This window comes from Amblyomma americanum, chromosome 1 (assembly GCF_052857255.1).
Source record: "Amblyomma americanum isolate KBUSLIRL-KWMA chromosome 1, ASM5285725v1, whole genome shotgun sequence".
NCBI lineage: Eukaryota > Metazoa > Arthropoda > Arachnida > Ixodida > Ixodidae > Amblyomma > Amblyomma americanum.
In genome coordinates, this window is record NC_135497.1 from 246,958,848 (window position 1) to 247,247,205 (window position 288,358).

General features: G+C 48.1%; 5 protein-coding genes and 1 pseudogene across 8 annotated transcripts; 4 read left to right on the forward strand and 2 right to left on the reverse strand.

Annotated features, from left to right (window-relative positions):
- The first annotated feature begins 3,112 nt into the window (after positions 1–3,112).
- Positions 3,113–13,563, forward strand: LOC144116559 (uncharacterized). Its single transcript, XM_077651210.1, has 3 exons — positions 3,113–3,158; positions 6,821–7,006; positions 13,458–13,563. The coding sequence occupies exons 1-3, from the start codon at positions 3,113–3,115 to the stop codon at positions 13,559–13,561; spliced, it is 336 nt and encodes a 111-aa protein (XP_077507336.1). The 3' UTR covers positions 13,562–13,563.
- A 3,414-nt stretch (positions 13,564–16,977) lies between these two features.
- Positions 16,978–86,034, forward strand: LOC144114888 (aldo-keto reductase family 1 member B1-like). Of its 2 annotated transcripts, XM_077648897.1 has the most exons (11): positions 16,978–17,189; positions 39,898–39,983; positions 42,796–42,963; positions 56,180–56,296; positions 56,728–56,805; positions 64,491–64,607; positions 66,564–66,670; positions 69,131–69,212; positions 71,267–71,350; positions 82,733–82,815; positions 85,790–86,034. In XM_077648897.1, the coding sequence occupies exons 2-11, from the start codon at positions 39,906–39,908 to the stop codon at positions 85,830–85,832; spliced, it is 957 nt and encodes a 318-aa protein (XP_077505023.1). In that variant the 5' UTR covers positions 16,978–17,189; positions 39,898–39,905; the 3' UTR covers positions 85,833–86,034. The 2 variants fall into 2 exon arrangements, with proteins under 2 accessions (XP_077505023.1, XP_077505022.1); XM_077648896.1 differs by lacking the exons at positions 16,978–17,189; positions 39,898–39,983; positions 42,796–42,963 and adding an exon at positions 44,314–44,427.
- Positions 27,986–29,104, forward strand: LOC144096376 (uncharacterized; annotated as a pseudogene).
- Positions 86,035–86,332: 298 nt separating the features above from the next.
- LOC144114889 (uncharacterized) lies at positions 86,333–107,884 on the reverse strand. Of its 3 annotated transcripts, XM_077648899.1 has the most exons (10): positions 107,795–107,884; positions 107,551–107,648; positions 106,592–106,725; positions 106,375–106,431; positions 106,160–106,249; positions 105,699–105,860; positions 105,563–105,610; positions 105,220–105,396; positions 104,350–104,470; positions 86,333–87,346 (listed from the first exon to the last, which is right to left on the reverse strand). In XM_077648899.1, exons 4-9 carry the CDS (start codon positions 106,427–106,429, stop codon positions 104,391–104,393), a joined length of 612 nt encoding a protein of 203 aa, XP_077505025.1. In that variant the 5' UTR covers positions 106,430–106,431; positions 106,592–106,725; positions 107,551–107,648; positions 107,795–107,884; the 3' UTR covers positions 86,333–87,346; positions 104,350–104,390. The 3 variants fall into 3 exon arrangements, with proteins under 3 accessions (XP_077505025.1, XP_077505024.1, XP_077505026.1); XM_077648898.1 differs by having other exon boundaries at positions 86,333–87,349; positions 107,551–107,884; XM_077648900.1 differs by lacking the exon at positions 105,563–105,610 and having other exon boundaries at positions 107,551–107,884.
- Positions 107,885–118,078: 10,194 nt separating this feature from the next.
- Positions 118,079–124,029, forward strand: LOC144116576 (uncharacterized). The gene is made up of 4 exons (XM_077651211.1): positions 118,079–118,417; positions 118,506–118,745; positions 118,922–119,107; positions 124,004–124,029. Exons 1-4 carry the CDS (start codon positions 118,186–118,188, stop codon positions 124,027–124,029), a joined length of 684 nt encoding a protein of 227 aa, XP_077507337.1. The 5' UTR covers positions 118,079–118,185.
- Positions 124,030–126,059: 2,030 nt separating this feature from the next.
- LOC144116592 (uncharacterized) lies at positions 126,060–129,316 on the reverse strand. The gene is made up of 2 exons (XM_077651212.1): positions 129,209–129,316; positions 126,060–128,636 (listed from the first exon to the last, which is right to left on the reverse strand). The coding sequence occupies exons 1-2, from the start codon at positions 129,314–129,316 to the stop codon at positions 127,197–127,199; spliced, it is 1,548 nt and encodes a 515-aa protein (XP_077507338.1). The 3' UTR covers positions 126,060–127,196.
- Between the last annotated feature and the right edge of the window lie 159,042 nt (positions 129,317–288,358).

Genomic DNA, 288,358 nt, shown 5'->3' on the forward strand with positions numbered 1-288,358 from the left:
CATCCTGATGACCCGACTAGTCTCGCTGAGAGGTCCACCACATCCCATTTATCTGGGAGCGCCACCTCGACTGTACTCTGGTGCCAGCATACGAGACCTGCATTGGGCCACCGGGCGTGCCGTCTAACTGTCAAGGGCGGTGTTAGCAAAGACTCCGGAACTTTTTTTTTAAGGGGGGGGGGGGGTTACCGCCCCCCTTACACGCCCCCCCCCCCCCATTCTTCCGGGGCTTTCGCCAGGCAGTCGGCCTCTTACACCGCCTTCCAATCTTCCTTCTTCCTTTAGGTCTAAGAGCCACCTTCAATAAATAGACATGCCTTCACTCACTCACGTGACTCGGGAGACGTACGTTCGGACGCTAGTTGCAACAACGCGCCGCCATTTCACACCATCATTTAAATTTATTTATTTACTTCGTAAATAATTTCGTAAATAATTCCTATTTATCCGTAAATAAATAGGAATTCCTCCCAGTTGAATCTCGCAAAGCCGCCTGCATAGAGCGTTAGTCTGTCTTGCGCATCCTCTGCTCCAACATTACCTTCTTTCTATCTCCCTCAATCCTCCTAGCAAATAAGGACGATGCGTCTTTCCCGTTAATCTCAGACGCTCACCATTCCTACTACCCACAAATTTAAGGGGGTTTAACAACGTTGCGGTATGTCATGTTAAAGCACGCCGTTTCACGAATATTGTCCAACAAGAATTTTTTTCAATACGCTTGGTAGAAGATGAAGTACAGCCTCGATCGGACTAGGGCTAACCGGACGTGTTTCCAGTGTGCTCCATCAATTTTGACCATTTGGCCAGCGATTTACTGCAAGGCCATAGCCGCAGCTTTGCTGCGTACGGTGGTCTACCGCCATCTGATCGCGGACTCGTCTCACCCATAGTCGGCGACCTCCTTCGAGCTCAGGGGGCCCCGCAGCTGCAGCGAGCTACGCCTGCGATGGAACAGTGTCGTCCTCCTGGCTCTGCGTCTCCTACCAAATGTGCTGCCGAATCGACATGCCAGTCTGAAGCATCCCTCCAAGGAACCGCTCAGAAGAGAGGCCGCCCGTCGTCTCAACCTGACGCATCGCCGCTATACAAGGTGGTGGTTAAGCCGCGCGAATGCTTCGATATGTCAACTTTGTCACACCGTCTCCTTCAACCGGCCTTCGTCAAGTGCCTTGGAGAACACGGATTTCAAGGCTTCGCACTTCACCGCCGCACCAACACCGTGACCGTTTGGGTGCGCTCATTATCCGACGTCGACCGCCTCCGCGAACTGCAGACTTTACCTGCCTCAGCCTCGACCACCGTGACTGTTCAAGCTTACCTGTCATCAGGTTCAGACCTTCGGCGCTATGTCGTATCGGGTGTAGATCCAGACGTTGCACCCAAGGAACTTGTTTCTTCTTTGGATTGTTCCACACATAAGGTGGTGGAAGCTCGCTACATGGGCAGGGGAAGTACGTGTCTTGTCACTCTGCAGGGTCCTCTGTCAGCTCCGAATCGCATCTCATTTCATGGGGTCACCTTGCAACATAGCCACTACAAACCTATAGTCGTTTACTGTTATCGTTGCTTTCGGCCAGGGCATATGAAAGCGTCTTGCCCGTACCCCGCGTACACCTCAAAGGGGGCTTCTAATTCTGAGCAACATCACTGCGGCCTTTGCGGCAAGGACGATCACGACATAACTTCCAAAGACTGCCCAGTGAAGCGCCGCGCCATAGAGAAACGCCGTAAAGGTTACAAGGGTGCTCGCCGGAATCAAATGCCGGAGTTGTCAAATGATGTCTTGCCTGCATCGAACCGCTTTGCACCACTGACGCTTAGCGAAGATGACACCACCGCAGAACATGACGTTGATGAAGGGCTTACCGCCACTCAAACGGACAGTCAAGCATTGAAGAGAGGCGAAACACCTCGTGCTAAATCACCCGAAACATCAGCTCTTGAAGAGCAACCTCCAGATCACATTGCCGATCTGCGGCTTCTGGCGGAGGGGATACGAAGACTCTCCCGAGAAATAGCTTTTTCTCGCCAAGAGTCCATTCTCCATATACTCGATCATCTCCCGTGACGCAGTCAAATGCGCACACATCACTTGCTCCTGTACAACACCACAGCCTGCTCAGTTGACTTCTGTAGAGCTACTCCACTTCGTGGCGCGACAACTGCAACAACTGACAAATGTGTTGATAGCTAAACTTCCTTCTGTTCTTTAAATGTGGATTCAACATTCAACACCCAGCGATATGTGCTACAATGGAACTGCCGTGGTTTCCAGAACAAGGCAGGCGAAATCCGTCATCGAATGTGCCTAGGTAAACGTCCTCCGTGGGCGTTACTTCTACTAGAGACATGCTCTGCCCGCGCTTTCTCGCTTTACTGCCTACTCCTGCCCCCAACTCTCCCAGACAGCCGTTCCAGCACTGCCTACAGAACACATGGAAAGGCCGCCTTCTACGTAGCCACTTGTTACCCTCAGACTGAAGTTCTACTGGCGTCTTTGTGAAACAACTGGCAAGAGGTTGTGGTTCTGCTGGTTCGCTTTCCCCGCACTGACGTGATCCTTGTGTCGTGCTACATACGAGGGGCGTTCAATAAATATTTTCCCTTACCCACTTCCTTTGGCCGGAGAGCAACAAAACTTTGCAGATTTATTAGTCCTTCTCAACATAGCTGCCACCCAGGGACACACACTTCTTTCATCTTTTTATGCAGCTGTAAACACCTCGCTTGGAGAAGTCGACAGGTTGCTCCGAAAGCCATGTTGTGACTTCACAAATCAGAGTGATCATCTGGAAAATGCTTGCCCTTCAAATATGACTTCATTGTTGAATAGAGGTGGAAGTTCGATGGTGCGATGTCGGGTGAATAAGGGGGATGCGGTAGAATTTCAAAGCCGCAGCAGCGCGCTTCCATCTGGGCAACATGTGAGTTTTGAACTGGGGCATTGTGTTGCAGAAGGCGGACACCTTTGGTGACCATGCCGCGTCTCGCTTTTGATGGCCTCCCACAATTTCCGCAGCAGTGAAGCATAGTATGCCCAATAATCGTGGCACCCTTTGCTAGTAAATCCATCAAGACCACTCCGTGCTGGTCCCAAAAGGTTGTCAGCATGACCTTGCCCACCGAGAGCTGGGTGTGTGCCTGCTTTGGAGGCGGTGAGTCCAAGTGCTTCCATTGCATCGACTGGACTTTAGACTCCGGATCATAGTGCTAGACCCAGCTTTCATCCTGTTTAATCAGTCTGTTGAAAAAGTTCTCCTGGTTTCCATGGCACATGTTCAAAGGAGCCTGGGAGCAATCGACTCGTTCCTCCTTTTGGAAAGGTGTGAGCAGCCGGGGAACCCAGCGAGCGGATGCCTTACGTATATAAAGATGGTCCTGAATGATTTTTTCCACGGACCCCACACTAATCTTGACATTTTGGGCTAGGTCTCGAACGGATAGTGGCGATTTTTCAAAATGGCGGCCTCCACTTGCTGGATGGTGTGTTCATCGATAGCGGAATGGGGTCAATCGGAGCGGTTTCCACCGAAGTCCGACCACATTTGAATTGACGATGCCAGTTCTTCACTACATCATAGGATGGGGAATCCTCCCCCTCTTTTGTCTCATTGAACGTCTCCCTTGGAGTGCGGCCTTTCAAGTACGGGAACTTGATGACTGCTCTGTATTCCACTGCATTCATTATCACACCTCACACCACTTCAGCACCTGTAAAAAAAAGACCGTTAATAGTTAAAAGTTGCTCGTTGGCACGTGACCTATAGTGACTTAAGTCATTACACATGCGCCGTTTCAGCATACTGCAATAAATAGAAGTGAGTCAGGGGAAATCTTAATTGAACGCCTCTCGTACGTCCCTACAGTGGCAGAGCTCCTCGCCTACAGTTAGGATGGAAAGCTCACCTTCGCGGCGCAAGCCCGGGACGCCCTATTTTAGTTGGCGGTGATTTCAATGCCCCTCATCAGACGGGGTTATCCCTGCACTAGTGTGCGGGGAGATGCAGTACTGGACACATTTAATGAGGCAGAGTTTGTGCTTCTCAATTTCTCAGGCATCGCAACCCGCCGGTCGGATCACCACCAGTCTCATCCTTCATCTCCAGACCTAACATGGTGGTTTGGTGCACACCCTGCATCATGGGTCCGAGAGATAGACTGTTGGGGCAGCGATCACCATCCACTGCTTATCGGGTTGGATCCTGATTCACAGCGTAGCCGTAAGCGTTGTTGCCATGTCACAGAGTGGGACTTGTACAAGAGTGCACTCAATGATTTTCTGCTGTCAGCGCCATCGGATCTGCAGAAAGCGTTGTGTGCAGCGCTTCAAAATGCCACTCTGTTCAAGTTGGCTGGAGGAAAGACGGCCTAGTCCAGATCTGCACCTTCTTCGACTCTGGGCAGTGCCACATATATTAAGGAGCCTAAATTAAAATTTAAAGGAAGAAGGTGCGAAGAAGACGACGCGAATTAACCGAAGAATAAAGAAGAGGAAGAAGAAGCATTCGTTGAGGTGGAGAGAGATGATTGGTGGAGAAGCATACGATGACATGGAGAGAGATGATTGGTGGAGAAGAGAAGAAGACGACGACAAGGCTTACGTGGACTAACACCGAGGCTATAAAAGGGCGAGCGAGAGCGAGGCACGGGGGAGAACAGCAGAGAAGCGGAGGCTCCGGCGGGTCAGGGACACTTTGGCTGGAAGAGAGCGACGCCGGCTACTGCTCCGGTGAGCTCGCGTTCTACGACTCCGCTTCGTGGACTTCCTGCCGTGCCTGAGCCCGTTCCGGGGAGTCAACAGAGGACGCTACCACCTGCTACGGCCAGGGCTGTCTCCAGCGCTGTTGCAACCCATCCGGGTGGTGCCCCAACGCCAACAACACCGGCATCACCTCCACGGGCGCTTGGACCGGGAGTAGAGTGTACTAGAATGTTTTGAGTGGAAGGAGCGGAGACCGGTTCTATTGTTAGCCGCGGCCCCGCTTGTGTAGAAAGTTGCGGCGGCGCTGTCGTCGCCCGCACTTGAAGAGCCTTGCTTGCTGGGAACGGTCGTCGTGCTTTCTTCTGGAAGTTCTTGCTATCGAGAAATCTCTGCTGGCCTGCTCTTCGCCTGTGATGCCTGCCAAGCGACGGCTTAATCACTGCTACGCGCCAGGGTGCAAGACGGGATATGCTCGAACTGGCCCACCCAAGCCCACAGCAATTCCTAATAACTTCAAGTTCCTCAATTATTACAATCCGGTAAAGAGCCTGGCTGTGTCAAATGTTCCTGGGGTCGTGGTTAGCTCGCTTCTATCATGCAAGGACCCGGCGGCAGGTTCTCACAAGCAGCAGAAACTTCTTGATATGCTGATCCACACGGGTAATCTTGATGAAGCAGAAAGAGCTCTTAACAACAAAGAAGCTATGACAGAAAATTCTTATAACAATCAGAGGAGTGACCCAAGGCTCACTTACTACATTGCGGGGTGTGTTGAAAGAAGGTGTATCTTGAAAACAAAATGTCGTGTGTGCATGGATCAGCTTCTTTTACCAGCTCCCGGTGGCAAAAATTTGAATGCTGCCACATTTACAAAAGCATGCGATTTTGGTGGCTTGCTCAACCCCGCACTGAGCCTGTTCAAGTTCATGAGTCAGCTTGAGGACGTTTTCACAGGTTGTTTTAGCTATGGAGAACTGCATCACGACAGCATCATGATTGTGCTTGCTCTTCTGAACACGACGGGCATGAACCGTATTGAATGCGATCAGCACTTCAAGGAGCTCGCCTCAAATGTGACGGTTTTATCTTGTAACCAGAATACATTTTTTTTTGTCAAAGGTCTCAACATGTCTTGTGACTTCGCCCGAAGGAAAGCACAGCAGCATTTATAAAGTTTAACCGTGTGTAGCAAATTGAGATGGAAGATTTTGTTGAGGACTGAGTGGGGCACAGTATATGTAAATAAAATTAGTTGTGTCATGCATATTCGTGTATTTTTTTTTCTAAGTGGGGGGAGGGGTGGGGTGCGGCTACTGTTGCCGTAAGACTGGGTCGCCGTGCACAAAGAGTTCCGGAACAATTTTTGGCGCTTCTTTCAAGTTCCTGGAAAGTTGGATTTAGATACATGAAATTGAACTGCACTTTTACTTGGTACAGCCTTTGTCAAGAGCTCAGAGCTCACGGGGTTTGCTTCTAGGGTGTATAGTGGGGCTCCTGTAGCACATTTGGGCGTTCAGCCCATTGGAGGTAACGAGACAAAAATCTTACCTTCCGGAGATATGGAACGCTGGAAATGCATTAATTACGAGCTATGCAGTGTGGCTCGGAAGTGAACTCCGTCGGCTCTAAATTTTTTACAAAGGCTCTACTTGCACTGATGCTGCGAGTAAGTCCACTAGCTCGCCCTTCTAAAAAACTACGTGCTTTAAACGACGACAACGAAAGTGTTTCATGTAACCGCGGCACGCTCCTCGCCCAACCCTGGCTTATTCCCCGTCGTGGGTGTGTGCCATATCATTAACACAACAACATCGCAGTCACTGCATTCCGCTATAGGCTCTTACGGAATTCCGTGTCGGAGCCTCGTGCAAACTAAACAAGATCGTGGATGTACACGGGGGAGGGAGCTCCTGTGTAAATTTCACTTACTGCTATGCATTGTTTTGGAGTTTTTTATGGGGTGCGTGAGGTCATAGAGCATTTGCATAATTAATTTTACTAAAGAGGAACGATGCATTAATTTGAACATCACGCGGGCATTACGCAGCGACTTCCGTGCGCGGCAGCAAACGGCAGGCTGACAGCGAAGACGCATTCAAGTGCGGTTGACTGCAGCGCCACCGCCAACTTCCACGCTCACCGGCCCTCTCCGCGGCGGCTGGTCGCGCCACTCAAAACATTCTAGTACACTCTACCGGGAGCTTGTACGAGGCAGCCAGCGACACCAGTCCAAGCACGGCGAACGCCGCCTCGACGCCGCCTACTGGAACCATACAACGCCGCAGTCACACCGAACCAACCGTGAGCACGAACGCCGACCGCTAATAGTAGAACATAGTAGTAGACGCTAGTAGCAGTGTGTCCGGGTCGTGTATATTTATAGTCTTTGTGTTTTGTGTTAGTTTTGTGTTCTAGTGTGCGTGCCACGTAGGGTGTATTAAATGTGCGTTTGTGTGGGTACACCCGTCGCCTAGTCCATCCTTTCGGTCTGAGTGTTCTCCGGAGAGATCCTTGACAGGCAGGCCGTAGTCGGGCAGAGCTGGCGATCACTAGAGACCCATCTTCGCTGCAACGCCGAAGCACATTGCAGCGTTTAACAGCTGCGGCACGCCGTCATGAAAAGCGCCTTTCTCGCTAGCGATGGCAAGACTGGCGCGCGTTTCTTGGCTCATCGTCAACGACTGCATATAAACCTCATTTCTAAACCTCATTTTGAATGTCCTGTGCCTGACGACATCAACGACTTATTCCTTGCACGCTATGCGGAATAAACGAGCAGATACCTCACTATCATATTTCAGAAGTCGTTATCCAGCGCCACTGTTCCGACCTCGTGGAAGCTCGCGAAAGCTGTTCCTTTGCATAAATCGGGCAATGCGCAATAATTATCAAATTATAGACCAATCTCGCTCACATCGCATTGTTTCAAGCTTCTAGAGCACATCACTTTCAAACATATCATGGAGTTCCTTGAAGCTAACAACATTCTGAGTGATTTTCAGCACTGCTTTCGCCGTGGCTACAGCGCCATTTCGCAATCAAATGAGTTCACTCACGATGTCACTCATTCTCTTGATCTCGGTAATCAGATTGAGGCTATATTCGTTGACCTATCAAAAGCATTTGACACAGTTCCTCACTCAAAACTCCTACAAAATCTCAACACCATACGGAACAATCCGAGCGTTGTCAACTGGATTGCCAGTTTCCTTTCTTTTCGTTCGCAGTACGTATCCTTCAACTCGGGTACCTCTTCTACAGTGGATGTCTCGTCAGGTGTTCCTCAAGGGTCAGTTTTAGGGCCACTTCTTTTCCTTCTGTACATTAATGATCTCCCTTCTGGCATATGTACTAAAATTCGCTAATGTGCAGACGATTGCATGCTGTGCCACCCCATCACCTCCACTCAGGATCACGCCTTTTGAAGTAATTATTTTGCTAGCTTCTATCAGTGGTGCGACACGTTTGAGATTAAAATTAACTTCACTAAAACGATCTCCATGTCTTATAGCAAATCGTTTCCTTCTCTTTTCACATATTCGTTTAATGGCGTGTTCTTAAATAAAGTAATCGAATATGAATACCTCGGACTGTTTTTCACGGCCAACATGTCTTGGTTGAAGCATATCAATCTAGCATGCAGTAAAGCAGTTCAGAGACTCGGGTATCTGCGACGCACTTTACGTGCAGCAGCACGTCATACAAAGCTTCTAGCTGACAAAACGCTAATCCGACGGCTTACCGAATACGGCTCAGTTGTCTGGAATCCGTATCAGCAAGTATACTGCGATAAAATGGAATCTGTCCAGAAGAAGGTAATTCGTTTTATCTATTGTCGCTATGAAGGAGAATTTTCGCCCTCGTCTAATCTTAGCGCATTGTCTCAACTCCGCTTTCAACACGCCGGTACATCAAGGGTCTCAAATATATTTACACGATCATTTACTCACCACGCCTTATGACAGCGAACACCCATGTTACCTTTTCTACTGCATTATCTACTAGGCGCCACCACTGTTTAAACATTTCTCCACTTTACGCACGGGTGGACACGTACAAATTCAGTTTCTTCCCACGTGCCATCGTGTGCTGGAACTCCCTGCCTAAGAGATAAAGACGGCACTCACACCGGTCCATCAGCGCCCAAGCCGCCGCCTCCGCGGTGAGACACCTGAGTTCGGGCCTCTTGACAACCCGACGAGGAAGACGCAGCCTCGACCGACGGTCCCACCGGAAATGGCCACAAACAGTAGGTTCCCGGCACCCATCCTCTACCACACGCCGCGAACACCGCCATCTTTTCACGGCGACGTGTACGAAGATGCGGAAGACTGGCTGGACACCTTCGAGCGGGTCGCCCGCTACAACGGTTGGAGCGACGACCGTAAGCTCCATAATGTGTATTTTGCGCTCGAGGACTCCGCTAGGACATGGTACGAGAACCACGAGAGCAACCTGTCCACCTGGGAGACATTTCGCCAAAATCTCATAGCTACATTCCCCAACGCAGACCGCCGGGAGAAAGCTGAAGCTGCGCTTCGCTCCCGTAACCAGCGGACTAACGAAAGCGTCCGCATGTATGTAGAGGACATGACGCGCCTCTTCAATCGTGCTGACCCATCCATGGGGGAGGAGACGAAGCTTCGCCACCTCATGCGCGGGGTCAAGCAGGAACTTTTCGCCGGTCTTGTGCGCAGTCCACCGCGTACTGTTGCCGAATTCCTCATGGAAGCGACTACCATGGACACGACACTCCTGCAAGGAGCCCGGCAATACAATCGGGATGTAAGCACGCTTGGTCCCGCTGTTTCTTCGATGCCGCTAGGGAGTGATGCGGCCGTTTTACGGGACCTAATCAGGTCGATCGTCAGGGAGGAATTACAAGCCCTCTAGCTGCCTCCCAGCGCACCGTCTGTTACATCGCTGTCTGAAGTCGTCCGGGACGAGGTGCGCCTAGCAGCACAGCGGCAACAACTGCCTGAGATCCCAAGACAGACTGAGGTCAGACCAACCTATGCATCTGTCCTCTGCCGGGCCCCAACGCCAGGCTACGACGTGAATACCGCGACTCACGCAGCGCAGCAGTCTGGTCTTTCCCGTGTGCCTGCTCGACCAGCTTATCAGCGGCCACGGAAGTGTGAAGTGTGGCGTGCACCGGACCGGCGGCCCCTTTGCTACCACTGTGGTGAGGCGGGACATCTTTACAGGGCCTGCCCGTACCGCCGAGTGGGTCTGCGTGGTTTCGCGCCCGACGACCCTTGCCCCCGGAATGGCGAACGACCATTCGAAATTGAAGCTCATCTGTCGGCCCGTCAGAGGCCTGGGACATACGGTCGCCACGATCCTATGTCGTCATCTCCGCTGCGTTACCGTTCCCCAAGCCCTCGCCGAGACGCCGGCTACCCTGAGCGGCGTTCTCCCAGTCCACGCCGGGAAAACTAATTCCAGCGGTCTCCGGAGGCAAGGCCGCTGCTGTCGGGAAAACTGAAGATCCTCCGCCGCCGATATACCGATACGCGGATTCCTCACCGGGGCAGGGTAGCGACAGCATCCGACGCGCTACTTCTGATTTGCATGTGACGATTGACGGAACTGACACCATTGAGCAAAGTTTTGACACCATGGTTGGGCCCTAGCATTCGCACGGCTGGAGGTCACCTCATTAGCCCGGCCGGAAGGTGCACAGCCCGAGTCGGCATCCGCGGTTTCGTCTACGTGGGTGAATTCGTCGTGTTGAGCGAGTATTCGAGAGATTTGATCCTGGGCCTCGACTTTTTACAGGCAAACGGTGCTGTGATCGATCTACACGAGGCACGAGTCACATTTTCGACGAAGCAAGCCGTGGCGCACAGTAACACAGAAGGCCCAGGAGTCAACGCTCTGCGTATAGTCGAAGACGACGTAATGCTGCCACCACGGTCCAGTGTGCTGGTGTTAGTGAGGAACGACTCGTTTCACGACTACGAAGGTATTGCGGACAGTCACCCTTCGCTGTTGCTCGAGAAGGGTGTGGCTATCGCGCGCGGTCTTGTTGAACTGAATGACGGCTGTGCGACAGTTTTTCTGACGAATTTCACGAACGAAATTCAGCACCTCGCCAAGGGAACGGCCGTCGCCTTCCTCGACGACGTGGATAGGTTGCCGAATCTGTGCCCCGTACAGGTGAATCTTCACGACGATGCCGCACCAAGTAACGCCCTTCAGAAGGTTAAAATCAACCCGGAGTTGTCACCTCATCAGAAGAACCTTCTGTCGTCGCTGCTACTTGATTTTAAAGATTGCTTCGCGGCGAGCTCCAAGGTCGGACGTACGCCGGTATAGCCAAGCATCGCATTGTCACCGATTCGGCCAAGCCACCAGTTTGTCAGCGTCCATACCGCGTTTCGCCTAAAGAGCGCGAAGCTATTAGGACGCAAGTCGATGAAATGCTTGCAGACGACGTTATACAGCCGTCAACAAGTCCGTGGGCGTCGCCGGTGGTCCTGGTGAAAAAGAAAGACAACACGTTGCGATTCTGTGTTGATTACAGGAAACTGAATAATGTTACCAAAAGGACGTATACCCACTCCCGAGGATCGATGATGCCCTTGACCGACTCCGGGACGCCAGGTTCTTCTCTTCCTTAGATCTGAAAAGCGGATATTGGCAGACCGAGGTGGACGAGCGAGACCGCGAGAAAACGACTTTCGTGACACCCGACGGTCTGTACGAATTTAAGGTGCTCCCGTTTGGACTTTGCTCCGCTCCGGCCACATTTCAACGCATGATGGACACTGTTTTAGCTGGTTTGAAGTGGCAGACGTGCCTTGTGTACCTGGACGACGTGGTCATCTTTTCGTCTAGCTTCGAACAAACTTGCAGCGATTGCGCATTGTCCTTCAAGCTCTTCAGTCTGCACAACTAACTATCAAGCCAGAGAAATGCTATTTCGCCTTCGAGGAGCTCCGTTTCTTAGGACATGTTGTCAGCGCACAAGGTGTTCTTCCAGACCCCGACAAGACTTCCGCCGTCTCCAGTTTCCCACGCCCAACCGACAAGAAGGCCCTCCGACGTTTTTTGGGCCTCTGCTCGTATTACCGCCGCTTTGTTAAAGATTTTTCTCGCCTAGCTGAGCCATTGACTGCCTTGACTCGAGATGACACACCCTTCGTATGGGGAAGTGCCCAAGACGCAGCCTTCGAGGAACTCCGCTGCCGCCTTCAAAGTCCACCAATACTAACTCATTTTGACGAGAATGCAGAGACTGATGTCCACACTGACGCCAGCAATGTCGGCCTCGGAGCGATCCTCGTACAGTGGCAGGACGGCGCAGAGCGAGTAATCGCTTACGCGAGCCGCACACTTTCTCGATTGGAACGGAACTATTCGACGACCGAAAAAGAGTGCCTTGCCGTCATCTGGGCTCTGAGTAAGTTTCGACCTTACATCTACGGCCGACCGTTTCGTGTTGTCAGCGATCATCACTCGCTATGCTGGCTGGCCAGCATTCAAGACCCTTCTGGCCGGTTGGCCAGATGCAGCCTCCGTTTACAGGAGTACGACGTTACGGTCGTCTATAAATCGGGTCGGCAGCACCAGGACGCGGACTGTTTATCACGAGCGCCCGTGGAACCGGCTACGCAAGACATCCCCGAAGATTGCCCTGTTCTTTGTGCCATTAGCATCTCCCGTATGGCGCAATATTATATTGTATACAATATTATATTGTATTTTGTTTGTACTTTTTATGTATGCACTCTTGCATTTATGAACATATTTACTCTTTTCATGGATTATATATCCCCACTCCTGCAATAGCCCCTGGGTGGCCGCAGTATGAGTAAATAAATAAATACATTAAATAAATAAATATGGTGCACCTTTCGTCTCAGGGAAATCGGCAAGCGTTCAAAAGACTCCGCAAGTTCAGCATGTCTTGCTTCGAGACAGCCGCCTACTCAGTTCGCTTCAGAGGTCATCAGATCTTTATTTCCAGCTTTCGACCAACACCACCGCCGTTCATCTGCCCGAACACATTGAAGGTATGGAGTCCAGTTCATCATGGCCGAGTTTCTTGCAGCTATAGATGAAACGAAACTGTGTACACTTCCCGGACCGGATGGACTTACGTATGGGGTTTTAATTAATATCGAAGGCCCGGCAATGGAGTGGTTACTTGAAGCCCTGAACACAATTTGGATATCCGGAGACGTCCCAACTTCATGGAAACACGCTGAAGTGGTGCCGATACCTAAGTCCGGAAAGGATCCTAGCATGGTTAAGCAAACTCGCTCGATAGCGCTTACGTCCGCTCTTTGTAGGCTCTTAGGACGAACGATAGCTACGCGGCTCTCATTGCTGGAACGGTATAAATGGTACCACCCGGCTCAGATTGGCTTTCGGCCTCACTTGGGCACAGAGGATGGACTGGACTACCTATTAAGCACGGTGCTGTTCGGAGGCAGATCTCGCAAAATCCGCACGCTTCTAACCATGGACGTTCACAAGGCGTTTGGCAACATAAGCCATGGACTCAGCGATCTTGGCCATTTTACCACCCCAGCCGACCACCGGACACTCCACCTGGACCCATGGGCCCCGATACCGCGCCTTGTTGGCATTCATAGCCGACACCGGCTTGCATATATACATATAACTATCTTATGCAGAAGCGCATGTTTGCGCAATTAAAAAAAGAAGCCTAGCTTTCTGTAGTCAATATGTGAATTTCAGCCTGTTCGTGCTTTTTCCTCTCCTCTCTTCACTTTTGCAGGCTGGAAGGTCGCCGCTTCTCCACCGGCCCCACTTCCGGGGGCGGAGCATTCTGATCCGCCGGAGCTACGCGACTTATTGGCTGCGGCCATGGTAGCGCCCTGACACATGGAAGAAGGTAACCAATAGCCGTCTCTCAAATTGTCGGAGGAGGGAGGGGCGAGCATGAAAAAGTCGCCGGGAAGGGCTCGCCATCTTTCGCGCGTGATTGTGGGTTCTCTGTGGCGAGTAGGGGTGTACACGTATTACTTGGTTCAGGTGTTCATGACAACACAACTCAATGATTGAGGAAGTTTATGAGCTCTGCTTGGAAGCTGTTTCAGAGCCCCTTTAATAGGGTGTCTAGACAACCTTACTTAACCGCTACTCTTGCGCGCCTGCCAGCCTATCTTGCCTATAGCCACCCTCACTGCTTTCACTGCCAACTTAGGTATGACCTCAGAATGCACGCACTCGATCCTATCCAGTTCACAGCCCCGACTTCTCCGCTTACCACCACCGCCTGTTAGAATGGCACGCGTGAGCCGCTGCACCCATGGCACGGTAATGCACTCTCTGGCCCCTGCTGGTTCAAGTGCTGGACTCGCCTCGGTTCCCGTGGCGCAGTACTTAGCGCGCGAAAATAAATGTCCCCTTCTTGACCTCACCAGCGCTCACAGGGCCTGACGTCCACCTCGGAGTTCTTCGCAGCGAGCCTCCCTTCGTCGGTCAGCGGACCGCGAAGCACAATGGCTGAGCGTGTGTCCAGACTGGGAGCGAAGGCTCGGTTCACGTCGTCAGCCTTCTACTCGGCTTTAAAATGTTTTATCCTTTCCTCTGTCGCCGGCGGGTCATACATATGACGGAGCGTTGTTTGAATTAAACGAGCTTTCGGTAAACCAATTGAACATGTTCAGCCCTCGTTGCAACATGTGGGCCTTCCACAGGTTCATGTCCCGTCCAATGGGGAGAATAGTGTAAAAAGGTTCTTGATCACGATGAGGCTGCATCAGCTGTTGCATGCTACAGGAATTTTAAATGAACTGCAGGATGGCTTGAAACAAAATTGCATCTTTGGAGTTAATAAAATAGTGTTCGATGGTTTCTAGTACGTCGCGCAGACGGCAGTTAACAAACGGGACAAAATAACCTTTTTCGATTAAGGCAGGCTTTAACTGACCTTCGTTGTTTTAAAGGCAGTTTTATCGGCTCTCGCCGATCCTTCCTTGACCTGCCAGTGTATGGCTCATATTCGCAGTGCCGATACTTGACGCTGAAGCCCTGCGTGTCCTCACGCATTTTTTCGCTGCCTTTAACCTTACGATGCAAGCTGCCTCTGCACGTGTAAATACACTGCCGCAATATGCTGTCAGGAGCCGAAAGTTCTGCCCAAGCAAGCTGGTCACACGTGCGGCGATGACGTTGGCCATGACATGCGCCGCTGTAAAAAAAAAATGGAGGTGGCACTTAAGCTCCGCCTTAAGGATATGACGCGAACGCGTTATTGGGTTAATGCCCATATATGTGAAATTGGTCATTCTCAACTTTGCATTCATAGGTCCCTGGGAGTCCTCACACCGCTCCTTGCACCATGGTGCTATGCGATGCCACTACCCTGCGATGGCAGGTGCTGCCACCGGTGGGTCTTGTGCGACCCAGGTTGCTCTTCCCGAGCAACCTCTCGCGGTCCACCATGAATTTAACTGCCACCTGCCAGGGTGGTTAGTTTGCTCACAATACGGTGGGTTGTGATGACGCCGCAAGGTCACGTGACCTAGGTAGCCAACCTAGGTTGTTTCTCCAGAGGTGGCTGCCTGGCCTGCCCTACGCCACCCTATTTATCACTCACAACGCTGCCGCCGACGACGCCGGATTCTCTGCACAACGGGAGACTTAACGCTATCGCCTTAATACAGCAGCCTTAACAGCTGCGGTGGGAGAGGGGCACCGACGCTCCAGACTCAGGCAGTTGCCACAGTAAAAGAATTGAAAACTGGCGAAAGGAGGCCAAGCGCATGACAAAGGTTTGTGCCTTGAGGACCGACGATGCGGCGCCACGGAAGAATGCCGCGCTTCCACTATCTCACGCTGCAGCTGGCCGGGAGTTGAAGAAGAAGTTCACGGACACAATCGTTTTGTTTTCACAGAGCACAAGTTCACAAACAATGTGATGTATGCCAGAGGCATGGGGTGTACGTGAGGGAGATCTGCTGGAAGAGCCGGAGAGAGTACCCCCTTCTCTTTCTCTCTCTATGAACACATTAACACATACTTCATCCCTATCTACATTCACATTCCTTGCATATATAGATACTGTCGGAATTTTCGCGCACATTTTTACGTGGTCTTGCAGGAGACTAAAGACAGTTCGCATTATCACGCAAAATGAGTGCACCAATACATTAGTTGGACAACTAGTATATATACTGAAAGAATGAGTGGGTGGCACCAGATGCGTACTTTTGTCTTGGTAAGCTGTTCTGTGCATGTTGTTCCTGGCCCTCACACATGAATTACTCGTGCGATAAAGCAGGAAATGACAACAGTGAGGGCTTATGGACGTATTTAACTTTGCCTGAAAATCTAATTGCGTTCGTTTGAGCAAACACTGATAGTGAGGCACAGTATGGCATGTGCGGCGTTTAACGTCCCGACGTCGCACGCAGGCTGTTAGGAACGCCGTTGTGGAGGGTTCCGCATTGATTGATTTCGACCAGCTGCAGTTCTTTAACGTACACTGACAACGAACAACACACTGCAGTTTTTGCATTTCTCCTCCAGCGAAATGCGGCCACCGGGGCCGCGATTCCATCCTGTGACCTTTTTTTATTATCCTATAAATAAATTATTTTGTAAACTTTCAAGCGCTTTACTCACCGTGTATTATACTATAGCTTATGGAACAGAATTAGCGGGAACTGTTGCATTAGTGCTCAAAAGCTGCTTCTGCTTCATGTTTTCCGTCTCCTTGTTTTTTTATAAAAGTCTGTTGAGATCGATATTGGTCGAGTGGCGGGTGTTGTGCAAACTCCAGTGTCGCTTGTCACGGCTTTGATGTGCGGTTCCACTATATCGGTCGTTGTTTTCAGCTGCACTAATACCATCACCATGGTCACAAAAGAAGAAAAAAAAATACCCTGCCCCGCTCACTCCCTCTGACCCAGTTGTTAGCGAGCCCCCCGTGTTTCGCGGCGAGAACGATTTTGCCTTCGTGCAAGTCGGCAGCGACATGGTGCCGCAACATTAAAACGACATCGATCACGAACTCGAAGCGGGCGTGTGGTGCAAGCCGTTCGTTCCGTCCCTTTCGCCATTTGATAAGAGCGTAGAGCCGGCGAGGCAGTGGGCAGACGCCGCGCGTGCGTGGACCGGCCTTCCGAGAAGTCGTTCCCTCTCGCAAACTCTTGCTCGAGTCGATTTCCGCATCGCGCATAATTACACTCTTTCCAGCGTCCATCCAAGTCGATTTGCGCTGCGGCTTAACGCAAGGGATTCGCGCGGCCTTGGGCCAGAGCCAAAAAAAGAACTCGCCGTCTAGAAAAGTCTACGCTCCGCGGACTATCGCGGCGGACACGCATGAAGAGTGGCGAGAGACGCGGACGCACATTGTGAGTTCGGCACTGAAGCAGCGGCACTTGGCTCTCAGTCGGCACGGGCGCTCGTTTCCGCAAGCAACCGAAGGAAGAGCAGGAGCCAGTGTGCGGGTACATCGTGGGAGACATTTTGAGGCGCAAGCATTGGCCTGCGTAGACTGGTATGTCCCACAATTCTGCATCGTGATTCGCAAAACTTCTCTTGTTCTTCGTCGGCGTTGGGTTTCTGCTTTTCTATCATCGTCCCTGGTCAATTAAGTACAGATTTTCCGTGCGAGAATTTTCATGAATGTGGCCCTTGGTAGGATGTTCTTCAATGCATAAAGGTCCGACATTTCTTAATTCTTCGAGTCATACAAAAAAAAAAAACTTTTCACATTTCCAACTACTCGCGTTGACGCTATCAACCGAAGCTTTCACATCACGATTCGTGTTCGTTTTTGCGTTTTTGTAAGCGAATGTTACTCGCCGAATTGGAGCAAAAGTGAATGAAATTATTTGAGCCCAACAACATGAACAGACTTAATGGGACTGGAAAGAGGTGTATATGAGCCGCACAAGCTGTTAAAGAAGTGTCACAAGGAAGAGCGAGAAACGAAGCGGTCGTTGCTTTCTTGTCAGTGCAAGATGTCTGTTTCAGAAAACGAATAGCTCTTCAACTGCTTGGTTCGCCTGTTCTGATTTCCATCAAGAATGTCTGGTCGCAATGCATGAACGCGTGGTTGGTTTGAAGCCTGACGTGCTTTTTTACACCCGTACTACAGTATAGTCTGTCGCACACACTTTTGCATGGACGCAGGAGCGGTTTGATGTAGCCGCGGAAAGCTTGCGACAGTGAGCTACGACGCGCTGCTACGGATGAGAATGCAGTCAATTAAGCTTGCAGAAATTGCGCACCGGCCTCAACGGTTTCCCGTGAGAAAATCTGGAGACCTTTACATGGGACCAATCATGTGGCTCTAGGAAAGTTGTTTTCGCTTTTATGTGCAAAATAGATACTGTTTTAACGCGTTTTAGCATGCCGCCGTGATCATTCATGTTGGGATCTTGTAGTTGTACAGAAAAATTGGCAGCATAGAAAACTTGGTAGCAATGTCGATACTGCTGGCGCATTGCATCGACATTGTTCAGATGTTTTGCGTTATCTACGGAGATGAATCTTGTGTGGTTAAAACCCGGTGCTTCTGCGAACAATAAGCACCGCGTTTCAGCGTAGACCCTTTTTTTTTGCTGATTTTCTACAGGACGCTGGAAGCAAATCTTCCTTCATTATTATTATTTCAACATACTGCAGGCCCTTTTCGGGCCCTTGCAGGAGTGTTAACAAGGCATCAATGTGATCAAACACAAAAATAGAGAGATCTTCTGTGATCTAAACACAAAAATAATAGAGAAAATTAAACAGAAAAGTCAATTTTTTCAATATAATTATCAAATAATTTCACGGAAGTACACTTCACCGCATCTTCAGGCAGTTTATTCCAATAGGATATAGCATCTGGAATAATCACTATGTTCTATAAAGTCACGTATGGGCCTTCAATAACAATGATTTTATAAGATATAAACAAAGTTCTAGTTAGCACGGAGCGGTACACACTAGCGTGATCTACTGAAGCGGGGACCCAACTAGGCCTGCGCAGAGGCAGGTGCGTGCTCGCATCTGGCTTTTCGGAGCCATAACGCATGAGCAGTTGGCGACTTTCGGAAGCGCGCGTCCGCAGATGGCTCTTCGCGGAAGACGATCGCGCCTTGTTAAAACTCCCTAATAGCAGACACAGACTTGCACTCCTCTATCTGTAATATACACAAAATAAGAAAAACTTGTGGTTAAACACCTTTAGCTCTGCGTTTAGTTGAAAAATCTCCAGCTTGAGCGGTCAAATCGACAATGGCAATAACATTTCGTGCCCGAATTTCGCGTCCAGGGTACCGCACACAAAATTCGGAGGTCGTGGGTTCGGATCCCACCGGTGGCATGCGGTTCTTTTTTCTTCTTTCTGATCATTTATCTTTAAACATTTACCCTTTGGATCTCCTATTGATGGACAACGCAAATTATGGAAAAAGAAACACCCGCTATGCTCCTTAGGTTCGGTGACTGTTGGCTTAATCAGGAAGGGGGTCAGGCAAGGATACACGATCTCTTCAGTACTATTCACTTCATGTTTTTCAGGAGGTATTCAGAGCAGAGGTGGGCAAATGCCCTCAGTTTTACTTTTCCTCCCTCACTCTCACTTCTGAATCCATGGCTCTCCCTCGCCCTCACCCTGGTTTTGAAAAGTTATCCGACCCTGCCCCACCCTCACTTCGAAAAATTTGCTGGCCCTTCCTCGCCCTAACCCTCACATCGTCGGCCGTCCCTCACCCTCTCCCTCACTAACAGCGCCTCGGAGACGCCGTCGCGAGCGGAAATTTTGGCTGCAAACCTGAAGGGGGACGAGACCAGGCCCCCCTCTGGGGTAACTGGAATCGTTTTCAGCCGGAAAGAGCTGCTGAAAGCCCAGCAAAATGACTCCATGTGTCGCGAGATGAGCGACGGTCTCAGGGAGACGGAGCGCCGGGACGCTACTTGTATTGTAGCGGGCGCAGGGGGTAAAAGCCAGCGTGTGTCGCGGCGAGCCCCGGGGGATTCATATTTGCTGGACCATGACGGGCTCGTGCTGAAATACATAGCCACCGATGATGAGTCCATTGACCCGTTCAAGGTGGTTATCCCCAAAAGTCTGAGAGGCGCACTGTTGCGATTTTCTCATGACGAACCACTGACCGGTCACCTGAGTGGCTCCAAAGTTTTTGCAAAAATGAGTCAATCGGTGACGTGGCCCGGCATGAAGCGTGACATTTTCCGCTATTGCCGTTCCTGTCATGTCTGTCAAGCGGTGAAGTCAAGGGGCGGCAAGCCGCCCGGAATGATGAAACCAATTGACAGTGTGCGTCCGTGGCAGATGGCCACCTGCGATCTGATGGGGCCTTTCCCCAGGAGTAAGCAGGGGTTCATTCACCTGATGGTAGTAGCTGACCATTTTTCCAAATGGGTCGAGTTGTACCCGCTTCGGAAAGTGTCAGCACGAGCGGTGCTGGATAAACTCCAGGAAGTGTTCTGTCGGTTCGGCTTTCCGGAAAGACTGATCACGGACAATGCGTCCTATTTCACCGCTCGGGTGTTCGGTAACACGTGCAGTTCCCTCGGAATTGAGCACTACACCACTTCACTCTACCATCCCCAGTCCAACTTGACCGAGCGAATCAACCGAACCCTCAAGCCAATGCTAACGGCCTTTGCCGAGTGTCAAAAGGACTGGGCAGACCATTGAGCGAATTTGCGTTCGCCATTCGAACAGCTGAGAATCGCTCAACTGGTTTCTCTCCCGCCTTCCTCAATTTCGGGAGGGAGCTGGCGAATCCGATGTCAAACGTCGTGCACAGCCAGCTCGGGGATGAGCAGACGCGGGCAGACTGCTCTGCTTATGCGTCGACGCTTCGGGACCGGCTTGGTCGGGCTCTCAACAGAGCAAGGCAAAGTTTGGCGGCAGCCAGAGCCCAACAGAAGGCTCAGTATGACCGCAAGCATCGCAGCCTGACTTTTCAGGCGGGCGATCTTGTCCTGAAGCGCAACCACGTTCTTAGTGATGCGAGCAAGGGGTTCTCAGCCTCGCTCGCTCCTAAGTGGCTTGGTCTTGTACCGAGTGGTCAGAGTCTGGTCGCCGCTCGCGTACCTGTTGGAGGATCCCCTTACGGGGAAAACCAGCCGTTCCCACATCGCAGACCTGAAGGCCTATGCGTCACGGCCTGACGAGTTTGCGTCGGTACCCATTGGTATCACAAGCAAGCGCAAAGGCACAACTGGTGCTGCGGAACGCAACCGTACCGAGCACAGGTACAATCTGAGGCGACGGTCACCGATGTGATTGATGCCGGATGGCGGACTCTTCCGCAATCGAAGGCACGCAGCCTCAGCTAGCTGGCGAGCTTTCTCGTCGGGCCCTACCCCAGGTGAAGCACGGCGGTTTCTTTTTTTTTGTTTGCCGCTTGCTCAGTTCCAGCCTTGTGCAGTTATTTAGTCGTTTGTTTGTTTTAGTCAGTCTGTAGCATGTTTTGTTTCCAGTTTATTCGTTGTTTCTTCTAACGTTCCGAGATCTGTACATATGTAATATACGTTGGCGTTCAGTTTTTTTAAACCAGACTTGCACATATGTAAACTTCAACCTACTCGCGATTGCACTTTTCTTGTAGCGCAGAGATGACCTTCTTTTGTACAGAGCGCCTTCTTTTCATTTACGTTCTGGCCCCACGTTGGGCGCCAGTTGTGGGTTTCTCAGTAGGCACAGGCCACTACCCACCGCGGGTTCGAGCTTCGCGCGAGCCAAGGGCCCCGATCAGCCGTCACCACACGCACCCTGGGGCACCGCTGCGGCGGCGTTCAACCTCTGCAGAGAGGAGAGTGGCTCGCCGCAAGAAACAGGCCCCCAAGTTCACAAAGGAAACGTTTATTGACGCCGTCCTCCAGCGGTACACACACACACACACTCAACAGTCACCCCGTCCCGGGGCGCGCTCAGAGCAAGGCTCCGGTGCGCGCTCGGGGCAACAAGAGAAATGCGCGCCGCTAGCACGCCGCTGCAGGAGATTGTCCCCGCGGCAGTGCTGTGATCTCTCTCGTGTCGGCCGTTGGGCCGTTTGCGAGAGAGAGTGGGCAATCAACGCAAGGTGCGCCTGTCAGAGGTCGTTGGACCCCTGGACAGGCTCGAGCCACGGCGGATCGAGGACCCACGCTGGCGAGCTCGAGTATGAACTGGACTGAACGGCAGAGGCCGGCCCGGACGAACAGCAACGTACGCACCATATACCCCTGTCACACGGGACTTCTTCTCGGCCTTTGCCGTAAAGTTGTCTTATTGCACTAAAGGAGGAAAACCGAAAAGGAGCAGCGACGCTGCTACACGGCAAATCCAAAGGAGCTAGAACGCGGCCTCCGTGAATGCCAAAAGTCACCGCTGTGTGTGAAGCGGCGCTAGTAACATTATGAAATTAAAGCAGACGGTAGCACTTCAACTAAGAGTGCATTCGTTTATGTTGGAAAAAGTAGCTATCACGATAATAAACGAGCGTTCTGACGGTGAGAAACGGATATTTTGAAACAAAGTTTCTTTTTTTTTTCATCGTTCTCGGTCCGACCACGGTAGGCGCACTTTTCCGTTCGGCTCCTCGTTGTGTTCGAGAAGCGTGCTTTGTTGCTTGTGTCTTTGTGCACACAAGCAAACTCAAAACACGCACTCAACAAAGAGCAAACGAAGAAAAAACAGCAAAGCGAGATGCGCAAGCACGTGTGTGTCGATGCGGCTGCTGAAAAGCGTTCAAGTCCTTTCTTAGCAGTGTGGATGTCTTTAGTCATAGCCTCCTCTACGGTTAAGTGCACTGTAACGCAAAATTAACCATTGAATAAGATAAATTAGAAATTTTTTACGGTTTCAAAACTAAAAATTGCGTCAATTTTTTATTCTTTGAGCTCGCTAGCTGGCGCTGCCGTCTGGGTTGCTCTAGGGAGCCTACATGTCGCGCCCCCTCCCGGCTCGCCCCCTCCCGGTATGTAGGCTCCCTAGGTTGCTCCTTTAAGCAACTTTAAGGCCGCTGACGGCCGCCTTTATTGCTACGAAACTTTATCGCAAAGGTCTCGACGCTTTGCCGTGTAGATGCGCGTCACGCGCCTTTGGGGCAAAGGACCTTAATTTCTAAGGCCTTACAAGTGCCCGTGTGACAGGGGTATTACGCTGTCTCGGAGGGGTCTCTCTCTCCGGGCCCCGCTCGGACGGTCGCGCGCCGCGCGACCACCCCAAACGGGTCCCGAATTCCCGCCAAAAGTCACCAATGGCAAAGGCCCTTGGGAAGCCGGGGGCGGAGCTGCGGCCGAATGACAGCGATTAGCCACCAGCCGTCTCTCCGCCGCCCGAGGCGGGAGAAAGCGCAAGAGAGCGACGCGGGATGCCGCGCAGACGCCACGGCGGGAATCTACCAGGCTTCCAACAAGTTCCCAACTGCATGTACTAAGCTGCTCCTGAAGTTCCGATATTCCCTATTCCATGTCTTTGTGCATGTCCGATGCACAGCAGCGATGGCGTAAATGCAGCGATGGCGTAAAGGTAGAACATCCGCCTCGCGTGCAAGAGGACCGGGGTTCAAATGCTGGTGCCGCGCAATTCTCCACCGGGTTTAAAGAAAAAAAAATCCGCGTGTCGATGGAATTACATAACCAGGCCTGGAGTGCGGCCTGATCTCGGTGACCAGAACCGACAACGCACTCTCTCACCAGAGCAGGATTTGGCCACCCTGGTGTAGTACTGGGCCACAACCTTCTATGATCAAACCAATTAACCCTCGGCCCTCAGTCCCCAGCGGCTGCGGAGCAACTGACCACGGCGGCGGTCAGACCTGTGACGCAGCGGAGAGGGTTAAGAATCTCTGGCTCCGGACAGGCCGCCATTGGAATCTGAACCTGGCAACGTTTAACGCTAGAAGTTTATTTAGTGAGGCTAGCCTAGCAGTGCTGTTCGAGGAACTAGCAGGAATTAAATGGGATGTGATAGGGCTTAGCGAAGTTAGGAGGACAGGTGAGGCGCATACAGTACTAAAGGATGGACACATACTGTGCTATCGCGGATTAGAGGATAGACGAGAGCTAGGTGTGGGATTCCTCACTTATAAGGATATAGCAGGCAATGTAGAGGAGCTCTATAGTATTAACGAGAGGGTAGCAGCGATAGTAATTAGGCTGAATAGGAGGTACAAGCTGAAAGTGGTGCAGGCCTACGCACCCACATCCAGCCATGATGACCAGACCGTTGAAAGTTTCTATGAGGACGTAGAATCGGCAATGAATAAAGTAAAATCGCAGTACACTGTACTGATGGGCGACTTCAACGCGAAGGTGGGCAAGAAACAGGCTGACGACCACCCGGTAGGTGACTATGGGATAGGCTCTAGAAATAGCAGGGGAGAGTTATTAGTCGAATTCGCGGATAGAAATAATTTACGGATCATTTATACCTTCTTCCGCAAACGAGAAAACAGGAAGTGGACCTGGAAGAGCCCCAATGGTGAAACTAAAAATGAAATCGACTTCATACTATGCGCTAAACCTGGCATCATTCAGGATGTGGCCGTCCTCGGAAGGGTGCGTTGTAGCGACCACAGAATGGTAAGGTCTAGAATTAGCTTAGACTTGAGGAGGGAACGGAAGAAGCTAGTGAAGAAGAAGACCATTAGCGAGTTAGCCGTAGGAGGGAAAGCACAGGAGTTTAGGATAGCGCTGCAAAACAGATATTCGGCTTTAACTGAGGAAGACGATCTTCATGTTCATTCTATGCAAGATAATCTGATATCAATAATTACGGAGTGCGCAGTAGAAGTAGGCGGTAGGACAGTTCGAAAGGATACCGGGAAGCTATCTCAGGTAACGAAAGATCTGATTAAGAAGTGCCAAAGCATGAAGACGTCTAACCCTACCGATAGAATAGAACTAACGGAGCTATCAAAGTTAATAAATAAGCGTAAGGTAGCCGACATAAGGAAGTTTAATATGGAGAGAATCGAGCATGCTCTAAAGAACGGAGGTAGCCTAAAAGCAGTGAAGAGGAAACTAGGCATAGGTAAAAACCAGATGTATGCATTAAGAGGCAAGCAGGGCAATGTCATTAGCAATATGGATAATATAGTTAACGTAGCCGAAGAGTTCTATACAGACCTGTACAGTAGCCAATGTAATCAGAGCGCTAATGAGAAAGACAGCAGTGCACAGCAATGCGTCATCCCGCCAGTAACGAAAGATGAAGTAAAGAAAGCCTTAGAAGCAATGAAAAGGGGAAAAGCAGCTGGGAGGATCAGGTAACAGCAGATCTGTTGAAGGATGGAGGGGACATCGTGCTAGAAAAACTAGCCACCCTGTATACGCAATGCCTTATGACCTCGACTGTACCAGAAGCTTGGAAGAATGCAAACATTATCTTAATTCATAAGAAGGGAGACGCCAAGGACTTGAAAAATTACAGGCCGATCAGCTTACTATCCGTTGCCTACAAAGTATTTACTAAGGTAATCGCTAATAGAGCCAGGGTAACGTTAGACTTTAATCAACCAAATGATCAGGCAGGCTTTCGTAAAGGATATTCCACAATAGATCATATTCACACTATCAATCAGGTGATAGAGAAATGTGCAGAATATAACCAACCTCTATATATAGCTTTCATTGATTACGAGAAAGCACTCGACTCAGTGGAAACCTCAGCAGTCATACAGGCATTGCGTAATCAGGGGGTAGAAGAGCCTTATGTCAAATTACTGGAAGATATATATAGCAACTGCACAGCTACTATAGTCCTCCATAAAGTCAGCAATAAAATTCCAATAAAGAAGGGCGTCAGGCAAGGAGACACAATCTCGCCAATGCTGTTCACCGCATGTTTACAGGAGGTATTTCGAGGCCTGAATTGGGAACAGTTAGGAATAAGAATAAATGGAGAATACCTAAATAATCTGCGATTTGCTGATGACATTGCCTTGCTGAGTCACTCAGGAGGTGAACTGCAAATCATGATCAATAAGTTAGACATGCAGAGCAGATCGATGGGTCTAAAAATTAACATGCAGAAAACCAAGGTAATGTCCAACAGCCTAGCAAGGGAACAACAGTTCACAATTGGCAGCGAGAGCCTAGAAGCTGTGACGGAATACGTCTACTTAGGGCAGGTAGTGACAGCTGATCCGGATCATGAGAGGGAGATAACTAGAAGGATAAGAATGGGGTGGAGCGCATATGGCAAGTCCTCGCAGATCATGAGTGGCAGTTTACCAATTTCTCTCAAGAGAAAAGTGTACAACAGCTTAATCTTACCGGTACTCACCTACGGGGCAGAAACGTGGAGGCTAACGAAAAGAGTTCAGCTTAAGTTAAGGACAACGCAGCGAGCCATGGAAAGAAAAATGATAGGTGTAACGTTAAGAGACCGGAAGCGGGCAGAGTGGGTGAGGGAAGAAACACGGGTTAATGACATCCTAGTCGAAATCAAGAGAAAGAAATGGGCTTGGGCAGGGCATGTAATGCGAAGGCAAGATAACCGCTGGTCCTTAAGGGCAACGGAGTGGATTCCAAGAGAAAGTAAGCGTAGCAGGGGGCGGCAGAAGGTTAGGTGGGCGGATGAGATTAAGAAGTTTGCAGGCAAAATGTGGATGCAGCTGGTAAAAGATAGGGTTAATTGGAGAGACATGGGAGAGGCCTTTGCCCTGCAGTGGGTGTAGTAAGGCTGATGATGATGATGATGATGATGATGATGTCTTTGTGGCCATATGGCATTTAGGCCCGACAACTTTTTCTCAAAACCATCAATTCACTCATTTAAACCGGGAAGTTATTCTCACTAATCTTTTGACACGCCTGCATGCAGGCCCTTAATTGTTGAATTAATCTTGCTGTGGCCTTCTAGCAATTCCAATAGCATTTGTTTTTCAATCGGACCAGGATTTGTTTCAACGCCGCCGCAAGACAACAGATCTTTGCTAATGCAATCACGCAAGAAAGGAAACGCTGAACACACAGTGGGCAGGGAAGCAGCACTAGAAAGTCAGTCATTCCTGCAGCAATGTGCAGATTTGGAATCACTAACCTGGATAGCAAAGCAAAAAGGATTGCTTAGCATGCTGCCTCGTTTGCTGCTGCCATGCCCACTGTGCTAAAATGGACTGTGCGCACAAAAACTAATGTATGCCAGGAGAATTTAGAAAAAAAATTCAGTAGTGTTTACCACGATAATTACAATAAGCGCTAAGCACAGAATAGACTCATAACACGGAAATTTTGTAGGTCGCTTAATTACCATTACCCGATGACATTGCGATTGCACTGGGTCTTTTCAATTTTACTACTTCTAATCTTCCGCCTTTTCGCGCGGTTTGCTACATGCTCGTCTGATGACGCTTCCACGCGCGCGGATGGAAGACGATGAAGACAACGCTTTAAAACTACAGCGTGAGAGACTGGCACTTTCAACAACTGTCGTGAATGCGGCTACGTGACGAAGACGACAACATTGCAAGCACAGCTCGACAGCTTGGCAGTTCGTTGTGCCATTGTATGAGGGTAACAACAACAACAACAGTTCGTACAAGCAGGATGTTAGGATTTCTCCCAACTGATTGTTCAAATGAGGGAAGTGTTTGAACCGATCGATTTAAAACCGGAGTGGCACTCCTTGGTGATGCGCTCAGCCTATACCTCGCATCTAGCGCTCTGTTGCTCTGTCTTCGTGCTTTGTGTTTCGTGGCCTATCCAATAAGCTTTGTAAATAATTTAATTAATGTAAATAGACTACATTTTCGATCTTATAAATGTCATGCTTTAAAAAAAAAAAGCTGTGGCGATGGCGTAGTGGTCTGAAGTAGCGGCCAGCGGAACTGATTTTTTAGTGCCGCCGCGAGTTCGGATCCCTCGCCCCCAGCTTTAATTTTTTATTTATTTAGTGTCTTCCACCGTGCGGTGCCGGCTTTCCCCTGCAGTGAGGCTTGTAGCGCCCCTCACGCGCCTTATCTCTGACAGATTTGAGGTTCGAACTGTTTATTTGCGCTGCTCGCGCTGCGGCGGCCTAGCCCAACTTGTCAGCCTGCCGCCATTTTGGCCTAATAGCCCCCGCGCCTAGCTCCTGCGGGTTGAGGAACATTTCCAGCTGCGACTATCACCAGCCAAGAGAACAAGTTCCTCCACCTCGTGTCGTCCTTGCCTCCTGACGTCGCTGAGGAGTTAGTGGACGTCATCAGCTGGAGTTAGTGGACGTCATCAGCTCGCCCCTTCGACACGTTGAAGGCAGCTCTCATCGACCGGAGGTCCGCGTCCGAGCGCATCAAGCTGCAGCAGCTCCTCAGCGCTACAGAGCTTGGTGACAGCCGCCCTTCGCAGCTCCTCCGTCGCATGCTCCAGATTCTGGGAGCGTCCGCTGCTCAGCACGACCCACTTCTGCGTGAGTTGTTTCTTCAGTGTCTTCCTCAACACATGGTCCCCGTCCTCGCAGCTGCGGGCGATGTTTCATTAGACAAGCCCACTGAACTCGCTGACCGTGTTGCCGACTACTCACGGCTCCCAAACGTCAGTTCTGTGACCAGTCCGCCTCCAACAACTGCTGCAGACTCCCAGCTTGCCAGCATCGAATCTCGACTTGATGCGCTTGCCAGGCGGCTCGATGTCCTCGCGCCTTTGCCGCGCCGTTCTTCGCCGAGGTTCTGGCCACGCCGCCACTCCCCGGAATCCCAACCATCCGACGCGCCGCCAGCCACCTCGCCCTCTGCTGTCTGCTGGTACCACCGTATTTTCGGCAGCTCTGCCCGCAAGTGCACACACCCGTGCTCATGGTCGGGAAACGCTGCGTCCGGCCACTGACGGCGGCAAAGTGGACGGACATGCCGCCTCTTTTACGTCTCGGACAAGATTACTGGCACTCGTTTCCTGGTCGACACGGGAGCACAAGTCAGCGTCATAGCGGCCTCTTGGGCAGATCGCCGTCGAAACGAACAGACCTCCCCGCTCCAAGCGATCAACAACTCCCCCATTCGCACGTGCGGCCAACGGTCCCTGACGCTTAACCTCGGATTGCGCCGCACGTTTCGCCGGATCTTCATTATCGCTGACGTCTCGCAAGCTGTTCTCGGCGCGGACTTCCTCAATTTCTTCAACCTAGCCGTCTACATGCAAGCTCATCGCCTCATAGACCTCAGCACGCACCTCTTCGTCAACGGCGTGCTCTCCACCACTGCGGCGACGGGGCTTCGCGCTCTCGTACCTGTTTCGCCGTATGCGAAAGGTCTGGCTTATTTTCCCAACCTCACAAAGACGCATACCAGAGAGTCACCGTTAAGCACTCGATCACTCACCACATCGTGACTTCGGGACCTCCGGTGTTTGCTCGCCCTCGCCGTTTGTCGGGAGAACGCCTCGCTATCGCTCGCCGTGAGTTCCAACACATGCTTGAACTCGGCATGGTACGCCCTTCCTCCAGCAACTGGGCATCGCCACTTCACATGGTGCCAAAGAAAGATCCGGGCGACTGGAGACTATGTGGAGATTACCGCGCCCTCAACGCTTACACTTTACCAGACCGCTATCCACTTCCTCACATACAGGACTTCACATCAAATCTGGCAGGGTGCACGATCTTCTCTAAAACTTACTTAGTGAAGGCTTATCATCAAATTCCTGTGGAGCCCGCTGATATTCCGAAGACGGTCATTACCACAACGTTCGGCCTCGTTGAGTACGTGCGGATGCATTTTGGCTTGCGCAACGCCGCACAGACTTTTCAGCGAGCTATCAACGAGGTTACGCGAGGACTCGACTTCGTGTTCGCTTACATAGATGATCTCCTCGTAGCAAGTTCATCCGGTGCTGAGCATGAAGATCATCTGCGCGCTCTCTTCCACCGACTGGATGAATATGGGCTCGTCATTAACCCGAACAAGTGCCTATTTGGCGTAGCTACAATAGAGTTCCTCGGCCACCTTGTCACTCCACAGGGCATTCGGCCTCTCCACAGCAAAGTCAAAGCCATTCAAGATTTTCCCGCCCCCATGTCACTCAAAAAGCTCAGAGAATTCTTGGGCCTCCTGAAGTTTCATCGCCGCTTTCTCCCGAAGTGCGCCTCTTTACTGAAGCCTCTGACTGATCTTTCTGATACGAAAAAAATTCTGCGCCACTTGAGTGGACTGATGATGCCGCCACAGCATTTTCTGCTGCCAAGAAGGCGCTCGCAGATGCCACTTTGCTCATACATCCAGTTCCTGATGCTCCACCGCGCCTCGTCACCGACGCCTCGAGCATTGCCGTCGACGCAGTTCTTGAGCAGTACGTCTCTAGGTGGCAGCCCCTCGGTTTTTTCTCCCAAAAGCTGAAGCCACCTGATACTAAATACAGCACTTTCGGTCGAGAATTGCTTGCTGTGTACCTCGTCATTAAGCACTTTCGCCACTTTTTGGACAGCCGGGACTTTCACATCACCACGGACCATAAGCCCTTGACGCTTCCCTTCCAAACGAACCACAGCCCCTACACTGCACGCGAGATCCGCCAACTGTGTTTTATCTCCAAGTTTACAGTAGATCTCCGTCACGTTCATGGCCCGGAGAATGCTGCTGCTGATGCGCATTCTCGTGTTAGTGCCATGGGGTCTGAATCACCAGTGGACATGGAGGAGCTAGCGGCTGCACAGCGCAATGATCCAGAGCTGCATCGTCTTCGCTCCTCATCCACGTCCCTGTCCTTTGCCGAATGTCCTTTGCCGTTTTCCTCCTAGTTCATTACGTGCGAGACATACACTGGCGTCTCGCGCCCCTACGTACCTTTGGCTTTCCGTCGCACCATTTTTGAAAAACTGCTCCGCCTGAGCTACCCTGGTACTCGTGCTACGCAGAAGCTGATCACATCTAGTTTCCTTTGGCCAAGCATCAATGCCGACGTCCGCCACTGGGAACAAACCTGCCTTCACTGCCAGACGTCAAGGTTCACCGGCAAACCGTCACGCCTGCCTCTCCTTTTCGGCCGCCTGACGCACGGTTTTCCCACGTTCACGTAGACATTGTTGGACCACTCCCGTTATCACGTGGGGCCTCTTATCTGTTCACCTGAGTGCACCGTTTCACCCGCTGGCCCGAGGCGTTGCCCAGTGCTGACACTACAGCCGAGACCGTTGCTTCTGCCTTCCTTGCCGGCTGGGTCTCTCGTTTCGGCTGCCCGTCTGTCGCCACCACCGACCGCGGCCGCCAGTTTCAATCGGCCCTGTTTACTGCTCTTGCCAATATACTGGGCGTTCGCCACATCCATACGAAAGCCTAATACCATCCTTCGGCCAATGGCGTGGTGGAACGTCTGCATCGATAACTGAAGGCTGCCCTTAACACTTATCAGCCAAGGGAACGCTGGTCCGACCACCTTCCCCTCGTCCTCTTGGGCATTCGATCGGCACTGAAGGCTGACCTCATCAGCTCTTCTGCTGAGCTAGTCTACGGCGTTCCCCTGCGTCTCCCTGGAAAATTCTCTCCTTCCTCCCCTTCGTTAATCCATGACGCTTCCACCTACATCCGAGACCTACGCAACACATTTCGCCACATTACTCCTGTCACCCCTGCAGCCCGTCACCTTCAGTCCGTGTTCGTCAGCCAGGACCTAGGTGGCCTCCTGCACCCATGTCTTCATCCAACCGTGACCACATCCGTCCACCCCTCACACCGGCCTACGATGGACCGTTCCGCATCCTCCATCGCGCGCAGAAGACTTTCACGTTAGACGTCAATGGCCGTGAAGACGTCGCGGCTGCTGACGGCCTCAAACCAGTCTACATTGCCACTCCTCTGCCCGTCGGCCCTACACTTGCTCTCGCTTCGACTGCGCCGCCATTGTGAGCAGCTTCCTCCAAGCAGATCCGTTGGGCGAATTCTGTGGCTTCGCTCTACGGGGGGAAGGGGGGGGGGGGGCTGTAGCGCCCCTCGCGCCGCGCCCGGCTCGCAGGCCATGGCACGCGGCGCCGGACAAGAAAGGGGAAGTTGGGCTAGGCCGCCGCAGCGCGAGCAGCGCAAATAAACAGTTCGAACCTCAACGCTGTCGGAGTTGGTTCTTCCTCGCCTTAGCTCCGACAGGCTCTTATGCGGTCGCTTAAAATAAGACATTATTGAGGCCACTTGGAAATCAAACGGCTCGCTAAAATGCAGCATTTGGACCGAATAATAGTAATTGCTAACTCCCCGAGTCTGGAGTGAACGATTGGTGTGGTTGCCATTCTAGTGCTCCAGCGCTTCCAATCCGCCGAAAAGGGTTTTGTCTGTATGTCTGAAACCTGCTTCTGGCGGCTTTGGCGTGGAATTGTGACGTCATCACCAGCTGCCCATCGGATTGTGAGTGAACTGCCCACCGTGGCAGTTCAATTTAATGATAAGTCGCGAGAGACTCACCGAATATTTTACACAATTAAAAAAAAAACGTTTGTTGTTAAAAGAGCGCTTTTTCGGTGGTGTAGTACATCACGGCGATGGAGAAGGTGTGCTGCACCCGCGTTTCGTGTTCGCCTCGTGTACGTCCAGAGTGCAGAAACTACGTCTTCCCCGGGATCTTCACCCTAAGAAGTAGCGCTTTAAAACGGGAATTTATAACGGGCGGCATAGACAAAAGCGTTAGCCCGGAGTACGGTTCGGGCCACCACCCTCGCCCTCAAACAGTGAATTCTGCCCTCCCTCACCCTCACCTCATGTCTTCCCTCCATCGCCTTCACCTCATCATGTCTTCCGTCCCTCGCCGTTACCTCAGCATGTCTTTCCTTCCTCACCCTAGTCCTCACATATTTTCATCCGCCCATCCTTCCTCACCCACACCTACACCGAGTGAAATCCTCGTGAGGTGAGGGTGAGGACGCCCTCATGAGGGTTCGCCCTCGTGAGGATGCCCATCTCTGATTCAGAGATATCGATTAGGAACAGTTGGTGATAAAGGTTAACGGAGAATACCTAAGTAATCTACTATTTACTGATGGCATTGCCCTGTTAAGTAACTCAGGGGACGAATTTCAAAGCATGAGCAATGACTTAGACAGGAAAAGGAGAACGGTAGGTCTAAAAATTAATATGCACAAAACTAAACTATTGCTCAACAGTCTCGCAAGGGAACAGTAGTTCACACTTGGTAGCGAAGTTCTGGAAGTGGTAAACGAATACGTCTACTTAGGGCAGATAGTGACCACTTATCCGGATCAGGAGAGGGAAATAATTCGAAGGATAAGAATGAGGTGGAGCGCATATGGCAGGTTCTCCCAAATAATGAACGGCAGTTTACAAATATTCCTCAAGAGAAAAGCATACAACAGCTGTATCTTGCCGGTGCTCGCCTATGGGGCAGAAACGTGGAGGCTAATGAAAATGGCTCAACTTAAATTGAAAACAACGCAGGGAGCTACGCAAGGAAAAATGATAGGTGTAGCGTTAAGAAACAAGAAGGGAGCGAAGCGAATCAGGGAACAAACGCAAGTTCATGACATCCTAGTCGAAATCAAAAAGAAGAAATGGGCATAGACATGTCATGTAATGCGAAGGCAAGATAACCGACTGTGCACGGTTAAGGGTAACGGAGTGGATTCCAGCAGAAGACAAGCTAGCAGGGGCGGTAGAACGTTAACTGAACGGATGAGATTAGAAAGTTTGCGGGGACAATGTTACCGCACCTGGCACAGGACCAGGGTAATTGTAGACGTGTGGAAGAGACCTCTGCCATATAGTGATCGTAGTCGGGCAAATGATGACGATGATGAAGCATATGAAAAGCAAGGACACGTTAACGGCGCAAAGGCACTGCGACTCTTAAAATGTTGTGAAGACACATGTCCTTAGCACTTGTGGCTACGGCATCGATCAAATTTCAGTTTGTTTTGGTGGATATGAATATAATCATCGCTTGCATAAGGGTGTACGTGGCAACTGCGGGGGTAGATTACTGCCGTATCGTTCTGAACTCTCGAATTTTCGTCATGCGAACACGTGTAACCCTAATTTTAAACAGTTGTTTCTGTCAGCTGGAGGTTTTGTTTATAGGAGGGCATCGTGAAGCGTGTGCCCGTAATAAACATGCTTTCTTTTCTTTTCGTCTTCTGACTCTCTCTATCTAGAGCTACGAATTCTTGCCGAGAACCTACTGTTTCCGGCACGCTGATCTTGGCGCTTACCGAACAAGGTTTTCCTGCTTCACCTGAAAGGTTTTCCTGCTTCATTTGAAAGATCAGCGGTCGGGAACAAGAAAAGAGGCGCACTTGTATACGCGGCAATAGAGCAATGAAAGGCTGTAGTTTTTGCAAAGCGAGCAGTGCTATATATGATCTAGAGCGGAGAAGCGTGCGTAATCGCGGGTGCCTGCAACCTCTCGCTCGGGCTCCATCCTTGAGGACTGGTTCCTGTGCGTTTCAGGTCCTCTGTGGTCCTTCCTCTTCCATCTGTCTGCGATTTTTGACTTCATAGCCTTTGTAGGGATACACCTTTGCGATTTTCATTTCGATCCCTACGAGTAATGGTTCACAAAGGCAGGCACGTATACGAGGGGGGGAGCGGCGAGGAGGCCCCCTCCCCCCCACCCATAATCAGCTCGCCCACCTTTTCTTCTCCCCCCCCCCCAATCTTTCTAGTTGAGCATGCACTGCGAGGTACCCCTCCCCCGCTCCCCATTACAAAAAAAAAATGCCTTGGGCCCCTCCCGAAAAAAATTTCTGGCTACGTGCCTGACACAAGGGCCTTTCATTTTCGGATAGAGCCTGATTCTTACCCACCGCGGTGTCTTAATGGCTTTGGCGTTCGGTTACTGCAGCCCTCGGTAGCGGAGTCAAACCTAGCCGCGGTGACTTCATTTCATGCTGTGCGTTATCGGTACACGTTAAAGAACCCCAGACGGTCGAAATTATTCCGAAGCCCTCCATATGGCTTCTGTCATAGCCCGTATGCAGCTCTGGACGGTAAACTCCACACACCACATGAAAACCTTATTCCTCGTGTTTGTTTTTGCTCCCTGCGCAGATACTAAAAATTCCGGTTAGACCCGATTTCTGCTTTAATTACTCCCTTCCCAAAAATGTAAATCCCAAGACTGTGTTTCTAAAGATAGGGGGCGCTCGCGGAAGTACCACAGGAGGGTTTCTTTCATGATTGAGGGGCTTCACCGGAGGCAGCCGGGAGTGTACCGTCTTCGCCGTTGTCTGCTACGGTTCTCTTTCGTTCGCTTATCATGCCGTTAGAGAACACCTTTTTATGTAGAACTGTTTAGGCCGTCTAGTTTGAACGACTGTATTAGTGAGCAAATGTGTCATTCAGAGAAACACCCGGGCTCAGTCATATAACGTTATTTGTTTGTTTTTACATCAATGTACCGTTCCAATGCAACCGGGACGCAAAAGTTCTTGAAAAGGTACGTGCTCTTGGAACAGACATAAAAGTTAAAAATAAAGCTGCGCAAAAAAAAAGATACATGAAGGAGTTAGGTGCTAAAATTCAGAGTAATCCAAAAGAACTGTGGAAATTTCTTAAAGTTAATGGCCGTGAATCAGTCGGTATTCCGGCACTGAATAACGGCGCTGAACCTATAACTGATGATTTTGATAAGGCATGCTGTTTCAATGATTATTTTAAGTCTGTTTTCGCAGCGAACTCGCATCATGAAATGCCAGTCATGGATGCCCATGTGCAAAGAGACAATGCCTGAGCTAACAATTACATACAACGGTGTGTTAAACCTGCTGAATAACATAAAGGTGTCTTCGGCAAGCGGGCCCGAAGATGTTCCCGGTAATGTCTTGAAGGTCTGTGCTGAAATCATTGCTCATTACTTAGTTATTCTATACTCGAAATCGTTAGATACAGGAATAATACCCCAGCAATGGAAAAACGCTAACGTGGTGCCCATTCATAAGGGTGGTCCTAAAAACATAGTTGCTAATTACAGGCCGATTTCGCTTACAAGTATTAGTTGCAAAACGCTTGAACACATAATATATAGCGCGTTGATGAAGCATTTGGAACAAAATGAATTTTTCACTCAAGCTCAGCATGGTTTTAGATCAGGTTACTCGTGTACGACGCAGCTCTTAGAATTTAGCCATGATATTTTTTCATCATTTGACAAGGGTCTACAAACGGATTGCATTTTTTTAGATTTCAAGAAAGCGTTTGATTTGGTACCTCATGATTTGCTACTGTATAAATTATCTTTGATCAAGATTCCAACTTCCCTTCTGAACTGGCTTCAATGTTACCTGCAGGGACGCAAACAACGTGTATTGATTAATGGGTCCCAGTCTGATTATGTTCCTGTATCTTCGGGGGTACCGCAGGGGTCTGTTTTAGGACCTCTGCTGTTTCTAGTTTATAATAATGACATTTCTAAATATTTGACCTGTAAAATACGTTTATATGCTGACGATTGTGTTATCTACCATGTTATTAACAGTTCTTCAGATTCTTGTCATTTGCAGTGCAACTTGGACCGCATACAGCAATGGTGTTTGAAGTGGCAGATGTTTCTGAACCCAATAAAATGTCAGTTTATTTCTTTCACGCGCAAGCATCACCCTTTCTTGGCTGAATACAAACTAGATTCTACTCGACTTTCTAGAGTTACTCACTATAAATACCTCGGCGTTTACTTTTCGTCTAATCTCACCTGGAATGAGCACGTCGAGCACGTTTCTGCTAAAGCTTATGGCATGCTAAATTTTCTAAAAAGAAATTTTAAAATGGCACCACTAAAAGTTAAAGAGCTTCTATATTTCACCTATATTCGGCCAATATTGGAGTATGCTTGTGTTGTTTGGCACCCCCCTACTTTAAATTTAACAGACATGCTTGAGCGTATTCAGAACTTTGCCGCTCGGTTTGTCTCAAGTAATTATGATTTTAACAGCAGTGTTACTAACATTAAACTAACGCTGGGATGGGAGCTGTTACGGAAACGCCGTACCAACTCCCGGTTAGAAATGCCGTACAGAATCTTTCACCGAAAAATAAAAATAGATAAAGAAAATTATTTGCTTCCACCGCATTTCAGGTCAAACAGACTTGACCATGGGTGGAAGATTAGAGAAATTAAATGCAAAACTAACACTTATCAAAACGCATTTTTCCCATCTAGCATTCATGACTGGAATCGCCTGCCCCATGAAATTGTTGAGTGCCGTTCCGAGTCTATGTTCCGCGCGTTGCTGTCCGATGTATGAGTGCGCAGTTGGCTTTCTTTTGGCTTTTTTAATCACGCGGTCTTCGTTCTTGTTGGTCCAGCATCATTTGGTCAGTTGGCTTTTTTTTCGTCATGTTTTTTTGTTGTTTCATATTTCATTCATTTTGTACTTGCTGTGTCATGCCTTGTTGTATTGCTTTTTTTTCTTCCTCTTTTTTTTCTGGCCTATTCTTCTGTTATGTATCCTCATCCCCCCTGCAATAATGCCTTCGGGCGCTGCAGGTATTTCCAATAAATAAATAAATATAACGTTGCTGCAACTTGCATAAGATTACACTAATGTTCAGTTAGTGTTAGGGCTACTTCAGTGTTTATATTATCATTCTGCCATCCAGACGGCCCCTTTTGCTCTTTCCCATGAGGGGATGAAACAATGCCGGCGTAGCATGTAAGGCTAGATTTTTTTCCCAGCCGATTCTCTAATTGCTCTTGGACTGATTCGTGAACTTTTCGTTGACTAACAGCCCGTACTCAGTGCTCAGTAATACAAGCTAGCAAGCCTCAACATTCTTTATGCATGAAAGGTTACGCTGTACGTATTGTTGCATGCATCCTTAACTGTGCTACTGGACTCTTCATGCACAGCGTAGCAGCGTATCTTGGCCAGAGCGGTGTTTTAAGGGCTTTATATTAGCCCTGCAGCTTGATGTAGAAGTTCTCTTCAGTGGGGTGCAGTCCTACTGAGTGAGTGAGTGAGTGAATGAAAATTTCTCCTGCCTTGCTTCCTGTAAATGCTGCTAGTCATACGGTTGGTAGTTATGGACGCAATGCTAGTAAGGAGACACCTTTAAGTGCAGCAGAGGGTGCAAAACATAATAAAGTATATTAAATCGAGTGATAAATTAAAAAGAGGGTTTAAAGTGTGCAGTGACTATAGCGACGCCAAAAGGTATCAAATACTGATTAAAAAGAAAAACGAGTTACAAACTGGAGAACAGACTGACACTGCGTATGACGGCGCAGGCAATAAGCTCACTGACTGGTTTTCGTGCAGAGTGATAGGTGTGCGACTGATCCATAAAGTTTATCGCATTTTTAAAAGAGAAACATGTTTCTCCGGGCAACAATAGTGACTGCGTCTGCATTTCTTGAGCTTATAAAACACCATTAGACTTTTCAGCTATGTTCCACAGCTTTCATTCGTTTATGAAATTTATTAAACACTTGGTAATACGTTGTTTGCGCTCATTTTAATTGCTCCCATAATCCGCTCTAAGACTGAAGTTTTACCGCACCACCAGCACATCGAATTTCATATACACTGTTTATGACCCCATGCACTTTGGCGCACACGCGAATTGCTCGCGAGGGCGAGGAGAAACGGATTCTGAATAGACGAAATACGCAGTCTGGCACACAGTGGGCGCCTCAGCGAGCTTCAGCCGCGCCGGAAGAGGGGGTGAAAGAGGGTGAAAAAGATCACAACCAGACTATAGTGCGCATAACTTGTGAGTTAGTTTGTCAACGGGCGGTATTAAGCAAAAAAAAAAACATGGTATTAAGCACCTAATACCTGAAATTTCAATGCCATTCGCGTGGTGCTACACGGGCGAAGCGTAATGGCATTCGTCCTGATGGCATTCGTCCTGATGCCATTCGCAACCTACCTGCATTCTATGATGGAATGGATACGATCGCACTCACGCTTACGCCACTTAGCATATGTTTTGTATATAGAGAATTCCTCTATTAAGTAACAAGAAACACATTCATAATATCTAGCTTAAATACCTAGCTTAAATTCGTAATAGAGTTACAGTTGTGGCAAAATTTCACAAACATATACAACCGTGACCAACAACCTGCGAAATTGGCAAGAGACACGACCAAATGAACACTATTTGCAAAAAAATACCTTTATTATTACATTTTGCCAACATGACAACAATTTCAACAAGTGCTATACCTTTGTTAACATTTTCTTTAATTTTAGCGTACCATCGTTACAAAGTGAAATGAGATTAAATCTCGACGTGTAGCTCCGGCTACGGAAATAATGGCATTAAGCAACTTAAGGCATTAATAGCGTCCGTGTGGCAGGGGTATGAGCTGTACAGAACACCATTAAACTGTTCAGCTATGTTCCATAGCTTACATTTGTTTATGAAATCTATTAAACACTTGCTTATACGTTGTTTGTGTTCATTTGGATTGCTCACATTATGTAATAATACTGGATCACATTCCTCTTTCATCATGGCAACTTGAATATGTTGGCTGAATAACCGTTGGTGCATGCCATCACCTGGGCTACGATGACCAATTTGGGCGGGAGAGGTGGCTTCAGTAAGAATAAATAACACTCATAATTAGCCATCAGGTCTTTTATAATGGCGTCATGGATGATGTCACCGGTCTTGCTGCAAGCCAGGCACGTAGCCAGAAAATTTTTTCAGGACGAGCTCAAGGCAATTTTTTTGTACCTGGAGGGAGGAGGGGTGGTTGGGGGTGGGGGTACTTGGTGGTGCATGCCCAACGAGACACTTTTAGGAGCATGAGGGGCGGTGGAGCCCGTGCCTAATCCCCCCTCCCCCCTCGCTTGGATAAGTGCCTGCTTATAGCACATAGATTACAAACATGATCAAAGTGCTATTACAGTAGTTTTTTTTTCTTCAGTTTTTCTAGTGGAAAAATGCATGTAAACATGCTTGAAATGTGCTAAATTTGGTGTGGTGGGCCTGAAATACTTTTTTTGGGAGTAGCTGGCTAATTTATCATCATAGGTGTACCTTTAATGAATACCTTCGAAGAAACCTGCTTTTATAATGCAGTAAAATGTGCTGTAAGTATTTTACTTTGACGTGACATTTCGACATACCTTTTCGGTTGGTTGGACTTCCTTTAGGCAGAACAAAATTTCAATTTTTTTCTTAATTTGTGCAACCTGTTGAACGCAAACTTTATAATACTTTATAATAACTTGACTGGTAGTGTGAATGATGTGTGCATACATTGTCATTACTGTTGCCTTTGTGCATTTCTCTCTTGCATGCGGTATCAAAAAATGTTCAAAGTTAAGATGCAATAGTTCAGTACGTTGTCTGTTCTCCACGTTTCATGCTGTATGCACTACTGTTGTGCAGGATAAAATATGGCTCTGGATTCTGTTCCAACCATAACACTTTCAACGGGGTACAAGGTTCCAATTATTGGCCTTGGAACATGGAAGGTGAGCTGTTTCTCTTGTTTTTATCTTTTAGGTAACCTTATGTTATGCAGCCTGTTGGTAGGTTTTTAGACTTTACTGGCTCATATCACAAGCTGCATTGTTGAGTTACTTTTGCTATCCTACTTGCTGCTATGTACAATCGTGAGCAGAAGTGGAGAGGCCACGGCTCCGGGCGCGGGAGCAGCTGCTGGGCCGCACCGCGGAGCTGTATCTCGCGCCGCACGCTCGTTGCGAGAGTGCCGTGTCAAATAGTTGGCGTGAATATTATTTTATTGTTACTTATCGCGGCAAAAAAAGAGCCTGTGAGTGCCGAACATTTTTAATACTTATCTGAAGGGGATGCTCCAAGCGACGATCCACAGTGCCTTGAATTTTAGTCATCGATGTATTCGTCCTCTACCTTATTATTCGGGAGTCGAGTGGAAGCCGCACGTGCCTTTCAACAGCGTGCCGATATAGGCACAGACGGCATCGACGCGTAACCGTCGAGGCTCGCCGAAAACGGAAGAGGAGGGAAGCAGTTCGCCCTGCTTTCCCTTTAGAGACTTTTGGCGCTTTGCAATGTCTCGACTGTCAGCTGCAGAGTATCGGAGCGCCGCAATAGAAATTTATCAGTGGTGGTAAGCACCCGCGCGAGAGCGAGAGTGAAGTTTGTCGTCACTCGGGGCACTCTCGCAGCGAGCGTGTGGCGCTAGTGTTCCTGTATGTGCTCCCGCAGGAAGCAGAGTTGCGCGACTGTTTTCCCTTGCCGCTCCGAACGCCATTCGCCGAGAGGCGATCACATGATTTTCATCACGTAAAGTGTTCAACTTTCCGCGGGGAAGCTGACTTCAACGGCATAGTGTTGCTGTATATGCTCCCACAGGAACACTACACAGGAGGACAGCCCCTCCTATCTTGAGCACAGTCTGCTTTGTTATCCCACGGGGGGGGGGGGGGGGGGGGGGTGCTGTGAAGGCACCACCTGGACGAGGATGTGGCCAGGGGCTCCCCAACTTGAGTGCTGTCTGCTTTGTTATCCGACTGAGGGGGTATTGTGAAGCCCCCACAGGGACGAGGAAGGGTGCCTCTAAACAGCCTTCTCGTGAGGCTCTTGCCACATGAGAAGCATCTTTCCCGCAGAGCTTGGAACAAAATGGCGGACCTTCGCGCAACTCTGCTCCCTGCGCGAGCATATGCGGAGCGAGATAGCAGCGCCGCGGTGCGGCACCGCAGCTCCTCCCGCGTCCGTTGCCGTGGTCCCTCCGCTTTTGCTTAGCACTGTACATGAAGAATGTTATGTACAGTATGTTATGAGGGAATACTGTCAGTGCATGATGGACAACTGTCTTCTAATGGATGCTGTTGCAGCGCCAACCGTTGAAACTTTAGAAAAGATAATTGACAAGAATTGAGATCATTCGTTTGAGATATGTCTTAGTGTACTTCAGGTAACCAAGGCAGCCTGTTCCCTTATGTGTCTAATTGCATCCACATGGTGCATGCCGCATGCACAAGGTGTTGGTGTACTCCTCGCAAAAATATCAATTACAGGAGGGCTGTTGGAATTTTCTCTTTGTGAACAATTTTTGTTATCATCGAGACAAAATGAAGCCTAGATCAGCATAAACATGATGCTACCTGTGTAAGTTAACTGAAGAGAACTTTGGCGAAAATGAGTTCCTTAATAACTGCCAATAATTTGCAAGTCACTGCTGAGTCAACTGACAAGATGAAACTACTTTTTTATGCGGTTAGGGTAGTGTTGTCTAAACTGCTGCATTTTACCCATAACGCCCTGTGTGCGGGTTCGATAGATATAGGGCCCTTCGTTTTTCTAGAAAAGATGGATTCTTGCCTGATTCTTGCACCCTGAGAAAACTTATTAAAACTGGGTTAAACCTTATCTCTACATAGAAGTGCGCCTTCAAGAAACCATACTTTGTCAGTTCAAGGTGCTAAAGGCTCAGCACAGAAAAGAGTGGTTTTCTTGACCCTCGGGTGGTGTTTTCAGTTAAATGTTGGCAATATCGTAAACCTTTTTTATGCTTGTTATACATGCCACGAATTAACCAGGAGATGTGTTGTATTACATTTTGAAGCTAGAAATCAGAACACAAGCAATGTCCAGACATCTTATTAGCATCACTTTGTGTTGTGCTAACCATACCACATGTTGCTCCAACTCTATATTGGAGGAGTAAAACGACCGCTGTGACGATGAATAAATGTTTTCGCAGTGTGCAAAGGCAGAAATGTCTAACACAGACGAAGAAGTGCTGCACACGGAGATAGAAAAGTGCCCAGCAAATTAACTGTAATGAATGAGAATAAAAGGTACCTGATTTGGTAAATGGTTCTTTAGTGCAACATACCAATTATGTATTGGGCATGACACTCATGACCAAAAACTAGAGCACGTATTGACCCAAAAAAGATCCACCGGTAATGCATTACTTTTGCTGAGAAAATATAACCCGAAAAAACCCGTAATATAGAATTTTTTTTATTAATGACTTGATTTCTACGCCAATTTGAACTCAACTAGAACTCGATTGTAGTCCCCGAATTTGATAAAAAATAAAACCAGAAAATGAAGGGACCTACATATACATGACAGGGAGCCTTCACAATTTAAGCATTCTCAAGAGATTGCATGGGCCAGTCGTTGCTGTTAGGAGGACAACTAAATTTGCTGGTATACTTAAAAGAAACAAAATATTTTAAAGATATGGCTGTGTGTTCAGATGTAGCTGCTAGGTACTACATTCAAGTTACCCTTGATTTTTCTCTTTTATTTGTTGCCACCATTTGCGTGAACGTGGTTGTGCAGTCTGAGCCAGGCAAGGTGGAGCAAGCGGTCAAGATCGCCATCGATGCAGGCTACCGACATATTGATTGCGCACTTGTCTACGAGAATGAGAATGAAGTGGGAAGGGCCATTGATGCGAAGATCAGTGACGCCACTGTTTGCCGCGAAGACCTCTGGATCACTAGCAAGGTGGTGTCCGCAGTATATTTACTTGTTGAGCCCTATAGTTTTCTGTCCAGCCAAGTCCACATTAAACCAATTCAATTTGAACATCTTAAGCAATGTGTTACATAGAGCAAAATGCATCTAGGACGTACAGGACTCTGCTATTGGCAAGAACAAACAAAAGTGAATTCAGAAAACTATAAATTGCTATTCTATTATTGTTACGCTATCATGCATTCTTAATTCCCAGAAAAGTTTGCTATTTGTTTACCCTCAGCCATGGTGCCTAGATGCATAATCCTTTGTAAGTGCAGTTGGTGCTTAATCTTCCATAACGTTACTGACTGCAGAATATGGTAAAATTTCTTGTTTTTATTTTTGCTAACATTTTTACAGTCTTATGAGCAAAATACTATGAAGATACAAGATACAAAGTAAGTTCCAGTTGTCTGTAAACGAAAAAAAAATGTCAGAGCGAAGCTGTGCTTAATGCAGCAAATACACAATACCCAAACTGTTTTTTTTTTCTCAATATACCATGGTATTATATATGATGTAATAAATACCCAGTTGAAAAATACACCAGGTTGTCTTGGTGTGGTCTGGTGTGAACACCAGACAGTTTTAGTGTGTTCTACGGTTTACACCAGACTGGTTTGGTGTGTGCTGGTGTGCACATCCTAGTGTGTTTTCATGTGCACACCAGGGTGGTTTGGTGTGCTGGTGTACATATCCTAGTGTGTTAGTGTGTTGTGATGTGCACACCAGGGTGGGTTGGTGTGGTCTAGTGTGCACACCAGACTAAAGTGCACATCAGAGCGCTGGTGTTGGTAGCGTGCATATCAGAGAGATGGCGTTTCTTGAGTATGTAACACTGCCCACAGAAGCCAATTTATTCGCTCTGTTTGGATCATGAGCAGCTCAGCATAATTGTACAATAGATATGTGAGCAATTACTTCACACCATTAAATAATAATTTAATTATATAAAAATAATTATATGTCGAATATCACGGTGAATTACACGGCGTCAGGAAATATCTGAAGATTGAATATGACGCGTCAGTGCAACATCGAGTGCCTTTGAGGGGCTGATTGTGGTCATTCGAAAACACGGTGGCGCGAAGCGCCTTATTCTGACTGCAATTTTGTAACAGTTCGCAGTAAATATTTGCCATGACACGCGCAGCGCTAATAGCCCCGCGCCAGCGCCTAGCGTACTTACCAACGCCGTTCAAATCCAGCGCGCTGGCTGCTATGTCACGTGGCAAGAATCAGCAACCCTCCCCTTTCACCTCTCCCTCTCTGCATTCCAGTGTGATGTTCGGGTCCTTACGTCCCCCTCCCCTCCCCCACATCCCAATCCCATTCCCCTGGCCCCCAAGAGTGATGCCCACGAGGCCAACATACGTCGGGGCCAGTATCCCCCTCCCCAGAATATCCCTTAGCAGCAACCACCACCACCACCTTACGCCGCGCCGTTCCGTGGTCCGTGCTGCTGTTCGTGTGCTGTTTGTGTCTGATTTCAAAATCGTTGCTTCAAACTTGCGTTTGGGTTTCCTGCTTATCGTAGCTTGCGCCGCGTGCCAGCAATGCAGCCGTTCGCGTACTTTGTGAAAAAGTGACCACGCCGAGAAGCATGGAGCCATTTAATTTTGACAACACGTTCGGCTTCAACCGTGGCAGCCGCAAAGCAAGAGAAGAAAGGAGTTACTGCAAGGCGTCGAGTGTTCGTTTCCAGGTGAGACCCATAGTGTAGCGCAAAAATGCGTGCAATTTGCTACCGCGAAAAAAAAACAAACAAAAAAACGAGCGAGCACAAAGGCGAGAAGAAACGGAAGGGACGAGGCTCTGTCAGTTCTGTCCTGTTAGTTTCTCTTCGGCATTGCGCGTGTTTCGCTAGTTGTTTGCGCGGCAGCAAAGAGCATTCCACATCGAATCATCAACATGCTGGTCTGTCAGTGTTCACAGTGTATGCGTTGCTACGCGAGCGCCGATGTCTGTCATAGATGCGTTTGCTAAAGACTCCTAAATGTGAATGTGCCAATTGGATACCGCCCAGCAAGGCGCTGTCCCAGCGAACTGTGTGACTGTGTTTCGGGATTTCGTTAAGTTGGTTGCCCGACTTCCTGTTCATTATTCGACGTGCGACTTGATCGTGCGCTGCCTGCACGCGTGTTTTTTGACGCCACTATCGGCCCGTTGCGGACTGCCGTTAGCGTACGCCACTCGGTCTGCTTCGCGTTGTTGTTATTCGCTACGCGTATGTGCGTCTTTATGATGTGGCGTCTTAAGATTAGAACACACCTCTACGAGCCGATTACACCAGCTGTCAAGCTCAGGGTGCGAGGGGGGTGACGCGTCAAGGCATGCAAGCGACTGAGTGAATTGAGCGACGCGTCGCAGCGATACCCCAAAAGGAAGCTGGCTGCTCGATCACCAGTGTAACATTGGTAACGTTGCCTGCAGCTGTAAAGTTCTTTTAGTTGCAGGCGGTTAGTGAATAAAAATCATAGCTAAATGTTGACGAAGTAGCCCTAGAAAAAGAGCGATTCGTAGCCGTTTCAAAATAAGTGTTTTTGAATAACCTGTGTAGTACAGAGCTTATGATAAACTAGTGTGAGCAAGTGGCGTTATGTATTTAAAGTTTGGCTGTTTAAACATTTTCTTGTGGTTGTGTGAAATGCCAGCAATACAAATAATTACCAGGAAGTGCCAGGCATTGTGGGTGCAAGAATACACAGCTGGAAATTATGTTATGCAGGTGAAGTGCCTGGTGTTCAGTAGTGAAGAGGTCTGAAAAGAGCTTCATCGGAGAGGATGTCTCGACTGTCCAGATTTGGGGTGCTTCTTGCCTGTGCCCCTTTCAGCATACATTGCAGAGCACAAGTATGTATTGAGTTTTCTAAGATCTGTTTTTTCACCTCTGTGTTGAGATCAGTGTGTTGCAATGTCTGCTTTGGACAAGAACGTTGATGGCATGTATTGGCGTTCCCCTATTCAAAATAAGATGTGTGTCTCTTCTCAATAGGTCACCATCAGATAGTGCCACTTTCATGCTCAGTATGAAGCAGTGCTTAAATTCAGGGGGGCCTCGGCAGGCCTCAGAACCCCTACCAAGGCTAACGAGGAATCTGAGACTCCCCGTACTAGAATGTAGGGAGTGTATGAATCCGAAGCAAGCAACCAATTTTCTTTTTCTTGTTAATGATAGTTGGAACATTTCTACTGTTATTTCTAAAATTTCGTGGTGATTTTTACAAGAATCATTAACACGTTTTATTAAAGCCGAGATGGAAAAAAATGCAAAGTTGACAGCACAACACAAAGGGTGGAAGAAAAAGGGAAACCCGCACCCTCATACCACGAGTGAGTACAGAGCTGGCCGCTCAGCTCCAAGGCTACAGAGCAATGAGCACACTGGCATAGCCTCAGCTCAGCCACTTTCTCTCCCGCTCTAGTTCCCTGCCCACCTGTTCTCGAGCCACTAGAGGCCCCCTTCAATGCAGCCAGGCTTTAAAAAACACCAATATGAAGTAATGGGCTACAGGGCAGCATTTTAAGGCGATATTACAGCATGAGGACAATGCTTTTAACCTTTTTTCTCTAGTACCCAGGTCACATGGCACTCCTCATAGACAGTTATAGTAGAAGGATAACCATGTCATTCTTCTGCAATAATGCCGGTGTCACATGGCACTCTTCCGAGGCTGCTCCAGCAAAGGCGCCTTATTTCACTTGGCCAAAAGAATATGAACAGTGTTATATAGTGCAGCTGTGAATGCACCTCAAAGATGAAACATTAATTGGACTTGACAGCTTCCCTTGTAAGCTTCTCTTCTGCGGCCTCTCACTGCAGTTGCAATATTTTTACTGCCTCTAGATCTGAGTGCAAAATAAGCACCGTCTACTGCAAAATACTTCAGGATCTGTTATATTATAGCCTGTGCACAAAAAAGCTGAAAGTGCTAAATGAAAAAAGGTGACTCTTCAACATAAAACATTACCTCAGTTATTATCTTGGTGAGTTTTGATGTTTTTTTTGCCAATTCGCTTGCCTGGTGTTGACACTGTGCAAGTTCAGTGAATATACTTGTCTAATGCAGCATTTAAAAAAAATATGTGACCAAAATTAGGTGTTTATAGTCCTTGAAACTAATTTTTTAGGTGTTGCACATTTCACTGTTCTCAATTTGCAGAGGTAGCAGTGTTTAGTACTGCTTGCCTTCTTTCTGTTCTCTTTTCATTGATTGGTTGTGCCCTGTTTTTCTGTGTTATTTTGTGTTGTGTCATCACGTAGTGCATCCCTTCTTTTCTGTTTGTGCATCCCTTCGCTTCAGTGTTTTTTTTTGTGGCAGGCCTCATGACAGCTGGCAGCTTTCCTTTCATTTTTGCCTTCTCGTCTACTTGCTTGTGGTACTAGAAAAAATATAGTTTACTGAAAGGCTGAATTCTAAATTTTCCAGCATCATTTATGTGCCCTCTTCCTTTTTAGCAGATGTCACGAATGGGGATGCCTACTGTTGCCAAGAATCTTACATTGACAGAAATTTGTTTCACAAATGCAAGGCATGCTTTGCTCTCATGTAGAGTTTGTGCATTTGCAGTGTATAGTTTGTACATGGTCTCTTAGTTGGTGACTTACACAGTGGCCTCATTGGCTGACTTGTATTATTATGAGGGGTTAGAATTTGTTTTTCTCACTGCTGATGAGCGTTTACGGGAGCTTATTATGCCTTCTTCAACAGTCATGTCTTTTTTACTGCTTTAGTTAGGATACCGTGGCTCAATTGAGCGAGCATCTGGGGCCAGAATACCAGTATAACTTCGTGCCGTTTGTCAGATTTCTTTATGATGTGTATAACTGTGCAAGTAGGGAATAATTTCAGGTCTCAGTGGCCCTTTATTTGCTTTTGTTTTTGAGCCTTTATGCCAGATGTCAGATTTTGGAGGATAGTTTGTCGCAGCCTTCATCATTGAAGTAGGGTAGCACAAGGTACCAGCCATGACAATTGGTCGTTATAACTGAGCACCCCGCCCTCACTTTATGAGCACACCAAAGCTGAGATCAGAAGGCAACTTTGATGAGCATTGACACCTGAAGTCGTCTTTTTACAAGCATAATGTTACGGACCACTTGTAAAAGCACCGTCAAACTCGCTGAACTGGACTTTCATTGTGCCTTCATGGAATTTGACACCGGATTTCTGCTCCTGCAGCAAATCATGTAGGTCAGATGGGAGGTTGTGTAAAGTAATGCAGCATGGAAGTGAAATTCACAATGCACACTTATTACTATTTTGTGGTCCTTGACCAATTTTTGTCACTTAGAGGCACTGTACTAAAAAGAAACTAAAGTGCGCCGGAGCCGCTGGAAACCTTTTGTGTGAAGAAAAGGCATACTGACTTTGGTCGTGACAATATGATGATTGTGCAAAATTTCAAAATGACCATTTTACTACTTTTTCATGAACATGTACTCTCTAGTGTCACATAAGGTGTAATGGCGGAACTTCTCTAATTTTTCTTTGCACTTCAGTTTTGTTTCTATTTTATATTTTGTATTTCTTAGCATGAACACCATAGGCCATGCACTCCTGTATTGCTTTGTATAAGGAAACAGTGGCGAGTACAGCGCGTGTGGGCTCCTCATTGAAAACTGTTCTGAGGCATTAAGTTATTTGCGTTGGACTATATCAATAGCTCATGCACTTCTAGCTCAAAAAATATTAAGTAATTTTTCGTTCAATTTTCACTACAAGAAATTTGCTAAGCAGCATGTTGAGGACATATTAGCTTTACTGCAGGCCAACCGGCATTAGTGCCTTGCTTGACAAGGGGATGGGGAAGAACTGTAATTAGAAAATTGCTCTTAGCAGTCGCTGCGTGTTGATATAAACACTGGCAGTGCTTCTACTATTCTTATTTTCAGTATTTGTTGCTACACATACTAATCTGTGATTTTCAAGGATGAAATCAATTGTTTTTCAATAATTGTGCAGTTAAAGTTGCAAATTCTTAAAGGGAAAGCATGCAGTTGCCTTTTGTACTTCACACTGCTATCAGAACTCACCGCTATTGCATGGCACCATCAACATTAAGGTGTACATTTTGCATTGGTAATAAACGAAATGATTTCTTACTTTCTTGCTTCAACAGGTGTTAAAGCTTACAGCCGTTGTGAAGTGTACAAATAAAATTAATATCATATTCCTGGCTGCGAATATGGCTAAGAATGTTTATACGTGTGTTCTTTTTCCTGTAGGTGTATCTGAATTCAAGCTAGAGAAGGCAATTTACGGCACCATGAAGGGAATCCCAAAGGATGCAGTGTTTCACAAGAGGACTGCCACTACCATGTGGTCAACAGAAGCAGTTGCACAATGCAGCTCCAGTAGCAAGTGCTCAGGAGGTGACAGTGGAAGGCAAGGAAAAGGTTCTCCACAAGGCTAAGTGTTAGAGGGCTGAGATATTTGGTTCTGGGAAGAATTATGAGACATCATTCCAGTGCACAAAAATGTGTCCATTGACCATGGTGTCTATTCTCTTCGTTCGTGTGTTTTTCTGCGCTGGAGTGATGTTTCACGATTCTCTCCACAAGGCATTGACTGAAGTGAAAAATCAATGCACTGAGAGGTAATTTCCAGCTTTAGCTGGGTTTATCTCAGAGGCATATACTCACTCCATCAGTGTATGTGAGAATTATGACTCAGGTTTGTTAGTGGTTTATAATATAAAAGCACCAAACAAAAGATAATGACAAACATATAAGACGTGACCAAATAATTGTAGATATTGTTTTCATGTGAAAGTTCATTTACAGGAGGTTAATTGATGGCTGCAATTAGCTCATGTGAGGATAAAAGCTTAAAGGCCTGGGCTCTAAGTGCAATGTGGCAGTGCATGATCAGTGAAATTGCCCATAATGAACAACTTTTAATGAATATTTCAGTATCATGCAATGGAGACAGAAGATTGGTGGTACTTAGCAGTCATTTGCCCTGAAGCTTGGATTTTAAGTGCTGAGGCCTGAGTGATGCTGATTCAGTGTAGGCTTTCGTGGGTGCCGTCACATTTGCCATCATCCATGAATCCTCTGGTTGTCTCTACTTAATGACGAAAATTTCCATATTATAACTTGTAGCCATCACTGAAAATTTTGTTCCCCCGCCGCGGTGGCTCAGTGGTTAGGGCGCTCGACTACTGGTCCGGAGTTCCCGGGTTCGAACCCGACCGCGGCGGCTGCGTTTTTATGGAGGAAAAACGCTAAGGCGCCCGTGTGCTGTGCGATGTCAGTGCACGTTAAAGATCCCCAGGTGGTCGAAATTATTCCGGAGCCCTCCACTACGGCACCTATTCTTCCTTTCTATCACTCCCTCCTTTATCCCTTCCCTTATGGCGCGGTTCAGGTGTCCAAAGATATATGAGACAGATACTGCGCCATTTCCTTTCCCCCAAAACCAATTATTATTATTACTGAAAATTTTGCACAAAAATAAGCTTGAATTGAATGCTAGCCGACATATTGTCTAGCTGACAGATGCCATGATGGAAGTGACTGTTGGCGTCCATCATGTAGCCCATAATGACGCCCTTTTCCCTTCCCTTCTCTGCTCTCTTGTCGAGTTCTGCAAATCATCTTCTAACTTGGGCTACTTCAGCTTACATGTAAAAAGTTTTTGGCTACTTTTTACTCAAGCATAGGTGTGCTTGAGCTATCTTTTGCTAGTTTTGCTGCATGCTTTGTAAAAATAGTTTGTGGCATTGATTATTGTTTATTGTAATACCCACAGCGCCACAAGTGGCATTACAGTGGGGGGGAATAACACATCATACAAACGAAAAGAAAGGTAACGAAGTGCAGCACATACAATGCAACCATGATGCAACAGTAATACAGCCTAAAAACAGCATTCACAGAGATGAAGAGAATAAATCACCTGACGTAATTAATGACAATCTTAACCACTTTTTCACACTTAGCAGGGACGGCCCAGTGGGGCCCTGTAGAGATGGCTCGAAGCGGATGCAATACTTTGTTTCATACATGTTGGGAGGGATCATGCGAATTTTGGGTTATTTTTATTTTATTTATCATACTGTTAGTCTTACTGGGACTGTTACAGGAGTGGATTTATAAGCAAGATACAAATTAACAGACAGTAACACAAGGGTCAGGAATAAGGTTTAAAGAAACATGATATTAAAGCATCAATAAATGGTCACATCGAGTGCGGCATAGTTGACGGAAGATAGTTCGCAATTCTGGTCTTCAAAGCATGCGTTCAAACGCATCCAAAGCAGTACAGGCAATTGACCCAACTTTGGAATCCGTATTAGCAAAGGCCGGCCTTACATGTATTTTTGTGGCAGTAAACATTGCTACTTTGGAAAAGGCGCCAGTCTGCCATACAATATCAGCAAAGCTTAAAGAACCCCACTTGCAACGCTAAAAATTTGGTAGGAATTCAGATTATGAAGCGGGCGTAACCAGCTGTGGTGTAAATATGCGCAATTAGCTATGAATGCAAAAAAAACCTTAACGCAATAATTCACACTTTCATTCACACAGCATGATGACGAACAAGGGCAAAGGGGAGGCACCACAAAGCGTTTTTTGGCGTCTTTCCATGTATGCATTGTCACTCTGTGCGATTGAAACTATGAAATATTAGCTCATTCAGCAACTGATTTTAAGCAACTTAATGCAAGTGGGGTGCTTTATGTGAGTAGCATTGATTTACTATATAGCAGAAGACTCACTTGGTTTACTGCAGAGGCATTGCGAGTCGTATTGAATGTGTAGTACATGTTTGCACCACTGAGCTAAATTTAATGGCAGCACTTGATAGTTGCCTTTGTGCTATGATTAGTATAGTGTACTTCACACAAATTTGTGATTTTGTTTTTTGTTCTTCAGGTATTGGGCTACACAGCTGGAGTCAAGCTGCTCTCAGGGAAATGCAAGATTTTCGACTTTGTCAAAAAAGATGCATGCTACGATGCAAGGGGCCTCTAGCTTGACTGTACTGCCAGTTTTGTCTACCAATAAAGCTAAGGATGCTTTTGAGCAAATGTGAGCATTTTTTTCTTTCTATACATGCTTGTTATTCATCTTCGGCAAGAACACAATTGATGCGGTTATGTGCATGCTCCAGCGTACAATCGTGAAAAATTATGACGCTGCGAGTGTGTGCCAAACTATGCCTAACTGCGCGCAGGTGCCACTTATAAAATGCTCGTGCCGTCAAGACCGGCACAGCGAGATCGGTGGATGTTAGTGCACCTGCCTCGACATCAGGAGTGCTTGCAGTTTTACACCATTTGGCGTGCGCTCACAGGGATCTCTTTGGTTTTTGCTCACGATAGTATGTCCAAACTCACAGCATCTCTATGAAGACATTGTATGGTACACCAACCACACCAAATCGAATGGTACACCGACCACACCAGGAAACACCAAACCAAAACACACCAGAGCCGGTATCAGATGACCGGGTCACAGCACAGAACACCAAACCAGAACACACTAAAACACCACACTACACCACATCAGGACCCGTGTCTGAAAAACTGGTCTCGTCGGAACACCAGACACGGTCACACCAGAAAACACTACACCGGGTCACACCAGAACCCGTGTCTGAAAATCCAGTTTGGTGTAAACACCAGAAACGGGCTGGTGTTTTTTTCAACTGGTATGCATTTATAATATTGCAGAATGAAGGTTTGTGTGCCCTTGTCATACAGGAGCCTTCTGCAAAAGAATGCCTGCGTGATCTCAACTACTGCATTTCAGTTAGAATGTTGTCCTGCTGGAAAAAACTTTAGGGAAATTGAATGGGTGCAATGTACTGGCTTGCTCTCTCTCTGGTTTACAGCACTGCGCTGCTTGCTTTCAGCTTTCCACATTTTTTGTTCTGCATCAGCTTGCATGGGCTCTGCAAAGTGTCAAGGCATTGGTCAGTACTGACAGTGTGTCCCTGAGGCATAAACCTCCCACTACACACAGCTAGCTGCCAATGAATCTTGATTAGGCTCATCTTTTTATTGAGAAAAATTTGGAAGCTTTCTGTCAATGAGTGACTGCATGGAAGTGGTTGTCTTTCTCTTGATGCTGTGCGACAGAAATAGACTCTATGCCCTTGAAAGGACTTCCAACTGACAGCGCTGCATTTGGTGCTTTCAGAACCTTCAGAAGCTGCTTTCAGAGCCTGCTTTGTGAACGTGCTTTGCATAGCGTATAATCACAGAAGATATATAGTAACCTTCTGATTGTTTCAACAGATCTGCAAATCTTTTCTACTTTATGGCTGGTTTGTGCTGGCTCAAAATTTTACCCAGAAATCGTATTGTGTGGTCCATGCAACAACGTATGGAGAAATTGGCACTAATACTTGTCTGTCCTGTGTAGCATCATTGGAGAACAGCTGCCTGTCATCAGGGCCCCAGATAAACAGCATTAAGCCAGCTAGGTAGGCTGGCGCTGCCATTTTTTGGGAAAACGTCAAAAGCAGTGCTGCGGTAGTCTCTTTGCATTCTGTCCTTTCCTCCGAAAAAATATGTTGAAATAGGTCCACATCCTCAGGTGAACTCACTCTCGCAAAAGCTGAGCTTCCTGACAATTGTGGTTCCCTATTTCTGCCCCATGAACGATGCAGGCATTGATGCCAAATGTATTTCAGCAAAAAATGGACCACAGAATGTGATTTTTGCATGAATTTTGAGTGCAGTGGTGCGAGCAATGGATATTTAATTTCTTGAGGGTCTTAAATGGACTTCAATAAACGCTATGTTGTGTATGCAATCACAGTTGCATTAATATTTTTTATTAAGTGCGTAAATGCAGCATACTTTAAAAAACACAGCGCAACGGACGAAGGACAAGCGAGTAGACAGGAAGAGCGCTGACTGTCATCTGCATGATTTATTGGAATGACCAAGGATATACAGAAAATCCCAACAACAGTGCGCATGTTCGCAGATGAACAAAACATTCACATTAATCAGTTTCGTCAAGAAATGATATTTCACGGGAAGGGGGGTGCCTATGCATGTGTCGGAATTCTTGTGGATGAGGTAGGCTTATTTTAATTCCCTTGTTAGTTATTCTCTGTGCTTGTACAGCACCGATGTTTCATTAAGCAGAGGCGTGCAAAGAGGGTGCAAGGGGTCTTGTGGCTGCATTCTTTGAGGTGAAGTGCCAGGTTCAGGACGGGGCTTTTTCTAAGGAGTTATAATGTTCATGTTGTCTTCTGTTGAACCACCTTCCTGTTGGTCTGATATAGTTCTTGCCAAATGTGAAAGGCACTCTGTACATCACGCGATCTGGGAATCGAAAAAAAGATACGCCGTGTTTTACACGGCATCCGCTGTGGCCTGCGCTTCGATCCTTGTCTTTTATTTTCCTTTCTACCTTAGCCCAAATGCTGCCTAGCTTAATGGGCACAGAAAACAGAACATCCACTCAATACCTATGCCCGACTTTCTGTAGGTGGTGCGACATTCCATGTACATAAGGTATAAGAGCCAAATTTTTCCTTCGGTGTGTTCTAGGAACCTGTAGATTGCTAGCTCCCTTTGCTTTTTTCAGTACCTTACTACACGCGAGCAAGATCATATCGTTAGGAAAACCTGCTGACGTTTATCTATCTATCTGTTCATTGAAGCTGTTCTTAATGGCATGCTCGCAAGACTTGAAAATTGCTGCACCTTTAGACGAAAAGGCTATACCACACTTGACTAAATTGGAATGCCTGGACTTGCAGTTGAGCAATGGTTTTTTCGATTTTGTTGAAAATGCTCAACAAATGTAGTCTTGCCCAAGATCCAACCTTAAATCTAGAAAGTGCAGCATGTCAGCAGATGGGGTTTTCGAATGTGCAGTTCAGGCCTTTTCCGCATTCACAAAAGGTCTTTAGAATGTCTTCAACGCTTCTTGTATAGTGGTATGGCAGCATGTTAGGTTCGGAAAATTTCAAGTCTTGCGACAATGACATTAAGAACAGCGTCAATGAACAGTTAGATAAAAGTCAGCAGGTTTTCATAACGATATGATCTTGCTCGCGTGTAGTAAAGTACTGAAAAAAGCTGAGGGAGCTAGCAATCGACAGGTTCCTGAAACACCCCGAAGGAAAGTTTTGGTTGTTATACCATATGTACATGGATTGTCACACTGCCTACGGCAAGTCGGAAATAAGTATAGAATAGATGTTCTGTTTTCTGTGCCCATCAAGCAAGGCAGCATTTGTGCTAAGGTAAACAGGAAAATAAAAGACAAGGGTCGACGCACAGGCCACAGTGGATGCCAGGTAAAACACGGCGTATCTTTTCTTCAATTCCCAGATCGCATGATGTACAGAGTACCTTTCACATGTGGCAAGAACTGTATCGGACCAACAGGAAGGTGGTTCAACAGAAGACAACATGAACATTAGAACTCCTTAGAAAAAACCCCGTCCTGAACCTGGCACTTCACCTCAAAGAACGCAGCCACAAGCCCCCTTGCACCCTCCTTGCATGCTCCTGTTAATGGAGCACCGGTGCTGTACAAGCACAGAGAACAAGTAACAAGAGAATTAAAAGAAGCCTACCTCATTCACTAGAATTCTGACACGTGCGTACGCACCCCATCGGTTATCATTAATTCTCGTGAAATATCATTTCTTGACGAAAATGGCTGATGTGCATGTTTTTTCATCTGCGAACATGCGCACTTGGTTGTTGGGATGTTCTGTATATACTTGTGTCATTCCAATAAATCATGCAGTTGATAGTCAGCGCTATCCCCTTTTACTCGCTTGCCCTTCATCCATTGCGCTGTGTTTTTTAAAAGTATGCTGCATCAACTAGCTCAACTCCTTTTTATTGCCTAAATGCAGAGTTTTACTGGTGTTAGCATGCGTTCTATGATCATTGTTTGAATGTTAGCTTATCGCTAAACATTTCACATGGCCCATTTGATAAGGGAACCTTCCAATTGCTCTGAAATGTGACCCTATAGTGTTGGCTCATGGTAATCATTTTTGTGCAAACAAGAAATTCCAATACTAAAGTATTACAGCGCAACACTGAATTAATAAACAGCAGGCACTTGCACAGCATTACTTTAGTCAGGAATTGCCAGCGCCACCCAGCCTCTACTCTTACTTACCGTATTGAAGAAATTTTAGCTTTGAATTATTATTAGTCATCAGAAATAATTTTGCTACACTTCTTGTGTCTTCTGTATTTTCTACAGCTGTGGTGCACTTACTACAGCCGCGCTAGAGCTGTTGAGTGCTGTCAGCTGTCTCTGAAGCTTCTGGGGCTGAACTACCTTGACCTTTATTTGATGCACTGGCCCTTTGGTTACAAGGTGAGGATATATTTTTGAAATTGGTGCGCATTGATTGTTGAAATGCCCCAAATAACTTTCAATGTCAGGAATGCTTTCTTTTTAAATTTTAGGCCGCATTTAAGCTGCACATGAGAACTTCTCATCGTGAAAGTAGCAATAGCAATATTTGTGCATTTCGGAAGAATACCTGTGTAAAGTCTCACGTTTCTCAGAAAGTGTACCTAGTTTAACTGTGCCGTCACATTTGTTCATTACATTTTTAAAATTGTTTTTTAAGTTTAGTCTCATGGATGCCACTTCCATCAGAAAACGTTTCAAAATTATCACAAATTCAAATTTTTCCTCTTCTTGGATTAGCAATCTGTGCAGTAGGCCTGTGTAGTATATCGCTTGTACAAGAAAGGTGTTGCTGATAAATTTTGTGCCTTTAACCTTCTCTTCATTCTTAGGAAGGCAGTGAATTATTTCCTCGTGATGCCGCTGGGGAGATCATCAACAGTGATGCTGACTACATTGAAGTTTGGAAGGTAAGGAGAGCACTTTGTTTACTTACTGTTTTTAATGATGATGTATCACATGTGGACTTCCTCCGCATTTGTGGCAGGCAATGAGAAATGAACTTTGTGGCACTACTGCAATGGTGCTTAACCACAGTGCACATTGTGGTGTTGTGCCTGTGCAGATATCCCGATATGCCAGCGAAGATTGAAAGTAGTATATTTTTTAGCACATCAAACCATTGTTCGCAAAGTAAAAAAATGCACCCTTTTATTCTTATGATGGTGTCTTTAAGAGCACAATACTTTAGTTTACTTTGCATGTGAGTGTTACTAATGGTGCTTTTTGTGGTAAAACACTTGGGATATTTGCTGCCGTGTACTTACGTTGAACGTTAGTCCCGCTGAAAGAAAAATCTGTGCTATTTTGTTTCTACAGAAAAATGTCATTAGTTCAGATCCACTCAATTCGAACTGAAAGTTTATTCGGACTGAGGCTTTGGTCTGGTCAACATCACAAGCATTAAGTGGAGCCTGATGAACTCCCCATAATAAAAAAATTGCCTAAGTCGAAGAAATTCGACAATAGTAAGCTCCTAAAACTGTTTCGTGTAAGTTGCCAGTAATACTTTGCCGTATTATTTTGTCTCTTCTTTCAGCTTAGGATCTCGTGGTCCTTTTCATGATAGGTTGACTTAAAAGGTGGTGGCATGTTGAGAAATGATTCGTATTTAAAAATTCGGAGCTCTGGTATCTTTTGCACCCATTGTTTCCAAGCATTTTCAGTTCTACCCTGAAGTGATCACAGTGAAAGGCTACCAAACGGTCACATTCTTGCCTGATTAAATGGCCATGACTGCCAGTTCTACCAAGTCGCTGACATATAGGCTTCGCCTACTCGTGTTGCATGCTTTCTTTACCTTTGATGAGATGAGTGCATGCATCTAAACTAAAGCCTTACACATATTGTTACGACGAAGTGGCAGTGAAAGACAAAGTGGCCTCTCGCGTGAAAGGACGAACGACGAAGAGGAGGTTAATGTGGCTCCCTGTTCGTGTTGGTGCTCCCTGCTAGGAACTCTTCATTCTAACCCCCAACGCTTCTAAATAAATGTAAATAGCATTTCCCCGTAACATCCTTGGTGGAGGTGCTGGGTAAGACGGAACTATGTAGCGGACGATACCTACCAGTGCCGACAATGACGAAAGCATCCCCCCAAGATTCGGCAGCATCGGTGTCCTCCGCCGTCCTCACTCACCCTCGTGATCCTGGACCCTTCTCTGGAGACGATGACGCCGACGTCGAGACTTGGCTTCGCAGGTATGAACGGTGCAGCGCTAACAACCACTGGGACCAAGCTTTCATGCTTGCGAACATAGTTGTTTACCTTAAGGGCACTGCATTCAAGTGGTATGATACCAACGAAGAGACACTGACCAGAAGCACTGTAAGCAGAAGCTTATCGACCTTTTCGGAAAACCACTCGGCTGGCAGCTTGCCGCTAAAAGAGATATTGCCAGTTGCGCCCAGTCATCCACGGAGTCCTACGTCTCTTATATTCAAGATGTGTTGTCTCTGTGCTACACAGTGGATACAAAGATGAGCGAGGCTGATAAAGTCGGACATGTGCTCAAGGGCATCGTAGACGTCTTCAATCTGCTCATCTACAAAAACTGCGACAAGATTGCCGACTTCATAAAAGAATGCCGCCGCTTCGAGGATGCCAAAAGCCGACGGATCACCCAGCATATCACACGCCTGCCCAACACGGCTGCGTCTTCCTCCTGCCAAGATCTTTTTTTTCGGAACCAGCCGACCTCACCTGAGAACGTGACCCGTATTGTGCGTCGTGAGCTTGAAGCAATTGGTCTGGCTCCCTTAGCAGCTCCTGTGGCCAACAAGCAGCCGTTGGCCCTTCCAATTATTCAAGCTGTCATGCAACAGGAAATTGCCAACTTGGGTTTCAACTCAGTCGCCGCTATTCATCCCCCCCCCCCCCCCCCCAAGTACCCGAAGTCCCTCCTCTTTATCCTGTCAGGCCTGTTTATGCCACTCCTCGACCGCGCAATCTCTCCGAGTGGCGTTCGCCGGACGGCAGGCCCATATGTTTCAATTGTTCCCGTGTAGGCCACATCGTCATTGCCATAGTCGACGGTACTCCTCCCAGCGGACCAGTTTCTTGACTCCCCCATCATCGCCCCGACGCTGCCCGCTCAAGCTCTTTCTCGCGACCCTTGGACCCATCAAGCCCCACCACCGTCTCACCGCCCCGCTTCAGCCACCCACCATCCCCACAGCGCCACTAGTCCCGTCCGCCACAACGATCACGCGCTTCCTCTCCTAGCCCCTATGGATGATTACAGGCGGAAAACTATAGCTTCTGCAGCGTCTAGAGGTGATGCTGCAGTGACGACCCGGCCCCAAAATCCTCGTTTAGTTCTTCGTGCCCCGCGGAATTTACTCACCATACAAGTCGATGGAGTTGCCGTCTCTGTTCTGGTTGACACGGGCGCCCACATTTCTATGATGAGTTCCGGCCTACGTCGCCGCCTCCGCAAAGTGCTGACGCCTGCTCCTACAGCCGTTGTTCGAGTTGCCGATGGCAGAACGTCCCCAGTTCTCGGCCTGTGTGTTGTTCGTGTGACGATTTCCGATTGCCAAACCACCGTGCTCTTTACTGTTCTCAACCAGTGCCCTCATGAAACCATAATCGCCCTTGATTACCTTAGTGAGCATGCAACCCTTAATGACTTTGCTACAAGTGTTGTTGAGTTGTACCTACCGTTCCTCTTAGAACCACCTGCCCCAGTTGTGCACCGTCTCTGTACTGCCAAGTTCACCCGCTTGCCACCTGCAGCCGCTACTTACGTATTGTTTAAATCGGTTCCATCTCTTCCCAACGGCCAGTATGTCATCACTCCTGACCTTGATTTGCCAGTCACAAAGAATGCTGTGCTGCCCCTGCACACACAGTTGTCACAGTCTCGGCAAACAGCGTATGTTTACCTGTTCTCAACTTCAGTACGCACGTCCAGACGCTTCCTCAAGGCATGTGCCTCACCATGCTGTCCCTGACCGACGAATACGTGATCTCTGCAGTCACAAACTGTCTATCGCCCTCTTCCGACAAACATTTCACAGCTATATTGAGACCTGACCACTATGCCAATATGATCACTTCCGATCTCTCCGCAGATCAAGCACAGGCGCTTGCCCATTGACTGGCATCCTTTCAGGAAATATTCAATTTCAATGACCGCCCTTTAGCTCGTACGACTATTGTGCAGCATTGTATTAACACCAATGATGCCGCTCTTCTGCACCGCCGGCCTTACAGGGTGTCCAGTTCCGAACGCCAAGTGATACAAAAGGAAGTCGAAAAGATGCTCGCTAAGGACATCATCGAACCGTCGTCCAGTCCTTGGGCCTCTCCCGTCGTCCTTGTTAAAAAGAAAGATGGCAGTTGGCGTTTCTGCGTTGATTACCGCCACCTGAACCGAAGCAGAAGAAGAGACTTGTACCCACTCCCAAGGATCGATGACGCTCTCGACTGCCTCCACGGATCTCAATACTTTTCTTCCGTTGATCTTCGTTCCGGTTATTGGCAGATCGCTGTTGATGAGCAGGACCGTGAAAAAACAGCTTTTGTCACACCTGACGGATTATACCAGATCAAAGTCATGCCGTTCGGTCTTTGTAACGCACCAGCTACCTTTGAAAGGAAGATGGACTCGCTTCTTCGCAAATTTAAGTGGAGTACGTGTATGTGCTACCTCGACGATGTTGTTGCCTTCTCACCCACCTTTGCCTTGCACCTTGAACGTCTTAGGAGTATCCTGACTGTATTTCGCACAGCTGGGCTACAGCCGTAATGCCAATTCGGCCTCCGGCAACTCGCCATTCTTGGACATCTTGTCGACGCCTCTGGCGTACGTCCTGATCCCGCTAAAATTGAAGCGGTGCAACACTTTCCTCGTACACAGTCCCAGAAGGACTTGCGCAGTTTTCTTGGGCTGTCTTCTTACTTTCGCCGTTTTATTCAAGATTTTTTCCTTATCGCTCGTCCCCTCACTGACCTACTGAAGACCGACACCGACTTTACCTGGGGCCCTGTTCATCAAAATGCATTTTCCATGCTTGTCCGCCTGTTGACGTCATCACTGATTCTGGCACATTTTGATCCCGCGGCCCCTACTGAACTCCGCACAGACGTCTGCGGCTACGGGATCGGAGCAGTGCTCGCACAACGTTCCCGGGGTCCTGATCGCGTCGTTGCATATGCTAGCCGCCTGGTTTCACCTGCCGAGCGAAATTACTCGATTACCGAACGGGAGTGCCTCGCCCTGGTTTGGGCTGTAGCTAAATTCTGGCCATACTTGTTCGGGCGTGCTTTTTCTGGTGTCACTGACCACCATGCCCTTTGCTGGCTGTCCTCACTGGAAGACTCTTCCGGGCGTCCTGGCTGCTGGGCGCTACGCCTTCAGGAATATTCGTACACTGTTGTGTACAAGTCTGGACGTCTTCATCAAGACGCTGACTGCCTGTCTCAGTACCCTGTCGAGCCACCTGATCTCAGTGACACTGACGATATCTCTTCCCTGTTTGGAATTTCTGATCTACACAACATCGCCGAGGTGCAGTGCAAGGACCCATATTTGCAAACCATCGTCGAGGGTCTCAGCTCTGGAAGCTCGAAGCACTCCCTGCAGCTCTTCGATACCAAAAATGGCATTCTCTATCGCTGCAACTTCCGTCCTGACAGGCCCTCTCTCCTTCTAGTCATTCTCCAGCAGCTGCGCTCTTCTATAATCGCAGAACTCCACGACCTGCCTGCAGCTGGAAACCTTGGTGCGGCAAGAACCTACGACTGGATAAGGCGCCACTTCTTTTGGCCTGGCTTATACTGTGCAGTCCAGCTTTACGTCACCACTTGCGACCTCTGTCAACGCAGGGAGAAGCCTTCGACACCAGCTCCTGGTCTTCTGCACCCTATAGACGTGCCCGTGGAGCCGTTCCACCGTGTAGGGCTCAACCTCCTTGGACCATTCCCGACCTCGGAATCAGGAAATAGATGGGCCGCAGTAGCCACCGACTATGCCACTCGGTACGCTATCACCCGTGCATTGCCTACGAACTGCGCGACCGATGTCGCTGACTTCCTTTTGCACAATCTTATTCTGCAACATGGTGCACCTCGTCAATTATTCACGGACCGCGGACGCTATTTCATGTCTCGAGTTGTTGACGACATCCTGCGCTCATGTTCAACCAAGCACAAGATTGCCACAGCATATCAGCCGCAGACGAATGGACTAACCGAGCATTTGAACCGGACATTAACAGACATGTTGTCTATGTACGTCTCCCCCGACCACAAAGACTGGAATCACGCCTTGCCCTATGTGACGTTCGCTTACAACACCTCCCGGCATGACACAACTGGTTACTCTCTGTTCTATCTCTTATATGGATTTAAGACATTAATTGTTAACTATGCTCTCTAGCGCGGACACCTTGCTGAAGAGCCATATTTCATTTTATTTTGAAGATTGGTCTTACCGGATGCAGTATTTATATCCCCCACGTTATTGGTACATTTGTATGCACCATTTTTACCGCTTCAAATTGTTTCTGAATATTTTACACCACGTAATGAACGTGCCCTCAAATTTTCAGTTTTTTATGGAAAAAAGTGCTTTTATTATGCGAGGGAATACAATATTTAGAATCATATATAGTGTGCTGCTGGGTTGCATCAGAGTTAAAGAGGTTAGCTGTGATGGCAGAGCGCATGAGCTTTGGTACTATTTCATTTTATCATTTTGGCGAAACCTCTTCCATTATCATAAAAACACCAAACTCTTGAGTTGTATACTAATGTGATTTGCCGAAATTACCCTGTAAGTTTTCTTCGAATAGCGTTGCTTTCTTGGTAAGGTTTTTTTCCCCTGGGCTTTTGCATAAATACTGGTAACTCTGGTACTGCTTCCACATAGTACTGAGTCCATATTCCTATCAATCATGTGTCCTGTACAAAGGTACAGAACCGGCCCTACACCTGCCACGTGTTTTGGTGACCCTTTTCACAAAAAAACTGCTGCATGCACGCATTCATGTGGGCGTCGTTGTAATGAATGTGAGGTGTTGTGTTCACTGTTTTAGACTTTCCTTGGTGCTCAGCAGTGATAGTAGTCAGTTGTTTTACGATGTTTTTAGACATCACACTGGTCTCTGAAAGAGAGAGGAGGGAGAAGGAAAGACGCAGAGGCTGGCCATGAGGAGGTGCCAGTTGGCTACCCTGTATGGAGGAAAGGGATGAGGAGGTACAAAAAGGAAGGAGAAAAGAGAAGTGAGTTAAAAATTAAGTATATAAAGGAAATAGTGACTGTATATATGGCAAAGTCCTAGCCTATCTCATAGGCATGACACCCTCAAGAAATGAAGCTGTAGCTGACAGGCCTTCAGAGCTGACGATTGCTATGGCCACTGTGTGAGATTCTTAACATTCGTCTGCTGGTGAGGATCAAGATGACCCATGGTATAGCATTCGTCTTTTGCCACAAAATGCAGCACATGCGCAGGGAATGTGTTCTGTCTTCTCGCCACAGCTGCTGCTATTACAGGCATTGCTATCAGCTCTACTCATGAGAAGGGATGCCAAGCCACAGGTGACAGAGCAAAGTTGCTTCACATCGCAGTAGGCAGGGTAGAAGTCGAAGCTGCAGGTCAGAGTACTAGTAGCATATGTATGAGTTCAGAAACTGGTGCAATTCCAGGAGTGGTCAGATAGAATTAGAGTGGTCTTGGTTAAAAGAATTCTTATGCTCCATAAGGCGTATGTTTAAGCAGCGGCCGAGAATGTGAGTGGTTAGGAAAACGATGTGCGCCAAAATTTGAGAACACCACTGTTCTTTTTACACACCATGATCAACTCACACGCGAGCTAAAGGAAGCGTATTACATCGCAAAATCAATTGACACGTGCATTGGCACCCCTTCAGTCACCCTAACAAGCCATGAAATAGCTTTCCTTGATGACACTTGATTTTGTCTTGTGTATTTCTTCTTTCGTGCCGATATTCACTGCATTGCTTTTGATATCTTGTTGATGCGCGTGTAATTCGTTCCTGATGAAGATTCCTGGTGCAGCGTCATTGAACTTTAGCCTCTTGCTTCTTTGTATTTTCGCTTTTTTGTGTACATATCGCTGTTTTTTCTCAATACACGTTCGGTTGTGAGTGAGCGCTTGAGTCGTGTCGTCGTCTTCCACCCTGCGTCTTCGTCTTTTGTAGTGTGAGCTACACTGGCCGAGGTTGAGCAGTTTCGCATGGCTCATGGAGAGGCGTGCCGCGCATGCGCGAGGAGCAGCGATGTCACACGGCGCACAGCTGGCGTGGTTACATGGTTATTATGGAGATTTTAGAGAGTGACAAAAAACCTGCTTTCCTCCTGAAGCCGATTAAAAATAGATGCCAGATGTAGGATTATCACTTTCTTGTTCCCTCCAGCTATTTTTTTCTCGCATTACTTTTGTTTTCTGGCTAGATTATGCTTAGGATGTTTATTCAAATGGAATGGTTTACATTTTTTACTGCCATTAACTGCAGTTTGTGAATATTGCTGATAATCAAGTTTTCAGCTTGGAAGCTCTGTATCTAACATTATGGTTGAACCCTTTCATTACCCTCATACTGCCTTGTTCTGTGTGTCGTAGGGTATGGAGGACTGTGTTGCAAAAGGTCTGGTACGAAGTATAGGCATCTGCAACTTTAACAAGCAGCAAATGACCCGACTGCTTGAATCAGCCAAAGTGAAGCCGTCAGTTCTGCAGGTAAGAGATCTGCTGGATAAATAGAAAATCAGGGCTCCCACTTAGAAAGAACAGCTTCTTAGTGGAAAAATGTATTAGTCAGTATGCCGCCATTTGCATGACTCACGAATATTTATTGTACATCAATGAGTAGGGCCTGCAACATGAAATCTCTCTTCATTTGGAGGTGGTTTAGAACCAAGTGAACTTATTAGTATAGATTGAGTAGCGTCTGCATGCTGCTTCTTTTTATAATTTTGCTAGTTATATGCAGGGGTTGGACTTTTGGTTTTTATTTTTTTTTCGCAAACTCAGCTGACTTTTTCTTGTACTTGTTTCAAAATGCAGTTTTCGGTTTTGTTCCCCACCGAATAGTATTTTCTATGTACGAATAACCGTTTTTTCTTCACTATATAATGTGGTACACTTGTGCGATCAAAAGTCACCTACAATTTCTCTTGACTTTTTTGTCAGCCAGATTGTCCTATTTACGAGTAATTAGCGCAAAAATCATCCTACTTAGAGCTGTGCTTGTAGAAAGAGATGTCATTGCCATTTAAAAAGGAACGCAAGGAACTGGAAGACAAAAACACGAGTAGAAGTTAACTTCTAAAAGCTAGGTTGCCATGCTGATGTTGGGTTTCTGCCCGGGCCTCACATGGTCGGGCCTCACATGGTCTGCATGTTGGCGACATCGACGGAACTACCACTTAACCCTCGAGGTAGCCAGAACATGAAAATTTTTCGTGGCACTACTGGAGGAGCCTGTTAAACTAGTCAACTGCCCTAAGTCGGTGATGGTATTTAACAAGGACAACATACAGCACAGTTTCATCTACCGGTTAACCTCTCCACCTTTCCTCCTCTTTTTCCTCCTCCCCCCTCGACCAAGGCATTCGACATTATGCAAAGTGATCAGGAACATTAGACCAGAGCTCACTTCTCACGAAACCCTGTCAGCCTGAGAAACCTAGCTAGTACAAAGTGTAGCGGTTCCTAGTTCTTCGGACCAGTGAACCACCAAGCTTGGCCCTGTCTGTTCTCTTCGTCACTCCACCAAAAGCAGAGTCGAGCCTCTCTTTTTGGTGCCAAAAAAGCTGCCTCACCAGTAGCACGCCTGCGGCCATGAGGCTCTTTACTCGCGTAGCACCACGTCGAATCCACACACACGCGCGCGCGCACGCACACACACACACACACACACACGCGCACGCACGCACGCACGCGCGCACGCGCGCACGCGCGCCGCCGCCGCCGCCGCCGTTGCGGTGGCTCAGTGGTTATGGCGCTCGGCTGCCGACCTGAAAGACGCGGGTTTGATCCCGGCCGCGACGGTCGAATTTCGATGGAGGCGAAATTCTAGAGGCCCGTGTGCTGTGCGATGTCGGTGCACGTTAAAGAACCCCAGGTGGCCGAAATTTCCGGAGCCCTTCACTACGGCGTCAAAGCCTGAGTCGCTTTGGGACGCTAAACCCCCATAAACCAGCCATACACACACGCACACACGCACGCACGCACACGCGCGCGCGCACACACACACACACACACACACACACACACACACACACACACACACACACACACACACACACACACACACACACACACACACACACACCAAAAGTGATTTCTGGCAGCTGATTGGTCAATATATTATAAAATCACCAAAAATTGAAAAACATAACAGGATTTAATTCTCGACTGGAGGACCACCCTTTTTCGAAAAAGGCTGGTCCTCCAGCCGAAACGTCGTGAATTAAATCCTGTTATGTTTTTCAATCTTTAGTGATTTTATTATATATATATAATATGTGTGTGTGTGTGTGTTTTAAAGAAGCCAATTAGTATGATAGAATGGATGACTGGAGATGAATAAAGCTTAGAACCTGCTAAAAGTGCACTTCTCTCAAGTTGTATCTTTTGAAATAGTAATGCGCATTTTTCTTGAATTCTTGCTGTACGTAATAAAATTCGCAGGTGGAGTGTCACCCTTACCTGAACCAGGGTGAGCTGCTGAGTTTCTGCCAGAAGCACAACATTGTTCTGACTGCTTACAGTCCACTTGGCTCTCCTGATCGACCGTGGTAAGACAAAACTCATAGTGAGGCAGCGTGATACTTCTGAGCGCGAAGGACAAAGCCAATGTGCAAATGCTATCTCTTTAATCAGTGCAATATTGTCTCTTTAGCTTGTGATGATGGCATTATGTAAAAGTCCGATTGTGTATTGTTTAGCTTGCAGTGCTTGATTAGTGCTGCACTTGTGTGAAGCTTTCTCATTGCTTTATGCCTTCATTTCACTCTTTGTGTGTATCAACAAGATATGAAGGAATAGAATTAGTACTATTTCTAGCAATATGCAGTCAATAAAGATCTATAGTACATATTCGTTTGTGACGGAGCTAAGATAGAGATATGTATGCAAAGCAAGCATATGTGCTAGCAGATAATTTTATTCATGGGCACTGTTTTTGTTTAGTCATTTCCGAAGTACTGCCAGGCTTTGCAGAAAGCCTTAGGACGGGGTGTACATGGTTCAAAAGAGAAAAAGACAAAGCGAAAAAGTGTCTTACAAGAGAAACCTAAAACGGGATAAGAGATATCCTAGGCCCGCTTGGCTAGATAGCTTGAGGCATGAAAGTAGGCTAAATGATTTGGACAAGCATGCACTGTTCCTTCAGCAGAGAACGCTACCAGTGACACATAAACAAATTACAAAAAAAAACTGGCCTCTAAAGCCGCACACGAGCAAAATACTCAGGGTCTTAAAGAATTTCAAGAAATGCCAGTCCTCCCTACATTGAACTTCAACAAGTTGTAAAATAACTAATATTGGTGTAATCAAAAAAGTACTTCCTGCACTGCATTCCTTGTACCGTATACTAACTACCCACTTGTTATTAATAGTTTGTTGATCGGTGTTTTATTTTATTGTTTCTGCAAACAAAGCAGTGGGAATGTCTAATGTGTTGAAAACGAATTGACATATCAGAAAAGTGGTTACATATTTGAAATCAGCATGAAGACCTGATTAAGCGTGTGCATTTCCATTGCATTTAGCCCAGAATTAAAGAAAATGTTCCGAGACCCCTGTCGCTCCTTAAGAAAATTTCATTGCAATAGTGCTGTCAGTGTGAAAGTGTTGAGAAGATGAATCATAACAATTAGAGTCAGTCATGAAAGTTTATTCGTTTTCAGAGGAATGATCGAACATAACCTCCACATTGCGGGCTGTTGAATTTTCTGAGACTGATACAGTAACAGCATTCAGGCGATTCGTTTTCATACACAGCCCACCAGCCTGTCTTTATGTGACAAGGGCCTTTGAATTACAAACCACCATGAGGTTTGGAAGGGTACCAACATCCCAGCAAAAAAAAAAAAAAGCTTCGCAGGAGTGTTCACAAATAAAAAAGCCGCGCCACCTATGAAGCTCTCATGTCTGGCATCAATACATAATGCTATGCATAATTAATTTCAAGTGCAAGTCCTTTCGTTTCGCGACGGTAACAAGAACAAATTTGGATGTGCGCTCAGCAGCTATGCTTTCGACTGATGAGGAGTAGAGGTCGCATCTCAGGAGTGTAGGCAAAAACACGGCACTGATTTTTAACATGGAGAGGGGAATATAAATCAGCAGCGAAAAATAAAACAGGGCTTCACACCTTCACAGTGCAGGGATTTGATGTCTTCCACTTGCTCCGCTACTGCTCAACAGTGCCATGTGTTCAACTACTGGTGCTCTCCTTCATTGCGACCATCTGCAGCAGTGCAGCCAAATGCCACACTGTAAATTTACAAGCTTGACAAGCACCCGCGTGAGATTGAGGGTGACGTTCGGCGCCACTTCGGGCACTATGGCCGCGAAAAAGGGATGCGAGATAGCAGTGCCGCTTAACTTGTGGTTCGTTCAATACTGGGTAAATATTGGCAGTTTTATAGGAACATTTGTAGTACTTTAGGAATCAAGCACAAACCCAATTAATTTTGCTTTCTTCTTGTTGAATTGCACTTTCAGCAACCCTTCTGTTTGATCGGGCGATTCAATTTATTGGCAAGAGATTGCTTAGGGAGTTAGATACTAACTGGAAAAATGATAATGACTAAAGCTGAATCATAGGAACACTAATATAAGCAACCATCTAGGTGTCTGGATTAGCTGAATAACATTGTGTCTGCGCAAGATGAAACCCTGATATCCTGTTACTGTGTGCATCAAAAGCAAATAACCACATAAGTGTGTCGAATTTTCACTCTTTAGTGTGCCCCTTTCAGCATTTTTGCTCACCCGCCGCAGCGGCTCAGCGGCTGGGGCGTTCAGCTCCTGATCCCAAGGTTGCAGAATCGCTACCAGATGTAGCGGCTGTATTTTGATGTAGATGAAATACAAAAAAGCTTGAATGCTATTCGTTGTGAGCGCACGTTAAAAAACTCCCAGGCAGCCTAAATTAACCCGGAGCCTTGCAGTACGGCATCCTTCATAGCCCATAGGTCACTTCAGTTTACAAACAGTTTACAAATCTTTCTGTTCACATTTTCTTGCAGGGCAAAACCTGATGAGCCGGTTCTTTTAGAAGACCCAGCTATCAAGTCCATTGCTGAGGCACACGGGAAGACAGCAGCTCAGGTTATACAAGACTCAAAATAGCTTTCCCTTGTTGACATGCAAACGTGCAATTATTTTTTTCACAGCAGTGCCTTTTTGAGGCACTTGTAAGGGTGTAATTACTCATTAGCATTCACTAAAGAGCTGCGTAATGGCTACAGAGGAAAGCTGTACAGCTTTCCTTTGTAGACATTAAGCTGCACTTTGGTGTATGCTAATGAGTAATTACTTCCTTATTACAAGTCTTCTCCATGTTGGGGGATTCCTCGTAAAACAAGGGACTTTTTTGGCATCATCATTGTAGTATGTCGTAACCAAAAAGTGCTGCATTCACTTGCTGCCAAAACAAGATGTTAGTCAGGTGGGCCTGAGCCAAGAGGGATGTGTGGGTTAGAGTTTGAGAGCTCCAAAGAATGTGCCATCTCTGGCCAAGTGGTCAAGGTGGCCATGGGCCTGGGAGCCTTCATGGATGCAGGGCATGTGGTGTAGTTCAGCTGTCATCTTCATTGCTTAGCTGCCTAGAGAGGACGAAAAGTGTGGGCGTTTTTTTTGGTATTCTGATTGCTGTGAAGTCAATGAAAAGTGAAAAGGGGCAAAGCGTGGCTGTTACACATGAAGGTGGTGATTTGAGCATGAGAAAATGTATATGTGACATGGAGCCGAGCGGATGTTATGGGAACGCTATGTTTAGTTCCATTTCCTAACTAGCTCTGCCTCTTCTACACTACATTCATTTCATATGTGTATTGCCCATCTGGGTCAATGTAAATAAAAATCAGCAAAAGTCATGAGATTAAACATCTGGATTAAAAAAATGAGAGGCTTAGGCAAAAAATTTTTTCGATTTTTCTAACAAAAAATTTTTATCACTTTTATGTATAAAACTAGTGTCAAATAGTACAGACTAGTCATGGATAGGTTCTGGGTGCTGTGGTGGCATTATTGTATTGCTGGTAAGAGCTTTGTAATCTTCGCAGGGCTTGATGCCTACTGAGTGGATTATGCTTGAAATATTTCAGTGTTCAGATGATATATGCAGAACTTTCCTATGGTTATTCTGTTCCATCTTGAGAACATCATTCTGTGTTCTGTGGTTCTCTGTTCCCTCTGTGGTGTTATCCTAGCTAGAAATATCCTATTGCAGCTCTCAATGAATCATGTTCTTGATATACTCTGTTATGGAGTAGTGCAATCTTTTCTCAGAAAAGGAATATCACTTGTAAAGAACAGACTCTTAATTTTTTATAGAAGCTAGCTTTTGCTTGAGTGTGGCACAGCTGACGCAAGTTCTTTGAGCTACTGCCTATAATAAACAAACTAGAAGAATTAGCAAAATTATGGGCTAGCAGCATGGGCCAGCTGAGCGAAGAAACAGCCTAAGCTGAAGCATGCCAATGGAGCTGGTCAGTAGCTGGCATTTAGTTGTAAATTTTGCCAAATGTGTGCATTGGTTACATAAATATTCTTTTCTCATGCTTTTCTTCATATCTGAATTTGCACACATTCTCAGGGGGTATTCTTCAAGATTACTCATCATAATGTGGTCAAGGTGAAATCTTTAATTTTTTTTTACTTACTGTTAACCCAGACAGCGCAGCTTGCTGTAACGATGAAGTGAGAATGCGCTTCACAACATGTCCTCCTATGCAGCTCATTTAAAAAATGCAGTCTTTTGTAAGAAAGGAACGAAGCATTTCGCACGTGTAGTTGATCATGATCTAAAGATGAAAAGAATAAAAGCCAGTACTGCATTTGAAAGATGGAATAATAGAGAATTTGTAGGGTGAAGAGTTGCTTAGAGCACAGTTTAACATTTATAGTTTGTTGTGGTCAAATGCTTGTGCAGAATTGGTTCAAACATGACCTGTAAATCTTTTGGTGCTGTGGTCTACATATTGTCACCATGGGCAATTAAAGTAGTTTAATTAGCAAGGGCATGAGTTACCAATGTTTGGTAGCTGCTTTTGTGAATAAATAAACTTCTAGCGTGAGAAGAGTGAAGCATTGCAGTTACAAAGGCTGTGATAAAAGTGCACTGCTAAGATGGCTTTTTTTCTTTTCTTTTTTTTCCCCAGGTTCTTCTGCGCTATCAAGTTGAACGAGGAGTTATTGTGATTCCAAAGAGTGTCACAAAGGAAAGGATCATATCAAACATTGATGTATGTTTCATCAACAAGTTATCTTCCTAGCTAGTTGAACAAAACCTTTCTTGATGAGAGCAGATAAGTAAATAACGAAATTTTAGATTTCTGGCCAGTAGTCGCATCTTTCGTGCTGTGCAATTTGCTTTATAGTGCGTAAGAAAAGTAAAAATATGCCTTGTCCAATGTAGTTCTGAGCATGGGTTAGATTGGTCTTCCATCAGTCACCGAAACAGTAGGTTACTGGGGCACGCGGCATAATTAACATGAAATACGATATGTACAGCTCTTATAAATAGGAAATGGTAGCACAATTTGTTGCAACTGATCACTTCCCGCACTTCAAAAAAATTAAGGCTCAGCGCACTCATAATACCCACTTTATCAATACTCAACATGGTTTCTTTATGGATTGGTGTTAGCACAATGTGCGCGGATGGGAGCCATCTGCACACATGCAATGACGGTAACCACAGTCTTTGTAAGACAGCTTCAGAAAACCTCAGGTGACAGCGCTCAACCACTAGCTAATCACATGCCTTTTCAGCAGAAAATGTATTGCATAGTGCATTTGGGTGTGTTGGTTCACGCGTGTAGTTGTGTGGTTTGTTGCCTTCTGTCTGAAGCTGGTTGCAAAGCAAGAGTGTTGATAGCAGTTGATAGCACTAGTTTACCGCATACCTACACATCCTTAGCCACTGAAAGTTGTGTTGATTCATAAACATGTGGCAGCATGATAGAAACCAATTACCTCCCTTTAGGGGGGGATGCAACTTTCAATTCACGATAAATGGTCAAAAAATGATTGTTTTTTTAAATCGTTGTATCAGCTTGCATGCCTAGTTTTCTATCCTCTCCCAAAGTTACAATGCTGAAATCCACGAGGAAGTATGACAGCAAATGTTTCATGAACTGCACTGTAAATCGAGTAAATGCTCGAAAGTCAGTGTTTCTCGCCGTTCTAGTTTTCTGACAAGATGCTCACCTTGTGGAGCAGATTTCTTCGCGACTGTTTTGTCTACTTTGACCCCGTTTGTTTTGTTGCACTCACAGAACTTCACTGTATACGAAAACAATCTTGGTTTATCATTTTGATGGATTGCAGATTCTTGATGGGACATCTTGTTTACAGCTAAGACATTTCTATGCCAATGCTTTGTAATAATTGAAAACAAAAATATTTTGCACAAAAAAATTGTCGTTATGGGTAGCATGCATTCAGAAATGCAGTTAATGTTGAACAAGTCTTCTAACACTTTTTATCAAGTCTGCAGGCTTTCCACAAGCTGTAGAAGAGAAAAAATTTCTAGAAACAACAGTTCTTAAAATGAAATGCTGAGATTTTGTGCACTTGTACACTTAAATTTGAAAGCATTTCTAACATGGACAAAAAATTTCATCCAAATGCGTAAAAAATAAAGTTGGCGCTCAAAGCCACATCCCCTTTTAGGAATACAGCCACAGTGTAGGCAACACAGCTATGGTCTGTGCTGATCTCCTTGTAGGGCATGTAGCCAGGATTTTTCTTTTTGGGCGGAGGCGGTGGTGCAGGGTTTAGGTAATTAGTGTCATTATCGGCAAGGCGATGGGTGGCACATGCCCTGCGGTGGGAGTACTGCCAGGATGTTTGGGCAGGAGCTTAATTTTTCTGAGGAAGCCTGGGCTTCCTTGGGTGCTGCCCCCTTGGCTATGTGCCTGTCTCTTACACATTGGAGAAAACTTTTTTCCCCTTTATGTTGCCATAGCAAGCAGTACTCCTTAGTTGTTTGATACAATAAGGTGAAATGAAGTTTGGTTTTTAATAACTTGACAGATGACCAAGGTAATGAGTACACCACCACTGAAGTTTACAGATTTCATGAGAGCCATGAAAAAGCTACATTTTTTCAGGCCCTTCCTAAACACACCAGAATTGGAGGTACACTGTGAATTAGTTGCACACATTGATACTGAATGTACCTTTCAACTCCAGGCTGCATACCAGTGCTCTTAGATCCTTTGCGAAACCCTGCAAAACCCATTTACTGTGCTGGCACAGCCTGTCCTAAGGGCAAGTTGGGTGCAGCCCTGGAGACTTCTATCGCAAGTCTTTTGCCCTCCACACACCTGCCGAGCAGTGTCTTCACACAGTTGCCCTTCACTTCTCCTTCGCAACAGCAATGTGCAGAAGGTGTGTTGCATCTACCAAACAGTGGCTACCAATTTTTGGTCTGCTGTTGATCGGCTCGATAATTAAACTCAAATTATCACAAGGTGGCACTAGAGTAACGTTGAAGCACAAAAGGAGGAGAGAAAACTGCCGAATAAGGCCACTTCCCTGCTGCGTGTGTGCATTTGCAAGTTGAACATACATTCCCTTCGGCTCGTATAGAACCCTTTTGCAGGAACCAAGCCGCTTGCAAAACCCCTACGCGACTTGAATGCTTTCACTGCCCGCACCAATGAATAGTCGCCGCCGTCTAAATGGGTGCTTGAAAATAATAGTACATCATTTAGCTTTTACTGTGCGTGCGCATTGTGGCCCAGGAGTGCGATGATTACGACAACTGCAGCCCCACGTTCGGGTTCTTTACATAGCTGAGAGCAAAGAGTACTGCTCGTTTGCGTGGCATAAAACGCAAGGTGGGCTCTCCTTATCTTAAATATTAAGTAGTATTGCTCATAAATTGTAGTTTTACTCATTTACACACTATGATAACACTGCAATAAGCGCTGCTGATGCTATATCGCCTGCTTGGGAAATGCTTCGCATAGGACCGGCGCTTCCCGCTAATTGTATATGGTTCCTATTAGGTCATCAATATTTGATTTTAAATCGCTTTAGCTAAAAATACGTTTGGGCATTACTTGAATTAATGAAAACAACCAGATTTGTTGTCCACAGTCGATGCCGACGGCTGCTGCCGGCTGCCTTCAGCACATGCACGCTGTGAAGACCGGGTGCATCGACACTTTCCCCTTTTTGTACTCGCCCCTGCGATGTAGGCAATCGTCGCTTTGAGGCAGCTGTAGTCAAAACTACGCACGACAGCTATTTTCAGGCGCTAAAACTTGTGAATTTGCTCTCCGCAATCGCCGAAATCGCACACACGAATCCTACGTACTCGCTAGGCCCCGTCACGAAAGGGGCCGGTGGTCCACCGTCGACCGAAATTCAAGAATCTGGCAAGAGTTCCCCGCTGATTAGTAAGAAAGTGGGAAGATATAAAATGCAGCCACTGGTTTCGCCTTTTTTTTTTTGGTACGGATAAGGTACACAAGCGCAGTTTTTCGGGCTGTCTATTCACCGGATGTGAAGCTTTCGCTTGGCCGCACAAGCCCAGGCAACGGCAGCGAGCGACGAGCGGCACCATCGTGCGGCACCATCGTGCGGCGTTTTCTGCCCGTGTCGCTTGTCTTGCCGATAGATTCTATGCGCAGGCACCGAATGAAAGCACATCTTCTCTGGTGCACGCATATCGCGTTTGTCGCCGTGGCTAGCATCAGGTCCAATAAGTTTTAAAGTTCTTATTATAGAATGTCATACCAACTACTCCCCCACCACACTCTGCCAGTTCCCGGCCACCAAGTTCATTGTTTACACTACTGCGATACGGGGTCGTTGGTCGTGCTGGCGTTGTCGTCGGTCTAGCGTGACAGACCGGTGCGTCAGCGACGGCATTTGCATACAGACCAGCCAGCCGACCGTCAATCGCCGTCGCATCGGCATAGTGTGACCGGATCATATCTACACCGGAGAATAACTGCGTTAGTTATTAACGCTTTTGCGCCACCAGTCACTCATATATGGAAGACGACTGCTACTTCGATCGCCAGCAAAAGTGCAGGGGGGAATGGGATCTCGCTGCGCACAATGCAGCAACTAGAGCAGACGACATTGCTCCGTGTATGCCCTGTGACGTCACGAGAGCATTCAATATGGCGGTCGCTGCCAATGGGAGGAGTTCTCCGTTCTCAATTTCGATTGCATTTTCTTGGAATATACAGCGCGTCCAGGGCAGCCAAGTTTCGGAAACTGAATCATAAGCTCTTGTATTAGTTACTGAAGCACAAAACTGCAATATGAAGAACGACCATGTCATGGCCCTTTTAATCCCTCTATCGCAACTGAAAAGCATGGCAGAGGCATGCAGGAAGGACGTATGTCTTTAGTCTGGTTCCAGAAGTCGCCAGCGCTGCACCTAATTTCTGCCTCCAATGCAGACTGTGCCGCCATTGTGAAGTGGTTTTGGCTGTGCAGGGAAACTGACCCCTAGAGTTCTGCTCATGGTCCATTAGTAAATTGTATTTTTGCAGCTCTTATCGTCATTTTACTATTAGCAACAAATTAAACGTGATCAAGATAATTTAAACACAAACAGCAAAATGAGAAGATCTTAGAGGTGGGGAAGCTCAAGACTAGTGCAGGTTAATTTTGCTTTGAAAGCATGAAGCCTCTCCTTTAGAAGTGTGTTTCTTTTCCAGGAGCTAATATTGTTTGTGTTGGCATTTCAGTTGTCTTGTTTGCTTTTCATTCTTTCCCGATAGTAAATCTTGAGTGGCAATTTTAAGTCAAAAAGATGCTAATAAACCAAAGTCTGTCACTTTGGTTTTCCGGTTAACTCTTTAATGCACAGTGTCATGAGTTTTCAACATATCATTTGCATGCTGTTTACTCATTACTGCATAGGGCTTAGGTGCAATGTTTTACGTCAACATTGCCTCAGTGGCAAGTGCACTTACCTTTCAAAATGAGCGGTGCCACTGTGAGGAAGCTGTGTGAAGAAAAAGGGGGCACAAATATGATACTTCTGGCCAGCATTCAACAACTAACCGTTCATCTCTAATTTTTATGTAAGTGTTGGGGAGAAATAGGGAACATTTGTTAAATACTCTATTTACTCGCGTAATTTGCGCCCATTTTTCTCCACATTAAGGCCTAAAAAATGGGTTGTGCAAATTGTGCAAAGATTTCACGAACACGTCCTAAAGAAACTCTACAAAGATCATAACATGCAATATATTGTCACAAATAGGTTGCAGAACCAAAAGGGCTAGGCACTTGCTGCAAGCAGTGAAGCAGTGTCCCAGCTGCAGAGCACGCGTGTCACTCTGTCCTCAAGGTGCCGTCCGGGGACACCTGACGGCATTATCCCCCCCCCCCCCCCCCCCCCCCCCCCCCCCCCCCAAGATAAAGGAAGCAAAAACGTGGGCGCACTTGGAGCGAACGAGAGTAAGTAAAACAAGCGAACAAACGATCACGAGCCGCCGAATGGCTGCAGGCAAAAATAAAACAAAAGACGCGGAAGAGGCGCCCGTTACTGCATAAAATAAGGCTTCATACGCAGTACGTGCACTATCTCAGGTTGAGGTCGACGGCGCGAACTCGGCAGAGTGCCATCGTGGAGGACTTCATACGTCACATCCATGATGCAGCGCAGCACTGTGTACGGCCCATAGTAGCGGCTCAGGAGCTTCTCCGACAGGCCTGAGCGACGTACTGGAGTCCATATCCACACTTTGTCGTCGGAGTGGTATCGACGTGTCGATGTCATTGGTTGTAGCATTGTGCATCCGTTGCTTGCTGCCGGCGAATGTGCATACGGGCCAGTTGGCAGGCTTCCTCTGCATGCCGGGTAAATTCCTTGGCGTCTGCCGTGAGCGTTTGGTCGTCGGGTGCACGGAAGCATGGCGTCTAGAATCTTTTGTACATCACGCCTGTAGACGAGGCAAAACGGCGTAAAGCCAGTCGTTTCCTGAATCGCCGTGTTATAGGCAAATGTCACAATTGGGAGGATTTGTCCCAAGTCTTGTGCTGTACGTTGACATACATTGAGAGCATGTCCGCTAAGGTTGTTCTGAGGCGTTCCGTGAGCCCGTTTGACTGCAGGTGGTATGCAGTAGTCTTGCGGTGGTTCGTGTGACTCAGCTGGAACACCTCGTGCATGAGCTGTGCTGTAAACACGGTGCCCCTATCGGTGATGACGGAGGACGGGGTGCCTTGTCGTAAAACAATGCGGTGTATGATGAAGTGCATGATTTCAGAGGATGTACTGTGCGGCACTGCCGTGGTTTCCACATAGCGCATCAAATAATCAGTCGCAACTATAATCCACGTATTACCAGAAGACGAGACAGGGAATGGGCCCAGGAGATCAATGCCATCTTGGTCAAAAGGTGTGCGAGGTGGCGCAATTGGTTGGAGCAAACCTGCGGGCTTCAGCGGTGGTGGCTTACGACGCTGGCACTCACGGCAACCTCTGACGTAGCGGTGGACGGTTTTTGCAAGTTTAGGCCAATACTAAGCGTGACGCACTAGAGCGAGCGTGCGTGCAAATCCCAAGTGGCCAGAGGTGGGTTCATCATGACAGGCTGAAAGGATGTCGTCGCGGAGGTCTCATGGCACGACTAGGAGGCAGGTCCGCTCACTGTTCCTGGAGTTTTTCTTGTACAGTACGCCAGTGCAAATGCAAAAAGAGGTCAAGTGGCAGGAAAAGTGTCGAGTACATTGGAAGCATGGCCCTCCAGGTGATCCATGACAGACCGCAGGTCAGCGTCAGCATGCTGCCTTGCCACCAAGTCCGAACTGCTGATCACGCCTAGGAAGCGATTGTCATCCTCTGTGCTGTCATCAGCTTGCTCGACGGGTGCGCGTGAGAGCGTGTCGGCATCTTCGTGTTTACGGCCGGACTTATAGGCAATTGTGTAATCAATACTTGAAGGCGAAGGCTCCAGCTTGCTAGGCGGCCTGATGGGTCCCGGATATTGGTCAGCCAGCACAAGGAATGGTGGTGTGTGACCACTTTGAGGTGGCGACTGTAGATATAAGGCCGAAATTTCATCGCGGCCCAGACAACAGCGAGGTACTCCTTTTCCACGCCTTCTTGATGTTGAACGAGGATGGCACCAAGCCTGATGTTGCTAGCGTCGGTGTGTATCTCGGTAGCAGCCTCCTCATCGAAGTGAGCCAGCACAGGGGTAGTGTGCAGCTGTTGGCGCCGCTCTGTGAACGCAGCCTGTTGCTCGGCAGTCCAGATGAACGGTGTATCGTCACGCGTTACACGGGTCAGGGGTTCAGCGATCTTGGAGAAGTTGGCGATAAAACGGCGGTAGTAGGCGCACAAACCCAACAAGTGCTTGAGCATTTTCTTTGTGGTAGGATGGGGAAACTCGGCTACGGCGGCCGAGAAACTTGAGCTCTTTGCAGCCAAAGTGATATTTCTCGAGTTTCAGTGTCAAGTCGGCCAACCGCAGGGCATCCAACACGGTCCGCAGGCGTTCATGGTGTTGGTCGAAGGTTTCTGAAAACACCAGCACGTCATCTAGGTAAACTAAGCAGGTTTGCCATTTGAGGCCAGCCAGGACAGTATCCATCATACGTTGAAACGTCGCCGGCGCAGAGCAAAGGCCGAAGGGCAACACCTTAAATTCATATAGGCCATCAGGTGTGATGAAGGCAGCTTTTTCTCGGTCACGTTCATCAACCTCAATCTGCCAATATCCGCTCTTTAGGTTGATCAACAAAAAATACTTGGCGCGGCGAAGTCTGTCGAGTCAGTTGTCAATGCGGGGCAGCGGGTAGACGTCCTTTTTCGTTATGGCGTTCAGCTTATGGTAATCAACGCAAAAGCGCAATGTCCCATCCTTCTTAACGAGCACGACGGGCGACGACCACGGGCTCTTAGAGGGCTGAATAATGTCGTCTGTAAGCATCTCCTTCACCTGCGTTTGGATATCGTCGCGTTCCTTAGGGGAAATGCGGTGTGGCTGCTGTCGTATGGCGCGAGCGTCATCAGAAGTGATGATCTGATGCTTCGTGATCACCGTTTGCCGCACTTTTGAGAAGGTTGCGAAGCAGGTTTTGTATTGGAACAGTAGGGCGTGGAGGTCGCGCTGTTGAGTCGCTGAGAACCCGGAGCTAATATCGATGTGATCCAAGGACGTTCCATGGCCTCGGACGCAAAGCACTCAGTAACATCAGCCAACTGGTCGGCCCACGCGACGGCAGGAGCTTGGAAAAGGTGACGAGGTTCGTTCACAACATTAATTCCGACCGACAGTTACGGAAGTGGACAACGCTTCTCACCGAGCAACTGCCATGTGTCAGCAGCAAGGAAGGGTTGCCCTCGGCGACTGCAGGTCCATCATGTAGCCCATCATCGCATTCGACGCTTGCAAAAACACTGGAGCGTGATGGGATCAAAACACTTTCAGTGGAAATATGAAGGGCGGAGATGAGTTGATGAACCTCGGAGGTGCCGTCAGCTGTCGCTGTAGAAAACGTAATGGTTCTGTACCGCAGGTCAATAATAGCACCATTCTCACGGAGAAAATCTACGTCCAAAATCAGGTCACGAGAACAGTCGCTGAGCACCAGGCAGCTAACTATGAACGTCGAGTCGCTGATCTGGACCCTAGCCGTGCACTGTCCAAGCGGAGTAATGATGTGGCGCTCCGCCGTCCGGATCAGTACGCAGAGCATCAGCGTAGGTCGGGTGGCCGTAGTCTGTCTGGTTGGGCGGTGGAAATGCCGGTGGATTTGGGGCAGGGCGTCGCAGAACTTCAGCGTATGTCGGGCGGCAGTAGTGTGTCTGGATTGGCTGTGGTTCGCCGCGTAGTAACGGAGGCCTGATAGCTTGCTGTACCGCTTCGCAGATAACGCTCATAAGGGAGCTGGCCTCTGGCTGCGACGTACCACAAATCTTCTCTAGCTCGTCACGAACGATAGCGCGGATCATGCCGCGGAGAAAGTCTGTATTGCTGTTGGAAGCCGGGAGGGATCCGTAACAGGAGCAGCAAGGACTGGCCGGTCGTATGCGGTGGAACACTGCCGGAGGACCTGCTCCATTGTGACAGCCTCCGCTAGAAACTCGGCAACATTGCTTGGGGGGCTGCGCACGAGGCCGGCAAAAAGCTGTTCTTTAACACCACGCATTTGGTGGCACAGCTTTTTGGCTTCCGACATGGCTGGGTCAGCCCGTCGGAAGAGCCGCGTCATGTCTTCGACGTACGTGGTAACCGTTTCTTTGGGTATTTGCATGCAGGACTGCAGGTCGCGTTCAGCTCGCTCCTGACGATTAGCGCTGACGTACGCGGCGAGCAGTTGACGTCGGAACTCCAGCCATGATGGAAGAGTGTCCTCACGGTTTTCATGCCACGTACGAGCACCGTCCACCAAGCTGAGGAAAACGTTTCTCAGCTTGGCGACGTCATCCCATTGGTTAAATGCGGCGACACGTTCACACTGGAGGAGATAATCTTCCATGTCCTCCAGCTGAGTCCCGTGAAAGGACTTTGGTAGCCGTGGGTTCTGGAGGGTGTAGTACGCGGCGCCTTGCATGACTGGTTGAGGGGCAGGCGCCGAGGTAGAGTCTAATGGCCTCTGCACAGGAGGCAGTCGGCCAGGCACCGACGTAGTCTCCAATAGCCCATGCTCAGGGGACAGTCCAAGGTTTCGGCTGCTGACCCGGTGAACTGGCGTGTCGACAGGGAGAGGTCTGGGGTCCTCAGTGTTAGGAAGGGTGTGCGACATATTCCAGAGTGGTTTACCGAGCGCACTCCACCACAAAATGTCACAAGTAGATTACAGAACCAAAAGGTCTAGGCACAGGCCGCAAGTGAAGCAGTGTCCCAGTTGCAAGAGCACGCGTGTCTCTCACTTCTTTGTCCTCAAGGCGCCGTCCGGGGACACCTGGCGGAAATATACAGTATAGCGGCACTTATACGTCGATCCCCCAACTCGCACCCCTCGCTGCCCCCCCCCCCCCCCCCCCCCCCCCCCCCTAAAAAGAAAAAGGTTGATTCCAAGTGTAAGAAGCATACCCCTCCCACCCTGCCTCACGTTATTTAGTTTCCCCCACGGGATGGCATGATGGCAGATGTAAAGCTCAAAGTAATAAACGCCCAACGATACAGTTGCAAAGCCAACAGTCAGAGGAAAATGGAGATAAGTGATAACACAGCGCTTCGCGTGTGGCCAGGCTGAATAGCGGCAAACAGGGCGGACAGTTTGCTCTTGCAAATGTGCATTCGGGAAAGCGACCGCCAGCGCGAGCGAGCTGGGTAGACGGCGCGCAATTTAGCCCCTCACCACACACACTTTCTACAGTCGCTCACAGCGAGGTGCCCACGCCGATCTTCCCAAGTCAGAGGAAAATGGAGATAAGTGATAACACAGCGCTTCGCGTGTGGCCAGGCTGAATAGCGGCAAACAGGGCGGACAGTTTGCTCTTGCAAATGTGCATTCGGGAAAGCGACCGCCAGCGCGAGCGAGCTGGGTAGACGGCGCGCAATTTAGCCCCTCACCACACACACTTTCTACAGTCGCTCACAGCGAGGTGCCCACGCCGATCTTCCCAAGCCTCTCTTGCGTGAACTCGTGTGCATGCTGGTGGTGTGTCAGGAAGACGTTAAAATGTGCGAGTAAAAGTAAAAAAAAAACACCCAAGTAATAAATTAGGGGCGCACAAATTACGCGCGTAAATACGGTACATTAGATAAAAAAAATTGTTTTCCTTTCACTGACGAGTTAGTTCAAGGGCTTAGATTTGGTGTTTCACACAGCTTAGGCAAGCTGCACAAGCTGCATAAAATGACCAAAATAGTAATAATCATAGCTAATTGCCAACCTACCGATTTCTCAAATTCTTGCGGTGGTAACAAATTTTACATACTGGCCTTTTGAACATGGGTATGTTTGCTGGGAGTGTAGAGATAATAGTTTTTCTTTATTCCTCTTAATTTGGGCCTTAAAGGGCTGCTGTGACCTGCTGTGCTTTCAGTTTCATTACACACGTTTTTCACACTTAATTCAGGCCCCTTGATTATATGCATAAAATGTTGAAAAATTGGAATGTAGACTGTTTTGGAGTTTATTAAAACACCGTATAAACTCGTGTAAGGGCTGCATTTTTTTTAAATTTAAGGTGCGAGTTTTCAAGCTGTGGCCCATACACAAATTTAAATAAAGCATACAACCACATTTTTTTCTCAGTTGTCTAGTTCAAAACAGAAGGTGCGTCCCTTACACGAGATTATACGGTAGTCGTAATATCTTTTTAAAGCTGAATACTAGCTTTAAGTTGCTAATTGTGTTGCTTTTGTCAATAGTTAAAATGAATTCTGGGGCACACATAATTTCAACTGTGGTTTCATGGAGAGAGAGCTAAACTATTTATCTAAGGTATCATTTTGAGCTGGTACAACATTAATTAAAGCATTTGATGATATTTACTCATCATGATTTTTGACGCTTCAAATGTAAATCCATGGGCCCAGGGACTTGAAATAACATAAGATGACTGTATGTGATATGGTTGGATAAGTGAGCACCAGAATGCTTTCAGTAGTTTGTGCATCTTGTTGCTGTATTATTTTATGAAATGAGACCTCGATTCCTTTCGTCCTTTTTCTTCTGCATAGATCTTTGACTTCAAGCTTTCCCCTGAAGAGATGAAGACCATAGATGGCTTTAACAGAAACTTCAGATTTGTTACTGTGCCCTGGTAAGAAAAAAACATCATGGCATTGGCAGAGCAGTATTGGATTGTTGCGATGGTTGTGGACCAGTACCTGGGCAGGGCAGGAGTTTTGTTGAATTATTGGAGAGTAAAAGAGCAGTCTAGATATTACTAATCATTATTTTCATGCTCCACTTTCCAGATAAATGCTAAAACTGGTCTTACTTTATTCATTTAGTTGTTTATTCTTATCACTGAATGCACCTTCAATGCGTAATTATAGGGAGTGTAGAACAAAAAATGAAAAAAAGTTAGAATGTGGGTGTTTGTATTAAAAGTGCTCCAAGTTAATCATATACAGAACTAAGTGAAATGTAGCAACGCAGAAAAAATGCAAAACGAATCGTGAAAATAATAATATACTTCAAAATGAAAGCTGCAGTCAATAGGAGTAAATGAAAACGAAAGTTCAGCATGATTCAATGTACCACACTGGATGGACGTGGACAGCAAAGGTTAGTTTTTTGCAAAAAACTACATAAATAACGCTATGGTGCTTCTGGAAATAAGTTTTTTGGCTGCTGGAATGACTGCGTTGGGCAATAAGTTCCATGAGTATGTAGAAAAAATTCTATGAAAATTCGTGTATTTTATCATCATGGTGTTTTTGGATATATAATAGCAGGGATTACACTTTTCGGTTTAAGCCAAATACGAACTACAAAAGTATGCTGAATTCAGTTTTTGAAAGTCGGTTTTAACCGAAAAAGGGCAGTATTCTTGGCATGCAAGACATAGCTAGCTGGCTGTTCAGTATCGGTTATGCTCAGTCAAAATTTATGACCAAGTAGGGAAGCCAAGGGCAAAATGGGACGGTGGTATTTCCGGATAAGCAGCACAGTTGTGTGATTTGAGGTACTGCTCTGCTTGCTTAGATGCCTCTGCAGACCGGGAAACACCACCTCTTTACCACCTGCTAGCTTAGCACTGTTTGTTCCCTATCGTGACCCTCTGAGAGCAGTTATTCGGTTAAGTACGTTTTTCAGCTGCATGTAGGACATTTACACGAAACCGTGCATGGGCGTCATGAAAAAGTATCGTGTTCTTGTTACCGCAACGATTGAGCCAAAGTTCTATTACCAGCATGAACACGCAGATTGTGTGATGCTTCGCGCTCTCGCTCAATCCAGCACATGTTATCCTAACGATAACATGTCAGCCTAGTTCTGACAAATAAACATCCCCTTGCATTTTTGCCTGGCGGCTGTCTCACTTGACTGGCGTTATTTTTTAATCATGATAGCAACTCCTTCTACAAGCATAGAGCCAAGTACTGCCCCTTGTAGTTAATTGCTGGTGATAAAGTCTTCATATTAGAAACAAAAACGTAGCATAGGGACGGGACGAAGAAGGGCGAAGACAGGACGGTTGCTACACTTACAACTGAATAGAAAACCACACGTCTCATGCGCAGCAGATATTGTTTATCAGTTCCCTCTCCGTTGTGGGTCCGTGTACATTGGGTGGACGGGAAGGTGTCTAAACGTGAGGCTGGGTGAACATGCCTCTTCACTTCGCCAACAAACTGGGGAACACATACCAGTGCATTGCAAGAAGTGCAATGGTTGTTTTCCCCTGCTTAATCGTACTAAGATTGTAGGGCGTGGTAAAACCCAATTGGCTAGGGAAATCTTGGAAGCCCAGGAAATTTCGAAATGTAGTGAAGGCACATGCATTAGTACCCCATCTGTGTATCTGATGGAGAAGGAATTAAAGTTTTTAAAACGCACTCGAGTTTTCTGGGCGCCTTTTATTATCTATCGCTCTTTCTATTTTCTCCTTTTTCTCTTTTTCCACACGTTTTAAGATTATCAGTTTGTTTTTACCTTGTTTTATGTTATGCGCATGCGTGTTGTTGCTCTGGGATGGGATGTGGTTTCCCGTCTTCGCCCTTCTTCGTCCCGTCCATATGCTACGTTTTTGTTTATAATATGTCTGACCAACTGGCCCCTCAGTATACTCTGATAAAGTCTTCATGCTGACAGAAACATCGATATACTCTAAGTGACTTTTGACCTCGCAGGATTGCCACATTAAATCGCCGAAAAATGTCAGTGATTCATTCGTTGAAAATATTAGCAAAAAAAAAACAACTTGTGTTCTGAAATAAACACTAAAATAAGTCCACCGAATTTTCTAAAAATGAAAACCAGAGTCCAACCTCTAATTATACGTGGTTTTATGAGTGGCCATGGAGTGGTGCCAGTTCATTTGTATGCTGTCAAAAAAATGCATGCTTTTTTTGTATGCCTAAAAAAATAGCTGTCAAGGTTATGCAGGTCCCATGAAAATTTTTTTTCGGTTGTAAAGCTGACATGATAGTAGTGTGTGTTGATGACAAATGATTTTTTTTTCTGACCTTTAGCTTGTACATTGCCATCATCATCTCAGGTTCCCACACTGCTGCTGGATACTGAAGAATTGTATTATATTTATTAATGTAGAATTTTGTTAAGGTCTTCACAGACTAATTTAAATTCCTTTTTTGATGTCACGTCTTGACACACTTTCATTGCTGTGTATTTTAATATGCCTGTTCCACATTGAACTTGGGGAAAACAGCACTCCTAGACACCTTAATTCAGCTGTCATTAGAACTGATGCAGTGCCCAAGACATGTTTATTAACAGTATTATTTCATTTCCTACTAAAGCAAATGGTACACGGTTGCATTTTAAGGCATTTAAACTGATTTGCCATTTCTGGCATGAGCATAACAAAATGTCAAATCATAGAGCTTCATGGTCTTTATTTTTGGGTAAATCATAGTTACCAGTGTAAAATCTCATTTTGATTTAGTGGCTAATTTTATAAATGAACACCATTTTAAGAAGGCAAGTCCCTGGAAGAACCCTGTGAAAATCCTTTGAAGTATGTGTTTCTTGCCATCATTGTGTGGCTTTTATTCCGCTTAAGTGTGCAAGAGTAACGCGTTTTGGCATTGGTTTCACTTTTCCAGGTCACTGAAGCACAAATACTACCCCTTCCATGATGCAGCATAAACTGGCGCCAACTGCGCTGCCACATCATGCTGCCACATCAAGTACACTGTTTTGCAGATAATTCTGGAATACTTGCACCTCACACAAGTGATTATGGCACTAAAAAGCACAACATTGTTATCAAAGTAATGATGACAGCAGAGTTTTCTCCTCTTCGTTTTGCAAATCTAAGTGGAAATAAAACTGCACTTTCCCTTCCGCATCAGGGATATTGTATTAAGTATAACTGCACTGCCAACTTCTCACATTCAAAAAGTTAGCATTGTCCTGATAAATAACAATGATTTTTTTTTTTATTGGAGGTCTCGGGTATTACCAGTTAGCAGGCATTGCCAGTTGCTTTCATTTTGCATTCGCGAAGTCTAGGTGCACAACCGTATTTCCAAAAGAGTGCTGCTCCTGGAAGTTGCTACAGGATTTGTGAGCTGAAAATACTGAGACTGGGGAGGGCTACAATCAAGACAAAAGGACAACACCACATAAGAACACCACGAGACAACTGAGTTTCAACTGAGTTTATTTTCGACATGGCACATATTTATACATATCTAATCATGTGACACACAAACACACAAGCGTTAGAACCAGTCAAGATAGCCAAGCAGTCACCTCAACCATGAGAAATATAAACTATCCTCGCAAGTCATGAATTTCACAAATGACAGGTTAAAACAATTTTTCTTTCTTCGTTAAAACCACAGACGGGTAGCTAACGAACCCGGCCCCATCCTTTTCTGAAGCCATGCAAAATGCTTTCCACAATTCCCTTGTGGTCTTGTCCTTTGATTTAAGAAGAACCGTCGTTCTATCCAGTAGAGGTCCGCACTTATGCACAGCGCAGTGTGCTGTGAGGCTGCCGGGGGGACTGAGCAGAGAGTTGCAATTGTGCACCAGCAACCGCTCATTTAAGCACCTTCCTGTCTGGCCGACATAGGCCGTGCTGCAAGACAGTGGTATTTTATACACCACGCCTTCGATACATGCCACAAACATGTTCTTGTGCCTTGTGTATATATATATACTTATATGACATGAAATTTTATGAATGAATGAGCTTGGAGCACTGTAAAGCCCCACCTGTTGGTGAAAAGCGGAGTTACGCTGAAACGAATATGAATCGCGCTTGCTGTTACTGTACTAAATTTGCTAAAAAAGGATTATTTGTGTTTCTGGTATGTATTTAAACATTAGTCGTCTTTTATAATTCAATTTAAACTATGCCGTGTTTAAAAAAAAACTTTGGCACTGTGATGGCCAAGCCAAGCCGAAGCCCCATGCCGCAAACTGCATTTTGGTGCACTGTGTGTAAACTATAGCGCGAGTTTGCGAATCACGACGGCAGATTGCCACTTCCAGCAGAAGGCAAATATCTTGCGCGCTAAAACATTTGCGCGGCTTCTTTGCTTGCAGACGTGCTTGCCACGTCCGTGCTCGATGAAGCCCACGCGCCAACGTTCGCACTGGAGGCCGCCATGTTAGTCCTCGATATCCACTCCGGGCTCGCTGGGCACTCTCTGCTGGAAAGACCAGACGAGCGGGTGAGCTCGCAGCGCTGTAAACCGGGGCCGTCGTTGCCAAGGCCACAAGGCACGAGCACGCGACGGTGACTACCGAGTCAATACAAAACAAGAGGTCGGCCCACATAGTCCATCAGGCTTATGAGCGAGTGCACCCATTGTGTGCATAGCATGACAAAAGGTTAAGAGGAATAGCATAAGCTCAGTCCTGTGCTCCCAGAACCAACCAAAAATGACCGAATTCAGGGTACCAACCACCGAAGACGGCGGCAGAGCAATACGGGCCACGAACCATAGCGTACTGCAAACCACGTGCTTAACAAAGTAAGCAAGTTCTCGTAGAGGAAGGGGCCGTACTCTGACCACACCTGCCTGTTTTTCTATAGTGCCTACAATGTGTTACCATGAACGTGGTGAAACACCTCATGCTGAGAATGGGATGCCTATATTTATAGGTATATAAGACGTTAACATGGTCGACGCAGGCTAGTTGTTCCGGCACCGACCTTGGGCGTTGACCTATGCATAATACTTTACATCTTGTCTCGTTGAGGCGGCCCCCGGGGAGTAGGGCGTTCTCGGCATACACTTGTCCAAAGCCCACCAAGCTACCTGCGTCGCGTAGTAGAAGCGTGGCGTCATCTGCGTAGACTATAAGCTTGGCTTGTGCAGAGCCCGGCATCGGAAGACCGCGCACCGAACTCGCTCGTTCCACCTGTCGCAGCGACGGATCAAGGGCCAGCGCGGAGTACTGGCGATAGCGGGCAGCCCTATCTGACGCCCCGGGTCACCGCGAAGCGAGGCGTTGCCACCCCGTTGAGGGGGATATCGACTGTTGTGAGTCTATAGAGACGACTGTGGAGTTCAGTGAAGGTGTGTGGAAAGTTGTAGCATTCCAGAACCGCCATCAGGTATCGGTGCTCCAGCCGGTTGAATGCTTTCTCCTAGTCCAGGCTAACTATGAAGCCTGTGGCCTCGCGAGCATCGGCGTATGCTATGAGGTAACGAACTGGTGTGAGAGGGGTGAAAATGGTGCGGCCAGGAACGGACGATGATTGGAATGGGCTCGTGAGCTGCTCGAGAAAAGGGTTAATCCGTTTTATGAGTAATGCTGTCAAGATCTTATAACCTGTGTTGATAAGGGTGATTGGACGCCAATTTGAAGGGTAACGCCCGTCTGCGCCTGGTTTGGGCGGCGATGTCCTTTATCAAAAAGGTACGGGAAAAATTCTCTGTTGAGTACAGAATTTATCAAGTCTAAAAAGGACATGTGAATATGCTGCCAGGTCGCGCGGTAAAACTCGATGGGGATGCCATCTGGTTCCTGGGAGGCGCAACCTTTCATGCCACATATGGTATCCCACACTTAACATCCGGTACCTGGGCGAATCTCATCCTGCTCATCCTAGTGCGACAGGCGCGAGCACCGACCCGAACTCCGCCAACCGTGAGGTGTACTCTGGAGTGGTTTCAAGCTGTTCGGAGGAGAATAGGTCGGAGAAAAAGTTTCGCGCCTCGCGGAACTCTCCTCCCCGTCCTCCTTGGACACTGAAGCAACATGGCTTTCTTAGAGGCTACTGAATCTTGTGCTAGACGAGACACCTCCGGTGCCGCGATGGGACGCTCGAGCGCCGCCGATTGCACCGCGGTTCTGGAGTGCTGGCACAAAAGACGCGAGTATAGATCTCGCTGAAACTGAAGGTAAGCCTGTGCTTGAGGCATTTGCGAGCCCCCTAATTTAACTATCCCGGTACGCTGAAAGCAGTCCCTGAGGTCTGCCGCATCCCGTTCCCGCTTGCCGCGTCCCGAACGTATGCACGCTCCCCTCTACTCCTCCTTCAGTGTTTTCCAGTCTCGTGGCCCGAGCGACTCGGCGACTGCGTCCTGAACTTCGCGCGAGCTTTGCGGGTCTTGTATGACCGAAACGTCCAAACGCCACAAATCGCTGCGCGCTCCGGGGCGCCCGGGTAATGCAAGGCGAGGGCGAGCGGGCGATGGTCGGATATGTGCCCGGCGACTGCCGGGAGATCGGGAACACGGCATGGCGCGACGCGGTGCAAAGAATCGAGGGAGAGATATAAGTGGTCTCGCTGGCTTTAGCTGAATCCTCTGCGCCAGGTCGGTTGAAACGCATCTCTGCAAGTACATCCATGCGCCGTGCAGCGCAAACTGGTAGATGATGCGTTGCAACTCAGATGCGTGCGCCATACTGCAGCGTTGCCCCCTTTGCGCGTGAACATCATTGTCCAGGTCCAAAACACAATTGAAGTCCCCAGCAAGCAAAAGCGGATGATCATCAAGCAAAAAAGTGAGAACGAAACAAAAAAAATTAATTGGGCTGGGAGTGGTCGGCGGGCGCATAAATATTTATGGCACGAATTTTCCTCACAACAAAATGAGTCGAACACAATGACTGCCTTCCGTATCAAAGAAACAACGGCTGCCATCAAGTAAACTGTCTCTAAATATAACCACTCCCACACCTCGACTCCTACCGTAAATAAAAGAAACTTTTCACAAAAAACCAGTTAAAATTATTGACGTCATTCCAATTGCAGAAATTACACTCTTGAAAAAAAAAGCAAATCAATCATCTGGGGCTTGACTAAATAACAACCTCACGCTGCTTATCCGTGTTTCGGAAGTCTTTGACGTTAAGTATGAGGATGTTCAAGAAAGTTAAAGACAAATAAATAACAAGAAAAAAGCCATCCTGCATGCCGGGAATTCAGAAATATATATCATCCTTTGAGGAGTTAGCGGCGTCCTAAGTGCGAGGGCCAACGCGTGACTTATTCACCACCGGAGCAGCGGACGGTGTCGGTGTCGCTCCGTCCACTGCTCCGATGGTGTCGTCGGGGACGAGTGGACTTCTCGGGTGCTCTGCGCACAGGTCAGCTAGATTGAAAGAAGAGGGGAGGATGCCACGCCGGAGCCCGGCAAGAGCCACGTGTCGCACGACTTCTGTGACACGTTTTCCTTGGAGGCCGTCTCGACCTGGTCCACCCATGACGCTTTGAGCGTCGAGACGTTCACGAGAGGCAGCCCGTAGTTTTCCTGGCTTCTCCAGTAAGCGCCAATGCGTCGGGCGCTGGCACCGGCTGGGCACGGCTGGAACTGGATGGGCCCAAAGCGAGCTGCTTATCAAACAGCACCTGCGATAGCTCACCCTGCAGTGGTACTGGTGACGTAAGCGGTTCTTTGAGTGGTTGCTGCTGTTTGTGGGCTTCTCTGCCGCCACTAGCTCGCCGTTTGGCGTGACGTGAGCGGCGACGCCAGATTCCTTCTTGCGCGCCTCAGGGTACTCACGAACCTTCGTTGCCACAAGAGAAGCGGCGCCCTGCTCTTTGAATGCAGGGAGCCTCGCCCCGTGCATGTTCCCAAAGGTCCCCGCGTCGTGCTCCGGCTCACCGTTCGCTTCCTGCTGCGCCTGGGCCGCCGCCACATAGGACCACCGCTGCGCGCAGTCCACAGTAGCATGCTTTCCGCCGCACCTTTGACAGGCCGCAGTGCAGCCCTCGGTAGACCGAAGCGAGCACACCGTTCGCACCTCGGGGTCTTGCATCCCGCCTCCATGTGGCCCGCCCGGTTGCACCTAGCGCAGACCCGCTGCTCTAACATGACCTTGTGGCCCTTCATGGACAAAAAGTTGGGCGCCGGGATCCGCATCTCGAGCCGCGCCATGCACGTGCCGCGTTGTCTCTGAAGGCCATGTGCTGGATGCCACGCATCTTGCCGAAGGGGTTCAGTGCCGCGACCAGGACGTCGTCCGTCACGAACGGGGGCGGTCGGTAAGTGGGGACAAACACAACCGGTGGGCCCACTGGGTCGACGGGAACACATTGGTTTCAGAGGTGTACGGCCCCGGATGTTGTTACCTTGGTGGCGTGTGCCTGGGTTCGCACGCATACCAGGTACAAGCTTGCAGCTGCCGAGATGCTGGAGGTACAGCACGACGTCGGCATCATTGATTTCCTCGACGGCGTCGAGATCACTGATGCCGGAAATCATTGGCGTCGATGACACCGCTGTGGTCACTTGTAGCGCTCTCAGGTACTAATAGGTAGAAACAGTGTGCCTTGGGAGGTGTCTGAGGAGCTGTGGGTGGCGCACGGGTGCCCATCATTGGCTGGCCCCGGGACCCGACGGCGAACGATGCGGGCCCTGGACGACGGGCAGAGTGGCGACTTCTTTTTGCGGGAGACGACCGGAAGCGTGACCTTAGCAGCAGTGAACGCGTAGCGCCTCAAATGCTACGTACACTCTCGATCCGTTATATGTGTGCCAGTATAGCGTCCATCGAGGTGGGACACCATCTCTCACCACCCCCCTCCCCCCGGGACCACCATTTGCATAAATTTTGTGGGCCACACGTTGACGCGGAATGTTCGAAGTGGCGTCAAATGACTTGGCATGTTCCTGAGGAGAACATTGCTGATTGAGATGAAGCCCAAAATATTTGTGGGACTCGCGTCGACGACCTTTCCGCCCCCAAACCTTGAATTCCGAGGTCCTTCAGACGGCCATTAAGGCCGAACCGTTTGTTGCAGGGGGTTCCGGAGGGCGTCAAACGATTTGTCGTGTTGTAATGCACACGTATATAAAATTTATTAACTCATATAACCGGAAATATACCGGATATAGCGAAGGTGGCTGTGAATGGCAATATGCAAAATCCATGAGGTAGATGGCGCTGCTTGTCTTTCAAGGGATGTTTCCGGAAAGGAAACATCCGCGGATGTTTGGATCTGATCTCTACGTTTGCTGAGCACACCGATGTAACACTTGAAGCTCTAGTAGCTATCGCTTTTAAGTCTAACACTGAGGCACTGTTGGCGGAGAATTTTTTTTTTTCGGCCCACGGATAATTTTCCACGCAGTCAGAACATTTTCTTCGGTCCTGCGAATAGCTTAGCCGTGAATTTCATTAACAATAGAACAAAAAGTTATAACTGAGGGCTAAAGGTCCGCACACTCAATCTCTGCTTGTTATACTGCTCATATTGAAACACTGCGGGCTGTGTACATTCCACATATCGAACGTTCCTAAAAAGGACTGTATAGCGTTAACGAAATCTTCTCGCCGGTATTCCAGCACAACAGGTCATTCCGATTGAAACATCAAAGTTGCTCGAGTTACTCCCACTGAGCGATTCAATTTATGTTATCATTTTCTCTCAGCAAAAATTTTTTCCTAATCTTTCGATTCCTTCCTTCCTAAATATTTTTCAACTTAGAAAAAGCCCCAAATACTGACAAAGACTACAACCAGAGAACCGACTGCTCCAAAATGATTAAGATGTCCGGCCACTGTAGCATGAAGATGCGGGGAAAAAAAGAAGAGGTAAAGTGAAAAAAGTAACCTTCAGGAAATGAAAGGCGCAGTAACTGGCTCATTGTCGGCGGACACCTGAACCGCGGCGTGAGGGAACGGACTAAGGAGAGCCGTCGTGGCGGCTCAGCTGACCGAGCCGGGGTGTACCCGGGTTCGAACCCGACCGCAGCGGCCACGTTTCGATGGAGGCGAAACGCAAAAGACGCCCGTGTGCTGTGCGATGTCAGTGCACGTTAATGATCCAGAGGGCGTCGAAATTATGCCGGAGACCTCCACTACGGCACCTCTTTCTTCTTTCACTCCCTCCTTTAGCCCTTGGCATTTCCCCTATAGACGAGCGGGAAGACGAAGCTGTTCCTGACCAGAACGCTATCTCTTTGCCTTTGAAGTTTTATCGTTTTTCTCTCACAATCAGGGAGGCGCCGCTCCCTCTTCGCGACGGCGATGGAAGTGGAGGACGTCAGGCCTCCTCTGGAACCCGGTGGGTCGGCGGCAGCCGCCCAGAGGAAGCGCTTCTACCAATCGAGCGAGGCAATCAGCCAGGCCACCGTGCTGCCCTCAGCCACAAGCGAGGACTCCTCGGCGGACGACGGGTTCGTCCCAGTGATGAGCAAGAAAGCCAAGAGAAGACTGCATAAGGGTGAGGACTTGTTCTCATCAAGTACATCTACCGTCATCACGACGCGGGGTGCACTGGCGCATGCAGTCCTGTTTGCGCCTGAAACGCCCACCGACAACCTCAACCAGCTGAACCGACAAGCTACGTCGGTGTTCCTCGAGGCTCGCGTTCCGGGGGTGATCAGCGACGTCAGGATCAACAGCCGAAGGAACCTCCTTGCCATCGATGTAACGGAGTGGAGCGCCTTGGAAAGTCTAGCCACCGTCAAGAAGATCGGAGACATCCCCGTCCGCTCTCTTGTTCTTGAAAACAATGGCACAGCCACTGACGTCATTTACATCGATGCGAACATCTGACTCCGACCTGCCGATATTCATTAAACCAGCGACGAACAGCATCGAAATAACCAAGGTTCAGTGCCTCGGCAAGTAAAGGTGCGTCACGCTCACTTTTAAGGGCGATTGCATTCCATCGCACGTGAAGGTTGGCCACTTTCGACATGCAGTTCGTCCATTCGTCCCGAAACCGCTTCAGTTTCGGAATTGCATGAAAATTTGGCATGTAAGTGGTGTTTGTAGTAACACCGTAGCGGGACCGCGCTGCTCTGAACCACATAGCGGTGACAGTTGCCGCGCTACTGTCTTGAAGTGCGCCAACTGCAGTGGCCCTCATGACGCTTCTTCAAAAGTCTGTCCCCACCTGAAGAAAGAACGGGCGGTGTTGAAGCAAATGGTGCGAGACCATTCAACGCACAGAGAGGCCGCAGCTACGGTGCGTCGACGTCGTTCTCGTCGCCGACGATCTACTAGACAAGAAGCTGACAGCAGCAGGGAAGCACCCATCGCTCCTGCTACTTGTCCTCCCCCACCTCCGAGTAACGTAAGCCCGGTGACTAATGAAGCCGGAACGAGTGCTTCAGAGGTGGCATGACCACCATTGCCGCAGCCACGCTCGACCTTGGTGTCCGAGCAGGCACCACGCCCCCACTATCCCACGCCTACAGCTGAGCGAGCCCAAGGCAGAGATCCAGCCCTAGGTGAGGAAGTGCAGGTGTTCGCCATCTTGAGGTCCCTTATGAGCGCCATGCGTGTGATGCTGTCTAGCTTTCACTCGCCAGCAGCACGGAATGCATTGCAGGTACTGGAGGCACTAAATCCAGTCCTTGCAGCTTTCCAGTAGCAGACACAATGGCTCCCTGAGCATAGCGATTTTAAAGGCAAGTCAGAGAAACACCCATTTTCCGGTGGAATGCCCGTGGACTCAATTCCCGCTTTTCGGACATTCACGAATACGTCTATAAACACAGATTTCCAATCCTTGCGATTTTTGAGCCCAATTTACAAAAATCCCATCCCAATTTCCGGCTATGAAGCGTTTGCATCCTCCACGCACAGGGGAAATAGCAAGGTCCTCCTCTACATTAAAAGGGAGCTTACTTATGTGCACTATACGGTTGCCGCTCACAACCATAACCAGTACGTCTGTTAAACGGTGAACAGGAACACCCTGACGTTTACGCTTGTGGGCGCGTACTTATCTCCAGCAACAAGATTTGGTGCCAACAGACTAAGGGACTTGTTGGCTGCAACACCTGGGCCTTGGATCATCACTGGTGACTTTAATGCGCATCACGCCATGTGGGGAGGCATCCGGATAAATTCGAAGAGAAGAAGTCTTGTCTGTTTCGTCTCTGACTACGACCTACAATGCCTTAACGACGGTTCTCAAACGTACTATCGGCGTCAAATGAAATGCGAACAGCGTAACGCGTGGTGAATGGTCCAGCTTAGGCCGTCTGCCTGTCGCTAGCAGCGATAGGCACCCGCATCCAGTTATCAACACTTTTGCTTGTTTTCTCGAGTTCGTTCTCTCCCTTTGCCACTGGCGCAGCGCAGTTCCTCTGGCGGCAGCGGCTGTCGCCCGCGTATGTAAAGCGAGCGCTGATAGAGCTTTGGCTTGCAGCGCTTCGATTTTTCTGCCTTCATCGTGTTGCTATAAGCGCCTGTTCTGCGAAAAAATAAAGGTTGACAAGGAAGATAAGACCGCTCGCTTCACTCGCTGCCGCCCGCGAAACCACGCTGTGCAAGTTGTGATCGGTGAAAAGCATGAATGTGGCGCTCCAGCGGCAAAGCGAAGAAGCGAAAGTCAAATAAAACAAAAGAAAACTATCGCAAACCGGAAGAGCGCATCTGTAATTGATAACGACAGGCAGACGGCCTAAGCTTGATCGTTTGCCACGCGCTCCGCTGTTCGCATTTCATTTGACGCCGATAGTACATTTGCGGGCTGTCTTACAGCAGTTGTCTGGACTTGGCGTCTGTGTCTCGGTGCCTTGCGAGACGCGCCCGGTGGTTTGCCGGCGTAGAAACGCATGGAAGTGACCACATCCCCACATATATTATAGTTCCTGGTCTCGCTGGATGCAGATCTGCCAAACGTTTCCAACGAATAGACTCGTCTATGTTTAAAACCTTTATGGAAGAAGCCCGCAGAGAAGACATTACAACATGCATTGAAGAGCGCTTCAAGGAGACTATGGAACACGCGACATGCTTCTTCACTCCAATGCCAAAGTTCACAGACTTCGATGTGGAGCTGCAGTGCCTCTGTTGTTCACTTCGACGAAGAGCAGAGAGAAGATACAGGCGCACAAATTTGCTGTACGGCTTAAGGGATGCAAGGCGCACATGGAAGAAAATCCAGCGCAGAATTCAAATCTTGCAGGATGACCGTTGGAAAGCATTCTGTGAATCACTGGATCCTCGAAAGCCTTTCTCACGCATCTGGAGTGTGGTGCGTGGTTTGCGAACATCTCAGCAGCTCCAACCATTCAAGTCTCGTACTTCACCAAGGACGTAGCGAAGCGGAGATTGGTGAAGATTTCTGTGCAAGAATAGCAGGTCCCACGAACCAATCCACATCTCTGAATTGCTGCGAAGTGCCTAGATCTAGGGATCCGCCAATGGACCTTCTTTTTTCCATGGAAGAACTAGATGCCGCCATGGCCGGCTGCAGACGGTCTTCATCGCCGGGGCCCGATAGAGTAACATACTCTGCACTTGCAAACATCGGTCAGGAGGCTCGCCGCGTTCTTTTAGACCACTTCAACTCATCATGGTGTGCGGGTACAGTTCCGGATGCGTGGGAATCAAGTCGTCTGGTTCCAGTCCTTAAACCTGGAAAATCACTGCTTGACCTAGCATCGTACCGTCCAATTGCATTGGCTAGTTGTGTGTGCAAACTCATGGAAAGAATGGCACTTACACGAATTGAGTGGTATCTGGAGCGCTGTCAAATATACCCAGATGTAATGTCCGGGTTTTGGCGGGGACATCCTATTGATAGCGTGACTGACCTGGTGTCATCAGTTCGACATCAGAAGCACCTGAAGCGCTTGACCACGGCGTTGTTTCTGGATGTTACAGGGGCCTATGATAACGTCACTCATCAAGCTGTTTTGGACTCTCTGGAAGCTGCAGAACTTGGTGGTCGCATGTTCAGCTGGATACGCAGTTATCTATCCAACCGATCACTATTTATGCAGACTGAGGACGGACCAACATCTTCACATTACGCTTCCCGTGGGGTCCCACAGGGTGGAGTACTTAGCCCAACGCTTTTCAATCTTGTGCTTGTCGGCCTTGTCGATGTACTACCACAGTCGGCGAGAATCTCAGTCTATGCAGATGATATTTGTATCTTGGCATCAGGAGTTACGCAACCACAAGTTTGAGCAAGGCTTCAAATGGCGGCAAGCATTCTTGCGGCCAACCTCCGCCGGCAACGCCTGGAGATTTCTACTGAAAAATGTCCAGTTATTGGCTTTACACGCAAGAGCATGTCACATTACCCCGTTCGCATAAATGGGTCAACAATACCCTACGAAAGTAGCCATCGCTTCCTTGGTCTCAATCTATCGCAATCACTGATCACAATCTAACATGGCGCCCACATGTCTCGTACATGAAAAGGCGACTGACATCGATCGTTCACGTTCTCTCCTTTCTCGGAGGGAAGTTGTGCGGAGCATCAGTGCAGTCAATTCTCCAGCTGTACACCGCATTATTCATGGGATTCCTTCGGTACAGTATCCCTGCACTAGGAAACTTGAGGAAAACGAACATACGGGCTCTGCAAAGTGTTCAGGCTCAAGCTCTGCGGACGTGTCTAGGACTGCCAAAATGTGCGTCTACAGCCGCAACAGTACCCATTGTCCAGGAGAATCCAGTGACTGCCTAAGTCACAATCGAAGCTTGAGAGCGCGTATTCCTCACCTCTCTCGGATTCCCGCACACCATCTTGCCAGTCTTCCTGCTAACCGGCCGAGTACATCGTTTGCGAAAATTATTGATGCCCATCGCGACTTCCTACCAACCCAATTTAAATTTACACCAGCCTCTAGACCGTCTTCTTCATTATGGAGTCTGCATCAACCTCGTGTGCTTCGTTTCATACCGGGTATCAAAAAGAAGGCTGATTTATCGTCGACAGCACTAAAACAGACTACTCTAGAATATTTGCATGAGAAACACGAACACCGACTGCACGTATAATCCGATGGCTCAGTTACCCCTTCCTGCTCCTCGTGTTCCGTAGTGATCCCCGAAAAGACCATAGTTAAGAAAATGAAACCATCACACCGGACTTCATTGACTGGTGCAGAACTTACTGCTATTCGTGTCGATATTGAGCATATCAGTGAAGAAACACCCCAGCAATAGTCTGTTTTCACTGATACAAAGGCAGCCCTCCAAGCGTTACAATCTACTCTTTGCCATGGGTACCATGAACAACTTGTCGCGGAAATCCGAGAGCTACACCACACAGCCAACAACAAAGGGCACGATATTGTTTACCAATGGCTGCCAGGACACAGTGGCATCGCAGGCAACCACCGCGCGGACGAGGCCGCGCGAACTGCTCACCAGGAGGGCGTGGTGTGTCCATCCCCATTTCGAATGCCGACGCAGTGGGTAGGCTTAGACTACTCTCGCGGTTAATCACGCTTGCCGCATGGAATTCAGGTCAATTCTCACATTCGCGTTTAAAAACCTTGGACCAAGATCTGAAGCTTTGGCTTCCTTCCGGCCTACCACGACGTGAAGCAACTTTGTTGTGTCGCCTGTGGCTTGGTGTAGCTTTCACCAAGCACTACTCTTCCTTAATAAGTATGGCTGAGAGCCCTGCATGTGCCATCTGCGGGTGTGATGAGACTATAGCCCACATTCTTTGTGAATGCCCTGCATACAGCGCCAAAATACAGTCTCTCTGCCGTGCACTGGAGCATATAGACCTGCGCCCACTGACGGAAACGAAGATTCTCGGCCACTGGCCGCGGCGGTCGCTTTTTGAAGACTTCTGGCCTACACGACAGGCTGTGACTTTACTGAACCCTGTGACTTTGCATAGTGACTTTAACTTCCCTCAACTGTCCTTTCACCTTCATCTTTTTGTCCCCTCACCCCTTTCCCCCTGTACAGGGTAGCAAACCGGCTATTTTTCTCGTTAACCTCCATGCCTTTCCTGTTCCTCCTCCTCCTCCCTTTAGCCCTTCCCCAACGGTGCGCTTCGGGTTTCCACTGAGATATATATGAGACAATTACTACGTCATTTCCTTTCCTCAAAACCAATTTTCATTTTTCCGGTTGTCTTGCCTCTATATGGCATGCATGAGTCATCACCTTATAAAATGTCAGAGCACCTTCTATTGGATTACTATATGGAATTACACAAATTCGACTCACTAACCTGCATTAATCCACCCACTTATCACCACTAATGCGACTTAATCCATTTTCTGGGGTGGTTCGACTTGAAAAATTTCGTGAGTCCATTGGAATTTTAGGGGGTGGACTAAATTTTAAATTTTGGGTGTCCATATGACACATGCCATGGTCGGCAGGTTCACAGTCGGGTGGCAAGGTTGCCACCTGCACATGGGCTGGTTGTAATGACGTCACTATGTACATGACCTCTCTCGACTGAGAAGGAAATTTCGTTACGCAGAAACCGGAAGCTGCTTGACTACAATTTAAGCTCTAACGCAATGAAATGTTAATTATAATACGGGTTCTTTAATTCGACTCCCGTTAATTCGAGAATCTGATCATTTGAATAGCCCGCCTAGTCCTGACCGACTGAGGCTTAGCCAAAATGAAGAGGCCCTGTACTGGTCGCTATGGAAACGACTAGAGAAGGTACAGCGGGATGCTTTTAGTGAGAAAGCACTTCTAGACGCACTTCCCGGGTTTCATCTGTGTCTGACGTCGGCACGCATAAACGACTGCAAGAGCTGGGATAAGAGTGCACTTCAAGCTCGTGCTATTGATTCAAGTTAAAGCTATCACTAAATGCGTGCAGGGGAGAAATCTATTACTGTCGGCCTTTTTCGCTGCATCTTTTCTCAACGGGCCAGTGGCACCGGGTTCAATATTGGCCCGCACGCGTAACTGCGACAAAGGTCAGTTGCGCTATCATTCACCAATTTGGCGCCGCTCGCCGGTCTGTAAATTCGCACACCTGAAGCATGAACCCCGTATTGGTATTGCTTGGACTACGAGGAAGCGACGACCGGCCGACAAGGCAACCGTTAGACAAGTACCTTTATTCCGAATAAGGTCGGCGAAAGATGCACGCTGCCCTATAGGAGCCAAGCCCACACACAAAGCGGCGAGTAAGCAGAGACGCGAGCTGGAAGGTATGCGTTGCTTGTTCACAAGGAGGAGCACCTTTTAGATTTGATGTGCGTCGACATGTATCACCCACATGGAGAGGACTTTTAACATTCATATCCAGCCGCACTTGAGGTTAAAACCTCCTGTAAGCACTGAATAATAAGCCACACAGGCTGAGCAGCGAGTTAGCTGTGAAGGCTGTGAGCAATTCTTTTCAGTAGATTTGCACGCTGCTGTAACAAGACGCTGATATTTCAGTGTCCCCAAGATAGTGACATATTGTACATAATTATTTGCCTACATCCGAGATACTTCTCTCGATATTTATTTCAAATACCTTCATGGCCCTGCGGGCATTACTGAGGGGAGTAGTCTCGGAGTAGTCTCGGAGTAGTCTCACTTTATAAGTTTACTCCTGTTTACGGCTTAGTAGGCAACAGTAGCAAGTATGGCAATGATTGAGAAGTGCAGAATAAAAAATAGTATGATCAATGAAAAACAAGATATAGGAGAAATGCGGCATAACTCACAAGCATGTGTCAAGGCTTGCCTACAGTGGAGCTTAGTACATCAAATGCAAAACTTAACCATACACGCAGACAAGGTAATTAACATAGTTATTGGCTGCTATGTACGCACACAGTGTACACTGCCAGCAGAGCTGGGCATCATGCCTTACGCCTTCACTTAAATTTTACGTACGTATCAATGCTATTTTTGAATTTACAATTTTTACAGCGTTTATCCTACCTAAACCATACCCTCATTTTAATCAGTTTGCATCGAGAAGAAATTTTATTGTCTTTCCATGAGTAAGAATATTCACATAGACATTATGCATGGAGTATTTTATTATAAACCCAAGAAGAATGACACACGTTTTCACTTTAAACAACAGTGCCAAACTCATCATCGCCCGCTCCTAACACCAAACACATCATAGCCCGAGGGGAGGGAACCGTACTATTCAGTGTCAATGATGTCATTCGCATCAAACACTGGAGGAGACACATAAACGACACTATTGTTCACACTAAGTAAGAAGTGGCCTTTATTATAGAAAAAGGACACTGCCATCTTATCACACTCGCCTGTCACAACCATTCCAACCATTACTTCATAGCAATCACACATCTTCACTTGCAAAGGATTATCGCCCTTATTAAAGCCTAGCGTAGAAAACACACACCAATCACTAGCAGTATCCACACAACACTGGTGAACATCCGCGGACAGTGAAACCTCAAATGAATGAAGTACACAGCAACAACACACATTGTTCATGTGAATCTTTGCAGAGCTATACAGTACAAGCAGCAAGTGGTTTGAAAGCAATAAGCTAAATAACAAAATTAGATATGACATCTTGATGGCAATAAAGTGATATTGGCTTTCATAACCCCACAAGAAACCTATTTGACGCTTATGAAAGTTATGGAACCAAAGTAAAGCCTACCAGATAGGATACGTGATGGACATGAAATTCCATAAATTGCTTAAATGATAATAGGCATTCATTCTTCCGGCGTTTTACTGTATGCTGCACAAATTTAACCCTTACGTGGAGTGTGGCCTTAATTTACAATCTGTGTACATTAGGGCAAATTTGTGTTGTATTTAACAATGTGGATGCACACTATCAGTGGAGTAGCCAGAAATATTTTATAGGGGATGTTATACGCAGACAGCAAAAAAATAAAAAGACAGCCTGCACACAAACAATATATGAGCCAGTATTCTGCTTTAATAAAAACGAAGGGTTAGTTGTTTCGTTCCCTGTAATATCTGCAGAAAAATACTGTCCACGCAAGTCTTCGCGGACATGAATCGTAAAGAATATTTTCTTCTCACAAAAAAAATTTGTATGAAAGATCGTGGCTGTTTACAGTATTTTCACATAATCAGCAACAAGACGGAAGCTTCTGCTCTATAACAAAGTCAGCAACTGCGAACGAATGGAATTTCTCAAAACTTCTTCCCATTTCATGAGAACCAGCGCCCAGCCGTAAAGGCGCTTTGAAAAAAAAAAAAGCATTTTATTTTCGCGATAGAGGATAATGCAAACGATGAAAAAGCAAGGAATCGTGGAAAATTATGTTTAATTGCGTGAACTGTGCGTACAATTAAAAGGAGTGCCATACGTCCTGCGATGGCAAATAAGAGTGACTGTTTCTGCCATAATTTCCGCTTCCTATTATAGAGCTGTGACAACATACATCAATCTTTTCGAGAATAAATCAACACTCTTCTTATTGTCGTTTTTATAGTTTAATATATCGATGTGGTGTGTAAACAGCATGGGGAAAAGGAAGGCCGAGACATGGCGACATGACGCATTGCTGTGCGCTACTATCTCTATCATTAACGTTCTGATTACATTGGTTACTGTATAGATTTGTGTAGAACTCTTTGGCTGCTTTAACTATCTTATCCATATTGCTAATGACTGTGCCCTCCTTGTCTCTTAAAGCATAACATCCGGTTTTAAACCGAAATCTTTACTGGCCATGAACTTGTGATTTCTCCGTGGCGGTACTCCGAGGAGGCACATGACGTCCCAACGCGCGCCGCGGATATTTCTCTCGCTCCCTAGTCACGACTGCGCATGCACCACTAGTAGCTCTGTGTCCCATCGCTGCGCAGCACCGCGGCTTTCCTCAAAAAACAACTTTCTTTCAATTTTCAGCTTTTCCTTTCTCTTTCTTCTTTCCGGGTTCGAACCCGACCGCGGCGGCTGCATTTTTATGGAGGCAAAATGCTAAGGCACCCATGTGCTGTGCGAAGTCAGTGCAGGTTAAAGATCCCCAGATGGTCGAAATTATTTCGGAGCCCTCCACTACTGCACACGGCGCTGAGCAACGGCGGAACACCTGTGGTTCGGTGCTACTAGTAATGCATGTGCAGTTGACTAGGGGGCGAGAAAGACAGATAGAAATATTCATGGCGAGGCGCGCATTGTGACGTCATGTGCCTCCTCGGAGCACGGCCACGGCGAAATTGCAAGTTCATGGCCAGTAAAGCTTTCGATTTAAAAAAAAAATGCGTGAAAACTTTCGAGCAGTGAATAGAACATCCCTCAACGTCCGCTGCGCACTTCTCCGTGCTGCCACCAATACCCAAGTCGCTTCTTCGTCACCTGAACCACTGCGACTGCGTCACTCTGTGTCCTAAACCCGAGCGGGGTTGGCAGCGACGATACGCAGGCCAACGCCCCAACGCTATGCTCGTACTAAAGTCCCTTCATGAGCTATTCTAAAAAAAGTTAAGTACCAAAAACGTTTGCGGCGCCGCCGACGCACACTATTGGACAGCACCCACTTCCGGTTGGGAACTGGTTCCGTTCTGCCATGTTCTTCCTAAAGTCCCTTCATGAGCTTTTCTAAAAAAAGCCCACCTGGCATGCCTTCACCTAGGCGAAGGCCTTCAAAGTAAATGCTTTCAGGGCGAACAACTTTAGGTCAAGGGCTAGGTCAAATGCCTTCAGCGCATATGGACTTCAGGTGCCCACCGTAACTAGTGCTACTGCACGATATTCCGCGCTTAGCCTTGCTAACCCATCTGCTCATTTATTATTCTACACTGTACACACGTTAAATAGGCAGTGAAGCTTTGGTTCGGCACCCGAGTAGAATAGATAAGAGGCTTTATGTGAACAGTTCACTTGACACAGATATGAAATAACCAAGGGCAGCTGTAAAAATTACCACATATGAATTTTCACTTCTTTTTAAGTACAGACCTGAGTGTGTCAGAGAAGGTAATTTATGCAGGAGACATGCTGTGGTATTATAGGACTATAGACACCTAATATTGGTTGCGTGCTTCCTTTAAAAGATGCGTTTGATATTAGAATAGATGGAAAATAGCGTGGTATTCACCCAAGGCCATTAAAAATTAATAGCCGAATTTTTACTCTTATGCTATTTTGGTTTCATGAATCGAATGATGGCTGTGACGTGTAGTTCACCTTTAGGTTGAGTGACGTACGAAAAAACCTGCGATATAAAGACTTCTACATAGCTTCAATTCACTACAAGAGTAATACCAGCTTGCTTCCGGAGCTGGAATGACAACAAACAAAATGTCAGCAGTTATCTAAATTGCTGTTTTTTTTTGTGCCTTATGTGACCTAAAGATCAACTACCTGTCACAGCCATCATTCGGCAAGATAACACCACAACAGCATCAACAAGAAATTCAATAATAAATTATTTAGCGGTCGAACGTAAATGTTATGGTGTGATCCGTGTATATGAATTGTGATGCATCATTTGAAAGAAGAAAACATGCAAGGAAAAAATTTTGTAGTCCTTTAGCAATCTTCTTCCTTTTATATGTACTAATATTACTGTCTCCATTGGAATGATATTACCTTTGACAAGTTTCTGGTTTTAGTCTTTCCAGTGTTCTTGCTCACTTCTGACATCCAGCAAGCTTTCTTTTCAAGGTCTCCATCTCTTTCCACACACTTTCAACCTGAGGGCCAGCACCATCTGAAACAGAAATGAAAGTTGATCATGCTTATGACAGTAAAATAACAATTATTAACCCTTGAAAGCCCAGCATTTCACAGGAAGAACTGAATATTTTTCTTCAATTTACCCGATTTGAAATCTTTCACATATGTTTCGAGAATAGCTCCTCTGAACTTCATAACACAAAAAGAGACGGTTCGTTCACTTTTTTAGTAAGAAGCATGAATGAGGCAGGTTGGCCAACCATTGCACACTGATATTAAAGGTGAGCAGCAAATGGATGTTAGAATACAACATTATACAGCTACAAATATATCATTCCTGTCACATCAAAAGAGGGTAAAGAGGAAACTGAACATAGCTATCAACACAGCACACCATTGGCTTGTGAGCGTGCAACTAGATAGAAAAAAAAAAAAACCAGTTGAACCTTCTAGTTGTACAGTTGCAAATTCAGCCTATTTTTTAGTTCCATATTATTGCTCTGTTATACACTGGCATTTACAATGTAAGTAGTCAGCTGACGGAACAATGTGAAGTCCTGGGTGTCAAAGGGTTATATTTCATGTACATTCAAAGATCATTATGTAAAAAGACAAACATTACTTGCAACACATTGCTGTGGAGTTGATATTTGAGTGGGTCCTCTAAAGGTCATTAAAATGCTATTTTTCATATTGATACACACATAGCTTGACAGCATGGGCCACATGACAACGGCTCTACATTGCGGATTTAATCTTAACAGAACAGACATCAACACTAACCAAATGTGCGTGAACAAATAGGCGTGGATGGCATTGTTGTGCTGCCAGGGGTATCCATTTGTCGCTTCTTGCTTAATGGCTGACTGATGCAGTTCTGCACGCATGCACCAGTGCTAGGTGTCTCTTCTCTATCATCACGTGCCTGCTTGACACTAGATTCTGTATGAATGTCAGTTTCTGCAAAAAAGAAATATATTGCAGCCATTCGGGGTTAGCAGTTGTGGTGGCAGATTAAAGCTGTTTTCTGTGAAGAATAGCCCTATGCAGTTAACTTACGCCGCATAGCAGGCACATCCCCTAGTGATAACTAAGAAGAATGGCCGACTAAGGACAATGTACTTACTCATGGCAGGTTTCTTGTGGAATTTCAGAAGAGAATGGCTGATTGTACCTGCAAATAGTAGCAAGTTATGGCTATTCTACCCACTGCCGAGTCTTCCCATGTAAAGAGATGCAGACAAAATGTAATAAGTTTGTACCTTGCATTTGTGAAGGAGACTTTTCAATTGTCAATGCTGCATTTTCAGATGTACAGAGCAGTACTGTCTTCCTGGAATGCTCAATTATAACACGCTGCATAGCAAGGGAATTAGTGCTTGAATTCTCAATGCCACATGGAGCCTCCTCTGATGTGTTTCCCTCTATACAAAAAAAAAAAAAGTGTCATCACCAAGACTGTCTCTTCATGCATGCGCAAGCCAGTTATAACTTTGGAAAAAGCACACATGTTACGGTGAAGGATAACACTGCTAGATTTAAGCACTCTGCCCTGGTCAATGGTATCTTTCTGCTGAAAACCAGTAATAACAGCTAATCATAAGCTGGTGCAAGAAGGATATTCTTTGCTGTTTTCCTATGAATTCAAGTTCAGCACCCATTATTTCCAATGTGAAACCCTCTGTATAGCATGAAGTTGATACTGGCATAAAGATTGGCATACCTTCTGAGCATGACTGCAGGGAGGGTGGAAGTTCACGAGCACACACAGTTGTAGAGCTTAGCTCAGAACAGCTGGGAATGTTTTCCGCTGCTACAAGGAAAGACAAAATTTGCTGCTAAGTTTAGGCATTCACACAAAACCATAAACTCATTAAGGAATGAAGCATTGAACTGAACGTGTTTTGGTGGGTCACTGATAATGCACAGCTCTCTCACCTGGTGCATTCGGCACACCTTCAACAGATGGCCCTGACGAACAAGCAGCAGGCATAGCTGTGTGTCGGCAACAAGCAGTGCAGTCTACTTTAGGTATTACGCAATGTTGGCCTTAGTAAATAAGGTAACGCAATGCTCAGAATAAAGAAAATGAAGAAATTCGGCAACATTCTAGGTGTCATTTTTTCAAAATGCTTAACAATGAGGTATCACCTACCCGAGGCGTGGATGGTACCACGAGGATGTGGCGGTTTGCGGGGCAGCTTTGCTGGCCGGTGAGAAAATATTGCCAAAAATTATGCCAAGCTTCCTCAGAATTATGGGCTCGAATTGATCTTCAGTAAAATGGAGCTGTAAAGAAGGGTAGTCGTATTACGAATATATATGAAGATGAAAAATACAAAAACAGCTGTGCAGGTGAACACACTGAAGTCCCTTGAGTCTCTAGGACAGACCAAGAAGCTGATGTCTGCGGGGGGCCGGTATGGACGAAATAATTATGGTGCTGCCTCACGGATTAGTTGTATGGCGAGCATAGAATGAAATAATATTAAGGGTACTGGACGCCGACACTGGCCGTTGGTTTAGCACAGCAATAGAATTCATTTCAAGCTGACACTCCAATAATTCATACATGCTATGCGCGAGCACAAGTAAATTCATTTAACTAGAGCACGAGTTATGTACACACCGCCAATTTTTTAACAGCATCGCGGGACCACCGTCTTGTCAACGCCTTATCACGGCGCGGAGCGCGAATCAAGCGAGAATAAACGCATGTGTTTCAGATGCACTGATTCTCGCTCGTTTTGCCGCTCAGCGCCGTCATCAGGCGCTGACAAGCCGACTGGTCGACGGTCGCGCGATGCTGTTAAAGAATTGGCAGGGCGTACTGCAGAACACTTTGCAAGAGGCTAAAGGCGCATTACTGAGCGAAAAAGTTTAGGCTACTTGATCTCAATGGACCGGTTGCAGTGCGTGCCGGATTGCGGCAGTAGGCTGGAATGCGCCCGCTTACTTGCACTGACATGCATGTTTACGAAGTCAGACAGCAGCACGTAATCAAACAATCGGCAGACACAGTGCGAGCTGGGAGCTTTACCAATTCTGACTCGCCAGCCAGTTTGCTACTAGAGCATCGAATCTCAACGATGGAAAGTCACAAATTGAACTTACCTCACATAGCTTGCTACACTTCGTCGGCCTGAAACCTTTTCTCCCAATCCTGTGGAGTCACGCTTTCTGTCGTGCAATATCGTGCTTCGCCAGCGGCACTGAAAACAACGCCAGCCCTTTTCCTGACTGGGTTGAACACCCAAGACGCAACAGCCCGGCATTTCGGCTGCTGCTGCGGGAACAAAAGAGCACCCGAAAAAGTAAAGTGACTTCCAGCAAACAGCAACAAATATAAAAAAGTCACCTCCGCTGAATGTCCGTCGCCAGCACAACGAGCAAAAAACGTAGCGTGCAAGCGCCGTCGAACTATGCAGCCAGACCCTTGGCCAGACCAGCCAGACTAGGAAGAACATGGCGGAACGGAACCAGTTCCCAACCGGAAGTGGGCGCTGTCCAATAGTGTGCGTCGGCGGCGCCGCAAACGTTTTCGGTACTTAGCTTTTTTTAGAAAAGCTCATGAAGGGACTTTACTCGTACCATGTTGGTTGCCAGACTTCGTAGCTCCCGCTGAAATTGAGTTTGCTTGAGATTAAGAGGGGGTAACCCCGCCTTTCGGTTATGTCCGATATTCTCCAGCTATGAGCTGGCAGGCTGGCAGCGTGCTGATTTCAGCATTTCAGCTCAGTCAGTTGTCCTGTCCAGCCTTGTCCGCATTGATTGCCTTCATTTTGAATTTCAGTATTATGAGAGAAGGCAGGAAATAGCTAACGGCTTGGAGAGAAATTTTTTAGGAGAAAAAATCCAGATGGTAATTTGAACTTCTTTGCCGAAGTAAGTTGAGCATGCTCGGTTGTTCAGCGCAATGACCCCTCCTGCTGAAATATCGTGCGGGCGGCTTTTACAGCGGTTGGTAGTGAGTCGACGTTCTTGTATTTCTCAGGCGAACGCTTATTCAGCGATTGTGCATTTTTGAGTAATTCTGGTTTATTGAAGCCTGTGACAGCTATGTTCAGACGTAACCCCATTACCTCTCCATTTCACGAAACAAAAGAAAGAAAAAAAGCAGGTTCTGCCTGCCGTATCATGCATTGTGTGGTTGTGTAGTTGCGAAAGGAAAAATTAGCCGTTTTGGTTTATCGAACATAAATCCCTCATTAGGAAATCGCCCGTGGTAGTAAAGCGCGAAGTTCGGGTGTCGATCGGCGCTACCAGTCAATAGTACTTCATAGCAGGGAAGGTGCTGCGCTCATTCACCTGAACATCAGCGTAGTACGTATGCTTAAATTTTCGCACAGAAAGAAAAAGCACATACTCAACTGAGAACAGACATTGCCGATTTCTTCCAGTTTATAGTAATAAGTTTGGCGATGTCTGATGCCACGCTGTGCGGTCAGTCAATACGTGGCCGTTTTCGAAGGGAGCAGATCAGTTCCTTGTCGGAGGAAATCATGGGACTGGTCGTGTCCATTTATATATGTTAACAATCGTTTTGTTCTGGTTTTTAGACCAAAATGGCGCTAAGGTTTTTTTTTTAGGTATGCTATCCCGTTTTACATCGCCAAAAAGCAATTCCTGTTAGCTGCTCTAAAATGCTTATGGTACCTCTTTAATTGGCTCGCCTTAAATGCTTAGTGTCATGTCTACTTGTGAATGTCAATGTTCCGGTAACCTTGACATGTGTACATATGTAAATAAAATTTTTAAAGCGAAAGCTTTACTACGCCAGCCAGCGAGCCATTTCGGCTCGTCGCGCCGTGTGCCTTATGCATGACCTTGAGCCGCCGTTGCCTAGCAACGCCGCCGCAGCGCTCCAACAGATGGCGCCGCCATCGAAGCAGCTGCCTTCGCCGCCAGCTCCACCAGATGTGCTCCGCTGGGGTAGAATAGTGTTCCTGTATGTGCTCCCGCAGGGAGCAGAGTTGCGCGACTGTTTTCCTCGCGCCGTTCTTGACGCCATTCGCCGAGCGGCCATCACGTGATTCCGCTGACGACGTTTGTTCCATTTTGAAGTGGAGGAGCCGACTTTCCAGGCGCAACGCCGGTTCCTCGCCAGCCCCAGTACCCTGCGGTGCAGTCGGCCGCCTTTTCCGTGCGCTCCAGTTGTATATATTTTGATAGTGTGCAGTGACGGCAGCCTAGTGTGATAAAATGACAGTTCAATATAAATTATAAATTGTTCAGCAGGCTCACTCAAACTCCATGCGGCGACTCATGTTTGCCATCAACAAATTATCTTCATTTTTCCTGCAACGCTACAAGTTCCAAATGAGAATGTGAACAAAGTTTTTGTTCCTAACCTAACTGTTCGTGACAGAGCATTTCTCATGTGCAGCCGCTGCCAGCCTGTCTGCTTATTCTGCTGCCACCTCTAGCATTTTGCAGAAATTGTTTGTTTTGCGAAATAAAGAATGTTTGACAACAAACTGTATGTGAAATTTTGTTCTAGTCCCAATCTACTACACAGAAGTGGGAGGCCAGTCTCTCTGCATGACAACAAGCTTTGCCCAGGCTATTTAACTATTTTATTTGTTAAGAGTACTCTTAAGGCTCCGCTGACAAGGATGTTGACACTGGAGGAGAGGGGAACAAAAATAGCATGAAATACTTGAAACAAAATTGGATTTTCAGATAATTATTTTTCCTTGAGTAAAAACATGGAGCAGTCCAAAACAAAGATATTTCAGAATGCAGTGAAGGTACATACAACATACATTTCAAGTAGGTCAAGAGAAAACGCAATAGTGCTTAGGGAAAAACGAGCAAATAACAGCACCAGAAAGAGATACACATCACTTTTCGAGATCCTTAGAAACTATTAAGGATGTACGGCACGTGATGTGTTTGGCTTGAAAAGATGACCATGGCAGAGGAAAAATGCAATGGAGGGCTAGAAGTCAGAGCAACAAATGATACGTATATTTTGTGAAAGATAAGCGTGCGAGTTTGCGATATCTGTGCCTTTGGTTGGTTAGATTTAATTGCGTGCAAAATGCATTGCTTTGGATTGGCCGCCACATCGTATGCAGCGTGGTTTCACAAGCTTCGTGCAACATCGGTGGTCGCAACCCTATAGAATAGTGTATTTCAATGTGGTTCTGCAGGGAGATGCAATACCGCACTTCTCTTCATCGCACAACTCACGCAGGTTTTTCATTTTCAAGCATTTATGCGCCATTAATGTCCGTACTGCGAGCTATCGCTGTCATTCCGCTATCTTTCTGTCATGCTGTATGATATTTTCGGCAAATCAGATTATTTTTCGGCGTTTTTTTCAACGAAGTATGAAGGGCTTAGCATCGATCCCTGAGCACTGAGACAGTAAAAGGAAAAAATGATGACCGCAATCCAGCGCCGTTTGTAAGCTTTAAAAAAAAAGCTAACTGCTCTACAACGCCAGCCCCGTCATGATCCCAGCCCCCGTGCGCTCGAGGAGCTGCTTTCCCGCACAGCCTGGAACATAATGGCGGACCTTCGCGCAACTCTGCTCCCTGCGGGAGCATATACAGGAACACTAGGGTAGAGGAAGAGGAGGCGTCACCTCGCGGGGAGTTTTTATATATATATATATATATATATATATATATATATATATATATATATATATATATATATATATATATAAACTCCCCGCGAGGCGACGCCTCCTCTTCCTATACCTTAGTGTTCCTACAACGCCAGCCCCGTCATGATCCCAGCCCCCGTGCGCTCGAGGAGCTGCTTTCCCGCACAGCCTGGAACATAATGGCGGACCTTCGCGCAACTCTGCTCCCTGCGGGAGCATATACAGGAACACTAAGGTAGAGGAAGAGGAGGCGTCGCCTCGCGGGGAGTTTATATATATATATATATATATATATATATATATATGATCCAATTGGTTTAACGTGTGTTTCTCAATTGGATCACCTAACAGTTGGACGTTAAAACAGTTGGATCACCTATATATATATATATATATATATATATATATATATATATATATATATATATATATATATATATATATATATATATATATATATATATATATATATAAACTCCCCGCGAGGCGACATATATATATATATATATATATATATATAAACTCCCCGCGAGGCGATATATATATATATATATATATATATATATATATATATATATATATATATATATATATATATATATATATATATATATATATATATATATATATATATATATATATATATAAACTCCCCGCGAGGCGACGCCTCCTCTTCCTCTACCTTAGTGTTCCTGTATATGCTCCCGCAGGGAGCAGAGTTGCGCGAAGGTCCGCCATTATGTATATATATATATATATATATATATATATATATATATATATATATATATATATATATATATATATATATATATATATATAAACTCCCCGCGAGGCGACGCCTCCTCTTCCTATACCTTAGTGTTCCTACAACGCCAGCCCCGTCATGATCCCAGCCCCCGTGCGCTCGAGGAGCTGCTTTCCCGCACAGCCTGGAACATAATGGCGGACCTTCGCGCAACTCTGCTCCCTGCGGGAGCATATACAGGAACACTAAGGTAGAGGAAGAGGAGGCGTCGCCTCGCGGGGAGTTTATATATACATATATATATATATATATATATGATCCAACTGTTTTAACGTCCAACTGTTAGGTGATCCAATTGGTTTAACGTGTGTTTCTCAATTGGATCACCTAACAGTTGGACGTTAAAACAGTTGGATCACCTATATATATATATATATATATATATATATATATATATATATATATATATATATATATATATATATATATATATATATATATATATATATATATATATATATATAAACTCCCCGCGAGGCGACATATATATATATATATATATATATATATATATATATATATATATATATATATATATATATATATATATATATATATATATATATATAAATATAAACTCCCCGCGAGGCGACGCCTCCTCTTCCTCTACCTTAGTGTTCCTGTATATGCTCCCGCAGGGAGCAGAGTTGCGCGAAGGTCCGCCATTATGTATATATATATATATATATATATATATATATATATATATATATATATATATATATATATATATATATATATATATATATATATATATATATATATATATAAACTCCCCGCGAGGCGACGCCTCCTCTTCCTCTACCTTAGTGTTCCTGTATATGCTCCCGCAGGGAGCAGAGTTGCGCGAAGGTCCGCCATTATGTATATATATATATATATATATATATATATATATATATATATATATATATATATAAACTCCCCGCGAGGCGACGCCTCCTCTTCCTCTACCTTAGTGTTCCTGTATATGCTCCCGCAGGGAGCAGAGTTGCGCGAAGGTCCGCCATTATGTTCCAGGCTGTGCGGGAAAGCAGCTCCTCGAGCGCACGGGGGCTGGGATTATGACGGGGCTGGCATTGTAGAGCAGTTAGCTTTTTTTTTAAAGCTTACAAACGGCGCTGGATTGCGGTCATCATTTTTTCCTTTTACTGTCTCAGTGCTCAGGGATCGTGTGTATATATATATATATATATATATATATGGGCATGTTCAGATAAGAACGGTAATCGAGGTCCCATGACCATTTTTTGTTTTCAATTATATTTTTATATGTGATGGGTAAATGTGTCCACACAAAGGAATGAATCTTAGTTTTGCAAGGAACTTCGTAGTTTTCTCGGAAAAAAATCGTATGTCACAAGAGGTGGAGAATGTCGTTTTTGCCACTTCGCAAAGTTGAAAGTTTGGAGCATCACTGTATGCACAATAAATTGTTTCCGCGCGTAACTATTTTTTCAGTACTTTATTACAACTTTTACTATACGAAGAAAATAAAAAACGTTTTCTTGCTGTGTCAGTCATCTGAGTAAAAAATCGCAACCTTCGCTTCCGGAGCTGTGCGGTGCCAAAAAGGCACTATTCAGGGCAGCCTTAGGGCAAGATGCGTAAAGATCTCCCGACTGAATCTTTTTCTCTGTATTTTTCAGCTACTTTTAATCACTTCAGGCAAGTTTTGTAGCTCTACACTTGACCTATATTTTTCAATATGGCCTCGAAATTGGCAGAAGTTCAAAAACGTCAAAAAAGTGACAACTTTGACTTGAATTTAAAAAAAAAACATCATCATCGATATTTACTAAAATTTGCCCTAATAATACTCAATACTTCATAATTTTAGGACATTAAGAAAGTATTGCATTATATTGTTTTAAAGTATGAAAATAAATACAAAACGGACTTCATGATTTCAATCCCTACGACTGCTCAGTATTCCCTCTTAGGATGCGCAATCGTCAGAAGCTGGTTTTAGTATTCGTATTTTGTAAGTAAATTTTAAACGCTACAGTTGCTGAGTTCATAAGTGTAATTTGTAAGCATTTTTTTTATTATAATCAAAGGTCTAAAGCTCCTATTCGCTTTCGTACTGTTCTAACGGTGGGACCTAAATTACTGTAAGCATATTTCAGCACGTTATTTTGGAGTGACGTGTGTGTAGGGGTAGTTTATGCAAACAATTAATGCACCCGTCGCACTCTCAAGATGACTTTAACTGCTACCGCCGCTCCAGGGATGAACCGCGCTTGGCAGCCGCTCCTGTAGCATATAACGCCCGGCGCGACCCTGAATTTCACAGCACCATGTGTGCCGCCGCCGCACCGAGGCTCTAGCCGCCACGATCATCTTTCCATCGCAACGCACCGAACGCCTGGCAGTTATGCCTCAGCCTTCGACCTTCGACCGAGATAACCCTTGTGAGCGGATGTTGTTCAGATCTCGAGTTTTGTGTGTCGTTTTCCAGGCCTGGTAGACCCGGTGGGGTAGTTTTCTGTGCTCACGTGTTTTCTCTGCGCTGGAGCGCTCCCTCGACAAGCATACTTGGTATCTCAGTCTCAGCTCGTACGCCAGACCGAAAGAACATCAGTGTCGACGGTGGGCAGCCTGTGTTAAAAATCCATTCATCTGTCCATCTCCTTTTTTTGGAAAAGCAGCTCTGGGCCCTGCATCCGTCACCTGCTCTTCTGTCTCGCGATAATCTCCGGAAGCGGTGAACTTTTGCATTCATGAAGAGATTTCCGCGGCGAACGATTTGTGCAGACTACTCAAAAAGGCACAAACAGAGAACTGAAAAAGGACGTAATTTTCGCAGTGTAAAGACACTCAATGTCGCTGCTCTCAAAAAAGTCCTACTTCCCGAAGAAGCTCTCCGAGTACGAGAAAGTGACTTCATCTGTCAGAATTGTTACCGTCGGTTCAAGGAAGACATAGATAATATGCAGGCAGAGTCAACCGAAACATTAGAAGAATTCCGCCCTGGGGAAGAAATCGTAGAAAATTTAAATTCAAGTGTCAGCCTTTCCTCCGAAATCTCGCCCCTAAAGCCACCGAGCGCTCTAAAAAAACGCCTCAGACTTTCCTATGCAAAGCGAAAGCAGGAAGAGGTGGCAAGAGCTATGGTGACGAAAATACGATCGGGGATACAGGCAGCATATAATGTCCCAGAGACTTCGCGTGCGTCAGAAGAAAAGTGTGCGCAATGCAGCAGTTGGGAGGACAACCTACATGCTGCCTACAATAGGTGTACGTCCTTTCAAGAGCGTTGCCAGCTGCTGACACTGGTACCACGCAACCTAACCATGAAATATGTGCAGGAAGTTATTCTAGAGGCAACGAGGTACGTTATCCAAAAATCGAAGAAGATGGTGGATGAGGAAGGCGTATGGTCAACTCTGGAGAGATATACAAGATGTAAACTACAACAAGAAGACATTACCACCGTTTTAGAATATTACACCATGGATGAACTCGATTGCTCTAGACAGACTCCGAACAAAAAGGTTGTTGTGAGAATCGAAAAGGAGGGAGAGAAAGAATGGATACCTAAACGCTTCATGACGCGCTCCTTGCGAGAAGCATTCCGCCTCTACAAGCAAGCTCACCCTGCCTCCCAGGTTGGCCTCACAAAATTCATATCCTTGCGTCCTAAGTGGTTGAAATGCTCGCCACAGTGGCAAGTGTGTGTTTGTGTGTGCTGTGCAAACTTTCAGTTGTGCCTCGTGGGACTGCAGAACGCGTCCGGAAGGTCGCTTTCTCCCGGTGATATGCAGAGCCTCTGCGTATGCCAGGAACCTACTGCGTCGTGTTTCCTTAGGAATTGTGAGCACTGTCCACAAGATGGCATTTTCACTTCGGAAAATTTTGAAATGAGCAGCGAGGACGAGGTGTTGATTGCTTCATGGGAATACGGTGAGCTCGTTAAAAAGACTCTGACCGCTTCATCATTTATGAGAGAATTTCTAAGAATGACCATGAAATGGATTCCCCACAACTATATTAGATCTGTGCAAGCAAGAGCAATACATGAAAAAAAAAACACAGCTGCAAGAGAGGTGCAATTGTTTTACATTTTGATTTCGCCGAAAACTGGACAGTTGTGCTTCCAGACGCAGTACAAGCGTACCATTGGCAGAAAAAGCAGGTGACCGTGTTTACCTGCGTTGTCACGTCATGAAAATCGACTCGGACCTACGTCGTTATTTCCGACGATATGTCTTATGATTCAGCTCATGCATGTTTGGCTCTGTCAAAAATCAAAGCACACCTCGAAGACAACGCGCCAATCTACACCAAGATAACATATGTGAGCGACGGGGCTTCCGCTCACTTCAAGAATAAATATCAGTTTCATGAGCTACAACGCAGTGAATGTCAAGAGACGAAATGGATGTTTTCGGCCACTCCATGGACACGGCAAAAATGCTTGCGACGGCGTTGGTGGGCTTGTCAAACATCGAGCATCACACCACAACTTGCGGAAGCCTGCAAGTGAGGCCATACAAACAGCCAGCGGCTTCGTGGACGCAATTCAAGGAACGCTAAAGAACATCACCATTCTGGAGCTCCCACAGAGGGAGCTTGCAGACTTTCGCGAAACGAAGAAAAAAGAATGGAAAATGGCAAAGAAAGTGCCTGGAGTTCAGACGCTCCATACATGGAAGTACGTTCTAACAAATGAAGGCAGTGCATCCTACGTGGCCTCCACCGCTGCTTCGGAATGGAAGAGACTGTGATCTGGTTTGTGCTTCGTGCTGGACAATATACTCTGCGCATACCGACTTCAACTGCTGCCGTTAACTTCTTGTTACGATTTTCTGAATTGCAATCTGCATATAAAGCGGCATCCCATTTGTAAATTGCGTTGCTATTAAAACTCCTCTTGATTAAAAATCTTGCAGATAAAATGTTCCTCTCAGAAGACGACGTTCTGTCTCCTGACATTGCCCTGTAGAACCTTTGAACACAGAGGTAAACAGATGCAGGTACGGAAACGTCGGCTTCAGAAACACATTAATATAAATTTTTATATATAAAAATTTTTCTAAGAACCGACAAATGATCTAATATTTTTAAAAAATCGATTACATACCAATGTACCTTACGATGATAAATTAGAAAATACAAAAAAAAAACGTTTGACCGCCAGCACCAGTTCATCAGGTGAAATGCGAATTTATTCCCATTTTGACGCATTAAGAACGCCGCTAACAAGCGAGTAGAAGCTGTAAAAACATTCAGGATGGTTCGCATATTGTGCTAAATGCAATGTAACCACGTTCAGTGAGTGCTAAATCAAATTTCTGACAGTTACTATTTCTAAGAGGCAGTAATAAGCAATTCTAGGTAACAAAAACATGAACTCAGTTTTGTATTTATTTTTATACTTTAAAACAAAATAATGCAACACTTTTTTGGTGCCTTAAAATTATCGAGTATTGAGTATTATTAGGGCAAATTTTAATAGAATTCGATGATGTTTTTTTTTTAAATTCAAGTCAAAGTTGTCACTTTTTTGACGTCTTTGAACTTCTGCCAATTTTGAGGCCATATTGAAAAATATAGGTCATTTGTAGAGCTACTAAACTTGCCTGAAGTGATTAGAAGTAGCTGAAAAATACAGAGAAAAAGATTCAGCCGGGAGATCTTTACGCATCTTGCCCTAAAGCTGCCCTGAAAAGTGCCTTTTTGGCACCGCACAGCTCCGGAAGCGAAGTTTACGATTTTTTACTCAGAAGACTGACACAGCAAGAAAACGTTTTTTTATTTTTTTCGTATAGTAAACGTTGTAATAAAGTACCGAAAAAATAGTTACGCGCGGAAACAATTTATTGTGCATACAGTGATGCTCCAAACTTGCAACTTTGCGAAGTGGCGAAAACGACATTCTCCACCTCTTGTGACATACGATTTTTTTCCGAGAAAACCATGAAGTTCCTTGCAAAACTAAGGTTCATTCCTTTGTGTGGACACATTTACCCATCACATATAAAAATTTAATTGAAAACAAAAAATGGTCATGGGACCTCGATTACCGTTCTTATCTGAACATGCCCATATATATATGCGCGCTTCGCCTCAGTGTATTGTAGTATCTGTTACGGGTCCAATTGGACTTATTTTCGGAAATGTGGCGGAGAGTTTGAAGGTTGCTTCACTTCCGCCACAGATTGGCTTGGTATACATGGCTTGCACCAACGTCATCAACAGGAATGCTGGGATACGCGGCCGCCATATTCATGACCCACCGCCGCTCCGTGCGCACTGGAGTGGTCGCGGTAGTGCCAGCTCGTGTTGTTTTCCGCGTGTGCGTAAGCGTTGCAGTCTCAGCATGGTCAACTGCGCCGTTGTGGGCTGCTCCAATCGCAGCGACGTTACAGGGAGAAAGAAAAGGCCAACTAGCGCGAGGTTTTTCTCTCTGCCGAAAGTGATCGAAAACCAGTGCGAGCGAACCAAGACTCTGAGTGCGAAGCGCCGCAGCTTGTGGTTAGCACGCATAAAACGTGCTAATTTCAACCACGAAAGCCCCAATGTGCGCGTCTGCGGTGTGCATTTCATAAAAGGTGAGCCCACTGTATGTATCTCCGTTTTATAGAAAAAAAAGCCAACACGACTACGTGGAACGCTTTGAAAACAGCTTTGCGTCCGCAGGAGAACCGTCCAACCTGTTCGACGAGACAAATCCAGACTGGGCCCCGTCTCTCAGTCTCGGCCACGGGACCAGGCATGCTGATTCCGCGCGGCACGATCGCAGAGCAAAAAGACTCGCTCACAAGCGACGGGCCGATGTTGAAGCGACAGCAGTGGCATCGGAGGCGTCGCCGCGTGCCTGTCCCAATTCCCCACAGCCACCGCAAGCCGAGGAAGTCAGCGCCGATGAAAATGAGACAGGTCAGTAGGCATTTTTTTTTCATAGTAATGCATGGTCATTTGTTTTTGCTTACGATGCATTCCAAGGCCTTTGGTGCGTCGGTCCGCTTACCTAGTGCTTGTGATGCCTAGCCAGCATGCATTTTCTCTGGCTGCCACTCTAGTTTACGAGCTTATAAACTTTTTTTTTTATACAGGAATCGCTGTTCAAACCGACATGACCATGCAAGACACACAGGCACTGGAGCAGCATTCTGTAGTGCTGAATGAACATCTGTACACATTGCAGAAAGAGAAAGAGCAGCTCGAGGTGACTGAAGACTCACTGAAAAGTTGTGAAGCAAAGGTGCGACTGTACCAGGGACTCCGGAACTTTTTTGGGAGTGGGGGGGGGGGGGGGCAAGCCTGGTCGTGTTTCTATGTCGTACTTACTTATGTATTTATTTTTGTGTCAATATTTTATAATTATAATATTCTATTGTTATTTATTTATGTTACATTTCATTAATGATAATGTTAATATTATCATTAATTAATATTATTATTATTTAATGAGTAATTTCAACAGTATTAAATTTTAGATATTTGCATTCTTGCTTATTCTGCATTATCATGCACTTTAAAAATGGTTTGAAATTTCTGAAGTTCCCAAACCATGCGCAGACTAAGCAAATGACGCGTTCGAAACGAAAAACGAACGGGTGCGAAAGCTGAAAAAAGTCTTTTATTTGTTTCTGCATTCGCTCTCACAGTAAGGTAAAGCTTAGGCACTAAGTACAAGAATATTCCCACGCATTGATGAGCTTCGTGGCTGGTATGACAAGGGGGTGTCGGGCAGGAGAGGATATCAAAGGAGGCCAAAAGTTGCTGTTCGTTCTGCCGTTCTGGACACGAACTCTTTCATAATGACATCCAGTTGCAGGTTCGCAGCTCTCCTCTTGCGCACGTGCAGCAGGAGAAGGTGCGTCAGCCTCCTCTGCGTCATTCGATTGCGCAAAAATGTTTTTACTCGCCTCAGGGCACTGAAAGAGCGCTCTCCTGAAGCAGCTGACGCAGGTACAGAGAACACGAGTTGCAGGTACCGTACAACTTGATCCATCATTTCACGCATGTCTGCAGACTTCCCCTGTAGAATTTGCAAAATGCGTTCGCTTGCGGCCGGGCCCTGGTCACGCAGGAGCGTTGGGAGAAGCACGAGTTGCGCTGAAAGTCTACTGGTGTCAAAATCTGCAGCGTGTGCTCCTAAACGCTCATTTAAGTCGTGTGCCGCGAAGTTTCGACCTCCAGCAGCGTCAGTCAGAATGCGCTCCAGACTAATCAGCTGCTCCATGCCACGCTGTTCGAATCGCCTTCGGATCTCGCTGGTAATCCGATCGATAGCGGCAAAAAACTCTTTTCTATGTAATGACTTGCAGTCAAGCGCTGCAGACTCCTGAGGCTTTGTCTGTGAATTGAATCCTTCTCGGCGGCTGCGAGACTCGGGGCACTCGAGGCTCCTTTAGCCCTAACTGTGTTGCTCTTGAGTGCGTCCGCTGCCATAGGACGCCAAATGCGGCGTCAGACCGTAGCCTGTACAAGCTGTCACAAAGAGCCTCTGCTGCCTCTTTTGCTCCTGCAGCGCGATAAACTGGGCGTTGAAGCATCCTCGCTAGCTCCTCGCATGGGACAAATAGGGCTATAGAAAGGTTGATGCCCAATAAAGGTTCGAACTTCCCCAATACTTTCTCATATCCTTTCAGTGCTGTCTTGCTGGTGCCAATGAGAGAGCTTTGAACTTGTACCAGTTCCTGCAATGTCGCCTGCACCCTTTCATAGTTCTCAATAAACCTTTCCATTGATTTCACTCTTACTGTCCACCTCGTTGGACACAATAGTAGCAAAGTGTTCGGCCTGGAACAATCCTGCTCATTGGCATCATTACCCGGAGGAAGGACAACGTTCGAATAAACAGTCTTCCTGTTTTTAGATTCGAGTATTGCATGGGAAACATCCTTTACAATGTTCAGAGCATCGCCGACAACCTCGCAGTTCCTTGCGACCTCCTGGAGTGCCAAGTCTAGACAGTGGTTACTGCAGTGTACAAATATTGACCGCGGTTCAGAGTCCGTGATCCTTTTCTGCACGCCGGTAAATCTGCCTGCCATATTCGCGGCCCCATCAAAACAGTGCCCCCTTAGGTTATGGAAGTCCAGACCTAAACGCAAATTCATGTCCTTCACGGCTCTATACAAGGTGTCAGCTCTACTGTCTGGTGCATTGTACATGCCAAGAAATTCCTCACGAACTTCCAGTGTAATCCCATCTACCCACCGCACACAAAATGTGAATTGCTCATTCCCTGTTACATCGGTAGTGCCGTCAGCGATTATCCCATAGAAGGGAATACATCTGACGTCTCTTATGATGCCCCGCTGAACGCTGTGAGCCATAATTTCTATGAGCTCGTTCTGTATGTCGCTGCTCAGCCATCTATCTCGCTGCTCCATCCATCTCTTCAAAGCAGGCACGTCTTGTGATCGTTCATCTAGCAGATCAAGAAGGTTTCCGTCATCCTTTGTTTGCCCTTGCAAAGCTTGGCCTGTGCGGCATAAGTAGCGGACTGAGCTTACTATAGCGCGCAGTGCCTGCCTGGCTTCCTCTTGCTGTCTGCTGCTGTGTTGAGATAATAGCTGCACTACGTGCATTCCTTTTTCTCTCGACAGTTGGCGACTTGCGGAGACGCAGTGAAATTGCCTCTTCTCGTGGCACTGAAACTTTTCGATAGCCTTTTTACAGTTATTGAAACCAGCGCGAATAAAACATGGTTCCACTCCTGCAACGTTTCCTCCTCTTTCTTTGAAGGCTATGAGGCACACAGTGCAAAAGACGACGTCGCGCTCATAGTCGTACGACAACCATGTGAATTTCTGGAACCATGCATATTTACAGGACCTTCCGGTTTGGTTGCTTGGAAATTTGTAGCCCTTGGGAGGCAGTGATGGGACATCCTGGGGCGAGTCGTCGCGTCTTCGAATTCGCCGGAATTCGATGTAGTCCGGTCCAAGTCTGTTGTGAAGGAGGGCTCTCCATCTAGTACAACCTCTGCTGGGTTCTCTGCAATAAGTGAGATAAAAGGAATTCTTAGCCGACCACTGTATGGATCTTTTATTTTTATTATCCCTTCAAAGAAATAGTAAGAGAAGTTAAAAAAATGCATCAAGTGCTAAATGTTCATGAACTGCTCATGAAGAGCATGGTATAAACAAAATATTGCAAAGACGTACCGTTAATACTTGTTGCTCCTATCGCACGGTCACCTGGCTGACTTTCGTGAGAATCGTTTCCCGCTGCCAGCCCGAAGACAAATACAAAGGGGCATTAGAAACATATCAATAAACAAAATGGCGACAAAAATGTGGCGCAATATACCTTGTGAATCCTCAATTCCAAGGCATAAACGCTTCTGTGCCGGCACGAAGAAGTTGTCGATCTTCTTTTGAGACCCCGGCATCTTCCGAGGCAACGGCATTGTAAATCTGCAGTTAAATCAGCAGGCAGGCGCACGATAAAAAAAATGCTTCCACTTGGGAGCACGCTGTACACAAACAAACGAAAAAGAAGCGGAGCTACGCGCACAGCAGCCCGCCGCTGCCCGCGCGCCGCTATAGAAAAAAAAAGGTGCAATAAAAATGAAACGCGCCACTGTTAAACCCCCTAGGCTAGCGTAATTTTTTTTTCTCTTTAGTCCCGCGCCTCCTCTCCAGTGCGGGCGTTCTACACTGTGCGCGCGCACACGTGAGCGTAAAGGAACAAACAACCACAAACAGAATGCGCAACCGCGTGGAAGCGTAGCGTGCTGGCACTGCTGGCCTCTCTGTCCAGGCTACATTCCAACCAGCATTCAATCAGAATGAACAACCAAAATTGTTGGTTACTACGTGTTTTCAACCCTTTCTCAAGGTAAAAGAAAAATAGAAGAACAAAATTCCTTTTCTACGCCCGGGGCGCGTCTCTGCGCCTACACGCACGTGCGCTTCCCACGTTCGAGTCAACGGAAAGAGGAGGGGGGGGGGGGGGCGCAAAGCCAGCAGACCCCACCCCTGTCAACCACGCTCCACGGTAATTGCATCCCCACTTGGTCAAAGTGCAGATATGGCGGCTGTCTGAGGTTGTACGCTCCTCGTAGAGCATCTGTCGACGGCTGCGTATTGGCATGGCGGTGCGGCGCCCCTGACCCTCGCGAGCTGATCTCTTCGTACACTCTTCGGGCCCATTCACACTTGAGAGTCGCAGAGGTCGCGCGACCGCTTTGGTCGAAATGCGACAGTCGCAAACGGTCGCGTTGGTCAAAAAGCGACAGTCGCGGGCCGGTCGCTCGCTGCTCGATTTTGCAGCCTCGCGACTGCGAGTCGCAAACCGCTGAACCAATCAGCGAGCGATCCGACCTTTCGGCAACGACGCCGCTCGCGGGTGCGCCGAGCTGCCGTATTCGTCACTAAGCCTAGCCGGTTTCACATCGATGCCGCAGCTGAGGGCGTTTCGGAATTGACCAGCGCTGTAACCAAGATGCTACTTTCGCTACGGATTTATTGTGAACCCCGTCTCATGATAATATAAAAATATGCTCGATTTCCGCGACGCCTTCACGAGCGGAGAAACAGACGCCAGGCGATCGAGCCGCTTTGGGCAACAGCAGCAAAGCGGCTATGAGAAGAAATTTGCTTGTATCCAGCAGCTCGGTATTGGCCAACGACCTTCAAAACTGATTCATTTTTGAATTTCGACTTCCCAGAGCATGGTATGAACGCGAACAAACAACATACTAGCGCATTTTTCTGATGCTAGCGGCCGGCATTCAGGCTGGCTGGCAGGCCGCTTGTACGGCCGCGGTGCACATTGCCGCTATATCCTCCTCTCCGCTCAGGTCGTCGCAGCCAATTGCTAATATCGAGTGACCAGAGCACTTTCGAGTGCCAAGCGCGAGCGCAGGAGACGCGGCCAAAGCAGACGAAACTCTCGAAAGCGCGCGAACGGCGTCATTCCCAAGAGTTCTCATTTCAAACGAGAAGGCGACCCGCAGGTCGCCTTTCCAAGTGTGAACATCGGTGTTGTCGAATTTCGGTGTAGTCGCAGGCGACTGCTGGTCGCGCGACCTCTGCGACTCTCAAGTGTGAATGAGCCCTTCGTTGTTACTCGCTCGTCTGGTGGAGACATTGCGGTCGGGTGTGATGAATGACATCGGACCTTGTCTCTACAACCTCACCTTCTCCCTTGCGTCCTTTCCGTCCCCCTGTTCCCAGAAGAGCACGTCCCGCCACCACCGTAGGGTCAACAACCTGTTTTGTCCCCAAGAATGGGTCTCTCTGGCTAGCCGACGGAACAGCGGCGCTCGCCGCTCCGTCTAAAGCGCGTCGCCTGGCGCCCGCAAAAACTGGCGCCACGTGCATTCCAATGCCCACGTAGCGAACTTAAAATAGCCTCTCAAGGTCCTTCGGTATCATCAACAAATATAGAAATCTTTTACCTGTCTGGCTTAAAACATTCCTGTACTATTTGCTTATAGAATCTCGACTCCAGTATTGTTTGTTAGTTTGGTGCACCACGACAAAACAGAATACTACTTCATTCCTCTTTGTAAAAAAAAAAAAAAGGCGATTCGTGCCATTTAGTGTTTAAGAACTGAAGATCACACGTTGCATTACTTAGTAGATTCCAAAATACTTCGTTTAGAAGACATAATTTTACTTCGAACTGCTGTGTTTGTTTCCAAAGAAATAAAGTCAAACTTGAATTATTTCAATACAAAATTCATTAAACATGACGCATACTCCCTTAGACTCACACGCCCTCATACTCATACTCAGACTCATACTCCCTCAGTTTTTAATCAAACTCCCGTTCATTACACCTTATCTCAGGATTTTAAAACTATTCGTTCCTTTAAAAGTATTATTAGACTTCACCTTCTTTCAACTGTTTGTACTTGACATTTGTTTTAATAATTCCTATTTGCTCGATGCATTATGTTTGATATACCTGGCACTATGGTTCTTTGTTATTTTTTGCATTATTCAAGAAAAATTTCTCTTTTAATAAATGCCTTGGTTTCTATTTTAAATTGATACATGTATCTTTCTTTTAAACATTGCCCGCAGTGCTGCTGCTGCTGCAGTAAACGTATCTCTGCACTTGATATTTCCACCGGGTGGTGCACGAAAGCACCCGATGTCAGAAGCCCCGTGTCAAATGCCCCGCGCCGAATGCCCCGCTGCATTTGCCCCGTTTTCAAAAGCCCCGAGTTCAGAAGCCCCTGGCACGATTGCCCCTTTTCAAATGCCCCTTTTAGTGCTGAGAGGCTGTCGGCGAGGATGGTGTTTTGATTGGGAAGTGGTGGCTTTTGTGTATTCAATGGCTTTGATGATGGCCACAGCCTCGGCTTCAAAGTTAAAGCTGTATTCAGAAAGTTTAAATAGTTTATACTGTGTGATTCGATTCTTTTTTTGTGAGAACGTTATATGCTAGGCCACAGCATGCCTCTGTTTTCGATCCGTCGTTGTAAATATGCAGGTCTGATGGTGTAAGGGGCCCGGAAGAGTAGTTGATTTTGATGCGTTGCGTTGGGTGGGTGAGGTGGAGGTCCGTTTTCGTGGTGATGACTGAAGGTGGGATAGTGAGGGTGTCGTTTGTAAAGGAAGGGTTGTTATTAAGGGCGTTGAAAAGTGCGTTTTATCTTTCGAATATTGTGAATGGTGGGTACGTTTGCAAGTATTGGGAGGGCTATGTTAGGTGTTATTCTGAAGGCTTTGGTGATTCTGAGGGAAGCGTTGGATAGTTTGTAGTTTCCTGCGCACTTGTGATGTTTGTTTGTACCAGACTTGGAGTACAGAATGAAGCGTTCAGTCGCCCTGGTGTAAACGTCCTTTAGGTGTTTTGGTGCCATACCTCAAGTGTGTCCTGTGAATCGGCTGAGGTTAATTGTTAGTGTTGAGATTTTTTCTTGGATTCGTTGTGAGATAGGAAAGGAGAGTTTAGTATATTTAACTTTTTCAATATATCGAGGATATATTGTTTTTTTTCGGGGTGGGGGGGGGGAGGTTACATTTGTTTCCTATGATGGGAATTTGGCATTTGTGTGTGCTGAACGATATTTGTTTGTTTGTTGGCCATCTCTGTACTATGTCAATATTCTTTAAAATTATAAAGCACTAGAACTTCAGCACTTATCGAAAATTCGATTTCAGCGTAAGCGGTCGGAAAGTGAGGAGGGGGGGCGGCGCCCCCCCTGGATAAATGTTGGGGGGGCGTCCGCCCCCCCTGCCCCCCCTGTTCCGGAGTCCCTGGACTGTACACTGGGATGCCAAACTTTGCTGTTTTATTTGCTGTGTTCGAAGCACTAGCAAGCTTCATTTCACACAATGTCAACAATAAGCTCACAAAATTTCAAGAATTCGTTCTGTTCATGATGAAGCTAAAAGTAAATCTGCAAAACGCTGACTTTGCATTTCGGTTCAATATTTCAGAGGCTACAGTTTCGCGCATTTTCGACAAGTGGCTGCACGTGGCGTATTGCAGACTTAAAGATGAAATAATCTGGCCCACACGAGATGCTTTGCAAAAGACAATGCCACAGGCATTCTACGACTCGTTTGGTGCGAATGTAGCAGTCATCATCGATTGCTTCGAAATCAAGATAGAAAGGCCATCATCGTATCTTCCAAGATGTGAAACATGGTCCCAGTATAAAGGTAGCAATACAGCCAAGTTCCTGATTGGGATTGCTCCACAAGGTGTTGTGACATATATATCCGAAGGTTGGGGAGGCAGGGCAAGTGACAAACATATCACCGAACACTGTGGGTTTTTGGACAACTTGGTGCCTGGAGACGTTGTACTCGCAGACAGGGGTTTTAACATCAGCGAAAGCGTTGGTTTCTACTGTGCAAAGCTTCACGTGCCAGCGTTTACCAGGGGAAAGAAACAACTTTCAGCAGAAGATGTGCAGAGCACAAGAAAGCTCGCAAACGTGCGAATACACGTGGAAAGAGTAATTGGACTCATTAGGAATAAGTTTATTTTTCTGAAGTCTGTCGTGCCAATCGATTACGTTGTGTGCCGGCCAGGAGATGAAGTCGCACCACTCGACAAAATTGTAACTGTGTGTTGTGTGCTATCTAACTTGTGTGCATCAATTGTTGCTGCACCAAAGGACGCCACTGGACAGCAGGCTTCAGCCTCAGTGGATGAGTGATTGTGAATCCTGCTTCAGCATTCTGAATAAAGCACTGGACAGCAGGCTTCGGCCTCAGTGGATAAGTGATTGTGAGTCCTGCTCCTGCATGTCTGAATAAAGCAAACTCAGAATCTGCTGACGGCATTGTCATTTCTCAACGCCAGATTTCAGCGTGTCCCATATGGGCCACGTGTGTTCCAGCCTCAAGACGCACTTCCAAGGTTGAAACATGAGGCAGCTGTCCAAGTTGTGTTACAGGTTGCTTAGCCTTTGGGTCCTTTGCACTCTGGACAAAACCACAGTGTAGTTTTTGGTGCTCGCTTGAGTGCCACGCATGAAAAGTGGAACCATTTGTAGTGGCAGGATGCGTTGTCGCAAGCAACCATCTTTCCAGTTTCTGGTCCACGGCAAAAACAGTAGACATCACTGGGAGAGTTTACCACTGGACCACCATGCTGCCTGGTGAAGTAGGTGCTGAAAAGCTCGGGCAGGATTGCATGAATGAAGAATTTTCTTCCAGCAGCCAGAATTTCCTCACAAAAGTGCCTGTCTTTCTGTATTCTCTCCACGTGCAACAAATTAGGTGTCCACACCACGAAGTCGCACCACTGAACATCACATACAGCCATTTGTGTCTGCACTTGGTAGAAATATCCGTGTTGTCGCCGTAGCTGGACTACACCATTGACAGTTTCCAGGCAGGAACCTGCAGTAGCCATCTCTGTAACGTCCTTCACTTCCCTGAGCGAAAATGGGCACTTAAGTTCAACAACAGCCTTCCCACAGCATGCGCAACAAACAAGACCGTCTGGTGTTGCTCCAACAAACGGATATCTTGTACTCAGGTGCAGCCCCGACTTGGAGCACTTGAACATGTCGTGCTTCTCGGCTTCACTGGTTTGGTATGCCCTGAAGGCACGGTGCTCATTTTTCACTCCCCATGTGATGGCAGGCGTCTTCAGCGACTGCTTTTCAGGATAGCATATCAGTTTTAGCAGTGATATGCTAGGGTTATCAATGCTTGTGTGGCACACCCTTTTCATTACAGAAGCAGTCACCCTGCCCGCTCGGTACAAAAACCAATTAGACGAGCTGCTCTGTTGCCTTGTCAAAGCTTCAACGGCCTTTACGGTCTCTTCACTTATAATTATTGATGGCATGACATCATTGGCTTTCTTAACCAAAACATCCAAATCATGCGCCAACATTTCTTCGGAGTAGAGGTTTCTCAAACGGGCATCATGCATCGGTACAGGATTTTGAAAGTGTCCATCATATCCGGGGAGGACTGAAAAAATTGAAGGAACAATGCCGCCATCCTGAATTGAGCCGTAAAGCTTGGTACGCTCCTGCTGTGAAAGTGGCGGGACATGAGCCCGCTCCTTGACTGGACCTGCCTCAAAGGAATTGCTATCAAGCTGCCGCTTTTTCCCTTTAGATGATGTGAAGTTTATGTCCTTGAGTCGCTTATATTGTACTTTTTCGACATAAGCGGGCAGCCACATATTATCCTTCTGGGTGCAACTTCTTGACTTCATCATTTTGATGCCGGTCTCAACTGCAAACAAACAGGCTCCAACATGGGAGCATGCTTCCCCTGCTCCAGCCATACATGTGCAGTGCGCAGTGATCACAGCGCCATCCTTCTTGCACAAAATCCACACTTGGAGAGGTTTGTGCCCCAGCCTCTGTGAGTGGTTCACCTGCGAAGACAACGAGAAAAAACGTCGGCTTTACTGACCTATCGTTTCAAAATTGCTGCGGTTCAGTTGCACTTTGCCTAGGGATGTCGTCTTAGAACAAAACATTTGAGCCGTTTTTTTTTCAGAGTTGCGGTACACGAACTTGTCTGTCTGAACCTGCTCATTTGCAATGCCATTCAGACTGTGCAAAATAAAAACAAAGGCACATAATGGGAGCTGCAACTCGGTTCTTTTAATCTGTGGGAGACTGCGCTGCCCAGCTCGGACTTGGCTGTTCAACGCCGGGTCCTCGAGCGAGCCACCGAGGTCATCACGAAGCAAAGTATTCTGATCACCTAGATTTGACCTCAAGTTCCGTTTTTCTGTTTGTTTTTTGGAACCGATAAGGTTTTTCCGCCTCCTTTCACGCTTTGCGGGCACTTTACGTGCTCGCGTACATACATAACCGAATGTCGCGCTTCAGATGCGCCGCACAGAGCGCTTAGCGCAAACGGCGTACGGACCATTTGTCACAGCTTTGCTCATACAGATTAACAAGGTTTGCAATCATCTAATGGATTCGTAATGCTTACCTCGCCGAGCAGGACAACTTTGCCGTCCTGGAATTCCTTGGCAGAAAGGTGCTTCACCCAGCCGCTTGTAAAATAATTGTGGGACTGCAAAGCTTTGTACGCTTTCATGTTTTCCAAAGTCACAAAGTTCGCGGAAAACACAAGATACGTGACGATGTCGCCGTGCGAAATCTCGGGGAAGCCACTCACATCGGCACTTGTGTCCACTCCGGGCCGCAGCGTGTATGGATCGATATCATCGCACAGTTTCAACTTGTCTTCGTAACGAAGGCGAATACTGCCGATTGGTTCAGAGTAATAACCCGCGTTTAAAGTTTCATGCGGCGCCATAGCAGGCACAAATCGGATGAAGAAGAGCTGTGAACGGTGCCGGTGCCACGAATTTGAAAGCATCCGCGGCAGCACAGCACTGAACGAAGACTGAGCGACTGGGTCACAATCATGGTCGCCGGGTCAACGAGCAGGCGGATGTGACGTCACGTGCAAGCCATGTATTTCACTGCTTCCGGGATCGGCCTTGTCTTTAGCGCGTCTTTACTATCCTGTCTTTCTATCCCATCTTTCAACTCTCCTATCTGCATGGGGTAGCGACTGTGGCTCGGCTTGAGCCAGTGAGCAGGCCTGTGCACTTTCTTTTTCATTTTTCCTGGCAACAACAGAACAGAAGAAGTGTATTGTAGTCGTCATGGAGAGCGCGAAAGAGACGCAACAACGACATATCGAAGCGAGGAAGAGACACCGCGCTCAAGAGATGCCAAAAGAACGCGCCGCACGACTCGAGAAGCGTCGTAACGAAGATGCAGCTATATAGAGGAAGTCGTGCCAAGTCCCGGAGTGACTCTTCAACTGTGGAAGAGACCGGTTTGAGTTATCGAGAGCGTTGGAATGAGACGCTGCGTAGACGAAATGCCGAGGAAACGAAGCTTTCGCAATTCAACTAGGGTTAACCAGAGCTAAACCATAGCCAATTTTTTCTAATACCTTTTGTTTGCGTTGCGAACAAGAAATAATCTATTCATGTGAAAAGCTTCACTACGCTAGGTGAAGCAGTCGTCGAGTAGGCCGAAGAATGTCTTTGAACGACCTTCAGATCAACCACATTTATCCCTTCCTTACGGCGCGGTTCGGGTGTCCGCCAATTTATGCGAGACAGTTACTGCGGCATTTCCTTTCCTCAAAACCAATTTTGAAAACCAATCTTAAATTTTCTTTGAAAGCAAAATGGGCATAACGGGCCCCTGGGACAGTAGACTACTCAGTCGCGCTTTAATATATGTGGCGGTAGTGACAGATGTGCGCTGCATGCGTTGGCGTTCACAACGTTGTAGCCGAAACGCGGCGCTCAGGCTATAGACCGTCGGCGTTCATTGTGTTCATTGCCGGTGGCGCTGGCAGGGTTGCAGAGTCCGATGATTTTGAGGAAAGGAAGGCGCATAACTGGCTCTCTGGGACAGTGGAGTAAAGCGGCTTTACAGTGGACGCCTCAATCGCGCTTTGAGGTACGTGGCGTGGTGAGAGAGAGAGAGAGATGTGGGCTGCATGAATTAGCGCTTACAACGTTGTGGCGGACACGCGGCACTGAAGGAATAGGCTGCAGCGTTCACCGGGTGACCAACCTCTCGCAATCAAACTTTTAGTTGACCGGAGCGGCGGTCCCGCTCCGCTCACGGTAGCACGGAAAGCGGTAGCGGAGCGCCGACACCGATATCGTTTTTAGTCAACGTTTTTTGGTTTTTAGTTGCGCGTGAAACGAATTTCTCTTAGCGGATGGGACTGGCGTCCCTCGCCCGTCGCCTCAGAAGGTCCTTGTGATGAGCCGTTTACCGCGGCGGAACTGAACAATGCGCTGCAGCGCTGCCGCCGCCGCTCGGCGCCCGGACCGGACGGGGTGACATACCAGATGCTGCGAAGCCTGGATGCGCAGAAACGACAGATCCTCCTGCAGCAGATCAACCTGGTGTGGGAACGCGGGAAGCTACCGTAGGATTGGCGAACCGCGGTCGTTTGTCCCATCCGAAAGGCAGGGCGCCCACCTACGGAGCTGAGCGGATACCGGCCAGGTAAGCTCATGGAGCATATGGCATTGCAGCGTCTGAACGAGCGGGCTGCGGAGGCTGATTGGTTTGACGAGCGGCAGACGGGATTCCGTGGGATGCGGTGCACGGCTGATTCTATATCGTACGTTTGTTACAGCGCTGGAGCATGCCAGGGCGGCAGGCCAGGTTGCGCTGCTGCTGCTACTGGACGTCTCGGGTGCTTTTGACAACGTTCAACGCGCACCAATTCTCGCGGTGCTTGAGGGGGCTGGTGTGAGCGGGCGCCTTTTGCGATGCGTTCATGGCTTCCTGAGCAGGCGCACCATGCGCGTACGAGTAGGGGGTAAGCTTTCCAAGCCTCGCCTGGTGGACATGGGCGTGCCGCAGGGCTCTGTCCTATCACCATTTCTGTTCAATGTGGCCATGTCGGTGGTGCCGGCCTCCCTCCCCACGAGCGGCCGACACCATGTGTACATGTCCATATATGCAGACGACATAGCTCTGTGGTGCCGGGGACCACCGGGCGAGGCGTTCCGCGTGCGGAGGTGCCTTCAGGGAGCCCTGACCGCAATCGATGCCAGCTTGCGCGGCCTTGGTCTGTCGCTGAGCGCGGACAAATCGGTGGCCATGGCCTGCGTTTCGCGCCCGCGCGCACACCTTGCGCCACTGTCACTGGACGGGACTCCGATTCCTTGGCGTAAATCGATGTGGTACCTTGGCCTGGACATCGACTGGCGCCTTTCCTTCCGCCCCGCGGCGACCAAGGCCTGCCTGCAGATGAAGAGGATCACCGCCGCCGTGCACAAGCTCACCGCTCGAGGCCAGGGCATCTCCCAGCAAGGGCTATACAATGCCGCAGCTTTGGGGGCGGTGCTCTATGCGCTGCCGCTCGTCACGGTGCGCAAGCCGTGCTGAAAGAAACTCGAGCTTCAGCACCGCAAGTCCCTGCGCGTGTGCCTAGGCCTGCCCAAAAACTCGCAGTGCGCCGAAACGTTGGCCGAGGCAGGAGCATGGCCACTTGAGCTCCAAGCAGCGCGCAGGGCATTGAATCACATCGACCGGCTTCACCGCGCACCGGACGGCGGCTCGCTGCTGCAGCGTATGCGCTCTCACCCGCGCTCACGAATGGGCGCGGCGCTGCTCGAGTATGAGCAATTGACACAAGACCCACCCCCCTTTGGCTCCTGCGCGCCCTGGCCTGCTGCCTCTGAGGTACAGCGAGAGATCATCGGCATTGCGGGAAAGCGGAGCACACCCCTTTGTGCTGTGCAGCAGCTGGCCAGAGCCGTCATACACGAGGAGCTCCAGGACCATCTCCTCGTGTACACCGACGGCTCAGTGGCCCGCGACAGCTGCTCCCTTGCTGCGGCGGCCACCATCCCCGCCCTGCGACTTCACAGCCAGCATCACACAGCCTTCCTGGGCTCCTCCACCACGGCGGAGCTAATGGGGATCCGGCTCGGGCTGGACCTGCTGCTCACACTCGGCCCTCCGCCGCCCAGGAGTGCTCTGCTGTGCGACTCCCGCACCGCTCTCAGCCGCCTGCAATCTAACGGCCGCGGTATCCCACTAGTGCGGGAAATTCGCTCGCGCATCGAGCGCCTCGCGCAGAGAGGTTGTGCCGTGCGTGCACAGTGGGTGCCCGGTCACTGCGGCATCGCAGGCAACGAAGAAGCTGACGACCTCGCGACCGCTGCACACCAACTACCTGCCAGCGATCTGCCCCTTGCGCTGGAGGACGTGCGTGCGGCCATCCACGACCATCTCCGAGGTGATCAAGCGCATCGACAGTGTCACCGGCTGTCGCGCACTTAAACGGTCACAATGCGCAATGATCCTCCGCGCGCGCATTGGCTGCGTGTGGCCCGGGGAACGACGGGTGCGTCACGGAATCGCGACGAGTGATGTGTGTGACGGATGCGGTGCAGTGGAAACACTAGAACACCTGCTCCTTCGCTGTGCCGCGTTCGCCGATGCTCGTCGCGATATTCTCGCGGCCTATAGGGCGCAGGGCATACTGCCAGACTCCATCAAGACGCTATTGTGGCCGCAGGGCAGTGCGCGCACTCGTGAGCGAACTTTGGTGAGCCTCTGTGCATTCCTCGAACACACGGGCTTGACGTCCCGTCTGTTCTCCGTCAGGTAGTTACACGCAGTGACCGAACGCTCCGCGAGTTCTACCTTGAACGATTAATAACTGGACGCCCCACTCCAGTTGTAACCAACACAGTGCTGTGCGCGTGTGTGATTTAATTCCTCTAAAATGAACTAATCACGGGCACAACCTGGACACATTTCTTCTTGTGTAAATAGTTTGTACATAATACTTCTCCCCCTATCCTCTCTTCATGTCCCCTCACCTCTTTCATTTCATTTCTCCATTCTGCCTGCTATCCTTTATTTCCGCTGCCCCAGCTCAGGTGCTTCAGTATCGATGGCAGATGCCGGGGCTAGCAAAAATCTTTTCCTTCCTTTTTACTATTATTTTTAATAAAACCACTACCACCACCACCACCACCTTAGCGGATGGCTCTCGTAGCGCCCTCTGTGCAACTAAACTGGAAGCACTACATCTGATAAACGATAAAGGGTGATTATTTCTGTTTATACTGTAAAACATACTCTTTATTGTATCGTTTTATATGCAGCTGAAAATAATTTAGGTAGCAGAAATGTTTTTAACATATATTGATGTACTGATGTACTTCGGCAGGTCGGGTCTACTCGATATCCGAAGCAAGCCAACCGTAGCTCTAGGCACGGTTGTAACATGTCTTTCCGACGTTGATTTCGTGAGCCACTGTGTTACGTAGTTACATCTACATTTCCTGCGTCTACAAAAACGATGCCAAAGCCGCGCAGCATACTTGAAGACCCGCTTCTAATGTCCACTTTGAAGTGCACAGAAATTGAAGACATTCTATGTCTGGAAGTCTTCAGCGTGGAACGAAGGGGCCCACTTTCTTCCCATGACTTGTTCAAGGCTCGGTCTGTGCGCACGACGTCGTGATCTTGAACCGGAAAAGGTATGCGCACGACGCGACCTTAGCGCCCTCAGCGGCGGTGGCGGCGCGTGGTCGACGAAGTCTTCGGGTTCGGCTGCCGGCTGTCGTGCCCGTGCCCCCTACTCCGGCGCCAAACATGGCTCGCAGACGGTCGCGGAGACAGCTTTCTCGTCGTAGTCACGTTACTCAAACCGGCTGCCGGACGGCTCGGCGTTGTGTGCCGCTACCGCTGCCCATGCTGGCGATATATACTGATCGATCGCGGGTGCGGTCAGCGCCGTGATGCTCGCCCGCTTCCTTGTACACATCGAATTTTCCTTTGCAAACATATTCGGCCGCAGCAGCAACGGACTTAACGAAAACCGGATACATGCAAATTGAGTTTGGACCCGCCGGGCACGTACAGTAGTTTCGGTTACGACTTATTATGCCACACACTGCACTTTTACTTAATGGAAAGAAATAATTATTATTGTTCCTTCTGATAAATTGCCAGAAAATTGTAGTTCCACTTTACCACTGTTTCCTCGCATGCCTATGCTTTTTCATTGTGAACTACTAGAACTTATGTGACAGTCTTCAATTAACTCAAGTAGCAGTACTTCACACGGCTCCACGATTCCATGCAGGCAGCCACTTCGCCGAACAGAGAATGTAGCACTGCTAGAAAAACAGTTATAAGCTGCTGTCGTACAGTCTATGACTGCTGTTAAATGTGATAAGGAGCACCAACCTAAGATCGAGTTCGCGCGCGAGTCAGCCCGACGACGATTAGTGTCGGGGTATATTGCTGTTGTAAGGCGTGCCAGTTCTGATTTTGAGCAATACGGCACGAGCACGGCGTTGCGGCAGCCGAGCCAAACATTCTTCAATAGTAAAGGGATGTCAGTTAATTCTGATTAGGGGCAATACGGCACGAGCACGGCGTCGTGCTTTTCAGTGCAGCTGTCACGAATCTCGCTGCCAGCAATTCGGGTACCCCCGTAAAAGCGGAAAAGAATTGCCACCGCACATCGCTTTATTTACAGACGGCAACGCCAGCAGCAGCTCACGACGCCGCACCAAGCAGTAGTACGTACGTCCGGCCGCCGCGACTACTGCTGGGCTTTTATTGATGGCACGGTAAGAATAATCTGCCGTCCATCCAGAGACCAGAAGCTTTTGTTTTCTGGCCATAAGTGCACCCACGCTTTAAAATATCAGGCCATTATGTGCCCTAACGGCATTATTTGCCAACTGGACGGGTCATATCCTGGAAGCAAGCATGATGCAGGTAAGATCAGGACACTGATAAATGCATTCAGTGTCTTTAGCATTCCTTCCCATCAATGTTGCCCAAACTCGGAGAGGTGCTAAAGAAAAAAAAGGCCTTGAAAATGTTCACATGTTTAAAGATGCTTTAGGTTAATGTCACGAAGGTGATCCCACTTACAACTCTTATGAAAAACTCTTCATGACACAAAACCTTGCATTTGACACATGATGGCCTTAGTAGCTTAAGTGCCATAAAACACAGCAAACAAATCATGTATCAAAAATGTTCTTGAAAAATGAGCATGTTCCATTTTTTTGCTTTATAGCATTTTTTTTCCTAAAGGCCTCAATTTGTCTGGTACTGTACGAGACATTACAAAGCTATGAGAATGTGAAACAGTTATGTTACTAACAGTACTTTTTTTTAGGGATCCTGAGGGAGAGCCACACGTATGAAAAGCTTGTCCATGGCCGCAGTTATTGCATTTACGGGGACCCAACGTACTCTTTGAGGCCTCTTTTGATGAAGACTTATGGCAAAACCCGTGTGACAGCACAACAGTTAGCCTTTAATAAGGCCATGAGTTCTGTGCGGCAGTCAGTGGAGTGGGGATTTGGAAAAATCTCCAGCAACTTCGCTTTCTTGGATTTTCGAAAAAATCAAAAACTGTTCAAACAAAAGTTGGAATGCATGTACAAAGTGAGTGCAATACTTGCCAATTGCCACACCTGCTTGTACGGCTCTCAAGTGTCGAGTTACTTTGGACTAGAACCTCCAGTACTGGAGCAATATCTTGCTCCTCTGGGTGGCTTGAATACTAGGGATGCGTGTTTTCTTGCATATGCATGCACGCTTTATCTATCTTTAAACCATTTTTCTCCTATCACTGCTTTCACAGTCCTGTAGTACTTTCCACTCTTATCATTACAAGTATGTTTTTTGAAAATAAATGTGCAACAAGAAATAGTGAGAAGGCAGAAAATGCACTGCTTTCCAAGCGGGAAGAGCATCAGTGTTTTAAAATGTCTTCCCATCACTGTTGCACTAGACAACACAGCTGCGTTGAACAGTCTTCTGCGCTTATTTCATATAAGAAAGCAATCGCAGTGGTGCCTTGTTGATAATGAAATAAGAATTTAATAGAGAAAGCAATCACTGACGTGGCGTTTTCTCAATGAGAGCAGCGAGCCTTTTCTCTTGCTCCACGAGCATTTGCTCAACTTGCTGTTAGAATCGCTCTCTATCTTCTTGCTTGCATAGGGCTTCGTGAGCAAGCCTGTCCTCCTGAAGCTTTATTTTTCGCTCTTCTAAGGCGAAGCGCTCTCTTTCTTGTACAAGGCGCTCTCTATCTAGTTCGAGACGCACGTCCTCTTGCTCAAGTTATTTTTTCATTCTCTAGCTCCTTCATTTTTATTTTGAACTCACTGTCTTCTCGCCTTGTCAACAGCTCCATTCCGAGGTATTGGAGTCCACGAATGCCTATGAAAATGGCAAAATAATCACAAAAACCAGTTGGACACTGGTTCTAGTTGTTCACATATCAAGCACTGTCATGAATGCTAGCATTCAAGGTGTTCATCACGTGTGGAGAACATGAACTCTGCTTTGCACAAACCACATTTTACTCAGCTGGCTGCAGTTATTCCACAAAAATATGTTACAGCTTTGACACTGTCTTTCCACTGAGTAAGGCCAGCAGAGGAAAGAAAATATCTATGGTGGGCACTAAATTTAGTTTAATGCCAGGTCTGCTACAGCATTGTGCTGGACCATGATTAAGAGTAAAAGAAAAGAGAAGATAACCATTCGATGTATGACCTGAGGAGGAATTTCAAGGAGTGGCATGCAGACTAAAAAGTTTGTTCTTCCCTAACACTGTCCAATCCCTTTTGAGGATGTTCAAACTCTAATATGGCCAATATTATGATTCCTTCAGTGTGTGAAGACGTGCTTTTGAACATGGTGATAGAGTCATTGTGTGCCATATAAAAGGAAAGTGGTTCAGCGGTGTTTTGCTGCAGCCTCCTTATGGGTACATGCCAAGTCCTATGTTGTCAACAACATGATTGTGCCATTGTGTGTGAATCTTGCCTTCGAGTGTAGTTCAGTATTCCATATAGAAGGGAAATGGTTAAACAGTGATCATCTGCAGTCCTCATGGGCACATGTCAGCATCAACGCCATGATTGTGTCAAAGTGTGTGAAGACGGAGGATTGAATATGATTACTATAATAGTACACCGTTGCAAAGGAATGTGTCTGGGTGGTTGTGAAGTTCGATTAACTTTCCGTGGCGCCAGTCGGTCTTGTGTTCGCGAGAAATGCCGCACCTGTGGAGTCACATAGACTCGGACGCCCAATGAGGACTCGGCAGCGGCTGTATCGTAATCAGCGCGTTGCCAGCAAAGGAACCTATCCGTCCCGTCCCTGCCTTTGCTGTGGGAAATGGTAGTCGTGTATGTGCTGTTTGTGTGTTTGCAACATCTCCTTTCTGAAATGTTTGTCTAGTCGAGGGAATTGCAGAGCTTTGCCTTTCCTTTCCCAGACCATTGTTTAGTCAATATTCTTTCCCCAATCTGTGGTTAGTTGACGAAAACCTTATTTTCTTTTCCCTAACCACTGATTGGTGAGGAGGGTCACTTGTTACCTTATTGGTTGCTGTCCCCGCTAAGGGCAGAGACAGAGGGTTTAAAAGTAAGTGCTCTGGGTTGAACCAGGGTTGAATTCATCTAATCAAAGGTTCATTCATGTTGTAAATAGTTTTCTTCTTGCTCGTTTCTTCTTGTTTTATTTGTATTGTAAATAAATAGTTAACCTTCTCCTTCCCTCGAGTAATGTGAATGTTTGCGAGTTAGAACCACCGGGTCATCAAGAAACCCCGATTTCATCATCAGCAAGGTGTTTCCTCTCATCGCCACCTGAAGGAGATTGTAACTGGCGCAGTCTCTTAAGGGGAAACTCAACTGTGGTGGTTCACTGCAGCTGTGGCATTCTGTGTGGGAGAGACAGTTTGGTGTCTCCAGTGACTGCTGTCAGCTGGTGTAACTGTGCTGCCTTTCTATTGCGTGACGCTCTTCATTTAGCTCACTCATACCATTCAACACTTGAGTTCTACTTTTCATAAAGTGTGTTTCGCCTTGTAATTAGGTCTTGCACTTGCTAAAACCAGTGGGAACCTTCTATCTGACATCACTGTAGCATGTTCACTGAGTGTTTATGACCTTAAATACCAGTATGCCTATTGCACCGCAAATCCAAAAGTTTTGACCTTGAATTTGTGGCAAGTGCACAGTGAGAATTGTAGTAAACATGTGTTGAAGTCTCCAGAACATGTGCACTTTAGTTGTCATGATCCCCCACAACATCTGCGCTTCGAAGTAGACTGATGATGATTATGGATTTTTATGGCGCAAGGGCATCTATGGCCAAAGAGCGCCATGGTACAAGGTATTTTCGACTTCTCAAGGGGGGGTCAAAGACTCATTTCCCAAGCATTTCATTCTAAATAAGCAGATCACCAGACCGCAGGAAAGCTTGTACCAAATGTATCACTGGTGGGTACCCGGCGGCACTGGGGATCGAACCCCGCACCGCCCACATGCGAGGCGGATGCTCAACCACTTCACCATTGCTGCGGTGGACTGCCTGAACTTGCTGCCATAGCTTCTCAAGGCCCACTTAATTTATCCAACTTCTTACCAGTACTGCTATGGGATGACATAAAGCTTTTGAGATAGAACCACATCTCAAACCTAGAGCCATGTTAGGATATGAAAAAAATATTGGGTATGCGGTCATGCTCTAACAGCGCAAAGCATTTTATATCCCAATGAAAGTCCAAGCTCCCCCCCCCCCCCCCTGCACCCCTAGCCTGAGCAACAAAGGCCCACCTCAAATGGCACAGGGAGCTCGTTACCCCTTTCCTGACTAACCTCTGCTGCATTATCAAAAAAAAGGCCCAGAGTATAGTGCCTGTCCTGTCCAGTTGTGTGGTCCTCACGTACGCTCAACTTTACAATGCATTGGTTATGAGCAGGTACTGAAGATGGAAATTTGACAGTTGAATAAACATATTTGTTGATAGGTTCTCTGATGTCTGTTTCTTTTTTTACCTTTTGGAATATTTTTCCCCAAGCGTCGTTTCGCTGGTCGCTGCTTGGGCCGTTCTTGCTGAGTTAGCACATTGCCAGCACCTTCGATGGTGTCTGTTGGCTCTTGTTGTGGGACAGCAGCAGTATCAGAGGGGGATACTGCTTCCTCCCTGCCGTATATTGCCAGCAGCAGCTGCTCGGATGCCGATGACTCTTGTTGACCTTTCGAAAATGAATCAAAGACAAGTGTATTTGTCAGAGCAACATTAATATTCCTGTGCTAGATATTGTGAATATTTGTATGATTTCAGCAACTCGTATAATTCTCAAATACTTTAATTTCAGTTTTAAGTTTTTTGTAAATCTGCAATCTTAGCTTCATTAATATTCTTTCAAGTTCAAATATGTCAGAATTATCTCCAATTATCCCATAGCTTTGGAAAAACAAGTTTCAAATTGGTTTCCTCCCCTCGAGGGCAAGTGCCATGTTTTCACTAAAGTGATGAAGATTTGGCTACATATTCATGGAGTGCAAGTGCAATTTTGGCGGATGCTTCTAATTGCAGGTGATGTCACTGACACAACATGACTCTTTTTGTTGCAGATGATTTCAATGTGATAAGCGTATAATATTGTGGGGAGTTTTTGCACTTCAGTGTGTGGCACGGGAAGGCTATAGAATGCCTGTTAATTAGGACAGTATGTATTAAAAATTATTTTAAGATCTAATACACGCACCCATAGAGATCCGCAAGCATAAATGCTAGCGACTTCCCATAAGATTAATAGTACGTAGAAGCTTACAAAAGTGCAAACACTTTGCATGTTTGTTTATACTGACAAACACTGACCAGGTCATTACAGGGGCATGACTACTGTAAATGCACAGCTTTCATGCAGAAATGCGTCTGTGTTATGCTTGCGATAGGAAGGTAAACAGGTAGAATAGAATTTAAGAACACAATTTAAAAACCACTTCGTTTGCATCGACACAAGTAGCATGCAACACTTTTCTTGGGATTTATTAAATCAATCTGTAGTAATACCAACATTTTATGCATACCACCTCTAACCACCGAACTCGCCATAAAAAAAGCTGCCATATGCTTTCACGCCAACGTTTTAAAGTCTACCCCAGCTTGAATTCATGTCTGCATAACTAAGCAATCGTATATCTCCACTCCTTGATTTAATTACTCGTAGGTCAGTCCCTCGCTGTGGACATAAATGCCATTTCAGGAGAGGCCAACAATAAACAACGACCAGGAAAAAACACGGAGAGCTTACCATCCGTAAACTGGCTGTTTTCTTCTGGCTCATCATCGATAAAAACATTTTTGCATCCTGCGAGCCGGTTTTGTTGCGCTTGGCTATTCTCATCAATGGGAAGCTTCCTTTTCGCAGCCAGCGTGGAACTGGCCTTTCTCGGCACCGTTCTGAAAATGTAGCCCACATCCCGGGCCATATCCGAGATTTCCTGGAGCAGCTGATCCCTCTCCGTGTACTGCTCCTCCGTTCCGGATCTGAGATGAAAGAAATGCGCAGTGCGCGCGAGAAAAAAAAATGCGGCAGCTGTTGCGACAGTGTTGGCGTGGGGATACATATGCTCAGTATACATACATAACATGCCACTTCCGAAGGTTGGCTCGGTCTTGGCGGAAGTAACCCACCGACAGCTCCGTGCGGTCTTTGATCGCACGAAGCGTCAGTTCGCGTCCCACAGCAAACACGACATTGTTTAACACCGCTCTCCAGTTTTCCGGGCTCTGGAATGGCTTTTGAGCCACTACTTCCTGAAGAAGCAGCAGCAAATCTTCGTCGATACGAAAGCGTTTCCGCAGCCTTTGCTGCGACGAATTAGCACCGCTTACAGAAAAATTCGACGGCGAACTCTGCATGCTTGACTCGCTGCATGGGGGCAGCCATCTTGCTCCGCTGCCGGGGTGCCGTCTCGCAAGGCTCGCTCCGCTAGGGTCGTCTGCGAGCGGAACGGGAGGTGCGCTCCGGTAGCCCGCTCAGGGCCAAGCGGACTGCGCATGCGCAGTTGTGTTCCCGCTGGGCTGCCTGAGCGGAACGGGACGCCGCTCAGTGCCAGGGTGGGCGCACCGCCTGTCCAGTGTGCGGAACGCGCTCAACGTTACAGACGCCAAGCCGCGTCTAGTTGCCCGGTACACCACAGCTTTCGGTCTGTAACCAGGTTTGGCAGTAGCTGAACCGCAGCTAATTTTTCTAATCAAATCGTGCTCGGATGTTTGATAACGTTCCATTTTCTCCGTCCGTACTCTTTCAGAGGTGATCGAGTAACAGTTTTGAAATGATTTTGCTTATCGACGCGTAAATATGGTCGCTACGTAATGGTCATGGGCGACTTCACAATTTGGTTGTAGGCACCTGTGGTGATGTGCGACGCCCAGACTCGGGTCGGTCGAGCTGGAACGCTCGTGAGCTTCGGCGTCTTCTACAACAATTTTCGCTGGTGGATGCACACGGGCTCCTTAAACGGCCGCAGTTTTGTTGACCATTGCGGAGTGGTGGGTAGGACAGCAGTCTGGTCCGCGCTTTGCGCGTACGCGTAGCGGACGAACGCTGTCACTTTGCCGTCAACGCCGGTGTGCTCCCTGGAGTTAGAACCAGTAGGCCGTGGCGTCTAGATGTGCGCCTGCTGCTCGCATTAAAGTGCGAGTCTGTCAAATGCTTTGAGTGCTTTGCTGGTCGACAGAGGCCGCAGCACGTGAAGACGAAGTGGCGCTTGTATTGCTCCCTGGAAGATCCTGCGCTGCGCCGTCGCGTGTCAGATGACCTGGTAGACACAGCAGCGAAACTTAAAATCTCCCAGAGGTCTGACCGCCGGACGCCTCTGCGCGCACGGTATACAATGAGCTGCAGGAGCGGTTTCAGCACCTTGTTGCTGCTTCGTCGCTCTCTGCTTCAGCTTGGCGATGTAGGCGCGGCCCTTGTGCATATCCTTATGTTTTGCGGTTTGCAAGATCCAGTACACAGCTCAAGACCAGGTGGTCAATCGCCCAGTGTGTTGTCGCAGGCACATTTCTGTCGCGTTTCGAGACTATGGCGCAAACAGCGATCGCTGTAGACGAGGCGGCTGCTGTAGCACATTTCTTGTTGAGGGCGTTGCCAAAAACTGCCCCTGAGGTACATGACGTGCTCTGTGCCCCTACGACTTAGAAGGAGGTGAACGATGCAATAAATTCAATGAAACAGGGAACAGCGCATGGCCCGGATGGTCTGTCGGTGGAATTTTACTTAACGTACTCGGGAATCCTAGGTCCATCTGCAACGTCTCTTCTGCGCCGGTGTTTCGAGAGCGGCGATTTTCCTGGCAGTATCCGGAGGGTAAGAATTATTCTTCTAGCCGAACAAGATCCAGGGTCGCTTCTACCGGAAGACTGGAGGCAAGTAACGCTCCTCAATGTGGACTACAAAGCTTTTGTGGCTATTGTACTCCGGCACTTGAGGGGTGTGATGGCGACCCTCATTGATAACTTTCAAGCTTTCTCTGTTCCTGGCAAAGGGATTCACAGACTTTCACTCATCACTCGCGATATTACCTCGCACACTCAGGGGGGAGACGCCAGGGAGCCGAGCGGAGCGGACGCGCTTCACATGGGCTCTGTGAATTTCCTTCTTTATTCTACCAATTACCCTTCATAGGGCCCGAAATTCCTACCTCAGGCTTTCGTGAACACCCAAGGGACCTTTTGCGAGGACTTCTTCACCCGTGAGTACGCTGTATTTTGCACAAGCAGCTTACGAAGACCCCCGAGGCCGAGTCGCCGCACTAAGTCTAATTCCCTTTGGCGGCGCACGGAGCAGTGGAGCGGCGTTCCACGTGAACGCATCATATGGCCGACGCCGCTGCCTTGCCATCCAGCCACAGCGGGTCGTGCTCGCTGCCGACGGAACCGGAGGGAGTCCACGAACTTGCCGACATAGAAACTCAGGACTTCACACCCGGAATTTCTAACGCCCACGCACCGGAGGAGGGCCTACAGCACGGGACGCCGCAGGAAGACCCGTACTCCAACTCGTTTTCCAACTGGAAGACACGAGACAAGACTGAAGCCTACCCAAAGGCCACGCCATGGTGCAGGATGATCGACGCACGAGAAAAAAATGATGCGAACCTATAGCGGAGGCATAAGCACACAAACCTGCGGAAAGATCACGACCCGCTCGCCCCGTCGAATTACCGAGGCTGCCGCATGATGATTACAAGACCGTGAACGTCTACGTGGAGGGGTGACGCTGCATAACAACTCCGGTAGGTCACTACTTGCTGCTTTGCAATTCAAGCTCAGCCGCCAATTAACACACGATGCCAGGGTCAGAGTCAAGCCGGAGCAAAATATCGCTATTCTGAGCACCCCGGATCCCGACCTAACTGAACAGATATATGCAACATCCAGGCAATCAATCTAGGAGGAAAGGAATTTTCAATGAATTTTTATGGAGCATTACCAGACAACTCAGGTAAAGGCATCATTACAGGCGCCTTACAGGTACCAACGGAAGAGGAATTGATAAACTGCACGGAAACATATCGCCAACCAATAAACATCATTCAAGTAAGGCCTTTCGGCACAAAGGGGGCATGTCTATATACCTTTGAAGGCAAATCAGTACCACGGTTTGTCTACCTCAACGGCATAGAATACAGGTGCAAACCATTCCGACCAGTGGTGCAGGTCTGCAGATGCTGCCTGAAAACAGGACACCGAGCTGACATTTGCCCCACTCCGCAGGAGAGAAGGTGCTACAATTGCGAATACGCAATCCTCCACCAGGACATGTCGATTGCAAAAAACACTGCACCGTCTGTAACACATCTAACCACTCCACCATTGACACGAACTGTCCGGCAAGACAGAATTACAGCAAAAGAAGGAAAAAGACAGGCAAAACTGATGAAGCCACAATCCGACGGCATCCTGATGGAGAAATTGCTGCCACAGAGCACTCTTTTAGATGTGCAGAAGAACCAAAAGACTGAGCAGAAGCAAGAGACTTCGCTAAAGCACAAGACTGAGCAGGAGCACAAGACCAAGCATCGACCCAGGAATGAGTATCGGCCCAAATTGAACCAAACCAAAGTCCATCGGCCGGGAGAACAGCAAAAATATAGCAACAGCACAACACTGCCCATGAAAGTGAATCAGACCAACGGTCCAAACAAAGCACCCATCGTCCACGCAATGAAAACTTGGAACCAAAGCACAGAAGAATGGCCACCCCTCCCACCGCTGAGGAAGAACCCACTGGTCACCATGGCCGCCCAGGCACCTTTGGAGCAGGCCATGGAGACCGGGAACCCGGAACCGTCGCAACGAACAAGATAACAAAAACCCGACGGAAAATCACAGTGTGGACACCGTGAACTCCAGACATAAAGCTTTGGAGCCTAGTGGTACCAAGACGGACGCCATCGAGCCGCCGGCCTCTACCTCGAAAGCCAGTGAATCCACAGCCCGCATCCAGGAGACTAGGGAGGCGCAGTCACTACACGCTACACCTGAGAAAGGAGCCGGCCCTGCTAAAAAGGGTGAGTGGTCCGTCCAAGCAGCCTCCCCTAGTACCCCTTATCCAACCCCAGACCCCCCTATTACACCTCAAGAGGCGGTAAAGCAATACATACGTTCCACTGAATTTCAATCAGAAATCACTAGCATAATCAACACTATAGCTGCTGAACAACTCGAAGCGATGCAGCAACAGCTCACACAAGCCCAGGCACAGCTGATACAGTCCATGACGAAAAGAATAGAAGTTACGATCAACACACGCTTTGAAAAACATGAAGCCGGAATCAATAAGCTTTTCGAACTTATACCTCATGAGGAATTGCCTCGCAAGCAGCGCGCAGTTCAACCCGCTGCCTGTCTTGATCCAGTGTCTCCAGACCAGCAACATGGCACAGAACAATAGCACGCGAAAAGTTCGGCAGTGACGCCAGTCCACTACACCAAAAGAAACAATTATATGGCAATGGAACTGTCTCAGCATACGCCGAAAACAAGAGCAACTAGCAGCATATATGGCTATCTCCCCTAATCTACCCATGTCATCACTCTGCAAGAGACGGAAAAAAATCGCATTCATATCCGCGGTTATCACACGGCAGCCCTTACGCCACGTACGGCAATCTTGACACTCGCATTCATGCCGGTGCTAGACCGGACACCGACAAACACGCCCGCAAGCACGGACACTCAGTATACCAGGATAGAGCTCAGCTCACCCGGGCACACATATGGCCTTACTATTCTTAACATATACAGCAATCCCAAAGATAAAGGCAGAGTTATTCCGGGCATCCTGGGCTCTTTTCGTTCCTCAAAGCTCCTTGTGGTGGGTGATTTTAATGCACGTCACACGCACTGGGGATACACCTCGGATACCCCCAAAGGTAACCTCATTTATACTGCAATGGCTGATTACAACCTTGGCCTGATCACCAACCCCACCGTACCCACTTGCATTGGCACAAGTGTCACCCGAGACACCACACCCGATCTCACATGGGCCACACCGAACATAATCGTTAAATCTAACACGGTGCTCCAAGACAGCCTTGGGAGTGACCACTTTCCAGTCTTCACTACTATTGCTTACGATTCCAAGATTTTCAGCCCTCGTTCACAGCTCCTCACTGACTGGGATAAATTGCGCTCATACTTGGCAGCTAATTCTACCGAACACCGTACTGTCACCGACTGGACAGACCGTCTGGCGGAGGCTATCCAGGCGAAGCGCAAACCAATTAAAACACCCGTGCGGCACCGCAGGTTGATCCGCATCTGGCTCATCTATGGGAGGCCCGACAGGGACTTCTCAAGCGCTGGCGTCACCAGCGACACAATAATAAATTGAGACTCCGCATAGCCGCTCTCACTCGTGGCGCAGAAGAATACGCGAACACCTTAGCCCGCGCAAACTGGGCAACCTTTTGTAACGACCTCAAGGGTACATTAAGCACTAAACGCACGTGGTCCCCTCCTACGCGCTCTCTTAGATCCAAAAACCACTAAATCTGAGACACAAGTAAGCACACAACGTCTAATACAACTAGAGCTTCAAAAGGGCACAGACGTAATTGGCCAACTACGGGACACATACATACCCCCCCCCCCCCTCTGTCAGCAGATCCACCCAATCTACCTCCACCTAACCCGGAACTTGATGCCCGCATTATCTTAACCGAGGTCCGCCGAGCACTCTTTAGTATTCACCGCTCTACGGCACCGGGGCCGGATGGCATAACGTACAAGGCACTACTCAATCTGGACGAAGTCTCGCTTCAGGAACTCACGGAGCTCTTTACTAACCACTGGCACGCTGGGACGCTCCCGTCAGCCTGGACCCATGCCAGCATGCGATTTATACCCAAACCGGGAAAACCCCTCACCCTTCAAAATTTGCGCCCCCTCTCCTTGACGAGCTGTGTCGGCAAGCTCTTCGAGCATGTTATTCTCAACCGCCTGCAACCGTTCCTAGAAACAACAGGCTTCCTCTCCAGCGTTCAATTTGGCTTCCGTCCAAATATCTCGGCGCAAGACGTACTTCTCGCCCTTAAAGAATCTCTCCTTTACACCAAGCGCAACACTGCCGCTACGCGAGTCATACTGGCCCTGGATATTCATAAGGCCTTCGACACTCTAAGCCATGACCATATCCTGACGACATTAGCCACCACCTGCTGTGGCACCCGCATATGGCAGTATGTTTGGGCCTTCCTTCAGGGACGCACGGCAAAACTCTATCTTGGGGATGTCGCCTCCCAGCCTTTCCCCCTGCCTAACCGGGGAACCCCACAAAGGGCGGTCCTATCACCTATACTTTTTAACATTGCCCTAGAGCCGCTAGCAAAGGCCCTTGCTACTATCCCAGGGCTCCACACAGCCATATAAGCAGATGATATAACCCACCGGACAACGGGAGGATCCATTGGAACAGCCCAGGATATCCTGCAATCTGCCATAGACATCACCACTACCCAATTAGCAAACACAGGCCTCGTTGCTCTCCAAATAAATCGGAACTCTTGCAGCTTAAACCCCTGCCCAGTGACCCCCCCCCCCATTGAACTGCACATGTACGGGAATCCAGTGCCCATTGTGTCTCAGGTGAAGATTCTCGGCCTTCTCATTAACAACGCACTCGATGCTACAGCCACCCTGCAGCTCTTGCAAAGACAGACCAAACAGGTGGCTGCACTAATCAGACGGGAGGCAGCACGCAATCATGGGCTGTCTGAACGCGAGACCCTCAATATGACAAATGCATTAATCATCAAGCGCATTACAAACCACCTCCCATACCACATACTCACTCAGCGCCAAACACGACAGACATCCTAATACGCACGGCTGTCACCTCCGCCCTACGTCTTCCACGGACGGTTAGCACGATACGCCTCCTGGCCACTGGTACCCACAATACCGTGATCAAATTAATAGAGGCTCAACGCACCAACCAATTGGTCCGCCTGAGTCGCACGGAAACAGGACAATGCCTACTGCGACAGCTCCGTCTCAATCCACCCATTCCCACCCCAACAAGTCCTAAACCTTACATGATTTCTCTGCGCATGCAGGATCACATATATCAGAAGCCCCTACCGCGCAATATGAGCGCTTGCCTCCATCAGGGTAGGCGGCAGGCTCGAGCGAGCTATTACACCAAAACATACAGCAACCGCTCCGATATCCTTTATGTCGACGTGGCAGAAAATTCTAAAGTAGGATTCTTCACGGCAGTCGCAGCCTATGAAGACGGCACTGTGGGGGCCGCCGCCACTATCCGAACTAATTCACCTGCAGAGGCGGAAGGAGCCGCCATCGCACTTGCGCTGGCCCACTCCACCATTGACAAAAAACATAACCGAAATTTGCACAGATTCCCAGGCCACATACCGCCACTACCTAAAGGGCGTGGCGACGCCGGCCACACACCGTATTCTTGCCACACCCACCTCTCTCGACCGAACGGTTACTCTGTCGTGGATTCCTGGGCATGCCTCGATCCCCGGTAATGAGCGCGTTCATGCGCTGGCCCGAGAACTCTCCTTCCGGACCCCGGACGATCAGGCACCCAACCCTGCGCAAGAGGCCCCATCGGTCCTTTATACATATCATCAAATCACCGCATTCTACAAACTCAGCTGCATGACATTACCACCACCCCACAGTACTTTGTCGCCCTCATTCAGCCCCACATGGCGACAATTACAGACGGGCTGCTTTATTTCACCCTACCTTCTCTCATGCTTTCACCCCACCTTTCCTCCTCATTGTAACACCTGTGGCGTGCCCAGATCCACAATTTTACACTACCTTTGGGAATGTCCTTCACCACAGGCCGTACCCCCATCCCCAATCCCACTCATTCTTCCTGGAACAGACAGACAGACAGAAAAACTTTATTGAGCAAGTGAGTTTTAGACCCAGCTGGGTCCCTGGGCCACTGCTCGGTACCGCACTGCATCAAGTAGGTCATGCCGGAAAATGACGTCGGCAGCCCGGGTCACCGCAGCAAGCTGCGATGTCGGGTCTGCAGACATAAGCAGGAACTCCCAGTCCTCTCAGCTCGATATGGCGTGCTGTCCTCGCGGGGGAGGGTCAGCAGGGCAGCCGAAAAGGATATGGGAGAGTGTGGCATGGGTGTCACCGCATAGGGAGCATGCAGGGGATGTGCCGCAATAGTGGGATAAAAGCTGAGGGGATGACAGAGAGCAGGTCTGGAGGCGTCTGAAGAGGATCTGTTGGGAGTGCGTAAGAGAGGGGTGGGGATGAGGGTAAGTCCGACGGTCCAAACGGGGTATTTGCGTGAGCTCCGCAAAGGTGTGCGCCCGCTCCCTCGAGAATCCTGGATCGAGACTGTCCTGAGCCCGGCAAATCAGACCTCAGGCCAATTTATCGGCAGCCTCGTTTCCAGGGTTCCCAGAGTGAGCCTGCACCCACTGAAGCTCTACCCTGCGCAGTAAATTTTGGGTAGGGGTGTTCAACAATTGCCAGGCAGGGGCGTGAATCCTGCCCCTTGCAAAGTTGTACACAGCCGTTTTGGAGTCGCTGAAGATGTATTGGGCGTCCGAATGTACAAGGGCTAGGGCGATGGCGGTCTCCTCTGCCTCCTCGGGCGTAGAGCCCGAGGGAAGACGGTGAGTTAGGGGGTGAGGTAGGGTTGGATTGTAGGCAACTGCTACAGCTTCATGCGCTGTATATGCGGCGTCTACCGAAACGGCATCGTGGGCTTGTCCATAATACTTATGGAGGGCATTAGCGCGAGCTACGCGGCGAGGGATGTGATATTGGGGATGGACGTTTCGAGGAAGGGGTTTTACAACGAGAGGTGTATGGATGTGTCGAGGGATAGCTATAAGGGTTGACTGGTTAGCGGGTATGTTGATGCGAAGGGAGGAGAGAGTATATGGCGGCCAGTGGCGCTCGTGGCAAGTCTAAGGTACTGTGTCTGAAGGTGCGCGTCAACTAGTTCCTGAATGGTGTTATGCATGCCTAGTGCAAGAAGTGTGGCTGTGCTAGTGCTACGAGGTAGGTTTAGGGCTTCCTTAGTCGCAAGGCGGATCATTACGTTCACGCGTTCGGTTTACGTGCGGTTCAATTTGAGATATGGGGTTGCGTATAGAATGCGGCTAAGCGTAAATTCGTGCACTACTTTCATGTTGTCCGCTTCGTCTAAACCCTTGTTAAGGGAGGACACTCGGCGTAGAAGGCGCAACACGGATTGCGTGGAGGCCTTGAGCCTTTTAAGGGTATGTTAATTTCGTCCAGAATCCTGTAAGTGGAGGCCAAGGATGCGGAGGGCGGGTGTGATGGGGATAGGGATCTTTTTAAATTGATTTGGATGGGCGAGTTAGCGCTAGATTTTGGCCTAATTAGGAAGAGCGCGGACTTAGATGGGGAACATTCGAGCCTGATGGATGACGCGTGAGCGGAGATCGTGTCTGCTGCTAACTGAAGAGTTTCCTCAATTTCGCCGTCAGAGCCATGAGTGGTCCATGTGGTAATATCATCAGCATACAGGGTATGCTTTAGGTGTGGGATTAGAGCCGGTTTGTGAGCTAGGGGGATGAGAGCAACGTTAAAGAAAAGGGGAGAAATGACCGCCCTTGAGGGGTTCCGAGCACTCCGAGTGTATAAGGAGATGTGGTAATCTGATCTATGTGCAGGGAGGCAGTGCGGCCCGAGAGAAACACGCGAGCGTAATTGTAGGTTTTAGGGCCTACCTGTAGAGCCTGCAGTTCCCGTAAGATAGCATCGTGTCGAATTCTGTCAAATGCCTTGGTGAGGTCAACTGCCAGGATAGCTTTAGTGTGGTGGGAGATGGTATCATCAAGCACGTCATGCGTAACTTGAAGTAGGGCGTCCTGCGCAGATAGATGCCTTCTGTTAACATTTCTGCAGAACACGGATCTTGTTTTTAAATGGTGACAGCAGGAACGGACTATGGCCTACTGTGATTGAATGTGTGCGTAGATGGTGTCTTCCGGAGTGGACTACTTTATACTGTGATTGAATGTGTGTATGGTGTGTGGCACTACAATGGTATATGTTCTACTGTGACTGAATATGTGCATAGATGGTGACTTCTGGAGTGGACTGTGATGTGAACTGTGTGGATTGATTGTGTGCATAGATGGTGACTGCGGGAGAGATTGTGTGCTATTATAAGAGACTGTGCGCTTAGCGGGGTAGATGCGGCATTGTTAATATCGAAGGGACGCTGCGGTGGAGCAATTGCCGGCAGAGAAAGCAAGGCTAACCCCTCCTGTAGCATTCAACACCTCAATTCAACTCAACTCAGATAGATGCGCACGAAAGCCGAGCATACTGTGGGGGAAAAGGTGGTTGTCTTCCATGTACGTTGCTGGCCGAGCAAGAATTATGTGCTCGAAGACCTTGCCTAGACAGGATGTAAGGGAAATGGGGCGGATGTTGTCTAGGGTGATAGGCTTGTGGGGTTTTGCAATAAAAATAGTTTTACCATGCTTCCACGAGGCAGGGAGAGTACCTGCCTCCCAACATTCGTTAAAGCAGTTGACTAAGTCAGAGATGGAAGCATCGTCAAGATTTCTGATAGCTGCATTGGTAATTTGATCATCTCCGGGAGTGGTATTCCGTAATTTCAATAGGGCGGCGCGAAATTCTGATTCTGTAATAAGGGCGTCAAGCTCGGGCTGGGGTGGGCCTGCATAATCAGGATACTTGCAAGGGAGACCGGGGGTTGTATAGGTGCATTTCACCTGGGCGAGGAAGGCGTCGGTGTCCTGTCGATGGTTGTGAGCGAGGCGGCGAATGCTAAGGCGCGTCTGAGATATGGATTGCGTGGGGTCTAGCATGTGCCGTAACAGATGCCAAGCGCGGGTTGTGGAGAGATTTCCGCGGAGACCGTCACAAACCTGAGCCCAGTTAGCTTTGCAAAGAGTGGCACTACATTGTATTATTGGGGATTGAATCTGGGCAAGTTTGAGTTTTAGTTTCCTATTGTGCTTCTGAGTCTTCCGCCTTTGCGTTATGTTGTCCTGTGCTTGGAGGAGGTGGGCGAGCTTGCTGTGAGTAACAGGGGTGTCTGGCGTAGAGTCGAGCGTTTGAGTGTGTTGGCGAATGTCTTTTTGCAACTGAATAATCCAGGTGTCTAGGTCGAAGGGGGCCTGTGTTGGCTGCGCTTTTCTAAATTTGCGGAGCGCGTCCCAATTAGTGTGCTTAACGATAAATTTGCGCTGAGATCGGCGATAGTTTAGCGTTATTCGAATTAGGTGATGATCGCTGCCTAGTGTGGAAAGCATTCTTTCCCACTGCAGGTGGTCCAAGTTTCTACCAAGTGTGAGGTCTGGGCTAGTATCGGCAGTAACACTGTTACCAATCCACGTAGGTAAGCTGAAATCATTAAAGATGGTCAGGTGGAGCGCCAGCGTCTCATTGTATAAAACTGTGTCTCTGTGGTTGGTGCGCTGATAGTCCCAGTCCACGTGAGCGCAATTAAAATCTCCGGCAATAAGTAGGGGTTTGATCCGGCCAACTGGGTTGCGGATTTGAGAAGTGAGGGGAGTAAGTTAATTGGCTGACGTGGGAGAAGGTAGCAGTTAAGAAAGAACAGGCTTGATTTTGTAGGGGTGGGCGGTAAGACTTCAATAAGGCTGTTAGCGATAGGGGAGGTAATTACGTGCTCCACGTAATGCAAGGATTTACTGACATATGTGACCACTCGAGGAAGATCAGTGGGGTATGAGGGGATAAAAGCGTATCCTGGCAGCTGCCTGCAAACATTGGCGTCCTGAATGGCGATAATGTCTGGTGGGGATGACGAACTTGCGATAATATTCTGCAGAGGATCGCGCTTTCGCCTAAAGCCCCTGCAATTCCACTGAATAATCGGTAAAGAATTAAGGCCCGTCGGAAGAGCCATGTTGTTGGGTAGTGAGGGGAAGGAGGGGTGTGGAGAGTGGGACTGTGGAGGATAGTCCGTTGAGAGTTCAGGAGTGAGGCCAGTTAAGCGCTCCTCTACCTTGGTCATGATGCTACATATGACACTATCCATTAGACGGGTAATGGTAGATTCAATCATAAGCTGGCACTGTGCAGTGAGCTGCGCAGTAATGCGCTCTGTGAGCCTGGCTTCCAAGTTGTGGGCGAAGGCCTGAAATTTAGCATCTAGGTCTATTGGTTCGACTGGGCTCTCATCAGGCCTTCTTTTTTTAGAGGAGGTTGGGTGGGTGAAGGGGAGGGGGTAGGAGGGGAGGGGAGGGAGATACAGCAGAGGTGGCGGTAGAGAGGGCTGCCCTGAGCTGCTTTACCTCCTCTCGCAGAGCCTTCACGTCCGGGTCCTGGGAGGTCCTGGTGTTCGTCCCTGCAGCCTTGGAGGCCCATGTTGCACTAGACAGGAGGGTCGTTTTCAGCGGAGGAAAGTCGTTCTTGTTCGCTTGCAGCGGAGGAAAGTCATCCATGTTAGGGGGCATTGCCTTCTGGGGCGATGGGTTGCGTGGTTGGGCGGTGCGATTTCTAGCCATGCACGAGCCGGTGCCCGTGAGGTGCTGGCCTCCACAGAGAATGCAGGTCGGGATGCAGGAGGGCACATCTTGCTGTTCATGCTTGTCTCCGCACCGTGGGCAGAGACCAGTCGGGGTGCGGGCACACGCCATGCCTATGGCCCGGCCGACGACAGTTCGTGCACGCGTCTGGACTTCCCTTGTACGGCGTGCATCTGTACACTACACTCATGTAGCGTATGGTATGCGGGACTGGTCCGTGCGCAAAGGTGATCAGAACGGAATGAGTCCTACCCATTCTGCGGGCTGCAATGATATCAGCGTACGGGTTACGGGTCTGGAGGTCCCGTAGCATCTGATCCGACGTCTCCTCCCAGTAGGCTTGCGAGATGACTCCACGTACAGCAGCCGCCGGTGGTGCAATTTCGGCTGCGACAGGGTAAGCGGTCTCTTGGAGGACCACTTCCCTGATCTGGGAAGCTGCTTTACGGACCACTTCCCTGATCTGGGAAGATGCTTTACGGACCACTTCCCTGATCTGGGAGGCTGCTTTACGGACCGCTCAGCCCGCCGGCCAAAAATGGATGGTGGATCGGGCCTTATGTGAGGCATGAGCCCGTGGACTCCTGGACCAGTAGGAGGTCACCCTGGAAGATATCTTTCTTTCCTTTTTTGAAATAAAATTTGTTTCCATCCATCCATCCATTCATCCATCCATCCATCCATCCATCCATCCATCCATCCATCCATCCATCCATCCATCCATCCATCCATCCATCCATCCATCCATCCATCCATCCATCCATCCATCCATCCATCCATCCATCCATCCATCCGTCCGTCCGTCCGTCCGTCCGTCCGTCCATCCATCCATCCATCCATCCATCCATCCATCCATCCATCCATCCATCCATCCATCCATCCATCCATCCATCCATCCATCCATCCATCCATCCATCCATCCATCCATCCATCCACTCAGGGGCGCTTGATGAGAGGTCTCTTTGTGCCTAAATCAGGAATAGCCGTTTTACCGTCTCGAGCATGGTTACATTTGTGGAGCACTAAGGGCTTTCTGGTTCCTGAAAGGGCTCGATAAGCTCATTCGTAAGGCATACGAGGGTATCCGCAGCACTCTCGCTACGGATTGCTGGGATAATTCCTCCTTCCCCGTCACCCGTGGGGTTCGGCAGGGTTGTCTCGCCTCGCCAATATTGTTTGCGCTTGCACTCAGCCTTATCTCAGAATCATAATACGACATCCTGGCTTTCATGGGCTTCCTCTCCTGCGTAGTGGGGCAGTTAAGGTGACGACTTTTGCTGACTTTCCACTCCAGGATATAGACTGCGTCGCATTAGTGGTTATCAGTGGGCGAATTAATGTAGATTAGTGGGCCCGATTATTGTTATTCTATGTGATAATCTATTAAAAGGCGCATCGACGTTCTTGAAAGAGATGACCCATGCATACCTTATAGGGGCAAGACAACTGAAAAAAAAATGAAAATTGGTTTTGAGGAAAGAAAATAACGCAGAAACTGTGTCACATATATCGGTGGACACCCGAACCGCACCGTAAGGGAGGGGATAAAGTGGGGACTGAAAGAAATGGTGCCACAGTGATGTCGGCAATAATAATTTTGTCTACCTGCGCAACCCGCCGCGGTGGCTCAGTGGTTAGGGCGCTCGGCTACTGATCCGCAGTTCCCGGGTTCGAACCCGACCGCGGCGGCTGCGTTTTCATGGAGGCAAAACGCTAAAGCGCCCGTGTGCTCTGCGATGTCAGTGCACGTCAAAGGTCCCCAGGTGGTCGAAATTATTCAGGAGCCCTCCACTACGGCACCTCTTTCTTCCTTTCTTTCTTTTCACTCTCTCCTTTATACCTTCCCTTACGGCGCGGTTCAAGTGAGCAACGATATGTGAGACTGATACTGCGCCAATTCCTTTCCCCAAAATTCATTTATTATTGGTTACCTGCGCATCCTTAACATTGCACTGCACATAGGGCCTTTTACGTTTCGCCTCTATTGAAACGCGGCGGCCGCTGCCAGGTTCGAATCCGGGTACTGCGGCTCAGTAGACGAGCGCCTTCACCACTCAGCCACGGCGGCGGGTCAAGACAAACAGTTTCAATCAGAGATTTGGCGAGAAAATCGCAAGAACATTAGACACTCATTCTATAGGGGCGCAAAAGCCACGCTAAGAGAAGGCAAGTGGCTTAATGAATATATCGTGAACTTTTACGTGGCCATGATCGCGGAATGCTCGGCGAGGCGAAACGGGCCGCGCGTGTACGTGTTCAGCTCATTTTTCTTCACCAAGCTGTGTCGCTGTGGACCTGGCGGCGTGAAACGCTGGACGCAAGGCGTCGACCTCTTCTCTTACGACAATCTACTGGTGCCCGTGCACTCTCGGGATGCCTCTCACTGGTGGCTCGCCGAGGTGGATTTCCGGACGCCCGAGATGGTCATCTATGACAGCCTGGGCCCGCGCTAGGAGCATCCTGAAAGCATCGACGCATTGGAGCAGCACCTGGAAGAGGTGAGCCACTTGCGTTTTTGTGACCTGGACTGGAGCGGCTGGCATTTTTACCCACGTATAGTGCCGCTCCAGAAGAGCACCAGCGTCTCTGCTGTCTTTATGTGTCGCTACGCCGAGTACCTGACCCGGGAAGCACAGATTTTGTTCGAGCAAAAGCACGTGCCGTACTATCGCGGGCGTAATGTGTACGAGATCTTACACAGCAGGCTCCTTCCATGGTGAAGTCTACTTGCAAGAACATGACTCGGTTCAAGCGTCCGTGCATCCAGTATATGTCAGTAGGTGTATTGTACTCATGTAGCTTAAGTGCGTTTTTTTACGTTATTTGGTCTAATTGTTCTTATTAGGGTTTGCGCCATTGTTGATTTTTTTTCATATCTACTGCCCCTGGGTATTCATTCTGTATATTTCAGCGCGTGTTTAACCGCTTGCCGGGGCACTAGCGTTTGTGCTTGTTGGTTTTTCATGTCGATAGTGTGCAATTAGTTTTGATTACTGCCGATTGTTGAATGTGCATTGGGTGATGGTAGAAACGTTATTGGAAGAGACGGAAATGGTGGGGGCAAAGACGGTGCAGCGGAGGACTCGGACATAATTTCGACCACCAGGTGTTCAACTTGCGTCGACACCGCACAACACGCGAAAGTTTGTCCATCGCTGTAGTGAATATCCGGTCCACATTATTGTAAATATTTCATTATCGTCTGTTTCAAGATTATGCTCAGATTTTTTATGCCTCTTGCTAATTTTTAATAATTTCTTCATTGATGTGCGACCGCTCGGATCAGTGTTCAGTTCCACATTTTGCATACCTTTTGTGTGTTGACTGTGCGTATGTAAATTTATTCGGATTGATTTTTAGCTATGGTTTGGTTTGGTTTAGGGGGGTTTAACGTCCCAAAGCGACTCAGGCTATGAGAGACGCCGTTGTGAAGGGCTTCGGAAATTTCGACCACCTTGTGTTCTTTAACGTGCACTGACATCGCACAGTACACGGGCCTCTAGAATTTTGCCTCCATCGAAATTCGACCGCCGAGGCCGGGATCGAACTCCCGTCTTTCGGGCCAGCAGCCGAGCGCCATAACCACTCAGCCACCGCGGCGGCTTGATTGTTAGATATGTTTGCTGTGAATAATCGACTGTTATTGTATTCTTCGCATTACGTATTCATTGACACCCCAATAAAGCTCCCATTTGGTTAGAGATTGTGCGAAAATTCTTGGTCACTCGTCGAAGATTGCGTATATTCGAATGTGGACAAACCTCATCCGCCATTGCGCTTCGGTCGCTTGCCAATGACTAATAATATTTGATGCTGTAGCTTATTTTTTTTCCAGTACAGTCACGATATTTTTACCTCTCTCTCTTGTTGTGCGATGTTGTTGATGTTGCATCCATCCAGATGTTGACGTGGAGTAATAAAGGGCGGGTCTCGTGAGTGACCCGGGGGACGTACTTCGCGACTGGCGAGTTTGAGACAGGCGTGCAGGTCTTCTAACGTTGGCACTTGGAAAAGCTTTCCTCAAAAAGTTATTTATTACAATATTTACAAAACAGATTTACATATACCGAAAGGTTTCGGCTTCTCCGCTTTAACTAAACAAGATAAAACTCCAAACTTTCGCGACTCCGGACCACCGTCGGCCACGACACGGCCAACCCGCCCGGCCGCCGCTCAAGGAACTCGCTTCGCCAACTCCGCGACCCCGGGACCACCACCGGCCGCACACCACCGATCTGTCCGGCTGCCACCAACCAACCTCTCCAAGCGCCCCTTAGCGTGCACCCATATCCTTGTCCTCCCGCCAAAACTACACCCTCAGCCAATAGGTGACTTTCCCGCCACATTTCGGACGCAACATATCACTACACAAAATAAAAGCACACAATATAAAACACGCCTTGCAACGCAAAAGAAAATCACAAAATATCGAACACACGGCTCGCTGTAAGCTGCCGTGGCTAACTAGAAACATGCCACAACGAGGGGAGAGAAACCATTTACGACACATGAGTCCTGTTAGCCGCTCTGGCCTAGGGTGCCCGGATGCCCGCTCGCCTCCGGCGCTGGCCCATCGAGCAAGCTGCCGTGGCTAACCAGAAACATGCCACAACGAGGGGAGAGAAAGCCTTTACGACACATGCATCCTGTTAGCCGCTCTGGCCTAGGGTGCCCGGATGCCCGCTCGCCTCCGGCGCTGGCCCATCGAGCAAGCTGCCGTGGCTAACCAGAAACATGCCAGAACGAGCGGAGAGAAACCATTTACCACACATGCGTCCTGTTAGCCGCTCTGGCCTAAGATGCCCGGATGCCCGCTCGCCTCCGGCGCTGGCCCATCGAGCAAGCTGCCGTGGCTAACCAGAAAATGCCACAACGAGCGGAGAGAAACCATTTACCACACATGCGTCCTGTTAGCCGCTCTGGCCTAGGGTGCGCGGATGCCCGCTCGCCTCCGGCGCTGGCCCATCGAGCAAGCTGCCGTGGCTAACCAGAAACATGCCAGAACGAGCGGAGAGAAACCATTTACCACACATGCGTCCTGTTAGCCGCTCTGGCCTAGGGTGCCCGGATGCCCGCTCGCCTCCGGCGCTGGCCCATCGAGCAAGCTGCTGTGGCTAACCAGAAACATGCCACAACGAGCGGAGAGAAACCCTTTACGACACATTCATCCCGTTAGCCGCTATGGCCTAGGCTGCCCGGATGCCCGCTCGCCTCCGGCGCTGGCCCATCGAGCAAGCTGCCGTGGCTAACCAGAAACATGCAACAACGAGCGGAGAGAAACCCTTTACGACACATGCGTCCTGTTAGCCGCTCTGGCCTCGGGTGCCCGGATGCCCGCTCGCCTCCGGCGCTGGCCCATCGAGCAAGCTGCCGTGGCTAACCAGAAACATGCCACAACGAGCGGAGAGAAACCATTTACCACACATGCGTCCTGTTAGCCGCTCTGGCCTAGGGTGCCCGGATGCCCGCTCTCCTCCGGCGCTGGCCCATCGAGCAAGCTGCCGTGGCTAATCAGAAACATGCCACAACGAGCGGAGAGAAACCATTTACCACACATGCGTCCTGTTAGCCGCTCTGGCCTAGGGTGCCCGGATGCCCGCTCGCCTCCGGCGCTGGCCCATCGAGCAAGCTGCCGTGGCTAACCAGAAACATGCCACAACGAGCGGAGAGAAACTATTTACCACACATGCGTTCTGTTATCCGCTCTGGCCTAGGGTGCCCGGATGCCCGCTCTCCTCCGGCGCTGGCCCATCGAGTAAGCTGCCGTGGCTAACCAGAAACATGCCACAACGAGCGGAGAGAAACCCTTTACGACACATGCGTCCTGTTAGCCGCTCTGGCCTCGGGTGGCCGGATGCCCGCTCGCCTCCGGCGCTGGCCCATCGAGCAAGCTGCCGTGGCTAACCAGAAACATGCCACAACGAGCGGAGAGAAACCATTTACCACACATGCGTCCGGTTAGCCGCTCTGGCCTAAGGTGCCCGGATGCCCGCTCGCCTCCGGCGCTGGCCCACCGAGCAAGCTGCCGTGGCTAACCAGAAACATGCCACAACGAGCGGAGAGAAACTATTTACCACACATGCGTCCTGTTAGCCGCTCTGGCCTTGGGTGCCCGGATGCCCGCTCGCCTCCGGCGCTGGCCCATCGAGCAAGCTGCCGTGGATAACCAGAAACATGCCACAACGAGCGGAGAGAAACCATTTACGACACATGCGTTCTGTTAGCCGCTCTGGCCTAGGGTGCGCGGATGCCCGCTCGCCTCCGGCGCTGGCCCATAGAGCAAGCTGCCGTGGCTAACCAGAAACATGCCACAACGAGCGGAGAGAAACCATTTACCACACATGCGTCCTGTTAGCCGCTCTGGCCTAGGGTGCCCGGATGCCCGCTCGCCTCCGGCGCTGGCCCATCGAGCAAGCTGCCGTGGCTAACCAGAAACATGCCACAACGAGCGGAGAGAAACCCTTTACGACACATGCGTCCTGTTAGCTGCTCTGGCCTAGGGTGCCCGGATGCCCGCTCGCCTCCGGCGCTGGCCCATCGAGCAAGCTGCCGTGGCTAACCAGAAACATGCCACAACGAGCGGAGAGAAACCATTTACGACACATGCGTCTGATCTGGCCATTCCCCCTCGCTTAGGCGGAGGCTCCAGAAACTCGTGCGCGACGCCGCCCTTAGAGCCTCTCTCTTTTGTCCGCGCGTTCCCCTGCTCCCCTTCGGCGGCCCTCCTCACTCCTTACCACGACGTACGTCAGCTGTGTCGTGACACCTCCCCTCTTCTTATCCATTCTTTCCCCCCTATTTTTTTTGCCAGTTCGAAAAAAACAAGCTTTCCCCCTAGGCTGGCTCAGGACGCCGCGCCTCTGTCCAGTGCGAGAATGCATTAAATGTTCCCCTCTAGATTCACTCGAAAAAGAATACAGGCATGTAAGTACATGAAAGCAAGATACAGTGCTACACACCCCACTGTACACCACAGGATCGCATATTTAAAGTTAAGGCAGAGTATACAAGAAGCATGCATGAAATAAACAGAAAATCAACAACAGTCCACCGAGGCGAGCCTCGAACATCGCTGCTATCATGCACCGTGCTCAGGGGTTCCCTCTGCTTGGCCAGTTCGTTATAGTCCTTCACTGTTATCAAGCAGTCAATTTCGCTCGCCAACTCCTCTGTCACTGCGCACAAGATGGCAACGTGTGCCCCCCCCCCCCCCCCCCGATCGATTCTTAGCGGCACATGCGCGAGCTCCGCTTCAATCTGATGTCCGAAGGCTCCCTTCAATGCTATTTTCCCTCGTGAATCTACCCTTTCCTCCGGCAGCAGTGACCGCCTGACCACAGTGGTGTCCGCGCCCGAATCAAATCGCGCCTAGATGACTGATTCGCCCGAACACAGAGGAACATCGCCTACATGTGTCCCCGCCAACTGAGTGCTCCTTTTTGACTCCTGACCCTGGCACCGAATTTCAGCGCTGTGAGGGGTTACTTTTATCACCCTGGCGGTAATTTTCCTAGCCTCTGTCTCTAGGCATTCTCGGGCCATATGCCCTAAACGGCCACAGCGGTAGCAAAGGGGTGACGCAGCCTTCTTTCCTCTTTCCTGCTCCCATTCCCTGTCGGCAGAATGCCGCTCCGTGGCATCGTTACGAACAGTTATACCTCTGTTTCCTATTTTTTCTTCAGTTTCTTGACACTCCCTAGCCATGTGACCTGGTCGGCCACAACGGTAACACTGGCGCATAGTCGTATGTGCTTTAAATGGACCATTCTTCACCTCTATCTGTTCTTGCCCGTGGAGTGGCGATGCGCCACCCATCTCCTCTCTTCTACGTCCTCCACCACTGGCCATACCCATGCGCGGAACGCTAGCTACCGATGGTTTCCCCCGGCAGCTCTCCACAGCCTCGACTGCTTCTGTAAGTCCGTCTATTTTCAGCCAGCTTTTGTTCTCCTGAAGTGCTATCTGTCGCAGCGCGTCATTGGGCAATACCTCTTTCAGTTTATCCACCACTACCAGCTCCATCAGCTCCTCCGTTTCGGTCACTTTTCTACTGCTGATATAATATGAGTAGTAACTGCGAAGCCGGTAGCCGAACTGGCGCCACGATTCCTGCTGTCCTTTCTTAGCCGTGCCAAACATTCTTTTATATTCTGCCGGGCTTAGTCTCAGTTCCCTCAAAATTACTTCCCTTAGTTGTTTGTATTCAAGTATTTCTTTTGTCCCATTTTGCATCGCCATTGATCGCATGCGGTCAGTGAGGTAAGGAATCAGGGTGATGGACTGCACGCTCTCTGGTACCCTTAAGGAGTGGAACAGCATCTACACGTAATCAAATTACCCCGGAATAAGTGACTCCTCTTTATGCATTCGGGGCAGTACACTGCTCATTATTGTGGAGTATTTTACTTCTTTCCCTTTTAAAAGATTAGCTGTGCCTTGTCTGCGTAATTTTTCTGTCTCGAATTCAATTTTGGCCCTCTCTAACCTCATCTTCTCAATTTCCATTTCGATTTGCATATTGGGTTCAGGTTCGCCCGTTTGCGTGCTTGCCTCGCTCACTCCCCCAGTCGTGCTATCATCCATCTCTGGCGACAGTAGCTTACTCTTTCCCCTCGTGAGCATAAAACAACAAAAGCTGATAGCAGCGCTGTTCGCTCACCGTTTTCTTTCGACGTCTTGTCTTCAAAGATCGTAGATCAGGCCAAGTTTCAGAGTTCTATCACAATCACTTTCGTTTTAACATGCCACCAGTCATGGTACGAATCGCCGCCACACTGTCAAGTCCCGCTGCAATTGAGTCCGTCCTCCCTTGCTCTGTTCGGGTCCACGATTGTTCTCCACACCTACATCGGTGTCGATGCTGCGGTGATCGGTGAAGATCCGTCTGCTGTCTCTTGTTCTTGTGCTGGCGTTCTTCTTTCTTGATGTTCGTTTTTCCACTCTTCTTCGCCACCCAAGAGCAAACGTTGCTGGTGAGCTGAGTAGCTCGACATCTTCTCAACTTGCGTTGCCTCTGTCTTCCTCGTTGCTGTCTCAAAGCAGCGGTCCACGAATCCTATCGACTGCGCCAGTCACGATATTTTTTTCCTCTCTCCTGTTGTTCGATGTTGTTGCATCCAGATGTTGACGTGGAGTGGTAGAGGGCGGGTCTCGTGAGTGACCCGGGGGGACGTACTTCGCGACTGGTGAGTTTGAGACAGGCGTGCAGGTCTTCTGACGTTGGCACTTGCAAAGGCTTTCCTCAAAAAGTTATTTATTACAATATTTACAAAACTGATTTACATCTACCGAAAGATTTCGGCCTGTCCGCTTTAACTAAAAAAAGACAAAACTCCAAACTCTCGCGACTCCAGACCACCGTCGGCCACCACACGGCCAACACGCCCGGCCGCCGCTCAAGGAACTCGCTTCTCCAACTCCGCGACCCCGGGACCACCACCGGCCGCACACGACCGATCTGTCCGGCTGCCACCAACCAACCTCCCGCGCTCTCCTTAGCGCGCACTCATCTCCTCGTCCTCCCGCCAAAACTACACCCTCAGCCACTAGGTGACTTTCCCGCGCGCCACATTTCGGACGCAACATATCACAACACAAAATAAAAGCACACAATATAAAACACGCCTTGCAACGCAAAAGAAAAGCACAAAATATCGAACACACGGCTCGCTGCAAGCTGTCGTGGCTAACTAGAAAAGTGCCGCAATGATGGGAGAGAAACCATTTACGACACATGCGTCCTGTTAGCCGCTCTGGCCTAGGGTGCCCGGATGCCCGCTCGCCTCCGGCGCTGGCCCATCGAGCAATCAGCCGTGGCTAACTAGAAGCATGCCACAACGAGGGCCGAGAAACAATTTACAACACATGCGTCACTGTTAGCCGCTCTGGCCTAGGCTGCCCGGACGCCCGCTCGCCTCCGGCGCTGGCCCACCGAGCAAGCTGCCGTGGCTAACCAGAAACATGCCATAACGAGGGGAGAGAAGCCCTTTACGACACATGCGTCTGATCAGACCATTCCCCCTCGCTTAGGCCGAGGCTCCCGAAACTCGCGCGCGACGCCGCCCCGAGAGCCTCTCCCTTTTGTCGGCGCGTTCTCCTGCTCCCCTTCGGCGGTCCTCCTCACGCCTTACAACGATGTACGCCAGCTGCGTCGTGACAACGTGATTTGTCTCTGATAGACACAAGAAAGCGCGCGTTGGAACCTGTTGCCAGAAAATTTCCAAGAAACTTTTAAATCGCTCGAGGAGACTTGAGTTCACCCCACTTCAATTTATTCATTCTAACTTCACTCAATTTTGTTTTCAAACTCTTGCTTCCTACATACATTGAGGTGCTTAGATGACACCTAATTTAACCTGGTATTTTTATGTTATTGGACAACTGCACGCATGTTAGTTAATTTACTCCAAAAAATCTCGACCACTCCAAGTCCTTTAAGGCTTTAACTGCTCTCCAACAACGACTAATCAAAGGTTACGGTGTTACGTTCTGAGTACCGTGTTTCGAAGCCCCCCTCCTCTTCCCCCTGCCCCCATTCCCCGTGTTAATGTGCGGCATCGAGAACAGCCATTAACATTTGATCGCAAAATCTAGCTCTTCATCTTTCCACTCGCACGGTTTCTGAACATTCCCGACAGGAATTCGATGCATCGGTTATAGATGAGGCCGCGATCTCGAGAACCAGATGTCAATGTCTTTTATCCTTCTAAGTGGAGCCTTTCTCACTCTACTTTCTCAACCTTTGCTATTGCGGGGAGTGTTTGAAAGAAAAAACGCGAATTGTAGGTCGGAGAATATCTGTTCGTATAAACAGACGAAAAAGAAAAGAGGAAGATAGAAAATCTGAGAAATGGAATTACGGTGGGCCTCTTTTGTCTGTGAGGATAAAGGTCGAGGCTGAACTGGGTGATGACTCGGTATTCAGGGGCGTTTTTTGTATTCCTTGTTTCCATTGAAAATGTTTAGTCGAGTGCAAGCGCTCGTGACATGTTTTCTATGCTACGTCCCCATTGCTTCGCGCAGTTTTGAATCCTGTCCTGTCAGATACTCACAATAAATGCAAGCACATCCCGCGAAAAGGTCGATACCATTCCTCAAAACTACCGTGATGGTATTGAAAGAGCAACAATAAACAATGGAGCATCTTATCGGGCTGTCAGTGGAGGACGAGGATCAGTATGGTATTGATGGATTATTTCTTCGTCCCCGAGAAAAATCACAGGATTTCCGAAGAACAAAGCACATTTTCGAAATTGTGCTGTCAGATGAATCACCTATTGCGGTGCGTGCGGATGTTCTATCGTATTTAGATCGCAAGTGCGTGGTTATATCAGAGAGTTAAATGCTTTAAAAATCAGGACTGAACGCGTCGTCATTTCTCAGAGGAGTTGCGTGCTTTGTGTATGAGTCAAGTTTTTTTTGAAAGCTGTGACTGCCTGCTTTTTGAACCATTTTGTAGCTATTTCTTGCGTCTTCTTTGTGTTGCGCATTATATACGAGGTGTTTATACGAGGTGTTTCAGCGAAGTACGAAAATATTTTTGTAGGTAGCTTTATTTAATTATAAAGATGGCTTTTGCGGCATTGCAGTACCGGTGTTGGTGGACGCCAGAAAGAAACGGAATAATGCTAACTAGTGAGGCGGTTAACAAGATACTAATAGCGAGCTCTTTAGCTGTTGTAGGCAGGTGCCTGGTTCCAAATAGAGAATTATACCTGGCCAATAACATCGGCCTTATGGCTCAACAAACATTGTCTATTTCTCACGTAATTCCGAAACCACGTGCCTGCGCTACGTAGACAACGCTGCCCATCAAATGACGTCACTTCCTGGTACACGCGCCATGCGACCTTCTCTGCATGCCCGCTTGTGCTGCGGTAATCACCGCTGCTCTAACCGAGGCAGGGCAGAGAAGGTCACGTGACACGTTGGCCATGCATTAACGTTCACTGGTGGGGTTGCATTGCGGGCAACCGTAGCGCGAGATTTTTAGTATTGTGGGAGAAGTGCCAGAAATTTATTGAGTCACATAGTTAATAGCAATCGCATTATGGAAATTTGAAAATCTGATATGCGGTATATTAACTCCTAGGAGCTTACTTCTAGCTGCAGCCAGGTGTGTATCTGTAATGGTGTTTAAGTTAACATTGAGAATTTAGCTTACCGGCTTAGACATTAACATCATTTATTACTTTTCTTACGTCGGCTAACATTAGAGGTACTGCGTTAAAAAGCGATTTCTTTTTTCTTACTTCAAAAAGCCTGCCAATAAAATTTGTGGCAAGCTCCCCCGAAACATCTGGCACATATCGAACTAGCGCAGATCGCCACGAGCACCGTGCTTAAAAAGCTGTGCAAACCCTAGGCGAGAACTTCAACCCTATTTGCGGGACTTAAGAAAAAAAATTCGTTCTGCTGTTCTGCCAAAACTGATGCGACTTTTCAAAGAAATGTTTACCTGAACGTTTTCTCGTGACTGCGCAATAGTGGTTTTAAAGTGGCAGCTGACATGGCTGCTGCAGACGCCGGAAATCCTCACGGGAGCTATAGTTGCGCCGCTAAAGTCATGTTGTGAAAGTGGGCAGGTTGCGACATAATGCGAGCGCACCATGCGCCTGGCAGTCCAGGCGCAGGCAGCAAAGGCCCCTTGTGCGATCACTGCCTCAGCCGGTTACGCTGTACAGCGTTCAGCCACACTCGGGCTCGGCGCCAATTAAAGCAACAAAATAAGCAGAGAAAACTCGAACGCCTTTAATAACAGAAAGAACGAAGGTGCAGAAAGAGCGTAAATTGCCTCATCTGCAATGTCGCCCAGAGCAGCGCATTATCTGAGCGACAGGCTGTCCCGTGTCCCAAAGTAATTTTTACGACTGCCTTGAGTAATTTTCTGCCATTTTTTCCCCTCACCTATAGCTGCGTTTTATTTCCAGTTTGCCCTCTACTGCGCTGCATGTACGCATGCGCTTGCTGAAAGAGATGTGTGAAAGCTTACCTGTGAGCCTGTTTCATATTTAGGTGCTTTTATCAATGTCTCCTATTTTCTTCCAGATGTTTTTTTCGCAATATCTAGGGGGGCGAGCTGGTGGTACGTGTTCAAAATTAACAACGTGAAAAGCGAAGACTAAAGGAGATAAAAACACCGGACAAGCGCTGCCCTGTGTTTTTCTCCCCTTTCGTCTTCGTTTTTCGCTCTTTTAATTTTTTTTCGGTGCGCTGCTTTATAGTTGTGGGGCTTAACTGCTTCTCCGACGAGTATACTGCTGGAGCCGCCGCATAAATTACGCGCTCTCTTTAAAAAAGTTATTAATTGAGATAAAACACTGTTCTTGTACATGTGTCTCCATCGTACTTTTCTGTGTAATTAAAATGCACTAAAAGCGTGTTCTTAAGTAGTGGTCGATTTTCGCAATGCGCCAAACAAGCGAAATACAGTGAATCCGGAAAATCTATCTAGCTCACACGTTGTTTGAGCACATCGAATACTGCCCGCGTATATAATGACTTGAAAGTGTGAATAAGTATGGAATTAGTCGACCGCTGCTCGATAGTATACACGGTTAATATTCGCATTGTAATCAGTTCACCCGAAAGAGCGATTAACCGGAGTTTTGTCTATAACTTTTTCTTTGGCATCCCTGTCGAGAGGTTGAACAAAAAAGGACTACATTGCATGCAATTGTGCAAATCTCCTTCACCCGATAACCGAAACGGAATTAAAATACGTCGTAAATACGTCCACTACGACCAGTTTAAACAGACATGCTCTTGAGAAATACTAACGAAAACGCGAAGGCACGAGGCGCTAATTAAAATCACCTGCTTTATAGTGTGCCTGGCTATGATGTGTTTAAGGGCACTAAAATCAAAGATCTTCGCGCGAGGATTTGTAGCATGACATCGTTTGTGGACAGTTGTCTGAATCCGACCATGCTGTCTGGGTAGAGTTCCGTACCTTCCAAGTATCCGTTGAGCCTATTCTGTATGACGTGCTCCATGAGCTTGCCTACACGGGAGGTTAACGATATTGGCCTAAGGTTCTCAAGTTTGAGTTCTTTTCCAGGTTTGGGGATGAGGACTAGATTTGCTGTTTTCCACTCCCCGGGTATCTCCCCCTGTTCCCAACACTTTTGAATGAATGCTGTTAGTTGCTGGAAGGAGTCGTCATCGAGATTTCTAAGCATCTTATTGCTGATCCCATCTGGGCCAGCCGCAGTTTTTCCGCGGAGAACAAGTATTGGAAAGGAAGACTAGCGACTCGAGAGTCATAGTGGGGCTTGACGTTAGCAAAGCGTTTGACAACGTCAAACACCAAGCGATCCTGTCGCACCTCAATCACCTAAATGTAGGACTCAAGCTATACAACTATATCAAAAGCTTCCTCACGGACCGAACGGTAAACATAGAAATGGGGGCACAATAAGAAAAAACATTATGCTAGGCAACAAGGAAACACCGCAGGGATCGGTGCTCTCTCCTATTCTTTTTAACATGGCAATGATCGGGCTGCCAGAACGACTCAGAAAGCTAGAGGGCCTCTGCCACACTCTCTACGCTGATGACCTCACCCTTTGGGTTGACAGAGGGGGGAGCGATGGGCAAATAGAAGACACCCTACAAAGGGCAATATGGGAAACGGAAAGCTATCTGAGACCCATAGGGCTAAAATGCTCACCGGAAAAGTCGGAGATGCTAATCATGAGCCAGCAGCACGTTAATATCCAGCTCCTGGTGAACAACACCCCGGTCCGAAGGGTGGACAAGATCAGGATACTGGGTATGTGGATACAACAAAATGGGAGAAACACCGAAACAATAAACCGACTTGAAGCCACGACCAACCAAACATGCAGGCTTCTCAAGAGGATAGCAAACAAAAACGCGGGGATGAAGGAGGCGAACCTACTTAGGCTTGTTCATTCTTTCATTATTAGCCGAATCACCTACGCTATCCCGTACCTAAAGACAACTAAAGCAGAGAGAGACAAGGTAGACATTCTCATCAGGAAAGGGGTAAAAACTGCCCTAGGTTTACCAGCGTGCACATCAACCGAGACGATCCTCCACCTAGGAGTGTCGAACACACTAGAGGAAATGTGCGAGGCTAAACTCACGGCACAATATGTCAGACTAACTGGCAGCAAAACGGGCAGATCCATCCTTAGGAAACTGGGCTACCAAAACCCAGAATCACGAGAGGGGATAACCACCATCCCCAAAGAGATTGCCAACAAATTAAGAATACCCCCCATCCCAAGAAACATGCACCCCATACACAACTAGGAACGCAGGAGAAGCAGAGTCCAAAGACTCCAAAGCTCCCTCCTCCAAAACAAGGGGTTGTGTACACCGATGCGGCAGAGTACCCAGAAGGCCACTACGCTGCAGTAGTAGTGAGCGACAAAGGCGAGCTAATCTCAGGCTGTAGCGTAAGACACTCTTCACCAGAGGAGGCAGAGATGGCGGCGATTGCCCTGGCAATCACAAACCCATCAACTAGAATTATCATCACCGATTCTAAAACTGCAATCAAAGCCTATGACAACGGTCAAGTGTCCAAAGAGGCCGGCAAAATTCTGCAAGCAGGCAAGGAGAACGTACCTAACGACCTAGTTAGCATAATGTGGGCACCCGCCTATAGTGGACTCACAGGGAACGAGATCGCCAACGAGGTCGCCCGAGAACTCACACACCGGGTCCCAGCGCAGGCAGAATACTCCCTGTCCAAAAAGCGACACTTAATCACTTACAGTGAAATTCTAGGACACTACAGAATGGGGAGGAGAACCCTGCCTCCCCCCCCATACATCTCTCACAAAGAAGGAAGAAGTAATCTGGCGAAAACTGCAGACGGGTACTTTTCCAAACCCGTATGTCCTACACAAATGGCATCCTGAGGTGCACTCTCCAATTCGCAAAAACTGTGAAGACATAGCGACCCTAAATCACATGCTGTGGGCTTGCCCAGCGCTAAATGGTCGACATGGAAACAGAGAGTCATGGGAATCCTCCCTCCATAGCCAGGAAGAACAAGTACAGCGACAAGTCATCGGTCATGCCCAGGCCGCCGCCGGAAGTCAACTGATTCCGGCTGACGTCTAGGGGGGAGGCAGACGGTGAAAGGGGAGCTGCGTCTCACCCATCACCCATACTCTCTGACGGATGCAATTAAAGTGTTTTCTCTCTCTCTCTCTCTCTCGCGCGAGGACCTAGGTACGCTGCCAGGGAACAGCAAGCCCTGTATGGACAGGAAAGCATGAAGCTCTGGAATGCTAACGCATGACAAATTTATTCGTGCGGAATTCTGCATAACTGTAATTGGCACATAGCAGGGCCATGGATTAAAAAAGCAGATTTTTTTTCAAAATTAGCAAAATCCAGAATCCAAACCTAAGTAAAATTATAGTGCAATGGCTAGCAAATCCGTACATCTTTCCTTTGGAAAAACTACGATAACGAATTTGGCCCTGTATAACTCACGGAAAAGCTGCGCAAAAATGTTATTTCAAATAAAAGAGATGATCCAGGTACTTCAGATGTACTGATCAACACGAGCGAAGTCCACTCGTGAGAGCTTTTTTCTCAGCTTGTGCCTCATAGCTTCAACTGTTTCCAGCATGGTTTCATTTAATCCTTCTGCAGCACTGCTCTACAATCGAATGCGTTGGATAAGAACAGATCGGCGAAAGATTTGAACCCAGACGATGAATAGGGCGAAGGAAGCCTTAGCTCCGTCGTAGAGTAACCGAGGGTGCGCCTCTGCTGCATTCAGCTTTAAAGTGTTTAGCTGGGCTAGTCGATATTGACTTCATAAATTCATTATTACTAGCGAATTGACAGACGCTGATAGGAAACGACAGCACTAGCCGTTGTCCGGTCGTTTTTGGTCATATCTACGCCTATTATTTTGCTGCTAATAATGAATAGAGGATGATAAAGGGAAGTACAATAAATTCTAGATCCTATACATTTTAGCTAGTTTATCTTTGCGCTGCCGAAATGGAAACAAGAAAAGGAGGCTTTCACATCCGCGCTTTTGACAGAAGCCGGTTATTCATGTTTACTTGGTTAAAATTTACAGTTTTAAATTTAAAAAAGCACTTTCCAAAGTTTGCGTGCTGATATTGACCATAATATGTGCATATTTTATAGTACATAGTGCTGTTCAGGTCCTCTGACTTTTACGTAAAACATATAATAGCTGACACAGCAACAAAGTGAATGCTGATAAGGAACTTTTTGTTCCTCGCAGATGCCACTTAGGTGGACTTGGTTGGTAACTTAATTATCATTTTGCGATGCCAGTTCGTTAGCATTGTGTCCTCACCTTGCTTGAAGCACTAAGGTTGCCTTCCGTCTTAAGGCATTAGTTAGCGAAAGCTCACTTCCACGGCAGCCACTGGCCGTGTTGTTCCCGTTGCAACCACCCCAGTCAAGTTTTGAATCACTCCGCCCACGTCACAACCTCTGCCGTCCGTGGAAGCCACCATCTGCATTCTTCGCGGGGCAGCCGTATACCGGCCTCCCCCTCCGTTCTCCTGCGGGTTAAGACGCGAAAATTTCCTTCTCGACTTTTTCACCCGCTAACGGTGGCAGATCGTTTTTGCGGAGTCTATCTTAGTGATTTTCATTTTTGCTGAGTCATTCCTAGCCACTTTCGTTTTTCGGTTCTTCCAGTGGCAGGAACATTCCGTCCTCTACCGTACAATTGGAGATGGTGATTTCACTGCACCTCACCAAGTGCCAACCGTAGTAGGTGGCAACTGGTGAACTGAGCAGTACGCCGCGCCGGACATTTTTTCTTCATCGTGTTGCTTCATATATTTATGTAATATGGATCCATCGTCTTACCCAGATGCGGGACACGGCTGATGCGTCGCCTTTACTTGTGTCCTTTGCTATTTTAAGTTTTGGTTAGTTTTGACTACGGGCCAACTGGCATAGGCATTCTGCGAGATATCAGCACTGGAAAACGCGAATCCGCAGCTAAAACAGGCTTGACCCGGCCAAGAGTTGAACCCTAGGCGAGGCTGATGGTACGCACGGGCCTGTAAGGTCATCGCGCCCCAGTAACGGCATGTGGGTGCAGAATATAGAGTGTGCACTCCAGGTCCACATATACGCTTTCGTACTTGCGTGTTGTAAAACACGGTTGTAAGCTCACCTCGAAAAGGTTTGCATTAAGAGCAGAGATGAAGCGTGTTGGCGTGCTCCTGTACCTTTCCGATAGTCCCCTAGGCGGCATTCAAGCGTAGAATGGCGGGTCATAAGACACTGACGTAGCCTACGCCAGCTTGCAGTGGCTTGCAGTTTGCCTTTGGCATCTACAGCCACCGCAACTACTGCAAAGACAAGATCTCAGACAACGGCCACTTTTTCTTGTTCTTGTGCTGGCAGAGTAAACTTAAAGGTTCCGTAAATATATATTCTAATGCTATTGAGTATGTTGCTAATGAAAGGGCATTTCTTCAACACCAGAAACATCTTTGAACAAGGGCAAGTAGAGGTATAGGAAAGTTCTGTCAGCTTTGTGTCTCAAAACACTCGTTTTGAGCGTGTTGAGTGAACTTGAGTTATGACTGGATTTTCAACCAACTAACTGCATTAGAAATACCGGTAGGAAATGAAAACTGAAAGAAGAATAAAAACATTAACCGATCAACTATCAAGGCCAACCCATAAGACGAGTCGAGCACGCGCGCTTTAATTGACTGCCAGCAGAGCAAACCCCATGAACAAACTAATGGCTGACTCAGCATCCCGGTTTTCAGAAGATACTGCATCCCCAAGGAACTGCTTATATGTTCCGCACGTTTGTTGTTTTGTCCTTTTAGCAGCACTTGTGTGTCGTTTTCTGGGCGGTTTAGCTCAAGAGGCTTTCTTTCCCACCCTGGAGATTTCAAGCCAGGCCCCCTGCAGGGAGGGAAGTGGGTTGCGCGCCGAGCGGCCCAACGGACATCGCAGTTTCGTGTTTCTCCGAGAGGTAGCCCGGCCGGTTTCGCGAGCAAGCATTGTTTCGCCGAACTGATCCCGGGTGCGCGAATCGCTAACGCGTCGCACAATAAAGAATGCCAGCGCGTTTACCATTTCTTTGAAGTTCCGCTTTTGACGGAGTCAGCGAGTTTTTCGCTGGCCGAGTAGGAAATTTGAGGGGCAATAAAACCGCCTGTGTAATCATTTCATATTTCTAAAAGCCATCGTTCCGCTCTAGGAAGGTGAAAATTTTATGACATAGAGTAGCTGCAGGACTACGGCACCTCATGTTTAGATGGAGCGAGGCATTGTATCAACGAAAGCTCAGGCTCCTTTTGGTTCTTCAAGGATGTAAGCCTCAATCGTGCCTCACACATTTGAAGTACGTTAGGAAATCACATTTGTGGACGTATATCTTTGCGCACCCAGATACAATGTAAAATCAGAGTAGATAGGTAGGTAGGTGGGTAGCAACCAGCAGTTATCGCGCTCTGTAACTTTGTGCGGGTTCAGGAAGGAAAGTCCGTGAGATTCGATCACTTGCCTTCACACTTGGAGGCACTCCATAAATACCTCGAGCTATATAGATTTATAGAAAAAACTGTATCAGAAGAATTGACAGCTTTCAAAGCCTAATGAAGATTCTTCTTTCAAAGGTATAGTGGAGCAGCAGCATCATGTGTACTGAAAACATGTCGTGTCATCTGTCGATATAATCTGTGCGAAATGCGACCCGCGCCCTTTTTACGAAGAGTGCAAGCCCAGTGCCCAATATCGGTACGACATGCCCACGCGTTTGGGTCTTGAAAAGTAGAAAGAGAGGGGTGTATATCTTTTATCGCTGCCGTCATGGCCAGGGACGCTGTTGAAAGGGCTGATCGGAAAGGTCACATAAATGCGGCGCAGTTGCGCTCTTCTCCATAATCTTTCTTTGTAGCATTTCACCTTAATATCAACTTCAGCTTTCCCATTTTGTCTCAAAACATACAACTCGCTTTCTAAAGATGGCCCCTTTGTCGATCCCCACGCGCACATAATGGGCATTTAGTGCACAAGTGCGCAGAACCAAACAGGGCGCTGCTGCAAGCAGTTGTCCTCTTTATTGCAATCTTTGTGCACAGCTTCCAAAGGTTAATTAGCCGCATTTTCACCGCTATTGGCTTGCTCCAAAAGAGCTTTTTGAGGAGCTGACACTTGCTTTTGAAGCGGAGAGTTGCAGGTTGTTCCGTGCTGTCCAGTTACTTTCGGTCAGTTTTGTGGGCAAGGGTTTTAAGTGTTTTCTCGTGCTCTCATTCTATAGTGTGGCATTAGGAGCAAAGCGCGTGGGCGCAATGAATGGCGCTGAAAAATAGCCTGGTGTGTGTGTGAGGCCTTCGTACCGACGACATTTGGTCCTCAAAACCGTTATGGGGGCGACCTTCAAAGTGCCGTGGCTGGCGAACCAGTGGTCGCAGAAAGATCTGGGTGGTACCAAACGAATCGTCGTGTCATTTTGTATACGTTGGGATTTGAATTTGTCGAACGCATAGGTCAAAACAACTCAGCTAACACTGTTTAATTTATTTCGCATTCGCGAATTATTCTTAAATTTTTTTTCTCCATCAATCATATACCGTGTGCTCTCGCTTAAGGGCCATGGTCGTGTACGGGCCCCTGCTCCGAACTTGGCTGCCGATAACTTGTAGGAAAGTCCACAAAGAAGAGGTTTTCACGCACGTGCTGCTAATCTGCCATGGGATAACCTGCGGGGAGAGTGGGTGGCTACGTGTCTGCTTCTAGGTCTGTGTTTTCGCTTTTCGCTGTCTTCTCGCGTGTGGCGTGGGTCGGACAGTGCCCTCCATGAGACAGAATGCTGACGACGCCCCTGCGGAGAAATTCCCGGCAAGATGGGCGCATTCTCAAGTGAGAAAACCCTACCGGAACCCTCAGGGGCAAGCTAGGCTTAGCTCGGCGCTGCCGAGCGAGGCTGCGCTACGCGTCTGCATGGATTCTGCGTTGTCGACGACAGCTATGCGGATTCCCGCTGTGTTGCCACCTGACGCAGCCTCCACGTCCACGCAATCGTCAGCGCCTCTGGGCCTCCAGCCTGCGCCGTCTTCCGATGCTACGACTTTGGCCTGTGACATGGACTGCTCCACCGCCTCCGTGCCCGTGGCACTCCCTGAAGAAGCTGTGCCCGTCGCGCCAGTTCAGTATTCCCACCAAGGGCCGTCACCAGCGTCTGAGCCTCCTCCACAGATGCCTCCCGTGAGTGAAGGCTCTCTTCTGCCTGCTGCGAACTCGTTCCGCGTTACCATCAAGCCTACATTGCGCTTTGATATGACTGCCATCCCTGCCCGGAATGTTCAAGCCACAATTGACCACGCTCTTGGCTCTTCGAACTACTTGGGGTTTGTCGTCCATCGCCCATCGAACACCATCACGGTAAACTTGTCATCCTTGATGGACGCCCAGAAACTTTGCGCAGTTACGCGGATCTCCCTGGATGACAGCAAGCATGTCCCGGTGCAAATATATTTTGCATCTGGTCCTGACACACTCCGCTGCATGATTTATCATGTCGACAGCACGAGCCCTACCGAGGAGGTGCGCGCAAATATTCGCTGCTCAACTCACGTTGTACTGCAAGCACGGCCTATGGGTCGCCGGGGCTCATACCTGCTCATCCTGCAAGGCCCGTTGACTCGCCCGAAGTACCTTACCTACTACGGCGCGATCGTCAAACCACAGCCCTTCCGACCTCGTCGTATTTTTTTGTTATCACTGCCACAAAGAAGGACATATGCAAAATACCTGCCCTAATCCAGCAGCTGTGGCCGACATGAATAAACCAACAGTTCCTTGTGCCCTGTGCAAATCGCCGGACCATGACATTCGCTCCCCCGCTTGTCCAAAGAAGAAGCAAGCGAAGAAGTTTCACAAGTTGCCTGCAAAATGGGTGTTCCTACAAGTAATCGCTTTGCAGCTCTCGCATGTGACGACAACGACTTCCCTGAACTTCCTTTATCTGAGCCCGCTGCTCACAATACGTCTCCTCAACAGCGTACATATGCACAAGTGGCTCACCTTCCCGGATCAAATGGTACGCCAAAACGTCCAGTGCATCCATCACATGTGGATACCACAGATGAAGATACAGCTTTAGACAAGGCAATCGCGGAGGCTCGCCGCCGACTAGACGAACTCACCCAGCGCCGGGAACAGCGTCGTTCTCAATCCTCTCGAAGAATTATAACAACTCGGGGGCAATCATCAGAGAAATCACCTAGGGTAAGCACTGGGCCACAATCAGGTGCCGACCACCTGTTAGCCGTGACTACCATGACAGTGGATAAGATATTAGCGCTGATGAAGCAGGTGACATCCCTCATCGTGGAAGCTCTTCGGCCTCGTCATGGATAGCGCATCATCATCGGTGGTGGTGCAGTGGAACTGTCGAGGATCCGCTAATAAGGCCTCTGAAGTGAAAATCTGCCTTCGCGACGGAAAGCTGAGGGCATGGGCGTTCCTACTGCTAGAGCATAATGCACTCCCACGCCTTTCAGGTTTCTGCGTGTACCATTCACCCTCTATCCCTGATCGCCGTTGCACCGCCTGCTCCCTCAGCCCAGTTAAATATGCAATTTATATTCACAGTTCAGTTCCGCACACACCGCTCGACCTTTCACGGTGGTGCAACACACGTCAAGAGGTTGTCGCCCTTCTCGTAAAACCTGCATGCACACCCCTTGTCCTAGTTTCTTTTTATAGTCGTTCTGGCTCCGCATCTCCCAATCTGGGATGGGCTCGTTTTCTACGTTCCAACAACTCGGGTATCCCTATTCTAGTGGTGACTTCAACGGCGCACATACTGCGTGGGGTTACCCATCGGATTCCTCAAGGGGTGCACACATCCAAGGGAGCTTTTCTGATCATTCCTTTCAACTTTTAAACCACACGAATACTTCTACCCGCCCACGAGGTGGCCCGTATTCACCTGATTTGACTTGGTGGTTAGGCCCCGGTAACCCTCGTTGGGCTGTTGATTCTGATACTTGGGGTAGCGATCACAGCCCTATTTTTATCTCCCTTACGCCTACGCTCAGAGATCATGAGATCCGGATCGTGAGAGGGAGATAACTAGAAGGATAAGAATGGGGTGGAGCGCATATGGCAAATTCTCGCAGATCATGGGTGGCAGTTTACCAGTTTCCCTCAAGAGGAAAGTGTACAACAGCTTAATCTTACCGATACTCACCTACGGCGCAGAAACGTGGAGGCTAACGAAAAGAGTTCAGCTTAAGTTAAGGACAACGCAGCGACCCATGGAAAGAAAAATGATAGGTGCAACGTTAAGGGACCGGAAGCGGACAGAGTGGGTGAGGGAACAAACACGGGTTAATGACATCCTAGTCGAAATCAATAGAAAGAAATGGGCTTGGGCAGGGCATGTAATGCGAAGGCAAGATAACCGCTGGTCCTTAATGGTAACGGAGTGGATTCCAAGAGAAAGTAAGCGTAGCAGGGGGCGGCAGAAGGTTAGGTGGGCGGATGGGATTAAGAAGTTTGCAGGCAAAGGGTGGATGCAGCTGGCAAATGATAGGGTTAATTGGAGAGACATGGGAGAGGCCTTTGCCATGCAGTGGGTGTAGTAAGGCTGTTGTTGATGATGATGATGATGACGATGATGACGCCTACGCGTCTACGGAAAATACGCCGCACTGTACGAATAACGTCATGGGACTCTGTACGCGCAGACAATCATTTATCTACATTCAACCCCTCTTCAGCACTGTCTACTCTCTGCTGTTCTCGCTATTCACACTATTACCACTACTGTAAATGAAGACGACTCAAACCCGGACATACATCTCTTGAATCTGTGGGCTCTTCGTCGCCAGGCGGATCTTTACACTACTCGTCACCCCGATGACCCATAGGCTCTTCCTACTCTTCACCGCGCTACCGCACGGGCGCGGCGCTATGCAAAACGGCTAGGCAGGCAACGCTGGGCTGCATGATGTGCCCGCCTGTCCTCTACGCAGTGAAATCGACATCTTTGGAGTGTGTTTCACGCCATGGAGCGCCCTTCTCAGGTTGCAGATTACACAGAGAGCATTCGCCTCGCGCTAAATGTGGATGAGGACACATTTGCACAACAAGCGGCCCGTCAATTTTTTCCAAACCATGACTGCACCGCTACGCCTCCACCTGACTTATCGGTTACAGAGTCCTCCGATGGGATTACTTCTGACCTCACCATGGCAGAGCTACTGGCCTCCATTGAACGCTTAAAAACTACTACTCCCGGGCACGACGGCATACCTAACTCCTTATTCCGTAACTTGGAAGGGAGGGCTTTGCAAACCCTACTTGATACTTTTAACGAAGTGTGGCTTTCTGGCATCATGCCGGGAGACTGGAAGCATTCTATTGTGGTTCCAATACCCAAGCCAGGTCAGCCTCCAGTATCTCTCTCGACCCTTCGTCCAATTTCCCTTACGCCTACCATCTGCAAGCTTTATGAAAACATTCTAGCCGCACGCTTGTCGTGGTGGCTGGAATCCCATGATTGTTACCCAGATTCACAAATTGGTTTCCGCCCACAAATTGGAACGGAGGATGGCCTTGCTATTTTGGCTGCTGACGTTCTTGACCACTCTCCGCAGAATCACCTTGTACGAACCGTAATCGCTAAAGACATAACAAAGGCATATGATAACATCCTTCACTCTGCCATTCTTGCCTCCGTTCAAACTTTTGGTCTCCCTCACCGGTTCCTCCTCTCTATTCACGCCTTTTTAGCAAATCGAACCTTCAGCGTGCGTGTCAACGGAAAGCCGTTTGGTAACTTCACTTCCAATAGAGGAGTGCCGCAGGGCTCCGTTCTCGCCCCCACATTATTTAATGTGGCTTTAATTCCTCTTGTTCGAGCCCTAGAGTCCATCCCTTTTATCCGCGTGCTTGCGTATGCCGATGATATAACCTTGTGGTGCTGTCATCCAGATGCGCCTATTCATCAGTCGGTCCTTCAACACGCGCTGGATGTATTGACATCTCGCCTCCGACCTCTGGGTCTAACACTCTCTCCTACTAAATCATGTTTCATTCGAATTGGAAATAAAGCCGGCTTACGGAAAGCTCGCCCTTTAAATTTACGGTACATAATTCTCTGATTCCTCAGGAAAAAACTGTTCGTATTCTTGGTCTTCTCCTCCATACATCTGGGACTGGCACCCCGTGGCTGACAGCCACCCGTAAATCGGCACACGCTACTCTAGGTCTGATTCGTCGCATAGCTATGTGCTCATACGGCCCGCCAGCTTGTGCGCTCTATCCTTCAGCCACGGATAGTATATCAGGCACAATTTCAACGTCTCACCCGCAGACAGTGGGACTCCCTTGAAGCTATCAATCGTGAGTCTATGCACATCATAACATATCTGCCTCGATTAACACCCATACCTGTGCTACAGGAGTTAATACACTCAGTGAAATCATCCACCAACGGGTGGCAAATATAGCTCGAAAACAGTCTCTCAAACTTCATCGTTTAAAGACGCTTCCACCGTGGTCCTATTGCCAGCTCACTGACAATCGCCCCACTGTTTCCCCGTCGGTATCAGCAGCGTATCTGCGCGAAGGGTGTATATTATACACGGATGCATCACATTCTGCAGAGAGGGGAGTTACTGCTGTGTATAGTCCATCTCATCCGCATCTCAACTCTCGCGCGACGTATACTGCGGATACGTGCACTCCCCTGGCATTGGAACTTCAAGCCATTTATAAGGTCATTGCTTCCCTTCCGCTCGTTCCAACATTCAATACAGTTCATATTTACACCGACTCCCGCGCCGCCCTTAAACAGCTTAAGGCTGTTCGACGAAAGTTCCCATGTCCTGTGCGCATACACTGGATTCGCGGCCATGCCCAGGATCCACATAACATTCAAGCAGATGCTATGACTAATCTTCACACATTATACGATCCGCCACCTTCCCCTCTTCCCCCAGATCCACTCCTGTCCCATGTTTTCGATTCCGAAGTTCTGCGCCAGCGAACACGCGTACTAATTCCTCCGAGGTTCGCACCCTCTCCCCCGTAGTCTTACTCGGCAGGAGGAGGTATCCGTGCGCCGGATTCGGGCAGGTGCGGCTCTGACACCATCTGTCCGTCATCGGTGTCCTGCTAAAGATCTGCCAGCAACGTCAGGCGCCTTCACTGTGGCGCTGCACCGGACATTTGTGGTGTGCGGCACATGTGGACATACCCAGCGACGGCTGCTATTAGAAAACGGCTCCTCAGGGAGGTGGGCCTGCGATGGAACCGCGAACGGGACTATGTGAAGTGTACTATGAACAATCATTTCATCGGCAACCTCTGCGACTACCTCAGCGCAAAGGGTCTTCACTCCTTCCTTTAAATTTCTATCTCCCACATTCCTTCCCCTTTTTTCAACTTATGCCTCATGACACACTTCCCGAATAAAAAAATTCTTGAACCTCATAGTTTTTGGAACAAAATATTTATCGGAAATGAATAAAAGAAAACCTTTTATAAAATTTTTATTGTTTTCTTAAATTTAGTCGCGAAATCAGGTTTTGTAGCATTTTTTGCAAAATTTGCATTGTTGTGCTCGCAGAACGAAAGAACAATTATAGAAACGTTTCGATATTAAGCCTGTTTGCCTACACAGAAGGAAATACTTCTGAAGAAAGTCAATTTTGTAGCCCGTACAGTTTACCGGCTACAAAGCAGACACTTTAGACCCAATAATATGGTACGCCATTCGCGAATCTGGCCGTTGTACATTTCACAGCGCAGGTGGCATAAAACACTGTGTAAACAATGTAGATGCCCTAAAAAAGAGAACACTGACATCTGTCATTTCAATACCTTTCTAAACCGCTCGTTTGTCTTCAACAGGCTGAAGTGAGGAACTATTGATGATAATAATGGATTTTTATGGTGCAAGGGCATCTGAGGCCAAACAGGGCCATGGCTGAAGGTATTTTTATTTTACTCACGTTGAGGTTGTAGCACCCTCTCTTGGGCGGCGCCGACAACCCGGCTAGCGCGAGCCACTCTGCGAAGAGAATAAAGACGGCACCTGTTCGTGGTTCGTGCAGCCACGGCTGGCGGTTCTGTTCTGGTGTCGGCTCGTAGCTGTGGTCTCGTTTCCTTCGCTCCTGAGGCGTTAAGCCTACATTGGTGACCAAGGACGATCAATGACCGATCCCGCAACATCCACGCAGCAGGATTCGCGTCCGCAGGACGTCTCGTCGCTGCAGGTTCGCCTTCCACCTTTCTGGCCCCAGAACCCGCAAATTTGGTTCCACCAGGTTGAGGCTCAATTTTGCCTAGCCCGCATCACGTCGGAGACGACGCGCTACTACCATGTTGCCTCAAGCCTGCCTCCTGACGTTGCCGATGTTCTCTCCGCCCCCATGGGTGCTACACCATATCAGCACCTGAAAACCAAGGTGCTGGAGAGATTTATGCCGTCGTACCGCACCCGCCTCCAGCAGCTCCTTACCGGGGACGACCTTGGCGACCGGCGCCCCTCCCAGCTTCTGCGCCGCATGCAACAGCTTCTCGAGGAGCGCGACATCCCCAACCACTCAGCGTTGCTTCGAGAGCTTTTCCTCCAACGCCTTCCCCAGCCCATCCGCCTCGTCCTTGCGGCGGCCGGTGACGTCACCCTCGACCGCCTGGCTGAGCTCGCAGATAACGTTCAAGAGGCCACCTCCCCGTCCGTCACTGCTGTTTTGCCGCCAAGAGACCCAGCGATTTCGCGCCTTGAGGCCCGTCTCGAGGAGCTTGCCGCCTCAGTCGCCGCACTCCGGAGCCGACCTCTGGAGACCAATCCGTCTCGTCTTGATCATCGCGCTCTTTCGCGCTCACGTCAAGCCCGGAGTCCCAGCCCTACATCTCTCTGCTGGTACCACAGGAGTTTTCGCCACCGGGCCACGAAGTGTACACCGCCCTGTTGGTGGCCGGGAAACGACCGCCGGGATTACTAACAGTGGCGTGTGGTTCCCCCAGTCATTCGAGCCGCCTGTTCATGATCACTGACAAGTTCTCCGGCACCCGGTTTCTTATCGACATGGGCGCGGAAATCAGCGTGGTTCCACCGACTAAGGCAGATCGTTCCAAGCCATCAGGACTGTCGCTCCGTGCTGCCAACGCCTCGTCTATACCCACGTATGGGCTACGATCTCTCAACCTCGACTTCGGCCTACGCCGCACTTTTCGATGGGTCTTCGTCATCGCAGACGTGGTTCGCCCGATCATCGGCTCAGACTTCCTCTCCTACTTCGACTTAGACGTCAGCGTGCGGCATCGTCGCCTTACCGACGGTCTGACTCATCTCTCCATCTCGGGAGTCTCGTCCGACCTTGCTCCCATGGGCATTCGCACGCTGATACCTTCCTCTCAGTTCGAAAAAGTGTTGGCGGATTTCCCGGAGCTCACTAAGCCATGCAACCTCACTCAGGCGCCTAAACATACTGTGACACACCACATCGTCACCCGGGGTCCACCCGCAGCTGCTCGACCACGCCGCTTGTTTGGAGACCGTCTAGCTATCGCCAAACGTGAGTTTGACCACATGCTGGAGCTCGGCATTATACCCCCGTCGTCCAGCGCGTGGGCGTCTCCGCTGCATGTAGTGCCAGAGCGTGATCCCGGTGACTGGCGTCCCTGCGGCGACTATCGGGCGTTGTATGCCAACACTGTCCACGACAGCTATCCGCTGCTTCACATCCAGGACTTTACATCGCGCCTCGCCGGCTGCGCCATTTTTAGCAAAGTTGACCTGGTTAAGGCGTATCACCAAATTCCCATTGAACCCGCCGACATACCTAAGACCGCCATCACGACGCCCTTTGGTTTGTTTGAGTACGCCCGGATGGCTTTTGGACTACGCAATTCGGCTCAAACCTTCCAGCGGTTCATGGCTGAGGTCACGCGGGGCCTACCGAGTGTATTCGCGTACTTTGACGATGTCCTCATCGCCAGCCCTACACCTCATGATCATGAGCAAGACCTACGTGCTTTGTTCAAGCGTCTACAGCACTACGGCCTGGTTGTGAATGCCTCCAAGTGTGTTTTCGGTGCTTCTGAGCTCTAGTTTTTGGGTCATCACATATCCTCAGTGGGTATCCGCCCTCTCGCGTCCCACGTCCAGACCATCGAGAATTTTCCCCTGCCCACAACCCTGCGCCTCCTGCGACAATTCCTGGGGCTGGTGAATTTCTCCCGCCGCTTTATCCCGGACTGTGCAGAGCTACTTCGCCCTCTCACCGACCTCCTCCGGTCAACCGCTGGCCCGTCCTCCGCAATCTCTTGGTCATCAGAAGCCCAGGCCGCCTTTACTGCCGCGAAGCAGGCAGTCGCTAACGCCGTGCTTCTAGTCCATCCGCGCAACTACGCCCCTACGAGATTGATGGTGGATGCCTCCAGCGTGGCCATCGGAGACGTCTTACAGCAGTACATTAACTCCGAGTGGAGACCATTGTCTTTTTACTCTCGGAAGCTACTTCCTGCCGAGACCCGCTACAGCGTCTTCGGTCGAGAGCTCCTAGCCATCTACTCCGCTATCCAGCACTTTCGGCATTTTGTAGAAGGATGCAAGTGATCTCCGTCAGCTCGCTTATATCTCGGAGTTTACTACAGGCATCCGGCATTTGAAAGGTGCAGCCAACACCGCCGCTGACGCCCGCTCTCGTATAGTGGCGGTAGACGCTCCATCTTCCACCGTCGACTGGGCCGCATTCTCTTCTGCCCAGCAGAATGACGATGAGCTCGCCGCTTTTCGAGCGAACCCTCGTTCTCTCCGATTACGGCTTGTGCCCCATCCTTGCTCGCCTGAGCCCTTGTGGTGCGATGTTTCAACGGACTTTCCTCACCCTTTTGTTCCGGCTTCACTACGTCGCCCTATCTTCCATTCTCTCCATGACATATGCCATCCAGGCATTCGGGCTACTCAGCGTCTTCTCACCCAGCGCTATGTTTGGCCCGGAATCGACGCTGATCTGCGTACTTGGACGCGCCGGTGCCTACCCTGTCAGTCGACCAAGATCTGTCGACATACCAAGACACCTTCCCAAGCCCTTCTACCCCCTGGCCGTCGTTTCTACCATGTTCATCTCGACATCGTGGGCCCTCTACCCATCTCTCGAGGCTATCGCTATATCTTGACCATAGTCGACCGCTTCACTCGCTGGCCGGAGGCAGTCCCCATTCCTGACATCACCGCAGAGACTGTTTCGCGCGCCTTCATTTCTGCGTAGGTATCTCGATTTGGTTGTCCTGGCACTGTGACAACCGACCGTGGACGCCTGTTTGAGTCTTCCCTGTTTGCTTCCCTTAATAATATTCTCGGCGTCAGGCATTGCCGTACCACTGCATATCACCCATGTGCTAACGGCATGGTGGAACGCCTTCACCGCCAATTGAAGGCCGCCTTCGCTGCCCGCCTCAATCGCTCCTCCTGGGTCGACTCCTTGCCCCTTGTGCTGCTTGGTCTAAGGGCCGTCATCCGAGAAGACTTACAGTGTTCAGCTGCAGAGCTCGTGTATGGAAGTGCTTTGCGTCTTCCAGGCGACTTCTTTACATCCCAGCAGCTTCCAGCCCGGCCCCAAGAATTCCTCCAACGCCTGCTGGACTGCGTTAAAGACCTCCGGCCTACTCCCCTACGTCCGTCCCGCCACCATACCATTTTCGTACACCCCTACCTGGCCACTTCGACCCACGATTTTGTGCGCCGCGACGCTGTCCGAGCTCCACTCACACCGGCTTACGACGGACCTTTCCGCGTTCTCCGCCGCACCCCGAAAACCGCCACCATCTTCCAAAACGGCCGCGAAGAAACCGTCAGTCTAGACCGCCTTAAACCGGCTTACATGGAGATCGCCCTGGAACGACTCCCAGCGCCGCCTGACCTAGTGCTCGAGTGCCATCGCCGGCCCTTCGTCCGTGTCGACTTCCAGTCTAGGCGGGGGGCCCTGTAGCACCCTCTCTTGGCCGGCGCCGACAACCCGGCTAGCGCGCGCCACCCTGCGAAGAGAATAAAGACGGCACCTGGTCGTGGCTCGTGCAGCCACGGCTGGCAGTTCTGTTCTGGTGTCGGCTCGTAGCTGTGGTCTCGTTTCCTTCGCTCCTGAGGCGTTAAGCCTACAAGGTCAAAGACCCATCTCCCAAGCATTTCATCCTAAATAAGCCGAGCATCACACCATGGGAAAGCTTGTACCCATTTTATCACCGGTGGGTACCCGGCGGCACTGGGAATGGAACGCCGCACCTCCCGCATGCGAGGCGGACGCTCAATGCCACCGATGTTCTGCGCTGGTTCCTTGGTTCTTCATCGCCCTTTGTACTAAAGTCGGATGATGAGGCAGCATTCCCTGAGTTACTGCTGCCTAGATCTTCGACAAAATCAAACGTTGGTGCTGCTCAGTCGTAACATTTCCCAAGTTTCACGGCGGCTTCCACTTTGACGGAGACGCCCATTCTCAACTTTACCTTCCACGTTCATGCTTTCAGTGTAGATGGTGTGTCGATGAACGCCACCGAAGCGTTTGAAATAGGGGTTTGCACCTTAAACGGCTGTCAGTACAGAAAGAGTCAAGCGATATAATATCGATGGCGCACGTAAGGTTAAGACCCTATCTGCCCTCCCCATTCTTCAACAGCTGAAAATCCCTCTTGGATGATATTCAAATACTTGTAAATTTCGCCGTGTCCCACAGTTCTTCACTAGGAACTGGTGGTTCAGGTCAAAGTACTATCTCCAGAATTCACGGATTTTCGCGTTTGCTGTGAAATGGCTCGAGTTCCGTCCTAATTATTCTACGTTTGTCCACTGGAAGTCTTACCCGAGTCCAATTTCTTAGTTAAACAAAAAGCGGTGCTCGTAAAGAGCAGGAGATCCGTTTTTATGAAGAAAATGAATGCGCAACATAATTAGAGCCATCCCAAACATCGTACTCCAGACAACGAGTACATCGTACTCCAGACAGTGATTGCCGGTTGACATGTGTGTTTGGATTTTCTCGTGATAAAGCAGATCACAAATCCTACATGCGAATCTTGAAATGAGGTTCACTGGAGCAGTCAAGCGGTGACCCAAACGGGCTGTCAGATGTCGTCACTATCAGCCCAATTACGTACACTGCAGGATAAAGACCTCCTCCGTATCTCTCCAAACAACTCTGTCAGGTGCGGTAGAGTTTTTTGCCTGCCGCCAGGGAGAATTTTTTTTTGCCGTGTGCTGTATGTAAAGAGTTGCGCTACGGCCTGAAGTTTTGATTAGATTTATGGGACGGACCGAGCAGGAATTAGAGAAAAAACTGTTTTATTAATTCTGTTTTTCTCTTCAATTTACCTCGAAATTCCTGCCTAATAGGCCCCTAAACTACGACTTCAGCCTTCATATTCTTGTCATGTCAGGCACCAACTTGTGACTTCTAGGAAGCAGTGAATGATTTGTTCCTCTCGTTTGCCTGCCGTACGCGAGCTTCATTAACGAACGTCACGATAAATCGTTGATGTGGGATTGTCGTGACGGACGGTAGATAAGGAGCGTGTGTCAGCAGCATCCGGCGATGTTCAGGCCCCATGGGCATATTCGCAGCCGCCAGTGGAATATATAACGGCTGGGCATCGTGGTTGTACGGCATATATTTTTCTTGACAATCGAAGGTCGTATTTCGCTATGAAGTCGATTTCTGTCCTTTTCTTCGTCGCTTTGGGGGGGTCTAGGAGGACTCTGCCCACCCTTGGCGACAGTATTGTCAGGTGACAACCGCTGGGCGATTAGTTCCACCTGCCGAACTTCAAGACGCGAACGGCGGCTTGTCAAAATTTTAATGCCTTGAGTATATTTTAATGACATCGCACCCTTTCAAGACATGACTTATAATGATAGCCAGCCGTTTGAGGGAAAATATATAAATATATTTTATTTCGTCAAGGATATGAATTGGTTTATTTTCTCATAATATCCAGCTCAACCGTTAGACTCTGTAGCGCACCTCGCTAAAACCAAGCTAGTCTACCTATATTTACTTGAGCTGGAAAGTGAAGTTAAAAATAGCGTAATTCTCTACTGATATGATTTTGAGATGCGCGCCGAAAACATGGTCATGTGCAGAAAAGAAAAAAACAATAATTTAACCCTAAATTTGTTTTCCGAACCATGCCAGCAAATTTCCGAAGGATAAGAATTAATTTCGAGGCCTATAAATTCTGCTGCATTTGAGTAATCAAACGTCGCTTGTAAGGTTTCTTTATTGCTTTTTACCTGGGACAAGGAACGTACTGTCATGGACTGCATATACATGTTAAACTACGCTTGAGTCAGTCTAGTTGTTTTATGACAATGTTAAACCAGCCATCATAAGTATTTTTCTTTGCGCAAATGTGCCGTTCTGCATAATAGGGTTATAAGTACATTTCCAAGCCGGTGTCTGCTATGAACGCCAACAAAGCACGGTATTGGAGCCCATAGGTACAGAATCGAGTGTCCGGTGGTCGGCTGGGGTGGAAACCCTGAATGGTGAGGTGTGGCTTGCGTGGTGTCGCTTGCCCGAAGTCCGGGGAAATTTGCATATTGTGAGGTAACGTCGCCTGTGTAGCCGAAGAGGGGAAGAAGGGGCTGTTCAAGAGTTTATTAAACGCGAATTTGCATCCAAAGCATATTTGCTTCAGCGACAGCTGTCTGTCTCGGGCTTATTGCGGAAACAGTACTGAAATTGTTTCTACGGTAGCATTCTGTTCCATAAAGTTTTGACTGCTATCACCTCAGTCTTGCATTGAGTGCTCTTTGCAAATCACGAAACCCTCCGTCTTCTTTCCGTGACTTACAGAGTGCGACAACTTGAATTTTCCTGACACAGAGATCATGAGACATGTACGTACTTTTCTTCTAGCACGAAATTCTTCAGGCGAATTAAATTGTGCAAGCCTGCTCTGCTTGTAACCGATTTGGTGTGAGCAATGACAAAAAAAGGCGCCTCATTACTGAGTTTGACGACGAAAAGTGCAGTATATTCATAGCGATGCTTAAAACAAAATAGCCAAGATTCCATCAGTATTCAATGAGAGCTACTCGAGTATAAAATATCAAAGAAGCATTGATCCTTTGGCTTCTTTTTTGCACTCTGTTTCATTCTAGTAGCATAACTTGCGGATTCTTCATCGCTTTCGTGGAAACGGTCGCTGCGTACACGAAGTTCAAAAAAGGGGTTTTATGGTGAGGCTTTTATTCCTGCTTCGTAGCATTTTGATCATAGCTGATGCACTGTTCAGCCCCCCTTTAGGCTCTTATATACTCGTCTAACAGTGACAAAGTTAACAAGACCGCATTGTTTACGAGCCTCAAAACTTTGCGATCAGCATTGTAGAACGCAATGGCGCTCGCTGCAGAGAGTCAGTACTCATGCCCAAATCACGCTAAGTACTTGTATTAGGCATACTATACATAGCCCTTAAACACAAAGAAGAAGCTACAACAGAAATATTAGCGTGCCCCTACGTATTACTAGGGTGGTCTACGGTGAGAGCCTAGGGAACGATTTTCATGACGCCTATTGAGAGGAAGGATGTCAGGAAGGGAGAGACTATATGTCCTGCACTACTAAGCCACTGCTTGCAGGAGGTATTCAGAGAACTGGATTTGGAACAGCTGAGGTTAAGAGTTAGTGGAGGGTACTCGTAATCTCCGATTTACTGATGGCATTGTCTTGCTGTGTAACAAAGGGCGCAAGTTGCAACGCATGATCAAGAACGTGAAAGGCCAAGCGGAGCGACGGGTCTAAAAATACTATGGCGGAACTTAGAGTAATGCTCAATAGTCCGAGAAGGGCGCAGCAGTTCTAGATATAGGCAGCGGAGCATTGGAAGTTATTACGAAATTCGTCTACTTAGGGCAGGTAGCAACTGCTGACCCGGATTACGGGATAGAAATAACTAGGAATAAGAACGGGTGGAATGCGTTTGGAAGGCACGCTCAGGTCATTAATAGCAGCTTGCAAGCATCCTTCAAGAAGAAAGTGTTCAACAGTTGTATGTTGCCGCCCTCATCTATGAGGTGGTAATTTGGAGGCTACAGAAAATGCCTTGAAACAAGCTGAGTGCACAGCATTGGGCTATGAAAAGCAAAATGATCGGCGAAAAAGTTAAGGGACCGGAAAAGAGCAGAATGAATCAGGGAACAAACGCGAGTTATAGATATCCTAATTGATAACAATGATAAGAAATGAAGAAGCAATCCGCATGCACAGGGCACGCAATGCGAAGGCCCTTAGGTGGACAGAACGGTTACCAGGCCATCATAGCAAGGGGCGGGGAAGAGAGCAGAACGGTAGGGGGAGGATGAGGTTGGGAAGTTTTTGCTGATACGGTGGCCGCAGCTGGCCCAGAACAGGTACAATTGGAGGGACATGGGAGGATCCTTTGGGCTGCGGTGAACGTGGTTAAGCTGATGATGATGCTGATTGCCATGTTACCACCATGTGTTCCTGTGTGCGGAGGGTAGAAGTAGTCTCTTGCATACCTGTCGCAACATTCGTGATTCATAACGACTTTTTATTTTTCATTCAGAAGTAAGAGGGCATTCCGAAATTTACCCTTTTCCAGAGCAAAACTATCCTTAGCTCTATGAGTAATCTGCATGGAGTCTCGCATAAGAAAGCCCTGAGAGCTAAGCGAGTGTTTTCGGATTTCCCTCTCCAGTGGCTGAATCTCTGGAGGAGAGCATGACCTCGTTTAGCGGCCGGACCCCAGATTTGCGGTGCGACACAGCTTTTTTGTTGGGTCCCACAGAATTGGACAAGGTAAGGATGCCGGGTCTAATAAGGTAATTCGGCCGTGATCTTTGTGCATATGTAAATTTGCAGGGAATCATTACTGTGGACGTCTTTTTCTTTCTAAAAAAGCACGCATTGGCATTCTACCACGAAAAGTCACAAGAGCTCATCATCGTAGTAGTGTAGAAAATTTCTGCTCGCGAATGTTTTGGGTAATTGAGAGCGTTTCTTTTATTGCGTTGGATTTAGCAGTGACATTTAACAGGAACAATGTCAATGCGTCGCCAAAACGATGTAAGCGCTACGACAAAAACCCAAGGTTAGGTTTGTGCGAAAATTCAAGGATTTCAAATGTTCGGTAGAATAGTAATGCATTCCATATTTGATTTTGTCCGACTATTGGGTAAATAAAATTGGCAAGCATTGTTCCTAAACGAATCTTTACAGAACACTTCATATTGATGCTGTGATTTTCGAATGTCGTATACTTCAACGCATAAGTTTGTTCAGAACATAAGTTTGCCCGCTACTGTTGCGGACCTCGTCACAAAAAAAAACAATAGTTGACTTCAAATATAAGCATATGTCGTCTCTTTCTCCATCCTTGATGCTTTAGGCAGACAAAAAAGGATCTATGGCTAGACTGTGCTTTTAGATATGTAGTTCTTCGTGACTGCACCCCAATTCACTTCCCTGTTGCCTTCTCGCGCTGTCTCGAAATTTTCTAGTGTTCAATGGCAACTTACTTCCTTTAGGATGGCGTAGCAGATCCCACGAAGCTCTAAGCAAGAGCCGGATAACAACGAGGTCGCAATTAGGACCCTGCACTGTTCGAGAGCAATTGGCGATCGAAGGCGACGAAACGGCACAACTATGTCGTCCACTCGCTTGCGGTCCAGATGACTAAGCTCGAAACTGAATTTCAGTCGGTCCTGTAGTCTGCATCTCCACCCTACTCCTGATCTGGAAGTTACCGGAAGTTTGCTGTCGCCCTGTTCGCCATGGAAATTGCTTTCGCGATTGAAGCATGTTCTTTAAGAGAAGCAATTTTTATAGAATATTTTTTTATGCGAGCATCTTTTGCACATCATGGCAGGAATGGGCACTGGCACGAAGGGCGTGCCTACCTCAGAGCCCTAATGTAGTTTAGCTCCGTGTGTTGTCCGATACCCTCAGCCCGAATTTGGAAGGTTGTGGTTGTTAAAACTCAACAATTACGCAGCGGTATACATGTATTTTGCGGCAGTGCCATCGAGGCGGCATCCGGACGGACAAGTTTAATCTGATAAGCCGAGACTCTGGTGATGTACGTGTTGAAACAAACTGCCAAGTCGGTGTTTTTTCGGACCTTACGAACGCATGGCGGAAATTGACCGAGCGGCCTACCGTTCGAAGGCAGACGTTGGCGTGGAAGCGAAGTATTGTTATGCGGAAGGAGGTGTAGAGGTGGATAGTGTCGTATGAACAGCGCGAGTATAGGTGGCGCTGTGAACTCATGGCTGACAAATGGCGAGGTTAATTATGGTTTTGGTTATTTTTGTAACCACCTTGTTTGTTAGGAAAACGCATTGTTTTCAAAGTGCATACTTTGCCAAATAGCCAATAATAATCGATACATACTCCTCGAAATTTTTCTCCAGAAAATACTATTCGTCTCCAACCAAATAACCCCTATTTCTGCAAGCATACTTAGCCGTTGATTAAGTAGCATAGCAGCTAATTTGATTCGAATATTCACGCCCTAAAGTGCTACAACATTGTGATTTCTAGTTGTAATTTTTTAAAACTATGTAACGGTGGTATTAGGACTAACCTAGCCCTAATTAAAGCGTTAAGCTGAGTAATTTATTTCGATGCCAATAATAGAATTATTAAATTGCTACAATAAACAATGCTCAGACTTGGGCCTCACGTGTTTTCTCTAACCTCACCGTGGCGACACAGTGGTCAGGACGCTCGACTGCGGAGGCCGGGGAAGCGGGTTTGGTCCCGACCTCTGACCGCTGCAGACGTGTTTCGATGAATGATGCGCCCGTGTTCACTGCGATGTCAGTGCATGTGGATAAACACCAGGTGGTTGATAATAACCAAGCGAGAGCATAATAACTAAGCGAGAGCAAACTGAAACATTGCCTGTATTTTTTTTCTATTTCTGGACCTTATTATTCCCCCTTCAGCCACTTTTCCTTCAAGGGCGAAATTCGGGTGACCACATACCATAAGACGTATCGCTGTCGAGCATTGCTAATAACTACTTGTAACCCCGTACAGGTGCGTACAGAGCAACCGAGAGGCCTTTCGAAGCGCTACAACCACAGTGAGAGGAAATTTACAGGGTGCAACAGCTGTCTCACTTCTCGCTGCACACCCAAACCACGCAGTGAGGAAAGGATATGGAGTAGTAGCTATCTTAGATCTCAGTGGCTTAACCGCGCAGTAGGGGAAGGGATAAAGGAGGGAGTGGAAAAATAAAAGGAGAAAGAGGTGGCATAGTGAAGGGCTCCGGGATAATCTCGATTACCTGGGTATATTTAACGTGCACTGACATCGCACAGCTCACGGGCGCCTTTTGCGTTTCGCCTCCATCGAAATACGGCCGCCGCGGACGGATTCGAACGTGGTACTACTCCAAGAGGGTCGCCACCCCTATATCATGTTCGGAAGAATCGAGAGGCAAGACAAAAAAGAATAGATGTGTCCGTTCCGCAGGTATCTAGCTACCGAGCTCACTCTAACCGCTACTAAGCCCGTGCGGTGGGCACCCTATTCCATGCCAGGGGCTCATCTCAGCAGCATCAAAACATTAATTAGATAATATTAGAGTTGTCGGCACACTAAAATCCCGCGCATGTCCGAGAACAAATCCTCTGATTGGTCGAGAGAGGCCACGCGACCTTTTGACGTCTTCACAACACACCCTGACGGGCCACCAGGATTGGTCGAGACAGGTTACGTTACCTCGTGACACCATCACAACGTGTGCACCGCGGCAGGTGGAAGCCTGGCCACCGGATTGTTAGCAACCTACCCACAGTGCAGGTGGCAATGAAATAATAATTGATCGATTGAGGCCTCGCGGCTTTGCGACGTCACCACAACCTGCTACCGGGTTGTGAGCAACCTTGTTTCTACACAGCAACCTAGATCGAAAATTGCAAATGAATTGACAGAAACGCTCAAAACTTGTAATAGAAGCTGTGACAAATGTGAAATCTAGTGTTATCACATTCCACCCTACAGGCTCGCGCAGTTTGTTTTTTGTTTTTAAAAGCAGCATTTTCGCATAATTAAGGCATGTAAACGTTCAGTAGTGCTTCTTAGCAGCGAAGTCTTTATTTTAGATGGCAATTTAAAAGCTACGTTGTCTTCAACGCACTCTAGAAGGCACGGACCAATGAGCGGAGCTCAGTATCTGGACGCCTACGCCGATAATGCGAGGTCCAGCCAAAATATACTTTGCTGCAATAAAAGGTAGTGTGGCTTTGGCCTCGACTGCTTATGCCTCTCATTCCGCTGCGATAGTGTGGTGTGCCCAAGAATTAATGTAAATTATGTATATCGACCAGTAACTCAGACTAGGTAGCCTTTGGCGCTCCTCGCTGTTGAAAGGGAACGCCCATAGGCCTTAGAGAAGTGCGGACGCGTCCTGTGCGAGCCTCGAGTTTTCTCGGCAAAATCGCCGTTTCTTCGGGATCGACTACCTTCAAACCGGCCAATAACCACCAGGAAGACCCGGTGACAGAACCGATAGAAATTCAAGCCAAATGCAAGCTGTTCCTATCCTTTTTCTTCACCTTTTTGGCCCGCCTTGTTGGCGACAGGTCATCACAACGAGCTAGGCCTACTCGGGACGCCGGTCGCCGCGGTCTGGGCAACCAGGTCGAGGCCGCTTCGGTGCCCACCGGCTAGTGTGGCCTACGAAGTAGAAGGAGAAGAGATGACTGAAGAAGAGTTCAACGATGGGACCTGACGTGCATTTGACATGCCGAAGAAATACGGCCGTTTGGCCCAAAAAGACATCCGCTCCGCGCCACCCAATGAGGATAGCAATAGCCAAGCACCACAACGCGGGCGTCCACCGGTGGCCTTGAAAAAGCGTCCCATCCCAAGATTACTGACTGAGGATTATAAAATAGTTATCCAACCTCTCAAGGAGCAGTAAAGCTCAGTGACATAGCGCTCAGTAAGCTCATGGCTGCCCTGCTTGCTGCAAGCAACGCCTGTGAGACGAATGCCTTCAAAGATGACCAGCTTCGGATACACGCCATAAACAACGCGACTACCGTCAGCACTCCAGATGGTGCAAGAGCCGCGGCCTATTGCAAGATCAAGGAAATTGAACTCCGGACGACTCATTCAGTGGATTTCTCTATAAACCCCTCGGAGACGATGATGGCTACACAATAAATGACATCAAAGCAAGAACCCGGACCTTCGCGTCGTGACCGCGAGGCGGATGGGAAAAATCAACCACATCTTGCTTACCCTGGCCGGAAACGCTTCCGAGATACATAAGATACGTGGTTGACTTCCGTTTCAAAGAGCGCCCTGAAGCTTGCGTCAAGCGCCGCAAACTCGGGCACCACTCGGACGTGTGCCCACTCCCACGTACCCCCCGCGCCTCCACTTGACGGGACGGCACCCGCCTGCCAACCAGTATGCATAGTTTGCCAGGGATCGCACCCGACCTGGTGTCGCACCTGCAAATATCGATTCATCAAAAGGACGCCTAGCAAATCGGACAGGGAAGAGGACGAGCTGCCCACCGAAATATTGCCGCTACCCAAACATCACAAACGCACGGGATCGCGACTCTCCAGAGGAAGAAGCAAAAGCCCAGGACTCAGTGCGGACAATGAGGCCAGCTTCCCCCCTCTAAGAGGCAGAAGCGCCAGTAGGAATGGAAGGGCCAACTCCGCCACCAGGGGAGGACGCAGCGACCCAGAGCGGAAAGCCCTAAGAAGCGAGTCGCCTGGAACAGCCAACCGCCAAAAGAAAAAGAGCAACAGAACGCCCAGGACCAACAGGTGAGGGATATAGCGAGGCAAATTAGGCAACTTGGTTTGGTTTGGTTTATGGGGGTTTAACGTCCCAAAGCGACTCTGGCTATGAGAGACGCCGTAGTGAAGGGCTCCGGAAATTTCGACCACCTGGGGTTCTTTAACGTGCACTGACATCGCACAGTACACGGGCCTCTAGAATTTCGCCTCCATCGAAATTCGACCGCCGCAGCCGGGATCGAACCCGCGTCTTTCGTGCCAGCAGCCGAGCGCCATAACCACTCAGCCACCGCGGCGGCTCAAATTAGGCAACTGCTTTATAACTCGCGCGAGAGGAAATTCGGCAACTGAAAAATGATAGACATAAAAGACCACCGAAAAAAACATTCCTATTGTCGTGGCTTGTGTACCAGAGGTAAAAAAACGCAGAGAGGATAGAACAAGTTGTGGCCTGTGCACCAAAGGTTAACGACACACAAAACATGAAAACTGGCAAGCCAGGAGGCGCCAAGAGGAAAGAAGTAGATGCCATCGCACCTATGTCTCAAAACGCAGACCGTAAAAAATGCCTGGAATCGCTGGAAAACGGACAGGAAGAATGGCGAAAAGAATGAGAAAAGGTGTGCAGAGAGATAGGGGAGAGAGCAAAAGCTCTAATTACTAACAAAATGATTACCAACCTCTCGAGCACTATGAATGCAGTAGGGACGCAACAGTAACATTACGTCGCCCCCGGAACCAACCCCTGTCCTGGGCAAGAAAAGAACACCCTTAAGTCAACAGTGACCTCTTCTGGGCGTCTCGAGCTGTACAAGAAAAACGATGGCTAGTGCTCTGGTAGTATGGCAATGCCCGAGGCTTTCGCACCAAGCAAAAGATCCGGCAGTTCGCAATACAGAATGTAGACACTAAACCGAACATCGTTGCACTGCAGGAGACGAACCTAGCGGTGAAATTGGCTGGATAAACTGCATATCAAGTAAAAAACAATCTGCAGAAACCTTCCACTGCCTTATTGGTCCATGGAAACATGACCGCAACTCAAACGGATCCAGAAATTGGAGGGGCACATTATGTATTTCTCCAGACTCTTCCCCGCTCTCGCTCAGAGGCCAGTCTTCTCATACTGATCGTCTTCAGCCCGCCCAGAGAGGGACCACTGGCTATTACCTCCCTGTTAAACAAAGCCGGGACACATGCGCAAAGCAACGCGCGTGTAAATGTGGGGGATTTTAATGCTCCACACCCTGCGTGGGGATATAGGAATAAAAGAACTCGAAGCAAGGGCAGAAAAGTGTGGGAAACCATGTATAACCTTAGCCTCACCCTCCTCATCAACCCGAAAAGACCCACACGCGTTGGAAACGGTGTAAATAAGGAAACCTCTCCAGACCCCACCCCCCCCCCCCTCACCAAAAGCATACCCAAGGCTACTTGGGAGCATACGGGTATATATTTAGGCAGTGATCACTACATCCTGTCGACAACTATCTCGACAACCTCAATAAAGAGCTTCGGGACTTAACAACAGTCGATCGGGACGCTTTCCAATATGTTCGCATGCAAAGGCACATTACCAGGATAGACGGCCTAAAACAATGGACGCAAACCCTAGCTAAGGACACATCCAACGCTACAACAAAGACCGCGCAGACGACGAAAGAACCCAATACAGACGCTAAAATGCTACGCATGCTCGAGGCGTGCGGCAGTGTACACAAGCGTTGGCTCAGAGCCAAGCACAACCGTAGGCTGAAGTTACTTCTGGCCCGGCTCAGCAAGGGGATGGAAGAGTACGCGCAAAAACTGAGCAGAGAGCATTGGCATCAAACGTGTGACAGGCTGAACGGGCAGTTCGGTAACCAAAACACCTGGCATCTACTGAAACATGTCCTTGACCAAGGGGCGACGAGATCGACAACACAGAAGACCCTACAGAGGGTTTTACATGATCCTGGGTGACGACGACGAGCTGCTAAGGGCTTTAACAAAAACATACATCAGCACCACCTGGGACCCCCTCTCAGAGATGCATATCTAGGGACAACAAACGACTCTCTGGATAGAGATATCACGTAAGCACAGGTCAGGGCGGTTCTGAATAGCATCAAGAGTACCGCCGCAGCCGGTGACGACGGCATAACCAACAGGGCCCTACGAAACAGAGCCTATGATGACCATTCGATTACAGCCATCACAAAATTCTTTAATAAGGTATGGGAGAAAGGTGAAACACCCGTATGGGTGGAAACATGCGAAAGTAATTTTCATTTCCAAAGCAGGCAAAAAATTAGACATTTGACACCTTAGACCCTCCTCGCTCATGTCGTGCCTAGGTAAAGCCATGGAACACGTGATTCTAAACAGACTGACCGCCTAGGTTGAGCAGAATGACATGTTTCCACACATAGGTATTAGACCAGGCCTATCTACCCAAGACACCACGAGGCGGATTCAAAATGGTATTCTCACATCAGGCGCAGTAACAGCAACGCGTACCATACTTGGGTTAGCTGTCAAATAAGTCTTCGACAATGTAGCGCACGCAGCCATTTTGAAGGGTTTAGCCCAAACGAACGTCGGAGCGCGTACGTATGACTATAGAAAAAGCTTTCTATGCGACAGGACAGCCACTCTGCATGTGGGCAGCTTAAAAAGCGAAAACATTACTCTTGGAACGAGAGGCATCCCGCAAGGGCCGGTTCTCTACCCTTTCCTGCCTAATGTGGCCGTGAAAAACCTACCCGCCAAATTAACTGACATATATAACATCAAGCACTCGATCTATGCGGATGACATCACCATCTAAAAGCTCGGACAGCCTCACACGAAGTGCCCTGTAGGAGGCAGTCGGCATAGTCCAAGCACACGTCCAAACTAAAGGTCTGACATGCTCACCGAGCAAATCCGAGCTACTCATCATTCGGAACAAACACAGGGAGCCAAGAGTGGACGGATCGGCCGACACTATAGACCTCACTCTCAACGGCAACAGCCAAGGTCAAGACTATCAGGCTCCTTGGCTTGCTGGTTTAAAACAATACGCAGAATACGGAGGCTATTTAGCAGCTGAAAACAACACCTAAACAGATTGGCGGGCTGATTAAGAGAATCGCTGTGAGCCACGGGGGCATGAAGGAGCATGACTTCTGTAGGCTAACACAAGCACTTCTCTTAAGGAAAATCACATACTCACTTCGTATTATCTTATTCGGCAAAAGGACAGGGAGGTAGTGATAGCGTCGTTCGTGGAGCTTACAGGGCGGCACTGGGCATACCTAGTTTTGCCAGCAACAGCAGGCTACTAGAACTTGGGGTGCTTAATACCCTGGAGGAGCTAATTGAGGCACATAAAACTGCGCAAAAAGAACGCCTGTCGAAAACGGACGCCGGGCGATACGTCCTAGGTGAGCTTGGTCTTCGGCCCGTTGACACAGAAACTGAGCTCACAGTACTTTCCGAAGGCAGTCGCCTGAAGCTCAAGGTCAAACCTTTAGCCAGAAACATGCTACCGGGACAACATGATGACAGACGAATTGCCCTGGCGGAGGCCATAGACAAAAAGTATGCGGATGACCTCTGTGCAGTGTATGTGGACGCGGCCAAGCAAGGCCCTGGCAAATACACGGTCTTTGTGATTACGCCTCATTTCAAAATTATCAACGCAGGGACAATTCTTGCCCCCTCCATCAAAGAGGAGACAGCCATAGCACTGGCCATTAGGGATCCCTGCACCTAGTCAGTCATTAGTGACTCAAAATACGCGATCACCGGCTATCAGAGGGACAGAGTGGGTAAACTCACCGGGTCCCTACTCAAAACTTACACACCTCCATCCACCATAAACCTTGTATGGGTGCCGGCAAACACCGGCTGCTCGGGAGTCGAGAAGGCGGAATAATATGCCCGAGGGCTAAACAACCGGACCGTTTGCACGAATGAGCCGCCGGCGGAGACACCCACCACATACAAGAAGGTTACAAACATTTATAAGGAAAAGAGACGCCTTTACCCACGCCCACGCCCACAGCTTACCAGGGCACAAGCCACGGCTCATCGAAGAGTTCAGGCAAAAACTCTAATGAACCCTTATCGATTGCACTTAATTACAAAAAGTGAGGTTAATATTAGTTGCCAAATTTGTGTCAAAATCCTTACCGCGAATGATGACGGTATCTTCTGGAGACGCGAGGAAAATCCGCACCCTAGAAAGCTCCTTACATGTCCCTCAGCCGAAATCTGGGAAAAGATCATACGTAGTGAAGACAAACAAGTTCAAGCCAACATCGAAGATTGGATCCTCGAGGTCGCCCCTTATTAGGAGTGGCCGCCAGCTGTTATTAGGATTGGCGCCAGCATGTCTCGAGGATTGCCACCAAGACATAATCTCTCGCCAGGTGTCTGCGGGGTGCATTTACCGCGCTCGCCCGGTCGTTGCTGCGTGGGACAAGCGGGGAGCAGGGTTCTGCGAAAATCCCTTTAAGGAGTCGCTGCCACGCGCCGCGAAGTGGTTCCGGATGTCTTCCGATTTTCCCCGACATCTCCACCGACCGGACTACCCCTGGCCTCACGGGCACAGCGCCAGCGTGGGAACGGATTGCCACCGTGGCTTGTCTGCGTGCTTCGCCGGCCATGCCTAATGGCAGAACCACTGGGGATTATCTCCCGACGGGGCTGCGCCTCGGTTTCTTCGAAGTTCACAGACCGGCGGAGAGCGGGGCCGGCCACCCGACGTCACCTGCCAGCCTGACGGGGTCCTGGCCGCACACCCCTCTCCCTCGGGCCCAACTTATGCCAGGGGCGTGTCCATGTGTGCGGAGGTGTCTGTATGTGATAGCGCAAGTTTTGTCCACACCCACCACGGCGAGGGCGTCCCCTACCTGGGGAATCTAGGGAAGACGCAGTATATAAAACTGGACTGTAGATGCAGTTGAAGGAGCTCACTTCAGAACTCAAAAGCTTGTAAATATGTAAAATAAACCAAGTCTTCTTCCTCCACTAACGAATCCTTCACTCAGCGGCACTCCTGTCCTGGACGGAGCGGGCGTCATCTTGGCCGAGGTTGTGTCGAGAAGCGACCCCGATCCCCACCTTCAACAACTGGTTGGCAGCGCTTGGGATGGACCAGGTGACATCGTTCTGCACATACGGGTGAGCGCTTTGTCTTTGTTCTATGATTCACCAGGCTTTAAACTCTGGGTAAAAAGTTTTGAACTGCTGGTAATCGGGTGTCTGTAGCACAGTGTAGTATGCACAGAAACATAGAACATTAGCGAGTGGGCAAAGCCATCATTTGGGGCAACGATCATGGACTTCAAGAAGGTTGATAGGGAAGAGCTGTTGCTGATGTGTGATGAGTTGGATGTGGAAGTGGAGGAAGGAATGAGGAAAGGGCCAATCATAAAAGCAATCAATAATAGCGATGCGGACGAAGAATCGATGCAAATTGCGTGAGAAATGGCAAAGAAAGAGCTAGAACGGCGAAGAAAGAAAGCAGAGGATGAAAAAAAGAAAGCAGAGGATGAAAGAAAAGAAAAGCAAGCCGCAGACCAGATACAACTGAGAATGATGGAGCTCCAACTCGAAAGCCAGCGTCTGGCAGCCCAAAACGGGGGAGCAAGCATTAGTGACAGATTAAACAGGGTAGAGTCTCACCGTACAGACATTTGGATGTATCTCTACAAGATGGGCGAAGACATCGGTCTGTATCTAATAAACTATGAAAGGGCGTGTCAAAAGAGCAAAATCGCAGAAAATTGGTGGTCACAACGCCTGCTAGGCCTTTTACCGTGAGGCGGCTAATGTGATCGCCACGCTCATCGAACAGGATGCGGAAAATTATGAAAAGGTGAAATCTGCTCTACTGAAGAAATACCGCGTTTCTGATGAGGCATTTCGGCAGCGTTTTAGGGAGGCAACAAAAAAGGCAATGAGGATTATGCGGAGTTTGCGTACACATTGAAAAGCAACCTTGTAGAGCGGCTTAAGGGGGCAGGCGTGTACGAAAGCAGGGACAAGGTAGTTGTGTGCGTCTGTCTGGAGCAGTTTTTCCGCAGCATTTCACCATCCGTAAAACTATGGGTGCAGGACAAAGAAAAGGTAGAGACAGTAGAGCGAGCAGCTCAACTCGCAGACGAATTCTCGATGCGGAGAAAGGCGACTGCGGAGGAAGGCCAGTCAGAAAGAGGAACTACCTCAAGAAAGTATTTTTCTTTTAGACGGCCGGCTCTAAATGGAAACGTGGGGCAGGGTGTAACACAAAAAAAGTCACCGAAAAGGCTCCAGAGAAGAGCGGCAGTCAAACGAAGGACGAAGGGGTAGAAAAGGCGAGGAAAAAGGAGTTCGAGGCCGGGCAACCGTTGCGGTGTTATAACTGCCAAGAAACAGGGCACATCGCTGCAAGATATAGAAACCAGCGATTGGTGTTCTCGTACGTAAACGGTAGTGATGAAAACCTAGAACTGCTTCGCCCCTACCTTCATGAGTTAGAGGTAAATGGCAAGCCTTGTAAGGTGCTCAGAGACAGTGCGGCTACGATGGATGTAGTGCGCCCATCTTATGTTACCTCTGAGGATTTCACGGGAGGAGTAACGTGGATTAAACAGGCGTTGGAGGAGCACAGTGTTTGCTTACCTATGGCAATGGTTGAAATTTCAGGTCCGTTTGGAAAACTGGGGACGGAGGCAGCCGTCTCGAAAACAGTTCCGCTGGAATATCCTTATCTGTTCTCAAACCGGTCTGACCGGATGTTGCGCGAGCGAGGGCAGATCTTTGTAGAAGGAAAAGTGCAGGCACTAACGCGCTCTAAAACCCGCCAGCTCGCCGCTCAGTTAACACAGGACCTGCGACAGGGAGAAGCAGAAATCGGAGCAGAACCTGAAATAATGGAGCCAAACCTAGTGGCTGAACAAGGGGTCGAGGTTATCGCTAGATCAGGCGACATCGACGCAGCTGCGGCGCCAAGCGAACCGCAGGAAATAGAGCCCGTCGGAGCGTCAATATTGGCCCCGACTTCGCGCAGTTTTGAGCGGCTATTGGAAATAGACAGGGATATGCTGAAAGTAGAGCAAAAGAATGACCCTAGTTTGAGGCGCCTGCATGCTACCGCGAAAAAGGGCATAGCGAGGGGTAACATCCCGATACTCGAAAAAGGCGGACTGCTGTACAGGCACTACAGAGATCGCAAAGGCAAGACGTTTGATCAGCTGGTGATTCCGAAAAAATACCGGGCGGACCTTCTGAGATTGTGTCATGGGAACAGCTGTCGGGACACTTGGGGATCAAGAAAACGAAAGAGCGACTTTTAATGGAGTACTACTGGCCAGGGTGCTTCAAAGACGTGGAGCGGTACGTGAAGTCGTGTGACGCATGTCAACGAGTCGGGAAACCAGGAGACAAATGAAAGGCTCCCCTGAAATTGGTTCCACTGATCACAGAGCCTTTTCGGCGGTTAGTGATTGACACGGTAGGACCGCAGTCTAAATCGGGATGCAAATATCTCCTTACCATGCTGTGTCCAGCAACGAAATTCCCCGAAGCAGTCTCCCTCAAAGAACTAAGCTCTACAGAGATAGTGGACGCTTTGCTCAGCACCTTTGCACGAATCGGTTTTCCCGCGTAGATTCAGGCGGATCAGGGAACCGTGTTCACGAGCGCCTTAACCACCACCTTTTTGAAGAGGTGCGGTATAAAGTTAATACACAGTTCGGTATATCATCCCCAGTCGAACAGTGTCGAGAAAATGCACTCCGTGCTCAAAAGGGTTCTGCGCGCGTTGTGCTATGAACGGAAAAAAGACTGGGAGAGCTGTTTGCCGGCAACGATGTTTGCGCTCAGAACAGTTCCCCATGAAGCGACCGGATTCACCCCGGCTGAACTTGTTGTGTATGGGAGAGCCCTACGTTCTCCTCTCCGGATTTTGCGAGAATTCTGGGAGGGAACAGGAGAAAGCCAAACTGTCGTGAGTTACGTGTTAGAATTGCTCGACCGACTAAGTTCTATGCGTACCCTAGTAGAAGAAAACTTGAAAGCGGCACAGCAGGGGGCAAAAGTCTATTACGATCGAAACGCAATGCAACGAACATTTCAGACGGGCGATAAAGTTATGATTTTGCGACCATCCAGCAAAAACAAAATGGAAGTGCAGTGGGAGGGTCCGGTGGAAGTTCAGCACAGGCTGTCAGAAACAAATTACGTCCTGAAAAAACCCGGAAAGAGAAATGAGGTTACCATCTACCACTGCAATTTGATGAAACCTTATGTAGGCAGGGAGGAGGTGGTAAATATGATCTTAAACACACCTGAGGAAGTACAGGCTGATCTACCTGAGTTAGCAACAGACCGCGATGCGGATTGCAGCGTCCAGGACATTCTTGCGCGCTCTGCGAGGGCTGATGTTCTGAAAGAGGAACAGGTAGATGAACTTGAGGGTCTTTTGGGGGAATTCAAAGCGATGCTTAGCAGTCGGCCAGGGAAAACTGACCTGATCACTCACGAGATCGAGCTGACCTCCTCCGAACCAATCAGGTCAAAAGCTTATCGAGTGTCACCACGTCAACGGCAGATCTTGGAGACGGAGATTAAGCGAATGCTCGAAATCGGGGTAATCGAACCAACTGAAAGTGATTACACATCCCCTATGATTCTCGTCGAAGTGCCAGGTAAAGAGCCTCGTCCATGCGTGGACTATCGAAAACTCAATGCTATCACCAGAGACCAGCTCTATCCGATTCCCAGTATTGAAGAGAAAGTGGAGCGGGTAAGTGGGGCACAGTTCATCTCTACGTTAGATCTGGTGAGGGGATATTGGCAGGTTCCTCTCTCAGACACCTCGAGCCGCTATGCCGCCTTCATTTCACCCATTGGGACATTCAGACCTCTAGTTTTAAGCTTCGGCCTCAAGAACGCACCGTATAGTTTCTCCAAATTAATGGATATTGTACTTAAAGACATGCAGAGCTATGCAGTCCCCTACTTGGACGACGTAGCCATTTTTTCTAACAGCTGGGAGGAGCATATCGCGCATCTGAGAAGCGTGTTGGCAAGGTTGCGGGACGCTGGTCTCACACTGAAGTCTGAAAAGTGTAACTTTTGTTGTTTACAAGTGACCTACCTGGGACACATTGTAGGTCGTGGAACTAAGCAGCCTTCGGAAGCCCATAGCGGACCTTCCAACGCCTCGAACAAAGAAAGACATCCGCTCTTTTCTGGGGCTTGTTGGGTATTATCAGAGGTACATTCCTCGCTATTCTCAACGAGCGAGCCCATTGACCGATGCGCTACGAAAGGGAGAGCCCGAAAGGGTTTTTTGGGATGAAGCAAAGGAGAGCGCCTTTCAAGAGCTCAAGAAAGTACTCATTTCACGGCCCGTATTGCGGACGCCTGACTACACAAAAGAGTTTGTAGTTCAGTGCGATGCGAGTGATAGGGGGATGGGCGTTGTATTGAGTCAGGTCGGAAAAGACAACGAAGAGCATCCCATCCTGTACGCAAGCCGGAAACTGACGCTAAGAGAGTAAGCTTACAGCGCCTCAGAAAAAGAATGCGCATGCTTAGTCTGGGCAGCACAAAAACTGTCATGCTACCTATACGGATCAAAATTCGTTTTTGAGACGGATCACTGCCCACTCACGTGGCTGAGGCAGATGTCTCAAAAAAACGGACGCTTGCTGCGGTGGAGCCTCATCCTTCAGGAGTACAACTTCTCTGTGAGGTATAAGAAAGGGAAAATGAATGGCAATGCCGATGGTTTCGCAGGCTATTCGGAAGTGCTTAAGGTGAAAAGGGTCCTCCAGCTTTTATGAGCGTGTGTGTGTGTGTGTGTGTGTATTACTAGCGGACCTATGTATGTTTTGTTTTCAAGTTTAGTTATCTACTTCGATCCATTTCATGCACGGCTCTGACTTTGTTGTGGCCCAAATATCCATGATACGTTGACTTAGATGGCGGAACCACTCGGAGTCGGAATTTGTTATGTTATTACCATATCTGTTGGGATAAGCCTGGTGGATCAGGGGCACAGACTGGGTGCTTTCGCGTCGTGTGGAGCCTTCTTGCTGGGGCCGAACCGGCCGCTGTTTGCCATTGTGAGAGTTTTGGGGGTTGTTTTAGTGCTCGCAGAAGATAACCGCTCATCCCATTCCCAAGACCAGCCCATCTCTCATGGGCAAGGGATTGCTACCACTGGCCGAACGAGATCTTCGTGGCCGCGGAGGAGTTATTAGAATGGCCGCCAGCTGTTATTAGGATTGGAGCCAGCATGTCTCGAGGATTGCCACCAAGACAGAATCTCTCGCCAGGTGTCTGCGGGGTGCATTTACCGCGCTCGCACGGTCGTTGCTGCGTGGGACAAGCGGGGAGCAGGGTTCTGCGAAAATCCCTTTAAGGAGTCGCTGCCACGCGCCGCGGAGTGGTTCCGGATGTCTTCCGATTTTCCCCGACATCTCCACCGACCGGACTACCCCTGGCCTCACGGGCACAGCGCCAGCGTGGGAACGGATTGCCACCGTGGCTTGTCTGCGTGCTTCGCCGGCCATGCCTAATGGCAGAACCACTGGGGATTATCTCCCGACGGGGCTGCGCCTCGGTTTCTTCGAAGTTCACAGACCGGCGGAGAGCGGGGCCGACCACCCGACGTCGCCTGTCAGCCTGACGAGGTCCTGGCCGCACACCCCTCTCCCTCGGGCCCAACTTATGCCAGGGGCGTGTCCATGTGTGCGGAGGTGTCTGTGTGTGATAGCGCAAGTTTTGTCCACACCCACCACTGCGAGGGCGTCCCCTACCTGGGGAATCTAGGGAAGACGCAGTGTATAAAACTGGACTGCAGATGCAGTTGAAGGAGCTCACTTCAGAACTCAAAAGCTTGTAAATATGTAAAATAAACCAAGTCTTCTTCCTCCACTAACGAATCGTTCACTCAGCGGCACTCCTGTCCTGGACGGAGCGGGCGTCATCTTGACCGAGGTTGTGTCGAGAAGCGACCCGATCCCCACCTTCAACACCCTTCATTGAGGCCACTTGGAGCGAAAGTGGGCTAACGACGACAGAAATGTTTAATAAAGTTTATTCCTCCTCCTTCTCACTGTTGAAAAGGAAAGTTTGACACCTCGAATCTGCTAGCAACCTATTAAATATAAGGACGCTCAAGCAACATATCCAAAAATGGCGAGGGTTAAGGCGCCGTTTTATAATTTACAGTTATGTGGCTTAATTAAATAGCACGCCTCGTTGTCCCGCATTGTTCCAGCTTTTTCTCTGTGCCTGGTTCGCAAACTTTTTCCCGCATACTTTGCTTAAATGCGTTGCAAATATAATGCTTAACCTAGGTGGGAGAGAGTTACGGACAGAGAGAAATGAATAATCAGACAATAATGTGCGAAATGTGGCTGCTGTTATCATACAAGAACAAGAGGCAACAGAATTCCTTGGTATAGCCGCAAAGCAATGGAAACAATGAGTCGGAGCCTTTGGACGGACTCACCTTTTTCGAAATGTTTTAAGCGCCATGGCGCACGAGTCATGTAGTTGCTTTGTAGCGCGTTAGTGCAGCATGGCGTGTAACGAAACGTAATGGTGTGGTCAGAAATCTTGCTGCTCCTGTGTTCATTCCGGCCACAACATGGCTTACCTTACAACTCATTTACCTTTTCCCTACATCGCATCTTGCCCCGTATTTCCAACGTGGGATAGAGTCCCCAGGACAACGCCATAGTGGCGATTTTGTTTTCCAGTATTATCCCTTACGCGTGCGCGAAATTCCCTTTTGCCCGTCCATGTGCAGGCATAGTTTAACTAAAATGGGGCTCAGCCGGTAATACGTCCGTGGTGAAGACTGATCATGCTGCACAAGGTAAAAGGTGCATTCTAGGTAGGGTAAAACACATTGTACAGACAAGACTGGGATACGCTGCGCCCTACTCTTGAATACTAAAAAGGATTTTGTGCGTCAGGCGAGTTAGCTATCTTTTATTGATAGCGATTTTTTTTACATGGTTTCTTTCCTTGTGGCTTCAATAAAGGACCCAGTGAGTTCATGTCATGCACCTTCGGAAATTATTTTTGTCGACAGACTTGCTTCGCACTCACTGAGTTGGGAATCACCGTTTTACATTGATAGAAGTGATTCTTTTAAGGCGAAAACCTTTAATGACTCATGCTGCGTCCGTCCGTCCGTCCGTTACGCTCTCTCACCCATGGTCTCCAAAATCAACCGCACGCGCTAGCGCGTGCGGATAATTTCGGAGGCCATGTTGCGCCATTGATAGTTCACTGCGGATGCGTGAGGTGGCGCCACCGGCGCGCGCGCCGCACCCTCCCCAGAGGCCTCGCAGCTAACGACAGAGTCGGGTGCCGCGCAACCAACCTCCTAGCGCTCGCTTCAATGGAGTTTCAGAAGGCGGGCAAACGCAAGTACTTAAGATCTTAAACCCCACACAGCTCCCGGTACCCCACCACATTCACCACGAACTACTGATTAAACCTCGCCCCGAAAACATACACCCCACCTACCACGAACCCCGGCGCAGAGCTCGCGCACGGGAGCTCCACAAACACTATGGCATGAAACCGGATGCCGTGTGCGTGGATGCCGCATTCACCGGCGAGGACGCGGTTGTAGCCATCACGAACCCCTCCCTCCAACCGATTGCCACCTTTCACATATTCCCCACTCCCACTTTGGAGGAGGCTGAAGTAGCCGCTATTGCCCTGGCCATCACGCGCACGGATGTCCTATATATACTATCGGACTCTAAAACTGCCATACTAAATTTGGCCCGCGAGAGAGTTCACGGCCCCCTGCATTTCGCATATTTAACTCCCCTCGCCGCGCACCCGCCCCGCCACATGGAGCTCATATGGGTGCCTGCCCACTCCGGGAATCCCGGAAACGAGGCTGGCAACGTTTTAGCCCGAGGATCTCTCAACCGGACACCGGCGGCCTCCGATCTGGGGTTCTCACGGGAGCGCATGCATTCCTTCAGTGAACTGACGCAGGCCTGCAAAGCCGAGCGTCGGCTGTACCCTCCACCCCATCCCTCCCTCGACAATTATCATCAGACACTTTGGAGGCGGCTCCAAACACGCACCTTACCCTCCCCTTATATACGCTCGCGCTATCACCAAGTCTACAAAAAACCCTCCTGTACTCTCTGATACCACCCCAAAGCCACTCTCGATCATATCCTTTTCCTTTGCCCGGCGGATCCTCCCCCGCCAGGCCTGGAGCACCTTACCACTTGGGAGGACTGGAAGACCCTACTGCGCTCCGAGGACCCGGCCAAGCAAGCCATCGCCACAGGCCGGGCTGCCAGCGTCATGAGCCTCCGGGACATGAACGTTTGAGTGCAGTGGGGCCGTGCGGGAGCCCAAAAACCTGCGCGTCCTGATCTCCCCTGTGTGTAATGAAGTTTCCACCACCACCACCACCACCACCACATCAGTGACAGAAGCAGCAACATCACCTAAAGGCTTTCGCCTCACCGCACTTTAGGTAAACAAAATACCCCGTGAATTTTATTAAAGACAACCTTAATAATAGCCATAACTAAAGTGCGGAGGAAATGGGGCAGGTGCCTATACTTTTAACGTGACAGCGTTAAGGAGTTCGAGTCCCAGAAAATCCTGTCTCGTCAGCTTCTGCGGCGTTGGCCGGGAGCGAAAAACTGCGCATCTCGGTGGACACCTGAACTGCGCAGTAAAGGAAGGAATTTTCCTTCCTTTACGGTGCGGTACAAGTGTTCAGGAGAATTGGCGAGACAGGCGTCATTTCCTTTCCTTAAAACCTATTTTCATTTCATTTTCCTTCCCCTACGGCCCCGTTCGGGTGTCCACCGAGATATGTGAGACAGGCGGCTTTCCTTAAAAAACGCTAAGGCGCCCGTGTGCTGTGCGATGTCAGTGCACGTTAAAGATCCCCAGGTGGTTGAAATTATTCCGGAGCCCTCCACTACGGCACCTATTCTTCCTTTCTTCTTTCCCTCCCTCCTTTACCCCTTCCCTTACGGCGCGGTTCAGGTGTCCAACGATATGAGACAGATACTGCGCCATTTCCTTTCCCCCCAAAACCAATTATTATTATTATTATTTCCTTAAATTGTCCAACGGGCCACGCGTCGCGCCGAACGGGCGATGGAGTTCCATGCACCCCTTGGCAACGCTGCAACACCCTGTCCCGTCTCACTCTTAAAGACGAAGCTTAAGCGTCCTCCAAATTTTCGTTGTTCTCATCGGTCCTTAAGAAAGTACTCCAAGGTGGTCGAATTTATTCCGGAGCCCTCCACTCGACACCTCGTTCTTTTTTCTTCTCTCAGTCCCTCCTTTATCCCTTCCCTTACGGCACGGTTCAGGTGTCCGCCATGATGTATGACAGATACTGCGCCATTTCCTTCCCCCCCCCCAAAAAAAACAATTTTCTGGCACATGTAAGCGTTTCAACCCGCCGCGGTGGCTCAGGGGTTAGGGCGCTCGACTACTGATCCGGAGTTCCCGGGTTCGAACCCATCCTCGGCGGCTGCGTTTTTATGGAGGAAAAACGCTAAGGCGCCCGTGTGCTGTGCGATGTCAGTGCACGTTAAAGATCCCCAGGTGGTCGAAATTATTCCGGAGCCCTCCACTACGGCACCTCCTTCTTCCTTTCTTCTTTCACTCCCTCCTTTATCCCTTCCCTTACGGCGCGGTTCAGGTGTCCAACGATATATGAGACAGATACTGCGCCATTTCCTTTCCCCCAAAACCAATTATTATTATTATTATTATTATTATTATTATTATTATTATTATTATTATTATTATTATTATTATTATTATTATTATTATTAAGCGTTTCAAAGTAGCACTGAAGGGTGATAAGGCTTCGTGGTCAATTTTAACACGTCATCGGTTTTCTGCAAGCCCTTGAGACGCGATTGCTAGCATTTGCTTGCTGACTTCAGTGTTTTATTTAAAAGTTCAATCATTTCAAAAGTGTACAATAAAACGCACGACTTTTTAGTGCTTTATTATAAGTAGACTATTTAGAGAACCTTTTACAATTTACAAGCGCGTTACAAGAGCACACCACGCGCTGAAAAGTTCCTACTACTATTTGTGTGTACTAAGAGTGCATGCTTTACTAGAAGCGCCGTCTTATAGCTCACTTCTTCATCTCTAATTATGTGCTCTCAAGACAAGAAAATTACGAATTGGAAAAACAGCGCAATCAAAGACGAGACACATACAAGAGAAGCACAAAACACCAGATTTTTAAATTTAAAAACCACGCTTTCAACGCGGTACAATTACCATTCCGGTAGCAAAAAAGCAAGGGTGAAGACCTGTTCAAGAATAGAAGACTTTTTGAAATATTGTAGAATTTGTTTCTGGACTTAATTCGTTGAAATTCATATCATAGAATTTTTTCTGTATTTCCGAGATGCAAACTCACTCTCTTACGTTCAGTAGAAGATGCAGATATAGCATCGGGAGCTTGAAAGCTCATCAAACAAATGAAGTCAGCGTTATGAATGCTGTAGTTGTAAAGCTTTTTAATTGTGAAAAACTCGGTCGCTGAATCGGTATCAGAAATTAGTCACACCGTCTAATATTCTTTTTATGTATAGCCGAAATTTGATGTGGATGCTTCGTAAAATGCAAAGGGGGACGAAATTAAGCCGCCCTTGCATTTTGCATCGAAAGCATCTTTCAAGTTTTTATATGCAATTTGGTCCATGATTTTGAATCGCCGTTTTCCGCAGTTATCGCCATTTTAAAGACTGACCGTTACATAACTGAGAAATTCTACACTCGAGCCATTCAAGACATGGGCCTACGCACGATACCACAGATAACGTCAGGTAGGTGCATGTTCTTCGCAGTTATTCAAAGTTGAGCGGGCCGAATGTGAAAGATATCATCTTTTATGAAAAAAAAATAGGTAACAGAAGCCTAGGTAATGAACTATCCAGTGGTGTAGGCGAATAAATACTTTCGGTTTCGTAGAGAAGACCAGCTTTTGCTTTTGTGGACATCTGAGCGCTAGCGTGCATTCGTAACACTTTGCAAGAAAATGTTGTTGGCAGAATTACGCAAACAACATACTGCCTAGTTGGATTTCGAACGCGGAGGAATGAACGGTTTAGGTTCACTGCTCTGAATGCATATGTGATACTTTGAACTAAGTTTTTTAGTATTTTGTCGAAGCCTACGATGAGCCTCATTTCGTAACTGTTTAACTAACACTTGTCATTTGTTAAGAGCAAAATTAAACTCACTCGGCTCTTCCCACCCAGCTCTGTCATCCTCACAAAGGACATTATACTAGCTTCAGGAAGTTCTCACGACGGTAGGCGTTCTGAACCAATGTTCCGAACTGAAGTTCCTTCCCTGTGACGTAACTACAATGAAATGAAGTGTTCTTTCTTGGAAGCGAAGGCTCAGATTTAGGAGATCGTACAAACCACACACTTTCACAAATTGACAACGGGGCAGGTAATAATAACTCCTTAAATTTAATACTAGTAAGACTAAAGAAGTTACGTGCGTTTTATATACGTCACACAAAAGTGGAACTTTTTCCCTGTTGTGTGACGATGACGTCCTCAAAGCTGTACCGTATTTCAAAGTATGTTATGTGATAGATACATTGATCACTTGTTCGGCAAATCATCTATTTCCACTAGTCACATGCGCCGCTATTGCCATTTTTCGCTGCATGCATTAATGCACTTCGTTTTACATCCATGTTCCTGTCTCTGGTTAAATATGGCATCCTTGTATGGGCCACGACCACAAGATAAACTATACATAACTTGACTGTCGTGGAGAAACCTGCAAATAAGTTGTAAGCCAAGTACTGTACCGACATCATACAAGTGATTTGCACAAACTAAATATTCCTCTCCTGGCCTTATCGTATAGCTTTAGACCATGTATATGTTGCAGGTTAGACGCAACAAAAAACACCCAAACCCCGTCTGTACTAGCCGGGTTTTAGAAAAAGCGTGGTTCAATACCCCACACGTCATATTCTGAATCCCGGAAAGCTACTAAACGTCGTACTAACTATTGAAAACAAATGCAAAAATTCACCTTGGCCACAATTATTAATCGGCTCTCGCCAAATGACACCGACATTACCAGAACGTGTGAAACCACTGCTCAATTTATTTTGTCAAATATGGATAGTTTACTTTTTTATATTTGTATTTTACCACGTTCTTCTGTTTGGATTGTTGCTTTACATGCAAACATGACGTAAAAGTGTTTTTTAATATGGTACTCTGATATTTTGCTTTCCTCGCTGCTATATTTTGTTAGAGTGTGGCTCAAGTATGGTCTGTCAACGTCCATTGCCCTCTTTTGTTAGTATTTTAAACCTAAAGTATGAACATATATTATGCATTGTCGTAATGTGCCATGACTGCTGTAAAGAATGGGTGCACTGGCCTTAGCCTCTGGCTTTTCGCCTGTGCACCTAACGCCATCTATGTTGAATAAAGATAAAATTAAAATGAAATGAAATGCAAACTCCAAGGCTGCTGTTTCTACACCATTCTTTCTTTCTACGCGGCACTTCAATGCCACGGGCGCTGAGGACGCTCACAGTCGAGATCATCTCGTTTTGAGGAATCACTACAATTACAGCTTGTGAAAAATGATGCAAATTACTCCCGTTCTGGCACTTGCAGCCCAGTGGAGCGATGCGGTGAGCAAGTACACCAAGGGCACGTACGAGGGCCTAGGCGTGATTCAGTTCCAGGAGTCAGTGCTCCAAGCTCTTGCAGGTCTGCTGAGGTCTCCCCTCTGAGGCCCGGACGGCTTTCGCACCATGCTGGCTTGGGGCCTTTTCGATGGCCTTCTCGAATACGCGTTGTCTCAAAAGGTGGTATTCGGTAAGGAGAAGGAAGTGGCGTGCTACCACCACGTCCTGGAGGTCATGGAATGTTCTGGTTCGGTGTAGTACGCAAAATGAATATAACGTTTAGCAATGTTATATTCTTTTTGCGCACTATACTCAGGCAGAACAGTACCGCAGCGGTGTACCGCTGCCGTGGCTGGTGGTCTGAGCATCCGCCTCGCATATGCGGGAGGTGCGGGGTTCGATCCGCAGTGCTGCCGGGTACGCACTGGTGATAAAATGGGTGTACAAGCTTCCTCTGGCCTAATACTTGGCTTATTTATATAGGTGAAATGCATGGCAATTGAATCTTTGACACCACCTTGAGTAAAAGAAAAATACCTTGTGTCATAGCGCTCTTTGTGCACAGATGTCTTTTCGCCATAAAAATCCATCACGATCATCATCGTTTAGCAATGTTCAGGATCAAGCGGAACCTGCCGACACCTTTCGGAGCCCGTGAGTGCCTATAGTTTGCATTTTCGGGCTACGACAGTTGTAGCGGAGCGGCCGCGCCAAGCCTTGCGCACCGGGGAGCTCCCTCAGAGAGCGCGCGCCGCCGAACATCGTATGGCAGACTTACTACAAGCGACGGCCGGTCCCAGCGGACTGCAACAAGCAACCGCTGATCCATCGGCTGTGCCGGACAACGGAAGCGCCATGGGTTGCCAGGGTTTAGGCGACTCACAGCCCAAAGAAGACAAACCTTCGAGCGGAGATGGTCGGACGGGGACGCCGGACGGTCAATACTCCAACTGGACGGTAAACCTCACTAAGAAGAATCAGCTACGGCTAGCGAGAGGTGAGACGATCGTGGTAGCGGGAACCACGATATCACCACCCGCCACCAATATGGACATTGCCACGTCAAAACAGCCGGTGCGTCGACGTCGCCTGCCACGGCTTCCCAAAAACGACTGGAAAATCATTATACGTCCCAAGAAAGGCTTGTCGGTTAAAAACTTCACCAATTCTCAAATTTCCATAGCGACTACCGCAGCATGCGGGACAGCCGGTAAGTGTGACGACACCACACTTTTGGTTCGCATTCATCCGGGATCAAATATCATCGTAGTGAGCACACCCTACGATGAAGCTGCTGATGCAGTACGTCGAAATCACCAGCTCACTCTTGGCGGAGAAGCACATGACGTCAATGCCTATGTGGCAGCCCCAGACGACGTTACCCGCGGAGTTATTCATGGCGTAGAGCCTGGCACTACTTCGGAAGAGCTGATGGCTCATCTCCGTGGGCGCACACAAGGAGTGCAAATTCTACAGGCAAGAATGCTCGGAAAATCAAAGACGGCAGTACTGACATTCGACGGCCCTACAATCCCGCGCCTCGTCATTTATTACGGCGGTGATGAACAATGCCACCCATACAGGCCTACTCGACAAGTATGTTATGTGTGCCTCCGCACAGGTCATCGATCAGACGTGTGCCCGACTCCAAACGTCAGTGTGTGCCGCGCATGTGGTGAACACAATCCTGAACAAACCCACACGTGCGAAGTTAGGTGTGTGCTGTGTGCTGAAGCCCACCCTACCGGAACCAGGGAGTGCAAGGGCAAGCTGAAGCCTACTAGACCGTCATCGCAAGACCAAGGCCGCAAGACCAAAGCCAGGCGAGCAGGAAAGCAGCTGTTCGCTTCAGCCCAGCCGATGGCCCTGCAATCGGCAAAGTTTCTCGCAAGCGCTGGCTAAGCTCGGAGGAAGATTCCGGACGCACCAGCAGAAGCCGGTCCCGATCCAGAACCCGCTCATTAATTCGGAGCAGCAACAACCTACCTTCGGACCCTCAGAACAAGAACGCTACTCACAAGGAAAGGAGACCTCCAAACATATCCAGGTGGCGCAGCACGAGCCTCAGAACAAGAACGCTACTTCCCAAGGAAAGGAAAAGAACTCCAAACATATCAAGGTGGCGCAGCACGACAGCAGCAACAATACCAAGGTAGGTTGGAATCAGGTTGCTGCCTTCACAGCTCAAACGCATAGTAAAACACAGTGCACTAGCTGTACTCATTTAGAACGCGTTAACCGAGAGCTCAGCTCCCAAATAGCCGCGCTTCATGAAAGACTCAAACGCTTAGAAAATGCCAATTCCGCATCTCCTATGAACCCGGACACGGTTCAGCCCGCAGCATGTGTCCAGCCGCCACTGCCGTCAACGTCCGATGCAAAACGCGTCGCCACTCCCACTTTCCCTGAAAAATGCGGCGCTTCAGCTTCCACTACTCCGACGCGGAGCGTGGCCGCTGCCGCCCAACCTCCATCAGACACCCCTCAATATGTGCCCATGGCTGATTTTGGTAGAATGCAAGAAATCCTTCAAAATATAGTTACACAGTAAAAGCAAATGTTTACGCAGTTACAGCAATTCGGCTCTCAACTGCAACAACTCGGCACCGCTCACGATGATCTCCGCAGGACTGTATATGAACTTGAACATGGATCGCGAAAGCGTTCAGCCACGCTTGAAAATACAAGAATGAAAGCCTACCGTCGCTCGACCATCTCAGGCGACGTAAGCGATTCCGAATCAGTCCTTAATTAGTATTTCAGGAGAGCACGTTGTTGGGCGAGTCGGTCGTACATACTTCAAGAAGGGAATTGCGCTAAAAAAGACACGGACGAGAAAAGACAAGGACGGGCGCAAACTCGCGACTGATTTTATTCAGAAAGAACACAAATATATATATATATATATATATATATATATATATATATATATATATATATATATATATATATATATATATATATATATATATATATATATACCTAGATTCTTATTCAATCATTGCCTAAGCGCACATGCCAGGAACGTTTTCTCTTTCTTATACAAATTGATACTAGAATCGCTTACGCATTCATCACCTGACTTATCAATGAAAAAAGCCTCTGCGAGTTCACGTGCTACCTGGTTACGACTGCGCCTTACGATTTTTGTTCTAGCCAGCAAAGGCTGGCATGCTTTATCAGGCGTAGCCAATGGGCATGCGCCGCAATGTAAGGGCAAATTTGACCCTTTTCCGTTAACCATAGAAAGCTTATGTTCCCTTAGTCGTTCATTTATACAACGGCCCGTCTGGCCGATGTAAACTTTTCCACATGTCAGGGGAATTTCATACACAGCCCCGACAGAACACCTGACAAACTGGGTGGCGTGACGTTTCGTGCAGTCTCGCACGCATTCCTCGCCGGAGACAATCCGGGGGCACAAAGAGGCCAACTTGCGCGGGGCAGAAAATACCACCGGCACACCGTAGCGATTCGCTACATTCTTTAGGTTGTGGGACACCCTATGAATATAGGGGACAATCGCCGGTCTGGTCTTCGTTTGACCGCCACCTTCTTGAGGTGTTCTAAGTTTCAAGCTTTGCAGAAGCTTCTCTGCCACAGCAAACACAACGGAAGCGGGAAAACCAGCTTTCTGTAACCTGCCAATCTGATTGTTGAGGCTGTCCTTTACCAGGTGAACACATGATTTCTGCAGGGCTTCTTTCAGGCACAGCATAACAATGGCGCGTTTAACGGTCTTAGAATGAGCAGACTCAAATGGCAACAGGTCTTTTCGGGCTCGTGGTGAGTATATCCAACACGTGTGATCTGGCGTTAAAGTGATGTTAATATCTAAAAACTGCAATCTATCTTGTTCAGGTAATTGGTGGGTGAAGGATAGACCCCTCCCGTGTCGTTTAAAGACAGATAAGGTCTCTTGCACGGTAACCGTGTGCGTCAAACCGGGTTGCTTCTTAAAAACCACCAAATAATCGTCCACGTATCTAAAAACTCTCAGAACTATCTTGTCGTCCAAATAACACACCAGTTCACGATCAATGCTGGCCAAGAAAATGTTAGCCAGTACCGGTGCCACACAAGACCCGATGCAAATGCCCTGACATTGAACATGAAAATGGTTGTCAAAGGTTACAAAAGTGGACTCAAGATAAAATTCTAGTAGCTTCATGAAATTGTCCACGGTTAGGCCACTAGTATTCTGAAAATCTAATACACCATTTTCGCCGATGCAAGACCTAACTGCACAAAATAGGTCATCGTGCGGCATAGAAAAGAACAGGTTTTCTATGTCAAAAGAGACAGCGTAACCTAAAGATGAGGAAACCTGTAGGAAAGAAACCACATCACTGAATTCTTTATAACAAAAGGGTCTTGTATAACTAAATTCTTTAAACACTTTTGGAGAAAAGAGCTAATCTCTCGTTGCCACGTATCCCTTTCACTCACAATACACCGGAACGGCTTGTCATCTTTGTGCGTCTTCACGGTAAAAAACAGCTCTAGGCTATTGCGTTTACAGTTGTTAACAGTTCTTGAAAGTCTATCTAAAGCTAAGTCCTTGCACCGTTCTATGGCTTGAGCCTTTACCTTGGAAGTCCTCACGTTTTTGGTGACAAAGTTCCTTCCGACGGCTTCAACGGCTTTGTCGTGAAACTCGCAGAGGCTTTTTTCATTGATAAGTCAGGTGATGAATGCGTAAGCGATTCTGGTATCAATTTGTATAAGAAAGAGAAAACGTTCCTGGCATGTGCGCTTAGGCAATGATTGAATAAAAATCTAGGTATATATATATTTGTGTTCTTTCTGAATAAAATCAGTCGCGAGTTTGCGCCCGTCCTTGTCTTTTCTCGTCTGTGTCTTTTTTAGCGCAATTCCCTTCTTTAAGTACTTAGTCAGTATGGCGCAGCATAGAAATACCTACCATCAACAAAGTTTAGAGATATGGCAGTGGAACTGTAGTATCATCAACCGCAAAAAAGCTCCCTAAAATTCTTCATTCAAAACGCTATAATAACTGCGGACGTGATCTGTCTACAAGAAACAGGCACACAGCCTACCCTTACGGGATATTACACGGTTATAAATGACACATCTAGGCTCGCCACCTTGGTCTCAAAGACGATCACGGCTGTGCAGCACACTATGCACTATCCCAATCTACATCACGTCCTGGTTGAGATCATCCCTCAAAAACGTTGCAGGCCAAGCATTTTTATACTAAACCTGTACAGCCCACCTCGCAACACAAGAGAAGACTTCAGACCAATTATACATGAAACTATTCATATAGCAGGCTCAAATCAACTGGTCATACTCGGAGATCTGAACGCTCCCCACAGTACTTGGGGATATGCGGTAGACTCCCAAAAGGGCACACGTCTCCTGGAAGCGGTGGATCAAGAAGTATTAGACCTCCTTACCGACGTTACAATCCCAACGAGAGTTGGAAACAGCGTCAGTAGGGACACCTGCCCAGATCTAACGTTCTCGAAAAACATTGCAGCAGCTACTTGTACAAACCTGGTGGAACAACTAGGCAGTGACCACCACATCCTTAGTACGTCAGTGCCAACGTCTAGACTTCGCCGAACGCTCGGTGAAGTAAATATTACGGATTGGGAAGCTTATCGCAGGCGTCGCGCACCCGAGGAAGGCATCCAAGACATAGCAACATGGAGTGAACACATTAGGGAAGCTCACAAAGCTAGCACACAGAGTATACCGCGCACAACAAAAAACCCGGAAGTAGATCGTCACCTCCTACACTTGTGGGAGGCTCGTCGTAGTCTCGTCCGCAGATGGAAGAAGCAAAACGTAAACCGCAGACTCCGAGTTAGGATATCAGCACTTTCCGAACAAGCCCAGGAGTACGCAACGCAACTCGCTCAGCAAAACTGGATAGATTTTTGTGCCCCCCTCAAAGACACACTCAGCACCTCTCAAACTTGGACCATACTAAGAAGCATAATTGATCCGAGCAAAACCAAAACCACAGTCAATCGCACGTTGCAAGAAATTGCTTACAAATTTCAAGGAACAGATCAGGAATTGAAAGAAGCCCTACAAGACCAGTACATTGGCACTCAAAGAATCCCGCCATGCAATCTTCAATACACAGGAGCTCTGAACACTGATCTAGACGAGCCCATCACGGTAGCTGAAGTATATGCGGCAACAAAAGCCGCCAAACGCAATACAGCCGCAGGAGCAGACAAAGTGACCAACGCAATTATAAGAAACCTTAGCTCAAAACATATCGAGCAAATGACCGACTACCTTAATGGTCTGTGGGAGGAAGGACGAGTCCCAAACGAGTGGCGACATGCAGAGATTATCACAATTCCTAAGGCCGGAAAGCGGCCCACCCTTGAAACATTAAGACCGATCTCCCTTACATCCTGTCTCGGGAAGCTCCATGAGCGAGTCATCCAAAACCGCCTCGTGAATTTCATTGAGGACAGGGATCTCTTTCCACAGTCCATGATTGGCTTCAGGCGCGGTCTCTCAACCCAGGACGCCTTTCTCTTGCTTAACGAGGAAGTTATTACAGGCATCCTAAGAGGAAGCGAGCAACTGATCCTGGCGCTTGACCTTGGGGGAGCTTTTGACAATGTCTCACACGAAGCTATCCTCCGCGAACTGAATGCCAAACAAGGGCACTCCGCAGGGCTCAATCATCTCTCCTCTCTTATTCAATATTGCCATGACAGGATTTGCTCGTCGGCTGCAGGAATTACCCGATATAGGATTAACACTGTATGCAGACGATATAACTATCTGGACGACTAAGGGATCCCTTGCACAGAAGGAACAAGCCCTACAGGAAGCGGCATCGATTGTCGAAACATTTGCCGCTAGTAGTTGCCTTCGCTGTGCACCGGAGAAGTCAGGAGTAATCAGGGTGCACGGTCAAAATTACAAAAACTCTGGACCAATAGATCTCTATGTAGAAGGCCAACCGATTCGAGTCCTCGGTCATTAGAATTTTCTGGCTTTGGATTCAAAGTAACCTACGCGCTGGACATACCATAAAAACTCTCAAAACAACCAGCCACCAAATTACACGTATGATTCGTCGTATAATACGCCACAAGAAGGGCATGCGCGAGGAAGACACTCTTCGTCTTGTACAGTCCTTGGTTATCTGCAGAATAGCATACGGCCTTCCGTATCATCATCTCACAAAGGGAGAACTTAAGCAGGCCGACACTGTCATTCGCAGCGCGTACAAAACAGCTCTCGGCCTTCCTCCAAGCACCTCGACCGAACGTCTAATCAAGCTTGGAGTCCACAAGACCTTTGAGGAGATCAGAGATGCGGTCTTAGCATCGCAGAGAGCCCGACTCCAACAGACCACCACCGGAAGAGCCATTCTTCAGCGCATTGGTACACCACGAGATCTACAAGAGCTCTGGCGACACACTTCCCTACCTGCAAACATAAGAAGACAGATCTCGGTGGCTCCGCTCCCAAAACATATGCATGCAGAAATCCACAAAGGCAGACGGGAGGCTAGGGCCACTCATCTACGCCGGCGTCTAGAGTCAGATCACAAAGCAGTCTATGTAGACGTGGCGGCATACACTGAACCGAACATCTTTGTTGCAGTCACCCTTGACCACAGTTTTCAACTACTGACGAGTGTTTCACTCCGGGCTGAGGATACTGCCGTGGCGGAAGCCTCCGCCATCGCCCTTGCCATAAGGCATTTTGATCTGGCGGACAAATCAGCTCACATAATAACTGACTCGAAGCGAGCCTGTCAATATTACGTTACAGGGAGAGTCCCAAAAATGACAGCGGCTCTACTCATACCGTCGGGCCTCTCACCTACACTTCAACGCCCCCATAACATTATTGGACCCCGGGCCATTCAGGTCTTGAAGGCAACGAGGCGGCAAACGATCTAGCTCGTGAGCTAACGAACCGAGCGGATCCTTGCCCGTACCTCACCCCTCTACCATCAAACTATGGGGAACGGCTGGAGATGCTTAGATAAGATCGCAGAATATATCCCCCTCCCCATATTAAACTCACCACAGAAGAAGCCACATTTTGGAGGCAAATACAAACGAATACCTTCCCTAACCTGTTCTTGTACAGCTTCATTCACCCTTCCAAATACCGCCCCTTCTGTCCATGGTGCGGCGAAAAGCCTACACTGTTTCACATTTCCTGGAATTGTCCCCAAAAAACCACCTTATCTAAAAACATTACAGACATCATACGAGCAGTGGGAGGCAGCCCTGACCAGCAATGGTCTGGAGGACCAGTGTTGCATCATCAGACTGGTCCAGGCATCCGCCCAAGCCTCCGGAGTCCTGAACTTAGGAGTCCGACTACCTGACTCGTAGAACACTTCAATGAAATAATAAATGTTTCATCTCTCTCTCTCAGGATGAGGCGAGAACGAAAATGGAAACCATTCTCGGTCGCCAAAAGCAAACGAGGTCACATTTTAGTTTATACTAACTCCGTAGACAATTTGGCTTTACAGGTATTGTTCAAACACTTTGATTCTAAATTTTTATTGTTTCAGTAAATGTTACCCCGAAATACAAAATAATGCAATTACTGGCTATCATCAGAGGGGGCCTAGTCATGGTGTATTTTCTTTTCTGAACTTTGAAGAAAACAGGCGATACCTTGAAGACGCGCAGGGTTCATCAGGAAGCGCCTTCAGACAGATATTACTATTGCTCGATGTTGTCTACGGCCAAGATGAACAGGTTTCTAGAACGCAATAGATGGTATTGCACAACTTTCACATCGTTAGCCTATTTACACCTCTCTGAAGCATCACGAAATCACTTTACCTAATTGCTTAAATAAACATTATCAATACTTCTCCGTTTCTCTCTAGAAAAAGCTAAAAAAAGTTCATTTCTATTTTAAGAAATGTATAGCTTCCAAACGCTTAACACACGTACAGGAGACATGGGGCATAAAGGCTGGTGGGCCCAGAATTCGGACAGAGACCGGAAAGAGTTTCTATACGTTTAGCTGTAAAGCGCAGCGCCGGTAAGCTATGCGGAAGTGGTGGGTTAGGCAAAAGAGGACAAAAAGGAAGGTTGCAAAAAAGAGACAGGTAGGAAGCCATCATCTCAGGTTCAGGTGAGAAAAGAAGCAAGGACTTCGAAAACTTTGCAGCTAAATTCATACGTGAATCTTTTCAATGAAATAAGGTTCGTGGTGTCTTTTTCGTTTCGTTTGTTGCCTTCTCGCGCTGATTGTACCATGGATCGTAACCAACTCGCGCATATATCCGTTGTTCGGAATAAGGTAATTAGGTAAGTTAACCACAGAGCTAGATAATTCGGCAGTATGTAATAGAGTAGGCACCGGTGTCAACAGAAACCACGTCCTTCACACGTAACGTGTGCTGCTCTACAAATTGATCTACGATAAAGCTATCTTCCGTTCTCCCTTACGAAAAGTTCCTTAGACAGTCTATAGACTGTCCATAGACTTCTTTCTATAAAGTTTGCACTCTCTATAAACAACTCTACAGAACAGTCTATAGGCAATAAAAATCCTATATATAGTTTGTACACAATCTATAGATTATGACATACAATTTCATTAGACTATTGTCTGTGGACAGTCTATAGACTATGAATAGAAAAAAATTATTTATAGGAAGGCAATAGAGTCTATCAGAAGTCTACAGCCTGTCTATAGATCATTTTCATAGGGACTACACAAGAAGGCTCGAAAGATGTGACTTCTTTTTCATCCATTACCCTAACTAAAATTAAGATCGCTGTAAAACCTCAGGAGTCTGCAATCTGCTATCATTGCTTCATCGAGATATACAACGTCTGGCTTCTTTCATAACGGCAGCGAAGTGCTCGCTCCCAGTGTTCTTAATCGTACCAGTGCGGAAACTCCGCTTGTAAAAGTGACTAATCCGAGTTATCATTGTAAGGACGTTAGCTCTTACTCATCATGTTTCGAGATTTCGTGGGGTCTGCTACAGCCCTTGATCCCAGCGCCATGTGCGGCAGCAACTACTCACCACGTTTCGAGATTTCGTGAGGTCTCCTACCACCCCGAGACCAAAGCGCATCTGTGGCTGCAACTAGAAAACAGCGCATCTCGCATTTAGAATTGCAGCGCCATCTACAACAGCGCTGTAGAAACAATCACCTGCCACGTGTCAGTGATGATGTCACGGTCCAATATGGTGGATAGAGGTAGAACTATGTGAACATGACGTCACGGTAAGAAATGGCAGCATAGTTTCGGTTTTCTGATTCCAAGATAGCGGTCAATAAAATTGGTTGCTCCCTCTCATCCCTTTCTCTCCACTCACCAAAACATACCCTAAATTGGATAGGAACACTGCCCCGTTGCTGCACCGCTATACATATACGCATTCGTTCCGCTATATATACTCCGACAACAACGGGCACCCATCCGGGGACAGTTGTATACCGAATTTGGTTGGCAAACAAAACCCTAAGGGATGTGATATAGAAATAAAACCACAATTAAATAATAGGGAAACATTGTATTCATGCCATTACTAGCTGAAGCGTTATCATATTGCGCCCCAAGCCGAATTCTAGGCCCATCTTGAGCCCCCAGACGAAGCGAATTCCGTTTGGGACATATCTTGAGGGGGTGTCACTCGACAATGGGTAGACGTGCATCGTAATTTCTCTGATAGATGGCGCTAGGCGACGATCGTTACGCTAGGCGGAGTGCGTGCACGCGTAGCTGAGCATGGTGGCAATCCACCCCGTTTCAAAGGAATTTACATTCCGTTTGCAATACAGAAATTTGCAACAAGGGAGAAAATTACTCACTGGCATCCACCCAGGTGCGGCCATACGGCTACTAAGTAAAGCTATGCAGCGTTAAAAAGCTATACAGCGTTAAAAAAATTCGTCCGGGTTCAGGGTTCGAACCTGGGACCATCGCATCACCAGAACAGTCGCTCTACCGAATGGGCTAACCGGGACGGTTAGCATGTTGTAGGGCGAGAGCGAAGTGATCAATAACTCGAAGTGGGAACAGTGTTGGTCCAATATCTTTTAGGGGAATCCCACAAGGCGTAAGGCTGCGCATGAGTGGATGCCAATGAGTAATTTGCCAGGATATTATCGAACCTCTTAATTGCCTGGTTGAAAGCTCATGTCTCGCCTGTGTAGCGGATCGTCTCCTTCTTTCATAACGAGTGCAGATGCTACCTTCGAAATTTCCTTCAGTACACTTTTCGTTAACCACATCACATGCGTATTGTGCGTACGTACCACACACTTGAATGCGAAAGCACGGAATGACTCGGGTCTAAGTGTGTTATTGGGATTTGCTGAAGAGGTGTTTGGGGGTAGACAGTGAACAGTTATGTGTAAAGTTAGTGGGCGTTCAGTCAGGCTGCAACACCTGCACGGAATTCGTAATTTTCCTACTTTTATTTAAGGACACAAGGTCGCTCACTGAGCAGTTTTCACAGCTAGTTAAATTTCTATCCCGTTTGAGGCTCTGCCGCCCCCCCCCCCCCCCGCACTTCATTACCACGCCTCCCTCCCCGATCCCCATGTCTGGGCAGCTCCAACGCTGTCGTAAAAGATATTTTCTTGCGCACTTTACTCGGAATAGCACAGCGCGTACCGCTACCACTGCTGCTCACCGCTACCCGCTAAAATGTAGCGCTGACTGGTCCCGACGATCAAGATGCGCGTGTTGTTGACGGGAACGTGGCGCCAACTGGCGCTCTCAGGGTGATCTGCGCATGCGCACTGGCGTTTCGCGGTACACTGTAAGCTGTAACGGTACCCACTATTATGCTAAATGCCCCTATTGGCATTGTAGTGGCACACATTCCCCCCCCCCCCCCCTCCTGTCCAGAGTTACTGAATACTCCGGCTGAAATTCCGCACCAATCTAGCTGTCGCTGGATGTCGCATTACCGCAAGGGTAAACGTCTGGGGGATTTTTCCTCTCCTCAAAGAATCCCCCAGCTTTCATTTCTTCGCGCTTTTTATTCTAAATAAGTGCGGCAAATTCTTTCCGAGCGCCACCGGTTGTTCATTGTCGCTTATCATGGTTGCCATGAAACGCCAATACGAGAAATGCATGAGACGGGGTGCTCTACTGGTAAGATTTCACTATAGAAATAAATATAGTCGCAGATCTTTCGTCCACAGGCTTGCATTTTTTTTGCTATTAACGTTTTTGCGATCGTCAGAAGCATTCTTCATTGGTTTTCATTGACAGTCCTAACTACTACATGCAAGCAATGGAAAAACTTTAAAAGAGAAATTTAGCTATACATCGGAAGAATGGTCCATTAGCCTCAATATTTCCACAACAGTACCTCACAATTTTACAAATTAGTAGAAAAATTGTTTTTTTTTTAGGAATGGAAATGGCGCAGTATAGGTATCTCATCTCGTCGGACACCTGAACCGTGCCCTAAATGAATGGTTAAAGGAGAGAGTGAAAGAAGAAAGGTAGAAAGAGGTGCCGTAGTGGATGGCTCCGGAATAATTTCGACCACCTGGGGATCTTTAACCTGCACTGATATCGCACAGCATAAGGGTGCCTTTGCGTTTCGGTTGGGTTCGAACCCGCGAGAACTTTGGATCAGTAGCCGAGCGCCCTAAACACTGAGCCACCGCGGCGGGCAAACACAATTTTCCAATGTTCAGAATTTTTGTCCACAAATGTTGGACTTGTGCCACCGCTTTCTTTGCAGGCAGAACTGCCGGGTCGTCCGTATGGGAACCGATTGATGGACTTGGAGAACGTGGCCGACCTAGCGGGAGCCAGTCTATTTGACAAGCTCTTCTGGAAACTGCACGACGTTGAGCGGAGCTGGACGCTGCCCAACTTCAACCTGACTGCGGAGCAACTCGTCTACGTTGGTCGCTGCATGACAAAGTGCAACTTCAATGACTTCGCGCAGACGGAGAGTCTCGAAGGCTCCCGCGCCCGCTGCAATATCCCCGCAATGAACACTCTGCAGTTCTCGAGGGCTTTCAATTGCGGTCCCACAGCGCGCATTAACCCCGAGCTCAAGTGCCCCCACTGGTTTTGACCTTTGGGTATACAGGACCCCGCACGATTTGTGTCCGTGCCGACCATGGAGCTGACCATCGGCCGGTGTCTCGTATCCGTTGTTTAGAAGCTGTAAAGTGAACTTTGGGAGACAATGAGTAATGGTCGTTTATTAGGTGGCATGGTCTTTCGCACTGACCGGGAACTGCCGTTGGTCTTCATGACGGCTCAACGGTGGAGGCGTATTAACAAGCACCCGTGTGCTGTGCGAGGTACGTGGACATCAATTTTTTGAAGCGAAAGCTTCACTACGCTAGGTTTTCAAGAGGGCAGCGTCAGTGTAGTCACGTGACAGGTGTCACGTGGCAGGTCATGTCACCTATTGAAGTCATCACAATCTGCCCACCGTGGCAGGTGACAACTGCCCCATCGGGCATTTCATCGACGCTTTACAGACAATCAGTTCGGTAGTGTGTGTGGCGTTTGAGAACGTGGCCATGGAAAGGAAGCTTTCGCTTCTCACTAGTGTTAACCAAAGTTTAAACCACAGCTACTTTTTTTTTTATTTTGCATATACTGCAATCTCCACTGGGGATTTTAGCAGGGTGATATAGAGAAAAGTGAACACAAAGTTAATAACACAGGCGATGAACACAAGAACAAATTAGATTAACGCAGCTTGAACATTTCCGAAAAGTAAGCACAGACAACACGTTTTTAAATACTTGAAACAAATATCGGCATAGATATCGAAACTTGGTCATTGGTGAGAAGATTCCAATGAGTTACTATTCGTAGAAAACTATACTTAAAACAATTACGCGCGATGAATGGGGTTATTGTGCGGCTATGTATCTGCCTAGTGACGTAACCAGTCAGAAATGAAATTATTCCCGTGAGATCTGTCTTATAGTAGCCGTTAATAAGCTTAAAGAAGAATTTCAGTCGTGACACACGGTTTCTTTGCGTTAATGATGGCAAGTCCGCTTTAGTTAGGAATCCTGTCACTGACCTACGTACAAGCCTATTATAAATCAAGCGAGATGCTTTTTGTTTTGCGCCATTTCTAACTTCTTAGTCCAAGTTTTAGTCAAGAGGTCCCAAATAGAGCATGCATAGTCTAGTATCAGCAGAATTAGTTTTGTATGCGAGTAGTCGGACAGAACGAGTAGAAAAAAGAACTTGCGATTAGCGTTAGCTAATACATAGTCCATGTGCTTAATCCTAGTGACGACATTAGTGATCAAGAGTCCGAGATACTTGTAACGTATCGTTTCAGAGAGCAGTATGTTAAGAACCCCAGTTAATCCGAAGTGCTCTGCTACGCCCTCTTCCAACTGTGGGACGCTAAATGAAAGTGGAGCAAACTAATATTTACCTGTATCGATAGATTACTGCGTTCTGATGAGAGGCTAGGCTTAGTACAAAAAAATCTCCTATAAGGTAGAAAAGGCAAACCGCTGAAATAAGGGTATGTCCGGTTATGGAACGGTTTCCCAAGCAGAGGTGGCGTTAAAGCAGTTCACCTGTCATGGATTCATGGGGCTGCATTATACGCCGCCATTCACTTACGAGCGGTGATTACCCAGTCTTTCTAAGTCTTGACGTGCAAGGAAATAAGGATGCGGCGGAAAATAATAGTTGGCGAAAAAAATAAGATTTTGTTGATTTTTTTTCCTCCATGACCTCTACGATGATTGTTTTTTAGCGGGCGAGGGAACACAAATAGAACCAGCCCCTGTCGCCGCTCCATTTCGCCCATGCGCCACCGACATCCTTCTGCCGAGCCGGGATGCTAACCGCCGCAGTTCCCGAGGCACGAACTGCGTACTCCTCCGAACGTCTAATACCCTGTCAAGCGGGCAAGTTAAGTGCACTTACGGAGAGTTTCACTCGCTATAAGTGCGCTTTGTGAAATCTAAACGTCGCAAGTGGAATGGCACTCGCAGAAGAGTGCACTACGGCTGGAGTGCGTTGACGGAGCACACTTTGAGAGCCTAGCGAACCTGAAGCCACAATGTGTACAGTGCATAAAAACTACTCGCAAGTTTAGTTTATTTGCTATAACAGTTTTTTAAATATTAATTCGTTATAGCCACAAGCGATGCAACACAACATAGGAACGCGAGCAGTTGAAACTCCGCTGCTCGCCGCCATCTTTTTGTCAAAATTCTGGATAGTTTTGGCTGGTCTTGGCTTTTCTTCTATTTCGATTTTTTGCATTGTTAGAAACTCTTTATGCTCGTTTTATTTGTGCTATCGCGTCGAGCAGTCAATTTTTAAGTTTTTTTCCTTTTTCGTCGACCTCTTAAAAAGTTCCGCTCATTTCCTGTCGGCTTTTTCTGTTTACTACGGGTGCGCTTTGCTTTCCCCTAGCACAGCGTAGCCTAAAGTGTCACCCGGGGTGTCGAAGCACACTTCTCAAAAGTGCACTTGTGCGCTTGACAGTGGTGTAAGTCCTCTTTGTCGCACGAACTTAATTGCCGTTATCGTTGAAGGTGTTTTGATGATTGCTTTAATTCGTAGACACTGGTGACCCCGTATATGCTATTAGTCAAACGCTCTGTCGCTCTGTTCGCAACGTGACGAGGCCTCTTTCCGGCCTGCCTCTGCGTACTGCCAACACAGAGCACCACCAGCTGTCTGTACTGCCCGAGCTATATATGCCAAAGCTATGTTTTTTATTGACCTGACTGCTGCCAGCGTTGGCCGCCGTGACACATCAATAAATCTACTCTTCAACACTACTAAAATATATGGCCACAAATCTATAGATAGCCTATAGACTGTCTATAGGATTTGCACTGCATGTAGTCTAGTCTATAGAATTTGTCTGCAGAAAGTTTATAGTCTTTATGAACAAAAGTTGATGGAGAGTTTACATAGTGTCTAAAGAAATTTTTTCAAGGGAAGCCTTTCGAAGCGACATCAAAACTTCACATGCCTGCGTGCAGATCAACGGCAATTTGTATTCGTGGCGCAAACACGCGTTTCTTGAAAATTTGACGTCTATTCTCCGAAACAACAGCTGGTTCTCTAGCAACTGCTGTCCGAATATTCCGGAATATTAACGAACGTTTCGAAAACCCAGTAGTACGGCCCACATAGTAACGGACCTCACTGTTCCGCGTATTTAGTTCATTGTATCTGAAGTTCGTAGTAAGTGGACTGCTCATATTAGAGCCAAAAAATACTAAGTCAGATAAACCTGCATTTTTAATTTTTTTATGCGGGTTTGTTCCTTCAGATAGCCCTATTAGGACGCCTTCTAGAATCTCCAACATGGCCATGTTCCTCGCCGGGGCTCATGTGCGGATCTAAGGGCGCGATATAACTTGTACGGCTAGTCGCGGCTGAAGGGTTGACGGTAAATGCTTGAGGTCGAAGTCGTCTCAGAGGCATGACGGAATCTAACAGTGCTCAGTGCGCTGCCCCGTGCGTCACACTCCGCCCTTCTACTGGACTTGTACCTTCTATCAGCGCTGCCTCCGGTGTCCAGACCGACGCCTTTTCGTCGCCGGTCTTTCAACAAAATATAATGATGCCGTGATGAAGGTAGCCTAGAGTACTTGATCGCTGTGAGTGCAGTCCCTTGTCTCCATGCAGTCTGCAAGCAGGAGCAGCGCTTGACCAACAATGTGTACCATGCCGCTAATTTTCTTTGTTGATCACCGACTGTGCGCAGTGGTTGCGCTTTCGACGTTCGTTCCGTCTCGCGCACAGCACGCTTTTGCATCCGCCAGCCGCTTTCCTCAGCCTGCACGCGCGCTCTGATTTACGAGCTAGGCCCTCGCTGCGCGGTTGGCCGGCGGTTAATGGCAAGTTCAGTGTCATCTTTTTGTGCCTTTTCCGGGTCGCGACGCTCATTGTGGGGCAGGACTGAGAGACGCTCTTAGGTATCCAAGCTATCGTAAACGGAGTTTTTCGACCCCAGGAACGCTCTTACAGCGCTTCGATCGCCCTAACCGAGCGGAGAACACGACTGTTCGTTGTATCTCAGGCACAGGGCGATTTTTCTAATGCACGTTGGAACGGTAGCACTGCACTTGTTCGTAATAAGCGAACGTTCTTTGTAACTGCGGCTGTTATAAGCAGAGATGGGCATCCTCACGAGGGCGAGCCCTCATGAGGGTGTCCTCACCCTCACCTCCGAAGGATTTCACTCGGTGAGGTGAGGGTGAAGTAGGATGGGCACATGAAAATTCGTGAGGACGAGGGTGAGGGAGGAAAGACATGGTGAGGTGAGGTTGAGGGAGGGCAGAATTCGCTGTCTGCGGGTGAAGGTGGTGGCCCGAGCCGTACTCCCAGCTAATATTTTTTGTATTTGCAGTCCGTCATGGATTCTCGTTCTAAAGCGCTAATTATTAGGGAGAAGGTTCTCGGGGAAGACGTAGTTTCGGCATTCTGGAGGTACACGAGTCGAACACGAAAGACGGGAAGCCGCACGCCTTCTGCGTCGTCGCAATTTACTACTCCACTGACAATGCTATTCCGAAAAAAAGAGCTCTCCTAACTCAAAAGTCTTGTTTTTAAAAATTGTGTAAAGTTTTAGTTAAAACAACCTGTATAGTGTGCTAACAAAGAGGCACTGGTCGGGCCGTGCGGGTGGCCGCCGGTCCAACGGGAACGATGGTACCGTAGTCAGCATTTTCATTATCAGCTCCGAGTCTGTCAGAACGTCAGAGTGTATAGTTCGAAGGGACGGTGAGGGTGAGGGAGGGTCGGACAACTTTTCAAAGTGAAGGTAAATTGTGAGGGAGGGCCATGGATTCAAAAGTGACGGTGAAGGAGAAAAAGTAAAAATGAGGGCATTTGGCCACCTCTGGTTATAAGTCGGCTGGACTGTACTTGAACACGGATGCACAGGGTTCGTAAAAAAGTTTCCAGGCCACAGGGTCTGCTTTTCATCGGTGTATCCTAGCACTTAAGATGCCGATCAAGCTATCAAGGTTCTCAGATGTTAGAACGATACTCTTTTTACCCTCTACAGATATTTTGAGCTTCGGGTAAGTCGTAACTGCCCGACTATACTCTCAAAATGAGATCCTGTGGCCTGGGAACTTTTGACCGGCCCTGTACATTCACGCCGCCATGACTGCTTGGTTTTTGTGGTGCTCAGCTCCCGACTCCAAACACGCCATTTCGATTCCGGCCGCGGCAGTCGCATTTCGATAGAGACAAAATGATAGAGGCCCGTTTACTGTGCGATATCAGTGGACGTTAAAGAACCCCAGGTGGTTTAAATTATACGGAGCCTTCAGCTATGGCGTCCCACATAGCACGGGTAGCTTTCGGACGTCAAACCACATTAACTAAAACTACCGTATAGACACGCGCACGCACACTTAGCCATAAAGGTTGTCCCAGCCAGAATAGATCACAAGATTAGAGCTACGACAAACAGCAGGAAGGCATCTGTAACCCCTTCCACTAAGGCGTCCCACATAGCATGAGTAGCTTTCGGACGTCAAAACATATTAACCAAAACAGCCATATAGACACGCGCACGCACGGTTAGTCATAAAGGTTGCCTCAGCCAGAATAGATCGCAAGATAAAAACTACGACAGGCAGTAGCAACACATCTGTAACCATGCTCTTGACGGCCGGTCACTGAGCACTGGCATTTGATTACTTAAAATAATCGGAAATATGTTCAAATAATTTTAACAAAAAAGCGTGAGTACGTTCCGCTTTCTGAAGCAACATCGCAAAATAGTTAACAAAAAAGGTTGCTATCTTTCGTGAGCTCACCTGCGCCGTGAAAATATGCCTCAAATGCTGCGCAAAGTAGTACTGGAATAGTGGGTGACTCTTGTTTGCTGTATCTGATGAGGCTGAGGAAACAAGAGTCCCTCTTCGCACACCCAGTTTCTTACCCCTCCACGCGCAGCTGATGCGCTGGTGGTGGGAACTGTGCACGGTGAGCACTAGGATTGGTCCACCTTGGCCTGTGAAAGCAAGGTCATGAAGTGAACAAATTTAAAGCACAATGTAAATTTTCTTGCGCTCCTGAAATATCAAGAAATTCGAAGAAAATGTGCTCTTTAATGTTCATATTTTCGATTATTAGTTCGATCAGAACGTTCCGAGAGTTAAAATGGAGAACTGAAAAGTAAAAAGAAATCGCAGAAAATGGGATTTCCGCACGCAAAGGTTGGCATAAAATGGAAACTGCGGAACGAGTACAAGTGGGGTCGGGAAGAAAAGAGGCGGGTTTAAGGTAGCATGTATTTGAAGTCAGCAGGCTGCGCCCGCTCATGAATCCTCAGGGTGGCGATCCACTTGGATCCACGAAGCACAGGGTACGAAATATGCATGGTGCTTAGGTCTGGCTCCCAAAGCCCTGCCTAATTCTCCTTGAGGTGTAACGAGAACAGCGCAGAGCAGAGTCGAGGAGTGACTGACAGTCCAGCCTTGGTAAATGCGGTGGCCCCGCCCTCCGCCATGTCACTCGGGTACACCAGCAGCGTTGCCAGCCGCCCCCCGTAAGTCTCCATTGTCCACGGCTTTAATAGGTCGGTATGCTCTCCATAGTGCCATCCTATGCTGTAGTTCAGCACCTGCACTCTCTCGGCGAACGCCACTGAGAGCCCTGTCATCACCTCGGCGCGACGGTAGACGGCGCTAGTGTTGGCGTTCTTTTCCAGAGCGCTCATCTCCGCCGTCCCCAAATCTCGAACCTCGCTTCCTACTTTGCTGTTCAACACTTCAGCCGGTACGAATTTCTTTGGCAACCTTCGAAGGGCAGCGCATTCCGTGGCGCTCAGGAAGTTGTGAATGAGCCGTACACGGGGCTCCGCAGCAGACAGCGCCTCCACGGCGAAAGGTGCGAGCGACGCGGCGCCACGGTTGCCCCTCGACAGCCAGCACATCATTGAGCCGGCGGGCCTCGTATCGCCCTTCCGGCTGCACTGACAGAGCTTGGCGAAGATAGTCACTGACGAAGCCGGAGCGGACCGCTCCTCGCACCAAGTCTTGGTAGCGCAACATGACCGGCGTCTCGGGAGGGTAGCTGAAGACCTCGCGCCAGGCCTTGGACCTCACAGCCCTTGTGGACGTCGCCAGCACCGGCAGATGGTGCTTCAGGAAGGACGTGTACCGTCTGTCAGCGGTGCCTAGCACCCCCTTCATAGGCCAGTCTCCCTTCCCTAAGTGAGCAGTGGACGCCAACGAGAGCATGTCGTTCGCTGTCGGTTGGGCCAGCTCGCAAGAGCGCATTGTCGCCACGGTTTGCTCTGGCTTGATGTGGTACGCCTTCTAGAGCCTACAGATGCCGCAGCAGCTTCGTCCACGTCTTATGTCGAGGGCCAGGGCAAGAAGCGGGTGTCAGCGGAAGTCCCGAAGCACGCCGGACACGGCGCCCAGAGCTGAGTGCCTGAGTAACCTCAGCAGGGACTGTTCTTCAGGCCGATTTTACTTGCGCGTTAAAGCAGCAACCCTTAGCTTAGTCCGAAAGAAAGGTACGACGGCGGCAGCTCGGCGCCAGGTAGCTTCGCAAGGCTCCAAATGACGACGCAGGGCCCCGACCGCGGCCTTCTCCGTCTAAAACAGCCTGGCTGGATCTCGCACAGATCTGAAGCAGTCGCCAGCCAGGACACAGCTGATACCGAAGAAGTCCGACAGTAGTTGTCGTTGTTAACCTGTAAAAAGATAGCACATACCCACACTGGGGGATCGGCCAAGAATCGGGTGGCTATTCACCTGTACTCAGGTAATAAATATAAAAAGGAGGCGGGAAAGCAACACGGGGGATTCTTCCTCATGAAAAGAAAAGAAATAAAAGTTTTGATATCAAAATTAATGATAATAATAATAATAATAATAATAATAATAATAATAATAATAATAATAATAATAATAATAATAATAATAATAATAATAATAATAATAATAATAAAGGGAGGGACTGAAGAATTATTAAGTCGAAAAGTAATAATTGACAGAAAAGAAAATTTTGTAACACTTAGTCCGGCAGTCGGTGAGATTCTAGCAGGAAATTTAGAACAGCGGTACAAACAGGTCTGTGGCTGAACCCATATGTGGTGGCACCAAATGATAGCAAGAGCGGGCTGCTTAAACTAAGGCCAGGGGGCCGCAAGGGCTCCTCCAGCAACCTTCTTCTCAAGGACGTGTATCGAGGACAATAGGGCCAAAAATGCTCAATAGATTCAGGCTCACGGAAAAATGTACAAAGGGGAGAGAGCGCCAAACCCGACCTGTGTAAATAGAAATTTAGAGGAGGTATACTACACCGCAGCCTCGTCAGAGATACTTCAAGCTGCCGAGATCGACAAACTTGCCTGTTCCAAGAATATCTGAGGTGCTGATAATCCGCCGATGTTAAAAGTGTTGTCTTGCGTGCTTAAAAACGCCCCTCGCCGAAACCTAGATGCTGTAATATAGGCTGTAGCCGGGATTATAGGCAACACGGAGCAGCTTAGGGAAGCCTTTGCGAGAGTATCAGCAATCTCATTAACTGTCACACTGCTGTGGCCGGGAACCCATACCAAATGAACAAGACGCAAATGCGGAGGAAGCAGGAACAAGAATGTGTTGAAAATGGGACCGTCTACATGCGCTGCGAGGGACGAACACAGAGATAAAGAATCGGTAATTACTGCCACTGCGGTAATAGAGGGGTCTAGCTTGCGTAGAGCAAGTACTACTGCCAGAAACTCTGCTTGAAAGATAGGGGTGAAATCTGAAAGGCGCTGTGAAATGGACCAGTCTAAATGCGGACAGAATATTCCCACACCTGCCCTTTCCTTGCACTGCGATGCGTCGGTTGCTATTGCAATATTTGTAGGTAGGGTCCTTAAACTTCTAGTAGACCATTTAGAATACAGGGTGGCAAAAGTTTTGCATTTGTGGGGAAAATGTCTGAAACAATGTGGACAGCGGGCCCTCTGCATAGCGCGGAAGGATATCATATATTTTCACATCTAAACGCTGAAGTAATCTTTGCACAAACAATACCTGTGGTGTATGGAAACGAGACCAGAGGGCACTAAAAAAGGAGGTCGGCTGGCAGCAGAAAATGCTTTGTGAACGGTGGAAATGAGATTCGTAAATTCTTAGGTAAGTCCGCACAGTTAAAAACTGAAGTCAAGATAAGAGAGGGGGAATGCGAGCTTCAAGGTACAGCACATTGGTAGCAACAAATTTTGGGAGGCCGAGGCACATCCTAAGTGCTTCCCTCTCCAAAAGAACGAAATGACGAAGTTTGTATGCAATCGAGCTTGAAAACAACACAGATCTAAATTCTAAAATTGGTCTGACATACATTTTGTAAATCATTAATAGCGCATCTCTTCCCTTGCCGTTCCGGTGACTGAACAATCTACGTAGCATGCCCATGGCACGAGCCCCTTTCATCGCGACATGGTCAATGTGGGGTCGCCAGATGAGTTTATCGTCATAAGTGACCCCTAGTTATTTTAGGGATTCAACCTGCGGTATTCGTTGTAACTTGCAAGTGAGAGACCACTAGAGGATTCTGTAGAAGGAAAACAAGGATGGCGCACTTGTTAACTTTTAACTTCCAGATGTAAGCTGCTCAGCCAGTGCTCAAGTGTACTCAAATATGACTGCAACAGACAATACAGGGAAAGTATATCCGGCGCAGCCGCAAAAAACGCAATGTCGTTCGCATAGCCGTAAGTGCGTACATGTCGATGGAGAGGAATTGAGCTCAACAGAACAATAAAGAGCACAGAAGAAAGAACAGCTTCTTGCGGTACACCTCTAGTTTGTTTGTACCTCTCTGAATAAACACCATTATGGACGCAAAAGAATTCTCTGTTAAAAAGAAATGCAGATATCCAAGCAGCTATATAGTCTGGAAACTGTAGAGACTGTAGCCTATGTATTAGGATGGAGTGTTCTACACTGTCGTAAGCTTTGGCGACGTCTAGAGTAACCAATGCCGCGACCAGGCGGTGCCGATGAGCAAGGAGAATTCTGCTCTCGATCAGCATGTGCATTCCACATCGAACACCGTGGCCAGAATCCGAGTTGACACGGGCTGAGTATATTTTTGCTGTCCACGAAGGTTGTTACCCGGATTACTAACACTCTAGCACTTTCATCATGTTTGATGTTAAAGAAATTGACCTAATATTATCCAATTCATAGCCTCCACCCTGATTTTTAAGCCAGCTTCCACTCAGGAGGTATCCAAGCACGTTTGATAGAGTAGTTTATTAGGTGCAAAAGTCCGCAGTCTCCTCATACAGAATCTTGAGCATCTTTGTAGGGACACCATCAGTGCCAGGAGCAGCAGCTGGTAATCTCTGTACAACTCGCTAAAGCTCCGATAGATCAGCTTGTGAGGCATTATTATTTGGCACCACTGACGCAAACAACATTGGTTGCAAAGGCAGTAGAGAGGAAAATCTCTTTTGCAGGCCCGTGGCAATTAATTCAACCACCTGGATAGCTTCTTTACGTGACGTAACTAACGACTGTAAATTACTAGAGGACCTGAGCAGTTTTTTAGGCCGTAGAAAGCCAAATAGTGCACGTCGGTTGCCCTACTTTGAAAGATAATCGAAATGTTCTGAGTCATAGTTTTCCCCCGCACGATAAACTGTGCGTTTAAAGGTGGCTGCAATAAATTTATAACTCAGTAAGGCATGTTGCTGGGCAAGTTGGTTAAGCATCTTTGAAACTTGGAAAGAAAGTCTGTTGTCTCCTTGTCTATCCTTTGTGTGTGTGGTTTTACTTGCGCCAAGGTGGATTCTTTCCAAGTTTCAAAAAATTTATAACTGCTCCAGTTATTTGGGCATTGGTAATGAAGAAGCTTTTTCCATGCTGCCTTCCTCCGCCTGTAATCTCTTGTACAGTCCGCATTCCACCAGGTAGAAGAATTCCCTTTTGTTGGCCGCACCAGAAACTCCGACCTTTAACGGCATTCTTCTATAGCCAGACATATGCTTGTTGACTGGTGGGCCTCGGCGATGTTAGACACTGCCGCAAGGGCAGAGCGTAATGCCGTCTGAATTCTGTCATAATTTGCATGTGACCGCAACTGAGAAGACGCAGGAGTTACACGACATGCGATATCAAAATGAATAGGTATATGGTCCCTTGAGGTGGCGCAATCAACAGTCGACCAATCCATTACGCCAATGCCAGGACTAGTGAACGTGAGATCTAAAACAGATTGAGTCCGTGCGCGAAGGTAAGTGGCCGATCCAGAATTTAAGCACATAAGGTTGTCGTCAGAAGCCCAGTCCCAAAGTCGCTCACCGCATAGATTAGTCCTAAAACCCCACGACACATGGTGGGAATTGAAGTCTCCAGCCACGAGAACTGGGTTTTTACAGTTAGCGAGTAACAAGTCCAGATGTCTAACATCCTGGACTCCAAAGGAAAAATAACCATTTGCTATGGAAAATGGGGTGCACCCAGGAAGTACAAAGTTTAATGCCAAAATCTCACAGTCAGGAGACCTTTGTTGAAAAGATACCTTAGCCCTGTGACAAAATTTTTAAGAGACTAAAGTTAATAAACTACCTGCTCCTGACTGGCGATCTAGGCGAAATGAACGGTAATTAAAAAAAATGAAAATTTTTGTCGGTTGAAAGCCAGGTTTCTTGCAGAATTATGATATCCGGATTAAGCTGGGTAGAAATGCAGAGTAAATCTGTGGAAGCTGAAAGAATAGAGCGACAGTTCCACTGTAGAACTCGCAACGATGCTATGGCTGCGAAAGCCTAGCAGCAGCAACTGCTTGCCCCAAAATGGTATCCTTGGGCTTGGTGCCAAGCTGTTGCTTCTTTTATTTGGGCTGGGTACGCGGAGAAGACGATGAATGAGACATGGGGGACCCGCTGCGTTTGAGAACCCACGCATCAGGCTCCATCATCTCGGAATCATAGATGATATCATCATCATTCGAAGTACCCGAGGTAAGTACCGCGGAAGGGGCAATAATACGTTCCTGGGGCAGAGATGCTTCAGGAATTGTAGACCGGGTAAGAGTAGAGGGAATTGCTGTCAAGAGGGGAGCCAAACCGGCCAGCACGGCATGTGTAAGCTGAGTCGCTAGAACATTTGTAAGGCACCCCGATACACTTGCGACAATCTTTTCTACCATTTTAGACATTGAAGCCTCCACAGCAGCCACAATTGCCGGGGACAGCTCGAGTCTAACATGACTCCTGACGAGCGGTCACACCGGCATAACCGTGGGCACGTTCTTTCACCTCTGTAATAGCGTCACGGCGCGAACAGCGTTTTCTGTCAATTATATTTAGAATTTAGATTTCCTGCGCTTGGGAGGGACAATTAGAGTAGTTTGCAGAGTGGGCCTCACCGCAAAGGCAACACTTCTCGTTCTGCTCAGTGCAGGTGCTCGTTGCATGACCATCCCCACAGTTGCAACATCGCAAGTTGGATTTGCAACTGCCGGCGTTATGGTCATAGCGCTAGCAGTTGGTGCACTGCAGAGCCCTAGATGATAAAAGGCCTACCCGAAAAATTAAAGGCCATGCCTTGATTTCAGAGGGGCAGTAAGTGCCAGCAAAGGTGGCAATCAGATTCGCTAGGCACCCGCATGTTTACATCCGGTGCACAGCGGTGCACAGCAACAACGCCTGCAGTAGAAAGAAGCTCAAGAGTCTCTGCTGAAGACAGGGAAGAGTCCTCACGTCGAACGATACCTTACGTGCAAGCCAGATGTGAAGGGATAAAAGAACTTACACGAGGCGACGAAAAGGATGAGGCCTTTAGTAAATCTCTCACAGAGTCGAGGTCTGGCGATCTACACAGAATCCCGCCGCGTCCAAACTGGCGTACCTCTGAGAGTGACTCATAATGAGAGGTGGCTGACTGGAGAGCATCCGGAACAGCTCCAGGGTTGGTGATGTTGATTGCACCGCCATCCTGAGGCACCAGCGCATTAGGGATACTGCCGACGCCGCTGCGCAAAAAAGCTTCCAAAGGTAGGAGATCAGGGAATTGAGAAGCCGACCAGGGGGAGCTCCCCTGGCCGAGAGACTAGGTAGACATAGCCCGGGCTTACTGCCATACCACGTGCTTAAAGCCCACAAAACGAGAATCCACCCGAAACTCAGCCGATCGTTCCCAGCAGAACAGAGCAGCAGAGCCTTTCGAATTCCAGCTCGTGACCTTGACCTCGCTGACTTCAGCCTTACCACAGTAAAGACAACCATCACAGTAAAGACAGTCATGACATCATCTTCGTCCAATCTTCTTTTTCTTAGTCTCCGATAAGTTGTTAAAAAGCACGCGCATTAGCCTTAGGAATCCATCGCCGTTTCTTGGCTCTGGTCATATTTCTTTCCTTTACTGATTTTTTCGCTCCAACCCAAGCGTAGTTTATTTTTAACAGGGCCAGACAAGCCTTCGCAAGAAGAATGGTCGAAAGTACAATAAACCCACATAGAATGTTCAGTTTCAAAAGAATAACGCAAAGCTATGATAAACCGGCAGATATGTAGGACAGGAATAAAACAGTGTTGTCGAGCAGAAGTCAACAAGTGCATTGTCTGGATTCTGTAAAACTTGACCGCCACGATTTATGGTTACTGCCAGAAAATTACTGCTCTAAAGAAAAACAGTCTTAAAAAGCAACGCGGACTTCATATTTCGCCCCTTAGCTACTACAGCGCCAACACTCTCCACACCGCCTTTATCTTCTTAAGCAGCGATGCATGTAATTAAGTCGTCGTTTATGTACTTCCCTTTAAGTACGAAAGCACTATTCCGGACATTCAGAGCCTAGCAAAATCGTCTCTTGCGCGTATGCGCTGAGTATATGGCGAGCGAGCGCTCCGTCCCGTGGCACTGCCCACTCATCGACGCCTTGTACATAGCACTAATCCGGAGGTTCTGACCCCGTCAAAAACTTCTTTAGCCTGTCCTCTAAAAAAAGACAGCAAATTAAATCAGTCGTCATGAGTGTCCATCAGTTCAGTCAATCATCCATGTATATTCAGTAAAAACAGTCTTGCCACCAAAAAAATCTGCACATTCAAACACGCTCAGTTCGAACCAACGAAACACCTTCACGAGTACAGCTAGCCGCCCATTCATGATGTCTGGCGAACACCTGACCAGCGCATTGCCCTCTGTTGTCCGATGTGGAGAACAAATCCATATCCGGCGGCACTGCCAATAGAGTGAAATGGGCCTCCGGACTTTCTCCTACGACGCAACACGACCGCACCCTGGTCAAAGAAAATTCCCGACTACCTGCAGCCAGAATAGCCTTTAAGCCTTAGTACAGGTAGTGACAGATCGAGCCCCCGAATGTGCAAATAAAAAAAAACAGGTTGAAGCTGATTTAGCAGGCACTCTCGGATTATGAATGACAGTCTACCAATACCCATCAGAAAAAAAGTAAATAGCTGCTGCATCTAACCACTATCAGAGTCCTTCAATAGCTATTGGAGGGCTCTGCCAATGTAGCTTGGTTTAGGCTAGTTGGTAACAGTTTTCTTAAACCTTAGCGTGAAAGAGACACGGACTACACATATGTAGATGGGACAGGCACCTGTCCCGTCTACATCTGTGTCGCGCGTATCTTTTTTCGCTTTGTTTTCAAAAATGACTCTGCACTACTCACCTATGGGGAAGAAACGTGCAGGCTAACGAAAAGGGTTCAACCTAAATTGTGGACAACGCTTCGACCTATGGAAAGGAAAATTAGACGTGCAGCGTCAAGAGACAGGAAGAGAGAAGAGAGTGTGGGGGAAAAACGCGGGTTAATGACATCCTAGTAGAAATCAAGAAGGCGATAATGGGCTTGGGCAGAGCATATAATGCGAAGGCAAGATAACCGCTTGTCGTCAAGTGTCAGTAGCATGCCGGAAACGGCACAGCGTTAGGGGGACGGATGAGATTCAGAAGTTTGCGGGGATTAAGTGGCCGCAGCTTGTTCAAGATAGGGTTAATTAGAGAGATATGGGAGAGGCGTTTCTCCTGCAGTCGGCGTAGTCAGGCTGGTGGAGATGATGATGATGAGTCACTGATTCTTATGGCCTTCAGTTACAGGGTTCGCGCTGCCACGCTGCAGCTATGCGACTCACACCAGTGGAAGGTCTCCTATAGGGGAAACTACAATGAAACGCCGCAGTTTTTCCCTTGACGCCCGCGAAGAAACATAACCTGGCAGGGACGTGACGCAACTTTCAAGTGACGACGCCGCCAATAATAATTACGACGATATGTCTGAGCCACGACTCTCATACCCTATGAAGCCGGGAGAAAGAACCGCCGAACTTGAAGTAAGATTTGATGACCGCGAGGTTGCCGCCTTTGGTGGGCGCAAGGTTACCGTGGGCACTAGATAAAACTACTCCATCGTCGCTCCCTTCGCCGCCTAGATGAATACAGACCGAACCGCTTGAAACGACCTTAAAATTTGTACCACTGGAGTCCACCTGACTACGCTATCAGGACGATGCGCCGCACCAGTGGCTTTCACATATATATCCCTGAATTGGGAACTTGCAACATCAAGTGCTTCGATCCCTTCCGTGGACGCAAAGAGCGGCTACTGTGAAGCTGATTCGATGAAAGAGACCAAGAGAAGACCGCAGTCATCACGTTATCACCGCGGACGGCCTGTTCGAGTTCAGCCTAGTAATAGAGTACTGGCAGGCCTGAAGTGGCTAATACATGTAGTGTACTAGGTGACGTCGCCGCGTTCACCTGGTACTTTGAGGTTCACGTAAAAAAGATGCTACTGTTTCTCTGCGATATCAGTAAAAATAATGGAGTACTCTCAGCACGCAGAAAGCAGCTGCAGCTATCGCACAATGTCCGCAGCCGGCCGATAATAAAGCTGTGCACAGATTCCTGACACTACGTGTATTATCGACGATTTGATAATCGCGTGCCCTTGAACCCCGAGCCGATTTCTGTCCTGCCCGGTCCACAGCATTTCGATGAAGGAGCAGAAATCGAGATCGACACTGATGAAAGCAGAATGTGTCTAGGCATCCTACTGGTACAGTAGAAGGATGGGATGCAAAGAAAATTGTTACGCGAGCCGCTCTTCGTCAGCTTGGAATATTCAGAGCCACAGCAGAGGTTTGTTTTTTAAATTGGTTTTTGGGGAAAGGAAATGGCGCAGTATCTGTCTCATATATCGGCGGACACCTAAACCGCGCCATAAGGGAAGGGATAAAAGAGGGAGTGAAAGAAGAAAGGATGAGAGAGGTTTCCTTTAGTGGAGGGCCCCGGAATAATTTCGACCACCTGGGGATCTTTAACGTGCACTGAAATCGCACAGCACACGGGCGCCTTAGCGTTTTGCCTCCTTAAAACCGCAGCCGCCGCGGTCGGCCGGGTTCGAAGCCGGGAACTCCGGATCAGTAGCCGAGAGCCCTAAGCACTGAGCCACCGTGGCGGGTACAGCAGATGTTTGTCCATGATCATGCAATAGCCGATTCAAAGTGGTAAGGGAAGAAGACGCTGGGCGTTTGCTTGCCACCTTGGAGTACGCATCGGGCAATCTCAGTCGTGGGAGCTTGCGCTTCCAGGAGTTCGACATCATCGTGCTGTGCAAGTGTGGGCGCAAGCGCACCAGCGCGCTCTGCCTACCACGAGCCCCTGTCTACACGCCGTCGGAAGAACACAATGCTGATGCCTTATCTGTACCGATAACCACCTACGATCTAACGCAACATCGACGCTCCGACTCTAGCTTACAGAGTGTCATCGAGCATCTGGAAGGCAAGAGTTCACCGCCTGGTGTTGTCAAATGTAGATTATCCTATTTTTCTCCTTAGAACGGAGTCCACGTGAAGAAAACCTAGCACTTGACAAAGTCGCACGCCTTCTTGACGTCCGTGCAACCATTCAGGAGGAAAAACAAATTTTAGATGTTGCGCAAGATGAACCGACAGATGTTGCCTCATTCAATGTCAAAACACATATCGCTGACCATGTCTTATCGCTATGGTCGTGCACTACGTCGAGATTTGTCGTGGCTTCCAACTCCGCATCATGCCTCCATCGAGACTGGCACTATTTATACAGCCAATTCAACCCCCACCGAGACATTCCACCAAATTGGACTGGGCCTATTTGGCCCCTTCCGAACGCCGCTTTCCGGTAGCAAGTATATATTAGTAGCAGCCGACTACTTCGTTCCTACAGAGAAGCGAAACGGTTGCATCGTGGTAGCGCAGCAGAAGTTACGAAATTATTCCACCAAGACATTCACTCTTTGCTCGCCGAACTGTCTTCGAAGTTCTCATCACAGAACGGTATATACTGCCGACCTTACCTAAAGCAGGTGACATAGCCCACGTGTGGGCTGCAAACGGAAGTGCAGGCCTATACATGTAAGTTGTATCATATATGTAAAACACCAAAATATTGTCTTCCACAGCAGATGGGTAGAGTACTTTCAATGATTGGTAAACAAAGCACGCTTTAGTTTCCCCATTGGTTGTCTCCAAATGCTTTGAGCACAAAAGGAAGGTTCTTGCCTTCTCATCTGCTTTACGGTTTCCTGCTAGGAAGTGATCAACAAAGTGTCCTTTCACATCCGTTGTTTCTTCGACTGAGAACCAAGTGCAGGAATCATAGAGTTAATCTTATTTTTCCAAAGTAGCTTCATACAGAGAGAGAAGGTAGTTTTCTTGCAGTGTAGATTCTGATGGCACGTTTTTGCAATAACTGTATAGGGACTGTTTCAATACAAGATTTGCAATTTTCCCCCATGGAATGTTCGCAGCCGCTAAGGCCTCACATAAATTGGTGCTGAAGGAATTCTTCGTATCATCCTTAGAGGCATCTCTCGGATGATTTCCTGGAGGCTCAGGGTGTCCGGCATTACACATTTGCCTGGTTCCCAGAAGGTTTTTTGTGCTTTTTTTCGCAAGGAATCTTGGAAATAAACACAGATATCTCTTACATAAGACAAAAACGTGAATATTTCACCAACCATAAACAGGCTAAGATATTCTACAGCTTGGAAGGCTAAGTACTCGGGGAATAACACCATACGAAGGAAATACGTTATATTTGACAAACGTACTTACACCCTCCTTGACTTAGTGGGACTTGGTGAAGTAAACTGAAGCTATCAAATTAGAGTTGTGTGGTGATGAAGAAGGGCTGCAGATGAACGCTTCTTAATTTTTGGGTAACTGCAATGATTCTGGCAACCATGCCATTTATGCGTGTTACGACTGACAGCTTTTCAATATGGCGTGCTCCTGCCAGAGTCTCGGCAATTGTCATTTCATGAAGGTCAGGCATGGCTGGGGCACAAAAAAAGAAGAAGATAGGGTAGAGGAACTCCGCCTAACAAAGTGAAGGTGAACCTGTAACTCATTTCATCTACTTTCCAAAACACGGCACCATCCGGCAGTTTACTGCTTAACGAGCCAAATGCTGCTGCAAGCTTCTGCCGCGGTGGAATCGCAGGAAAGACAGTGGCAGGAAAATGGTTGTTTCGCATTTTCGGTTGATGTGGTTGGCAGTGTATATGTAGCGTGCGTCGATACAGTATTCACCACACCCAATTGACGAGGTGTTCTAATGTTGTCATATGTGTAGGCTCACAACTGAAATGAATCCGCAGGAAAATGGAATCCAATAACAAAATAGCATTATCTTTTCAGTGCTCTTATAGGCGAAATCAGACATTTTTAGGCACCGACATTGAAAATAGGCGTATATAGGCACTAAAACAAAAAATACGCAAAATAGGCGACTAGCACGAAAAATAGGCATTTGTAGGCTTATAAATGTATAAGCAGTATAAATGCGTTGTCAACACTAATTTGTACTCATATGTTGTGGCTACAAAACGTAATTGAAGATAGGCATTTGCTTAAAATCTAGTCTCTAGTCGTAAGCGTAAAGACGCGACATGACGGATGACTAATCATGAGTATTAAATTTCCCGCACTAGTGGGGTACCGCGGCCGTTAGATTGCAGGCGGCTGAGGGCGGCGCGGGAGTCGCACAGCGGAGCACTCCCGGGCGGTGGAGGGCAGAGGGTGAGCAGCAGGTCCAGCCCGAGCCGGATCCCTATCAACTCCGCCGTGGTGGACGAGCCCAGGAAGGTTGCGTGTTGCTGGCTGTGCAGTCGCAGGGTGGGGATGCTAGCCGCCGCTGCAAGGAAGAAGCTGTCGCGGGCCACTGAGCCGTCGCTGTACACGAGGAGATGGTCCTGGAGCTCCTCGTGTATGACGACTCTGGCCAGCTGCTGCAAAGAACAAATTGCACTAGCTAGTTTTCCGAGCGAAGGTCAGGCGCCGAGAAGCCGGCTGGAGCGGAGAAGAGTGGCGATAGGGGCGAAGGGGATCGAGCTCTGGTGAGCCGATAACCGCGATGCGGAGCAAAGCTGGAGGAAGGTGAAGAAGAACGCCCCGAAAAGTCAGTGAAGGAATGGCGTTGATGAGAGGGACCACTAGGAGTGTAGCCGCTTTTGAAGGCTTCATTTCCACGACGTTTGTCTTGAAGGTGCCGACGGCAGAAGCTGGAAATATGGCCCCGGAAGCCGCAATAATAACAAATCGAGCGGCTGGGGCCCCAGGGCGAGTAGAACGGTTGAGGTTGGAGGTGCTAAAGCAGTGACATGGTCGCGTGCGGTCGCTGGCGTTGGAGGCGGACCAAAGACAGGTGGCATGGCAGCGACTTGAGCGTATGTGGGTGTAAGGCGAAGAGCAGGGTTGTCTGGTGCCAGAGAGCAGGTCACTTACGCCAACTCTTCTTTGATGATGCTGCGAAGGCCAGCACCAGCAGAGGACGGAGCAGGAGGCGCAGGTGCGGTGAGGCACGGAGAACCGTGTGCGAGAAGCTCCTAACGAATCATGGCACACAGGTCGGAGCCGGCGGGCAAAAGGGAGACAGCCGGGTCAGATTGTAAACGGATGGATTGCAGCTGATCGAGGCGTTGGCAGGTCACAATGATGGCATCGACAGACGTAGGGTTTTGAACGGCAAGGGAATTGAATGCCAGAGAGCTGATGCCCTTCAGGACGTGGCGAACACGGTCAGCCTCGGTCATGGTGGCATTGGGGCAGGCTAAGGGGGGGGGGGGGGCGGAGTCGCCTGACGACAGCACCTGGGAAGAAAACTTCTCGTGCGGAAGGACAGATTGATGGGCTTTTTAGCCAGAGTGGAAAAAAATTATTTACATATGTACACCCCGCTGGGAGAGCGGCCGCGGGAGTCAAAGCTCGAAATGTCGTGCTCACGGAATCCCGCAATAACCACGCGCGAAAAGACACGCGCTACCCAGCAGATGACTGTGGCGTGGCGATTAGATTCCGGGAGTGGGCAATTCAGACCGGTACACGTGCGTAACACAGCCCACCGCTGATGATGATGATAATGATGATGGCCTCTCTAGCCGATCACAAGTAGGCAGCACTGCCCAACGAAGTTCCCAAACAGTTTTGCACATGGTCTGGGAGAGGTGCCGGCGAGCCGCCGGCGCAACAGGCAATAGCGCGGCCTCCAATGATTCTACACGGCCTACAATGATTCTGACATCACGTGTTCCTGCTCTTACATGCCTGAAGAACGCCACTGATGTAGCATAGAAAGCGGTAGGCTGCTCTAACTGAAGCCAATGATTAACAGGGGCCGCAGGGTCCAAAAAATTAGCGGCGGTTTAACTGCTGCTAAACCTGGTTAGAGAGCGAAAGCTGTGGTGTATCGGGCAACTAGACGCGCGGCTTGGTGTCTATAACTTTGAGTGCGTTCCGCAAACTGGATAAGCGCGCCCACCCTGGCAGGTGGCAGTTAGATTGCGAGAGGCTGGTCACCCAGTGAACGCTGCAGCCTATTGCTGCAGTGCCGTGTGTCTGCCACAGTGTTGTCAGCGCTCATGCATACAGCTCACATCTCTCTCTCTCTCACCACCGCCACGTACCTCAAAGCGCGATAGAGACGTCCATTGCCCCAGAGAGCCAGTTATACGCCTTCCTTTCCTCAAAATCATCGGAGTGTACAACGTTGTGATTGTCAGTGACAATGAACGCCGACGGTCTACAGCTTGAATATATATAATTGGTTTTGGGGGAAAGGAAATGGCGCAGTATCTGTCTCATATATCGTTGGACACCTGAACCGCGCCGTAAGGGAAGAGATAAAGGAGGGAGTGAAAGAAGAAAGGAAGAAGAGGTGCCGTAGTGGAGGGCTCCGGAATAATTTCGACCACCTGGGGATCTTTAACGTGCACTGACATCGCACAGCACACGGGCGCCTTAGCGTTTTTCCTCCATAAAAACGCTAAGGTGAATTGGCTGTTGGGAAAAGGAAATGGTGCAGTACCTGTCTCACATATCGGCGAAGACCTGAACTTCGCCGTAAGGGAAGCGATTGAGAGAAGAAAGGAAGAAAGAGGTGTCGTAGTGAAGGGCTCCAGAACGTCTCTATTTCACGCCGAGTGCGCCGGCTGCCGCCGGCCCGGCCAGCCCGGTTCGGCTCCGCGGCGAGGCGTGTGTTGTGACGTCATGTGCTTCCTCGGAGCACCGCCACTTCGAAATCGCAAGTTCGCGGCCAGTCAAGTTTTCGCTTTAAAAGCGCAAAGAATGGCCCTAAAAGTGCCGGGCTCGGTTTCGCGCAGGAGACGCGTCCGCCAGCAGGATACGCAAAATGTCCTTCAAGCTAACAGCAAGGACGTGACGGATAAAGTTGGAAAGGCAAAATCGCCTCTCTCCAGTGGTTATCCAGGAACTGAACGAGCCACAAGCTCGGTTCTGCCTGACCAAAAAAAGTTGAGAAAATTGTAGTCTAGCACCCGCCTTTATGACACAGAGAAGTGGCTTAACAATGTGGCAAATGTAGCAGAAGACACCCAGCATGACGCACTGAACCTGGTGGCGTCTCTCAAGCAGAGGCAGGTGAAATGTCTACGCCCTCTGCGCACGTGCTGCAATATGGTTTCTACGACCAGAGACCACACAACATCCCATATTCCAGCACAACCGTAGGTCAAGACTGAAATGCGCATCTGCGCCCACCACTGCATTTCAGGCGGACCTAGCACCATGCTGGGATATCGGATGGTGTGTGGTGTTCGGTCGTAGAAGTCACTACAGTGCGTGTGTGGAGGCCGCAGACATTTCACATTTGAAGCAGAGGCATGCCTCTGCTTGAGAGACGCTACCTGGTTCAGTCCGTCATGCTGGGCGCCTTTTGATACCTTTGCAACATTGTTAAACCACCTCTATGTCTCATAAAGACGGGTGCAAACTACAGTTTGCACACACCACTCCTACTGATCCGGTGTAACCGGGTTCGAACCCGACTGCGGCGGCTGCGTTTCCATGGCGGCAAAACGCTAAGCTGCCGGTGTGCTGTGCGACGTCAGTGCACGTTAAACATTCCCAGGTGGTCGAAATTAATCCAGAACCCTCCACACCTCTTTCTCCCTTCTCTTAGTTCCTCCTTTATCCCTTTCCTTACGGCGCAGTTCAGGTGTCCGCCGATATGTGAGACATACTGCGCCATTTCCTTTCCCCAAAAACCAATTTTCATTTTCACACCACTGCAAAGTGATCGCACATGTAATACGTGTCTGAGGAGACCCCACAAAAAAGTAACGACTCGTCGAGAAATTAAGAGCAGCCCCAGACAAGGAGGCGTACTCACGAAAAACGTTTAAAGCTTCGAGCAGGCGGCGTTCTTCAGATAGGTAGTGTGTGGTATCATCTGCATAAGCAGTGACGCGTACTGCCTCACTGCCAGGCAGAGCCGGACCTGGAATAAGGGAGTGGCGATTGACTGCCAAGAGGAAAGGCTCTAATGCTAAGACAAACAAAAGGGGGGGGGGGGGGAGTGGAACCCCTTGAAGGACGCCGCGGCCAGCATCAAATGCGGCACTTTCCCGACCATCGAGGAAGGGAGTGCTCGAAATACATCCCCGTACATCGGCTTAATGAGAAGCACGACAGAAGGTGGGAAACCGAAAGCATCCAATGTACCGTAAACATTATCATGCTCTAAAAGGTCCAGCGCCTTTTCTTGACGGAGGAAAACAAGACCCTGTGCGCGCCGCCGTATAGTATACTCTAGGATATCTCGAGTTACGGAAGATAAAATTATGTATTTCATGGATGAAGCAAACCTGGTGGCAGGAAATCAGGCAAGGGAGGAGAGCCCATAGACGGCGAACGAGTAATTTGGCTAATACTTTGTAATCTTAATTTAGTGGGATGATAGGGCTCCAATCTGCAGGACATGTCTAGAAAGATTTTTTAGGAATGCGGACAATGTGGCCTTTTTTCAATGATACAGGAAAGATATACTGAGTGAAGCAGATTTTTAACACATCCGAGAAAATTAGGCCTACAATAGGCCTGAATTGTAAACTGAGCCAGCTGGTACTGCTTAATGCAATCGGCAAATAAAATCATTGCCTGCAAGGTCTAGCAGGATCGCATGACAATGTATACCAACTATTCGGGGCCTCTACAAAAATCGTCATAAACTGGGCCAACTGGTACTGAATAATGTATTCGGCACCTGAAGTCTGTCTTTCTGTTGTTTCAGAAAAGAGCGCGACAATGTACACCAGCTTTTCGCAGACTCTACTGAAAGCATTTCAAGCTATTTCTTCAGGATATTCTCATATAATGCAGCGCGTTATTGCTCCCATCAAAGGTCGCATTTCTTTAATGCAAGAGCCCGCAAGCATGGCGGAGTCCACTAGAAATTCTCGGTAAAGTGCCCAGAAAATGTGTGCTCTCTGCCGAATCGGTGCACCTACAACCAATGTAGCTAGCGCAGTGTCTCGAGCGGTAGACGGTCGCATCTAACGGGCACGCGTTTGTTTATGGCTCGTTGTCATAGCAAGTGCGCCGACGAGCGGCAAGAATTTGGCCCGGGCAACACCCATAATTTGTCATTGGCAGATGTGGACCAGGATTATTTTCAGCCCCGCCGCGGTGGCTCAGTGGTTAGGGCGCTCGACTACTGATCCGGAGTTCCCGGGTTCGAACCCGACCGCGGCGGCTGCGTTTTTATGGAGGAAAAACGCTAAGGCGCCCGTGTGCTGTGCGATGTCAGTGCACGTTAAAGATCCCCAGGTGGTCGAAATTATTCCGGAGCCCTCCACTACGGCACCTCTTCTTCCTTTCTTCTTTCACTCCCTCCTTTATCCCTTCCCTTACGGCGCGGTTCAGGTGTCCAACGATATATGAGACAGATACTGCGCCATTTCCTTTCCCCCAAAACCAATTATTATTATTATTATTAGATGTGGACCAAAATCGACGTCCGACCATAAATGACCGTGGCTGACACGGTGGTGACCTCCAGTTTGGCCCAGGCAACCCCCAAATTTTGACCTTGGCAGAACTGGACCAAAATCGATGTCTAGCTATTACTGAGCACCCGCCGCGGCGGCTAAGTGGCAAGGTTGAGTCGCAGTTGAGTCGCAATGAAAGGGTTCGAACCCGACGGCGACGGCAGCATTCCGATAGAGGCGATACTGGGGAAAGGAAATGACGCAGCATCTGTCTCGCATATCGGCGGACGCCTGAACCGCGCCCTTAAGGAAGGAATAAAGAAGGGGTTGAAATAAGAAATCAAAAAAGTGGTGCCGTGGTGGAGGGCTCCGGTATAATTTCGACCATCTGAAGATCTTTAACGTACACTCGCATCGCACAACACACGGGCGCCTTTGAGTTTCGCCTCCAACGAAATACTACCGCTGCTGTCGGGTTCGAATCTGAAGTTCCCGAGTTCGATCCCGACTGCAGTGGCAGGTTTTTGATGGAGGCGAAACACATAGGCGCTCGTGTCCTGTGGGATGTCCGTGCGCGTTAAAGATTCCCAGATGGTCGAAATTATTCCGGAGACCTCTACTACAGCACATGTTTCTTTCTTTCTTTCTTTCTTTCTTTCTTTCTTTCTTTCTTTCTTTCTTTCTTTCTTTCTTTCTTTCTTTCTTTCTTTCTTTCTTTCTTTCTTTCTTTCTTTCTTTCTTTCTTTCTCTCTTTCTTTCTTTCTTTCTTTCTTTCTTTCTCTGTTTCTTTCTTTCTCTTCTGTCTTTCTTCCTTTGTTTCCTTCCTTCTTTCTTTCTCCCTTTCTATCTTTCTTTCTTTCCTCTCTTCTTTCTTCCTTTTTTCTTTCTTTCTTTTTCTTTCACTCTTACCTTCCTCATTTCCCTTACGGCGCGGTTTTGCCATCCAGCAACATATGTGAGATAATTACTACCCCATGTTTTCCTCGAAAACCAATGCTTTTAAATAGAGCGGGCCCGACACGATGGCATCCTAGAAATTTGGCCCTGGTCATTACAAAAAATTTGCTCCTGGCGACCACCGAAATTGCGACCTTGATTGATCTGGACCCAAATCGTTGCAAACCATAATTGACCGTGCCCGACAAGGTAGCGTCCTCCAAATTTGTCCCGAGTCATTTCCGAAAATTTGGCCAGGGCGACCCCCGAATTTCAACATCGCCTGAATAGGACCAAAATATTATAACTCAGCATTCCCCGGAGGGTCGGAAAACTCCAAATTTGGCCAGGGCCATTTCCAAAAATGCGGCCCGGGCAATCCCCGCACCCTCAAACCAGAGCTTGAAGGGAGGAATCTGTTGGTATGTTTTCGATAAATAGACGATTTCTTGGTCTATTTCAGTGTGGAAAAAGCAGGCGCGGTTGACGCGGATATTATGATCACACTTTTGAAACGCATATTCAATGGCCTTTACTTCACTTATGAACTACTTGAAAAAGCGATGATAAGGTTCCTCGATCTACTAATACAGGAAACTCCTGCCCATACACTCTGGCGGTAGCATACAAAAAGTGAAAAAAGCATCATGAGATATGATTCCAGCCAGTCTAAGCTTGTCAAAAGGAGTGTTGCCCACTCGTGCACGATGCAGAGCCTTGCGAAGTCCTGCGATCACAAAATGACATAGAGCATCACCATGCAAACCAGTCGGCTGATCGATAGTGGATTCACAGACAACAAAATGGCGTCGTCCTGGCCGAAAAAGTGCTTAAATTCTTGACGAGGAAAGAAAAATAGTCTAAAAAGCCGGGGAATAGAGAAGGACTGGCAGTCATACCATATATACATAAGGTATCGCACGGACTGAAGAAAGTGGCGAAGAAACACCAAGTGAAACTGGTATTTAGCACACCAAAAAATCTGATAAGCCACTGCAACAAGGTGAATGCGAAAGGAAAGCGTGACAAGCGCAAGGAATCTGACATTGCCTATAGGGAAAGGTTCGTATCATGCCAGGGAGACATTATTTTTAAGATACCAATAATCAAGTGGGAAACAATATATTGGGCAATTGGGCAGATGTGTCAACACGAGGCTCCTAGAGCACAATAATGACTGCGGAAAAATTAACCACCCGAGGAATCCAGCGCACCATTGCAGCAGGTTTAAAAAGAAAAAGAAAAGAAAACCACTGTTCCTCAGGACAACAATTGTAGGTAAGCAGAAAGAAAGGATTTGAAGACAAATATGTGAAGCGTTTTTAATCGAAAAGGCGAAAAATGGAATGTAAGTAAGCACTCGATCTATTGCACTTACACAAGACAAAATTGATATGATAAATGCACATGCTGGGTCGTGGTGATGGTCACGTGTTTGATGGCGGGATGGTTGCCTTTGCTAAAAAATGACGTCGCGTATATAAACGCATCTTCCGTAAGGAATAAACAGTTGTTAGTTTGCGCTGTCTGTCCGAACTAACGCCGCCCAGACAGCCAGCTTAGTCTCTGCACTAGAAACACGCCTAGACGACGCCGAAAATCGATCGCGGCGGAATAATCTAATATTTTATGGCCTTGAAGACACTAATGCGGCCGAAACATATGCTGAGGCTGAAGAAATCATCATTCGTCACTGCCAGGATCGCCTTAACATATCAATCGACCCTAAAGAATTAGAACGCGCACATCGCCTTGGACGCCACTCTGACGACCGCTGCCGCCCAATAATAACCAAATTCACGTCCTACAAAACTAAAGACAATATTCTCTCAAATGCCCGGAAACTAAAGAACACATCCTATAGCATCGGCGAAGACTTCTCTCGTTCCGTCCAAACCGCTCGTAGCCACCTTGTAGCATTCGCCAAAGCCAAAAAAGCTAAATTTTCACTTCGCTACAAGACATTGCACATTGGTGCTAAGCGTTACATGTACGATATCTCATCGCAGATGGTTAAAGAGATACCATAGCGGTCACCTCCCCCAAATGTAATCAATACCCGTCCCCGCACTTTACCAAGCAATCATCTTTCGTTCTCTGTAACCTACACTAATATTCGCAGTCTTAGGCCGAAACGAGAACGCGTGTCTAGCTTAGTCATATCATCTAACAGCAGTATGCTGTTACTAACTGAAACCTGGCTTACTAATGATATCACTGATGCTGAAGTTATTGCCGATTTGCCGAATTTTTCTGTTTATCGGAAGGACCGCACAGATTCTCGATGGGGTGGCGTGCTGATCGCTGCTGGACCAGAATTATCTTGTTCACCAATCCGTCTCCCATCTAACTTAGAGATACTGTGGCTTTTGTGCCGTACTTCACCGCATTCAGTCATAATCGGCGTGTGTTATAGGCCTCCGCATTCTAGCCCAAACTTTTCTCGTGAACTTAACAATATGCTAAACCAGCTCATGATATCTTATCCGAACGCGCATATTCTTCTGTTTGGTGATTTTAATTATCCAGGAATAAACTGGCTCAACCGTTCTCATTCACAGCCAATCAGTGCAGAATCAAGGGATTTTCTAGATGTTTGTTTGAACTTTAATCTTTACCAACTAGTAACCAGCCCAACACGCACCGCAGGCGATTCGAGCAACATTTTAGACTTAATACTAAGCTCTCATCCTGACAGTTTGTCATCCATTACATACTTAGAGCCCATTAGCGACCATAAAGTCATTCAAGCCGATTTTTCCTTCCGCACCGAGCGCCATGAAACACAAAAGAAAACAATCACCCTGTATGACAAGGGTAACTACAATGCCATTAATCATGAACTGAGCATTTTTTTCCCACTCTTCGAAGCCGGTTATAACCAGAGATCTGTTAACGAGAATTGGCTAATATTTAAAAATAAACTTCATAAACTAACGCAAAAATTTATCCCTAGAATAACTTTTCGTGAAAATCGCTCTAAACCCTGGTTTTCTAAGACACTAAAAAGACTGGAGAATAAAAAGAAGCAGCTTTTTCGCGCTGCCAAATTTAAAAGCAATTCCATTCCGAAGCGTGGGAGAAATACTTTTCAGCCGAAAAAGAATACTTGACTTCCGTCACCAACGCTAAACACTCATTTTTTAACAGCGACCTACCGCGCATGCTATGCGATAACCCCCAAAAATTTTGGCGCGTTATCAATCCCACACCATCACACTCAGTCACTCTCACTCATGCATCCGGTATTCAAGCCTCCGACACAGAATGCGCTAACATCTTCAATACGGCGTTCTCGTCAATTTTCACCCAGGAGCGCAACCCGCCTATAAGAATACCTCCTACTAATGCCACCTCACCGATGGACGCAATAACTTTTTCTTCAACTGGCATCTCGTCTTTAATCGAGAAAATGAAACTTTCCTCGTCAGCCGGCATCGACGAGATAAACACTAAACTACTAAAAAACACAAAATGTATCAGTGCAGTGTATCTTGAATTATTGTTTTCGCAATCACTCTCTACAGGTCTCATTCCGGAAAACTGGAAAGTTGGGAAGGTCGTTCCACTCTACAAATCAGGTGACAAAAATTCCCCTCTGAACTACCGTCCTATTTCTTTAACTAGCGTCCCCTGCAAGATCATGGAACATGTCATATACTCTCAGGTAATGGACTTCTTAGACGCTAACAATTTCTTCCATCCATCCCAGCACGGTTTCCGCAAGGGGTATTCATGCGAAACACAACTAGCCATGTTCCTCAACGACTTACATACTAACCTGGACGCTAACCTTCAAGTTGACGCCATCTTTCTGGATTACGCTAAAGCATTTGATAAAGTTCCACATCAGTGATTAATACAAAAACTTTCTATTCTAAACATTCATCCTAACGTGCTAAACTGGATCAAGGCCTTCTTAAGAAATCGCTTTCAGTCAGTCATTGTAAATAACCAGTCTTCCAACCCTCTCCCTGTAACATCCGGCGTCCCACAAGGCTCTGTTCTTGCACCCCTATTGTTTTTAATATATATTAATGATCTCCCTCAATACGTATCCTGCCAAATTCGAATGTTCGCTGACGACTGCGTAATTTACCGCCAAGTAACAAACATAACTGATCATGAAGCCCTCCAGCAGGACCTTAACCAAATTGAACAGTGGTGCGGAGATTGGCTTATGACCCTCAACCCTAGCAAATGCAAGCTTCTTTCCAACACCCGTCGCAAAAAGACTCATGCCTTCCAATACAAAATCGCTAACGAGTTCGTAGAATCTGTATCATCTTTCAAATACTTAGGCGTCACATTATCTAATGACCTAACATGGAATGCACATGTTACTAACGTGATATCATCGGCTAACAAAACTCTGGGATTTCTTAAACGTCACCTTCGCCTCACCTCACATCACGTGAAATTGCTCGCCTACAAGTCACTCATTAGACCTAAACTTGAATATGCATCCGCCATATGGGACCCGCATCATATTAACCTCGTAAACGATCTAGAAGCCGTTCAAAACCGCGCTACAAGGTTCATTCATTCTTCATACTCCTACGACGTCAGTGTTTCAGCCTTAAAAACCAAATCAGCACTATCGCCTCTTTCCGTTCGTCGTCGCATAGCCACGCTATCACTGTACCACAAGTTCTTTTACTCATCACTTAACCGTGCCCCTTACATCACGCCAGCATCATACATTTCTCATCGCACTAGCCACACGCTTCAAGTTTTTCGCCCACGTGCCCGAACTGTTACTTTTTCAGCCTCCTTCTTCCCACGTGCAGCTAAAGATTGGAACGGCCTTCCCCAGCATATCGTCGACATCACCTGTCCTTCATCATTTGCAAGCAATCTAAACAACATTTTTTGTTCATGATCACTAATGGCATTGTTTTGTGCCTTTTCTGCTAATCCCACCCCTTATGTAATACCCCGCGAGGGGTCTTTAAGGTACAGTAAAACCTCGTTAATTCGAACTCGAGGGGGACCGGAAAATTGTTCGAATTAAGCGGAGTTTGAATTAACGAGCGGGCGCTAAAAAAAGCGGCCATCACGCCCGGCAGCACGGGCCGAAGCTAAAACAGGCATATCTGAGATCGTTATCTCTTACTACGCACTACTACACATTTGCGGCGGGCGATTGCGCGAATTAAAATCATAGAGCCCGAATGTCGAAGGAAATAAAGTTAATTTGTTTATGCGGTTGGAGCTAACATCAAAATGCATTCGCGTAAGCAGCAAGCTTAATGATTAAATATGACACTATGCTTCAAAAACATGTTTATTAACAGCAGATTGGCAAAGCATATCAAAGAGAAAAATAATCGGTGATGCGCATTTGTTTTCGTTTCCTTTGCCGTGACTCGACAAGCATCGTCTGCAACTTGCCCAACAGCTCCAACGCAGCGTCCGAATTATCATCGGCGGAGAAGTAGCGCGCAGCCAGATCGAGTGCTGACGCTGTTTCACATGCACTCGGGGGTGGCAATGGATCGTCGCCTCCGTCGGACTCGTCGTCGCTGTCAGCTGTGCTCCCCGCGCCCGAGTTGTGCGGCATCTGGTCACCGCAGGCCGCTTCAATAATCTCGGCATCGCTTAACTTCGCTGCTTTGCCAAAAGCAAGCGGCACCGTTCCGTGCCAGTCGCGTTTGCGCACACCAACACCGTCACTCTTCCCTTGCTTCTCTTCCCGCCTGAACACGTGTCGCCTTTGTAACTGACAGTCTTGTTCGGCAGCAACTTAAAATAAAGCGCGGTTTCATCTGCATTGAACACATCGCTGAGCGAGTAATCGGCAAGGTAGTCCTTTAGTTGACCTGCTGCAACGGCTTGCGCCGGAGCCACCGTGGCCGGAGCATAGGCGGCGCCCGCGGTAGGGTGGCTACCCGCGTGACCGCGCGTCAGCCAAAAATAGACAAGCCAATGCTTCGACGCTCCGGCAGCGAAAACCTGCTACGGCATGCACCGGAGGGTTGGTTCGGGCAACGAAATTCACGTCTCACCTCGTGCGTGCTGACATTCGTGCTGGCTTATTTTTTTTCTCATCATTCTGCATTTTTTTTTAATTTTCAGCGCATTGTATTTGCTACGAGGTGACTTCTATATGCGAGGAGCAATGCCAGCCATCGGCGCCTAGTTCGAATTAACCGACGTGGATACCGGCATATTCGAATTATCGGGAGTTTTGACCCATTGAAATACACAGGGCTTTGCCGGGACCCGGCCGTCAGTTCGAATTAACCGGCAGTTCGAATTAAGCGATTTCGAATTAACGAGGTTTTACTGTAATAAAATGAAATGAAATGAAATGTGTGTTGCCTTCTTGTGTGGCTTATAGCGCATACGTTCGCACAAAGATCAACCAGCTAGCCCCGGTATTAGCTTTGCTAGCTATGCCGATCTACCGAAATATGACCATAGACGATTTGGATTACAATCGACGTCCAACCAGAACTGAGCGTTCCCTCCATGGTTATGATCTGAAAATTTCGCCTGAGTCATTTGCTAGAATTTGGTCCGGGCGACCCCCGAAATTTGAACTTGGCCGATTTGGACCAAAATCGATGTCCAGCCACAATTGAGCGTCCCCGCGGTGACAGAACCTCCAAATTGGACCGGGCCATTTCCAAAATGTTCGCCGCGGTGACCCCAGGAATTAGAAAATTAAAAATTGATTTTGAGGAAAAAAAAAGGCGCAGTAAGTGTCTCACTTATCTCGGCGGACACCTGAACCACGCCGTAATGGAAGCGTTAAATGAGGCAGAGAACGAAAGGGAGAAAGAGGTGCCGTAGTGGAGGACTCTGGAATAATTTCGACCACCTGGGGATCTTTAACGCGCACTTACATCGCACAGCACGCGGGCGCTTTTTGTGTTTCGCCTCCATCGAAACGCTGCCGCCGCGGTCGTGTTCGAACCTGTTTACTCCAGCTCAATAGGGAGTCATAACCACTGAGCCACCCGGCCCGATGGCAATCTCCAAAACTGGCCGGAGTCATTATCAAAAATTTCGTCCGGGCGAGCCCCGAAATCGAATTGGACCAAAATTTATTTCAACCATAATTGAGCGGACCTGACGCAATGGCGGCCCCTAAATTTGGCCAGGGTGACTCCCAAAAATTTAGTGCGGGCGAATTCCGAAATTATTACCTTCGACGATTTGTACCAAAATCGATGTCAAAGCATAATCGAGCGTGCCGGACACGATGGCGACCTCCATATTTGGCCCGAGTCATTTCGGAAAATTTGGTTTTGGCGACCCCCGAAATTAGACCTTAGCCGATTTCGACCAGAATCGATGTCAGACCATTATTGATCGAGCGTGTCCGACACAATGACAACCTCCTAATTTGGCCCGGGCGATTGCCAAAACATGACAGGGCACGCGAGAGGAGGCCAAAGCAAGATACAGCTGATTCGTCGCGCCACCTGACGTTGTACTTCAGGTGTCGAGATATCGCAGAGCTCGTGCGCTTCCTTTCTCGCTCGCAGCTGTGTCTTTTAAAGCGAAAGATTCACTGCTCTCCTCCGTCGCTTCTTCGCAGTGTGTGCGAGTCTGACCTTGAACAGAGGAGAAATCACGTAACAGGTATGACGTTATGACAGCTCTGACAGCTATTGCCGCTGCCGCAGCCGAAACCTAACGCTCGCCTCTGTTTACATAGGCCTTCGTCGTGCATTGTCTTCATTGGCGTTGGAGTTGACAACCAGACTCCAATGATTTCGAGGAAGGGCGCATAACTGGCTCCCTGGGTCACTGGACGCCTCAATTGCTCCTTTAGGTACGCGGCGGTGGTGAGCGAAAGATGTTTGCTGAGCGTCAGCGCTGACAACTTTGTGGCAGACACGCGGCAGTGCAGAAATGGGCCGCAGCGTTCATTGGGTGAGCAACCTCTCGCGATCGACCATTAATTTGTATGCCACCTGCCAGGGTGGGCGTGCTGCCTATCGAGTGTCCGGAACGCACTCAATGTTACAGACGCCAAGCCGCGTCTAGTTGCCTGATACAGTACAGCTTAGCAAGACCGACCTTAGCAAAGTATAACTACGGATAACCATCTGCTTTGGTTTGTCCACTAATGTTACGCGGAGTTACAGCTTTTCTTAATTTTCTTATTCGCTCGCAGCCTACGAGCTGATTACATGCAGCGCTTGGCGCTAGGGGTCGCTTTATTTATTCACTACGCCACGCGTGCAGTTCCGCGGGGAGCACGAGGGTGAAGCATGCGCTGCCCGCTTTCTCTCGATCGAATAAATTATCATGCCTGTCTCGGCGACCAACCTTCGCCCCATAAAGGATTTCTTCTCTTCTTTGCATTTTAGTTTTAGTTTAAACATACCATGTGATGTTGAAATACAAACGGGTACACTGAAAACTGTAAGGCATTCCGCCGATAAATGGCTTACTTCGGTTCCATCACAGGAGACGAGGTAGGCAGGCCACTTTGCACATAAAATAAAATAAGCCATTAGATGAAGAAAAAACAATGCGAACATATATCGGCGAGGTGATAGGTTGCACATGACAGAATTACAATTGATGCAGCGTTCAGAGTAAAAAAAAAAAAGCATTGACGGAATGCGTCCTCTGTGTTGCCCGGAAACTTAGGGTGAATGACCGCCCACGGAAATGATGTCTGACGTCCTCCTTGGTCCAGAATTGTAAAGAGAGATGATATGCTCGCGGCCAGCTGGAAGGGCTTCGAACTCTTCACGAATGGTGCTCCACAGCTCGTCCGCTGTTGGCCTGGACAAGTTTCATCTCGGCAGGTACAGTGGTGAGCAGTCCTGTCTAGAGCACGCCGACAGGGCTCTACTGAGCAAGTCAGTGCCGTCAAACGTTAGGCTCTGGATTTGAGTTACGGGTCCCGTGCGTATGTGCGGCCAAAATAAAGCGGTGCCTGCTCGTGGGTTCACGCCCTCATCTCCGCTCAGTGCTTGCGCTTCACGCCGCCATGCAGGGCCGCGCTGAGGGATAAGTAACAGCGGCAGGAAAACCAACGCGCTTCGCGCGAATCACGAGGCGACTAGGCAAGCAAGTGCAGGCGATATCGGTTGATTCCGCGTTTCTAAAGCAAGTGTGAGGGATAACAGGTGATCGCGCGTTTCAAACACGAACCAGGCTAACATTGCGAGAATTAGGCCTAGTTTGTTTTTTGGTGCCGGTTTTCGTCTTGTCCCTATAACGTTAGCTACATTTGCAGCGGCATTGATGCCCCAGAGGCTGCCAAGTTGGCCGGATTGGACAGATCCGAAATGCGCTGTCCCTAGTAGCTAAGTACGCAGCGCAAATACAGTCGAAAGACGTTATGGCCAGGGCGAGTGGTGCGTACTCGTATGCAGAAAAGCGCGATCATTCGCTATTACTCGCCCTTGCTTTAACGTCTGTCTCGTTACACTCGTGAAACACGGCGGCATATACGGCGACGCCATGGCCACCGTCACAGTGTCACAAATGCAGGCAGCGCGTCCCTGGCGGCACGAAACGAACTCGCAATAAGACGATGAATGGACAAGGAAGCGATGAGCACGCATCGCTCTGTTTTTGCCACGCATTCACGCGGGACGCATAACTCAAACCCAGAGCCTAGCCTTAATTGCCGCTGACTTGATCCGCAAAGCAACGTCGGTGCTCCCTAGATCGATTGATCAATCAATCATTCAATCAATCAATCAATCAATCAATCAATCAATCAATCAATCAATCAATCAATCAATCAATCAATCAATCAATGAGCATTCATTTCACGAACAGAGTGTACAGGTGGTGACAAAGGGCGGCGGAGAAAAAGCTGCAAGTTTCACAGCTTAAAAACCCCCGTTCGCCCCACAAGCAGTGACAGGCTATGTGTACATTAAAAAAACGCACATGCACACACACTGATTACAAATACAAAAGCATGTAATCGATGCTGATCAAGGGTTACAAACACAGTGATACCACTCAGATCTGTCATTTATGATAACATATGTTGTAACAGAAAACTGTGTCGAAATAGCACATGTTTATAAAAGATGTAAATCTTGGAAAACAGGTACATGTATTCCACTTTGCAACCTTTAAGGGCTGAATGCCCTCTATTCACCCTTACAGCACCCAGAATTTTTGTAAAAAGGGTGTTTTCATAAGGTAACGTCCATTTTGCACACCGCTTTAAGATACAGGATGTTAAATTGGTAGTTTTTCTTATTTGCACCTCTGGAGATCGTTGGGGTGCAAGGGCGTAAAGCGAGAAGTGCATTAGTCGATTAACCTCGGGGTACGACCACTGATCACTTCCCGTAGCGTTTGATACAGTGATGACGACAAGAACCACTGTCACTGTCAGTGACACCCCCCGCTTCTCTTAACTTTGGTTAAGAGAAGCGGTTAAGAGAAGGTTAAGAGAAGTCTTGGCTAAGATAAGTCTTAATTTTGGTTGGTAACAACCTTATTTCAGGTCCTGCAGAGCTTTCGCCGTCGGGGCCTCAGGTCTCCCACGTGGGGACGTCGAGGTGTTGCCTCGCCGTTGCCTCGCGGGCCAGCTGTACGGTCCAGTGTTGGTCACCGCGGCGGGAGGGTTCCGGAGTTAGCACCGTGCGGGTTTTTGTTACAGTCCCACAGCATGTGGGTTAAAGTGGCGATATCCGTGTGGCAGACATTTTATATATTTGTCGGGTATGTGCCGTGGTAGAGCCTGTGGTATGGTTCCGGGTTGGGGTACGTGAGCGTCTGCAGTTGTCTGGGGGCCACCACGTGCGCCGTGCTCAGCTTGTCGCTGGGCGGAGGGAAAGTTCGGCGGGCCAGGCAGATGGCCTTGATAATTTCATTGTAGCTAGTCAAGCAGTCTTTGGTGCTGCGCCATGGAGGACGGTCGCCGGCGCGGTTCGCGAGCTCGCGCGCCTTGGCGTGTGCCGTCTCGTTTCGCTTGCGATAAGCCATCGATATTTTTCCCATGTGCGCCGGGAACCACTGAATTCTGGTTTGAAAATCTACCTCCCGCTGGACTTGCCGATTGCTCAGGACTCGGGCCGCGCTCTATGAGATCCATCCTTTGGCGATGTTTCGGACCGTTTGTCGCGAGTCGCCGACAACCGTGGTGCACGTCGGAGACGTGAGGACGAGTGCCACCGCCGCTTCCTTCGCTTCCTCTGCGCGCTCGCACGCTACACTTGCCGTCAGGCGCGTTTGGCCACTCGAATCGACGACCGCAACCGCGAATCGCGAGCGTTCTGCGTATTGGGCGGCGTCAACGAACCTTGTTCCGTTTTGTCTCCGTGGCTGTGTAGGAGAGCTCTGGCCCTGACGACTCTTATTCCCCGGTTGTATTCAGGGTGGACGTTCCGTGGAATCGGGTCGACCCTTATCGTTTATCTGATCGCGTATGGAACGGCGACTTTCTGGCCTTGTTGTGCGTGGTAACGAATGCCGAGACTTTCCATGATCTGGCGTCAAGCTCTCGTGCCTGCTAATCTTTCTAGTTGTGAAGTGCGCTGCGCCTCGGCGACTTCTCTAAGCGTGTTGTGAAGCCCGAGCTGGAGCATCAGTGCGTGCTGGTGGACTCGGGTAGACCAAGTGCTATCTAGTACACCCTGCGGATGAGGATGTTGATCTTGGCTTCTTCGCCCTTGTAGCAGTTGTGGAATGCCGCGAAGTACGCAATATGGCTCATGGCGAAAGAGTGTATTAGTCGTGTGAGACTCGCCTCCCTCATTCCGTTTCTTCTGCAGGTGACCCTCTTGAGGATTCGCATGGCGTTAGCCGTCTTGTGCTGTAACTTAGTGATCGTTTCGCCGTTGACGCCGTTGGCTTCGATTATCATGCCAAGGACCCTAATTCTGTGCTTTATCGGGATGGTTGCTCCGTTGCTCGTGCGTAGTCTGATCTCTTCGTATTCTCGTCTGGTCGTTGCCACATTCCGAGAACCCCCTGGTTGTTTGCCTCTCTGCGTAGGGTGGTAGAGTAGGAGTTCCGACGTTTTAGGCGAACATCGTAATCCTGTCCTCACAAGGTATTCCTCTATTGTCTCGATTGCTAGTTGCAGTGCCGTTTCGATAAGACCGTCGCTCTCTTCGTGCACCCAGACGGTAATGTCGTCGGCGCATATGGTGTGCCGGACGCTTTCGAGTTCTGGCAGCTTTCCTGCTAGCCCGATCATGACCAGGTTGAAGAGCGTGGGCGAAATGACGGAGCCCTGCGAGGTGCCGGTGCTTTCGAGCGTTTGCTCTTCTAGCTGGAGGTCCTCTGCCACTAAAACAGCTCGCCTGTCTGTCAAGAAATTTTTACGTAGGTGTACGTGCGTACACCTAGGTTTTGCCGCGATATCTGGTGCAAGATCGCCGAGTGCGCGATTTTGTCTAACGCGCTTACAAGGTCGAGGCCGAGAATTGCTCTGGTGCTTCTCGTCGTGCCGTCAAGAACCTGGTGCTTCAGTTGTATCATTGCGTATTGCTTGCATGGACAGTTGTGGGCGGAATCCCATTATGGATGGTGGGTACGCGCCTTTCGTCTCTAAGTGGGCTTGCCAGCGGTTAAGAAGTGCGTGCTGCATGGTCTTGCCGACGCACGACGTTAGAGATATGGGGCGAAGGTTGTCGAGGCTCGGCACTTTTCCGTGTTTCGGGATTAGTATCATTCTCGCAGTTTTTCACTGTTGCGGGAGGCTGTCGCGCTGCACATGGGCGTGTTTTTTTTTCATTCCGCTTCCATCGAAACGGTGCCGCCGTGGGCGATCTTTGATCCGGCAACCGTTTGTTTGACAGCTGAGAGCCTAGCCACGCAGTTACTTAACGGGCGAGGAAAACAACAATAAAAGTTCTTTTGAGAAAAACAAAAGCGCACTAATTCTACATTTAGTGGACACCTTAACCACGCCGTGAGGGAAGAGATGAAGGAGGGATTGAAAGATTTGCGGGGGGGGGGGGGGGGGGTGAAAGGAACAACCGCTGCGTTACAGTCCTCCTGATTAATTGCGGCCACTTTAGGATGTTAATCTCCGCTGACATCGCACAGCTCACGGGCGCCTTTTCCTTTATGCCTCCATCGAAACGCGGCCGCCGCTGCCCAGAGTCGATCCGGCGCGCTTTTGCTCGGCAGCCCAATACGTAACCTCAGAGCAACCGCGGTTGGTGAGAGAAAGAAAACAAAACTTCTTTTGAGGACAGGAAAGGCTCAGTAATTGTCTCACTTTTCCGTCGGCACCTCAACCGCGAAGTGGGAGAAGAGATGGAGCAGGGATCGCAAACACGAAATGACAATTGGTTTTTGAGTAAAAGAAATGGCGCAGTAACTGTCTCACATATCTCGGTGGTCAATGAAACCAGTAAAAATTAGAGGGACTATAATAATAATAATAATAATAATAATAATAATAATAATAATAATAATAATAATAATAATAATAATAATAATAATAATAATAATAATAACAATAATAATAATAATAATAATAATAATATAATAATAATAATAATAATAATAATAATAATAATAATAATAATAATAATAATAATAATATAATAATAATAATAATAATGGCTTGCAAGGAAATTAAATGGCGCAGTATCTGTCTCATATATCGATGGACACCTGAACCGGGCCGTAAGGAAATGAATAAAAGAGGGAGTAAAAGAAGAAGAAAGAGAGAGGTACTGTAGAAGAACTTCTTGCTGGGCGAGTTGGTGCATAGCTTTCTTGGTATGGCGTTGCGCACACGACGAGACGAACACAGGAAAGAGTAGGATGACAGAAAGAGCGCTCTTTCTGTCGTCCTGCTCTTTCCTGTGTTCGTCTCGTCGTGTGTGCAACGCCATGCCAAGAAGAAAGAGGTGCCGCAGTGGAGGGCTCCGGAATAATTTCGGCCACCTGGGGATCTCTAACGTGCACTGCCATCGCACAGTACACGGGCGCCTTAGGGTTTTGCCTCCATATACTATCCAGCTCCACTTTTAAGGTATAACGCGATAGTGGTCTGTGTTCCTGACCAATAACAAGCATACTCATTGGCGTACAGTCGAAAGATGTCACTTTGCGTGAAAGACCGCACGAGTTACATATCAACTCCTACTTGTTCCCAAGCCGTTAAAGCACACTTTGTGTTTCCTAGTCGGTAGCGAGTTTGAATTCACACCGAAGGATCGGGGTATCGAAGCCCGCCTAAGATTCTTAACGTAATGATTAGTCAAAACAAAAACTTTATAAAGTTAAGTTCTTTGAGACGTGCAGCCACCTTTACTTCTCGTTGCATTTCATGTTTTAATCGCTTTCATTCCACGTATGATGTCACATTTCACGTGAGCGTTCTGGGATGTTTGGAATTCCCGCATAGACGTCATGACCCTGTCGAGCAATCGCGACATTCGAGTAAGAATTAAATCCACCGAGCCGGCTTTTCAGCGACACGAGGCCTTTAACGCTATCGGGTTAAACAGGTCTGCAATGGTAGGCTCCGGTAAATTTAGAACACCTGGCGTTCTTTCACCTGCACGCTCTGCAAGGTTAGCTGCTGAGCGGAAGAGACAAGGGGGCGGCAGGGTACGAAAGAGCAAATTAGCGCTCTTTCAAGAAACGAAATTGCACAGTAAATGTCTTGCTTATCGGTGCGCATCTCAGCCGCGTCGTAAGAGAGGGGAGGAATTGAAGCGAAAGAAGAGAGAAAGGAGTGCCGTGGGGGACGGCTCTGGAATAATTTCTACCACTCGCCCACTCTGATTTTTGTCGCACCTTTGAATATTTAATGATAAAATGTTGCAGCTTTATTTTCGCTTTACAATTGGGCTTGTGGTCTATGAAGGTTTAAAAACGAAAAAAGAAAGATTCCACATCTGTTTGTCGTGTTGATCTCTATGAAAGCTCAGGTGTGCCATACAGGTTGACGAAATAGCTCGCACACACGTGCCTACACGAATTTGCTGTGCAGTTCATAAAAGCTCAAACGCTCAAACCGTTACATAACCAACGCGCAACATTTCACTAGCTGATTTACTGTTCAAGCTAAGCGTCGTATTTTCGTAGTGTTCTCGCCGTTTGTAGTACAACAATATAGACTACAGGTCACTGTATAATATGAAGTTGTAAGCAAAAGGGTAAGCCTCCACTAGACAGTGTGAAAAGTGGAAAATTCACATCAGCACGTCCGTTGTAACAGTCGAATTACTAATAAAACAATGCATTCGCCGATGCTTCCCTGAAAAGGGGCCCTATGCTCGCCTGGCGAACATTTTCCACCATTGTGTTCTCAAGACAATCCGGTTTGGGGCAAGAGAGTCCGGAGGCCATTAAAGCGCTGAAGAAAAATACATAGCCCAAAAAGACTAGCGAGAGGGGCTGCGCGCAAGCATTAAGATTTATCTACACCGTGAAGAACATTTTCAGTGGTTCGACTAGAATGTAGCTGTCACGCAATTCCTTTATCTTCCCCCGCTCGCAATGCGCTCGGACTTCTCATTGGCCGGGAAACTGTTCAAAGGCTTAAAAGTGTATAGCGCTGAAAAAAGGCGCGCGCTTCAATGAAATGGCACCACGTGTTCCGACTGAAGATTGAAGGTTCATCACCCGACTTTTTTCGGAGGCTGTGCCGCAGGCAGAGAGATATACCGAAGAACTGGCAGATCGGAAACATCCGTGAGCAGAATTGTCCGTGCATTTCGAGAATGGGGAACACTTGCAGATACGAAGTGGTCCGGCTGGCCAAGGGTGAAGAATCATGAGGATGATATAGGGATTTTTGCAGCAGCTGCCGTGAACCATTTTCTGACTGTTAAAGAAATCCGCGACTAGTTGTCGCTGAGTATTTATACTTCGACATTACGCCTGTATTTGAAACCAGCTGGGATCTCAAATTATGCTGCAGCGCCAGCGCTTCCCCTCACTGAGCGACAGCGCCAACAACGCCAGCACTTCGCACAGGACCATCAATATTGTTCCACATAAGAATGTAGCAACGTAATTTCGTCTGATGAGTCCACTTTTTGCACCCGGTGGGATCAACAGCGGTGGGTGTGGTGGCCCTTGATTTCCAGGTAAACACTGTCTTGACTTCTTAGCGTCATTAAGAGATTTGGTGCTTTGCATGCACCGAAACATTCGTGGATCGAATATTTAAGAGGAATTATAGGAATTATCGCAATTATTCCCGCAAATGGAATTGTCTGATAATCTTCATTAAGAAATAAATGCACTGCCAGCAAGAAAAAATTGCCAGCGGCTTAGCCAGGCTATGCCATGATATACGTATCAAGAGGTACGTTTCCCTGGTTGAGCTTGTTGTGACCACTGTATGCTTAGCAATGAGAAAAATTGGGTATACGCACTTTATAATTCATTTTTGCTTGACAGAGATGAAGGCTGTCCCATGATCTGTGAACTAGCATGCAGTGGCGGCTGGAGTCTCCTTTTCTGCATCCATATGAAACGTTGTGATACAGCCGCCCAATACATCTCCGCATTTTAAAAGGCAATCCTGCGCATGTGACGCGCGGTTTGGGTGATAGAGCGGCGTGCGGCGAGGAAGCGCGCGGCGCGCCTGTGGTGTATCGGCGCATGCGCACAACTGCTCATCCGCGGGACGTCACACTCGGTTTTGACGGTGTAGCGGGCCGCGGCGGCGGTAACGGCCAAGTGCACGCCGCACCTACTGTTCCCCTCCGGTTGCCATAGTGACGGCGCATGAGCGCAACTGGCCTCTCCCGGCCACCGCGAACTGCTGACTGGTAGCCTAGTGTAGCTCCCGCTACAAAATGTGAATAAGCAACTTCTCATTAGCATCAACTCGAACAGGCGTGTTTTAATCTGTTTGCACGATGGTCTGATTGAAAGGTATATAACTAATGCTGTAAATTCCTATTTACCTTTCGATAAATCAGTTTTATAAATCTTGTGCATGTCCCTTCTCTTCGTTTTAAAATGGCCGATACCAACTTGGCTATACTCAGAGAGTTTTTTCGAGTGGCCGGTGCGCAGTCATCATGTGGGGTGCCATGAGGATGGATGGTCGGGGACCTCTTGTCCGCATTTAAAGGAAGTTCACAGCGTTTTTTAACAGTTCTGTGCTATAAGAAACCATGCTCCCATATGTGCTGGATGGGCCCTTACCCGACGGCTGCATCTTCCTCCAGCAGTTCAAAAGCCCCATACACATCACATGTCAGGTGGCCACCCTTGTTCAAGATTTTGGAGTGCGCACGTTGCAGTGGCCTCCGCGTGTAGCGTACACAAATCCCATCTAAAATCTGCGGGAGCACATGAAGTCGTACAGTGGTGAGCAGCCCTAACTTGGCAGCAGTGACAGCGCTATGAACAGCACACTAGGCAATTCTTTCTGCACCTTGAAGGTTAGTAAATTTTTGTATTACCGTACGGTTAAGTACATCTAATATTGCTGTTGCTGCTGCCTGGCGCCTGGTGTTTTGGCTGAAAAAATGCGCTAATATTTGAATGAGTTAAAGGAGGAAATGAACTCTGACTGTAAAGCATTTAAAGAATCACTCGAGCGTAGCATACGATCAGAAGAAAGAAACTTGCGTACGGAACTAGAGGAAATGAAAATGAGCATGAAGTTCATCAGCAGTAGTCTCGATGAAGCACACTCTCGTCTTAAAACTACTCTTAGTGAAAACAATGATCTGAAAAAAGAGAATGAAACACGTCGACACAAAATTTTTACCCTTAAAAAAGACTTGATTGAGTGTCAGACCAGCTTATGAAATCAGAACAATATTCACGAAATCGAAATGTTGAGATTAAATGTATCACGCAAACACCAAAGTAGAACATGGTCGACATCCTTCAGAAAATCCGGGACGCTATCGGCGAAAGCATATCGTCCAATGACGTGGACGTTTGTCACAGGTTGTCAACCAAATAAGCGAACTTAACTAACATATTAGTGCAATTCCAGCGCCGCGAAAAACGGGACCAAGTTCTCAAAAAGGCTCGCAAGAAACGAATAAACGATTCTGTGCTTGGCATGACAAATGAGTCGCCTATTTTCGTGAACGAGCACCTCTGGCCTCAATTGAGGCGGCTTCTGGGAAAGGCTATCGCAAAGGAAACGCTAGCCCGACTGGAAGTTCGTGTGGGTGAGGAATAGTAGCATTTTTCCGCGCCTGACTGAAACTTCGCTTATCATTTCGATCATCAGAGAAAGTAACATCAGCAAGATCTGCACCGCTGATTCGGCATAGACCGTGTATTTCTTAGTCCTTGTATTCAGAGTACCGGTGTGCGTGTGACATGTCTGGAAACTGTACTTTGACTTCAGATATTATTAATGCAATCGGATGAAAAACAACTACACAACAACACAATGTTTAAGTTTTCTGCGAATTTAATCTAATCGAAACGAGATGACATATCCCTATTAATAGAACCATGCAGCTTTCACTTCAAGATCATTATGCTGTATGAAACCTGCTACACAAATGACGCAGAATACCTTCTGTTTCCCGCAGCGATCATTTCTGTCTAACCGTCAGATAAGCAGAGGTGGCGGTGTCTCAACTCAAACACATATACCAGGCTGTGTAGTAGTTTCCGATTACAGTATTATAACAGAAAATTACGATGTGCTGTGCCTAAAAGAACGCAACAATTTATTCGCAGTTGTTTATCGTCGTCCTTGTGGAAGACTTTCAGCTTTTTTTTAACTTCACTGATAGTTTTCTTTCATTTGCAAATTGTGCTGGACACAACCTCACAATTGGTGGAGATTTTAACATAGACCTTTTGAAAGACTCAACGCCTTCCACAACCTTCTCATCTATACTTGAGTCTAATGGTTTATTTAGTACTGTCACGTCACTCATGCATATTACCGCGTTAGCATCATCATTACTATACACATTTATCGCAAATGTGTCTACAGAAGATGCAGTATCCGGTACGATTAGCTCTGATAAAAGCGATCATTTGCCGATATTTTTATCTGTGAAACAGCATCTTGTGCCCGGCTTAGTGAAAACGAAAATTATACGTATCGTCTAATAACGCCAAGTACGCTGGAAAGTTTCAGAAAAGAAATAGCTAAAACAACTTGTAGCAAATTATGGCCGTCGGTGACGCAAATAAGGCATACGAAAATTTTCTAGGTAGGTTAAAAATAATATCTCGTCAGTCCTTCCCTATTCAAACGCATCGAAGGTATAAGAAATCACGCAAACCGTGGATCTCAAGGCACCGTATTGAAATAAAAAATAAACGGTATCAATCCTTCCTGCAAACCCGTGACTCAAGGAAATAGATAGGCTTTAAAACACTTCGAAACAAAATAAACATGAAGAAACATAGAGCCAAGAGTGAGTACTATATTCGCATTTTCAATAAAGATAGCATAAAAAAGTGACGTCATGTCACAGGCGATAAATGTAGCCTAACAAATTGTCACCCAATATCCATATTGCCGGTTTTTTGGAAAGATCTGGAAAGAATAAATAATATCTGTATAGCGAGTTTTTCACGAATACATGACGTTATTATTTAAGACTGTCAGTATGGATTTATAAAAAAGCGCCCTACTGAAATTGCCGTCGTGATAAAATAAGATATGATCCTAGATAATTTTGAAAGCAGACTCATGACGCTAGGTATATATTTAGGTTTCAGCAAGGCTTTGATTGCGTAAATCAGAAACTACTTCTCCGTAAACTCGAGTCCTATGGTTTCCGTGGGACGCCATTAAACTTAATTTAATCTTATTTAGGCAGACGCAGTCAGTTTGTCCTAATACATGAAGAGAAACCGTGTAAGCGACCGAAAAAATCTGTTGTGCCGCAAGGTAGCATCCTGGGCTCGGTACTTTTTCTTTTTTATATAAATGATATTGTAGCAATTAGTAATCCTGTAAGTTCTTTATATATGAAGACAATTGCACCATATACGTGAAAGGAAAGGATTTGGGAAGCATTTTAAGACAGGCAAGCTCTTTGTGTTGTAGCCTTCAAAAATGGTCTGTAAGGAACAACCTAGTACTAAATGAATCGAAAACAAAATGTGTTCTTTTTCGTGCGGAAGGGTCTCGAATTAAAGTGAATGGAAAGATTACATTAGGCCCCTACTCAATCAATGTCGAAAAACAAGTTAAAACATTCGGGGTGATTTTCTAAGAGGAGGAGGATAAACTTTATTTTCGTCGACCAAGGTAGCAGTTGGTGTAGGGTGTTGGTGTAGCCAGATCAAGTGGCCATGAGCCCGTGGCAATCGGCGACTTCAATGGCTCTGGTCACAACCCGGATTTTCTTAGAAAACATGTCCTGGAATGAACATATTAACGCTACGTGTACAAAAATTCGCAAATCAGTTGGCGTGTTTAACAGAACCCAACATCCACTTCCTGTCGCCATAAAAAAAAAAAAAACTCAAATACCATTCTCTTTTGCATTCTCATCTCTGTTACTGTGTGTCAGTTCGGGGAAATACGACGTCCTAAAACTTGCATAAATTCACTATTTTACAAAAGAATGCAGTACGAGTGATACAAAGTGAACATTTTCTTGGGCATGCGGAAAGATCTTTTCAGACACTTAAAACGCTTAAAGTGGCAGAAGTGTATAATACAAAAATTCTAAGATCCTATAAAAGTGCAGTCCATAGAAAACTGGACTCATTTTTATTAAATGCCACCCTTAAACGCACCCACTACGTGTACCCATATAGACACCAACCCCCATGGCAAATACGATTTTCACGCACAAAGTACGGCCGGCAGCGGGGAAGTTGTACTCTACCTAAACTAATCAGATACTATGATCAACTAGGTATCGATGTATTGGCACTAAATGATCGACGCCTAACAGAATTATTATTGTAGAATCACATTTCACGAGACAAAAATGAATGAAATAATCAGTGATAAGTGCAATCGTGTTATGCTGTGTCTCTTGTGTACTGCATGCATCTCTTACGAGTGTAACGATACAGGCGTTAAAGCAAGCGCGAGTAATAGCGAATGATCGCGCATTTCTGCATCTGTCCAAACCGGCCAACATGGCAGCCTCTGGGGCTTCTTCTGCCGCTGCAAGCGTAGCTAGCCTTATAGGGACAAGACGGAAACAGGCACCAAAAAACAAACTACCACTAATTCTCGCAGTGTTACCCTGGTCCGTGTTTGAAACGCGCGCTCACCCGCTATCCCTCGCACTTGCTTTCGAAACGCGGAATCAGCCGATATCGCTTGCACTTGCTTGCCTAGCTGCCTCGTGATTCGCGCGAAACGCGTTGCTTTTCCAGCTGCTGTTACTTATCACTCAGCGCGGCCCTGGCAGCGTGAAGCGCAAGCACTGAGCGGAAATGAGGCCGAGAACCCACGAGCAGGCACCGCTTTATTTTTGGCCGCACATACGCATGGTACCCGTAACTCAAATCCAGAGCCTAACGTCAGACGGCACTGACTTGCCCCGTAGAGAACAGTCGGCGCGCTCTAGACAGGGCTGCTCACCACGGTACCTGCCCAGACGAAACTTGTCCAGGCCAACAGCGGACGAGCTGTGGAGCGCCAATCATGAAGAGTTAGAAGTCCTTCCAGTTGACAGCGAGCATATCATCTCTCTTTACAATTCTGGGCCAAGAATGATGTCAGAGATCATTTCCGTGAGCGGTCATTCCCACTAAATTACAGGCAACATACAGGATGCATTCGGTCAATGCTATTTTTATGGTGACTTTGAACGCTGCATCAATTTTTGCTCTGTCATGTCCAACGTATGAGCGCGCCGATATCTCCTCGCAATGTTTTTTTTCTCATTTAAAGGCTTAGTTTATTTTATGTGCAATGTGGCCTGCCTACATCGTCTCCTATGATCTCCTATGATCGTCGCCTATGGCGCTGTGTCTTTTAATCTGCCGCAGTCTCGGGCTATTGCACGCCATCGTCTTAATCGACTGTTATCTGTGCTAAAAAGCCATGAAAGGAAACCAAAAGCGCGTAACTGACTCCCTGGGCCAGTAGACACCTCAATAGAGCTTTGGGCTACGTGGCGGTAGTGACAGAGACATGTGCGCGGCATGCGTTTGCGTTGGCAACGATTTGGCAGAAACGCGGTGGAGCAATAGCCGGACGGCGTTCATTGGGTTCATTGGCGTTGTCGTTGACAACGTTCCAGACTCTGGTGGTTTTTAGGAAAGAAAAGGCGCATACTTGGCTCCCGGCGGTCAGTGGTCAGTTAATCGCGATTTCAGGTACTTGGCGGTAGCGTCTGCCTGCAAAAATTTGCTTTCGGACAATATTTCGTGCTTAGCCATGGTAAACCGCCATCAATTTTATTCTTCAGAAAACCTCATATGTTTAGCAATATGCCTCTATGAATCTATCTATACACACTCGCCTTGATTTCCATCCTAGCAGAGCTTTTTAATACACAATTAAGCTTTTGTAAGAGTTTACAGTGAGGGTGAATGCCAAATGCTTTCGATAGCTTTGTAAGAATACAGTAACCCTGTTCAACCATATCAAAAGCACGAGAGATGTCACCTAACTCGGATGGTGCTAAACTCACGATTACGGCCATGCTGCAGGTTACTCAGGACACGGTTGGACTCGACGAAACTATAATAAGCTTGAAATAGATATCTTCCAGCAATTTACATAAACCGGCTTTTAGGGAAGTAGGTTTACAGTTTTACAATGCCTGCATATTACCTGATTTTTGCTGGGGGAGAATTTTTGATACTTTTAATGACGAAGCAATTGTGTTGATTGAGAGAGATTATCGAAAAATAGCGTTGACATATCTACTAGCCCGGACTAGAAATAATTTCGCTTTGTCATCAGGTTCACAGCTGTTTTTAGTTTTCAAGCGTAAGATCAAATTAAGAACACCTTCATTAGAAATATGAACTTCGTCAATTTAAGATTATTATCACAAGTGATGGAAGCTTTGGTTTTGGTTTGATGGGGTTTAGCGTCCCAGGCGACTCAGGTTATAAAGTACGCCATCGTGGAGGGCTGCGGATAATTTCGACTACCTATGATTTTCTAACGTGCACTGACATAGCTCAGTGCACGTGCCTCGAGAATTTCGCCTTCATAGAAATGCAACCACCGCTGCCTGAATCGAACCCGCTCCTTTCGGGTCAGCAGCCGAGCACCATAGCGACGGAGCCACCACGGCGTTTACAATTGAAGGAAGGAGCTTTGAGTTGGTCTGTAGTAGGTAATAAAAGCAAGGTCAATGCACTGAGGGTCACGGTTGAGTACCTCCTCAATCGTGAACATCATTAAAATTGTGGTACCAGTTAGTACAACCTGCATAACTTACGGGGGTTGCTTTTCGGCAGAACTGCTCAAGGTCACATTCTGACAGCAATATTTTGCGGTCTTGCTTTTACTCCGAGTTCCCCTGAACAATTCAGCCTTGCCTAGATCACTTCTACGTTTGAGGCGGCGTAACCTTGCGACAGGACGCGACTGTGACAACGTTTTTTTTGTTATCCAGGGAACAGAAGCATTTAACTGCGATTGCAGTACATTGACGCTTTGGAAAAATGCCGGCGCCGTGCGTGTGACGCCTTTGGAAAGGGAAGACTCCACCTTCCGGCAGACCCACCAACCAGCTCCCTTTCCGCCACACCCCCTAGCTAGGGAAATGCTCAGCCCCCCACAGCTTCCTTTGATCCACCTCTCCACTCAATCGTCTCCCACCTTCACTATCAAGAAGCGCCATTCACTAGCCACTCACTGAACTCTACACTCCAGAAGCGCCACCTGCCCCAAACTCACCTACCCACACCCTCCACAAGAGCTCAACCCCTTTAAGGCCCACACAACAGCACAACAAACAAAGCGATGGCGAAATCGAATTCAAAGACGGTGTTGGAAGGTCAGCTGCCCTCCCAGACCACAACCCACGAGCTAAATCACCCCCAGTCCCATAGCTAGGATGCTACCCACCCCACCACCTCTTCCCCCGTCTCACCTCTAGACTCCAGAAGCGGCATCCACCACCAAACTCCGCCACCTTAATCCTGCAGATAACTTTTTGTTGTGTGTGTGAAGCCTGGGTTGAGAGGAACTGTTCCTTAGAGTAAAAACTTCAGAGAAATCGCGGAGGGTAAATCTAACTGCTGTCACAGCAAGGAACAAAATGCCGTATACAAATTTTACGAATATTTTCTAAGAAACTACCAAGTAAATCTCAAATCACCAGCTACAGTTTGGGAACATGGACATTAAATGACCACTAGGCGCCTGAAAGCGCAGCTGGCTACTCGTTACCGACTGGATCCATAATTTATATATGGCGTAATACACAGCAAAAATAGAGCACAAAATACACCAATCAGTGTAACCAATAACCAGGAAACCAGTTTGGGTGGGCCGTCACTGGTTCCATGTGATTTTGCTTCGGGCTGTTTTGTTTTTCTTACTGCATAATTGAAAATGCGCACCGGTGGCGGAAACTGAAGGACCAGAGAAACTCGTCCGTTTAGCGGGTCGCTTGGCTCGCCTATTGTTGTAAAAAAAAGATACCACCTCGCAAGCTCTAGCAACAGCTTGGGTTTAAAAAATGTTTTCGCCGCTGTTTCAATGACTACATGTGAGCCACATTAAAGTTGGCTTTTAAACGCCACGCGGTCCGCTTCTGAGCAAATGGATGCAAACATGGCAGGGCGCCATATCACGGCTAGCAGCAGAAACAAAAAGAAGCACTGCAATGGCATTATTCCGGGAAATTAGGAATCGAGAGAGAACCTATTGGACACAAAGATCTCAGTTGTCGAGGGAGGGAGGAATCGCCAAATCTTTCTGAATGATCTTATATTTGACCATTCATAACTAACACTGGGAAAATATTTTTATTATTTGAATGGTATCGGCTGTAATTTTGCCCTTTAAATCCTACATGCTAATACATTTTCATCGACAACATCGCTTGTCGCATCTATCTGCATGTGCTGTGCACTGTGCGTTGTGTTATGAAGTAATCCATCACACGACGTGGTAGTGATTCCATTTCAGCTAAAGATTTTTATGCACATCTGTAAAAATATGTCTAAACGTACACATTTGGCCCGAACAAGCAAATTGCTAATGGCCCATGCAAAATTTTTCCACTACATTTTAGTATATATGTTAAAAAAAACTAGCGTCTCTTGGCCGTTTGGTGGCAAAAGCTTCTCGGGGCAAATGACTCGGACGCATGCCATGCAAGGCAAATAAACATCTTTCCCTTCATGTCCGCTTTCCACCACCGCCGCTGCTAGTGCTCGCAAAACGCAACCCACGATGTAGATTCACGTAATAGTGAAAAGAAGCGGGCTCGTGCTGTGACCGGTTTCTTCTAACCATGGAGGGGCTCGGTCGCGGTTCCTTTCTGAAAACTTATAACAGAGGCCTACGGCGCCGGCGGCCCGAATTCTGTGGAATAATCAATGCAGAAACTGGCATCCCATCTGGCATATGACATGGCAGACGCCGGTGACTCGGAGGGGACGGACAAAGAGAAAAACCGGCGGGGACAATGAGACCTATAAGAAAGGGTGATTGACGATTACGGGATAGTGGTCACTTCCAGATGTCTCAAACTCTGTTGCCTACCCACACCGGTTACAAGATCACGTGAGCAAGGAGTCAAATATACGCAGCTAAGATATTGATAACCACGTAAAAATGTAGGTGAGTCATCATTCAGCAAACCTAATGTACACCCTTCCAAATTTTTAACATGAAGGCACGAGCGTCGACCGCCCGGTTCTGCTGCGCCGGAAGAATGAGAGGAGAAAGCGGGCGAGGCAAGGGCATGCCCACAATTCGCGCTGCTGGAGTAAGCTTCGTCTGCTGTGCTGCTCTGAGCAGAGGTAAGCAAGCCCTGCCCTTCATCGGCTGTTATGCATCGGCGCCCCAAGTAGCTGCGAGCAACTGCTTTTATCCGCTGCATATAGCGTGGGTAATACTCAAAAGAGAATACAATTGGGAGCAGCCAGCATGCCCCAGAAACCAGTTGCAATCGTTACTTGCGAAAAAATAATTGAAGCTCACCTTCGATGTTGCCGCGTTAATTTCATTAAAGCAAATCCTCTCGATACGCTACACGGAAATGTAAGCGGGGTCAAGAGTCATGCTGACCCAGTAAAGGCTCCACACAGTCAACAGATTGTTCCCTTCCTGGAGGTTTTACGTCAGCTGAGGAGCCGACATAATGACTGGTACTGCAGCAAACAGCATGGCGAGGACAAGCTCTGCCACAAAGCAGGAAGAATTGTTTCCGGATACTTTAACAACGGTAAGAACCACTGTCCCAGGTCGCTGAGGAAAACGCTGGAACTACACAACAGGGGGATCCAAATCTGGATACGTATTTCACTGGGCTGCCAGATCGGTGCCTAGCAAACCTCCTAAACTCTGACTCGTGCGGCTTTACTGAAGCAGCAACATGCACTAGAATGCTCGATCGAAATTTGCCCAGTACACTTCTTTAGCATGGGTAGATGTGCCCGAGGGTGCGAGGCCTGTTGTCGTTGGCTTTCCCCTGTGCTCCGCTGCACCGAATTCACTTTTTCTCGAAAAGGAGATGACGCATTTCTCAGAAGTTGTGTTCCGTGAACTATTTCATGGTGGCGAAGGGTTGAAGTCTCTTTGTTTTGAAGGTAGCCTGACATGGAAGTGGTACGGTTGTATCACAATTTGTGCACTTGGGTTGCAGTAGCGATATACACTTGGTGGGATCATGAGGCTCCGAAAAAATCTTGCACCGGTGCAAACTGCGAGAGCTCTTCACTAAGTGGCCAAGTTGTTGACAACTGAAGCAGCAAACAGTGGGCCTAAGCACTCTTTTACAAGACGACTTGTGAAGTCGAAGGGCAGGTTTTCAGCATTGGACGGTCTTCTATGAATTTAGGTACCATTGAGTTGAGGGGATGGGATTCAACCGCTCCATCTTCTTGGCGTTGGTGCCTTGTCTAGCAGCGATCGGACATCGCTCCTACGTCTCTTCAAAACTCGAAGAGTTTCTCATCGCTGCACTTCAGAGGAACATGATGAGATTTTTCAAGTTTACCTGTCCCTGTCTCACGAATAAGGGTGCGACACGTAGGCCAGCCGCATCAGGTAGCAGTGACAGACATTTGACAGATACCAAGAAAACAACACCGACAGTTAAGCTCCAATCTTTATTTATACGGAATCCTGCTACGTTTTTCTTTGCGGCTGTACCAGTATCTGTGTACTCTCGGTTTGAATTAAAATTAGCTAGTGGTACCTTTCAGATGAGATGCTCAGAGTATCAGTTTTGGCTGTATTATGTGTCAGTGTATAATCAAGAAATGTAGAAAATATAATAGGCAGCTTTGTTTGGCGGGCATTAGATCGAACTTAGAAAAGGCTGCAGTGTGATCCGAGATACTATCTATGACGTCACAATGAAAGCCATTTTTGAAAGCAGAGTAGAGAGAAAAACAAATCTCAAACAGCACTTTGTCTGGTGCGAAAAATAACGCATGGTGCCTACTAAAGACAGGCAAAAATATTGCACGCACTATTTTCTATGTCTTCTGTCCGTGTTTCTTAAGCGCTGTCAACAAAAGAATGGATCACCACCAACTAGCCCGACAACTTGCCCTATCTTAGCGCATCTTCGTTTTCGCAGTAGAACGTTCTTGTGGGCTAGTTTCTTCATTGCAGAAAAAAGGTTAGTACTGCTGGAATGAGACACGGCAGGAGAAGGAATAAAAAGACTGCACAAACGCAGACTTCCGACTGTTTATTCGAGAACGAAAGGCAAAAGCTATATAAGGGAAGAACCTAGGCGTATAATCATCACTGTCACTCACACAAGACCTGATTAAATCATCGACCACATTGATCACATTTTTACGTTGCAGAAGGGTCGATAAACCAGACAGCACTCAGTCAGGATGTCCCCAGACACTTCATATCAAGAAAACATTTAAAAACAAGTAAGGAACCTGACAATCAACCTGAGTAAAGAGGGTGGAAAATACGCGAAGTGGGGGGACAATGCAGGTGACCCAACAGACAAGAAGAGTCAAAAAATGATGAAAACGCGAAACAATCATGGTGTGACATAATTAAAAACCGGCATGAGAGCCTGGAAGCAACAAGAAACAAGAGTAAATGGGAAAATTAAAACCATGTAAAAGAATGAAATGAGGTATGAAAAAACAACCCTGACATGGAAGCCTACAAAGAACAAGGATAAAGATAAGCATAAAACCAGATAAACCTACATTTCCGTCCTCGAAGTACATCTTAGGAACAAAATTAGGACAGAAGTGATACAATTATAGGTGGCCTTCTGAAAACGTGATTTCTCTCAGTGAAACGAAATAGACGGAGTGCTGAAATATTTTTCACCTTTTTTACGATGTGATAGCCTTCGACCACCTCCCTTTCCGTCTTACCTCTTGATTTAAACAAAAAGGTAAAGTTGCGCAAAACTGGGCTGCAATGTACTTTTTTCTTGCCCTTAACCTTCCGTTCACAGTTCTTACAATGATGTGCCAGATGACCTCCCATATTGTACTTCCCTGCCAAGTTTTGTTCGTGTGCCCGTTTATTAAAACACCTACCAGTCTGCCCAATGCGAACTCTACCGCACGCGAGGGGAATTTTGTACAAAAGACCTGAATCGCGCTTTGTGAATTTCTTTTCGTGATTAGTGTAGCATGGCGGCCTGGTTCTCTTTTCTGGCGACAGCAAAGGGCAGACGCTGCTCAGCTTAATCGGTGCCGAAAAAATCCACCCTGACACCGCATCGGTTCTCCACTTTTTTTGAAGTTTTGAGATGCCCGATGTATGTAAGGCATCACCTGCAGGGGCTTTTCCTTGTCCTTTTCATTCTTCTTTTTACGGCCTTTAATTTTCTGTAATAGGCTTTCACACGCTGCTGTGATGAGGTGGGGCGTGCATCCTGCCTCCTTCAGAGCTTTCTGCTACTGTTATGCTTTATCTGTGGACACTGCTTATAGAATTTCTGGTTTTTTCTACACTTCGTGCTCCTTTTCCGTGTTTTGGCTTCTGCCTTGGGCTTTCATGGCATTGGTTTAGAGTTTTTGGCATGCCTTTCATCTCCCTGTTGTGCACAAGTGCTGTGGACTGCATGTAGGGCCATTTCTATTTACATTTTCTAGAATGCCCTCAAAGATTCTCTCCTATCTGGTTCCACGCCATTATCACCATGGACAGAGCCATTAATGTAAATAAATATTCTAGGCAAACCTCAGTGGATTGTTTGGATGCGTTAGCCAACATCCGAGGTTGACGTACTAAATTTCGTTATATCTGAGGTGGTACACTTAGGTTCATTAAATCCGAGGTCGGCACACTAAATCATCATATTCGAGGTCCAGAAACGAAAGTTTGTTATATCCGAGGTAACACACGAATGTTTGTTATATGCAAGGTTAACTCACAAAAGTTTGTTATGTCTGACGTTAACGCATGAAAGTGTTATGTTTGAAGTGGCACACTAAGATTCGTTCTATCCATGACAGTATACAAAGTTTATATGGGCAGTATACTAAGTTTGTTCCTAGCCCGGTGGGCAGGAGCCACTGCCTACTAACAAACGGCGGTCGCCATTTCTACTTGTAGATACGTTTCAATACTAATGTGTTAATATATAGCACTACAAGTATTTATTTTCGATAGTGTACAACGTTGCTTGGTAGCACCAGATAAATTTTCAAGCTCAGCCTCTCAAATGCCATAGAGAACAAGCTCATTGGAGTGTTAGGATGAAAAGGCATGAGAATGATGTGTGTGAGGTGCACAACAAATCCTGAGGGGATTTTTGAACGGGGTGCGACGACAGTGGTGCGACGTAAAGAGGAGCGCTGCGCTTGCCAGCCCAGTGTTGCGCGTGTGCGCGTGCGAATGGTGTGTGCGAAGCGACGGCGACGAAGATCGTGGCGAGCACGAGGAGCGGAGAGCGGACGTGTCAGAAACCCGATGTGTGAAGGGAGATAGCGCAGCGGAGATCCGGCCATTCAAGCGAGGAGGTGGCAGCCGTTGGACGTTGGGTCCGTGCTGCCGTCACCTCCCTTGGATCACTGACGCAGGTCTCCTGCGCTCCTTGCAAGCGTGGAGGTGGCAGCCGATGGACTGAGGGTCCGTGCTGCTGAAAGGCACCATTGAATAGCCTGCGTGAAGCCTCTGGCGTTTCAGGACGCCGTCGAAGGGGCTCGGCTACGCTTTTTCTTTCTGCTGCTGCCAAGTTCTTCGGGCTGTTAACGAGAGCCCACCGGCGTCTTCCTTCAGTCCTCTCCGCTCCAACTACGACCTGGCTCTTTTTCGTCGCTTCCGTCGACGCATCGCCAGCGACGCGTCGCAGTTCATCAACCCGCATTTCATCCTGTCTGCAAGGCATCCCCACTTCACCTGGGATGCTCAATATACGGTGAACGTTTTCCTTTACTTTGAAGTATTGTACGTGTGTTGAGTATGTGTTTTCTTGTTTTCGTTTCCGTTTCTTATTGGCTCTTTTCCTTTAAATTATAAACACGACCCTGTTTTGTTTTGTTTTGTGTTGTTTGATTTGTTTGTTCTCTTGTTCGAACCTGCACGGGATAGTGTTTCCCTTCGGGAAGTCGGGGACGCGTTACCAATTCGCGACAATTGGCGTCCGCTTAACAGGACGAAGCCGTGTTTTTTTTCCTTTAGCGGTTCGTAAAAAGAAACGATGGCAATACTAAAGGATTTGATCGAGTTGGGTGGACGAATGGGGTTGATAGATTCCGAGCTACGTTCTTGGGTTGCCGCTGTGCAGGAGAAGGAACGCGCTGCACGTGCAGCCGAACGCGAGCATGCCAAGGCCCAAGCAGAGGCCGAACGCGAGCATGCCAAGGCAACAGCAGAAGCTGAACGCGAGCGAGAAAAGTCGCTAGCAGAGGCTGAGGAGCCTAGACTGCAGCTCCAATTGTGGCTCGCAGAAGCTGGTGGGGGTAATCGAGAACCCGAACCGGGGCCCTCAGTTGCGGTTAGCCCACACAAATTGATTCCGCCTTTCGACGATCGCAGGGATGACTTGAATGCATACCACGAACGTTTTGAGCATGTGGAGGGCATAGCTTGCTTAAGGAAAATGGGCTAAAGGAGTATACTGGAGTATGCTAAAGGAGTATACTGGGCAAATTTCGATCGAGCATTCTAGTGCACGTTGCTGCTTCAGTAAAGCCGCACGAGTCTGAGTTTAGGAGGTTTGCTAGGCACCGATCTGGCAGCCCAGTGAAATACGTATCCAGATTTGGATCCCCCTGTTGTGTAGTTCCAGCGTTTTCCTCAGCAACCTGGGACAGTGGTTCTTACCGTTGTTAAAGTATCCGGAAACAATTCTTCCTGCTTTGTGGCAGAGCTTGTCCTCGCCATGCTGTTTGCTGCAGTACCAGTCATTATGTCGGCTCCTCAGCTGACGTAAAACCTCCAGGAAGGGAACAATCTGTTGACTGTGTGGAGCCTTTAGTGGGTCAGCATGACTCTTGACCCCGCTTCCATTTGCGTGTAGCTTATCGAGAGAATTTGCTTTAATGAAATTAACGCGGCAACATAGAAGGTGAGCTTCAATTATTTTTTCGCAAGTAACGATTGCAACTGGTTTCTGGGGCATGCTGGCTGTTCCGAATTGTATTCTCTTTTGAGTATTACCCACGCTATATGCAGCGGATAAAAGCAGTTGCTCGCAGCTACTTGGGGCGCCGATGCATAACAGCCGATGAAGGGCAGGGCTTGCTTACCTCTGCTCAGAGCAGCACAGCAGACGAAGCTTACTCCAGCAGCGCGAATTGTGGGCATGCCCTTGCCTCGCACGCTTTCTCCTCTCATTCTTCCGGCGCAGCAGCACCGGGCGGTCGACGCTCGTGCCTTCATGTTAAAAATTTGGAAGGGTGTACATTAGGTTTGCTGAATGATGACTCACCTACATTTTTACGTGGTTATCAATATCTTAGCTGCGTATATTTGACTCCTTGCTCACGTGATCTTGTAACCGGTGTGGGTAGGCAACAGAGTTTGAGACATCTGGAAGTGACCACTATCCCGTAATCGTCAATCACCCTTTCTTATAGGTCTCATTGTCCCCGCCGGTTTTTCTCTTTGTCCGTCCCCTCCGAGTCACCGGCGTCTGCCATGTCATATGCCAGATGGGATGCCAGTTTCTGCATTGATTATTCCACAGAATTCGGGCCGCCGGCGCCGTAGGCCTCTGTTATAAGTTTTCAGAAAGGAACCGCGACCGAGCCCCTCCATGGTTAGAAGAAACCGGTCACAGCACGAGCCCGCTTCTTTTCACTATTACGTGAATCTACATCGTGGGTTGCGTTTTGCGAGCACTAGCAGCGGCGGTGGTGGAAAGCGGACATGAAGGGAAAGATGTTTATTTTCCTTGCATGGCATGCGTCCGAGTCATTTGCCCCGAGAAGCTTTTGCCACCAAACGGCCAAGAGACGCTAGTTTTTTTTTAACATATATACTAAAATGTAGTGGAAAAATTTTGCATGGGCCATTAGCAATTTGCTTGTTCGGGCCAAATGTGTACGTTTAGACATATTTTTACAGATGTGCATAAAAATCTTTAGCTGAAATGGAATCACTACCACGTCGTGTGATGGATTACTTCATAACACAACGCACAGTGCACAGCACATGCAGATAGATGCGACAAGCGATGTTGTCGATGAAAATGTATTAGCATGTAGGATTTAAAGGGCAAAATTACAGCCGATACCATTCAAATAATAAAAATATTTTCCCAGTGTTAGTTATGAATGGTCAAATATAAGATCATTCAGAAAGATTTGGCGATTCCTCCCTCCCTCGACAACTGAGATCTTTGTGTCCAATAGGTTCTCTCTCGATTCCTAATTTCCCGGAATAATGCCATTGCAGTGCTTCTTTTTGTTTCTGCTGCTAGCCGTGTTATGGCGCCCTGCCATGTTTGCATCCATTTGCTCAGAAGCGGACCGCGTGGCGTTTAAAAGCCAACTTTAATGTGGCTCACATGTAGTCATTGAAACAGCGGCGAAAACATTTTTTAAACCCAAGCTGTTGCTAGAGCTTGCGAGGTGGTATCTTTTTTTTACAACAATAGGCGAGCCAAGCGACCCGCTAAACGGACGAGTTTCTCTGGTCCTTCAGTTTCCGCCACCGGTGCGCATTTTCAATTATGCAGTAAGAAAAAAAAACAGCCCGAAGCAAAATCACATGTAACCAGTGACGGCCCACCCAAACTGGTTTCCTGGTTATTGGTTACACTGATTGGTGTATTTTGTGCTCTATTTTTGCTGTGTATTACGCCATATATAAATTATGGATCCAGTCGGTAAGGAGTAGCCAGCTGCGCTTTCAGGCACCTAGTGGTCATTTAATGTCCATGTTCCCAAAATGTCGCTGGTGATTTGGATTTACTTGGTAGTTTCTTAGAAAATATTCGTAAAATTTGTATACGGCATTTTGTTCCTTGCTGTGACAGCAGTTAGATTTACCCTCCGCGATTTCTCTGAAGTTTTTACTCTAAGAAACAGTTCCTCTCAACCCAGGCTTCACACACACAACAAAAAGTTATCAGCAGGATTAAGGTGGCGGAGTTGGGTGGTGGATGCCGCTTCTGGAGTCTAGAGGTGAGACGGGGAAGAGGTGGTTGGGTGGGTAGCATCCTAGCTATGGGACTGGGGGTGATTTAGCTCGTGGGTTGTGGTCTGGGAGGGCAGCTGACCTTCCAACTCCGTCTTTGAATTCGATTTCGCCATCGCTTTGTTTGTTGTGCTGCTGTGTGGGCTTTAAAGGGGTGGAGCCCTTGTGGAGGGTGTGGGTAGGTGAGTTTGGGGCAGGTGGTGCTTCTGGAGGGTAGAGTCCAGTGAGTGGCTAGTGAATGGCGCTTCTTGATGGTGAAGGTGGGAGACGATGGAGTGGAGAGGTGGATCCAAGGAAGCTGTGGGGGGCTGAGCATTTCCCTAGCTAGGGGGTGTGGTGGAAAGGGGGCTGGTGGGCGGGTCTGCCGGAAGGCGGAGTCTTCCCTTTGCAAAGGCGTCACACACACGGGGCCGACATTTTTCTAAAGCTTCAACGTACTGCTATCGCAGTGAAATGCTTCTGTTCCCTGGATAACAAGAAAAACGTTGCCACAGTCGCGTCCTGTCGCAAAGTTACGCCGCCTCAAACGTAGAAGTGATCTAGCCCAGGCTTAATTGTTTACGGGAATTCGGATTAAAAGCAAGACCGCAAAATATTACTGTCAGAATGTGACCTCGAGCAGTTCTGACGAGAAGCAACCCCCGTAAGTTATGAAGGTTGTACTAACTGGTACCACAACTTTTATAACGTTCACGATTGAGTAGGTACTCAACCGTGAGCTCAGTGCATTGGGCCTGCTTTTATTACCTACTACAGACACTCAAAGCTCCTTCCTTCAATTGTAAACACCGTGGTGGCTCCGTCGCTATGGTGCTCGGCTGCTGACCCGAAAGGAGCGGGTTCGATTCAGGCAGCGGTGGTTGCATTTCTATGGAGGCGAAATTCTCGAGGCACGTGCACTGAGCTATGTCAGTGCACGTTAAAAAATCCTAGGTAGTCGAAATTATCCGCAGCCCTCCACGATGGCGTACTTTATAACCTGAGTCGCCTGGGACGCTAAACCCCATCAAACCAAAACCAAAGCTTCCATCACTTGTGATAATAATCTTAAATTGACGAAGTTCATATTTCTAATGAAGGTGTTCTTAATTTGATCTTACGCTTGAAAACTAAAAACAGCTGGAAACAACCTGATGACAAAGCGAAATTATTTCTAGTCCGGGCTAGTAGATATGTCAACGCTATTTTTCGATAATCTCTCTCAATCAACACAATTGCTTCGTCATTGAAAGTATCAAAATTTCTCCCCCAGCAAAAATCTGGTAATATTGTTACGGGGATGTTACGGCGGTAAGTCTATATTAACGGCTGCTCTGAGAAGGCCAGCACTCAGCTCAGAACCGAGCGCCCAGCTACCAACTATCAACGTCGTCGTCGTTCAGCGCACCGCCACTTCTTCGTTCATGATTCGTCCACTTGTAACACTATCCCCCTCGGCTGAAGGCAACGTCCCGGTGCGTGTTAGGCGTGCGATGTCGATTGTGGGTGATAGGGCTTGAGGCGAGCTACATGAACGACTTCGGACTTCAGTGGAGCGGACGTCGACTTTGGGTGCAGCGGCGTGATTTCATACGTTACGTCGGTCACTGCCCGTAATACACGATAAGGACCTGTGTAGCGCGGCAGAAGTTTTTCACATAACCCCACACGACGGGATGGGAGCCACAGCAAGACGAGAGATCCGGCAGGGTATCGCACATCATGGTGCAGGCCATCGTAGCGGTGTTTTTGAGCCTCTTGGGAGGCGGAGAGCTTGTGTCGAGCAACCTGGCGGGCGGCGTCTGCTCGGGCGATAGCGTCACGCGCATATGTAGTGACAGGGCCAGCTGTGGGCAGCAGAGTGTCGAAGGGCAGTAAGGGGTCTCGTCCAAAGAGAAGATAGAAGGGCGAGTAACCAGCGGTATCATGGCGCGAAGAGTTGTAGGCGAAGGTGACAAAAGGCAAGCTTATGTCCCAGTCCCGGTGGTCGTCGGATACGTACATGGCGAGCATGTCTGTCAGCGTGCGGTTGAGACGCTCCGTAAGGCCGTTCGTCTGAGGATGATAAGCAGTGGTGAACTTGTGACGAACGGAGCACGAACGAAGGATTTCGTCAACAACTCGGGAAAGGAAGCAGCGGCCACGGTCGGTAAGGAGTTGACGGGGAGCGCCATGGTGTAATATGACGTCGTGCAGAAGGAATTCAGCGACGTCAGTGGCGCAGCTGGTTGGAATGGCGCGAGTGATCACGTACCGCGTGGCATAATCGGTGGCGACGGCAATCCACTTGTTCCCCGTGGAGGACTCCGGGAAGGGCCCAAGTAAATCTAGCCCAACACGAGAAAACGGGTCGGTCGGGATGGGTATCGGCTGCAGGTGTCCAGACGGCAGGACAGCGGGCTTCTTTCGGCGCTGACAGACGTCGCAAGCGGCGACGTAGCGTTGGACGGAGCGGTACAGACCAGGCCAGAAGAAACGCCGGCGCACGCGGTCGTACGTACGGGAGACACCAAGATGACCAGCCGTAGGTGCGTCATGCAGTTGTTCGAGGATAGTGGACCGTAGGTGGCGGGGAACAACAAGCAAGTGCTCATCGCCATCAGGTCGCATGTTGCGGCGGTACAGCGTGTTCCCGTCCAGCAAAAACCGGGCCAGAGAAGTGTCGCGGCGGTCGGTGCTGAGGCGGTCGATGAGAGAGGTGAGGGTGGGATCCAAGCGCTGTTCGTCGGCAATGTGGGAGAGGTCGGAGATGGAGAGGACACGGGCATCCGACTCACAGTCTGTAGAAGGATGATCGACGGGATAGCGGGACAGGCAGTCTGCATCTTTATGGAGGCGACCGGACTTGTGAACCACGGAAAAGGTGTATTCTTGCAATCGCAATGCCCACCGGCCAAGACGGCCAATAGGGTCCTTGAGAGATGAGAGCCAACACAGGGCGTGGTGGTCGGTTATAACAGTGAATGGGCGGCCGAACAAGTATGTGCGGAATTTTCCAATGGCCCAAACAAGAGCCAGGCACTCGCGTTCTGTGATGGAGTAATTCTTCTCGGCGGAAGAAAGAAGACGGCTGGCGTACGCAATCACGCAGTGCTGGCCGCGTTGTCGCTGAGCAAGGATGGCGCCAATTCCGTGACCACTGGCATCGGTGCGAAGTTCAGTCGGGGCAGACGGGTTGAAATGGGCCAATACAGGAGGGTTGGTGAGGACGGCGATAAGGCTGGAGAATGCAGTAGCCTTCTCTGGGCCCCAGGAAAAAGGAACGCCTTTCTGCAACAGATTGGTGAGAGGGCGAGCGACGGCTGCGAAGTTCGGGACGAACCGGCGAAAGTAGGAACAGAGACCGATGAAGCTGCGGACATCACTGGGCGAGCGGGGACAGGGAAAAGCACTGACGGCACGAACTTTATCAGGGTCAGGTTGTATGCCACTCGCATTCACGAAATGGCCGAGGACTTTGAGTTCGCGGCGGCCGAAAGTACATTTTTTTGAGTTGAGTTGAAGACCTGCGCGGCGGAAAAGTGCCAAGATGGACGAAAGGCGAAGCAGGTGGGTTTCAAAAGAGGGCGAGAAAACAATTACATCATCTAAGTAACAAAGGCAGGTCGTCCACTTGAAGCCCCGGAGTAACGAGTCCATCATCCGTTCAAATGTGGCAGGGGCGTTACAAAGGCCGAAGGGCATGACCTTAAAATGGTAAAGGCCATCTGGGGTGACGAAAGCTGTTTTCTCGCGGTCTCTTACGTCAACAAAGATTTGCCAATACCCGCTACGAAGGTCGATGGAAGAAAAGTAGCGGGTGCCATGTAAACAGTCCAGGGCATCATCTATGCGCGGAAGGGGATAGACGTCTTTCTTCGTGACCTTGTTGAGATGACGATAGTCGACGCAAAACCGCCAAGTTTGGTCTTTCTTTTTCACGAGGACGACAGGAGATGCCCAAGGGCTGTTTGAAGGCTCGATGATATCGTTGGCCAACATCTTGTCCACCTCCCGCTGGATGATCTGGCGCTCTGGTAGCGACACACGATAAGGCCTCCGGTGTATAGGTCTGGCATCGCCGGTGTCAATGCGGTGAGTCACTACCGATGTTTGACCCAGAAGAGCAGAAGCGAAGTCAAAAATGTCGGAGTAGGACACCAAAAGGTTGTGAAGATCCTGTGCATGCTCGGGGCTCAGGTCAGAAGCAATCATCGCAGAAATGGATTGCGGAACGTTGGCCGGGATGTCGGCCGCTTGAGAGACAGTAGAAGGCGGTCCAGGTGAGAGAGCAGTGACGGTACAGTCGGTGAGAGAAGACAAAGTAGCAAGCGATAAGCCTGCAGGAAGAACTTGTGGTGACAAGCTGAAGTTGAGGACAGGAAGGGAGGTGCTATTCTTGGTGACGGTCACGATGAGGTGCGGAAGAACAACATTGCGGGAGAGAACGACATCGGCGAGTGGACAGGCAAGATAATCCCCATCAGGAACCGCAGGAAATGGGGACATAGGCAGATAAACGGCAGAGTCGGGGGGCAGGCGAGCGTACTCGGTGGAGCGAAGGCGGGGCGTGGAGCTTGAGGGTGTGTCGGCTGAGCTGAGAGGC

Bases quoted from the DNA above. Each gene is read 5' to 3' on its own strand.
- LOC144116592 (XM_077651212.1), bottom strand. From the start codon at position 129,316: ATGAAAGCGTACAAAGCTTTGCAGTCCCACAATTATTTTACAAGCGGC. The intron at 128,637-129,208 runs GTAAGCATTACG...TTGTCTTCGCAG, and splicing joins AAGTTGTCCTGCTCGGCGAG to GTGAACCACTCACAGAGGCT.
- LOC144116576 (XM_077651211.1), top strand. From the start codon at position 118,186: ATGGTCAACTGCGCCGTTGTGGGCTGCTCCAATCGCAGCGACGTTACA. The intron at 118,418-118,505 runs GTGAGCCCACTG...TTGCGTCCGCAG, and splicing joins CGGTGTGCATTTCATAAAAG to GAGAACCGTCCAACCTGTTC. The intron at 118,746-118,921 runs GTCAGTAGGCAT...TTTTTTATACAG, and splicing joins CGCCGATGAAAATGAGACAG to GAATCGCTGTTCAAACCGAC.
- LOC144116559 (XM_077651210.1), top strand. From the start codon at position 3,113: ATGACCTTGCCCACCGAGAGCTGGGTGTGTGCCTGCTTTGGAGGCG. The intron at 3,159-6,820 runs GTGAGTCCAAGT...GGTTGACTGCAG, and splicing joins GTGTGCCTGCTTTGGAGGCG to CGCCACCGCCAACTTCCACG. The intron at 7,007-13,457 runs GTGAGCACGAAC...TCACTTTTGCAG, and splicing joins GCAGTCACACCGAACCAACC to GCTGGAAGGTCGCCGCTTCT.
- LOC144114888 (XM_077648897.1), top strand. From the start codon at position 39,906: ATGGCTCTGGATTCTGTTCCAACCATAACACTTTCAACGGGGTACAAG. The intron at 39,984-42,795 runs GTGAGCTGTTTC...GTGGTTGTGCAG, and splicing joins TTGGCCTTGGAACATGGAAG to TCTGAGCCAGGCAAGGTGGA. The intron at 42,964-56,179 runs GTGGTGTCCGCA...TATTTTCTACAG, and splicing joins ACCTCTGGATCACTAGCAAG to CTGTGGTGCACTTACTACAG.
- LOC144114889 (XM_077648899.1), bottom strand. From the start codon at position 106,429: ATGCCTGCTGCTTGTTCGTCAGGGCCATCTGTTGAAGGTGTGCCGAAT. The intron at 106,250-106,374 runs GTGAGAGAGCTG...CTTTCCTTGTAG, and splicing joins AGGTGTGCCGAATGCACCAG to CAGCGGAAAACATTCCCAGC. The intron at 104,471-105,219 runs GTTAGTGTTGAT...TTTCTGTTTCAG, and splicing joins TATTTGTTCACGCACATTTG to ATGGTGCTGGCCCTCAGGTT.